The following is a 234,468-nucleotide window of genomic DNA, read 5'->3' as shown; positions in this document are numbered from 1 at the left end:
CCGGGAGTTTGACTACTGCCAAAGTCACAGGGAAGAAAAGAACATCTGGAAGTTTGGCTGGTCAGCTCTCTACAGTAGCAATGATATCTCTCTCCTCTTTTCAAAGCAAGAACAATGAGAGAATGAAACTAAACTGGAAAGTAAAAGGATGTAGCTGTTGAGGTCTGTTTAGAAAAGTTCTTGGGCACATCCTGACCTCACAGCATGTGCACTGGTGCTTTTGATTGCAGGGGCTTTGCTGAATGAGGGGGCAAGTGGACTGGCAGGCGGGGCATTTTGTGTAGTGCTTCTAATGATGTAATGACAGGGGTTTGGGCTTAGAGTGAAAATATGCATTTTGAGCATAGCTACTTCCTCTTGCTTGTATTATTTAAGTAACTAGGAAGAACAGAACTGCCCAATTTGCAGACCACAAACATGAAATATATTTAGCATATATTCTCCAAAATGAGCAATTTTATTTTTATCAAAATGCACTCTGTTTTGTTCAAGTAACAGATGGAAATCAATGGGTTTTAATGTAACCCAGAAGAGCAAGTTGTAGTCTTATTCCCTTAAGTACCCCTTTGTTGTTCAGACCACAGCTGTAAAGGGATTTGAACCTCATCACAATAAATGCCAGTACAGAAATTTGAAAGGTAGGCCACAGACTTTGTGGCCCACTGGAGAAGGTATCTGCTGTTCCTTAGAGTTGTGTAAAATGAGATAGAAATGAAATAGCATCTTTTTTGTGTTACTAATGTCATAACTAGCCATGGTGCTCAAATTCAGCATTTTATATATAGCTGGTGTATTAAAAAATAAATATCTACCATTAGGCAGGAGAAGTATCTCTGCAGTGTGCATTCTGAATGTAGAGATTGCTATAGTGCAGTCAGTTCTAGGACTCAATTTCTCTTTGCTTTCTATTATGCAGATAGGCCCCTCTGTATGTGTATTGTGTAGATAGAAGTTCAACACACGCATGGACACATGTATATACACATATGTGTACACACAGGATCTTCTGCTGAAACAAATGATAACAGTTGGATGTTAAATGGCATGCACTTACTTTACATGGGAAGAAATCAGGACTGTGGAAGGCATCATTTTTGACAGGGGCAGTAATGCCACCATAACTCCAAACTGACAGTCCCTTGTCCTCCTACTTTTCTCCTGGGAATAAGGCTGGTCAGCTGCTGGCCATCCTGCCCAAAGCAACAGGAACAGTCTGTGGCTGCAGGACTCTGCAGTTCCTGTATTTCTGCAGGCAGAACAGTGCCTGGATAGCTGTCTATATAATTTTCTTAGCTTATTTACTATATACAATACAATAAGTTGTTCTTATATAATAATGGTTCTCAGTTTGGCTCTGAAGTTTACACGTGACAGATGAAATGGGATAAAAGAGAGGGAGGTCACCCCTCTTCTGTGACTGGTATTAAACTGAAAAACCATTCTCTAGAGAATGGAGTGGCTTAATAGGAGTGCTGTTAGTCATAGAGTAGGAAGAGGCAGTTAGTCACACAATACTTAGTGAGGCAGCAGAATTATGATAATGGAGGACCTCAACTACCTGTGCGTATTCTGGCCAAGAGTTACCATGGAACAAGTTATGAAGAGGGAATTTCTTGAATCCTCATATCTTGAAATGGAGTACACCAAGGCAGGGAGGGCTTTCAAGCATGGGTGAAGTTCAGGAGATGGCTCGTTGGAGATGTAATCGTAGCTGAGCCACGAAGCAAAACTGACCACAACAAAATTAGATTCACCTGCTTGGGATGTCATGAGGTCCTGGCTCCTTTGGTACCATGTAAGGTACCAAGCTTTGTACAGTAACCCTAAACACTGGGGAAGAGAGGTGGAGAGGACAGGAATGTGGGAGGGGGGAAGATGGAAGAAGATGTTACCATCCAAAGGTTACCTGCCTCCAGCAGACAGTTGTACAAAGGAGCCCCCTTGGCACAAACAATGGGAGCTTTTGCCATCCAATGGGAATGTTTTGCAGTGAATGCTTATTAGGCAGCTCTGGGGAGCTGTGTAAGAAGGCAGCCAAGAGAGGATAAAACAACTTGGTCAGAAAATTTACCTTGCCTAGGTGTAGCCCACAGTTAGGTGCATACAGTCCAGAGAGAGTACTCAGTCAAAATGGGTTTTGGTCTCTTTCTGCCAAGGCCTTAGAGTTATGCAGGATTTTGAGCCCACTCCTTGGAGAAGGGGTTTACTGAGGCCAACCTGACTGCAGAAATGGTGCAATAGACATCCTGCCAAGGACGGCACAGTGTGTAAAATCCCAGGTCTGAGGGGAAAGTATGCAGGCACATGACTGTATATTCTGGTGCTTTTAATGTCAGAACCACTGGTGGGATAGCTGTAGGTAGAGACACACATAAATACATTGGTATCATCATAGTCCAACTCTTTCTAGCATTGCAGAGGTTTTGAAAGGAGCCACAATTCTGACTAGGCAGTAAGCTTAGAAAGAGGTCCCCTGGATGGACTTATGATACAATGAAACCAAGAGCACTTGTGAAGTCAAGCACCTGGCTGTCACTGCAGTCAGGGTTACGGACATGGGTGTCACTGCACAGTGTCACAGCCTCCGGTTTGTAGTGGCCCACAGCTCAGCCCTGTGTGATGTGTAGTGCTTTTCCTATCGTGAGAAGTCCAAAGGGCCAAAGCCATCCCAGGGGTTAGCCAGATCCTGCCTGCAAACAAGTATTCTGCTCTGCTTGTGAACTCAGCTCCCACACAGGGTGGCATATATACTGGCATGTGCCATAGGAATGGTTGATTCATGTGTCTGGAGATTTCAGGCTAACTCAAAGCAAAAAATAAATAAAAAAACCCAAAAGAAAAGAGATGTAAGGCTTTGCTTAATAGTGCATTAATTATGCAGGTACTGAAAGATTTCTAGTCCCTTTCAGCCCTCAGAATTTAGATTCTGCTGGATATACTTAATTTTTTAAAGCCCTCTACATTTTGCAGTTTACACATTTGCATAGCGTAGGACTACTGTCAGGAACATATATCTACAGATCTGGGGCAGGAGCTGTTCTCATCATTACAGTGGGATGGAAAAGAGAAAACAGTTCAAAGGAGGAGGGTGGGGGAAGGGAAGCATTTCCATATATTTTTTAAGGAATCAGAAAGACACACAGGCAAGTGTGTCAATCATGAGACACAGTTCTCTCTTTAATATTGTCAGGAACACAAAAGTTCACAGAGCACATGTGTGAGAGGGTGCTGTGCTGCCTTGACTACATGATCTGCATGATACATGTCAGAAGATGGGAATGTTGCTATGGCAATTCTTCTCTCTCCTGAATACTAAGTTGTCGAAGAAGCCAGTTCACAGTCAGGCAGGCTTACTTATGAACTTGCCTGCCTGAAGATGCTAAATACTATTTATAGCTTCTCTTGCAAGGAGACAACATTGTTTTCTGCCCTGGCCTCTTAAGACCCTGTGCCCCAGTTCTCCAATATTCCTGATGTTTATGTGATTTGGAAGCTGCTGAGGACAGAGATTTAAGTGAATTTTGTGTTGGAGAGTGTTGGGGTTTTCCCTTGGCTTATACAATGTCCTTCAATTTTCATCTTGCTAAGAAAGCAACACACAGATGGGTCTTTCTGCATTTCCAGAAGTCATCTTGCTGTTTTTGTGAAGTTCTGGATTGAGTAATTCATGTATCTTTACTTTCAGTTTGCAGAATAGTAACCTGTTTTCTCTAATGCTTCCCCTGGCAGGACAGCAGGAGAGGGACTGGCAGCCTCTTTGTGCCCCTACCAATTTTTTCACTGGGTGACCCTTGAGCTCATCCTGTCCTTGCTTCTGTCATGGAGCCATTCCCACTGTGCTGTGTGGCTGCTGCCATGGGAGAGGGATGCCTGCACCAGCAGCTCTCCTACTGCGCCTGTGATTTCCCTTAGAAATGATGCTCTGTGCTCCTTCCTTCCCTAAAAACCTGTATAATAGCACTGCTTTGTGGAAGCAAAGCAGCTTTATTGTAGAGGTGGCAAACTTCAGTAGATGCAGGGATTCCTGTATTACAGTGTCTCCCAATGTCCATGCTGGATCATGTTTTCTGTTAGCTGTGTCTGTTTTCAGCTATTTTCCTTTGGAAAATATTGGAATATTCCACACTAGGAAATTCTACATATCTGATTCAGGCTAAATTTTCTAAGATGGCTCAGGCACTCCAAAACTGAAGATAAAGCAAAAACAGACTGTATTATCTATATTTTAAAAAAATATTTCAAATTAGTTGATCATACTGGGTTGTTGAGGTTTTTTTGTGTTTTGTTTGTTTGTTTGTTTGTTTGGGTTTGTTTTGTTTTTTTTAATCAGGATGAATACTGCTGTAGGAAACTCTGCAGGTAGGCAGAATGTAAAATCCTGATCTGATGTGCTGTAAATTAATCAGGACTACATAGGAAAAAAAAACCAGTTGCTCTGCTTACCTGTGTGATACTGGGTATTTTACTTAATTTTACCACCTCGCAGTTTGCCAGTAACTTCTTTTATAGTTTGAAGTGTTTATTTAGCACCTCCCATGGGCTCTAAAAGGACTAAAACAAATGAGTTCTGCAAGAGCAAATGATCAAGGCAAAGGTGCCATCGAAAATGATGACAATTTGTTTACCAAAGTACTCCAATACCCACCTCAAACAGAGAATGTACCCAGCATCTGGATTTGATCCTTCAGTGATCAGTTAAAGAATAGCAAAGCCAACAGAAAACACAATCATCTGTCACAGAGAGAAATGTGACCAAATGAACAATAAAAGATCATTTTAATGTCCAATTCCAATAAGACAAGAGAACTCTCAGACAAGTCACAGGTTCATGTACAAGAAGAGACATTTGCAAATACAGGACATCCTTGGAAACTGCAGGAATAGATGCTCTCCAGAGAAATGTGTCTTCTTGATATAGCATTCATTTGCACCTGTAAGAACAAGAAATAAGTGGAAGAATTTCAAAATCAAGCCTTGACTCTGTAACACATATGCAGGCATAATTTAGATCACCCAAAAATGTCAATGACTTAATGATTTATTTTATGTCTTGTTTCTGCTGTGCTCATCAAGAGAGCTTTACTTAGTCCAGCTGGTCTGAGGATTTTGATACCCATGTGACTCAGAGGCAGGGATTCAAACCACATTGGCCAGTACAGAGATGTCAAAAAGTTTCCATAGTGCAAGGGACACAGAAATGAAAAGTATTTGCTGGTTTAGAGGGATTAACACAGAGAGGTCGATTAGTAGCTTGCAGATACCCAGCCCTATGGTTCTTAAACTGTGCTCTCTCTTCTTTTCCATCTGAGCCCATTTTGTTTCCAGAGATTTAAGGGATGAACCTGAGAAGCCACTCCTGCTGCAGGTACTTTCCGTGTTTCTGAGCGAGCAGGCCAAGAAAAACAGCAGACCAAGATAATTTTCCTACAGAGCTCCACACCAGCTAGAGAAGGATGATGAAGTGCAGCAGATTTGCTGACAGCGCAGCTCTCTCTGTTGAAGGGGACCGGCATGTGCTGCTTTCTTACAGGCAGGATTGCCCCCAGGTCAGAGCGTTGTGCTGCTGCAGCTCGCCCAGAGCAGCTGTAGATGTCAAATCTGAAAGACTGAAAAGCTTAAAATTCCCTGCTCAAAGAGCAGCTTTTGCCTCATGCTGCCTGAAGCTATCTATGACCACAAAGCCTCATCTGGGATGTGACCATGAGATCTTCCTGAAGCAGCCGTGCTGCTTGCAGGCTGCCTGCCTCTAGTGACCACAGTGTGATCCCTTGGCTTTCCCCACTGCAGCCGAGGATCACTTGTCCATCCCTGGAACAGCTCCTCTGCATTCACAGCCATGAAAAACCACAGGAGCTGGAGTAAACCGAGATTTATTCAGAAAGAGGGTCTGAATCCAATTAGAGCAAAATAAACAGTCAACATGACACATTTCCTTCTCACCTCTGCAGAAGCTAATCTAGCTGATCCCTTTGTGTTGTAACAGGAAAATCCCTGATACCTTACAGCTCCACAGCCAGCACTGGAGGACACGGCACAGGCAGCAAACACCAGCTGGGCTCCAGCCCACCCTACTCTGCCTTTGGCACTGCGAGCCAGCAGCTGCCTCGGGTGCCTCCTCAAACTTTCTGCTACAGAGCCTACAGGCAAGCGCTGACTTGGGGCCACATCTCATTTTCTTTCACCAAATAAGCATTCTGCTTTGCTGCTGTGATGCAAGTTTCCTAAATAAGATATTCTGGGAAAGAGATCTTCCTGTGTGCTTTTGAGAGGAGACAGTCCTTTCTTTCGGGAGGCATGGCATTCTCACAGGCTGCACTGACATCCTGTGGCACGACTTCCCCGCATGGAAAGAGCGTCAAGGGACAGCTTTGCCCCTCCGTGTCCCCTCTCTGCAAGTCTCTCTTGCATCCAAACCCTTTGGGAGGGGAAGGGGCACCTGCCCCCTTGCTGGGTCCAGCACCAGCTCCTGCCCACCGTGCCTGGCAGGCCCAGCTCCTGATGTCCCCTCAGCTACCACTCATCCTGCCACCACCGGCCTGGGAGTGAGGGACCAGCCCCCCGCCCCATGTGGCATCTGAATCACTGCCCCAGCATCAGGGCTGTGCAAGCATGAGCTGTAGTGACATAGCATGGGTGGGGTGTTGCTGGAAGGGTGGGAGCTTTTTTAAGGGAAAAAATGATGAAAATCCCTCACACCCCCCTGCACCCCCAACCTCCTCTGCCCACAGAGCACTGAGCCCTGCCATGGGGTGGCCAGGGTCTGCAGCAAGCTGCATCCCTCAGCCCAGGCTAAGGCACTGTGGTGCAAAATAGCACCCAGCCCCTCAGAAGGCGAGTTTAATTTTACTTCCCCTTGGAGAATAGCGTTAATCCGGAACTTTTAAGGCACCACTCGATCAGCTGAATTACAGCTATTAGCTTTGGACTCTAGGCATTTTTATGAGATATTAGTTCCAGGGCTTGTGGTTTGGCATGGAAAGCATATTATTCACACACAAAACAACTGCATTAAAATAACATTAGGAATCTGGCTTAAACTGACAAAACCTAGGAAACTCAGAATTGAGGCTGAAAGTATGTCCTTAACTCACCCACTGCGTGCCCGTGGCCGCCTGGGCGGTGTGTTGGCTCCACTGCCTCCAGCTGAGCCATACTCCCATCACTGTTCCAGGGAGGAAACAGGCTGCACCACCCCTGGGAGCAGCAATCCCACCTTGTGCCTTGGAGCCCTCATCCACTCCGACAAGTTTTAGGATTTACATGTAATGCAACTTTTTTCTGAGCATCTCTACCTAGAGCCAGGTTTCCTCCCCTGTCACCAGCACCATTTCACTCAGAGCAGAAGTTGCACAGAGGTGTGGAGGCTGGATGGAGGCAACACCAGCCCTGAGGGAGGCAGATGGGCCTTTCTGCAAGCTGCTGGGGAAAAACCCTTGGCTCAGAGAATGCCTTCTAGTGTTCACTTTGTGGATCACCTCACTAAGAGGGAGCTGAGGTCAAGAAGTAGTGTGAAGACACAGGTTGCTCTCACTGGAGCTGGAGAGGTGTGGGGGGAAACTTGTGCAGGAATTGTCCCAATTGGCTCCTCTTTTGCAGGGCTTTTGGTCATGGGAAACAACACTACATACAGAGAAATTTGTGTCACAGCACCCAGTGGCTGAAAAACAAGGAAGCATCCCTAAAAGGGTCAAAAAGGAGCAGTGCTGTGTGCACTCCTGGTCTGAACATCTTCTGTGCTCCAGTTTTTCTCCCAGAGCCCTGTCCTTGATCACAGGACACAAATATCCAAATGCTGTCCTGGGCCCTGGCTCTCCAGAAGGTGCCTCTGGGCTGTGGAAAAGGCGATCTCAACTGCAAGAGCAAACAAACAAAGCAGCAGCCTCAGCGGAATCACAGCTCACATCATCCAAGAAATGAATTACCACAGGCCTCTAGGAAGGACTGCTCTGCTCACTCCTGGAGCATAGCTCATTTTTAAGATGTTCTTCCTCTGTGGCCAAATATTTGCCTCCACATGGCAGCAAAATCAGCTCCTCTAAAGCCCTGTTTGAAATAAGCTTCACTTCTGCCCTACCCATTCCTTTTATTTAGGAGCTCTGCTGTTCTGTAGGAAACAATCCAAGATGCTCATGCATGAGGGATCTCTCAAGAATAAACCACATTAAAAAGAAAAAATCCAGAAGGCAGCAGCTAAAGAAAAAATATTGTGTTGAAGTTGCAAGGTTGTCACATTGCTCTGTAAAAGGGGGTGCACCTTAACCATATTGGGTGTGATTTTTTTCCTCTCAGTGAGGTGAGAAATACATTTACTATTCCCATCTTGGGAGCAAAATAAATAGAATAATTATTTCCTTTCCCAGCAAAGGAAAATGAAGCTGAGCTTTTAAAAGCTGTGCTTTTTACTTGCGTGCCTTAAACCAACATATTCCCTCGCTGGCTGGCATTTGCAACAGACCACAAACACATTGCTACACGTGGCACCAAATTTGTGTTTCAGGTCAGAATTGAGATGTTCTGGTGATAAATGAGAGATGCTTGTTCTATGGACATCTTGTCCCAGAAACATTGTAGCTAAATTTACCATAGAGCACTACCAGTTTAATTCTTCCTTAGGAGGTCTTTTAATGAAGGGGAAAAAAAGAGTTCTGGGACCATTCTCTAAACATAATTTGGGACCTCAGTATGAGGCCACCTTGGTCTTCTTTAAAAGCTGGTGGGTGTCTCCATGTATCTCAGAGTACAGACAGCCCCATGGATGTTCACCACTTATGAAAGATGAGTCTGAAATGAGCAGGTGTTGCACAACACAGGGCTTGTGTCACCCTTGTCCTTTGTATCTCATGAGACAGGCACTCAGAGCTGGGCCAGTGTGCACACATGCAGAGCATTTCCAGAAAATGATGGAATATAGGCCAGGATGGGTTTTCAGATGTCACAGGGAAGGGTCTCTTATCTTGGCCTTGCACATCTGCAATCCACACAAAAAAAAATACCAGAAAATAAGACGAAGTTGAGACTGCAGGTATGTGCATTTTATTAAGCCCACTGTGTTCCTTGCAGAAAATGGTTGAAATGGGAGGTGATTGCTTCCATATTAAGGAAGACTTAAGAATGACTGACAAGATCCACTTTTGCAGTTTTTACTTCTGCCAATCAAATCACTGAGGACACCAGTGAATAGTGCATATTTAGAAAATGTATTTTTAAAGTTGGGCTTTGACTGAACAGTCCTTACTTCATGAGAAACTGAAGCCTTGCCTTCCCAGCAAGCTGTGACTTAAAAGCAGCAAGTGAAAGAGGAAAAAAAACCAAAGGTATAATGAAGAAACTAAATTATAAAAAACAAAGTGGTGTTGCCAAATGGGCACCAGCACCCTACACCCTCTTTTCAGGCTTGGGAGCAAACTAGATGCTCATATATGAGGACACAGATCAGAAGGAATAGGCAAGGAAGAAGTGTGGTAAGCCTGTATGTTAGGGAGTGTTTAGATTTTCTGAAGCTTACTGATGGTGGCAATAAGATTGAGTGTTTATGGATAAGAATCTGTGCAAAGGCCAACAAGGCACTGGGTTTTTGAAAGGCAGACTTTGACCTGTCTAGGAGACTGGTTGCAGAGTCCCATGGCAGTCAGTCCTCAAGGGTAAAGGGGTCCAGGAAGGCTGGATATTCTTCAAGAAGGAAATCCCAAAGGCGTGGGGGTAGGCTGAAAGATGAGCCAGTGGGCAAGAAGACCAGCTGGGCTGAACAGGGAGCTTTGGCTGGAATTTGGGGATGAAAAGAGCATTTATGACCTTTAGAAGAAGAGGCAGGCAACTCAGGAGGACTGCAAACGTTGTGAGGTTACGCAGGCAGAAAATTAGAAGGACCCAAAACTCAAATAGAACTTAATCTGGCTACTGCAGTAAAAGACAATAAAAAATGTTTCTATAAATATGTCATCAACAACAGGAGGGCTAAGGAGAATCTGCATCTTTTATGAGATTTGAAGGGAAGTGACAAAGGGTGAGGAGAAGACTGAAGTGCTTAATGCCTTTCTCTTAGTCTTTAATACAACCAGTGGTTGTTGGGGCACCAAGTGCCCTGACCTGGAAGACAGGAGTGGGGAACAGAATGAAGCCCCCATGATCTAAGGGATGTTGGTCAGTGACCTGCAACACAAGTTTATAGGGCTGGATGGAATCCACCCAAGGGTGCTGAGGGAGCTGGCAGAAGTGCTCACCAATCCACTTTCCATCATTCACCAGCAGTCCTGGCTAACTGAGGAGGGGCCAGTTACCAAATGTGAAACCCATCTGCAAGAATGGGAGGGATGAGGATCCAGAGAACAACAGGCCTGTAAATCCTGGTCCCAGAGAAGGTTAGAGAGCCATCATGGGTGCCATCACAGAGTACATACAGACAACTGGGAAATCAGGCCCAGCCAGGGTGTGTTCGTGAAAGATGGGTCCTGCTTGACCAACCTGATTTAAGTTTACAATAGGGTGTAAATCTTATTTTAGTAATTAGTAAATCCTTAGACACCATTTCCTACAGCATTCTCCAGGAGAAACTGGCTGCTTGTGCCTTGGTCTGGTGCACTGTTCACTGGGTAAAAAGCTGTCTGGATGGCTGGGCCCAGGGAGTGGTGGTGAATGGTGCTGCATCCAGCTGGTGATCTGTCGCTTGTGTTCTCCAGGGATCAGTGCTGGGGCCAGTTTGGCATGTGCATTGATGATCTGGATGAGGGGATTGAGATACCAAGCTGGGTGGGAGTGGTGATCTGCTGGAGGGCAGGAAGGGTCTGCAGAGGGATCTGGACAGGCTGGATCAATGGGCTGAGGCCGGTGGTACGAGGTTCGGTAAGGCCAAGGGCCAGGTCCTGCCCTTGGGTCACCACAGCCCCAGGCAGGGCTACAGGCTGGGGAAGAGTGGCTGGAAAGTGGCCTGGCAGAAAAGGACCTGGGGGTGCTGGAAAACAGCAGCTGAGCATGAGCCAGCTGTGCCCAGGTGGCCAAGAAGGCCGATGGCATCCTGGCCTGGATCAGCAATGGTGTGGCCAGCAGGAGCAGGGCAGGGATTGTCCCCCTGTACTCGGCACTTGTGAGGCTGCGCCTCAAATCCTGTGTCCAGTTCTGGGCCCCTCACTACAGGGAGGACACTGAGGGGCTGGAGCATATCCAGGAAAGGGCAAGGGAGCTGGGGTAGGGTCTGGAGTACAAGTGCTGTGAGGGGCAGCTGAGGGAGCTGGGAGTGTTTAGCCTGGAGAAAAGGAGGCTCAGGGATGACCTTATCACCCTCTACAACTATGTAAAGGAGGTTACAGCCAGGAAGGGGTCAGCCTCTTTTCCCAGGTAACAAGAGACAGGATGAGAGGAAATGACCTCAAATCGCACTAGGAGAGGTTTAGATTAGATATTAGGAAAAAAATTTCCTCACTAAAAGGCTTGTTAAGCACTGGAACAGGCTGTCCAGGGAAGTGATTGAGTCCCCTCTCTGGAGGTATTTAAAAGACATGTCGATGTGGTGCTTGGGGGCGTGGCTTAGTGGTGGACTTGGCAGTGAACAGCTGAACTTGATAATTTCAGAAATCCCTTCTGATAAACAATTCTCTAATTCTAACCCTTTCCCCCAACCTGGCTACCACCCACATCTCAGTTTCATCAGTCCCCTCCCTTTTCATCGGCTCTTGCTGCCAGGTGGTCTGGCATTCCCTTATCTCAGCCTCAAAGGACTCTGCAGTGCGGGGGATTGGAAAGACAAACCAAATTCTTCTCCTGAGAGAGGCAGGTAGGTCCCCAGGTGCCTGTCCTCATTACAGATTGTGCTTTGGGAGCTGGATCCAGCTGGCAGAAGTTTCTCATTAAGATGGCAAGGCTGAAAATGTGAACCTGGAGGGAAACTATGTAGTTGTGGAGCAGAGGTGGCCTTGAGGTTAGGGTTAAAGAGGAGGTGATAAGACTATTCTATTTTTATTTTGGCTTAGCATTGTGGGATTCTGTTAGTTATGGAAGTGGCAGCATGTTTTGGGTGTGTTCAGGCTTATTTGGATTTCCCACCCTTACCTCCTCTGCTCTAAAAATGTTATGATCTTGCAAGTGTTAAATTTTGACTAGTTCCAGCATAGGCTTGGGACAGGAAAAAGCTTGTTTTAGGACTGCTAAAGTCTGGATCATGTACAGTGAGTGGGAGTTATGCTCCAGCTATTTTTCTGGTACGTATTTGAGGAAAAGCAGGAAGAGTAGGCAGAGCTCAGGCTCTGCTTATTTTTGTGCTAGCAAACAGCATAGCTCTGGCAGAGGAAAAAGGATTTAAAGTGTTGATCTGACATGCTAAAGCTATGGGCAGCTCCTGACAGCATCTTCAGACATATGAGGTGGTCAAGGGCATGTGCTGCTACTGCCCTTTTTTACTGCAAAGTGTAAATACCAGCAGAATACAAACAGGAGAAAGAAATCAGATGCAGGGCAATTGTGGAAGCTTTAAGAGTCCCAGGTCTTTGAGGTTTGCCAGCCCTGCAGACTCTCTGTCTCTTTTAGCCAGTCCCCTACATGACAGCCCACCTGTGCGGCCCCTAAGGAGCTTTTAGAAAAAGCACTTTACATGGTAGCTCTGAGCTCTGCAGTGCTGTGCCAGCTGTGCAGCCCTTGCTGGAAGTGTTGGGCAGCCGGACCATGGTGTGTACAGCCATACACCTGCCCAGCAGTGGGTGAGGTGTGTTTGCACATCCAAGCAAGCTTTACTTGGAGTGCAGCTCCACTGTGATTATTTCAGTGGCTTTTCTCCCCCTGATTTTGTGTACAGAAGAAGAGGTGCACTGAGTAACTCTGCCAAAATTCACCAAACCTTGTTCCACACGTTTCAAAGGATCAGTGGGTCTAACAGCTGCACTTCTTTAGTGATAAATGGTGATAAACACCAGCTGAGGTAGCTATCCTCTGCTAAGAAAACATCCCTGTGTCTGTTGACTCCTGTTATCTCTTATTTTGCTCTCTGCACTGATGGCATCTGCCACATCCAGTGCTGTCTGGGTGCCAGCTGACCACAGGATCCAGCCCTCTGATTGCTTTTTTGGTGATGAATGGCTACAGCTGCTGCTGGCTGCATATGGCAGCTCAGTAGCATTGCCTGGTTACATCTGGGGAATCTGCACTGCAGCTGCTGCTTGCTAAAGAATGTACCTGAGGAGAGCTCAGAAAAAAAGGGGGAGACCAAAAAACACATGAAATAATATTGGGGAAATCTAGAGAAATCTTTCAATCCTTAGCTCTGTAGCCTAGTTCAGCTGAGGGCATAGGAAAGCTGGGCAAACACAAATTGGACTGCCAAACTTCAAAATTAGCCCACCTAATCTGCCCCCATCTCCTTCCATGCAAGGAGGTTCAAAATCTCCATGAAGAAAAATTACAATCATTGAGTCACTGCAATAGCAGTGATCTGGCTGCCTGCCCCTGCCAGCCTGCTACACAACTTGTGTGCTAATGTTTGGATTTTAGTGGTGGGAAACTAATGTCAGGCTGTACTCCCTTCATGCACCATTGGGCTGTGCTTATGGTCGCTCTTGGCAGCACCAAATGATTAAACAGATAAAACCATCAGTCTTGTTATTTCCAAACATTAACCTAAGTGCTAATAAAGCACAACCCGTGTCTTCCTTATGGACTCTGCAGAGCTGAGTCACACTAAAAACAGATCTGAGTGCTGGAAAAAGCCTCATACTTCTTTCCTGTGCTGAGAGGCAATACCTCTCTGGGAGCAGAGCTTTGCTGGGAGAAGGGTGGCAGAGCTGGGCTGCCAAGGAAAGCAAGGAGGCTGTGACCCCCACCCTTCAATGCGATGACAGGGTGTGCTGTGCTGCAGGGAGGGATGGATGGATGGATGGATGGATGGATGGATGATCATGTCCCTGCCCCTTCTCCTCCCTTCCAATGCCCAGCAATGATCTCCTCCCAGGCCCCAGGCTGGGTGGGGAATGTTTCTCAGGCCCCAAGGCAGAGTGAAAGTGATTCTCCCTCTCAGTGGACTTTGCCCTTGGTGGCTGAAGATATTTTTCCCAAAACATCCCCAGCAAAACCGGAGGGCTTTGTAAATTCATTATGTCACTGAGGAATCTGTTTAATCAGCTGCCTTTCCCTGGAGGCACTTTACACTTAATGAGAGACATGATGGAAGGAATCAAAACTGGTTAACAAGAGTTTAGCCTCAAACCCCTCAGATGATGTGTTAGTGACTGTAATTCAGAGGAGCAGAGGAAGGCACTGAGTATCTCTCACCCTGTCTGAGAGGGATGGTGGCAGAGGCAAGGCATGAAAGCCTCGAGCTCTGCATTGCATCATTCCTCTCCCAGGTGTCATCACAATGAATAGCCAAAGCCTCCCTGCTGCCAGGAGCCTGATCTATGCTCCTGGTACTACTTGGCAAGCATGCTTATTCCCCAGTTCACTGTGCCAGTTACATGATAAGGCATATCCTAAATTAGCTTATTTATATATGAAGATACTAATTGAAAATGCAGCCAAATGAGAAACATTGCAAATATGTGAGAAGGAGCTTTGTAAACTAGACAAACAGTGGGACCAACAGAGGTGGAATATGGAATAGTTTTTCAGCTTCAGGTTCAAAACTCATTTTGCATGTAATCTTAACATGAAAATAAAAGGCACTTACTCGTTTTCTCTGCCTGCTTGCTTTCCCCAGTTGCACATGCTGTGTCTAGTCCTTTCAATTTACTTGTACCCTGCCTTCTCACTGTGATGGGACATGATGATGGACCAGCATCTTTCCCATAACTATAAGGTTATGTCAACACATACAAGGTCCTCAGGAAATCCTGCTGTGAAGGAGACTCTCTCAGGAACTGTGTACGGTATTGTGCCCTTAGACACATGCCAAGTATTTTATTCCTGTAAAATAATTCCCATACTGGTATTTCATTAGCCTTTACCTTCTAGCTTTTTAGTTTTTTCTTCTGAGTAAATAAAGACTAAATTAGTTGGAATAGGATTTTCCTGCAGTGTAATTGTGCTGGCAGCAGCTGAGGATATGCCATAGATGAAGGGAGCAACACTCTCTGCCAGGAGGGAACAGTGATTTCGTACAATCATAGAATGGTTTGGGTTGCAGGGGACCTTTAAAGATCATCTAGTTCTAGCCTCCTGCCATAGGTAGGGACAGGTTTCACTAGACCAGGTTGCTCAGAGCCCCATCCAGCCTGGGATGGGGCATCCAAAATTTCTCTGGACAACATGTTCCAGTAATTCACCACCCTCAGAGTAAATAATTTCTTCCTAATAGCTGATCTAAACCTACCCTAAGCCATTCTCTATTGTCCTGCCACTGCATGCCCTTGTAAAAGTCCCTGTCCAGCTGTTGTGTAGCTCCCTTTAGATACTGGAAAGCTGCTCTAAGGTCTCCCCAGAGCCTTCTCTTTCTTCTCTAGGCTGAACAATCTCAGCTTTCTCACCCCGTTTTCACAGGAGAGATGCCCATCTCTCTGATGACTCTTCTCTTTATGACCCTTCTCTGGACTTGCTCCAACAGGTCTTGTCTCCTTCTTCATCTCCTTATGCTGAGGGCCCAGGTGGGGTCTCACCAGAGCAGAGGGGCAGAATCCCCTCCCTCACCCTGCTGGCCATGCTGGTTTTGATGCAGCCCAGGTCAAGGTTGGCTCACTGGGCTGCAAGTGCACATTGCTGGGTCATGTTGAACATTTCCACCAACACCCCCAAGTCCTTCTCCTCAGGGCTGCTCTCAATCCATTCTCTGCCCAGTCTGCATCTGTTGGGATTGCCCTGACCCAGGTGCTGACCTTCTACTTGGCCTTGCTGAGCTTCATGAGGCTCCCACAGTCCCACCTCTGAAGCCTGCCCAGGTCCCTCTGGATGCCATCCCCTCCCTCTGTGTGTCAGCTGCCCTGCACAGCTTTGTGCCATCGGCAAACTCGCTGAGGGTGTGTTTGATCCCACCATCCGTGTCACCCACACGATGTTCCACAGGTGATTGCTGGGTTCTGTCAGGCAGGGGCTGCCAGAGCCAGTGCTGGCTGCAGGGATGGGCTCATTGTGGTTCCACCCCGGGAGCTGGGAAGGACCAGCACCCTTTGGCCTCATGCACTTATTGAAAAGAGAGCCACGAGTGTGAACCTTTGAACTGTCTGATTGGGTTTTTTACCCTCTCTGGGTTCCAGTGGCCTTAATGTTGAGCTGCCCTAGATTATAAGCATACCATCCAAAATCACACCCCAGAGACTCATCTTTATTGAAAGAAGTGCAATTTAGTGTGGATGAATCTATTAATTTATCTGCCAAAACACAATAAATAGAGTTACACTGAGAAAATACCTAAAAACTAATGGGTTTTATTAATTTGTATATAGTTTATAAACCACTTTTTTGTAATTGTGCATGTTTTGGATGTAGGTATTTAGATTTTGATACTGATGATCAGTATCAGCAGTGTACAGTTTGTCTGTGATAACTTTATGAGATATATAGCTTGGAATAACAATACCATTTTCTCAAGATGAGATGTAATGCGTAGTAAAGTAGATGCACAGTCATAACATTTACTTTACTTTCAGCTGTTATAATTGATGGTCTATATAATGTACACATATGAGGTTTTTAATATAAGTATGGGTTTGTGAGAGTGCCACTTACCATCAGTCTGTAACAAATTATTTAGAGATTGTCTATGGGCTGTTGGTACCTTTCCCATTTTTTAAAATTAGTTTAAAAGGATCAAAGAGGAAAACACAATTTAGCATGGAATTGATTTTTGCATCAGCTGGTTTTACATTAAATAATAACACAGTATTAAAAAATTGCATTGTCATCTCCTCCTGTGAAGTTGCATTATGTTCTGTAGCCTTGGCTCACTTATTAATCCTTCAGTAGCACGCACTTAATTGTTCAGCAAATGACACAACATGTGAAGAAATAATACCAACACTGTGATTTATATCTCTCCAGGCAAAACCACTGAGGACTGGATCATCTGCCTTTGCTTATTATACTGCAACACAGGAACAGCCTGATCTGAAAACTGTGGCCAGGTAGGACACACTGAAAACATGCACCCTGGAAACAAAAGCTATGTCTGCTAGATGAGCCAAGCACAAGTCTGAATTGCTCTTAAAACTAAACACAGGCATGGTGGTCAGAACCTTTGAGGCTCTGGGCCGGTCTGTGCAGAGCAGAACCAGCACAGTGGGACCACCAAGGCCCAGCCTGGCTGCAGGACACTCGCTGGAGGGAGCTGGGGATGCAACCAAGGAAATATGTCTGACTCCAGTGGGATGCAGATACATTGATCCTGCAGGGCTTCTAGTGGGAAAGAGAAGGGAAAGGTGGCGAGAGAGAAGGGATTTTTATAGCTGGTGGGGCTTCCCACTATGAGTCCACCTGGAGTAGCCAAGCCACTTTGCCAACACAGGCACCAGCTCACCAGTTTCTAGACAGTGGCTAGAGGTGGTGGAGAGCAGAGCCTGCTGGACACAGTTTTCAGCAGCTAGCTCTGCCACAGCAGAAAGATTGCCTCCAGTCCAACCGCAAGCTTTGGCATGCCAGGCTTCAAGTCTTCCAAAAGCAGCATGTTTTAAAGATGAAGTAAAAAACCTGGCATGTGTAGATTGTGTGGCTCATTATGTTTACATCTCCTTGTGTCTTGCTCTGTTCTTTGGAGGATAAAGGGTGCAGATCTTCTGGTTCAACCAGCTATGAAGGGAAGAACCAGTTCACCCCATTTGTTCTCCTTCAGCTTACAGAAGTATCTGAAGAGCAGAAACCTGGTGTCCACCATGTTCTGTAGGCACACATTTCATTTTTTCCAGCTGGAATTTATTTTTCCTCCAAATCCACTGCTCCCATTTCTCTTGCCTTTTCCCAATGTAATTACTTTAAAAACAAATATGTTTTTAGCAAAAGGAAGCTAGAAAATCAATGTATTGAAAATAGGACTGTTTTCTTTCCTTGTGATTAAAACAGGCTCCCATGTATGTCCTACCCATGTCACAGGATCAAGGCTTCAGGGATGCTGCATATTGGCATTTGCATTGTGCCACTCTGACTTGCCCTGTCTTTTGCATTTATTTGGATTTTTCTGTTCTGTCATTTTTTTTCAATTCCCTTCTATTTCTGATCTTTTTGTTTTGTCAGACAGAAGACAAACACACTCTACAGGCCAAAAAGAAGCATCACAGCTATTTCGTGGGCTGCGTGCAATGCTGTCCCTGGAGAGCAGTAACTGAGAAGAGTTAAGGCAATGGAAGCCCAGTTCAGGCACGCTGCTGAGGGGCAGAGTCTTCACACACAGGTGTCTGTAGGGGGGTCTGGAGCTGATTCCTGTTCCAGCTCCGTGTGCACCTGCACAGCTCGGGGCAGCGGTGCTGCAGGCTGCGCCCTGCGGGTCTCTGAAGGGACAAGCCCAGGCACACTTGCAGCTCAGCGTGTGTCCCAGATTGTCTGGATCAGCCAGGCATGGCCAGAACACATCTCAGCCCACCAGGAGGGGCAGCAAGGCCCGCTCTTCATCTGTGGATGGCCCAAAGCACCAGAAGCTGCACAGCGGAGTTGGAAGATGGTGGTATAGAAGGAAGGTTGGAGGCTTGCATCACAGAACTTGCTGTGCTTTTCACCTGATGGTGCTTTTGGACTTCATAGCACTTAAAAACCTTTCCAGGCTTCTTGCTTCAGTTTGGGAACTGAACGCCACTGAGAATCCCTTATATTGCTGATTTTGTTGTTTAATCTGCTCAGGTTCTAAATGTTTCTGTTCTAAATTTTCAAGCTGCGTGGTTAACCAGAAGCAATAGAGTGAGGATCCCTTGCTTATTGGGGCTCAGACCATCATTCCAATTCCATAGGAATTAAAAGTGGAGAATCCTTTGCTTAGAAAAGAGTGGAAAAATAGAAAATAAGAGCCATGAGGAAAGGTCTGTGAACTGCTGGCCATACAGTTCATGAAGGAAAGCAAGTACAGGGTGTTATATGATTGCAGTGATGGTCATCTGTTGTACAAGCTACAAACACTGTGGACCTTAAAGACATCTCTCCTGAATTCTAAAATCCCTTAACTAGTCTGAGTCATTTGTACAGCTGAACAGACTCAAGGTCTCTGAAGTAAATTGGAAATACCTGTAATTCTGCAGAAAGTTAGGGAAGAGTTATGTAGTCCCAAAGCAGAGGAAGAAATAAAAAGGAGTCATAAAACCTCTGATCTCTGGGAAAGCTCTGGGTGAAGATGACTTTCTAATAGAATTTTCTAAACTCTCTCAGTCTCACTTGGCTTCTGACATATGGAAAAATTTTCGAAAGGCCAAAACAAAAGGGTTACTTTTCAACATTAACTGCAGTGTTGGGTTTTCTTAACTCTCTCTCCTAGGAAATAACTCACCAATGCACCATTCTCAATAATTAAATTACAGACCAATTCTTCTGACTAATGTGACTCAGAAGACGCAGGTTGAAACAGCATCTAGAAAATGTCTGAGCAGAGTACCTTATGGACAAGAACTCAGCATATAGCTTGGGGTTGACATTAATCAGAAAGCTGCTAGAGAGTCTTATAGGCCTGTTATTATAATTTGCTATTTTTAAAATTCTCTGAAGTAATCAGAAAATCAACCAGCTCAACATCCCTAAAGAGAGCTGCTTCCCACCCACCAGCAGTGGCTGACTTCACTGTTGACATAAAAACCATGAAGATCTCAGTCTAGTATTCTGCCATGTAATTGTATCCTTAATTTTGGCCTTGTTGAAAGTCTGCTGGAAAACTGATCTTGTGTGTCCTCATTAGAAGCAATTCATATGTAAATCATTTAAGATTTTTTTTTAACTTAAAGAAAGAAAACATTCCTGTGACTCAAACATTCTGCAGGCTCTTGCTCCTCTTGCGGCTCCTGTGTGGCTGTGACTCCTAGGAAATCTGTGTCTCCTGGCAAATCAGAGTGGGAAGGTTGCTGGCTGGGCTCTCACCTTCTCTTGCCTCAGCTGCTGGAGAAAGCACCTGCCAAGAGACTTTATCTTTTCCCAGCCTTGGGTCAGTCATTGAAGGGATGTGAGGTGAAACTCTGCTCTCTTCTACACTCTCCTGCCCAGCATACGCCCATGGAAGGTGTTTCACTTCCTTCAGCCAATACTAGCCATGTATGTAATTACCAGCTTTTCTGCATATTGGAAGGCTTAATTTTTGCTCTTTTATGTGCAAAAATAAGTTGAAGTGGTATTAGTGGAATGACATCCTGGTGTTAAAATGGATTGACATTGAAAAAACATTAAATAAACACGTCAGATGACTTCTCTGGGCCTTTATTGATACAACTGATGAAGCAGCATATGAGGTAACAGCCAAGTTCTTGTCTAAAAGTACAACTTTGATAAAGTTTGGGCACCTATTTCTTCTGAGTATTTCTGGAGCTGGAAATGGAAGTCATCATGAAAGTGTTGACAGCAATTCGAAGGTGTAAAGGAATACTGCATCTTTACCATGATTTCTATGTTTTTGAAATGGATGAGCTGAGCCCTCCACACTCTTAACTGTTCCTAAAATACAATGTCTGAGGTATTTGTCTCTAAGAAAGCTGAGTTTTTGTCGGTTAAGAATAAATTTTGAACTACTGCTGAAGGGATTTGGAACTTCTCTTTGGCACCTTGTTATTATAGGCACATAAAAATGTAGAGGAGTGGGACTAGGTAGCAGATGATGAAATTTAGGCTGATTAAAATCTGTTTGTCAAAACCCTGTTTTTCCTTTGTAGAAGGAATTCTACATGAAAAGGTAGGAAGGGAAAAATAAAGGTAGAGCTTGAAGTAATTTGGGGTATCTTGTTCATGAATTGTCCAGTTCAATACAAAAGAAAATCTTACAGCTGCTAGGAATCTGACCTGGTGCCCAGAAATGTGTAAAAGCACAGCTGGCCCTGTCTGGGCTGCAAATCAGCTTTAACACTAATGGCAACGACTTTATTTCAAGAGAGTATTTAGCTTCAAAAAATGAATAGGGGCTGCATGTTCCAAATGTCATCTGTCAATTTAACAAATGGCAACTATATACACATCTTAATGCCAGATTGCTGTTTCATTAGGCTCCTTGTGAGTTATTCCTTCTTGGTAGCTGGCATTATTCTAGCTGCAGCAGCAGAAAGGCGGGAGGGAAGAAGCTCCTCTCCCTGCGATGCAGAGCAGCTCCTGGCTGCTTTTCAGGGGGCAGCAGGAGGGAGATGCGGGCACAAAATGAAAATATGCCAGGGGACAACAACAGGGGGGCGTGTTCCACGGTACAGCCGAGGAAAGCTCGTCACGGAGCCGGCACAGAGATGTCCTGTGGATGGAGTTCGGTGTGCGGCTGCAGCCCCGGCAGGTGCTGATGGCTGCGAGCAGCACGCCCAGGATGGTCTGAAAGCTGCAGGGAGCGGGCAGTGCTTCCAAACGGGAGCGCTCTGTAGCGCTGTCGCAGGGGATAAAGGCACATCACAGGCTCGCAGGAACGAGCAGATAAACTCCCAGGACAACATGCCAAAGCGAGTGAGTGCTGAGGGAACAGCCATGGCGCTGGGTGAAGGTAAAGATGGGCAGGAGCCTGAGCTGTCCTCCTTGGCCCGGCTCCAAGCCCTGCAGTGCCATTTCAGAACTGTCCAGCACTGCACAGCACAGCAGCACTGCAAGGACTCGCTGCATCTGTAGGTCAATCCAAAGGCTGTCTCTCCCTGAGCTGCAGTTGCCCACACCAAAGCTGTCAGATTTCCCGTGCAGTGGAAATGCTTCTGAAGTGTCCTACCTTGTAATTTTGTGGCTGCCACGGCTGAGAGCCTTCAGCCCTCCGCTTTATCACAGGTAGTTCAAGCATCCTTATGGAGCACCCTGACAGGATAAACACATTGAAATATTTAGAAGTGCAATAAACAGGTATAGTTTTGAATGACTCATTCAGGCTGCTGCCAGTGCAAGTGCTTCACAGCATGACTGGAAAGAGGTTGCAGAGGGCAAGAAAGGACATATTCTCTGTCTCCAGGGCCAGGTAATCACAGGCTGGTGAATACAGGAGCAGCAGGCTCCCTTGCCCAGCAGCTCTGAATGCACAGGTGAGGCAGAGCACAGAAGGGCAGCCAGGTAACTTTGTTCACAGGATAAACTGACTTTGTTTGCTTGCACCTCAGCAGCCAGGCAAGCTTCTGCTGGGATTCATAAACCAGGGGTAATGTGAAACACTCCCCCCTGTCCCACAGCATTCCCTCTAGGAACCTGCTGCTCCTCAGAAGAGTCTTGCTTGCTCAAGGGTGAGGGGCTCAGTGAATGAACTGCTGTATTCAGCACCTTGCTGGGAAGCTTTGGAGAAGGGAAAATTGTGTTGGATCCTCAGAGAGTGCTGGCACAAGTGCTGACACATCTGTGTATAGGCAGTGGAGGGTTCTGCTGGAGAGTTAGAAAGTTTACTGTGAGTCCAGCCTCCAACCAAATCTCTCCTGCTCAAACTAGCTAATAATCAATATGCCCCTTTTTTTTTCTTTCAAGAAAAGCAGGTTTTGCAGGGAGATGGAGCACTTGTTACTGTCTTCCTGTCACTTTAAACGTGTGGACAAAGTTGGCAAGTTTTTGAATTCGGTGTCCCTATGGCTGGATGTTGAAAATCTTGCCTGTTTTTTTCTGACTGTCATTTGGCTCAATAGAAGATGTTGCCCCTCCCTGCAAACCTTGTTTCTCTTTCGCAATGTGACTGCACAGATATGGCTGTTGTTTGTATCCTCCCAAGCTAATGTGGCTGTGATGGCCACCTCTAAGCTTGAGAGGAGAGAGTAGGAATTGAGTCATGGGAAGCACTCATTTTTACTGCACTGCCTCCTTGCATGCAGAGAAAGCTCTCAGGGTAAAAGTGCCATGGCAAACCTCGCCCCACAGGTAAATGTGAAATGCTGGCACCGGAAAAATCAGTGCCCCTCCAAGAACACTACAATCTCAGTCATAATTTCAGAAGCTGCTCCTGCTTTATCCAGCAAGACAGCACACACAGGCACCACAGCAGCTGAGGACACCTCTCAGGCAGAAATCAGGGGTGAGCCCAAGTTTCTGCCCCTGGCAGAGCCCTTCCTTTTATTTTACTCCACACCCCTCATCTACCCCCACACCCCCTGTTTCTTTTTTTAAACCACTTAGATTTTCAAAAGACAAAAGGAAGGCACCATGTGAAAACATCACTATGGAAACATCACAGGCTCACTTGCACTTGCCTGCCAAGCAACTACCTAACTGAAGTTTTACATCCTATTGGATCACTGTTGGCCATCTGCTCTCCTTCAAACTTCTCTGAATTCCTTATTTTCCTGAAAAGTTCATTTTTAGAAAGGAGGGAGGAGGAGGCAAAGGGAGAATCCAGTATTCTTGGCTAGCGCAGAGCTATTGTGAAAAAGGAAGATAAACTCACTTTGGAGCAACCTCTTAAAAAGACAAAGATCCATGTTTTGTGAAGTAATTTCATAGAAAATACCTTGTTTCTAGATGCACTTTAATGATAAGAGTATATATTGGCAGCCACAAGGCAAAACACACAAACAGCTGCTTCTAATACTCTTGCACTAATTGTCGTCCTCTCCCTTTCTCTCATTTAGCCTCAAATGTATTTTCTTCTAAAATGTAACAGTTACTGCCTACACTGGAGTTGTTGGCTGCAGGCTCCACAGCCTTGCTCCAAATAAAACACAGAAACAGATTTCCTGCCAAGCACTGAGGAAGTTTGAAGACTTTAGTTTTTAAAAATATAATCTTTTTATCAGTGCCCTAAGCCTGCCAAAGGTAATTATGGGCCATGGCGCATTTACATTAATGCATAGGACCTACAGACATTTCAAAAGCCTAATGGAGAAACTCCATAAATGTACCTATCGAAAAACAAATTAATTAAATTAAACTGTCATGTAAAGATATCACTTAATTTTGCAGAGCGGAAGGCACTCTTAATGGGAATGGAATGGATCAGTGAGCATTTCAAAACCCAAAGCTATAATTTAAATTCAGGCTCTCCTCTAGTGTGCAAGTCACAAGACATATTTATTATAGCCTTGGATTGTCAATTGTAATCGGTTTAGCAGAGACAAAGCTGTATTGTTTTGCTTCCTGCCCTCCTAGCTGGTTCAATATATTTTGATGTCAGACTATTGACAAGCAAACCAAAGGCTGAAATAAAATCATGTTTACCTGTAATGAACTGGCAAAAATGCAGTTCAAGGTAAATGTAACCCTGAAGCACAAATGCTTATTTATCAAGCAGCAAGGGGAAAATGGTGAAGCATTTAAACTTCTTTAAATAAACCAGCTGAATATATTTACTGCCGCTCTTGAGTCCTGCTATGTGGCAACCTAGAAACAAATAGATAAAAATAAATAAAAGCACTGTGAAAATGAATAGCACCGTTTATATGCTGCTGTTCTTGAGTTTTCCAGGTGTCAGTAACAATTAAAGTTGTTGCTCTTGACACTCCTCTAAAGCTAGAGCCAAAGCCTGCCACCAGGTTCCCAGCAAACAGACAGCAATACTTCTTCCAGCATGTGCAACCCAGTTTGTTGCAGGATTTCACCTGGTAGCAGCAGCTCCAAACCCAGCCTATGCTTCTGCAGCCATGACCAAGCATCTTCTCGTTGAATAAGCCTCCAAGAATGCTTTTCCTAGTATTCTTTCTGTATTCTCTAATTCTCTTGTTAAGTTCACTTTCTGATGTAGAGCACTGAAACCAGTGAGCCCACCAGGTTGTAATTTCCATGGCTTCCTCTTGCCTTTTTTCCAGCCCCTGCAATGAGCTTAGTTACGGAGAGGTTTCTATGAGCCTGAACTTAGAACCTTCTACCCAGGATCTCTGTAATTCTTTGTGGATCCCTCAAGGTTGCAAACCTGACTCTCGTGGTTATGAAGAGCTGAGGCCCCTCTGAGGGCAGTGGCACAGGACCAGCGTGCCAGGGCCCTGCAGTGTGGTGGCAGGGCCATTCGCAGGGAGGGAGGAGAGCACTGCCCTGCCTGGGGAGCAGGAGGAGCCGCCTGCGTGGCTCTCAGGAGGGGCTTGTGTTCTCGGAGGAGCTGATTTGTTTGTTTTATAAAATACCTGCATATCTGCATTTGTTCTTACTTGGCTAAGTAGCAGGATTTTCAGGTGAAGAGACTCCATCTTTGCTTCCAGTGTAATCTTTCAGCAGTTTGTTCCCCAAGCTAATTATTACGCTAAAAAATCTCAAACCCAACCAACCAACCAAAACAGCCAAAAAAACCCCCTCCCCTGCTGTGGTGTGTTCTTAAGTTCGTTAGTTTGCTCCCCCCATTTTCTGTATTACTTCCTGCTGCTACCCTGCCAGTTATGTTGCTATGGAAATGAAACTGCTCCTCCCTTGGTTTCTCTTATAAAGTGAAAGTTGTTTCCTCCTTGGGGTCAGTCAATCACTCTTTTTCTCCTCCCAGGTTTCGAGAATTTTCCTTTCTCTGGGAGGTATGGTTGGCTGTAGCCCCGGAGCCCCTCCTATGATTTATAACAGTTGGTTACTTTAGTGTATCAGTTATGTTTCGTACCTCCAAATATGTATTTCTATTGGATAGCCGGGTTTCCCTGCCTTCTTCCCCCCTTTTCCCTTAAAACCCTCTCCTGCCCCTTGTTCGGGGCCATTTGCTGGGTGTTTTCCCCTCTTTGTTGGTTCTTCTGTAATAAACCGACAGTTTTACCCCCAGCAAGTGGTCGCCTCCTGATTCGTCTCTCACCGCGCTGCTCCGAGCTATCCCCCCAGCTCAGCCCGAGGCCAAAGCCGCCGAGGGGGGCTGTTTTCTGATGCGCAGGGGCCCTGGCCTTCGCCCCTCACCAGATAGCCGGATTCCAGGGCCGTTCACGCCCCCGCGCACTCCCCTATCCAAACTTACCTCAATACTAGACCATTTTCCTTCTGATTACACATTACATTAAACAGAAGTATCTTTTATAACCTTTCTGAAAAATGACAGTTTTTATTGTGCTACACTATTTTTCTGCCATGCCTCTGTTCCAGGATGCACATTATTAGCCTTGATCGTTCTCAAAATAAATTTTTATTTTTCTCATCCTCTTCAGCCTCTTTTGGCTTTGCACAAGACTTGAACTGTTTATTAAGTGACAGGTTACCACTGACAAAAAAAATCTGTTCCAACTTAAGGGTTGAAAAATTGGAGAAAGCTTTTAAAATGTGTTTTGTCCTACTACCAGTAATCTTTCTACTTATTTACATGGCTCCTACTGTCCCACATGTTCCAATAACAACATCCTTCTGTGAAAGAAAGCAATGAGAAAGGAAAGTGTTCATAGCCCCTCTGAAAAGGAAACTGTGTTGAGAGATTTAGGTCCTGGTTCAAAACAGTATGAAGGCTCTGATTCCTATTGTCATTGATGTCAGTGATGAGCCAGATGTCTGATGTCTTTAATTTGGACTTCAGTGATTTCTTCAAGGTATAAGTAAAATCATGGTCCAGCTGAGATGTGAATATATCTACAGTGATAAATTGCCATCTTTTATCACCAGCCAAATACCATCATCACAGGCATGCCTTTTCTTTCCAATAAAGCCATCCCAGTCATTAAAAATGGTCTGTTCCTAAATAGCTATTTCAGCTTAGCTGTCTGGTTCAGAAGCCCTTCGAGCTCTGAGGCAGATTAATCTACAAACACAGTCATAACTTTTGTTTATGGAACGGGAAAGACTCAAAGAGAGCTCTAATGGTCAGGAGAACAGGACAGGCTACTGACATCAGTTAAAGGGCTTAAGCAAAGAAATATTATTTCTAAACTCTGAAAATACCTATTATGGTAAAAACGCTTTCTTCCCATGTCATTTTGTAAACATTAAGTAAAAACATAAAATACAAGTTATTAAGAACAATGGTGACAAAGTAATGCTTTTAATATTCTTCTTAAAAACACTTTTGAAAGCATTTATTTGAAATACCAAAAAAATTTAACTGTATTTAGTTTTTATAGTTATAAAATTTCGAACACTCTTCTGCATAAAATAAAAAACGCTACAGCATTTCTCAAATTTCTGTGTAACAGCCAAATAAACTACCAACAATTTTATCCTTCATGTAAGAATCCACTAAGAGGTATACAATCAAGACTGAACCATACTCGTATTCTTAATTCATTAGTGGAACTTGAAGGCCCTCTTCTGGATTATAAATTACTGCATGGCCAGGCAAAGTACACGGAAATGACAAAGCCAACCAACACAATGAAAAGTGTCTTAAATACATTTTATTCATATTATTACCAACTTCATTTCTGGGTTTTCCCTTGTATTTGGCCATTTTGGTTACTATAATTTAGTATATAATTATATATACTAATTATATATATATATATATATAATTATTATATATATTACATATATATATAATTATATATATATATATATAATATATATATATATATATATATTTATTTAGTAAATAATTTAGGAGCTCAGAACAACTTCTTAGTGGATTCTTAAAAATGAAGTATTTCTTATGCTGATATTTACAAGAGGAGTGGACAGTCTAAAGAGAATTGTGGAGAGTTTCTCCACAACTCTGTATGAAGGTGTTGTGCAGCCCAGTGATATTTGCTTATCCTTATTAAGCAACAGCAGACACAAACGGACATGTGATTGTCTGTATGTCCCTGTCTACACAGGTATGTGACTTTCAGAAATTACCTCTGAAAATCTGGCTTGTGCTAAGGCAGAAAAAAATGAGGAAGTATTTGCAATGGTCTTAAGTCTTCAAGGACTGTACAATTCCTTTATATGCCTTTTGAGTGACTATAGACACACAGACTGTAAAGGACTTACAAATGTAACCTTCTAAGAGAGATGCTTGCTTGCCTAAGCAAACATTTGCTATTGAAAAGCAAGATGCTTCTCCACACACAGAAGGAAAAAATATTCTAGAATGTACTGTACAGAAGCACCATTGTAATGGATCTGTCTGTAAACAAGTGGACTTGAACCACCATTTTCCTCTTTCTAAAAACAGCCATTTACTCTTTTGATTTGTCATGATAACAAGAAATCATAAATATAAAAACGCAGGAACAGGTACTAAGTATCCTATTAGTAAAAACTCTGTAGAGAAAATTAAACACAGTTTGATTGAACTGCAAATTTTCAAAAAGCAGCATGCTGAAGAAACCTTCACATATTATTTTTTGGTAAGTGTAGGGCTACTGACGACGATCCTTTTTCCGTACTTTGGATTTTGGTGCTGCCAAGAAACAGGAAAGGAGAAGAATCATCAGAAGTGAATTACAGTAATTCCAGTGCCAACATTCTTTTAAATTAGGTTGGGATCAAAATGGATGCATTAATGTAAAACCTACCATTGGGATTTTCTTGTCTGTAAAAAGCTTTTAACAATTCCACTGCTTCTTCAGCACGATAGCCAGAAGAGCACTGTTCAAATTAGAATGATGTTAGTGAGCACATCTGAGAATAACATATTCCATGCTTCACAATAATGCCTTGAGTACAGAATAATTTTAAACAACCGTACTGTCAACTAAGGGGTCAAAAAAATCTCCTTTTCAGGTTTAATACCTAATACACTTTAAAAACACTATGTTGAGGCTTAATAGAATAAGTAATTTCCGTAATAACTTAGTATTAGGTAGAACAAACTTTCTTAGTAAATTCTGTAAAAGTTTTTATGAAATCCACAATTTCTTTCTTATTAATGTGTTTCCAACCTCCCATATTCCTCAAGCACTTGGAAAGATAAGAGAAATGCAGCTAGGTATTTGCAGATAAGACTCCTGACAGAAAACACTCATCCACGTATCTATTCTTTATTCCTAACAGTCACCTTTCAGATCTTTTTGGTCCTTCTAAAATACTTTTCTATGCCATGAACACTAATGACAAAGCATTTAAATGTCACTCACACTAAATAAATCTCCACCCATGCTAGGAAACAAGTATTTACTCCTATACATTCCACTGCAGTTGCCTACAGAAACAAAAGATTCATAGTATCGAGAACCTTCTCCTTTCTGTCTTCTGAATGTATAAAAAAATTAAATACCACATGCCAATGTTAACAAATGAACACTCATCCAGTCCCAACTACACCAATTAATTCAGATGTTAGTCTCACTGACACACTGACAGAAAGATGCCCAATATGTTTACACTGGAGTGCCAAACAGTATTGTTTTCCTGACTGAAACTCTTTGAGCCTTGAGCCTTTAGTGCTTATTTACAATGCTGAAATACGCTACTTGTTTTTTACATTCATTAAATCAGTAATGTGAAATGTGGAAAAGAACTCCAGGAATCAGTATCGCTGTCTAAGGCAAAATCATGTACAACTGTCAATAATGTAATAAATAAAATGCTATAAATAATCTCTACATCTATGTATGGGTACATAGGTAGTATCATGCTGTAAAGCATCTAGATTTATTTATACTCTACCTCCACTGAATGCTTGTCCAGCCTTTCTCACATGACAAAGATGCCTAAAGCATCTCTACTATTCAGTAAGTTTCTTGATAGCTAAACTTTTTAGAATTTCCTCTGCTACTGTTGCAGTTCAGATTTATTTTGGGATTTGAACTACATGAAGTAAGTCTAAGCTAATATATTTTACCTCATAAAATCACAGACTGAAAACAAAAATACAATCATTTCCAGTGGCTCAGCTAAAACCCAGTAATTTTATAAGTTGCTGTTACTTGATATTTATTGATTATGTGTTTGTACATTCTGCAGCTTAAAATCATTTTCCCCCATCTCTTCCTGTAGCATATATTTACTGTTCTAAGTATTACACGTATTTTAGATATATTTAATTCTTACCTTGTCCCACAAGCATAATTCTTTCCCTTACCCTTTGACACATCCTTTTAAATAATTTAAGACTGTCATCAGGGTTTCCTCAGTTTTCTTTTAGTACCTAATTTTTTTTTACATTATTTTCTGATTAGGCCAACTTTACTTGACTTTGATCATCTTCCATCTGTGTCCTCTTAAAGTGATGCATAAGATTCTAAAAGCCTGGTAGCAAAGCCAGGCACAGTAGCTGGAAAACAAAGGGAAACATTTTACAGCCTACTTCAAATGGGTCTCCTGAGTCCACCATATCATCAGATGAGATGCTCAGAACGGAGCCACAGCCTCCAAATCGCTCATTTCGACAGCCGTACACGACCCGTGGAATTTATGGGAGTGAGTCAAGGTATTAAGTGAAAAACAAGCAGGAAGTACAGAAGCCTGATCTAGGCAGTCATCAAATTTCCTAAAATGTGCTAGAACTCTTCAAACTAAATTAGCTTGAGCTACAATTCCTCTCTCATAAAATCAGAACTTACTTTTGAATGATGTAAGATGTACTGCTGAAAATGCACATCCAGCCTTTCTCAGAAAAGAGGAAACATGAATCTCCAAAGCAGGGTCATACAGAGACATGGTTTACTGATTGATACAACATTCAAAGCTGAACACAGAACTGCATTTGACTCATTTTACATCCTAACAAACATCTCTAAAATGTGTTTGTAATCTCTAACAGCTGTTTGCCCTAACTGCACCATATCTCTGTCACTCCTGAGCCCCTCGCTGTTCATCGTGGAGGTGGGTGCAGACCCTCAAACCACCCCTCGTGGCTTTCCCTGACACTGTCCAGCCTTTCTTTGTGGGCCCACCATGTTAGGAGCAATGGTTTGAGCCAGTTTCCCAGAGTGAGTCAGCAGGAAAGGATACTCATCAAGCGCAGGGCAGCTGCACACATGATACAGGGCTCCACAGTCACGTACAGCACCAGCTGCGGGAACACCTCCCGATAATCCCTCTTGTGCCGCTTGCACCACTCAAGGACCCGGTCGATTGCCACCATTTCTGCATGTCGAGTAGCCTAGAAGAGAAAAACAAGTATTTTCTTTAAAGTTTGCATTTATTCACTTTTGTTATAGAAGTAATGTAATGCTCTTTGCTGGTTCAAGTTGCAAAAGACATTTTAAAGCACCCAGACTGCAGAAGAAATACTCAATCCAAGAAAGAAAATATTCAACTCCAACCTCCTGTGTGTAGCACACAAGAGCTACAAGTGACATTTTTTTTCTTCTACTTTTTCCAAGGCAGAGGAGCATGCTCAGAAGTTCTCCTCTCTCACTCATGCCAGCACAATGAGGCAGGACATGAAAGCTCTGCTTGAGGCTTACGGGACACACAAAGCTCACTGGCACAACTGACATAGCCCATAGCCTCCTCCACTTCCAAAAGCAAGAATACAGGCTGGATTACTTTCTCTGAAAATATTAACAAAATGCTCCTCGCTGGTACCTTTTCCTCCCTCTGACAATATTCCTGTGCTCACAAGGAATGAATATACCATGAACATACAACAATTTCAGCATGTTTCTACAACTTCCTGGTGTGCTCTGTACACACAACATTTTCAGTTTGCCTCAGGTTTAATGCTGCCTGGGGATACACGTACAGTCAGTCCCTCAAGTAATAGGCAGGGATTTCAGCATATGACTGATTACAAAAAGACAAAGGAATATTAATTTCTCTTTTTTCATCTAAGATAACTGAATAATTAGTATCTCAGTATCTATGGCACAAAAACGTGAACACAAGTGTTGACTTTATTAGCAGAGAGACCAAAACAATCACTAATGTCCCAGTAGCTGTCTGAAATGTCTGCAGCACTGTGTTACACCAATGAAATGTGACAGGAAAAATTTCAGGAAGTACTAGTTTTGAAAGGACTCTTCAGTTAGAGCCTGATGCTTATTTGAATTAAGACTATTAGTATTTTCCTTCCTTTTCTATCTATTCTGAAAAAAAGGATGTTTTTTGACACAAGCGTTAGAATAAGACTTAATCAATCCAGATTATATTCGTACTTCTGTTTTGTATGTCCTTACATGACCCTTGATAGCCTCCTCTCAAAACATGAACTTGGGTTAATGTTTTAGCACTGTGAAGATCTCTGGTGATAACACTGGGATGCTCTGCAATACATGGCAAAGGGCTCACAACTTACTGCTATGTTTAATACTTACTGTTCAAATACATTTCAAACCTCCTAGAAAGGCCATGCAGCTGCTGCAGGTCCTACCAGCTTCTGCAGTAATAGAAGACAGCTACACAAACGAGATTACACTACTATGGAACATTACTACACACCAGTGTACCCATACGTTAAGTAAAACACACTGTTTTGGTCATGCCATGTCTTGAAGACACAGGAACATCAGGACAAAGTCACCCCAGGGTGAGAAAGGATTATCCAAGTTACAGAACCGTCTCCATTTAGAGACTAACTAGACTGTGGCTCTTAACAGATACAGTCAATAGTTTTCCAAGTTAAGAGGACTGCAGTAGAGGTTTCTAAAACAATCAAGAAAAATGTGGAAAAATCACAGTTATAACTGTGATTTATTATTTCTCATAATAAGTGAGCACCCAATGAAATTATCAGGCAGCAGATATAAAACGAACAAAAGGAAATACTCTTTCACAAATTATATTGTGAAACTCATTGCCACAGGACGCTATGGGAGCCAAAACCAAAAATGAGTTCAAAAAAGGTTTAGACAAACTCATGGAGAATATGTGCATGGAGGACAGCTATCAGAAGCAATGATCCAGATATAGCCTTGGACTCTGGAAGTCCCCAAGCCATTCACTTCCAGAAGTGGAAAGGACGCGCAAGGGGAAGGTTTACACTTGTTTCTTGAGCTCCCTCCTTACACAACCTATTGAAGGTCCATCTTAAAGACAAGATAAAAGGGAAAAATTGACCTTCCAGGTCTGTCTTAAGATTTTATTTTGTATTAAGCAATGACTAGATAGCCTTTTTTTGACTTGCTGTGTATAAAGTAACAGATTATTTTAATTTTGAATCACTGATTCAATTCATAAGCTTAACTTGCCAAATATTGCACACTATTCTAAAGCCAAGAAAGCAAAAGCAGGTTAAGAGTGGCAAGGGAAAATGAGAATTGTTACAGAGTGGCAAATGGTGTACCAAGGGAAAAAAGCTGACTCAGTGGGCTAAACGCCTTGACAGTGCCCCAAACTGTGGCAAACATTTCACAGACAATAAAGGTATCACCACTGCCCTAAAAAGCTTACTTTCTAAATTTTAGACCATAATTAACAAGTGAGAGTAAAGGGGTCCAAAGCTCAAATCTCTGCGTTATTTTGTGGCTTCACTACAAAAACAATACTTCATTTTCAATCCCCTACAGTGCCTGCAGGACACTTGCTAAAATGACCCAAGGAAACAGAACAAAGAGGAGATGTCTGTGTGTATCAACAAAGGACCTAGGACAGAGAGCACTTTATTGGGAAGTGAATGATTTGATCACATGTTGGAATAAAGACGCCAAAAACACATTTCTTGATGGGCAGGGTCACATATGCTGTAAGGGAGAAAATTCTCAGGTTGTGAACAAGCAAGTGTGGGAGCTTCCAGAGGGAACACAGCACTGGCACAAGCTTGTGAATGAATCGCCAGGCTGTCCAAACCCAATGTCTTACACAGACACTTGCTGCACTGTTGCCCAAGGAAGACAAGTAGTGTCATGTCTATTTTGAAATGCTGATGCCACAGCTATGCTCCTGAAAAAATAAAGCAGACACAGCTGTAAACAAACTCCCTTCTCCCAAAAGCAACTCCTCACAGAACACTGCAATGATCAGAAATTTTGCAAATAACTTCCACAGAGTAAGCAGCAGTATTTCTGACATGAACGTGTCCTGCGACAGCCTGAAAACACTGAAGTTTTTGGCAACTAATTTTTTTTTTTTTGCCAAAATGAGCAGTTAAGGAACATAATGAAAGAGGGCATAAAGAGGACACTACCTGCTCCTAATTTCAGCCCATTACATCACAGGATGCAGGGATCTGCTTAAGGAGAAGACAGAATTTATTGACAAAAGGCTCAGAAGCAAGCTGATTCCTTACAAAAGGCAGAATTGCAGGGAAGGACTGAAGATCTAGTTGGATAAATGATCACTTCTTCAAAGCAGGAACAAAGTTTTCATGGAGTTCAAAAAGTCAGTATGTTATAAAGCTGCATTTGTGGCAGCCAGAAAGCTCCCAGTCTCACAGCAACGCTTCAATGCATCAAGGCAGAGTGTTAAATGAGTGAAACCTTCACAGAGTCACTGTAATAAAAACCAGGAAGGATAGGTATCAGGATTGTATGACACCTGTCCAGGAGGGTCTCAATAGTACAGCAGGCAAGATAACAAACCTTTAAAAGTAGTGTTATAAGGGCTAGTCCTTATAAAAGGTAAATTAAAAAAAGCCATTAAGATAGCTGAGACTAAATTAATTTAGTAAATTTCTTTGACAAATGTTTTTCCTAGGCAAGAGAAACATCAGTCTCTCTGGACATCTCCAGTGCATCTGGCACAGCACAACCTGAGAAACCACTGTGAGCGGGGAAACAGCCTAATGCAAGGAATGTAAGGTGAGCAAGAAAAGAAGAGACATTGCACTGACAGGGGAAATATTTGTCCAGAGGGAACTCATTACCACAGACACTCAAAGATCATTTGGCTTAAATGTTTTCAGTTGTGTCACTGGCATTAACTGGAAAAAGCCCTACAGAAAGCAGCTGATGATGTGATGTCTTTTGTATGATGAAAGACATCACGAGAAGTGACAGGGTGAGAGGGTCATTCAGGAGGTGGATGACCTTCAAGACAGGAGTAAAGAAAATTACAAAAAAATAAAATAAAAAATAAAAAAAACAAATGAAGAACAACAAAACAGCATAAAGGACCAAGGAAGCTCCAGAAAACATGGGTGGACTTTCTTCCACGGAGAACGTGAAGTACTATTGTTAACAAACAAAGCACAAGTCCATCTGGAATAAAATTCCAGTTAAGTGTTCTTAAGAGTTCTGGTTAAGTGAATTCAAGAAAAAATGAATCAAAGCTGGAATGGCTATGTAAAAGAATTATTCTAATGAACACAGAAAGCCAGCCTGTCTTCTGAGAGGAAATTAAACAGCTGGCTTGAGAAAAACAAAAGCAGAAAAGGAATAAGACTTTAAATACATCCAAGGTATGTAAAATAATGGATGGTGCTGGCACAAGAACAGGGAGATATAAACAGAACATAAAAAGTTTGAAACTGGAAATCAGACTTTTTTAGCCATCTGAGGAATGATGTTCTGGAAAAGTCCTTCAGTATAAGGTGAGACAATAAATTAGTTTTAAAACAGACCTTGACATTTATGATGTCTGCTGGAACTGCCTCAATGGTTCAAGAGGATTGTTTTTTTTCCAGGATGGTCCCTAAATAATGCTAGAAATCGTTAGGAGAAAACTGAAAACAATTTCCTACGTTCACATTTCATAACAAGTACTGCTTTCAAGCTTAGATTTTTTTCAGACTACATGGAGCAATTACGTATCTGATAAAAAATTTAGAAGCACTAAGTACCCAGCATTTCCAATCACTATAATATAAACATTCGTGAAAATTGAGCCACAAAAGAAGTGAAATTTGAGCTGAGCAGCAATTTGAAAAAAGCTTGGCTTTCAGAGGTATTAACAGATTACTGTTTCCAAAATCCAGCTGACTGTTTTTAAATCAGGCTCCTTGCATTTTAGTATGTACCTTCAGACAGCCCTGACACAAAAAAGCTTCCCTGACATTTTAAAGTTGATTTTGATTTTGTTATCAGTCTTGTCAGTTATGTTCTGTCTGTTTATTAACATGAGATTTCTTCACAATATTACTATCTCTGGCATGATTTTCCCAAGAAGTGTCTGCTTCCCCACAGTGCTTACAATGGTGTAACATGAGACACCTAACTTCTCTGTCACCTGACTTTCTTAAACCTGTATTAGAATCCTCTTAATACATTACAGATTGTCCTGCAGAACAAATTACTATCATGATTCCTCTTTACTGTTACATTTTTCAGCTTAGAAAAAAAATTTTGACTTTTTATTATGTTTTCAGACTTGAGACATCTAATATGAATTACAGCCAGATCCTGCAGTCAGATTAATTTATACACAACTTCCAGCGTACAAAATCCCTGTTGGCACTAATGGGTCTCTCAGCACCAGGTGTTATAGTTGATTTGATGGTTAAGGTTGCAACAGGTCTAAAATGTACAGGAAATAGTTTTTTTGTTCTGGCCTGTGGACAGAACCTCATCAGGGGAGGCTGCACGGTCATTTCTCACTCCTAACCCCGGTGACTTCAGGAGAGCACGTCTGAGACCCATTCCCGGGACAAGCCAGGGCAGGGCGGCCGAGTCGCGGTGTCCCCGGCCCGCGGCACTCACGTTCTTCGTCTCGTTGACCTCGTTCCTGCCCCTGCCTATGACCTCGCCGTTGTAGACCAGCAGGCAGCCCACGGGAACCTCCCCTTTCTCCAGCGCCTCTTTAGCCTGCGGGACGGACAGACAGACGGACAGACTGGCGAGAGGTACAGGACAGCGTTACAGCAGCGGGCGGAGCTCCCGCCGGCCCCTTCCCCCGCCCCGCCCCGCTGCCGTGAGGGGCCCGGGGCTCCCCGCGGTTTCCCCGCAGCACGGCGGGCGCCCCGACCCGCACTGACCACGTCGAGCGCCTGGTCCATCCAGGCCAGCACGGCCGCCTCCCCCGCCTCCGCCATCCCGGCCCGGGCGCTGCTTCCGGGGCACCGCGGGCGGCGGCGCTGCCGCTTCCTCCCCTTCCGCCGCCGCCGGGACCCGAGGGGCGGCCGCGCCGGGGCGGGCCAGGCTCGCAGGATGCTCCGGTCGCTCTGGAGTTTCCTTAAGCGGCACAAGAAGAAATGCCTGGTCCTTGGCACCTTCCTTGGCGGTGAGTGCCCGGTCGGGGGGCGGTGATCCGGGGGAAAGGCGGTGCCGGCCCTGGGGCCTCCCCGCGGGGCTCCCGCCGGAGCGGCCCCTTGGAGCTGGCGCTGGGCCCCGCGCCGGCTGCAGGGGCTCTGGGGACACCGGAGTGCTCCCGCCCGCCGCCCAGAGAGCCCGCAGGACTTTCCCCCGGGGCTGGGAAGGAACCTACGCGCCGTCCCTTAAGCCCTACGGGACGGGAAGGAGCTCGGGTTGCCCAGGTGCTCTCACAGCGGGTGATGGCGTTACTTTGAAACAACATTGAAGCGTGCAAAGCGCGGGTGACACTGGTGTTGTTTTTGGGATGGAGGCTGAAAACCTGCACTTTTCATATGTGACTTATGTGTTGAGGCGAATTGTCAAATATCACAGAATCAGTTAGGTTGGAAAAAAGGTCAAGGAGTCCACCCTTTGACTGAACACCACCTTGGGAGTTAGACCATGGCCCTCAGTGCCGCATCCAGTCCTCCCTTAAACACCTCCAGGGACGGCTACTCCACCACCTCCCTGGGCAGCCCATTCCAGTGTCTTATCCCTAATGGCATACCTGAACCTCCCCTGGCACACTGTGTGCTCCTGTTCTGTCACTTGTTACCTGGGAGAAGAGACTGTCCCCACCCGGCTACAATTTCCTTTCAGATATTTGTAGTTTCCCTCTGAGCCTACTTTTCTCCAGACTAAACACCCCCAACCAGCCACTCTTTACAGGACCGTGTGCTGCAGACTCTTCACCAGCTTTGTTGCCCTTCTCTGGACAAATATAGATCAGTTGCAGACACAAAACTTTCACAGGGAGGATTTGCATTAATTATTCAAGCAATTTCTCCCTTAAGGCTCTTGTAGAACCTGTAGGGTGGTTATGGTCTACTAAGCTCCACCTTCTGTTGAAGTTGTTCTTGGTTTGTTTTTAGTTGGAAGTAGATTTAAAAGAGCACATTGGATCTGTCTCTCTGTTTAATGATGAAGTGCATAGCTGTGCAGCTGGAGATTAGATGCTCCTCAAAAGGCACAGCCAAGTCTTTGTGCACTCAGTGTTCAGATGTTCTTATATCCAGTGTAAATGGCACAGAACTGGAACTTGCCTGAACAGGTGAATGTTCTGAGGGCCACAGGGCTTTTGTAGTATATTTTGTCATATATTCAGGTGAAGTCCCCTGTGGAGGTGAATTGCATTTACTTCTGGCTTGCCGTGGTTCTTGTGTCATCTGCATTCTTTCATCATTAATTCCTTCTGGGGTTTTCCAAAGAGTGCCAATTAATCCATGATAGCAGGCTGGGTGATGGTTACTGCTGTACTGGTCAGGCTGCTCCTCCAGCTCACCCCCTCACCTGCAGGTTTGGTGGCTCTGTGAGTGCAGCACACTGTCATGTTTACCACCACACTTGCAGCCCACCACGTTCAGTACACAGATTTGCTTTCACACACCAGGCTGTTACCTGGAAGATGTTTTCCCTCCTTCAGCTGTCTGTGTGAGAGTGGTGGAATAGTAAAAAATCACTTCTCCCAGTTTCAACAACTAAACATGGATCAGTTCTCAAGAGGGAAAGCAGGGATCTGGGAACTTGGGGCTCTCATAGTCTGAAATCCTAAATTCCTCATGTGAGAACAGCCTTCTGCCAGCCTGCAAACCAAGCTAGCATAACTGAGTTTGCAGTTTTTTCCTTGTCATTGGTGTTGTTTATATACAGCTCAGTGTCCCTTTCACTAAAATGCTACTCACTGAAGTGTCTTAAACTAATAATTATTGCCCAAATTAATGTAAACTATGCTATCATTTTCTGCAGCATGGATCAATTATCTGTTTCTTCAGGCCATGTAGTATTTGAGGACTGCAGAGAATTGCTTTTTATGCATTTGAGACAAGTAAATCTGGGTTTCCACAAGCAGGTGAACACCATTAGCTGCCACCAGCAGCAGCTTTGCACCGTGGTGTTTTAAGGGAGGCAGGGAGATGGAGTGAATTACTGTAGAGTGCTGCTTTGCAGCTGTTCAGCAGCTGACTCTTGAGTGCTTTGGTCATCTCCATAGGTATGGATCAGATCTCAAAAAAACCCCACAAGCTACAGCAATGCCACCACCAGTGAATCAGAACTCTGAGATCCGTGGTGGACTCTCCAAAAAATACTGCTGAATCTTGAAAGATGGAATGCAGCCTCACATACTGCTTTTAAACAAAGACAGAATATTTGGAAGTGGCTGAATGATTTAAGGAAAGTATCCTAATCTGCTGCCTTAATAGCAGAGCCTGGGATCTACATTTATGGGGTGTTTTTTTAAGAGCTACAGGTGTGTATTCTGGGAAGGAGGCTATAACAAGGAAAATGGGACATCACAAAATTTAGTGATTTTAAGTCCTTAACTGGCACATGGTCAGAGATTGATGTGACTATTTAATGATTCATTAGACAATACAGAAGCGTTTCTGCATTATTACTGATACAGTATTGTATCAGTGTTGTGTTACTGAATTACTGCACCAAAATCAGAGTTGATTGTTAGCTTTTTCTCTCTTTACTGAAGTGGATTCCATGTGTGTTATCAGTGGCTGTCATTCTTCATACAATTTCTTTCAATCCCAACACTACAGCAGATTTTACTTCTTATGAAGATACAAATCTCATTAAATAAGAGCTCAAATTGAGGGAAAAAACAACTGAAAAATGTATAACTCTCCCTTAACCACAGAGTGTGGTTGAGAAGGCCTCACCTTAGCAAAGACCCTGTACAAACCCTTTCTTCAGAAGTTTTTTTCTTTGACAATATAAAATACATTGCATACTGAAAAAACTTACATCTCTTCTAGCCAGGAAAATCTAGTGGTCTGTGATCTAACCCACTAGAAATATGGAAAGTAGAGAGATACAGAGCATGATGGAGCTGCAAGGACACATTAGGTTCAGGTCTTTATTGGATAGTTTGATTAAAGTAGTTTTTATTTCTCAGCATTCAAGGTAGATTTCAGTAGGTATTGCAAAATGATTCACCATTGAAATTCTGTTGCTACAGTGGAAGAACAAGCTCAGGGTGTGTCTGGAATGTATGGTCCTGATTTCAGTGGTTCATTAATTATTGCTGAATTTAATCTGTTGCAACCTTTGGCCTGCAGAAAAAGCATTTCAGTTCAGAAATCTCTCTGCTTAGCAGAGAAAGTTGGCTTGGTTTGTGAGTAAGCACAGGGGCATTAAGTATGCTCTGGTGAGACTCAGTGTTACCAAGAGAATAAGGCCTTAGGGCCTGCGTGTTTTAAAGAGGGTTCCATAACAGGACAATTTTATGTCCCTTGATGCATGGCTTGCTTGAACATAAAGGATAAACCACAACTTATGGAGCTGTTTTATGTCCTGGAAGGATGGAGGCTTCTGTGTGTCAGCACAATTTCTACCTAATAAAATTCTTAAAACTGAGATTTTCCCTTTTTTTTTTTCTTTTGTTCTTCCCTGAGGTAAGTATGGCAGTGAGGGCAAAATTAGGATTGTAAAAGAGGTTTCCTGAAAAATTGATGCCTCCTTATTACGCATCCCATTGTTCTGCTCCATTCCACCTGTGAAGAAGGAAAAGGGCTGAGGGAGGGGGAAGCCATAATTTCTGTGATGTGAGAAATCCCCCCTGCCTGTCTGAGGCCACTAGAGTGAACATGTAAGAGCCTGCAGAGTTTGTAAACTTCTTGCGTTGCTTGCATTTAGGTGGGAAGAGACTTACAGTGCTACAGCCAAAGAGGGATATGGAGACAAATCAGAGCAAGTTTGTCTCAAATCCAAGTGTTGCTTCCAGAGGATATAGGTGCTATAGACCCAGGGTGCTTCCCAGCTGGCAACTAAAGCACCACAGAGCCACTCACGCACACACAAACACGCACCCCTTCTCCAGTGGGGTGAGGGAGAGAATCCAGCCTGACCAATGCTCAGCCGTCCCTGAACATGCCCCCCCTCCCCCTGTGTTCCCCTAATTTTAGTGCTCAGATGACATCCTGTGATGTGACATGTCCCTTTGACCCTGTGGGATCAGCTGCCCTGGCTGTGTCTCCCCCAGCTCCTTCTGACCCGCAGCCTCCTCGCTGGTGGGGGGGTGGCAAAGGCAGCAAAGGCCTGGTGTGAGCCCTGTTCAGCAACTCCGAAACAGCTCTCTACTGCCAGCACTGATCCCGGCTGTTGTGAAGAAAATTAACTCTATCCCAGCCAAATCCAGCACAGATAACCAGTGCACATGTAAATATGTTTCACTTCTAGATCAGTTGTAAAACAGGATCAGTTGCAGTTTGAGATCCTTACTGAGGTTCCTGTTCTTCTGAAGCATCTGACTTCAGGTGATGGGTTTTTATCAGTCATCTGTTTCTGAACCCTCCAAATCAGATGTGTTGGGACTATAGTATTTTCTGTAGTTCATATTTTGATGAAGATAGAAAAAAGTTACCGTAGGAATTATCTCCTGCACAGCCTCACTATTTCTGAATTTTCTTAATTCCTGGTTTTGTGTGAAGCATATGGGAAGATTCAGCATGAAACTTCACCTATGCAACAGTTTAGCTCATTAGACATGAATATATCTTGCTGCTGCAACTTCTGCAGACCTCCTATCCTATACTGAACAGCAAAACTAAGTTCTATTAGTTATTATAAAAAGCTTATATTGGCTTTGCACGATTGTAGCAAGAGACTTTCAAAATGTGAGCTTAGTTTTTTACAGGCTTATTAGCTGACTTGACATCATGGCAGTTTTTGGATGTGGCTTTCTGTGGCCCTGCTTCCAACTCCACATGATGATTTCATGTGATGCATTTATTCTGGACTTAGAGTCTGTATTATTGTCAAGTCCTCTGAATTAATGCAACATGTTAATATAAATACACATGGTTGTCCTGAAGAAAAATGCAAACACCCCTGCAAGCCAACCCCCTGGCTGGCAGCTCCTTGAAATGTCTCATAAGCCAGAGACTTGCAGAGGCTCTACTGCTGTTCTCAGGAGTGAGTGCAGTGGGCAAAAGTTCACTGTCACAGCTGAGACTTGAGTTTCACAAGTGACTGCTGTGTCCTCCAGGCCGCTTGGAGGTGGTTACAAGCCCTGCAGCTGGTAACAGAGAGAGTTTGCTGCTGGCAGCCATACCTCAGGCTTACTGCTGTTTGCTGGGCTTGCTTAAGGTGGGTGAGTGGGAGGATGGTGCTCAGCAGCTTTTCCTTTGGTTAACTTGTAATGCATCACTCTCCAGAGAAGAGGATAATCCTGGATCAAGCAACATCTGTTAACAGTGGGTCAAAGTTAATACTTTAGTACGGGGAAGGGAGGGAGAAACAATGTTGTATTGTATTGTTGTGCTGTATTGTGTAAACGATGTGTTGTGTTGTTCTGGACAAGTGTTTTTATATGGAGACTTCTTGTTAAACCTGGGTGAGAGCTACTGCAGCTTTGTACCCTCCCAGGGTACAGCTCTGAGTACAGAGTGGGCACACAGCTTAACAAACCGGTGTTAAGCAATTCCTGCTGTCTCAGTCGCAAAGCTGCTGCTCCTGTGCATCCCTGCAGGGCACACACATTGTTCTTCTTGAACTGATTGCATGTCTGTATGACACTCGTGTCTGTCTGCATTCAGGAAATCTGGTGTTTGTGTGTGTGTGAGTGGCTCTGTGGTGCTTTAGTTGCCAGCTGGGAAGCACCCTGGGGTCTATAGCACCTACATCCTCTGGAAGCAACACTTGGATTTGAGATCAATAGGCTCTACTTATGACTTTTCTGCTACAAAACCTGAAGTTAAAAGGATTTATTTTGGGGTGTAGGGAAAGTAAACAAAAGCAGTAATTTGGAAAAATGACTATATGTTAATGTAATATGAAAAATGTAGTGGGGTAAAATTATTGGGAAAATCTTGTGTTCAAGAATTGATCAGTAATGCTAAAAAATTGTTTCTATTTCAATATGTTAGCTGAAAAAAAACTGTCAGTAACCTGACAGTTGTATTCTAAATAGATATCTTTGGCAGAAATTGGTAACATTTTAGATGAAAATAATCTTGACTGTGAAGTCTCATTTTTGATTAACAATTAATTGGTGGAATTGCATTTTTTTGTATATGGACCCATAATATTAAAGTTTGCATCTAATGAAGTGAATATTTCATATGGCAAATGGGCAGTCTAGTCTGCCCAAAGGCTGAAGTGAGGGAGAGACTTACCCATTTCTATTTTATGAGGCTTTTGGGAAATGGAAGTGACTGTGCTGGTTCCAGACTGGTCTGGCTTGTAGTTGCCTGTGAGCAAACATAATACCAGTATAAATAGCTGGATTTTCTTACAACTATGGAGCACAAAGTTGACAAGGCTTTTCAAACGCTGATTATGGTTTTGGGGAGTATTTTGGAAGGTTTTAATAACCTAAAAAATGTAGCTGAATTCAAAACCTTTGGAAGTTTGGGTTTGTTTATGGTGCTTGTGTGTTTGGTTTTGGTTGGGTTTTTTTTGGGGGGGGGTTTGTTTTTTTTTTTAGTTTTTGTAGATTTGGTTTATAAAATTAGTTTTGAAACTTTCAGCTTTCAGCAACTGTTAGATGCCTCGTTTGTTCCAATATTGGCTTCAAAAAATAATACTTGATTTGTTACTTGCATTTCTTCTGTGTGCTGTTACTGACCTGGCTCTCTGTAGAGGAGCTTCAGTAATTTAAGTATTAGCCCACACAGACAGCAGATGATTAACTTCTACTGTAGTCTTTTTTTGCATGGGTTTGTTCCTTCCTTACCTCTGTGCCCCCTCCAAATCTTTCATGAGAGAGCACTGGTCACACACCCGAGTAGGAACCTGCTGTGCCAGTGCATAAGGAGGCAGCAGATGAGCCTGACACATGGTAGGTGCTGTAAGAAGGCCTGAGCAGTTAATGGAAAGCAGCTTAGAGTGGGCAAAGGTGCTGAGGATAAGCCTAGAAGGTGTAGTGGCATCTTGAGGAATGGCTTAGGAGAGGGGGCAGAGATGAGGCAAGATGGGCAGAGGGCTGTGGGCAGCCTGGATAGGTATCTGAGCCCCTGGTGGTGTGGGACAAGCAGTGGGCGGAATCTTCACAGGGGTGGATGTTGGAAGAGATGAAAATGCAAAACAAAGATTTTTAATGTGTCCTAATGGAATGAAGATTCATAGTGAGAGGGATGAGGGATGGTCAGACTCAAGAGAAGAGTGTGGCTGGAAAGTAGGAATGGTCTGTGCCTGTGTGAACAGGTACAGTCAGGCCCCATTGAAACTAAGGTTCTTCCTACAGAATTTTCAGGATCAAATGAAGGAAATGTTGATCTATAACATTTTTCTCATATGTGATCTTTAGTATTTGAATTTTATTTCTAACTTCTACTAATTTTAGAAATATATATTTGTAAATATTTTAATTTTCATCCATCTCTAGACCTGTGCATTTCTGTTTATCTCTTTTTTTTCCTTATCCTACATTGTTTCTCTGTTTTGTTTCAGTCTCTTCAGTACTAGTTGTTCACATTGCAGTAGTACCAAAAATGTCTTCTATGAATGGCAAGGTACCTCTTCTCAGGAAAGTTTCTTCTCCTGATTCAAGTCATAATCCTTGACATTTTAATTAATTTTGAAAACATTCTTTCTGAGTATTGCTTTGCCAATAATTATTAAAATACTCAAGACCCCCATATAAAAAAAAAAAACAAACCACTATGCACCCTTATGCTTTAAAAACAAATAAAGTGGTTAAAGGACCTTTCTCACTTTTTAAAAGCATATTCTAATATGGCTATTTCTCTATAGGTGTCTATTTACTGGGAAAATATGGGCAGAAGAAAATCAGAGAAATCCAGGAGCGAGAGGCAGCTGAGTACATTGCCCAGGCACGAAGGCAGTACCATTTTGAGAGCAATCAGAGGACGTGCAATATGACAGGTAAGGAAAAGAAATAGCTACTGGTTTAGATAAGGGGGAGGTATTTGGGGATTTATGCTACATATTGTCAGGATGGAAGAGGAATAAGAAATGTAGGTAAGTTCAAAATCTTAATTAAATACTGATACAAAATAGAGTTGTTTTGCAGATAAAGACAATCTGAAGAGTAGAGGACTAAAGGGAATTTAGGGCGCATCTGAACCCTTACCATCCATAAATCTACAAGTATACATGCAGGTTACAATTTTTTGGACCAGGACACTTTTGCCTTAAACTGAATGTAGTACTGAGGTGTGAAACAGCATTTAGATTCAAACAATACTGAATTTACAGTGGGATTTTGTTATTCATTATATCACGTTGTTAGTAAGCTGCATGGAGAACTTGGTGAGCAATTTTTAATAAGAAGCACATCAGCCATCAGAGTGTGAAGGCTCCTGACTAGCTGGAGAGCAAAAAGAAAAAGTACTTTTTCTTACAGCACCAGTCTTAGGATTTTTGGAAAGGTGATGACAGAGAAGAATTTTAACAAATTCCTCATCACTGTAAATACAAGCCATTCAAAACTATTTTTATTAAACAAACTAGGCAGTATTTTCTTATTCTGTCTAAATTTGTAATGGCTTCTTGGGTGGCTGTAAGTCCAACCTGTTTACCCTGACCAATTGGTATTTTATTTTCATCTTTTCCATTTTGTCCTGCTGAAAGTGATCTTACTGCAAGGATTAGGTTTTTCTTTGCCCGTCTTTGTGCAAAGTATCTTATGTTTGGCAGCATGCATTCCTGACAAGATTTTTCATATTTTGTTCTTAGTATTTATCGTGTTTTCCATCTCCTGTTCCTGTCAAGTAGACGTTATTCTGAAACGAAAAGATTTTTTTCCCACTAGCTTTCTGTCATTCATAACATACCTTTCTCCAGTTCTCTTGCTAGAAAAAACAAACCTCAGATCTTTTTCTTCTCACTGGGAGAAATGCAGCAGTGAAGGTTTTTGCCATATTTTCTTCTGGGGAGTTGGGGACATGTATATGCAGGATGTGGATACACATCTGCAGCTGAGCCAGTGAAACCACGTGGTCACGTAAGGGCAGCGTTGTGCCCCAGCTCCTGAGAGGCACACAGGTTATTGCCCTTCTGAGTACTCCCTGGGCTTCCTGTTTTGCTTGTCCTCCCAGCTTTGCCTGTTGAGCACTGGAATGTGCATCCTATAGCAGCTATTGAGTGTGAGCTGAGGATGAGTTTATAATGTGGTTTTTTGTTGTTGTTGTTGATGTTAACAGGTTTTGTTGTTTGGTTTTTTTCCTTTTAATAACAGTACTGTCAATGCTTCCAACACTGAGGGATGCCTTAATGCACCAGTTAAACTCTGAGAGTCTCACATCTCTTCTTAAAAATAGGTAAGACTGTGTTAAGTGGGTTGAACTCCACTTGTTTTGATGACAAGTTTTTTTCAATTTATATCATGTAGAGAGTATGCAGAATTTTGGTTTAGTGTCCCATTGAATCATTAGTCTAAAGGTGTTTTGAAATCACTATGTAAATATTTTGTCATGTTACATGTATTTTGATAGGTATGGCATTTTCCAAAATTTACAGGAAATAATACTTTCTTTAATGTGCTGCAGTGAGAGCCATGTTTTCTGGTGAAATAAAATAGGTAGATAAAAGTACTTGGAGGATCTAGTTCTCTCTTAAACAGAACAGAATATTATGATTGAGTATGACTGAGTTGTTGATGTTGTGTTTGTAAAAATGTTTATATAATCTTACCAAGTTCAGACATGAGTAATAGTGGAAAGTATCCAAGATGAGATTGCAAATGCATGTAAGTCATGAAAAGTAATTTTTTCAATTTTATTTTGAAGTTGAACAAATAGGGACATGTCATACATTAACAGAAATGCTTCTCTGTCAGAAAACACCTTGGAATTCCTTGCAACTGCAGGGACAAATAACCTGTTTCTAAATACATAAAGTACATAATAGCATATCTTAAACCTAAATTGCTTGGCATATGGCACAGAGTAAAAGTGTTATGTAGGCAATTAACCACAGAATTTCTGACCCACTGTAGACTGTCTTTCTAGTTTACCTCCAGCTAGTTTATTTATACAGCTATAACTTCAGCTGTCCAGCATTTAACAGGTTACCTATTCAGTCACTGCTTTTTTCAGTCCTAAAACTTCCACAACAGAGCAGCCTGATTTAAAGGGGGAATTGCAGCCTTAATGATGTTTTTATAATGAACTCTGGGTATTTGCAACTGTTACTGAATATTATTTACCCCAAACAACAAGAAATTGGGAAAAGTTAATTTTAATGGAAGAAATGTATTTATCATAACAGAAGTCTTATTCAATGAAAAAATTAAACTGAGTGAACAAAAGAGCTTGTGGGTCACCAGATACATCATCTGAACTGTGCAGCAAATAGTCTGCAACACTTTGTAATCCTTTGTTCAGTGGTGAAGACAGATACCTTAGTTTGTTCTCTGTAGCAAGCAATCTTTTATGAAGATATACCTGCTGTCTCTAAACTGTTTGACTAGTTGAAACTGCATAGGGATACATTCCTGCACCTCTGTGTTCCAACAATCCTAGTGAAAATAGAGATAGGCTTTTCTGTTGTTAGTGGTATGCACTTGCTAAAACAAAATTTTTTTTAATGCTCGCTACATGCAACATTCTGTAAGCATGGATGGCCATTTAGAGTGGAATTTGTGTCTTAATGCTTCTTATTTTACTAACACTGAGGAAGTTTTAATTGCATGCTTGAAAGTTTTGAGCTAAAATGTAGGGAAGGGGTTGTGAAGGCACAAATCATGGAATCAGTCATCAAAGCTCACTCCACTTTGAAGTGATTCTTTGAAGAAACTCTGCTATGCATGGAGATATCGATTTCTTTGCTTTCCACTTCCATTTGAGATCAACCAAACAGCTCCAGATCCTTGAGTGCTGTTGTTGACTATACAAAAGAGCAGACACGGAGATTTACCTTTCTTTCATGTCCCTGAAAATGTCTAGTTTTCTCACATAATCTGTGTTGTGGTTTAACATGTTATGGATCTATGTTATCATATGTTACACATCATATTATACCTTAGGTAATCTCCTTTAACTTAAAATCCACTCACTTCCTTAAGTTTGCGGTGGCCAGTGGTACACTGGGGGTGTAAGGAAGCTGAAGTTTTCAGACCTTCAGAGAAATTTTTGAAGAGGTATCAGCACCCAAGACCACAGATGTTCTTGCTTGATCTGTCCTCCTCTTTTTAAAGCCCAGTGATTGGATGAGATAAGGTGAAGTTCCTCCTTCTGCAGCCTTGCAGATGTTGCACATCTCCAGCCTCTTCAGCACTTAGCTTTATTCCAAACCTCTGTTTTCTGTTTGCATTGCCCTTTCCTTCCATAGTGAGAACGGCCTTCCAAGTAAATAATTATGAAGTAAAAGTTGAGTTTTGAGTAGCAGCTGAGTCTTAGTAAATTGCAGGAGATGAAAAATTAATTTCCACTGTTAGGCTTAATACTTGCAGACTTTAACTGTTATCTGGTTGCTGCCTTGTGCTGTAAGGAGAAGCTCTGTAAGCTCTAGAAAATGTTTGATATATTATGTGCAAGTGTGGTTGGCTGATGATGTATTGGCTTCTCTATATCTCTTCATTTTGCATGAACTTAGCCCTGATAAGTAGCTTTGAGTCCCATTATATGTTTTATGTATAGAAATACTACAGTATTTTTTTACAAAGTTCTTCCTTTGTTTGTTTCAGCTAAGCTTTTAGAACTTGCATAGAGTAGCTTGCAAAATATATGTGAATTGGTTATGTTTGCCATGGATCCATGTATCTCTTTCAGCTACTGTTTATTTAATCTGTCTCTTTAGTTTTCAGAGTTGTAGACTTAATAGTTTATTGTATCAGTTTATTTGCATTATTTGATAGTGGTAAACATAAAAAAATTTATATATGTAAGTAATAGAATGTTCAAACTAATGCCAAAGTGCACATGTTATACCTGTAAAGAGAAATGATTTCTGGTGAGAAGTGCTGGGGTTTGGGTGTTTCTTTTAATAAACTGAGTTACTGTAAAGTATAGGTTAGTTTGAACTCTTGGCTCTAAATACTTTAGTGTTAATTCTGATCCTAAGAAATTACCAAATGTTTCCCTAAGTGACTTTTACAATATCTGTCCTCCACAATAGACATACAGTAGCCATTCTTTACTGACAGTGCTTAACAGGTGAGAATGGCTGGTTAAAATTTTGAGTGGTTAGCTTGCTCTTATTGCTGCTACTGCTGCTGTATTGTTAAGATTACCTCTGAATAGTAATTATAAATATGCAGTGTACTTCAGGCAGTTCAGGTGTATCCATGCAATCTACAGTCTTGCTTTGTTGACTGCAGAATATAAACTTCCAGGAACTGGTCAGGTCAAAAGAGTGAACACGCCTCAACAAAGGAAAAAAAGATCAACATGTGTTGGTGTGGATGGTGCATGCATGGTTGTGATCTCTTTGGTTTTGATGATCATATATGAACTTAAAAGACATCAGGCAGTGGTAAATCTTGCAGGAGAGTAGGACAATGAAATTCTGATCCTGCACTTATTACACACAGAAAGTCCTGCTGAACTGAGTTAACATTAAATGTAGAGAGTCAAGGGCCCAGAAAAGACCACTTTGTACCATCAGTGGCTTTTTCTGACTGCATACTGTAGTAACTCGAAACTGATCTTGTAAGTGTGTAATTGACATTACTAAATGCTACATTTATACAGTAATGTTTGAATATCTTTTCTGTGCCTTTATAGTATGCTGTTTATATACTGCTTTCTTGAATGAGGCCTTTCTTGAATGAGATATAGACCTGGGTATGATTTGAGTAATTATGGTAGCTAAATAAGTTTGCCTTAAAGCACTACTATGTCATTTTCCATACTTGTTAATTTCCAAGTAAATACATTTCTTAATATTTCCATTTATTTTTCCCATAGGCCAGCAAACAAGTTAGAAATCTGGGAGGATTTAAAGATAATAAGTAAGTGGAAATGAAAGATTACATGTGCATAATTATTTAGTGTAGGTTTATAATCTCTTTCACACCATTTAAAACAAACTTTACACTGGGTTGTTTCAGTAGATATGAAGACAGTGTGTAACACACAGAGCAAACCTCCTCTCTGTCCCTGCACCCCGAAAGGCTTTTCATGAAGGAACTTTTCTTAGCTCCATGGGAAGTTAGACGTTCAGAGACCAAAATGAAGAATTCTATTTGCCTTCCTGCTGCTCTACTCAATAAAATGTTGTGAGACCTTTCTGTGTCATTACAATAAAATAAAACTAGTTTCAGAAATTCTGTGCTGAATGTAGTGGAAATTTAATCAGAAATGTTGGTTAGCCTTTACATGGCCAGCAGTTCCCTCTTTTTGAGCCTGTTAGAGGGAACCACTGTAGCAGTGGTCATGAAGCCTTTGGATCATCTTACTTATTGGCTGATGGAAGCAGTGGAAGGGAAAAAAAAAGTAAACTCAGATAATTATGCAGTGAAATTCTACCATTACTTCTTTGCTTCCTTTTGGTTTTTCCTCCTTTTCATAACACCTTTACAGATCCTACATTTGATCTGACTCCTTTTTTCCCTTCTGTTCTTCCCTGCTTTTCATACACACCCTCATTGCCTACTGGCTGGTAACTGATGCTCATTTTAATTTTCCTTCTTCATATCTTAGCTGCTCCTGTCTTAGGTAACTCTGACAAGCTGCAAGTTGTGTCTAGATTGCATGATGAGGGCTGATATATAAACTGTGTATTTCCTGGCCTAATGAAGAAAGATGATTTGACACTAAACATTTTCCTTCTGGAACAACTTGTGATTTTTATTTTCTCAGAAATAACTTTGTTAGTGTTTTGTGTAACTTTGTGTAATGCATAAAGTGATCTTAATGTAGGACTTTAAATGGGACACTTTAGCTGTAGATCCAGCACATTAGACTCGTGATTATCTTGGGTATGTGTTGTGAAAACATGTTGTGAAAACGAGTGAGAGAAGTGTGACTGCATATTTAAAAGTAATCAGCACTTCTGAGTCTGGGGGAGCCCTGTCTGCCCTTGGCTCACCCTTGTTTCCCTGTGTTGTGTTCCCAGGTTTCACCCGCAGCATTGTGGCCGTGTACAGCACCTGCATGCTGGTGGTTCTCCTGCGGGTGCAGCTGAACATCATCGGCGGCTACATCTACCTGGATAACGCCACGCTCGGCAAGAACGGCACCGTGAGTGTCTTGCTTGGGGTCACAGGTAGCACTTGCGCTCCCTTGGAAGGAAAGGATTGTTTGGTGAGATGAGCAGGGCATAGTTCAGGACTAGTGCAATGAAAGCAAGGCTCCTTACAAGAGTGGGGTACGTGGGAGCATGACTGGCAGTGCGATATATTGATGTCCTTTAATAGCATCTAAATTTGGATGATGTGGGGATACTGGTGCTTACCTGAATACCAGCAATATTGGAGAATGTGGAGAGCCTGGTTCAAGCATGGCTTAAAGAAAGAGGCCATGAAGGTATTCAGCTAAGGGAAAAAGCAGCCTTTCCCAGGCTTGATCCTGTAAATAATTAGGTTCTCAGCCACCTTTTATATAAACAACAAGATTCTCAGACCGTTTCCTCAAAAACAGGCAATATTCTGTCCTTGGCTGCTGCGGGAACATATGGCCGTACTGGGAACAGATATAAAGGTTTTGAGAACTTTTCATATCATGGTGAGAACACTGATCTTGGTTTCAGTAAACTAACTTCAGGTATTGTAAGCAAAAGGAGGAGCTGAAGTTTTCTCTACAGCCTATCGGGAGCTCAGATTTTGCAATATGCATGAAGTGAATTAACACTGTTATAAAAAGTGCCTGGTTGATCAATAAATCGGAGTCAAATGCTGAACCAGCAAAGGTGGGTCGCTCCCTTCACTTCAACAGGAGAATGCCTTTTGTCTGCATTTGTCTTGCCTGAAGAAGGCTGCTCTCTATCTAAATGCCAACATGAAATTATCTTTGCTTTTTTTTGGTGAAATGGTAATACTATGTGAATGATTCAAGATATGTAAGCAAATGTATATAATAATATTAGGTCTTTCTAGTACATACATTAATTTCTCCACTTAAATTTTTCTGAGATTGAAGAAGAAAAATGTTGTCTTTGAAATTCTGACTGTTTGGTTTTGCTCCGAAAGATCATCTACATAGATGTCTGTTGGTGGGGTCAAGCAAGGTAGAAGAGCTGGTTTTTGTTGATATAGTGTATCACTGCTCAGTAAAAATAGATCACTCCCACAGTAAGCAAGTACCCATTGTAGAGAGTGGGACCTGCAATTTGCTGCGTGGCTCATCTAAAAATAATGGATACAAGCTGATTAGTTCTCATCTGCCCACCTGTGATAGCTCCTGCTGAGAGTCAAGGAACAGCATGTCAGTGCAGGATGGAGAAGAGCTTTCAATAGGAAGGCCAGAGTTGACTGAGGTAGTGCTTCATTTTGTAAAACCTGAAAAAGCTGTTTTAGAAGGGCAGAATGAGTTTGAACTAGAAACATTTCCTCTCTGTTAGTTTCTCGTAGAGAAGTGGGTTGACAGGGCCAACTCTGAGGCATTCCATTGGACTGACTGGAGTCCTGTCTTGGTTTCTGAAAGCTTCTTTCTGTCAGATAAGCTTTCAATAGATTTCAGCATAAATAACTTGCTCCACTAGATTTAATTTCTGGGGTGGTGGAGAGTCTAGTTTCACTTGCAATGCAGGTTTTTAAGAGAGTTTCCTTTAGGTGAATGAAAAGTGAAAGATTTTTCTGTGCCACTGAAGATGGAAGAGAAGTCTGATGGGTTTGAGGAAAAGAATGCCAGAAGACTTATGACACGTACAGGTGTTGATGGGTAGGAAGAGTCAGTACAAAGCTGAAGAGAGTGGGGCAATCTGTTTGCTGAAGAGTATTGCAAAGATTAAGGATATTATTTTTGAAATTATTTTTGCATTGTTCTCTACTGTTGGCATGTTACAGAACTGTTGGTTTTTTTCCCCCACAGACACTACTAGCACCCCCTGAAGTCCAGCAGCAATATTTATCAAGCATTCAGCACCTTTTAGGAGATGGTATGCTGCTTATTAAGAGCTAACTACACTTAGAAAATTCTGCCTTTTTTGGGGACTTGAACAAATCATTAGAATAATTTTTACTTTCTTACTTCTAGGACTGACTGAGTTAATAACTATTGTTAAACAAGCTGTGCATAAAGTTTTTGGAAGGTAAGAGCCTGTATTACTTTGTGGTTAGCTTTTAAGTTTTATTGTGATGACTGTTCCCAAAATAAAGAGTTTTGTAAGAATTAGGGGGAAACGAAAGCAGGCATATTGACTTTTTCCAAACACTGTTTTTATTAGAGCAGGCTGTGTCTGCCAGTGCAAACCCACATAGCTGATTGGAAATTTGTTACTTGTAAACATGTTATTGGTAGAAAGAGGAAGCAGCATTACTCATTTTTTCAATCAAAACTGTAGTCTTTTTCCTTTCCAGTATTTCCCTTAAGCAGACCCTGTCTCTTCTGGAACTGGAACAGAAACTTAAAGATATCAGGGAAGTAGTGGAACATAAAGATTCGGATCAGATTGCATCTTATTCTCCCTTATGTCATTATCTGATGCCAGATGAAGAAAACCCTTTGGCTAGCCAGGTACTTGATTCAGTTCCTTTCACCTTTTTTCGTTCTGCTTTTTTTGGGGAAGGAAGGGTGCATAACAGTCCTCTAGTGCACCATGGCATCTGTGTCTTTAATAAATGGTGAAGCCTCTTCCGTCATTAATCAAATGTCCTTATCTCTTTAATCCAGGCACAGTTATATTTTCTTCAGATTTGATAGAAAACAAGTGTCACCCTCAGAATGTCAGCTTTGTGCTCAGAAATGCAGCTCAGTTACTGCCTTTAGGCTGTGAAAGAAACTGTGACACAGCTTAACTCAGCCCTGAGATAAATTGTGTCATCCACACTTGTGTACTGGCAATATTCATGGAGTGTTGGGGCTCTTGGCTGGTGCTCAAGAGAACGGTGTGCTGGACTCCTCTGGGCTGAAAAATGAACAGGAGTCAAGAGAAAAGTGTATCTAATCTCAGTTGCAACACTAATTTCTTGAATTTTGTGAAGGTGTTTGTCTCCATCCATACCACAGGCTGGAGAAAACTCCTTCTGCACTTGGTGTTACAGTGGTGTAATGAGGAAACCTGGACTTCAGCATGTGCCTACATGCACTTAATAACTTTATCTGATACGCAGGGATGATTTCAGTATTGAAGGTCAGAATTGGAAAAATTACTTCCTCAAACAATCTGGTATTTCCTGCTAGTATTGTTTTTAGTTAAAACCCTACAGTGACCATTTAAAGCACAAATTATGAAGAATCTCATTTACAACAATAATTTCTTTTATATTTGACATGTACATTCTACTTAATTCCACGGTACTCAGCTTTCCTCTTTCTGCTCTTATGGTTGCTGTTGGCACTTGCTAATGGTGTCTGTCTTTGGTTTTTCTAGGCCTGTGGACTCACAGAAAGAGACATTGCTACAATTAAATTATTGAATGAAACTAGAGATATGCTAGAAAGGTATAGAGAAATATGCTGTATTCACATTAAACTCCTCAAAACTATTGTTTATGTAAGACAATTGCTTCCTTACAAAAAGCTGACAACTTTTTATTTGAGAAATGTGACCATTCTGCATTAAATTTTTCTATTTATCAGTTGTAGGCTGGGATTATTAAAATTTATGAGCTCTGAAACTTTTAAAGAAATAATGCTGCCTTAATGAGATACCCAGAATGTCCTTGGCAATCAGACCTGTTATCTCTTCCTTACCCACTCTGTAGTAATGTAGGAACAGAGGAGTACTTCTCTTCTGCTAAAGCAGGGTAAATTGAGAGTAATTGTATAGGATTTACTTGCTTTGATGAAGTGAACACCAGTTTTGGCTTATCGGAATTTATTTTTAATGCATGGTTTTGAAAGTGGTTGTATGTGCCCATTTACCAGAGAGCTGGTTAAAGTGAGGCTCCTATGATAAACACAGGATATGAGGGAATTGAGGCAAATGTCAAACTATTCTTACAGTTTGGCTGCTAGGGATGTGGGGCACTTCAAGGTTAAGTCCCTTCTATGTTATTACTTAGTAAGAAATAGAAGTGAGGAATGCTTCAGGTTTATCTGGGTTTTAGTAATCTTAGGGCAGAGTTCAGGTTGTTGAGGGAGCTGGTGTTTCATGAGGTGGCAATGCTAGTGGCACTTGCCTGGCTTACACATCACCTGTGAGGGGAGGTACACCTATAGCACTGAACACTTGCAGAGCTTTTTAGTTTGAAAAAATTTAAAGCCAGGAATAAAACCTTTTTTTCTATTATTCTTTCTTCTCAGTCCAGACTTCAGTACAGTTTTGAGCACATGTTTAAATAGAGGATTCAGTCGGCTGCTGGACAATATGGCAGAATTTTTTAGACCTACTGAAAAGGACCTTTCTCAAAACAGCTCTGTAAATAGGTAAATATTTTCTTTTGTTGTGGTTCTCATGTCAGTAGTGCTTTGGCTTCATAGTGAATTCCAAAAGGGCTCTTGATTTTCCTGCCTTCTTGGAGTTCTTGTGCTGGAAATATTGTTCTGCTTCTTGCTCTTCAAAGATCACTGGGTTCTCCTCACTTTGGCCAAGTAGGCAGCTAGGAGGATTCACGTTTCCTCCCACCCATGAAATCACTAGAATTAGGTGACATTCTTTCCCACCATTACTTGCACACCTAAAAGTAGAGATCAGATGACCTGTGCCCACCTCTTGCCTGGCTACAGGCAGGCTGTCTTTTGGGCTGGGGAGGATTCTCCTTGTGCTGGTGACTCCTGATAGATGTGCCCAGTGAGGCTGGGAGGAGAGCCCTTCCTCCCTCCCCTTTGGAGCTCCAAGCCCCCCAGCCTCCATCAGTTCCTGTGGCTCCCAAGGAAGGAGGGTGGGCAGTGCCCTGATCATCCAGTGACAGGGAGCCAAAGCTGCCATGGAGCTTTAGGTTTCACTGGTATGCAGATAAAATGCAGTAACATGTAGGATTTTCTACATCCTCCTAGAAGAATGTCTAAAAATAGCTTTTAATCTGAAGCTAACTTGAGTTTTAAGCAGTGTGGTGAGAGCATTACAAATCCAAAAGCTGAGTTCAAATCCTTGAAATAATCTTTCTCAAATATTAAAATTAAAACCTGGAATGATAACTGGGTTTATGTTTGTTTATTGTAGTAACTTGGCCTTCAGAAAGTTATGTTTTAATTTAAATATATACTATTTGCATCACTTAAAATACCCCAAAGTGTGTAGTTTGGCTATCTGCCTAAGTCTGGTTTAGTTTGAAATAATGTGAAATTGCAGACAGGCACTTCCATGAACTGTCTACTTACATACATGCAAAGACTCTGACTAAACCATAATACTCTTGCATGAGAAGCAAGTGTGAAACTGTAATAGGAATGTGAACTGGAATTGAATTGGTACTTCTCTATATTAAAGGAAAACCTTGCTATGGAGAAAAATCCCTTCATGCATACATTTTAGTTCGCAGTCTTTCAATTCTTACTTTTTAAGTGTAATTACTTAGAATTATATAATCACTGTTTAGTGGCTTCATCTGTGTCTGAGCAGGTCAGTATTTTTTGTTCTTTCCTAGTCTTTCCAGTGTCAGTCTTCCTTTAGCCAAGATAATTCCAATAATAAATGGACAGATCCATTCAGTATGCAGTGAAACACCCAGTCACTTTGTCCAGGTAAGAATCTGCCTTATTTACAGTATCCCAAGTAAAATCTTGAAATTAATGTTGTGTATTTATTCTTAATAATTGTTCCATTTCAGTGACTTAAACAAATAAATTGAAAACAGTTGCCATAACAAACTTTTTGTCAATTTATATCTTCCAAAAATACACTGTTTTTTATAACTTTCTTCTGCTAAACTGCACAGAAGCACAGACTTCTGGCCTTGGTTCTACTTGCAGGTCTGCTCCTAAAGCAAGAAGTTTGAGTTGTGCCTATGGGAGTGCCAGGTGCTTTTCTTAGGAATTCTGTATTGCAGTACAGGCAGAATAGTGGGGAATGTGTTTGATTAAGAAAGTTTATTTTATTCATTTCTTCCAGGACCTGTTGATGATGGAACAAGTGAAAGATTTTGCTGCTAACGTTTATGAAGCTTTTAGTACCCCTCAGCAACTAGAGAAATGACCTGCACATTTTTACAAATGGATGGTGTATTTCTAACAAATCCCTGGTGACTACTGATGAGACTTGGGTTAATTTTATAATGGTGTAGGAGTGGCAGACCAGCAGAAAGAGCACTCTGAGGAAAGTGGGAGTGAGCCCACATTTTCTTCTAACTGAATTACACTTCACCCATTAAAAGTATTCTTGTTGAAAGAAACATGGTAAATGAAAACTTTTCTATTTAAAAAGTGCTTAAACTCTTCTGTAATTCATTGGATTTATTTTTATTGGATCTAAAAGGCATCTGGTGGCAGTATTACAGCAAGTTACTAAAAACCCATTTTTTTGCCTGGGGTGTGTAAGTTTGGGGAAGAACTAATGATAGTGATCTAAGAATAGCACAGAGCAGCAGAATGAAGTAATGCTTTTTTCTTCTTCTTCCCCCAGATTTTTCTTTCTATAAAGTAAATCTTTTTTCCCTTAACTTTACAAATCTTGTTCCAAAGTGTCTCATTCTTCAGAAAGCCTTTGCCAATGGATGCATGTTCCCCTTGAACAAGCTGGGGGTCTGCTCTCTCTGTTACTTAATACTAAAGGAATGTGGTTTTTTAGACATACTCTTGTTTATGCTGTTCAAACAGCTACACTGTACACATTACCTTGTAAATATTTTATCTTAATTTGTATTAATTTTGAGCCCAATTGTCTGTATTGTAATAAAATATTTTAATGTACAGTTTGTGTGTGTATTAACATTATTAGGAAAGAGAATAACCTGACTGGCCAATCAACTCAAAATCCTGGCAGAGTTGAAAGAATAAATTTAAATTTAACTTCTACAGTACTTAATTTGCACTCACAAACATTACTCAGGGAAAATAAATCTTCAGTCTCTACATTGAAACAGAAATAATTCATGCTTTTTGTTGTCCTTTATCTCCTCCTCTTTGCAAGTTTCACCTTGTATGTCTATCCCTACAAATCATGACACATGATGAGTTTGGAAATTTTTCAAGTTGGATGCAGTCTACTCTCTGCTTAAAATGTTGTCTCTTTGCCAGAGTTCACGATCCTTAGCAACTCCTGATTATTTCTCTATTTCAAGAGTTAGTCACTGAAGTATATATTTTGTTTAATAGTCCACAGAAGGCACCCTGGTAACTGTGTATAAACAAAGGGTGTAAACAAGAGACAAGTTTTACCCATGTAAAATCATACAAAATATCAAAAACCCAACCCTCTCCCAGTTCACCTGTGTCCCAATAATGGATGGAGTTACTCAAGAATAGGAACATGTAAAATTAATGACTTCCATGCTGAGAAATTATGATGTACATATGCATTACCTGTATGCATTTATGATTAATTTCTAACCTTTACAGACCTGTTCTTGCAGACATTACCCTATTCAGCTGAAACTGCCAGCTACTACTAGCTAAACACACCTGGAAAAAGAATATTTTTTCTCTAAAACTGTCAGATTTTACTGTGCACTTTTGTGGAAGGTAAATTTCTTGCATTAAAGAGGGTGTACAACTGAGTTATGTGCATTTGAACACCAGCTTGAGCTTTATTCCTTCTTTTGTCTCTGAAAGTCTAGTGCCTGTTTCCCCCACCTCATTCTTCATGTATCTTGGCCAGAAACTGACTAAACCAAGTGTAGAGGTAGCTGCTCAATATTTCACACAAGTTCAGAGAAACTGTGTGCAGAGGATCAATTATTTAGTGCTAGACTTCATGAGGTTTGTTCCATTCCATCCTTTCATAACAGCCCACCTCTCATAGAAAAAGTGAATTTATTGGTCTCTCTCAGTCAATCAAGTTTAAAACCAGTGATAAGAAAGAGCAAAGCATCAGCACTCCCTGCTAGCCAGGGCTCCAGCAGAGTATGGCTCAGTCTACATCAGTCAGTTGTAAGGTCCAGCCCCACTGACATGGCATTTGCTGAGGAGTCAATTGAGGTAGAGCAATAACCATTCCCTTTTCTCCCAGGGCAACCCATTTCAGCAGTTCCCTGTATCCAGCCAGCTTCACCTAAAATAGAAACACACACTATAGTTAGAACAGTGCCTTCTCAAAGTACATATAAGTGCAATATTGACAAAGTAATTATTGATCTATAGCTACCTTACTCACCAAGTATCCTAAAAATGCCACTTACTAACCAAATGAGGGATAATTATTAAAGGTAATGGGAAAACATTTGCAAGTAGATATGCAAGTAAAAAAGCTACTCATGTTGGGTCTTGAGAAGGACTTAGGGCTGTATGAAGTGAATAGATATCTTTTGGAAGCATTTGGAGTAGGATTTAGGTCTAAGCAGAGATCTAGCAGCTACAGTACAGAGCTTTGCATTCCCTGTTTCCACACTGCCTGCTTCCCATGGTGATACTTGTAGTCTTGGAAGAGCATGACTGTTTCTTACAGAGGGCAGCCAGGTATCTCAGAGAAAGCTGATCTGAGGAACTAAAAGCCACAAATAGGTTGATTTGTTGATAGGTAAGCTGTCACTTACACCAGCTGGTGACCTGCTGGAGTGGCTGCAGACCAGTCTCTCTGCTGAGGAATAGTACTTTCTAGTGCACATAGAGTCTACCTGCCCCCCTAAAATTCCAGAGGCATCTCCATCACTTCTGAAATTACTCTTTCTCCCCTATCACAGAGCTGTCTTGGCACCAATCAGACTACTTTCATATGGAACTAGACCAGAAGGGGCAGTCCAGAAACACTCCTAATGCATTTCAGCAGCTAATGGACATGCAGTGCATGAGACCAGAGCAGAGCTAAACCAAAGTGAATCTCCCTTAAATGCACAGAGTTGATACCAACTTCTGCTTCCATTGGGTTACTTGCTACTTGCCAGTGTAGGTGTGGCATCACTGTCCTCATCTTCTGACCTCCACTGGGTGTAAGATGCAAATCCAGGGTAACACTGATTGCTCTTCAGCCTCCCTGGGCAACAAAAACCTCTGTGTACATCCCCTTCCTGCAAGGCTTTGACTTCAAAAGCTGCACCACTATAGCAACTCCAGTATCACCAAAGTCATGAGGACAGCTGCTTCTAAAGAAAAGCCATCTTTATGCTGAGTTAGGAGTCTACACAGGAAACAGGAGGGGTGGCCCAGTTTTTTTCCCCTGCTCCTTGGCCTCTTTGTGATTCTTAGTTTGCAAGCTAAAATGTATCCCAGCGGCATCTCAGTCTAAGAAACATCCCACTGAGAGGACTATGACAAGCAGGTCCCAGAAAGAAAACAAACATTTGGCTGGATCTCTTCCAAAGTACTCTGTCCTAAGAGCTATGCATTCCCAAAGATGCCAGAAACTAATAAATGAGCTGGAACAAGGCACATCCTAGAAGGAGGGGAGGGGGGTGTGTGTGCACTCTCTTTTACCTGTGTTTTTCCAGGCTTAGCCCGTGGCTCACCAAGTTCCAGAATCCCAGAGACTGGCCAGTTAAGGAAAATAGCATTGACTTTCCCTTCTTTAGGGGTGAAAGTGTACCTGGTTGGAAATGGAGACCAAAAAGGCATTGTCAGCTTTTCCCTGGAAATCTTTAGAAGTGATACATAAGAGTGCTTTCAAGACTCTGGAAAAATGGATTAGAAAGGTCAGGATTTATTACATTTTCACACACATAACCACCTGGCCCTTTAATAATGTGCTGTTCCTCAAAAATTTGTTTCAACATACTAGAGGTAATGAAAACTATTAAAGAACTGAATTCAGAGGTGAACATCTGTTGTAACTTTAGCACACTGTACCAACTCAGCCGTAGGAAGGAAGGAGATACTTACAGGATGGGGAATCATTAACAGATAACTGTAGGTTATATTCGGAATGGGAATAAAAACATCCACTGAGACAAGAGGGCTAAGACCAAAACCCTGATGGATCATGAAGATGTTAGAGAAGCTACAAGTAACAAGGGCAGAGGGGAGGCCAGAGACTGACTGTAATTTAGCAACCAAATAATTGCTGTTATCTTCCCCCTTTCTAAACACCAAGTGACATTGAGCATTCCTTTGTTCAGATAAACACTTCATAACAATCTTGTATTTCCAGATATTTTTCATTTCTGTTGCCCACTAGAAGCAAATAGAATTACCTAATAGATTAGCCTACACCAAGAAGCAAAAGATGACCATAGGAATGCTTGCAGCTTTCCTTTCAGCCTCAGCATCATCCCAAAACCAGTCTCTACCTACAGCTTTATACAACGTTTTAGATGCAGTTGCTTACACTAACACAGGCATTAATTCCTTCACCACATACAAACTAAGATGATGATTTCTGTAGCATCAAGTCCTTAGGGATTTCAAAGCTTCACATAACATTGGTGCTGCTTTCCAGAGCCTGCATTTTAGCTCAGTAGACTTACCAGACTCCAGGTGTGACAGTGTCGTTCTGTGCTCTCCATGGCTTTGTTCCATAGATGGCCTCTCCGTTGACCCCCAGCCAAGAGCCCACCTGCCTCAGGCGCTCCTCAAACACAGCAGCGATGCGACCGTCGTGGGTGGGCCCGATATTCATCAGGAGGTTTCCTCCACAAGACACTGTTTCTGCAAGTTGCTGAAGTGTTTTTAAACACACAGAGCACATGGTTATGAGTAATGAAATCAGATATTTGCTTTCTAAAGTCTGCTATACTGCTTCAGAATGATAAGCCACATGAGTTATGCTAATGCTGCAAGCTGAGACTTAGGGGTTCATCCCAAAAGTTAATACAAAATTTAAGCTCTCATAAAACAAAGCTCTACTGTCAATTTTTACATCCAAAACCAGCCCCAAATACCTTCTTGCACCAATATGTCTGCTTGAATCTAGATTAGAATCAGATCCTGCAACTCTTTATCATTTCAACTTCTGCAAGAATGTATTGAGGGTTTTACTAATAGGACAGATGACTTCTCTGCACCAGAGTAGAATAAGGTGAATAGCTGCTACTTCATCTTTATTGAATCTTAGAAAAGCAACTTCGTCCTTCCTCCTGTTTGACGCTTTTCCTATTTTATAGAAACATCTGTAAAACACAGGGAAGCCTCCTACAAAGCCTACAAAATTTGTGTCCACATCCACACTGCCCTCCAGAGATCATGGACTGAGATGCATAAGTCCGAGAAACAGATGGCTGTACACATGCTGCTGAATTAATTCAAACCTTCTGCCTCTGAAAAGAGGCAACGTCAATTTCAAATTGTCTTTTGTGAGGACCGCACTAGAAACAGCAACAATATTAAGCAACAGTAACAATCTTTCCCTTACTACCTGAAGTTTGCAACTGAATGCATTATTCTGGAAGACAGATCAGTCTTCCTTTCATTCAGTTTTCCTAAGCTTCAGATCTTTTTTAATACCTCAGCCTCATAAGAGAATCAATGTTTTAACAACATCAGCAGTCTGCTTTTGGTAGTGTTTATCTGTATGTTCTGTAAGGAAAGTTTCTCTCTACAAAGTAAAACTACTGCTGAGTCATAAACTGTTTCTATCTGTAGAACGGGGAAAAGATGTAGCCTTCCAGCAGGAGTTCCTAGACAGGTGCTGTGAAACTGCAAAGATGCAAAGGGGAAAAGATGTAGCCTTCCAGTAGGAGTTCCTAAACAGGACCTGTGAAACTGAAACTGTTTGCTTCCCATCAGCTTGCCTATGCAATTACCCAAGAAATTTAGTTGGAAAGGTAATGAGACTGTCCGGAGCAGTCCTTGGCCAGTTACTCACAGGGAAAACAGCTTCCAAGAAACTGACTGAATTTCTACTAGAAATTCATTCTATAGAAACAACTAAGAGAAAGGTTAAGAATTACATGGGTTTTCCATCCTGCCAGCATTAAGGCTGGAAATTAAGAAAATTATTTATTGTTTCATGGATTCACTATTGACTTTAAATCATCTTATCCATAAAAATAGATACACAATGGATATGTTAAACAGCACAATGTAACAATCAGGAGAGAGAACGGGGAGCGGCAGCAGCTGCTGTGGCCCCGTACCTTAACCAAGTCCTCGATGGGGAGATAATCCCGCAGCCGCGCGTCCCGGCGGTAGCCCCAGGAGCCGCGGTCGATGGTCATGCAGTTCTCCCACTTGCGGGGCAGGAGGCGCCCGGGGTTGTAGCGGTCGCTGCACGTGTAGAAGCCGCCATGGGCACAGATGCTGCCCGCGCCCCAGCGGTCATTGGTCACCACTGTGTCCCGCACCGGGCTGGGAACAGAGCAGTTTTATTGTTTTTATTCCGTGAAACGCGGTCACAGCCAGTGTAATCCCTTCCCACACACATCCCTCCCAGGAACTAACATTTTGGATGACTTCTGTACTATTAATTTATTACAATAAGATTAAGTGCAACGTCAGGAATTCTATTCTCATGCTTTGCTAATAAAAGGTCCAGATCAGAATTTCTTAGGGAAATAAGTTCCAGACTAACAGGAGCTCTGCCAGAAATCCCTCTGCACTTCATATCCGCTGCCAGATGTTCAGCCTGTGATGACAACAATGTGCCCATATTCTCAAATTTTCCTGCTATCCTGTGTTTCTGTGCAACAGCAAATACTTAGGGAAGAGTGTGATTAGGCAGAATAGCCAACACCATTTTAAATTATTAATTTACAAATGTGTTTAAAAAATACAAAAAAGTCTTTTTCTAAAGCTAGCTTTGATAGTTCTAGGAAAGATCTGGATTCTGTATTTCAGGAGAGTTAATATTTTTTAAAGTCCTTTTAAGCAGAAGTAGCAGCTTCCAAAAAACAAACAGAAAATGAAACAAACTAGACACACAGAATTTCAGATAAGGAGCTAAACCAGCATCATTTTGTACCTGTCATTATACAGCCAAGCCAAGAAACCAGTGCTGTTCCAGTAAGTATCTGGAGCATTTCCATCCCCATCAGACCAAATTATTTCTGGCTGGTACTTGGTCACAAGTTCATAGAGTTCTGGTAATGATTTGCTGGTGGGAAACTTGCTTGTGTTAAAGGCATTGGTGGCATCCTCAAGGAAGAGAGGATTGAACCATTCAAACAGGGAATGGTATAACCCAAAATGCAAGTCAGTCCTGTTTCTAACAGATGTTGCTAGTTCAGCAACAAGATCTCGCTTTGGTCCCACGTCAACAGCATTCCAGTTCCAAGAATATTTGGATCCCCACAAAGTAAAGCCTAAAAAGAGAAAAATCAGAGGATAAGAAAGAAAAGAAGAAGCGAGGACATTACAGTTCTTTCTGGAAAGTGGTTGGAAGTGTTGCAAAAAATAAAATAATAAAAATTATATCTGTAACAATATTGTTGTTATGGTATAAGGTGTGCCTATAACCTGTTTATGCACAAAAAAGGTAGTAGCTTTAATATCAGAACACCGTGTATTTTTATATGTATGCATATACATTTATATTTTCCAGTTCTGTACTGCTTAGGATAATTATTCCTTCTCTTTAATTATTCAATCTATTCATATGTGCAAATTAAATGAACTAGATGACTTTTAAGGCCCCTTCCAACACAATGCATTTTCTAACTCTACAACTCTGAAATTACCCAAAAATACAGCAGCTTTTGAGGTATCTACATCAAATGTGAACTGTAAATACACAATCAGCAAGTGAAAGATAGAATTATTTCTCAGCTGCAGAATGCCCAAGCTATCATTTGCATTCAAAGACTGTTCTCTTTTCTGTTTCCATCTTATGCAAATGTTCACTTTTTGTTTGCCTTGATATTTATAACAGCTCAATCAGCTACTCTGTACATGTATGAGGAGAGAGCAAAAACTCCTGAAACAGCTGTTAAGACATCAAGATTAAATCTCAGAAGGGATTTGACCTTTCAGACATCCATCAGTCCAGCACAACCACCTACAAGTACTACTGCACTGCAGACTCAGACCACTGCCAGAGGAGCTCCCCCTCACCTTCTAACCCCTTTATAATCACTGTCTAATCAATCTTGTGCTATTTCTGTGAACTGGATACATGCAATTGTATGGATTAAACAACTTAAAAATTCATGCACAAGGCTATTGGACAGACTAAATGAATCCTGGGTTTTTTGAAGTCACTGGGAATTTCACCACAAGTGAAATTCAAGATCAGAATTATGTGTGTCAGAGCTGAGATTAAAATTGACACTTCACAAGTTGCCAGCCTTGAACCCACATCTCAAAAAGATGAATAACATTCATTAGATGTATTGTAGAATATCTTAATATTTTATACTTTCTTTGCTAGTGTAGTTCCTTCCAGAAGCCTTCTTTTTCTTTACTTTTCTCTGCAAAGTACCTTACAATTACAATGCTAAAAAAAATAGTGCCTGAAAAGCTACAGAACTGGTTCAAGGTTTTGACTTCTGTTCACTACATCAGGAAGATCTATACCTTCCTAAATCTGAAGTCTGACTCCTGCAACATGTTCCTAAATTCCTTGGAGAAACCAAGGGAGTTTGCTAACTGCCTGCTCACAGCAGCTCTCCAAATATTAAACAATGCAGAATTCACTTTTATGGTTCCTTCAGCAATAAACTGCACAGAAACAAAAAATAAACTGTGGCCACTGCAGGAAGCTCAGCTGCCACCACCACTTCAGGCTGTCTAACCTACAGCAAGAGAACAGTGGCACAATCTACTGCTCCTCCATGGCCACAGCTTTTGTGCAAAGGTCAGGAAAACACCTGCACATCTCTTGGGGGATTTTTGTTTCCTCTTTGGCTGTGGTGGGGCAGGTAAGCCTGCCTGGCTTTCTCTGTCTCTTAGAAGGTAAAAAAGTCATGTGTTTTTTACATCTGTTGACAGAAATACAGCAATTACTAACATTCACAAAGCTTCCACTTACCCTCATGATGTTTTGAAGTTAAGACAACGTATTTTGCACCTGAAGCCTTCAGAATATCTGCCCACTGGTTGGGATCAAAGAATTCTGCTGTAAACAGAGGACCAAAATCTTCATAGCTGAAGCCAGGTGGGTAATTTGCATCCATAAATTTCACATAGGGCTCTCTCTTTTCCTTCTGCCAGTACCACCTACAAAATACAGAACAAAGCATGTCTGCTGATGTATTTTTTGGCAAAGAAAAGAGAATTTAAATGATCAGCTCCTATTCAACACTGAGAGGTAGAGGCATTAGAGGTACATGACACTGGTGATAAGATGAAATTGTTCCAGAAGAGTATTGATTAGCAAAGATTTCATTTTTTTTAATCTTATTTGTCCATGTTCTACATCCTTGTACTCCACTTTGGAAAGGTCTCAGAATTTCATTTGAAGCAATGAAAAAAGCAGCTACACTTTGAGAATGGAAAAATTACAGTGCTGGTCAATACCCAAATCTCAAAACTGTACTAGACACCACGGACAGTTTGTGTAAGCAGCTCAGGTGACAAGAGAAATGCATTTTTCCTGGACTTGCATGTCTCACCTCCTCAAGTCTCACACCTCAGCCATCAGGCATCTCTGCTCTGCCCCCAACATTGCAATCTCTGCCACCCACAAATATGGGGATCACCACCTTTACCTCTCTGACAGTCCCAAGCCCTCTACACAACCACAGCTGAGTGACCCAAGGTCCCCAGCCCCAGGGCCAGAAAGCTGAGACCAGGTCACTGCAGGCTCTGCACATCTGAGGCCTGCAAGCAAAGCCACCCAGCCAGCAGAAGACACGTCCTCCATCCAAAACCTGCCCCTGCACACCACACACTCACAAATGCACCTCTGTCACCTTTCTATCAATGAAACCAAGCAGCAAAAATCCTCTTGTCAAATTTAGACTTACATGAAAATAGATTGGAAAGTGAAGGAATAAAACAGGCCAGAATTTGAAAGTTTGAAAATAATTTCTCTCTCCCGTCCTGAGCTGGACTCTGACCTCAGTTCTCTGAGATCACAGTGTGAATATTGTTATAACCTTCCCAAAAACACTTCAGCATAAACCAACACAATCTCTGGCAGCCAACAGGGGAAACAAACTTAGAAGAAAGAGGCTGAGACAGCTTTCCTCATTGAAAGAGCCAGGGGCAGAGGAAATAACAATAAAGCAAAACAAATTTTTAAAAATAAAAACAAAAAACCCCTCTGATTTCAAAGTATGTAATTTCTTAAATTAAAAAGTAACAACCTTGCTTCTCTCCCATAGTCACATGGTTTGCTAACATGAACACTTCCATGCTGACAGGATTAGATTCTAGAAACATCCTGACCAAGGTTGGGGAGCACTGAGGGAAGGCACACAGGATGGGTGATAACAGTTTGTGACCTTCCATTTGATGCTGCTAATGCAGGACCTCAGTCATCTGACTGCACAAGCTGTCAGAAGGCCCTGAAGCAGCTCTGTCGTGGGATAGGAGAATACAGGAATATAAAAAACAATTCGAGTTTTGGGGTCAAAAACCAAATGCTCCATCCTGAGCCTGTACACCACTATCAGAGTACAGCACTCTGAGTGAGGCTTGAACCCGAGCCTAGTTCTGTCCCAGCTCTCTAAAAGTAATTTATTAGTAAATGTAGTTTGCATTTAAAACCTGCTGAAACACTTGACCCTAATTCTGAAAAGAACAGGTGTCAGAAACCATTGGTTTGATTAGATACATGTTGGTTTGTTTTGCAAATATAGTAATTAAGGTTTGCCACAGCTCTGCCATAAAGCTACCCTTATCTTCATATTGCAAACAATAATGTGTGTCACTTGCAGTCTCACAGGAAGTACCTGGTAGAGCATGGAAAGGTGAAGGAAAAAGATGCTTACAGCTAAGGGGCTTGAACCTGTGAACACTCATGGTACACAGATTTCATCGAGCCTCTGAACTAAAGTTATCTGAAGGATCAGAGTTTTAGGTTGTCTTAAGTGCAAAGCACTCTTAAATAATAGTAATAACGGTAAAAAACAAAAAAAAAAAAAAAAAAGAGAAGAAAAGCATCAGCAGCACAGAATATGCACACAAGAACACAGCAAGGCTGCTTGCCAGGTAAGGGTAGCGATGGACTCTGCGCTCCCCACAGAGCTCCAGCAGGTGCACAAGGCCGCTCCAGGGGCTGGCAGATCCCAAAGGAATCTGTCCCCACAAGGGAGACCCCCTTCACCCATCCCTTCATGGTGGTCCTGGAGACGGCACTTTCACCCACCCCACCAACCACCTCTCCCCAGCACTGTTGTGCTGCAAGGCCCTTCTCTCAGCTCTACCAGCTCTCTGCTTGATTTAGTCACTTCAGCCTGGGTATTCGGGACATTTGGGGCTGGGCAGACAGGTGCTCAGACACACCAGAAGCACCTCCAACTCCCCTTCCTCTGCAAACTGCGCCATGGAGTCCGTGACTCGGGTGGGCACAGAGCTCTTCCCACACACCTGAGCTCCAGGGTCAGCCTGCAGAGGGGCTCCAACCCAAACCTCCGCTGTCCGGGGGGCCACCACACCATCCCCGCCTGCCCCGAGCGCTGCTTCCCAAGCAGAGCCCTGGGCCCGCCGCGGCGGTTCCGGTGCGACCGGAGCGCTCTGGCTGCAGCTCACCAGAACCACTCGCTGCCGAAGCTTGGCACCGAGAACACGCCCCAGTGGATGAAGACGCCGAACTTCGCCTCGTCAAACCAGGCGGGCAGCGGCCGGGCGTCCAGCGAGCCCCAGGTGGGCTGGTAGCGGGGCCGGGCCTGCGGCAGCCCGGGCAGCCCCAGCAGCAGCAGCAGCGCCAGCGCGGCGCCCCCGCCCGGGCCCGACATGGCGGCGGCGGGACCGGAGCTCGCGGCGGTTCTTGGCCGGGCCGGGCCGGGCTGGGCTGGGGAAGGGAAGGGGAAAGAAGCGGGACACGGGCAGGGCGGGCCCCGCGGCCCCTTCGCTCCTCCCCCGGCCCGCCCGCCGCCCGGGGGCTCTTCCCCATCGGAGCCGCTCCATCTGACTGCTCGAGCACAAACTACCCCCTGGATTTTAGGGATTTAAAGAAATTGAAGTAACTGGCTGATCCCTCGGCCGACATCCCGCCGTGCTTTCCCCCGCCCCGCTGGCTCCTCCCCCCAGAGCGGCCTGACGGTGTCCCCTGGATCTGCGGCCGGAGCCGGGCCGGGCCTTGGATCTGCGGCCGCTCCGCTCCGGCGGTGGCCTCGGCACCTGCTGGGTCTGCCCTTCCCGCCTGCTTCCGAGCACAGGCTCAGCTTCCCCCGTCCTCCCAAGAAGGACAAGGTGTAACATCGCTCTGCAGCTCCTTCCAGCCGACTTCTACGTGGAGGCTTCCCGTGCAGAGAGGTGGCCCAAAGCCTGTCAAGGAAACATTTCTCTCTTCCATCATTAGCATAGCCTGTGCGGAAGCTGCCTCGGTTCAGTAGATGGCACTTGGCGTTTGTGCTGCAGATCACAGGTAGCAGGCACATACTTTAAAAGATACTTCTTCCATCAATTTGTTGCCCACCCTGGTGCTTCTCCGGTCTTTCCTGATGCCCGAATTTTGAGGTTTTACTTCACCCCCAGATGCCGTGGGATAGACTTTGTGAAATAATTCTGTTTAATCAGCAAATACTAACTTTTCATAATCAGCACCATAAATAGAAATTTCTTTGGCAATCTCATCAGAACAGTCAAAAATGAATGAAATTAATTCAGGCAACTGAATTAATCTCTCTCCAACTGAGAAGGACATATACTTTACTGCTGTTCTATGGAAGTAGAGCTTCAGTTTCCAGAGCCATTAACCACAGCTGTTACATCTAATTTAAAAAATATTTAAATGGCTGTGGAAACAAGATGTACATGATTTTGTAACTTTTTCATTTCTATACCTTGATTAAGATAATAAGTTACAGGCAGATAAAAACCATTGTGATTTCCAGCACACTATTCTTTCTGACTGTTCACATTACTCTGATTTACTGAAGCACTTTGATATTACAACAGGAGCCTCTTCATATCTCTTTTACATTCACCATTGACCTACTTTATGTCTTCTTTTTGCTTCACTCCTTTAGGTGTCACTTTGCTTCTCAAAAGGAATCTTTAGATGCCTTTGACCTCTTGTATGGTATCCTTTCTAGTTTATCTTTCGATTTCTTCATGTTCTCCTTTTTGATTGCACCAAAGGATTGCAGACACTGAGCAGCTCCTTAATGTGGGAATTTTGAAGCATACATTCTGTACAGCATGATAAAGTTACAATTGCTCTGTAGCACAAAATGTTTGGGGAAAAAAAATGATGTTAAAAAAAGGGAGAGTCTGACCCAAAGCTCGCTGACCTGCCATAAACTTTGGTGAGGTTTGGAGCAGGGACTGTATATTTCAATATTAAACTTGAACATGCCTCTTAAAGAAAAAAAGGGAAAAGGAAAGTGGCAAACATTTCAGTAAACAACAGTGATGAGTACACTTTTGATTAAGGCATAGAGAGGTCCAGAAAATGTCACCAGCCCACACATGCCGAGGTACAGAAGTCCCTGTTGGGTAAAAAGGTCTTTGGTGTACAATCACATTTGTAATGATGCAAGCTGCAAAGGGTAAATAATAAAAATAGCACATTGTCAGATTTTGTAAATAACACGGGGCTGGCGTGCACAGCTGCAGAAAGCTCTCTAAGCATGGGTACAAGATTCCTGCCCGTGTGACCAGGGAGCCTCTGCGCCCGTGAGAGGGGCTGTGAGCGCGGAGCTCACTGCCGTGCCCTGCGGGAAGCCCGTGCCTCTCCTCTCCCAGCGCAGTCCCGCTGGGAAAGCTCTGCGGCTGGGGAAGGAGCAGGCTGGTCTGTCAGCAGAGGGAAGAAGGAGAGGAAATAATGAAGGCAATCCCCTGAGGGAAGCTGAGCAGAAAAGACCTTTCGACCTGACTAATGGCTGACATACGAGACTCCTGTGCCGGATCAATTGCTTCGACAAATGCGGAGGGTGACGGCTGGAAGATCACAAAAACCCTGCGCCTGGGGAGCTGAGCGGGCTCGGCATTGAGATGAGGGCACTCGCCTGCCTGGGTGGAAGCAGAAACCAGAAACTGAATTTCACGTGGACAAATTTCACACTTGATAGGTTTTGATTCAGACCTGGAGAGTCGTAGTTGTTAAAATGCAGCCTGAATGCAACTTTTACATTGGATAGCTAGATAATGCAACTCTGGATGAATTTAAAATATAGGGTGCAGTCTTTTCTGTGTTTGTCATTGTGGCTGCACAGCAACGAGGATTTTATTCAAGGTAGAATGTAATATGACTTGCCTATAAGAAGCAGAGTGAGAATAAAATTTCCTTTTAAAGGTGCATCTTATTGTAAAAGGGTTTCTGTAAAACACCAGGAAACGAAACCATGAAGCTTGATTTTGCTTCTGCCTAGGTCTGTGTGTCTGATGTGAAAGGCAGCACCTTCCTGCCGAAGTTAGTTAAGTCTCTGACATGCAACCCAATCCTTAAGAAAGATGGGGAGGGAGGTGATGGGTTGGGGAGGATATTTGACTCGTCTCTTTCGCAGGGATGCGGTGCCTTGTGCAACTTTCCGGCTTTGCGGGGGAGAGGGCACCCTGTTACACAAAACAGAAGTGGCGGTGTGGGTTACTCGGCTCTTTTTAACTGATTCTCTTTTCCCTTTTTCCGTTTTTTTTTTCCCCCCGAGAGGTGGCTATGGCGGGAGCATGAAGACACCCTGGGGGATGGGTGCATCCGCGCACCCAGCCCCCACTTTGCTTTGCCCCTGTGCAAACACAAAATTTATGTTCCCAGAGACCCAAAATCGCCGCCGGCGTCCCGGCGGGGCGGTCGGAGGAGAGGGGCGGCTCTTCCTCTGCAAACTTTCCCTGTCCCCTCCCTCGCCGCCGCTCTCCGTCCTCTTCTCTCCTCGCCGCCCTTCTCGGCTGCCCGAAGGCGATGGCTGAGAGGCCGGGGAGCAGCGGGACGGCCCCGCTGCCCGTCTGGTCCCTGCCCGGTCCCCGCGGCCGCTCCCAAAGCGACATCTCCTCCTTCTCCTCCTCCCGGAGGACCTGCCTGCTGCGGTCCAACGTGGGCGGCTCAGGTAAGGGGGAGGGAGGGAAGGGTCCGTGTGTCCGAGACCTCGGAGCCGAGCTGAATTTGGGAATTTGGGGAAAGACATGCTCGCTGATACCCTGTCCTGCTCTCCCAGACGTAGGACCTGCCTTCTCTCGGTGGCCGGTGGTGTGCATTTCTGGGGTTGGCGGTGCTTGATCTTCTCCCTGATAAGATGTTTGGAGAGTTCCAGGGTTTTATACCCATGTTCACACAAATGAATGAATGGATCCTGGTAGCATCGTGGCTGCACATCCGTTTGCCAAAGCATCTCTGACTGCAGAAAAGTCTCATGAAAGCTTCAGGGTGTATTGCCAGGACATCAAAGCCCCTCATCTTGCTGCTTCACACATTACACTTCAACTGCATGTCAGGATTTTACCTGGTGCCCTTGTATCTGCTTTGGGATTTTAATAGGTGAGAAAAGCCACCGTGTAAGTCAGAATCCCACCATCTTCCTTCAGGAGTCAATCCCTGCTAGTGCACACAGGATGACTGGGGGTGGAAGCTGGCCCTTTGGGACAGAGTAGGCTTCCTGCAGGATTTGGAGAAGATTCACTGTATAAAACGAGAGGAAGTGAGGGTCCTAGTGTACAGTGCAGAGACTTGAAAGCTGCCAAAGTGGTTGGGCTGTGCTTTACTCTGTCTGTTTCCTGAGGTAGGGCACTAAGGAAAATGAAATTCTGGTCTCTGTAGGGCTGAGCACATTTTGAAAATGTGTGCTTGCCCAGTTGCAAATCAGCCCTGCTCTGTTGACTAGAAAAATCTGTAGGCACACACAGGCTGGTGATGTTGGTATTTTGGATGCACTCACACACTGCTGCACAGAGGTACCCGTGAAACACCATCAGGGAAGCTCCAGAGTGCACTGAGGGACCTCCTCTGCTGCAGCACAGGGCAGTGCAGCGCATGGTTGGGCCTGAAATGGACCACAATGTTCTCTGATGTTTGTTCCTCAGGGAATCTTAAGATGAAGCAGAACATTTGCTTGGGGAAGATCAAGTGCACACATTCCCTCCTCCTGATGAGGAGAGAGGGAATGAAAACTTGCTTAGTCACATAGGAGCAAGTAGATTCAGCTTATGGGGCCAGAGGCTGCCATTTTCTGTATAATTTTCTGTTTTACCTTTTTCTGTGCCTGCTTAAAATTTATGGTGAAGGACATTTGGGACAGGGAGGAGGGAGGAGGTTCTAGTTCTTCAAAAAGGACTACTTTCAGGTATTTCAGCACCACCTGGAGAGTGCTGCATGAGCAATGCCCTGTGACTGGATGTGTGCACCCTGGATCCAGAGGGATCCCCACAGAGGGATCCCCACAGAGACTGACAAGATTGAGACCATATCAATGTAGACTCTGTTGGTTGGTGGCTGAAGTACTAAGACACGTGACAACGAGCTGAGGTGTCATTATGAGAGACTGGCAAATCTAGTGGAGGTTAAATGACAGTGTTTTCAAAGATGTGTTGTTATTTGTAGTTTCTTACACATGATGTTTTAGCATCCTCATTTCCTGACTTGATTTTTTATTTTAATTTTGAGGACGTGCTTCCTGCCAATAGGAAACAAGTGTTGCTTTCTTTGCTTTCAGGTTTTTTTGGTCATATTTTTTAAATTGTATAATTTCTCCCTTGCTGCTTCCTGCTTGCAGTTAGTTGCTCATTGGACACAACAAAAACACTTACATATGGCCACACAACTGTTGATTCTGTCTTCAAAAAGTAAAGTATGCATTAAAGATGCAAAGTTGTTTAATGTTTAATATGGTGGTTAGAGAATTGGCTTTATACTGAGATGCCATTAAAATAACCTGCTTTTTCATTCCCCTACTAACCTGGAGAACAACTTGAATGGGGGCAGAAAAGTGAAGAAACAATATGAGTCATTGTTTTTGCTTCTACCTTTTTTTCTAGCCATATCATTTGATTAAAGTAGGTGACTCATTTACATCCGATGTTACCTGTGCTCCAACAGCTGCGTGTATAGAAGAACAATTTGCATTTTAAATAACCTGCAAAATGTTTACTTTATGCCTGTTCCGAGTCTGAGTCACTTGCAACTGTTGGCAGCTTCTGTTGCATGCTTGTTTCCATTTTCTAGAACCTGACATAAATTGTGCTGAGAAGATGTTGTCTCCTCACACTCTTCCAGTGATGGGTTGGTATCCCTGTAGAGGTTCACACTCATTTATTTTACCACTTTCTGATCCACCATTCTTCATGCAGGACCTATTAAAAGGCAGTATTTTTAGAGACCCTTCTAGCTAGGGGAAATACAATGTCTTTTTATAAAGCAGCTTTGGCAGTGGTCCATGAAATGCATCTGTTTGTTATTCTAGGTCAGTACTGTATGTATCTTGATAGTGCAGTGAGGCTGGTCTGGTGGTCCCCATGTTTATGCTCTCTGTGCTCTCTTAGCCCCACTCCTCCTTCTGCTGCTCCTACACACCGACAGAAGCAACTTCCTGGTATCACTTCACAGCATCTCACTTCATTAGCTGCTATCCAGTATGTGAGGACAATATATTTTCAGGATTTTCTTCTTCAAGCTGACCTTTCTTTTAGTGCTAGTGGTAGAAGATGATTTAATTTCTCTTTCTGGGCTATCACCTCTATCCACTGTTTTGTCAGGCCTTTTTATTTGTGCTAAGCTCCTGGGAGGAGTAAAGTGATACTCATCATGAGTATGGGTGGCATGATCTAGAATTTTGATTTAGACCCTGGAAAAGTGTAGTGTTAGCAAAGTTCAAAACCTCTGTGGCAGGCATAGCTTGTGCATCACTTCAACATTGTGGTTTGCCCCAGCTGACAGCTGGCTGGTTCGTCAGAGCATCTGAAAGAGATGAGTAAAGCAAAACATACTCTTCTAAAATTTCAGGCCAACACCAGAGCCACTTGCAGAAAGCTGCTTGAATTACATACCTTTAAGCAGTCTTCCATATTTAGTGACTAGATTTAAACCCACCTTAAAGGTGGATCAATTTAGTCAAGTTTCTTAGTATGTCCAACACAGATGGGGACAGAACTGCAATTGGAAAAAAAAGACCCTGTTCAAACACTTTCCCAGCACTCATCCAAAACCTAGATTTCGTGTTTGTGAGGCTGAAGGCAGCTGTCAGCACGAGCTGTAGGTCCTGGGTTGCAGGGTGGAAGAGGTGCTGTTTCACATCACATCCGATGGCAGGGCAGTGGCAGTGGTTCTCTTTGTGACAGCCCTGAGCACCTGACAGACCTCAGGCTGCCATGGTGCCTGCTCTTTATCTGCGCTGATCTGCATGTCCGTGCAGTTTCCAGTTCGCTCTCCTTTCAGTGTTGTGGGTTTTGTTGTACAGCCTTGCACTTTGTTCCGAAGGCGGTGAGGTCTGTGGTGAGGTACGTCTTGGTGAAAAGGGAACCTTGCTGCTCAGATCAGAAGTCAGAAAACCACCCATCTCTCTGCTCTGGGATTGATGCTCTCGAAATGTTGCAGTTCCTCTTGAGGTCTCGCTCTTTGGCAGCAAGAAGCTTCAGATAATTTGTTCCATTAGTGAGAAATGCACCTTTCAGATGGAGGGGTGAGCTACTCACGCACCTTTCCATTTCTTTCATGAGTTCTTTGAGCCCTTCTGACGACAGACAAAAAAAAACCTACCTAAGAATTCAGACAGCAATTCATCAGTACCTCAGGCCTTAGCCCAGATGTTGGGTAGAAGAGGAAAATGAAAGCCGGAGTGCAAATGGCAGTCCTGTCTCAAAACCTGTACATCCCAGGATGACTTTGGCTATTTTTGTGGGTTAATTTACTCAAAATTATGAGTGACATCTATGATGCCATCTGCTGCTGACTCCAAAGTAGGGTGGGTGAAAAGATTACTTAAAATCCCCCAGCTAAGTGAAGAACTGGGGAAGCTTTCTTGTAGTGATCAGAGCATCAAAGTGGTTGATGTTGTATGAGAAGAAAATTTATGATTTTTGGACTTATGCTTTTCATAACTAGAGTAACCCACTTTGCAAACTTAACAAATGTCAGATTCTCTTTTTATTGAAAAAACTCCCTGGTTGATGCAGAGGACACATTTTTGACAGCTGGAGATATTTGAGAATCTAGAAAGGGTGAAACCCAGAATACACTCTAGACATTGGGAGGGTGGAATCTAGGGGAAAAGGGAAATTTTGGGTGGGTAGATAGGTAGCTGTTAACGTGTGTCTGTATTTCCTTTTGCACTTGTATTCCCCCAAAAAACTACAGATTCCAGTCACAAAGAGCCCTACCAAACTGTCTGGGAGCTAGGAAAACGTTGTTTTTCAGTCCTAAGATGGTGTTGATGAGGGAGAATATTCATGCTGTGGGAGAACACGATAAATAAAGCAGCTGATTTTGATACATTTTATGCAAATATGGGAGTTATGGGAAAACATGATTCTCCATCATATTAAGCAAGGCTTGTTTACTACATAAATTTAGGTACAGAATTTTGCAAGAAGCCCAAGGCAGACAATTTTTGGCAGAAATCAATAGTACAAGTTAAGACAAATAATAATTTGGGGCGATTTAGAAACTCAACTCAGCATGACGAGGTCATTACCAAGAGTTAGTGTATCCTGTCCTAAGTTCACATTAATATTTTTGCATCAATTTTAAAATTCAAACTATCAGGAAGAGGCAACAAGCATAACCAAATGAAATTTGCCTTATGCTTATAGAACTGAAGCAGCTACTTTGTAATAATCTATTTAGGCCATCATGTGGTAATGTTACATCCCATCCAGGTCAACCTTACATGTAACTTGTAGTTTCAGAATGATGCTGAGGAAAAGTTTAGGAATCATTTGTACTGCATACATTGACAAAGTTCAAGTCTGCCTGAAAAACAATTCCGTTTATAAATTAGATGGGCATATAAAGAAGAAGCATGTGTCAGAATATAGTCAGCCATTTCTAATGTGAGTTTATACCAAAAAATACACAAAATAAGACCATGATTGTTTTATACGGGACTAAAAGACATTATTCCCCACCAACTCTTGCAGCATAACTGGAGTAGGTTCTTGTAATTAGCCCAGTCTGATTAAGCATGAAAGGGGAGACCCTGGGAATACCATGGTTTACAAATATAAACCATGTGTTCCACATGTCATTTACACATGGCATAGTTTCTGAGCTTTATAATAATATATTCAGACTTGGGTTCAGGCTTAAAAAAAAAAAGAAATTACATGTGATGAGAATCTTCATGGTTGGCTAAGTAGAAATTTAGCTCCAAACAACTGCAGGATAGTATTTAATGCATGTTTTGCAGCAGCTAGACCAGCAGCTGATGGTGAGATCTGCTTAGTGGTTTGCTGCTGATTATTTTAGTTTCTCAAGGCCTTTTGGCATTTAGCACTTCCTGCTGCTCTGTGGCTCCTAGCAAGTAACCACTTAATATCAGACCACATGTCAAGTATGAGGGCTGAAGAAGGGATTCAAAGAATGGCTGAAGAAAAATTGTTCTTCTCTTACTGAATGTAAGCAACTTGTTCTAAAAAAGCTTTTGTTTTGGTTTTAAAACCTAAATGTTTAATTAGCCAAATCCATCATTAGCATAAATAGTTTATCTTTCTTTCCCACCCCACTCCTGCTCATCCTTCTCTTTTTGCCATTGTTTCCAGAAAAAGCATGCACAACTTAAGGTCAAAAAACTGGGGAGAATTAGCAGATTTTTTAAAGGTTCATGAAGAATTTACATTTTTAAAATTTATTTAGGCTTTTTGAAATCAGAATCTTTCCAGTGCCAGAAATCCTGCAAGAGTTCAGCTTTCAATAACACCAATACTAGTTGTGTTTCTGAATTTTCACAAACTCTCATTGAATATGCTTTATCATAAAGCAAACATCTTTTTAGCGATAATCTTTTATTTTTCTTCCTTTTCTCCTAGGATTTTACCTAGCATGTTGCTACTTTTAACAAATGCAGAAATTGCTTTTTCTCAGGTACAAACCGAGTGCACAAAAGGAAAAATATCCAGAAGAAAATAGAAAGTTCTGACTTCAGTGTTCTGAGTTCATTCACTTCTCACCTTATCTTTGAAATTGTCAGTCTTAAACCCCACCACAACAAGAGGTACCCTTGCTCTCCATTCATGTGGAAAGCACTGTGATCTTCCTGAAATGCAAGCAGAGTTTGTAGGCACTTCCCTTGGTGGTGAGCTGAGAAAACTTGTTCCCATTGCGAGGTTTTGATGCAGAACTGGACTTCTAAGATGGTGTGTTGTACAAATTCTGTTTGTGTCTTAGATGTTGTCACAATTTTTGAGTTTTGAAACAGTGAAATATTAGTAAATTTTATCAGTATGAAGGATTTAGTATAATGGGCTCAGAATTCAGCCTGAAGCTGCCAAGCCGCCATGCTTCGCAAGTCGGCCGCGCTCTCAGATGTAGGGAGCACTCCACAGAGGAGCTGAAGAGCAGCTTAAACCTCTGCATCCTTTGCTGATGAGACACTTTTCTACCCTTTCCCATTTCTCTCACATTTCATACATGTTTCTGACACATCCTGCCCTTCACATTTCTCACGCCAGGCTCTATTCAGAGAAATACAGGACCTAACAGAGCAGGGCTGGGAGGGAAATGTGGAAGAGTGGAAGAGGAAGCATTCAACCACAGATGGCAGCGTGGTGACACTTCACACGAGATAAAATATTTTAAAAAAATCTTTTCAAAATAATTATAATATTTTTACAATATTATTCAGACAATGTAGCATTTAACAGTTATTTTGAATTAAATATGTGCATTGTAGCTTGGCCCACATTTTCTAACGTTTGCACAATTTACAGTACCCAGAAGAAAATTTGTTTAGGGAGAGTGGACTCCCATTAAAAGCAGTTGCTTTTTGTTTCCCTTTAACTTCAGGCATGGCTTCGGTCTCACACACAAATTGTGGTGGCTCCCACTTGGGGAATTTGCCCAGTTGCACAGCACCACACACTATTTCCCCCTAGATGGATTCATCAGTCAGCAGCTCTGTTTTGGCACCTTTACGAGGTTGTTCCTATCCAAACTGTACTAGAAGTAAGAGTCTTTCTTCCTTTCTTTCTTTCATCTTTCCTCCTTTCAACTCATTCTTGCTTTCATCTTCTGCCCTTTCACTCCCCTCTTTCCTACTAACTTCTTTTCTGCCTTCTCCATAGCTTCCAGTTAATGTCATTTATATTGTGTTGATAGCCTAAACATCACTTTGGGTGATCCTCTGTCGAGGTCTGGATAGGTACATGTGAGGTTGCTGTATCCTGCCCATCTGAGTATAATGCACTGAGATGTGAAGGGACTAGGAACCTCCAATTAATGACATTAAGTTTATAAAATAATAATGCAATCACCTGCAATTAATAACATCAAGTAAATAAACAGTAAGTTTATTTTCTGTCTGTCACAGAGAGACAGAGGAGAATTTGTACAGTCCAAGCAAAGATTCCCTCAGTGTTAAGAATTCATTGGGAAAGGGTAAAAGATCTCCTAAAATTTTAAAAGAAAGGGTTGCTGCGTATTAGGAATGAAGGAGAAGTGCTTCAGAGCCTTTCCAAGATAAAGCTTGGCACAATGGCAAGGATCAGGAAACAGGGACTCTGGCATCATCCTTACTTTATTTAAAGTTACTAAGTTAAGTTTCTTTGAATACAGTTTTTTCCTCATAAGAGTTTTGTGAAAATCAACTTTTCCTTTTTTTCTGTAGATCCTGATTTCAGGCATGTTTCTTAATTTTCAGGAGAAATATCTGACAAAAAATTTTGAAAATAGTAAATTGTCACTTCAAAAAATTAACTGAGGTTTCTATAGCTTTTCATCATACAGATTTTTGGTGTAGGTTTTTTTTCTTCTAGTTTGGGGATCAGGAAGAGGAATTGAAGCAGCAGAGAAGTGCCAGAATTTCCCCACCACAGAAATGTGACTATCCTGAGGGGTCCTGTCCATAAAATGCACACCCTTCCAAGGCAAGGGTAACCACTGCCAGATTCATTTACAAATTGTTGGATATCAAAAGGAGCAAATGCCTTCTTGACAGAATAAGGATGTTGAATATATCAGAGAACCAGACTGTAAAGAACATGTTGAGCAAAGCTCTCCCTCCAGAGCATGTGTGTTTACTTTTCTTGTTTTTGGGGGTAGAATCACAGGTTTTAACATATGTCTGTGACTAATACACACATTACTGAAGAAAATTACAGCCACTAAGTAGAATTGGTATTGAGGTATTGTTTTGCATCCTCTACAGGCACAGTAAAGAGGGGTTGTGGTTCATTTGCAATTGAATGTGCCCTAATTGCAGGCCTTCTTTGTGTTCAAACACAGGCAGCTATATTTAAACTTTATGAGTGAAAGGATAATTAGCAGTCTTCTGCTTGCCACTTTTTAATTTATGTCCTCTCTTGCCCAGTGTCAGGGCTGCCAGTAAATGTTAGTGGTTTAAACCACCCATGAAACTGTGACTTTTTATCTGAAAAAAGATTAGTGATATCAAGGTGCAGCACAAAAAGGCAGAGTCTGCAAGACGTAATTCTGATTTTTATTCTGATTTAAAGCAGTTTTGGCAAGATCAGAAGAGTTGGATTTGAAATATGTTATTTTGCTTACACAGCCAGAGCCACAGTAATTGATCAGGGACTAGTGGGCATCCCAAACCAGGATAAGAACTGCTCCAGTTCCAAGGATGAGGCATGGCAGAGCTCCCTTTGTTACTTAGGTTTATAGGTGCCTCTGCCTGTGTTTCTGAGTAGACTCTCAAATCTATTTCCTCAGGAGTGAGCCAAGAGAGAGAATTACACCTCCCCAGGGGCATGGCATCTTTCTTCCAGCTGTCTGACTTTTGAGCCCTTAACATTTTTTAAAAAAACATGGTGCCTTCCTGTTATGTCTTCCTGCAAACAAAACTGAGTGGCAAATTTCACATCATGTTTATTTTAGTGAATAGCAAATAAAAAGCAAAGTCTGCCACCCAGCTGTTTAAGTATTTAGAGACAAATCTGCTATGAATTTTGCCTTTCTTTGGAAGTTGAGATAAACAACAGCTTTTGATCTACAAATAGCAAAAATCATTTTGGAAAAAGATTTCCAAAAAATTGATGCAGTAATTTTCAGAGCTTTCTCATATTTAGCTGGTCATCTTGGGATTTGTCTAATGGGATCTTCCTGAAGCATACTGGCGAATGTGTGTGCAATTCTGTAGGCGATTTCAGCTCTCACGCCTCAAGCCTCTCTGTGGTGCAGATGTTTATCACTGGCCACATGGTAAATGAGAGCACTGTACACACTCTTGCATTTAGTGGTCTACCTGAAAGCAGCTGCGAAAGCTACACCCTTGCAGTGCAGCCCTTGCCAGGCCTGCAGGGAATGAGCAGAGTGAATGACTTCCTTTCAGCTACAGGGGCTACACTTCCTTTCAGCTTCAGGACTTCGGATGTGCTGCCTGCCCCTTTTTTGGCTCTCTATCAAATAGCTGTCCTGATGATCACCAGACCCTGGAAGAAAGTTTTCCTCCTTGAAGTTTCCATAGGGATTTTTTTTCTTTTTTTTTTTTTGCCCTTCACTCAGTGCTTGCCATGGAGGCAGTGCCAGGCAGCTCCACAGGTTTGCCTATCCTTGGGTGAGGGAAGATGGCAAGGTAATTGCCTAACATCAGCTAAGGCTTTGAAATCACTTTTAATTCAAGCTGGGTTAAGTAAATGTAACCAAAGAACTTCTTTTTATAATTTCTAAAATAACTCAGTTGCTGATCTTTCAATAAGAGAAAGAAAACATCACAGACAGAGTGAGTGCTGGCAAGATATCTGTAACCAGTCTGCTGAATACAGGGGGAGAGAAGCCCATCAGACTTTACCTTGGTGTCAGCAGTTTAAAGATTTTCCATACTTCTTTTCCTACGTCTTCTGTGAGGTTTGTAATAATATTGTCTGTTTTGGATGGCTTTGCATTTCAGTAGAAATTTGTAATTTATTGAAATTTTAAATTATGTCTTGCTGGCAACACAGAAGTTGCTATCCCATAAATTTCTGGTGAGTGGAAGTAACTCAGGGGAGTGCACAGCTTTTGCAACTTTATTGTGTTATTATATAAACTCTGTGGGGAAAAAGATATTTGTTCTGCTCATGATAGGCCAAGATTGGAAAAGTGCTGTAAGCACAGGAGGGGATGTGTGAAATTTCTTGGGAGTGAGATTTATTGGGCTGGGAAATGGCCTCCCAGGAGGAACAATGAAAGTTGCTCTCCCTTAAGTTCTGAAGCACTTGAAACCAGAGATGGAAACATACTAAAAAGTATGTGAAAATAAACTTTTTACGGCAACAATGAGCAGGGCCTTTTGCAGTTGTGAATGTTTTGTTTGGTTTTTTTGGTTTGGTTATTTTATTGCTGTGTTTAGGCCAAGTCAGGAATGGCAGCAGAGGGACAGAGGACTGAGTATACAAACCATCCATCTGCCAGACTCACGGGGCAAAGGAAATAAAGATGGAACTTGCTTTGATAGTGGATGGAAGAGCCACATCCATGACCCACCCTCAGTGACACAGTGTCCTCTCTGCCTCCTTTAAAAGCAGACAGAAGTGAAAGAGAAAGAAAGGAGTTCTCCTAAGCAGCAAATAAATAGCTGACAATTAGATAAGCAAAATGAAATGACAAAGCCAAATCCACCCTTAGTATTTGGATGAGGAATTCTGTTACACACAGTTTTATCCTAAGCTTAAGATAAATATATATTCAGATGATTTTGGGTGAATATTTAGAATATTTAGATGAATTCTAGACAATTCTAGACAATTTTGACAGTGAGAAGTACTTTAAATAAACAAGCTTAGTCTGCTTTCTGAGACAATCACCTTCTTTAAAGATATCAAAAAGATTTTAATTCAGGGACTAATTAATGAAGTCAATTCTAATATTTATTAGAACTCCATAGTTGTCCTTCAATGAACTTGTCTCAGTTATATATGCCCCACAGAGAAAATAAATCCCAGAAAACTAAACTTCATGCATATCTTGTATGAAGCGATATTTGACACAAAATGTTTTCATATAAATATTGATTATCATAATAAAAGGAGAGAGGGGAAAAAATCCAGAAGGAAGTCTGCAAATGGCAATATGCATCTCTCTCAGACTCAGAATTAGATGCTTCAAATTATGCACATTTATAAGAAGAACTGGATTTTTAAAAAAAAAAATTCAAATGTTTTCTGATTCTAATAATTTTACATGTCAATAACAGCTATCAAAATATGTGCACTTGGCAGTAGTCCTAACTCCATTTGTTAATGTGAACTTAATCTATAGAAGAAGAGTTGCAAGAGTTACTTTTTTGCAGCAATTTGGGATTCCTGCAATTTGGCCACTCTAATAATTATACCAGGGAAAAATCAGAAGCCAAGTTCAATAGCATATGGTAGACGCCAGATATCTGTGGGATTCACTCTGATGTTGAAGAGTCCTGTAGGATAAAGGCTGGTATGGTTCAAGGAACCAAAATTCCTTGTTTGTCTTGTAATGAAATACTTCCCCTCTGTGCCGGTCTGAGGGATGTAACATCCCTAAGTGGATTTCTCTGAGCCCTGGAATTTTTATAATAGCACTGAACATTGGCTGAGTCATGTGGACAGCAGGCACTGAAATAAATGCTGCCACAGAACTGCAGAACAGTTTTTATTAGCTGTATATTTTTTCAGTAAAATTTCAGTAGATTCTCCTGCTGGGAATTCACAGCACATGAGGAAGAAGAGCATGTCAAGGGTGTCCTGTACATAGGCAATGAAGAGCTCTTGGGTATGATAATGTGTGTATATATGAAAAAATAGCTACCCAGCTTCAGTTCAGTGCAGTCCATTTAGGTGACATTTTTTAAACCACTGAAACATAAATATCAGGCTGGTGGGGCCTTACTTTCTCTGCTAGAAAATACAGGTACACAGCCACAGGGAAGGAAGGAACTGCTCAGTAGCTATTGAGTATCTCCAAGAGAAATGCTGACGGCTGGCCACAGGGACCCTTGCTCTGAACAGGGCAACAGGCTTCAGTTACTGCACTTTGAGATTGCCATGGAAGGAAAAGGGGCTGGGCACCCCTTTCCTTTCCCTCTTGAGTCTATGCTGTCATCTTTCCCTCCTATTTCTGACATTTGAGGTAGTGTGAGTAGATAATACAGGCTTTTTGATCTCTCAGCAAATGCGTTGGCTTTGAGAGCAGGAGATGCAGCAATTCCAGCCGACCAAGCACCCTTCAGTGAGGATGGCACCCAGGCTAAGCCAAGGAGGCCCAGCCAAGGCATCACTGGGACTGCATCCCACCCAAGCCTCCCTGCCAGGTGCTGTGCAGCCCCTTTGAAAGGCAGGAGTGCCCTGCCAGTGAAGACTGCTGCCATGGGTCTGGCCTTGTGACTTCATTGTGGCTTTCCAGTGCTTAACATTGTTTTGGTTTGGCTCTTACAGTCACATTCTGAGTTGTGGGGTTTTTCCCCTCCAGTGGCTGCTGGACTTCCTTGGTGTTGAAAACTTCTGAAAACAAAATTCTCCCATACTTGGGCATTCAGAGGTTTGCAGAAAGAGACAGAAAAATGACTGCTTTTTTTTATTCCAAGAGAAGTTATAATATGCTTTCTACTGCATCTCCATGTTCCTGGAGGCTTGATTCATGATATTGGTGCACTTGTGGTTGGCAGTGCAGCTGTTGACTCCAAAGGGTCAAAGCAAAGGTTTAGGATGGAATAGATTGCTGCAGCTTTTATCCCAGGAAGGATTCTTTACAACATTTTATAAAGATGAGGTGACCTGAAGTTAAATATCACAGTCCTGTAAAAGGCAAAAGTCCCTTTGGGAGCAGACTGGCTTTTTTCAGTTCCAGCCTCTTAAGAAAATCCTGATGCAAGCAGGGATGAGATGCATTAACAGGGATGAGATGCATTAACAGGTTTTGTTATTGGCCAGGGTCAATAAGGATCAAAATAAATGTGAGATTGTTTTCCAAAGGAAATTAGACAAAGAGCAAGTACAAAGCATCTAGAGCAATTCCACGGTAGATAAAAATACACAGCAGCTTCTACCTTCATGCTGTGAAAGCCCTGTGAAGGTCCCTTGGTGATGTGGGAGTCTGCAGGCAGCCAGCCTTCAGAGAAGAGGATCTCCTCATGGGAGGAGAGCCCTGCTTTGGTTCCTTGTTACTCAGGTAAGGACAGAAAGAGGATGGGACTGTCCATGATTATCTGTGACTCACTTCCTCTGCTGCATGTGAGTGGGAGAGAGGAGTGTACTAGCTCTTCTTCTCTGGTGTGAGCAGTATTATCTCCCCCCACACAGCTAGGCCTTTTATTATTGTACCAAGAGGAGTAGGAAGGGCCAGGAGAAATCAAGATGAAAAAGTACTGACTCGTATAGCAAAGAAAATTTGAAATAGTTTAACATATAAAAGATCCTCATCAGAAAGAGAAGAAAATGCTTCACTGAAAATGTTGACACCTTTTTATGTTAATCTGCCCTGATGTCCACAAACAGAGCAAATGATTTCTTTGTCTAGAAAAATCCATTGATTCTGCTCTGCTTCTTTCACTTTATCTCCAACAAATGACCTTTTGGCTCAGCATCTCTGATTGCTGTTCAGTGGAAAATCTTTATTCTCCAGGTCTTTTGTATTATGATGTCCACCAAGTGTGGGAAAAGTAGGGATGCTCTCCATCTGAAGGAGTCCATCTGCCTGTGGTGGTCAGCAGAGATGATGTGCTGGACCCTTACCAGCTCCAGAGCTGCCCTGCTATAGATATGAGAATAGTCCATGGACTGAGATTTTCCAACAGGTCTGTGGAGGAGTCTGAAAATATTGACAGACAGCAGCAAATGAAGAGGTTGGTGGCTTTAAACAATTTGTTTGTGTTATAGTAATTGCCTGAAGAAAGCATCCCTTATGTAAGCAATGTTTTTCATTTTTTCCCTGTGTAATGAAGATGTAAATAATGGAGCTTTCTTCTGGTATTGTTTGTGCTATTTCCTGCCCTACAACGCCCAACAGCTTCAGTGACCTTCCTTCGGGGGAGGGAAATGGGAAAAATTTGGAAAAGCCAAGCTTTTGGATTTTGTGACTATGCTTATGTTCATCAATATATGGTCAAAACAGAATATATTGCCCAGCAATAAGGTAGATTTAACCCCCTTATGCCTCCTATTTTGTTACATCCTCCTTATTCTAGTCATTTTTGATAGGGTTAAGGGCACCCTTAATGTAATTACTGCAGCATCTTGCCTTGTCACCACCCAAAGAGCTTCCCCTGAGCCCAGCCACACACTGAAAGCATCACACCGTGTGCTCCTAAATCCTCCCTCTGCCTTCAGACCCATTTGCGGTGCCTCCCAGCGTGTGTGTCTCCCATCAGCCTGGTTAGGCGCCTTCTCCTGCCCTGCCAGGGGCTGCTGGGGAGAGCTTCTGTGTCAGAGGGTGCTGCTGTGCGGGGCTGCTACACTAGATGGAGCGGTTGTGATGCTGAGCTGCAGAACCTGCTGAGCTGCTAAACCTGCCTCTCTCCGGAACCTGCCATCCTGCAGCACCTGCCTCTCTGCGCCGGGCTATTGCCTGGCTCAGGCACCTGCCCGCAGCCAGGATCTGAAATACAGCCTTGTATGTAATGTAGGGAGTGAGCAGCAGCAGGTTGCCCTGAGCTGGCTTTGCCTGGTTTCTGCTCCTCCTTCCCAGAGGAAGTCACAGCAGGGTCGTCATTAGTTTCAGTGCCTTAAGTGTCTTTAAAGGCACAAAGCTGGAGTGGGGTGGGATGGGGATGGTGTGTCAGCATTTTAAATTTCCTCATGGTCCTTTCTCCCCCCCCCCCTTTTTTTTTTTTAAATCCATAAGATGTCTATTTAAACAACACAAAATGTTATTATCAGCCATTGCTCTTCCCTCAATCAGGGTAATGCTGCAAGCTTGGCATTATCAGTCATGCTGGTGAAATTGGATCTCCCTGCTGTATTGATTCTGATGTACTTTGGTCAGGGCTTGTGGGCTCTGCATTGATCTGCCAAAGAAACTGCTGAGGAGTGGGGGAGCAAGGTCTGTTGTCTGTGTTGTTTGGGAACTAACAGAAGCTCCTATATTTTGCCAGCAGCCTGTTGCACACTTGGATATTGATTCATTATGAGGGAATCTGGCTTTAATTAGCACCAGGTTTTCCAGTATTTGTGCAGAGTGCTTTGACCCCAGTAAACAGCCAGTCTGCAAAGGCAGACTCTCAGTCTGAGTTGCACCTTTATTACACAGTCTTCTGAGAAAGAAATCATTAAAATAATTGGACTAAAATTTCTGTGTGTGCTGGACATGAAGTACTATTTTCTAAAGCAAAATTCAGTTGGATCTATATAAAATGTGTTCAGAAATGCATTTAGGCCTTGACTAGCATTGTGCACTGAAGTACCCTGATGGCTTCCTGGCCTGGTGGACATTTAGATTTGGTACATGCAGCTCTAAGGGCAGATGCAGAATCCCTAGACTGGACTGAGGCTGAAAATATTAATTCCTTCTTCTAGCCTGGAAATTCCAACATTGGAAAGACTTTCCCCAGAAGCCTAAAAGAGAGACATCACTCATTCTTTCCAACCTCAAAACAGTTTTATTGCAGGAAAAATCTTTTGTTTTCCTTTTTTTCTTTTTTCGATTTCTTTTCTTTTATTCTTGGAGGAGGAGGGCCTGACAGATTTTTGCTTTTAGAGTGTATTTCATGAAAAATAACCCCACAGGAATGTTAAGTGTTTCATATACAATTGATAAGTATCAAAGATATCATCAAAGTTTTCATGTATACCAGTCCATTTGCAACAGAAATTTTTTTCTACATGAAGTAAAAAAGATTACAGATAGTAGATATATAACTAAAAGTAAGCTAAAGCAGTTTTCCCATGACATATCACCAAATGAAACATGAAAAGAGCACTCTTACTCACTTACCAAAACATTTCTCTGTTATTTATTCAATACTGCCTGGAATGATCATAAAAAGTGACTCAGTGAAAAATGACTGTGTCATTTGATAGAATGTAATCCACGTTTAGAAAATTACATCTCTAAGTTCTGGCCATCTCCCACATATATGTGCAGATGAATATGGAGAGAGAGGGAGAAACTTAAAAAAAAACCAAACAAAACCTTTAAACAGCTTTTCTCAGCCAGGTCCCAGGTGAGTACAAGCCTGGAGCTGCCACACTCCTCCTGCCGCATCTGAGTAACCATTGCAGCACCTGCCAGACTGAGGAGCCAAAGCTCCTTCACTCACAGTATCCACAAGAAATTCTTGGTGGGTTTCAGCTCCAGTGGCTCAAGAATATCTGGGATTGCTGCAGGTTTTCTGAAAGCTTTAGGGCAGGCTCTGTTGTAGAGCAGGGTGCTAGAAATTCTTCATTCCTGGACTCTGTGGGAGATAGCATCGTGTAATTCCATCCAGGTCTTGGAATGTGTAATTGATCATATTCTTATGTCAGGATGAAAACCACAGTGTTTTGGTTGAGGTTTTTTTGGGTTTTTTTTTTTGTATGGGGTTTGTTGTTGTTGTTTTGTTTTGTGGCTTTGTTTGTTTTGTTTAGGCTTTTTTGTTGGTTGGTTGTTTGACTTAAAAATCTGTGGGAGATTTATAGCAGAGAATCTTCATGTCCTGACTAAGCACATTAATGTTTATCTATTTCAATTGACATTTCCTTTATAAAATAGAAATGTAATTATTAAACTTGTCCTGTATTTGTGGACTAGTTCTGAAATCAATGTCATGGAAACATGGCCTAGATGTTATCTTCATGAAGTAAGTGTACAACAGTTTGATAAATTGCTCTCAAAAATATGTATCCATAGTTTTCTGTCAGTCCAAAAGGGCATCTCCTGCTGGATCTTTCTTGAGGCAGTCCCTGGCCCAGCTCTTACTCAATGCTTCAGTTCTGATTTGAATGTAGGATTACATAATATTCTTGCAAATCTTGTAGCTATTGCCAAGCCAGGAAAGTTGCAAGCACTGAACAGGATATCACTGGGAGTCAAAATGCTCTTGACAAATTCAAGCAAAGAGGTAAAACAGCTTTCTGTCAATTGATATACTCCTCCTTTGGTTTGATTTTCATATAAATAGGGTGCACAAAGAAAGCATTATCAAAATCCAGGTAAAATTCCAAGCCACTTGAGAGGTTAATCACTGTCAAGTAATTTATGTCCAATACTAAGTTTTTGCAAGGATTTAAAGATATTTGAAAAACTGCTTTAGAGAAATGCTGAAACTAACCACAAGAAATGTACTATTTCAAGGCTTCATCAAAATACTTGCAGTTTGGGGGTCTTGCCAGACTTGAAGGCTGCAACCTGAGAGAACAAGTAGAGAACAGAAGAGTTGTGAGATTAAGACTGCATATGATTGTGCCCTTTACCCACACTGCTGAACTGAATGCAAATTGGAGGAAGGAAATTGTTGAAAGACAGCACACCTGTGCTTTAAAACCACAATGGAAAATGGGGAATCAAGGAGGAAACAATCTTCATTGTAATCCCATTGTCAAGACTGACCTCAGAAACGAAAGAAAAATACAATAGTAGTAAAATAATTACCTATTTCAGATTCATTACATTTTAATAATCAAACCACTATTAATAAGGTAAATAAAAATATTTCAAATACTTTTTGTCAGCATCCTTCTATAATATTCTCTTTCTTAGCGAAGGAAAGAAGCCTAAACTTCTCAGCACCCTGCAATGCAAAGAGCAGGGCAACATAGCTCTGAAATATTCAACCACCAGCTTTAGTGAGCTTTTTCTTCTTGCTCTCAAGAGGGCACCTTTCCCTGCAGGATCTAAATATGCTCTCCAGGCAAATTCAAGCATCATATTCTTGATGAAATGTTGTTATTTTTAGAAATAAAAAGCAACATACATAATTTCCCTTCCTACCCCTTTGTTGATGCTTTTATGGAAAGACCTGTGTTCAGAAGTTAATTGCAGCATCCCAGATTGTGCACAAAATAGGCACTGCAACTGCCAGTGGGTGCTATTGTAAGGGGAAAAGAAAAGGAACAATGCCATACAAATGTCACTTTGGGGTTCTTTTTACATCTTATTCCCACCCCAGGAAAAGGGCACTGACTTGCTTGCCACAAAAAGGATTAAATGGCCTTGCATGACACCCTGGGAAGGCATGCCTTGGTGAAAGGCATGTTACAGTAACAGGGTGTTTTGGGTAACAGCTAAGGAAGGAGAGAAACTTCAAATATGAATTTGCCATGTGGATTTGACCCCTTTTTGAACTTTCACACAACTTTATGTGCGGTTTCACTTATGATGAAAAACTGACAATAGAAACAGAAATGTCTTCAATTTCTTCCTCTGTCAGTACACCAAGTCTGTTTCCCAAAAAGAGCAGGAGTCAAACAAAAGGGCATCATTTCACTGTTAGTAGCACAGTCTTCTTCAGCTGGTGTTCGGCCATAGGTTTTCCTCAGGGTGCATTTCCAGTTCCCCTGGCTTCCTCGTTGCCTCTTTGGTCAAATTCTCTGGCCTTTCTGCTTTTCTTCCCCAGATATGCACACTTCTGTGCAAAGCAGCCAAGCAGTCTGAGCCAGATTTACAACATGTTGTTGATTTCATTGTAGTGCCCCTTTCAGCACGGGAAGTTTTTATGTTGTTGTATAAACAGTAGTTTATCTTCTGGCTCCATGCTACAGTGGAGTACAGTTGGAGTTTTGACTCAGAATAAAAACTCTTGGGATGCTGAGTTATCGGCATTATGACCTGAAACAACTCCACGGTTTTGCTTCTGCTATACTGGCTAGCTGTGGCCTAACAAAAGTACAGCCTATGGTGACACAGAAACATCGTGAAGTGGAAAATATTCACCTTGTCTATTCATTCAGCAGAATCAAACTCTTTCGAATGCATGTTTTCCCAACACCTGCATGTGACACATCTCCAACTTGCCAATTTGCCTGAAGTACTTTGCTGATATCAGCTAGGCTCTGTGTTTGTCACACACGTTTTACAGCAAGTTCTGGCAAGCACACTAGCTACCAAACAAGACTAAAAGAACTGGTGTTGTTAATGAGCTTCTGCAGGTAAAATATGTGTTGTATAATAATAAAAATATACTCATCCTTTCAATACCTTTGAGGTGCATCTGGACATCTGTTGCTGGTATTAGAATATCACCAAGCTGCACAAGGTAAAGTGGTCCTCTGTGTGGCACCTAAAGCAGTTCAGGACAGGAGCTGAGCAGAAGTCAAATTGACAGACATTCCTGTAATGGACCAGAGTGCTGAGAGTTAAGTCACGCATACACCAGCAATCAATTCACCACACTTTAAGCACTTGAAGAGGTGAAGTCAATCTCTGGCTGTTAGTGATTTAAAAGAAACATCCTTTGGTGTGAGTGTGAGGCATCTTGTACAATATCTGGAGCTGTGATTCTAGTCCAGCTGGATCCCTTGAGGAGGTGGATCATGCAGACAAAGTTCTCAATCATAAATCTCTCCCTTTGAGTCAGGAAAGAGCAGGAGAAATAGATATGGAGAAAAAAAGATGTTTTGTTTCAGGGGTCTCTACTGGCAGAACACAGACAGATCCCATTCAGGCATGCTGGGCACTCTTTGCAGTTACACAGCCCATTCAGCTTGAGCTCCTGCCAGTGAAGGAGAAAAGCAATCATTGCAACTCCATGGAAACCCAAGGACTGAAGTAAGAGTAACCCTGAGCTTGAGGAGATGGGATGTAATTCCATCAGACCTTGTAGAGATACTGATTGCTCATGTGCGTAGCATAGCTTGGGCTGTGGGTATGTAAAGCAAGTCCCTTCCATGTGGAACAAAATTTGTGATTAATTAAGTGAGAATGCAGTCCCAATATGGTAAAATATAGAGTAAAATAATAGATAAATATAGAGAAAGAGACATTTTTAACAGTTATTTAGGAAAACATGCTCAATCAGTGTTTACACTCTGCTTTAGTTAGGCTCTTCTGCCATTCTCCTTTCCAACTATTGCAGAATATCTGGCAGCACCTAATAGTGGTCCTTTATTTGATGGTCACTTCTGGATGATGGATTTTACTTCAATAATGTGCACTATGGAGTTCAAAAGCAATACAGGTTAGTGGCAAGATCTATATGATAACAGTACCAGGAGGGAAGAGACAGCAAGGTAACAAGCTGAAGTGATATCTCTCTGTAGTGCATCTTGTCAAGTGTGTCCTCTGATTCCAGTTTATGTCTGCTTGGATTTGTGTCTCAAAAATCAAGTTACAAAACATTAACCTCCAAAGAGATGGTGAAGTTTGTCTGGCTAAATGTACAGTGCATTGTGTACAGCACATGACTGCACATCAGCAGTTGTTTGTCAGCCTTTGGAGTCTGAAAAGCTTTTTCTTTCTTGGTATTCATTTGTTCATTTTCCTAAGGGTGGCATTTGACATTTAAGTGATCATTATCTAGCTCTTCCTTCCTAAATTTTACTTCAGCTGGGAGACAGGGTTAAGACAAATGCCAATAAATGCAGTCTCCTATTCCATTGCCTAAGACTTTATTGATGTATTTTCACTCACACTACTTGGAACAAACAGAAAGACCCTAGAATCTTCCCTATCCCTAACATAAATGTGGCCACATGTTTTATGTCCAAAGTCCTGGCCTGACTAATTGGAAGTTTTGCTGTTGGCTTCACTGTAAGTTGGTATCACTTCAGATCCTCAGACCAGGATATATTGTCTTTCCTTGTTTTTTTTTCTTTACTGGATTATCTGTCAGCAGATTTTAAGGGAAAATATAAATAGAGCCATGTTTACGCCTTTCAGTGAGGTTGAAGTCACTCTCTTTTTATTGTACATAAGATTGCAACAGAAAAATCTACAGAAGACACAAGAGGAAAAGTGGAGGGCAGACGGTAAGAATAAAGTTCTGAGATAAGGAGTAGGGTAAAATGTTCTATAAATCTATTGTATGCAGTCATTAAGGCATGATAAAAATCTGACATTTCACTTCAGCAAGGATAATGAAGACTGACCTTTTTACAAGGATTCATGGCACTACTGCCAGAGGGGTTATTAGGTCTGACTTGTGTGATACAAGCCCTTAAATTATGACCATTAACACTTTTGTTGAGCTCAGTGATTTGTGTTTCATCCAGAAAGACATCTAGTCCTGATGTGATGACCTCCAGAGACAGAAAATCCACTGATAGCCTTGGTAACTTAATCACATTTGCTGTTGCAAAAGATACATGTTTTTACTTGAACATGCTTAGTCTCAGTTTTCGACCAGTTTTTTATTGTAACTTCCACTGACAGAGTAAAAGGCATTTTGTTTCTTCTTGGTGCCCTGGCCCCAATGACTCAAAAGTGTGTTCATTTTTCACATTGCAGTAGAAGGCTGAAATAGTTTTGCTTGTTGTAAAACAAGCCAAACGCTGAGATGGAGCTGTCACCACAGCAGCCTCAGTGTGACAATGACAGAGGCAAAGTGGGACCCAAAACTGGCTGTCTCTGCATGCACAGCTTCAGCTTGGCCCCTGTGGAGCAAATCTGTGCTGAGACAAACACTCGATCTGGCCAAATACTGTAATGGTTTCAGAACATTTAAAGATGTTACTAGATTTCCAAAGTCAGAACATTTTGTAACAGGCTCTGTAATTCTCTGGCTCAGGTGTGAAAAGCCTACAGCTCATAAAATGGAGTTTGAGTGCGGAATTATTTCTGTGGACATGTGGAAGCGAATTTTTTATTCCTTGTTATAATAATATACTGAGGATTATAGGAGCCTGATACCTTAAAATTACACTTTAAAATTCCTATTTTGAATATTTTCCTAAAAATTCCTATTTTCAATACCTGATTTAGCTTAGCATTCTGGGTAGCAAAGGCCATGCCATGAGGTAAGGTTTTGATTGGAGCTCATCTCTGTTTCCATAGGAATAGTAACTTGTTCCAAAGCATTTGTTTGTGATATTTAAAGAGAAAGGGAGAGAGGTTATTTCAGTTTGCTTGACAGAATTCATTTATGTGAGCAATATGTTATATTAATGCATGAACACCCACGCCAAGCACTGTAAATGGCTGCCCAGGGCTTGTAGCCTTTCACCTGGAACACTTACCCAGTTTTCTGACAGAGAGGAAAGTACATCTTCTGGACCTTCCCAAATCATAGCCCTAACCCCTTTGGTAGCCATTTGCCTTTCAAAGTCATTTCCAATTTTGGGAGACTTTAAAAGCAAACAGAAGGGCACATTTTGGTTCTGACAGCAAATGCTTGGCAGCTCGGTGGAAGATGTGTGGCAGTTTCAGATCTACAGAACTTCCCTCTGTAGCAGCCTTGGCTCTGCACAAGCTGGTACATGGCTGAGAGTCTGACTTGCAGGGAGGGCAGGGCACAGAGGAACAACCACAGCTTGGGTTGTGTGTGATGTGCGCTCATGAGAGGGCAAGACGAGGGAAGAAGGGCAAGTGATGCAGCAGTAATGGCTGGCTACGAGGAGGATGGAGCACAGACAAGTCTGAGGCTTGAGGCATTTTTACCAGCATGTCAATTAGACCTGACTCTGAGTAGATGAAATTGTTTTCTGAAGGCAGACAGCCTGCCAATAGCTCTGAGCTGGTTTAATAGTAGTAAAAATGCTTGAAGCCGTTAAACATCTTGTTTGTGAGGCCCCCATCACCAGCTGTGCAGACATGCTCTCGGTGACACCAGCACATAGTTAATATATATTTACTTTTGGCCATGCCAGGCACAATACATTCAAGAATATCCAAATCCAAGAAATCTTCTTAAGATTTCCAGGACCAGGTAGGCAGTTAGGCACATGCGAAGCCTCCATAAAGGAATCGGTGAGAGAGCTATAGAGGAAAAACTTGTGTTTATTTTTCCAGGTATTTCAAACTAAACACATACCATACTGCTTTGTAGAGATGAATTCACTAAAATCCAGGATACAGAAAGAAGGTTACCATTTCCGTAAATAATGAAGTATTTAGAGATGTTTTTCTTGTCTGTGCTTTTATTTCCTGCTGACCTGCCTTCTTTATGATATGCTGAAACCGATTTCTTGACCTGTCCCCATGTCCCTGCTTTCCCCTTGCACTTCCTCTGTCTCCTCTCACTCAGCCCTGCCACTCTCTCTGCACCGAGCTCAACATACACCCAGGCCCTTTCTGCTCCTTCTGAAAACCCATCTGTGCTGTGAAACTCCCCACCTACGATGACCCCATATTGCTGTCTCAATCCCACTCTCTACTTGTTTTCTCAGTTTAAAGCTGTTGACTTCAGAGGTGCTGCTTCTCCCCTTGCAGCTTCCAGCAAGAGTCAGAGCCACTGCATCTGCCCAGGCTGTTCAAGGATAAAGTCTTCCTGGGGAACAAGAGGCTCCTGCTGTTTGCTCAGCAAAACAAAGCACTCCCTGCACTTACAGCTGGTATTAACAATGTTTCCCAGGTTGAACTGGAGCTTCTTCCCAGGAAAGAGCATCCTTGTAACTGTCCTGCTCTCAAATCCTCTGCCTCTGTAAGGCAGGGGAAAGGCATTTGGCAAAACCTTTTCCCAACACTGCTGAGAAATGTTAGTGAGGCTTAGGGAAGGCTTCTGCTAGAGGTTGCATCTGCTCTTTGGCAAATCCTCAGCCCCTACCCAGGGAAGCCTATTCCATGCGTACTGCCCAGCATATCCTCAAGAGGTTTTTCCTTTTGCCTAGCAATTTTCAAGAGCATGCCAGAGATGGTTTTCATACACATAAAGCCTGAAGAATGTGTATCTAGCAACTCTGTATTTATAGATGTTACTAATTCTGGATTTTGGTGCAGTTCTTGAGGACCAAAGCCACATTGTGACAAGCATCAATCTCTGTTACTGAGTGAAATACTGGGATATGTCTGTAGCTTTTGCTGTCATTGCCTTTCTTTCTCAAAGTGTCCTTCCTTCCCTCCCAGTGAAACCACCTCACCTTTGGTGACATGCAATGTCACCATGGACAGGCACTTCAGAGAAGGAAATACCTTCTGGAGGGCTACAGAGCCATTGTACTCCGCACAGCTGTTGCCCTGGGGCTTGGTGGATACTTACAAGAATTGCATGAAGTTGTCTATTTAGAGTATTGACGATGACTATTCAAACCCACAGCATCTAAAAACAAGTAGAGCTTATCCCAGAGACACCTGCCTGATGATTTCTGTGTGGGAAGGAACAGACACAGTGAAAAGGAAGTGAAACATTTTGCCCTAAATGGCATCTCACAGAATCAGATCTTTGCAGTGACAAATGTGCACTGAACAGAGCCAGATTTCACATTTTCTAAATGTGTTCTTCGGCATCTCTGTCATGATTGGAAACACCGCAGCTGAAGCTGTCCATGGATTCTTCAAGTTTGTCAACTCTAAGTGTTTTTGATGGCTGGGCACTGAGGTGTCTGTTTACCCTGATTTCTCTATTTGCTGCTTACCTGGGCAGATTTCTGTGCCTCTGTGAATGCTCATTGATTTTCCTGGCAGGGAAATGTCATTGCCGCAGCAGGCTGTGTACATCAGGTATATTGGAGAGCGGGATCGTTAGGGTTTGTGTAATTAGCAGCGCTACTAATGTACCCTGCAATGCTTTCTTCTCCAGGGGCTGGCCCTGATTATCTGGGTTAGTGACTTCATCGGCTCCTTCATTGCACTGGGGTCCCACACGACCTCCAGTGTGTTTATCCTCACGGCTGAGGTGTGGGAAGCAAGCACGGTACAAGCTGTTCCTAGGTCAGATGTTGGAGGAGCCTGCACAAAGTCAGGATGAGCAAGGAATTGAGCCCAGGTCTATAGTACCTGTGGCTGAAAAGAGTTGTTAGACTGGACAGCCTCACAAGTGAGAAAACCAGGATACACTCTGGTGGAGTATGAGATTTTTGCAAGATGAACAGAGCTTTGCACCTGTGCAGATCTGATCTTAGCCCTTACCTAAAATTGTCTTTGAAAAGACTGAGCCATTTTGGTGTCATGCAGCTGTGTGTAGTGATGGGGTTGCTCTGTACTCACAAATTAAGTAAATGTATGGCTGAAGAATATGTTTATTTTACTTCTAAATAACAATCACATTCTCTTTGTTGAATTCCATCTGTTATCTGTAGCTTTCTTTCTCCCATGTTCAGTCAGGCCAACATTGCTTTAATCCTGTAACAATGGCATCTGATTATACCCATCTGTTGATTTCTATGCAATAATCTAATTACCTATAATTTTTTAAAATCCACCCTAACTCACATATTTTGTAAAGCTTTCTCTTTTTTTAAGTTCCCTGGTGAGATACTTTCTGTTCAAATGGAGGAGATTTACATTCACATGTCGTATGAAATTTCCATTTATAGTTAGCTTTCAAGAGTTAATAAATTCCAACAATAGTAAATTTCATTAACAGCTTTGTCACACAGCCATAATGAAGCACCCAATCTCAATGCTGTTGCAATTGGGGCTTCCCATACTCTAGCTAGCACCCTATAATCCTGATCCTTAGCTGACATGAAGCTGTGAATCTGAATTCCATGTCAGGCAGGGACCTGGGTACACATTCTCCTCCTCCAGTGCATCCTTGGAAGGAAAGCTGTGCATGTGGGCAGGAAGGGAGCTGTGCTGTGCTCCTGTAGGTCTCCTCATCTGTGTGACTGGGGACCAGCACCCTGCAGGACACCATGCAGGCACCACCTGCCCTGCAGCTGAGGTTCAGCCATGGCATGCACACTAGGATTGCTCTGCGCATAGAAATAGTCACTGTCTGGAGCTCTTCACTTCCTTGAGGTCTATGTAGGTGCAGCTTTGCATCGTCCTCTGGGGTCTCTGGCAGGGGGAGTTACCCAGCTGTATTCCCCAGGCACAAGGGCCAGGACTGGTTTCCTAGAGCTGCACCCTTGCCTGGTGGCCTCTCAAGTGCAGAGCTCCCCATTTCCAACTTCCAGTGAAACTCAAAGCAAACAAGTTGGATTCAAAACCAACCTCTTTTAGTTTTAGTCAGCACAAGATATTTGCATACTTGGTGGGGTTTAAGATATCTGTCCTTCTGCCCTGCAGTGGCTTTGTCACCATCCCACAGGGCTGTTTGAGCTCAGACATCGGTAGGATTTGCAGTTCTGCAGAGCCCCATCTCCAAACCAAGCCATCTCTTCTTTTCACACAGGCAGCTTGCTGTTCCCTTGGTTGGCTCCATAGTAGAGCAGTAGCATCCTAGCACAAAGGCAGCACAATCCTCTGCCTTTCTCTCCTGAGCAGTCTGCCAGAGCTGCAGTACATCCCCTAGCTCTCTCCAGGGCTCATGGGACTTTAAAGACACACCAAGACCCTGCACTATTTCTCTTTCCTGCAGAAACCCAGCACTCTAAGGCAGCTCTTTCCCACCCAGGAGCTGGAGAAAAGTGCTTGCCTTTATCAGATGGTCATCACACAGCCTCCAGTTTAGTGCTCCTCTGCAACTAGATTTCACCAAATGCACATTAACCAATTACCCAAATTGGCACATTAATCAATTGCCATTAACTGATACAGGATCTAGCAAATGAATAAGCTCCTTACTGGTCATCTTTAACCCTTTGTGTTAGTGTGGTTGTAGCTATCTGTGGCATGTACTAATGCAACATGCTTATGCTAACTTCTATTTTTTATAAGCTCTTCATAAGCCACTTATAAATAGAAGCTTAATATGAAGTGTGACAGATCTCTAATCTTTAGTCTCTCCTTAGCCCTCCAAGCGCTTCCTTTCTGGAAATACAAAATATATCCAGTGTGCCCTAGATATTCTCCATTCTTGCTGATGATTTTAGCTCTCAGCCATTGATTCTTTCCATTTCTTAATCAGTGTAAATAGATCACGGCTGCAACACTCTTTTTATTTAAAATTTTTAAAAGACAGATTACATCAAAAGGACATTTAAGGGGCGATGAATAGAAATATATTTTGTTGCTCATGTGATGCTGTGAGGCAGAGGGTCAATATAATGGAGACATAAAAAAAAACTGTATTCCTTCTCCATTGCAATAATGAGGATTAGCGTGAATTATCTAATGGAAGGTACGAATACTGAGAAAATACTGTGCAGCATTTATGAAGTGTCAGTACTTTGTGGCATTCTCTTTCACTAAAGGCCATGTGTGTGATGGTGCCCCTGTCACCACTGAGCAAACACTGTGGCAAAAAATGCCTAGTTTAGGGTTACACAGCAATCAGTTCCAAAGCAGGGGATGAAACCCTAATATCCTGGTGCAAGGGAATTTTCATGAGTCTGTACTTTGTTTGTTTGTTTGTTTACTTCTGTGGGCGAAAAGCTTGTTCTTCAGAGTCTCAGGTGATATGGAAAATTCAGAATTAATACCTCTTCATTTCAGCATATCACTCGGATTTTGCTGAGCCCAATCCCTCCAGCATCCAGTGTTTTTTACTTTGACTTTAAAAGAAGTAAAGCCCTGTAGTTACTTTTCACCCTTTCCTTCCATTCAGCTTTGATCACTATAATAATGTATGTTTCCAGGCAATTAATATATTGATATGCATTCACAGATAAGCACATCTACTGTGTTTCTCAGAAAAAGGAGAACACCTGATGTAGAGAACATCAGGTGCAGAACTTGCAAGATTTAAAGCACAGACAAAGCTAATGGCTCAAATTGTAGCCTAACCTAACACTTTGTCAGCCACAGATTCCTCCCCCTTTTTTTTTCTCCCTAAAACTTTTGCTGTTGCGTCACTGATAAATAACAGCCCTTTGCTCAGTAATAAATCCCTTCTGTATTTAAGGTTTTGCCTTCCTACCCATTAAAGCTCTCCTCGTCAGCATTGCTTTTACTTTTCAGAAACAAATATTCAGTATTACAGGCTAGGAGTTCTTTTGTTTTCCCCCCATGGATGCAAAACCCTGGGGGATTTACGTATCTACTTGATAGGCTCACACAATCTTAATCAGCCTATAATGGAGCTAATGGCTGTTTGTCATCCTTGGAGATATAAATTTCCTGGTGATGTCTACTGCAGTCAGTACATGAAGTATGCTCTGACTGCCAGCAAGGTCTAATAACCAGGAGAAGGGCAGCCAGCTTCATTAGCGAGCCCGAGACCGTGCCGGCTGCTTTTCTGGGGAACTGTGCTTTTTGAATGCCGAGAGGGAATAAAGGGAATAATGGACAATACCGGTAAGTAGAATAAAACAGATCCTCATTCCTAGTGCAGCTCCGGGGTTCATCTGTATCCTCTCTCACATGCTGCAGGAGATGTGTTTCTTTAGCCTCTGTGGCTTCTTTCTTTTAAATGTCCTTTATTAAAGCAAATCTTTATGTCTAAAATGTGACACACTTAAGTTGTTAACCCCTTAACAGTCTGATTTTTTTCTGCTCCGTTTCCTGGAAATGTGAACCTAAACTGTAATGTAGGGTCTGCCTTTTTAAGATATTCAGTGTTATTTTGGAAGCTATATGCAGGAAATGTGGCAGGAAGGGAAAATGCCTGTACTTCAGAAAGAAATATCTCTCACAGTTTGAAATAGGTGTGGATAGGTAACTAATAAAGCTAACAAAAAGTAGATAATGTTTCGCTCCCATCTGTCTCATTTTAAGCTGGCTCTGTTTTCTCTGAATAATGCCTTACTCTCTTTCATGTTTGGTACATAAAACACTGAATATATTTGCACTTTTTATTTTCTTTGATCTTCCAACTTTAGATCATGCATTTTCATCCCAAATAATGCACTTCACTGTTTCTAAGGAGGAGCACACATCATTTACATCGGTGATGAAATGCATTATTTGCGTTCCCCTTTTGCATTACCTTGTATCATGAGGCAGAGAAAAAAAAGAGTTTTTTGGGACAGGTATTTTGCATGCTGCTTTAACTGCTGGGAAACTTGAATATGTCAAGATCTCACAAATTTATTGGTACTAATGCAATATATATTAGGAGTATCTGCGGTAGATTCAGCGCCCTTTGAAACCTGCTCAGCTCATCAGATTTGTCTAATGTTGACCTTAAAAGTGACAATCACCTCTACAGCATGTGTCAAGGATTATTTTATAGTAGGTTTCGGTGATTTTTGGGAGGTTGTGGGTGGTTTGGTTTGATTTTTTTTTTTAAATAGTAGAAGCCAAACTCTTGCTTATGTCTGCTAAGCTGTCCAGGTCATTCTCAGCTCACATGTATCATTATAAACTTCTGTGACAAACAGATAAAAGGGTCTTGCTGCCTTAATTTCTATAAAGTGCAGGGCCAAAAAAAAAAATTCTAGAATTTAAAATGTAACATCATGGAAAATTACACTGCCAGCATATAAAAAACGTGGCATGGTCCTAGTAAAATGTTCATTTCTGGAAATAAATAAGATTAGCAATACTCTTTGCACTTGGTTCTTTGGCTAGCTTTTAGGAAGCCTTAACATAATAAACAATAATGACTTGTGTTTGATATTGCATGACGAGGCAGAATTTTCTGCTGGAGGAGAAGGATTCCTGCTCTCTGACACAGAATGTCTGTGGGCAAGAGATACCCTGGCAGGCAGAGCTGCTAATTCCTCCAGGTTTTTACACTCCTCAGCATCAACAACTAACAGTAATGGAGACTTGATGGAGATACCACTTTAATCCAGCTAAAAGAATCTGTTCTGGAATGAGTCATATTTATTTAAAGGCCAGTTTTGGGGGGATGAAAAGGGAAGATAGTGTCTGAAAACCATAGAAACAGATTTTTTTTTTTTTTTTTTTTTTTTTTTTTTTTTTTTTTTTTTTGTTGGTTGGGGTTTTTTGTTTCGTTTTTCTGTTGTTTCTTGGTTTTTGTCCTAAGGAAGAATCCAGTTTGGTTACTACCTGAAAGAAGTTAAAATAAGTAAGACTTGATGCCTGCACAACTTACCAGCTATTCTCAACACTTTTTACAACATTAGTTTGCTGAATAACTCCAGATATTATTTTTCTCATGCGGAAACAGTGACTGATGCTTTCCTTTTGTAGATAACAACCTATATACCATTAAAATTGGTTAAAATAATCCTTTCAGACAATAACTAAAATCTAGTTGTTAAAAAAAAAAAAGCCATGAACCAACCCAACAACGGAGGAAACCAAGCCATATTGAAGACATCATGGCAGGGTTTAAGGCTGTGATCCAGTTTCTTCCATGGTTACCACTGATCTTCCTGCTGCCTGTGGTCAGCTTGCTCCAAATTCCCAGAGGGCTTCAAGCCCCACGTGGGGTATGGACACCCTCCCTTCTCCAGGCAGCTCTTCTAAGAGTCCTGCCACTTCCATATTTTGGAAAGTATTGGGAAACAGCGTTGGGAAATGGTTTTGCCAAATGCCTTTCCCCTGCCTTACAGAGGCAGAGGATTTGAGAGTGGTATTGGGAATACATCATTTTCAAAGAGCCCACAGGGTGCTGGGTTAACACAGCTAGGTCTGTAGAGGAATGTTTGGGGCTCATGATCCCTGACTGGGATGCCAGTGTGGAGACTGTGCAGTTGAATACCTCTGTATGTCTGTCCTGTCCCTCAGACATCTGGAGGGATGGGAGAGCACCTTTGAAAACCCTTGTGGTGTCATTGGGGCACTTATGAGATCAGAGAGCAGCAGGATTATTTGCATGCCTAAGCCCAACTGCCTGATCAATTTGCTCTTCAGCAGTCTGCCAACTAAAATGTAAACACACTGATGTATATAAACTGGATACCTGCCCGAATTCTTCCTGGAGAGATGCTATTTCTGGCAATACAGAACTGCAGAATATTAGCAAAGCTGCATGTTTCAGCTACTGAGTGTTAGAAATAACAATTTAGTGTCAGTGTCAGTGAATCAGGCCTCTGTTATTAAACTCATCAAGCTGCTGAAGAGACTTTAAAAGTCAGACCATGGATAATTGTTGGGCAAAACTCCATCTTCTGCTCTGCATAACAGAAATATCTCTGTAATTCATCACTCTTCTCTTCTGCCATCATTAAAATTATTTTCAGGCCAAAACTGTCATTTAAAAAGATCAGTGTTGCTAATAAGTCACCTGCGTACATTTTTAGCTGCTATGGTTGATGCCATTTTGTGGGATTTAGAAACAATGTGTTCATTTTAAAAGTCCTTTCCTTTAAGTGTTAGATTGCTCTTATTTTTATTCTGTGTACTGAGACAACTCCACATAATTGTTGTCTCGTGTGTTCTTTTAAAAGCCTTTCCTGGAATAACAATAAAATATTCATCCATCTGTGTAGGGCACAACAGGACAGTTCTAGTTGTGTTTTTTGCCTATTTTGGCATCAGCTGTTTGTGACAGGCTGTCTGCAGGTATCCAGACATAAATTCAGCTGCAAGGCTGCCTGCTGCTCTGGGCAGGGGAGGGCAGCCAGCAGCCTCCACTGCCAGGTCCTGGGCTCCAGCTTTGCTGCACACATCGACTTTGGGCCAACACATCAGGCCTGGGGACAGCAGTGATGTAACAAAACTAATTTTTAAAAAATAGGAAGGTTTGGAAATAACTTGTGGGGTAGAGCGGGGGGGGGGGGGGCAGGGAAGCAAGTATAAAACCAGCAAGAAACTTGGAGTGGCAGGAAGAAAGAAGCTGTGGAAACAGAAGTGCTCCCAAGCGATGCATTTGGGGGGGATTTCCTTTAAGGAGTGAGATCAGCAACATCCCTTCCCCCAGAGCTTCTAGTCAGCTGTGTCCTGCTCAGACAGGCATCTCACCTTAAAGCAGACAAGTCTTGTGCACCCATTCTTACCAAGAAGAATGCCAGTGTGAGGTGCCAAAGGCCTGGGGGAGGAATCTCATGGGAATGAATGGCACCGTAGTGAGGTCCTGTGTCATGCATACCATACCAGCAGTGAACAAAACCAGGAGGCCTTGTTTCATGTTTCTTGGGGATTTATATGACTTCTTTGCACTTGAAATATTATTTTAGCAGTAATGAGCTAGCTGTGGTTAATTGTTACCCGGAATGTAGGTTCTTAGCTGTGGCTGCAGGCCATGCCTTCAAGTAAAAAATGTGTTTTAAGGGGATTGGAGGTCTTCTCGGTTGTATACCCATCTCTGAGGAATATCCAGTAGCAACATCAAACTTTATATTTGAACTATAGTGAAACTTAGAGCTTTCCACTGAGGTGAGAATTTAACTTTAAGCCTGAAATAATGTGGGATGGGAAGGATAGCAAGTGACCAGTTTAGCCTTCTGCATGACATCATGTATTCACAGGAAGGGTAAGAGACACAGGAAACCATTTGTGGATGGAAATTCCCTTGCTTTTGAAGTAAGTAGTCATTTTTGTCTTTCCATAAGTTAATAGGACCTATTTAGCACTCAGTAAGACTGCTGGGATTGAATGCTGGTTGAGGATTTGACCTTACAGACTCTTTGTTATGTCTTATCTGGTATTTTGAGGCAAACAGAGTACATATTTCTAAAATACAGAGGAGAAAGAAAAACAGGCAGAAGAACAAAACTGGGAGGGGGATTTCAGCTTATGATCCTGATTTCTCATCAATTCATAGTGTTCAAAAACCTCTGATGTAGCTGAGCTGATCTGTGTGCAGAATTAGGCTAGATAACAATCTCAGTGAGTTGTAAGGTTCATTTGTTGCCCATAAAGGGCTCTGAAATCCTCTGGCCACCTAAGGCTTAAGCTGTCTGAATTGTCCCTATGAATTAGGAAACCCATTAAACAAAACCACTTGCAATGGAGACGGCAGCAGTGTCACCACAGGTCTGTGAGCCCTTGAGACAATTCCCAACTCCAGTGGCAAAACCAGTCACATCCTTTGGCAGCTTCTGTTTTGATCTTTGATGGTGCCTTGTCCATGTTCTCCCCAAGTGTGAAGGTGTTTTTAGAGGGGACAACAGTACCTCCTGTCTCTGTCCCACTCTTATGTAAATGGGGCTATCCATGCCATGTTTCTTTTATTGGTCCATTTGGCATGGTCTATAGATCACAAAATTGCATGCTCATGAGCAATAAAGTAAAAAGCAATAAGCAACTCCTTTATACTACATTGTGTATTCTAATTTGCCTCCTATTTTCACCCATGCCCCTGGCTGAAGTGAACACTAGTGTATCACAGGTCACTGTCTGCCAGAAAGTTGAATTTCTTCTTGTTGTAATTTTAGAATTCTATTCATGGCTTATTGCCCCTTTACCCAGGAGTTGGCATAGTGTGCTTATAAATCCATGACCTTGGAAAACATTTCTGTGAGGATTACACTTCCTTGTGATGCTGCTGCTCCCTGTGTTAATTTCAAGTCTCTATACACATAGCGCATAGAATGACTACACAGGAACTTGCACTAGAGGTAGCCAAACATCTTGCAGCACCAAAATGATGGAGCACCTTCTAATGTGGAGATAGTCCACCCACCCTCCTTCAAAGGGTTTTCTTTAGCTAGAAATGCTGTGGTTCCACTGTGCTGACACACACTCATGATATTTTAAGCAATGATTCCAGTTGCTGCAGTGCTTCTTTTGGAGAAGCAGCATGAACTCTAGCTGGTTTGGAGAGATGGTATAACACTGATTTTACTTACAAATAATTTATTATTCTTTTTTTGTGGTAAAAGCTGGCAAGCATCAAAGCATCTGGTTCTGAGTTCATGCCTTATGTTTACATCTGCTGGTTGTGTGGCATTTTTGGCCTGCTGCCTTTCAGACCTCTGTTCTGCACTCTGGATCACCACTGCCACCTATGGTGAAGAACCAAGTGCTGTGCACAGAAGTAGTAATCCAAGTTTGAGAGGCAGCACTTCTCCGTATGCTTCTAGCAAGGATGAAACCAAAATTGCAGGAGTCAATTATTTTGACAGTACAAGAAATCAGTGCAGACAAGGAAAGGTTGTGTTAAGAGGCACTGGCACAAATCATTCCAAGAAAACCAGCCTGTGTTCCAAGGGCTTTGAACCCCAAAACTGAGGGGGCTGGAAGAGAGTGACTAGGGGCAAAGCAAGATTGCATGATCAAAGAGCTGGTGGCTGATAACAAGGATCTAGTCTGCTGCTGTTTCACCATCATTCATTGTCTCTAACAGTGAATCTTTCATGAAATGTGATACTTAATTGTGGGGTGACTTGCAGGGGTATTTCTATGGGCTCAAAAAGTAGACTGGATGGAATTTTACCAAAAAAAATCCTCACTTTCTCTATTTTTTCCCTCCCTTTGACTCACTATTTAAGCCTTTTTTATATTTTCACATAAAACGTTTACGACACTTCTTCCTGAGGTATAATTGGAAAATATAAGTAGCTTAGGACTATAAGAATACCCAGCAACCTTCTCCCAGCAGACAAATCCTGAATAAAACTGCTGAGTTTGTGTCTAATCATTCTTGCTGGCAAGTGGGGCCAGGGTGGGCATGAAGGTCCCCAGGCCACAGCAAGTTTCCCCAACTGGTGCCCATGGAGAGGCAGGATGCTGGAGAAGATTGGGCAGCTGGAATTGTTATCCTGCACCCACAGAGCTGTGTGTGCCTGACTCTGGGCACAGCACCGCACCAGAAGGGACGTCCCATTTGCTGCTGGAGATGCAGGAAGAAGGAAACAGCTGTTGTCATCTTATTGCAGAGGTTCCATACTGTTGTCTCCTTATTACAAAAGTTTCATACATTCTTGGTATTTTCTCATGGTCAGCTCCTCAGAGCACTGACTCTTCTTCACAGAGCAGCCAAGTGACTCCAGTTCCTTCTCAACCAACCACCCCACTCTTTTATAGCACTCTTCTTCTCACTGGTTACAGCTGTGGCCTCTTAAAGTCAGGCCTGTTCCTAATCTTCGATAATTGGCCGAGCTGCAACTCCTTAGGGGTAAGATTACTTTCTGCACTATTTTTATTCCCTTATATTCTATCCCCCTACATAGCCACATCAATTTGAACAGACCTATCACCTTGACTGCAGATACTGGGAGGCTGCTGGGGTTTGTATTGACACCTGTACAGAAGCATCCTCTCCAAGCACCCTGGGGGCAGTGGTACCAGCATAGGAACTTCTGCAAAGCAGACAAGAAGGGATGACTTGTCTGCTTTCCTCCCAGAGGAGATAAACTTAACCCAGGCTCATCAGCAACGAGGTATTGAGTTGCTGGAAATATATGAGTCAAATAGTGGACCTGAGTGAAGAATTGGGTCCCTCTTAACATCCAATTTTCAAAGAAAGCAAAAGTCTAGGAGAAAATTAATTGTCCAGGGCCAAATGATTGCTTAATTTTCTTCGCAGCACTTTTTCTGTAATGTAGCTACCAGAGATTGCTTATTTTACAACTTATTGTATGGGAAATTCCCTTTAAATGTATTTCTGAAAAGCAACAGAATATTTCATGATAAAGTCAACCCTATGTCTCTGTAGAGAGGCAGGCACAGTGGGAGACCATCCCAGAAACAATTTTTTCACCCATGGCTTGACCATTGCTAGAAGGCATGCACAATGTAGTTCCAACAGAAATATGACAGCAGCTGGTATTTCCACAGGAGACAAAGTTGTCATCGATTCATCCCAGCTCCAGCTCCTGCTGACTCACAAGTCCCTTCTGTCTTTCTCACTGGGACTTGAGTGAGTCCAAAAAACAAGGGGTATTTCATTATGGAGGCTTGCCTGGTAACCATGTGGAGAGATGAACTGAAAATATGGCGATCTCAGGCATAAAATTTGTGCTGCTGGGAGCTGTTTATTGACATTTAAATCATAGTTCAGCAAGACTTTGTTATAGCCCTACTGTCAGGGAAAATGGTTTGTTGATGGAAGAAGCCTATGGAGCTCATGACTGTGATTTTATCACAAAAACAGACGATATATTTTAGCTGCTTTTTTTGTAGCTGCAGTTGTTGTATGTCTCCTTTTTCTTCTCTTTTCTGTTTCTGTTTTTATTGTTTAATATTATTAAAATAACTAACATGACACATTATTCTGGTTTAATTTCAAGTGAAATTTGGCAACTTCTACTGGTGAGATAAGGTTTAATTGCTCTTGGTATTTTAAAAAGAAATGCAAATGACAAAGATATTAAACTGACAAATTATGGCAGCTCACATAACACTTTTTACAATGTTTTTTTTCCATGCATTTTTAATACCCAGAATAGTCAGCCTTAATACTACCATATTTACAATAAATCATTATTCTAATGGAGACATTTTGCTTTGTCAGGCAATACACAATCAGCAGTTTTCTATAAAGAATCTGAAAACTGTTCAACATTAATTCTGTGACACAAACTCATAAAAGCCAGACAATTTATAAATGGGGCCAATATGCTGCCCTTAAATTGGGATATTAAGGAATAATTAGAGCACAGTAAGGGCAGGTTGCCAAACGTAACTTTCAAATCCCCCAGTTTGTGTCACTTAGCACAGTGATTGTAATGTATTATGTGCCTTCTGTAAGGCACAAACATGCATTTCCTACAAAACAGCTTAAGGCGCCCATGAGAGGTTGAAGTAGCTGTTTACTTTGGCATGAGTGGATTCAAGAGGCATAAAGCATCACAGAATTTAGGAACAACGATGGCTTTGGGGTTAAAAGGGAAATGGGAAGCCATGGTAGAATTTGCTTTTCTCAGTGTTTCTGCAAAACTCAGCAATGGGGTGTTTTGTTTGTTCTCTCCTTTGGTACCCTGTGAAGGCCGTGTCTGCTCTGGGTGACAGGAGGTCCTTGAGGCAGCTCTGAGCATGTTGGTGTGGTGTGGCGTGGCGTGGTGTGCTGTGGTGTGGTGTGGAGTGGCGTGGTGTGGCGTGGTGTGGTGCCAGCAGACATTAATGTGAGCCCCTAAAAAGCACAGCCACACCAGCGCGGGGGGCTGGACCCCGACTGGTGATCCAGCTGGGGTGAGGTGGGATGCAGGGTCTTACACCTGCACAGCATCCTGCTCAGGACACAGCTGTTCTAGGTCTAGTTCTAGTTCTAGTTCCAGTTCCAGTTCCAGCTCTAGTGGAGGATCTTTCACCACTGTGCTATTAACTGGTGCAGACAGGCCTCAGAGCCTACCCCTACCCACGGTTTTGGAGGTGCTATCCACCCTGATTAATTACTTGTCTAATTTAGAAGCTGGGCAAGGTTACACAGTGACATGTGAGGGTATCTTGGCCATTCTTGAGGTTAGATAGTCTAGGTAGTGGGGAAAGAAATACTTTTTTTTAACCTACAAGTGGGAGGTTCTAGGGCAAAAGTAAATGTGATGAAGTCTTGAGCAAGATTTTGAGGTCCCTGAAGATGAACAATTCACTTTGCAGCATCTGAGGGTGACGAGCAGTGCATTATATTATTATATTGTCCCCAAAATAATGTAATATCCATCAATGTTCCTTGTTTTAGCTGTGGATGTTGCCACACCGAGACAATTCTTTAACTCAAGCCCTAAAGGAGATGAAGTAGCTCTACACAAAGCTCTTCATTTTCACACAAGTTTCTGTCATGTTTGCAAACCTTCAAGTTGTCTGAGTGTTGTGTAGATTCTCTTACGTGTGTCTCAGGAAGCCTGAGTGCAAGGAAGAGCAGGGAGGTATAAACTGGCAAATTAGGGGTACTGCTCTGCACCACTGGAGTCCTATTTTGAGTTGTTGGAGGAGAAAGAGTAGAGCCAGTGATATTTCCCAGGATGTTATCTTCTCCCAGGGAGGAATAAGAAGGATGATTGTGGGGTCCCCTTCCTCTCCCAGGTGGTGGCCTGCCTCCTGCTTTACTCTGCACTGCAGGTGAAGAAGCTAGCAATATGCTACTGAAGCCAAGGGGGCAGTTTGTGCAGCTATGGTTTAAGAACACTTTTCTGACGGCAGTGTTTCTCCACTGCACTAGTAATGTTGTGTGGGCATCAGTGAAGCCTTGAAGTCTGCTTCTCCCTACAGTCCCATTGCCTGTTGTGACAGAAATGCTGTTAGCTGCTTTGTGGAATGGCTTGCAAATTTGGGGACAAGATTGCCCTAAGTTCCCTCATCACTGCTTGCAACCACAGCTAAACTTCTTTGGGGTTTTTTTTAAACAAAATTTTAAATTCTGAAGGCAAATTCAGTTTGTTCCCCCGGGTAGAGAAGACAGCTCTAGCAGTGTTAGAGTTTGTGTACATCTTTGAGGTGCAGATAGGCTGTGCATCCATTTCAAAGGAGCACTCTCAGGGTGAGCAAGGTGAAGGCAGGAGTCAAAATCCTTCCCAGATCAGCATTTAACTACACTTTAGGGTCATTATTGCCTCTTGCCATGATCTCCTTTTCCTCTGCTCTGCCTTTAAGCTTTTCCCCCAGGGCAATAAGTGCAGCCTCATGCATTTGATCAGACTGCTAATGGAGAAGGGTGTTGCCACCGTGGCAGCTGATAAGTGCTTGCCTGAAAAAGCACCACAAATAAACTTCTCAGCACAGGGCGGATGGAGTTGTGTGACCTCAGGCTTTCCTTTTCTCTGCTTCTGGCACACCACGCCAGTCTTTTACACATTTGCCTTTTACAGCTTCTCAGGAAAGCACCCAAGTGCCCACAGGATGCAAAAGTGGTGCTTCCCACAGCAAAGAACCTATTGTCTGCTACTCTGTTGGATTGGTCCCCATAGCTACTGTGGTCCCCTTCACTTTCACATTTTCATGCTGGTCTGCATGCTCTGTGTGAATCTGCATGATTTAGGTTTTCTTTTTTTTTTTTTTTTTTTCCTTCTCCCCATTTTCACAGTCATAGTGTATTACAGGCAGAATAAAAAAGGAAAAAAAAAGTATTTTGAAGATATTAGTAGCTTGGCAACCATGAAGCTTTCCCGTGGCTTTGCAGAGGAATTTGGAGTGCTTACGCTCTGTACTTCCCTTCATCTTGCTCTGCACTGTGCACCAGAGCTCCAGTTCTGCAACTGATGCCAAATTTGAGCTGTGCTCAAATCCAGGGTTTTTCTGAGTCTTCAGAGTCAGTTCAGTGTATGCATTGCTGATTTAGATTGCTGCCAACAGGGATCACCCACTGGCTGTCTCATACTATTTGGAGGGGGGAGTAGGGGAGATATTAGCTTGGTTTCTAGGAACAGAAACAAAATTGTAAGACAACACTTACCTGTATCAAACTTGGCTTCTTCTCAGCTAAGGGAAAAAGCAAAGAAAATTTTCACATGCTCCATGATTTGTCTGCTTGCCAACTCCCTGGTCACATCGTCTCGATCCAAATGTGAGAAATTAGAGATTCTTTACACAGGTATGAAAGGACTTCCCATAGCTAAGAAGTGGCCCCTAACCTATTTCAGCTTTTGCTCTGTCAAAGGTGACTAGTCCAAGACATTTACCATTCTTAAGCATATGAACATTTCCACTTTGCTCCCAATATTTTCCTGCTATTTCATGGTACCAAATCAAATTCCACTATGTGTTCATTTATAGAACAAGCTGTGTTCTCATGATATTTATGGATGGCTGCATCACGTGCTCTATGCAGGTCAAGAGACATTGCAAACACAAAGGAGCAAAGATGATTCCCAAGAACACCAATGCACTCCTCAGCGTGTGCAGGACTGACTTGCACGGGTGAAGCCCCTGCCTGGACCCTGTGGAGAGTTTGCAGTGCTTGGAGGCTCTCAGAGATGGAATGCTGTGCTAGGTGCATCTTTCCTGTGTGTATAGGAGGGGTGCAAGTATGGCAGGGAGGCAGGGAGCTCCCAGCCTGCTGCAATATGTGTCAGTCTGTAGCAGTGGTGAGTAGGGAGAGTGCTGCAAAAGAGCTGCAAACAGCTGGCCACACAAGGCACAGAGCTGACTTTCACTTTGCAGCCCTGAGATGGAGCTGGCACAGCTTTCTGGCCTTGTGTTTGTGGTCTGGGCTCAGGAACATTCTGAAGTTAACCAGGTAAGGTTGACAATGTGTCCCCTTGGTCTCCCTTGTGAGAGAACTGCATGCTCTTGAAGAAATTATTATAAATTTGCCTTGCAACAATTTTTAAAGAGAGTAAATGAGGTAGTCTCATAGCATTAGCTTGTGAGTTTGACATCAGTCCCAGGCAAAAATGTGAAACAGATGAAACTGAGACTGAGCCAGAAAGAATTAAGAGATTGAATACAAATAATTTCAATTAACATGGGTGTATATGACTACCTCATTCATTTGTAAAAAAGGGGGGGGGGAGATGTGGTAGATAGGGTCAGGCGTTCAGAAGATCTCGCGATGTTACGAGAAGACAGAGCCCCTGTTCCCTTAGATAAGAAAATTAACATAAGAATGCAACCCCCTAAACCACATACCAGTAATTTTCCATTTACCCAGTAAATTTCCACTCCTTACTAACCATAGATAGTAAAGACAGACCCCCCTGTGACGTAAAAAAAACCCTTATACTATAAAACCCCACGAAAAAAAATAATAAAAACCTTTAACTGTCCACCACATTGGTGTCTGCGTGCTCTTTAGCCCAAGTGACCCTAAAAAGAGTGAGTCGCCGTGCTGCCTCCTTAGAACCAAACCACCTACCTTATATCAAAAAGCAACACATGGGTTGGAGAAAAAGCAAGTTTGAGGGAAATATTTCATACATCTCTCTTGCTGCATGAGATGATGCTTGCCTCAGTTCTGATTTGTAGAACCTAAAATGATGCAAAACCTATACACTATGTATCAAATGGGTTCTTCTGTTCCAAATGCCAGGTTTCAAAATACGAGTGCATTTTGGGAATTGTTTTCACTCATCAGGTGTGATTCAGGAGGTATCCAGCAAGAGCTGGTCCTTTGCTCCAGCTGTATGGTGCTACTGGCACTGACTAGCAAGAAAATACAAAATTATGCTTAGGTAAGAAATGAATGCATTCAGTATGGACAAAGGAAAGGCCATATAATCAGGGACAAGACTAATTAGATCATAGTTAGATATTGGGAGGCTCAATGTTGAGAGGCAGTGATTTTTGAAAATACTTGCATAATAACATAATGCTGGAGGCACACGTGCAGCTGAATGGCTCTGTCTCAGAGAGCTGAGACACTCCTCACATGTATTTGCAGCACTGAAAGGTGCTGTCTTGCTCTAGTTGGAGCACTGGAGTGACAGCTTCTGGAATACTAAGTAATCTTGGGTGTCCCATGTCTTCCTTGGAACACAAAAATCCAAGGAAGGATCAATAAGTCTTGCAACAATGCAATCTAAGCAACTGTGAAAGAAATTTTTTGAATTCTGACTCTCCTTTGCACCTAGCCCTAAAATCCCTTTGCAGCTTTCTGACTGTAATAATCCTACAGATTGTTCCATGACTTCTTACTGGACAATACTAATTCAGACCTCTTAGTTCCCATTTATGAAGAAATACCACAAAGATCTCTCTGTAGAGGTATATTGTTGGCAGGAACAATAAATATCTACTTTAACATGTCTGTGTGTATCTATGTAAGTTTAAAATAGTGGTCATTGGTGATGCTGATTCTATTTCAAATTTGAAAAAGGAAGGTGACTAGTAAGTTGCACAAGTAAAAAACAATACTGCACAACTTAGATCAGACAGACTGCTAAGAAGGCTGGAAATGAGGGGTCCCAGGTGTTAAAAAGTCTCTAGCAGGATGGTTCCTAATCAGATCAACACTCAGAATTTCTCCTTCCAGTTTTAATAAAGGCTTTGTTTCCCCTGGATCTTGCTGCTTCTGCCGTAATTGCCACCTGTCGGACACAACAGAACGGCAACGCTGGCACACACGAGCCTTGGCTGTTCTGCCTTCCCAGCACCAGGAAAGCTTGCTGAAATGATGCCCATTGTACGGCTTTTCAGTGCACAGGTAGCTAAATGCAAGAAGTTTAATTCTTTCTCGTCAGCCCAGAGCCAGCCTGAGCCAGAGATCCTGTACAAAGCATTCACTCGTTCCTTTCAAGGGGTAACTGCTCACAAGAGGGGCAGGTGGGGGTAAGCCAGAACCAATTCAGTCCTTTATACCCACTCACACCAATGGAGGGGCAGATCCTGGCATTATCCCAGCAGCTCTGAAATCAGGCACCCTCCCTGCTTCTCAGTGCTGCTGTCAGCCTGGCAATGTAGCTGGAACTCTGACACAGCTGCACAGAAACCATGGTTAGGCCCTGCCTGAGTATTACACCTAGCAGGGGGGTTTCACTGGCTAAACCTGACTTCTAGGGCACTGGTGCTGCTCTTCAAACTGCAAGGCAACACTTTCCAGTCAATACCAATGGTTTGTGCAGGTGCTGTGCCTTTCTCCTGGGTACTCCAGAGAGAGATTGTTTCCTTAATTTTTTTTTTAATCAAGTCATGTAAATCCTGAGGTTTTGATGTCATTCTTTGTGTGGCAGCTAAGAATCCTACACCACAGGGCACCCCTGCCAGAAGAGGCCTCCTGGTACAGAAGAGCTGGAAGCAGCAGAGTGGGTTGTGGTGAGGGTGAACGCTGTTATTGGAGCACACAGGCAGTGTCTGCAAACTGCACAGGGCCTAAAATAACAAGCAGCTCATTTTGCCTTAAATAGACAATGTATATGATAATACAGCCTGCTGATCAGGGCCCTCATCTGCCCTTCTCTACACCTACTTAAAATGCAGAAGTATTGTTGTCGTTGTTGTTTTGTTGGGTTTCTTTTTGTTTTGGCTTGTTTGGTTTGGGGTTTTTTGTTTGCTGTTTTGTTGGGTTTTTTTGAGTTTTTTTTGGAAGGAGAACTAGAAACAAAAGCCTAGCCCTATGCCACTATGCCAACAGTACTTTATTCTCCATGCAGAAACATGACCAGTATTTCCCCCTAATCCCAGCTGGTAGGATAAAAGTCCTGAAATACTGGTAGTGTACCAGCAAAAAGGTCAGGTTATTTCTGTCACTGGAAAGTCAGATAAGCAGGAATTAATCCTTTCAAGCAGAAAACAATATTGAGTCAAGAACCACCCCCTAAACTGTTCTGTGTCTTGCCCAAGCCATTGCATGGATGGACAGAAAGAGTCTTTCTGTCTAAATGCTGGTATAGTGTGGGATTTAGGCTGGAAATAGAGTTCCTGTAACACAGATGACAGACAGCCTCACCACCCAGCACTGTGCTATCTAAGCTCATCTCTTGAGACGGAGATCCTAGGAGAGAGGAGAAGCTTTTCCCCCAAACATGCCTTCTTTGGACAACCCCAGGTCACTTGAAAATGCTTCTCAGCAAGCAGAGTCTTCAGGACTCTCTGGGGCACTTCAAAAGGGACTGGGCACTGTATCTCCACCAGTGTGAGTGCTAGCTCATTGCTGTGGTGGGACTCCCAGGGGGATGTTCAGCTGCCAAGGAGGAAAGCTCCAGTGTACAGCTCATTCTGGTGCCTGTGTGGCTGGGCAGCAATGAAGGAGGGGGTTGAGGACTGTGGAGCTGAGAGATCAAAGCAAATTTCTGTTAAAGGAAATAATTTCTCACAAAGCTGTGTCTATATTATGCGTGTTGCAGATCTGTCTGCTGGGTGCTGTGGGGTACTCAAATATTGCAATGAGGAGGAGCCTGAGGTTTGCTTTATGCCATAGCTGGTCACCTCTCACTGAGCACACTGTTCCAGCTACTCTGTGTTTTCAGGATAAATGTGCTCTTGCTGTACCTTCTTCCCTCCCGGGATGCAGAAGAGACTGACTGTGATGGAGACAGCCACCAAATAACATGTGCATTCTTCACAGCAAAGGGGATGGGAGCCAAGGAGTCAGCTCTGGGTGCAGGCTTTCCTTGTAACCTTTTGCTTACATTCACAAACAATGCCCTATTGTGGTGTTTCCTGCAAGATTATTCTAATAACCACTGAGCCGTGAAGCATGAGCATGTGTTCAGGTTTCTTACATTGAATTCTAATGTGATAAAACATGCCAGCTTTCTTAGGGTCGATTAAAATGCACAAGAAAGAGAATTGGATAAAATGGAGCACATGGAACTTTGCTGTAACTCTTGAAACTTGGAAGCTTCCTGGAAGAAATGGATTTTATATCTAAGGACACACAATGTTTGTTTTCTTTTCTGCTATTTTATCACTTGTCAGTTATATTGATACATCCCTTCTCTAAAAATGCATAGCCTGGTGTAGGTAGTAGAGCTTTCATAGAGGCTTGATTGCAATTATAATGGGGGGAGAGGGTTTTCATGTGTGTGTGAAAAATACACGGCCCGGGCCTTGCATGGTATTTGAGGCTACAAATGCTGATTGAGTGCCTTTCCAAGAAAAAACAAGGGGTTCCAGAGCTCCTATGTGGCTGCATTGCACATGTGTTTGAGCATTAGAGTTCTTTACTGAACCAGCAAATTTGTAGCATATTAGGTACAAAACTTATTGTCAGTGAAATACATTGTAAGGACGTGAACGAAACAGCAGCAAAGAGGAGCAGAATGGTGAGTGTGTTTGGCAGCTCAGCACCAGGCTGTTGGCAGCAGGTCCTGACGTGTGCACGGAAATGTTCTGTCCATGGATAAGGTCACCCTCCCCCATATTCCGGGCTTTTTGTCCTTTAGACTGACTCAGCTTCTAGCAAGCAATTACCTGAGAGCAATGTAATGTTTTGTTGTTTGGAACAGTTTGCAGTCAGACAAATTATGTTCAGTGTAAAAATTAGCACACAAGCCTAAAAAAATGTCAGAAAATGTATGGATTTTTCTTACTAAGGTGTTATGGTCCATCAGTTAACCAATGTTGTTAGACAACTTATAAAAACAAAAAATGCCTTGCATGAATCCAATTGTTTCATATTAGTTAATTTGATGGGCCAAATTATTTATGAAACACATTATATTTATTATATCATAAGGAAATGCTATATTTGAATAGGTTACTAGCATCATACTCTTTTTATTGAAGTGTTTCATTAACTGGTTTAATAATGAAATACCTTAAAATACAGATTTTTTTTTCTTTTAGACTGGTAAATAGACATCTTTAATACGTCTTTTTTTCTATACTTCTTACAGTTCATAAATTTGAACTGCAGGAAGTCTTGCTGCTGGAACTCCAATTCAGACTTCTAAAAATTTTGTAGGATGAATGGGATGGTTTAACACAAATGTCTATGCACTGAGAAGGTTTTCAGTGATGCTGGCCACACAGGAATATTTGCAGTTTTTTGCCTGAGAGCACATGCAACTGACTTGCACTCATTTCAAATATCTATACATGGATATATGCATAATTGTAAATACATTCACTTAATGAATTATTTTACTTAAACACAACCTGCCTTGTGAGGCCAGGAGTTCATACTGAGTGCTGAACAAGGGTTAAGTCTCCATACCTTTAAAAAAATTGACTTTTATTAGCTTGAGCTGCAAGGATCTGACCCCTGACAATGTGATGTTATTTTAACCACACTTTGTCTTGAATTGAATGGATGTCTGCCTGGCTCCCCAGACTGGGACACTGAGCTTTTGTGAAATACAACTGCACAAAATGAAGGTGGCCCTATTTTGTCCCTTAACCAAAAGATGATCTCTCTTAAGGGCTACTCTAGAAAGGAAGACATTTTTTCTCTGTATACATTATTTAAAAACCTAAAAAGTGCTCTTTGCTTTCCTCAAATGTTAATCTGCATACTGCACTCTGATTTATGTTCAACATGTCAGGATAATGGGGATGGAAAGCACAGGGCACCCTTCTTGGTCGCATAAAAACATTGTAAAACATTCAGAAAGTTCTCAGTCTGTCTCCAGCAATGGACCATTAAATAAGAGGAATAAACACAGAAGGGACCATTGACCTGAGCTCTGCATAATTTACTTTATGACTGCCAGCTACATTCACAGATTTACAGGCACTGGGTTTTATCACCATGTGTGAGTCAAGGTTGTGGTTCATAATTACTGTGCAGTTCATGGGAAAACCCTAAAGACATCTTGTGCTGTATTTTAGTAGTTCCAGTGAATGGGATCATGGGAAAACCCTAAAGACATCTTGTGTTGTATTTTAGTAATTTGAGTGGGATCTGTGCTTGGGAATGCTTTGGAGTGCCCCTCGTCCTGCTCCATCACCCATGTAGGTGAGACTATACAGAATCCTGCTTATTGCTTTTGGGGGAAACAACTATTTACTGTGCCACACAGCTAACATACAATGAAATGTCTCAGGTATTCTGGTAAGGGTAACTGTTTAAAAAGAGAAATGGAGTGCTTGCAGGTGTCTTATGTAGGATACCTTTTCTTTTATCACCAGCTAGCGCAGTTCTCCAAGTGATTTTACAGAAAATAATACCAAGCTTGATTTTGTGGGTCATACCCCACAACCAAAGGCATTTGTCCTCCATCCAGAGAGCCCAGTACAAGCTGTCTCCAGTGCACATGAAGGCATTTCTGCATGGCATGGGGCTGTGCCTTGCACCCACGTGAGGTTTTAGAGGGAGTTTGGCATTGCTGCTTGTTCCCAGTGCTACCAGGGACTGTGGAAAGGGCCACAAGAGCTCCCCAAGTAGGTCGTGTTTTCAGAAATGTGTATTTTCTTCCTTTCACAAGGGGTCTTCTTGGGTTAATGTTTTCTACAGTTAAATACTTGCAAAAACACTGTGAAATTAAGTCCTTTTTCTCCCAGTAAGTGACATACCAGTAAAGGCTCACCCGCATCAGCTTTGCTGTGTCTATACTGGAATATAATTCAGTGAGCCAGACCACCATGAAAACATCTGATGCACTATTTTTTTAAAGGATTTTCCCCACAGAGAAGCTATCTTCCTGGGCATTTCTTCTGCTAGCCCAATTTAATTGGATTGTGGCTGAAAACAATAATATTACATTTACATTAGCTTTAAAAGTCTCATTTTTTTGCCCCTACAACCCATCTGGCTCTAATGTTTCTGAATTTTAATTTAATGATTTTTTTTTATTTGAACTGACTAAATGTGCTGCATTAATAATCTGCTGTATTAAAAAGTAGTGAGAAAAAATGTGTAAGATTGATGTTTAGTCTTGGTAAAGCACTTTTCCCAAGAACCACTCCTGGCTTATTTGATACAATTGTTTTCGTTTCCTTATGTGTGGGTTTGCAACTGAATGAACCCGAAATAAGTCAGGACACAAAAGACCCCCAGGAGCAGCATGGTTAAAGCATGCTGGTTCCTCTGGCCATGAGCAAGTCAATGAATGACACACAAGGATTTAAATAGCAAAATGAGACTCACAGATTGACATTTGATTTATACAATCACCATGTAAGGACCAAATGCCAGGCACACAGGAGGAGCTGGAGGCAAAGCTCAAGGCAAAGCTCACTAGGCTTTCTGCCCCGTGGAAGGCAGCCCTCAGCAGGGAGATGCTAGCAGGTTACCAGATCACGATTCTGCCCCAGCACACTGGCAAGGGTGCAAAACTCACCTGTTCTTAGCCCTCCCTATGCACAGCCATGCACACTTTGTCATACAGAAGTTAAAAAGGGATGATCTGTTTCCCACCATCAAGGATGGCTTTAGAAACAAGCGGTGTGTAAAACCTACTGCAAAGACAGCTACCTCCAGTTAGGAAAATGGAAGTGGCAGATTCTGAAGGTTCAAAACAATACCCCAAACAAGTGCTTGGGAGGGGAGAGAGGTGCATGGTGTGCATGTTAGCATGAAATTGGATCTGACGGTGTCCTTGAACCAGTCACACCTTTCTGACATTGCCGCTCAAAGTACGGGGCCCAGCCGTCAAGGCCAACGCCCACAGAACACATTTCTGTTCCATAGGTGCCATGAATCCCTGGCAGAGCAGCCTGGGAGCTTTGCCAGCCCCACCTGCTTGCCTCTGGCTGCTCTTTGTGAACCCTGCGGATCCTGTCTATGGAGAGCCTTGTGGGGAGCTGGGGCCTGACAGGCAGAGAAGAAACAGCCCCAGTCAGTGCTCTGCTAGTGCTGGTGTGCCTCTGCAGCCATCCAGACCATGACAGAGCCACCAGGGAGGGGACATCACTTCCCTGTTAAACCTCTGGGGAATACAAGTGGAAAGGGGGATGCTCCACGAGCCCTACTCCTGTGAAAAATATCAGTTAGTGTTTGCATTTCCTTGAGAGGCAAGAACTGAGAACAAAAGCCTCAAAACTGCAGGAAAGACAGTTATCGGTGCAATTTTGCCCAACAGGTGGGAAGAATGAAGAGCAGGACTCCATGATATCAGAAGGCTAATTAATTACTTTATTATACTATATTATTCTGTACTATATTTCACTTTTTTACACTACATCTAAATTGAAACTGAACAAGAACTCAACAAAATCTCGTGACTGTCTCCTGACCGACCGTCAGGACACAGCTTGAAGAGATTGGTCAAGAAAACAAAACACTCACACCAGAGTCCAATTACCAAATCCCTTCAGGTAAACAATCTTCCATAATGCATTCCACTTGTGCACAAACACAGGAGCAGCAAATGAGATAAGAATTGTTCTGATCATTCTTTTCTCTGCTTCTCCAGGAAAAAACCTGAGAGAGAGAATTGTCTCTCTCTGTTCAGAGAATGTGAATCTGACAGACAGTCTCCACAAAAGCAGGAGATTCATTCTACACCTTTGTTTTGGACACTTGTAAGTGGCTGTGGGCTTTCTTACAGATCAGCAAAGATGTAGACCAAGCACCACAGCTGTACTCGTGGTAGGTGCAAAAATAACCATGGAATGGGTTGGAACTGGAAAGGACCTCTGAAAGGTAATTTAGCCCAACATCCCTGCAATGAGCAGGGCCATCTTCAGCTAGATTAGGTTGCTCAGAGTTCTGTCCAGCCTTAAATATTTCCAGGGATGGGACATGTACCAGCTCTCCAGGCTACCTGTTCCAGTGTCTCACCCACCCTTACAGAGAAGGATTTCTTCCCAACATGGAATCAAAACCTACTACCTTTCAGACCCAAGCCATTGCCCCCTTGTCCCATCTCCACATACTCTTGTGAAAAGTCCCTCTCAGCTCTTTTGTAGGCCCCCTTTAATGTACTGGAAGGTGCTATAAGGTGTCCCTGAACTTTCCCTTTTCCTGGTACAATAACCCCAGCTTTCTCAGCCTGTATTCACAGGAGGGGGCTCCATACCTCTAATCATCTACATGGCCCTCCTCTGGATTCATTCCAACAGGTCCATGTCTTCCATGTGCTGAGCAGACAAAGGGGATTTTCCATGATAGAAAACTGTCCAGGCCCAGGACAACTGCTCTGTAGCATCTGAAAGAAGCAGACAAAAGATAGCAGAAAGAGTCTGGCAAAGAGGAGTGCAGCTGAGCAGAATGCCCTCACACCTTTTGTAGAACACTCACTCCTGCCATCATCGCAAATGAAACATGGAAATGGTACCCTGGGGATAATAACACTTCCCTAGAACCAGCAAGAGCTGCTCACATGCTATAATAATAGGTGCTGTGTAAGTGCTGCAGATGGAAAGTGGATATTGGCTCAATATTTGCAAAATGGGAATAATAAGCCCAAGTCTTCCAGAAGACTGGTGAGTGTGGTGCAGGAAAGAATGTCCACCACCAGCTCTTTATTCTGCTGATGAATTAAGTGCACAGTGTCTTGCTGTGAAGAATAAGCGGAACAGACACGGGGAGATGTCTGACATATATTTTGAGGTGTATTTAATATTGTAGTGTTTCCGGATTCCACTAGCATGCATGGGGCTTTGGCTTCAAACCAATGTTTGCATCAGTACCATGTGTCTCTGGAACAGCAGTGCTTACTTTAGAGCTGGCTATGAAAATAGTTTCCACTATAACCCCTTGTTTTCACATGCTTCTTTTATTTTATTTTGAAAATCCTCTTTTGAGTCAAAAATTTCCATCTGTATCTTTGCCAAAAGGTGAAGTTTTTCCCCCTTCTTTTTCTTCAGCTTGGAGGGAGAATCTTTCAGATGTTTTTGAGTCATGGGAGAGTGGAAAAAATGCATTTTCCCAGTAGGATAAAAAAAAAAAGTCCACATTTTCACAGTAGTAGAAACATACAGGGAAGGGAAACTGAAGGCTGAAACTTGCATTTTGGTCCAGATATTTCTATTGTAAACCAGCTTCATAGGGAAGGACTTTGATTTGCCAAAAGCAGAGATGATTCTGATTTTTGGCAAAGGCAGAGATGATTCTGATTTTTGGCAGTTAATCATGCATGGCTCCAGGTTTGAAACTTTGCTGACATTCAGGATATTTTTCAAAGTAGTGTCTTTACAGCTGGCCATTTAAAAAGAAAAGAGGCAGTCCCCAGTGGACTTCTGTCCTTCAGAGCTAATTATAGTCCAGCAATACATTTGCATTCATTCTAAAATCTAATTGAATGGAGAGGAACTAGAAGAACACTGGTGCCAAACAGTTTTGAAACTTTTTCTCAGTTCTCTCTCAAGTCAGCAAGAGCAAATGAATGCTGTTGAAATCATGGGCAGGCTGATGCAGTTCAGAAGCTCCAAAGTGCAGGACAAGGTATGTTCACACGACTGGCTTGAGCAAACGAGAAACTTCATTCAGTAGAGCTGCCAATTTATTTGTTGGAAGTCTTTTCCTCTTCACATAGGCTAGGAAGCATCAGTGCAAAACTCCGCTGTGCTATGTGTAGTTACACTGAATCAGTTAAAAAGCAGAAAAGAAAACTGGAAAGGGGAAGGGAAATGGAAAGGAAAGAGGCAGGCATCTCATCATGCTGATGAGTGATCCTGCACCCTGTGCTGCTTTCTATTACCGTTTTCTCCCATTGAGGGTTCTAGTGCATACATTACTAGTAAGTCCCCTCCATGTGTTCCAGAAAATCCACAAGATCTGAACAACTTGGGGCTGACCCTCAGTGACCCTCAGTTTCATATTTTCTGGCTCTTTTGAAACTTTAACTATGTAGCCTGCACATTTCATTAAACCTTTTGCTTTCTATCATTCTAAACCTGTTCCAAATGTACATACATTTGGCAAAGGCATCCAAAATGATGTGTTTATTTTGCTTCAGCGCCAAAAAGCAGTGATTCATTAAGGAGCTTGGAAACACAGAGGAAAAACTACAGCCAGCAACCACCACACGTGCCCCGAAGAGCAGAGAACTGTGTTTTTATAAGGAAAATGGTTAGTGCAGATGAATCAGTGTCATGGCTGCTTCTCTCTCTCAGCTGGGCAGGCTGGAGAGAACAGGAATTCTCCTGGGTAGTTTGGCTTTGTTGCAGCAGCAGCAGCAGCCAGAAGGCAGCCAGAGGCTGCTGTTAGGCCCAGAGGGGAGAGAGAAAAAATGCAAAATGGCCAAGGGGAGTTGGTCCTGCTGGTAGGAGCCTCTCCTTGAATGATGAATTAGGGACCTCCAGTACTGTGCCACTGCTATAGTGAGCACAATGAAAGGTGCAACAGGCTTTGAGAGAAGAGGTGGAGGAGGAGAGGTGGTGACCTGGAGAAAGAACAGGCCTCCAGCTGCCTTTAGCTGCCCTACTTCATTTTCCCAGCTGGGGACATGCCAGCTTGTATCAGTAAAGGGGCCTGTTCATTCTGTTTATCATAGCTACTGAAACAAACTCTAGAAGCAGCTAAAGCCTGTGAAAACCTGGCAGAAACCCGACTATTGAGGAACTCTACACTCCAAAGTGCCATTGTTATGCCACTGCTTTCTTCTTCCCCAGTGGCCTGAACTAGGACAGGTAGGATGCTATTTATAATTCCTAATGTAGTCCTTTTTTGTCTTTCATCATAAATCTGGAACCCTGGACAAAATTGAAATCTGGTGACAAACACACTGTTGATTAGAAAATGTCTGATGGTTATTTTCTGCCTGGAAAGGAAATTCTGTCCTGTGCTGTCACAGCGCTGCCACACAACAGGAGGTGCTGGGATCCAGGAGCCAGAATGAGGCACAGAGGAAATGATCATGTATGAAGTACATTAATTTCAAGAGTTCTTGCAACTAACAGTCATGAACACATAGAAGAGTTTTTGAAAATTCAAGGTTTAAAATTTAAACCAGGACTGTGGCTTTTACATTATTAAGTATTAGATTATGACCTTACAGACTTTGGGTAATACGTCGTATCACCTGCTGGGGGGTTCTTCACCTGTTTTTCAGGAATATCTGATTTAGGCTTAGGGACCTCATGTGATCCAGTATGCCAGCTCCCCTTGATGCTTTAAACAAAGACAGAAGGTAGCTTTTTCCAGCATCAAGTGAACACTACTTAGCCCTCCTTAAAAGAAGGCAAGAGTCTTATCCTGAAGAGCACACATTTCTTAAAACATATTAATTTTCAGTAAACTCAAATTTAAAAACTACAACACTTGTGTCAGATGGGTCTGATTAATCCCTAATTTTTTCACTTTCATAACATTACACAAGTACTTCTCCAAAATCTGCATGACACCACTTCTACTACTTATATCAGAAGTCTTTAGGCAGCTGATAATTTTTAAAACAATAGATGTGAACATAATAGTACTCCAAACAATTGGTGAAATACTCTCAGTCTGTGAGAAAATGGAGGTTCCTGCATAGGCCAGGCTTAAAGAAGTGAAGCAAGGGAACTGGCTCCAGATCATCACAAGCAAAGTAAACAAACATTAGCAACAAGTGTGGGATGGAGGGAAAGGTCTAAAATCTCAGAGGGATTTAAAATTTTAGAATTTGCCTTTAAAGAACATTGGGGAAAGAAAACACCTTTGAAAGATATTGTGGAGCAGAACTGGCTGGAGATGAAGCATGTAGAAATGGAAATGTAGGAAGAAAGCACAGTGGGGGTGTAGGGCAGTTTCTGAAGCTGAGGAATATGCACAGGAGAGGGGCAGATCTGCTCTTCACCACTCACTAAATATTTGTGTTGGGACCATTTTCTTCCTATTTTCTGCCTTTCAACCACACACAGTATGTAAATTACTTTAAAAGTCCAGCGTGTACAGTACCACAGAAACTGCAATCTGTTATTAAAATGACAATGGAGATTTTTAAATGTATTTGCATTCTTCAAGTCTGAAGAAAAACTTGCTGAACAGCTACTTAATATGGGAAAGAACAATAAGAAAGCCACAGATCAGATGTTAAAACCACACAAGTAGATCCATAAGCACTCATTACTAACCTTTTAAAACCATATTGATGTGTTTTTATGCAAGTTTCCTCCAGGCACAGGTAAAACCCTTGAGACAGAGAGCACAAAGAGATGCTCAGGGCTGAGGGCACCTAGCACACAGCCTGGGTGATAAATTATTGAAATCCTGTTGCCATGAATTGTTTACCTGCTTCTCAGTGTTCAAAACTGGCTTGCAAACCGTTATGGTGAATAATTTAGAGCAGCAAACAGGTTTGCAAGTGCAGAACCTATTTGGAGATAATTTGTGAGCAGAAAGAAAACCCATCTGTGCCAAATCACCAGGAATGGGTTTGCCCAGCTGTGCTGTTTTTCCTGCCTCTGATGACAAAGATCTAGTATGGATAAATAAGAAGAGACATTGAAACAGGAGTTGAGATCATCTGAATACTAAACAAGTCTGAGCCCCTCAGATCTTCCATAGGTGACGGCCTTGCTACCCATCACCCAGGGCAATCTTAATGTGAAAAAACAAATCTCATCCAAAACGCTTCTGCTGTATGTTTTGATCAGAATAACCCATATTTGCATTTTAACTCCTCCTGTGACCTAAAGTTCTGAACCCTTAGCTTCCAAATTTAGAGACTGAACTACAGAAGCTCCTCTCAGTTCTGTATAGTTGCCTTCCATTCTACTATGTAGACAGAAAGCAATGGGGATTTTTGTGGCAGGAAAACCGGCAATGATCACTCACAAAAACAACAGCCTCTTTTTTAAGGAAGATTTCAAGTTGGTTTTTTTTTTCCTTACACTTGAGCACTGAAAATGGTAGGTGACACTGGTAAAAGCACAGCATTGCTAAGCCATTAAAAGTAAAAAAAAAGACACATAAAAATATTTTTAAACATTTTCAAGTGAGAGAAGATTCTGGAGTTATTGAAAAAGTCTCTGGTTATTACAAGGAAATGGCCTAAATGCCCAATATGCTGCCTGTATAATCCATGAATATGGCCTGTGATTTTGTTTTAATGTGCCTGTTTAAGAACTGCATTGAATTTCACAGAAAACAGAACTAGCTTTTTGCTCAACCACAGCTGATATTTCAGTCTCAAGCAAAGAGACTGTGCAGGTACCCTGCCCAGACTCTTCCCCTAATGACTGCAGGTTCTCTACGGACAGGTACAAATTCAATACCATTGTTACACACCTTACTGTGACCATGGCTAAAAAAGGACCCAGCTTCTTGCTCATGTTTGCTCCATGCCATGACCTTTGCTTTGTTTGTTGGATCATTCAGCTCTGCAGCCTGCCAGAGACCGGGCTGATCATCTTCCAGCAGTTCTGCAGGAGTTGTGAGTGAGTGGAACACATAAGAAATGACCTGTTTGGATCATTTCTGCTCTGGACTCAGCGCCATCCTCTTGGTTTTTCTTAATAAGAACCTGGAAAATAGTCTTTTCCTGTTACATTTGCCAGTCTTGCATTACAAAACCTGGGATTAAATGTGATAGACTCTCCTCATAGCTTCTGTTATATTTAGGGCCATAAATTAATCATGGTAACTGAGAGAATAGAAATACAATTTCTCCTTTCTAAAATGCCTCTTAACATGAGCCTACAGATCTGTAAAGACCAGGCAACAACATGCTGTAAATTGTAAGTCATCTATTGCCATCCATCATCCCAGTATAGTAAACACACTGAAACAGACCTGTCTTTGATGTTTTATTGAAGGGAAGGAGCTTACCCTTTCATATGTGAGATAGATCATTGTGTGCATTATCTCACTCTGACTTTGGAAAAATTTGGAAGTTTTACATCATCTTCCACGAAGAGACCTCGTACCAGCCATTTCAACAAGCGAGACATTCTAGTTTTACAAACACTTCTGAAATTTAGGAAGAAACTAACTTTTTCCCTTTTGGTGGGATATTTCCCTTCTTGAGGGTCAGCAGAGTGTCTCTTTAAGAGTACTCTCCACAGTATCAACACAGTAACTTTGGGCAAGAAGAGAAAAGTTTTGTGTGTCTAGCATGTAGCAATCAGACATTATTACTCACATTGGATCTCAAATCTAACTGGGACACAGGTTCCAGGAACCCCATTGATGCTGCTGTGTCAGAACAGTCTGGCATGACTTACTGGCACCTCTTGTACCCATCAGCTGAACTGCTGCTTCACCACCTGATGGAAGACACGCATATTTTAGCATCTTTTTGCAGAATTTCCTTCAGTACAAGACTAGCCTTGGATAAAATCATCATGGAAATTTTAATCCTGAAATTGTCTCTTTAATCTTCCCCTGCCTGTTTTTGCTTTGCTTGCAATTGTGGATTTCCAGAAACCCCAGAAGACTAAAATACTGCAAAATGTTTAGAAGTCCATTTGTGTGTCTTGTCGTCTTAGATGTTTAGGAGCAAAGTGGAATATACAGCTTAAGATACCATAGGATCATCTACACCCTAAAAAGCAAGTATACCAGATAAAAGTGTATTCTATCTATAATTGTAATCTTAAATCTCTGCTAGAATAATTTGTTATATCCTTAAACTTTCAACTGTTCTACATGCCAGCTATCAACATGGCAAGAAACCTAATGCACAGATGAGGACACCTCTATCATCCTGCAGAATTAAAGTCTACAGACAAGCAAATATTAAATGTGTGTATTTTATGTGGATGCTCACATGTGAATGTCAGTAGGATACTAGAATATTTCTGTATGGAGGCAATTACATAAATATAGCCCTGCATATGAGAAATGTAATATATCTTCCAACAGCCCAGTTTCCCTTACCATTCACAGAAAAGAAAGTTGTCACCATCAGTTAACTTAGGAAGAAAAAACAGAAACAAACACAACAACTAAACCAAAAGAAATTGGCAACTACTTGAGTTACATGAAGGATGTGGTAACTAAATTTCATTTATTTAGCTCACAAATTGACTTTGAGGACTTTATTACATCACGTGAAGCATTGCAGACAGATGGTATACACTTTTGCATTGTAAACTGGGCATTTACGCAGGAGTGGAACACAATTTCCTTTGATAAAATTAATGAGATTCACCAGAGGCAGACAGGAAAACTTTTATGTTCCTGTTTACAAGAGACTCCAAAGAGGTAACTCAAGTTTCTCAAAACAAACCCTTTAAAAATAACTTTTCAAGGTAAGAAAAATGAATGTGCCAAATTGCATGCAAAAAAAAATCCTGAGAAATTAATGATAGAAGTCATCTAACACAACAAGCCACCCTTCTGGAATCCTTTCCTTGGGTTGACAAAGGGACCATTAGGCCATCTCCCTTGCCTTTGGCTCCCACTGCAAAATTCATCCTGGTTCTCTGCATAAGCCCCACTCAGTTGTCTTCAACACCGTGCTTTGTATGGAACCTGGATTTGGGGGTGTTGAAGAGTCCTTCCTTCAGTGCTTCAACATGTTGTTTCCTTGCAAGGGCACTCTTGAGTTAAAGTGCAGCATGTCTGTGTTTCCCAAGCGCATTGGCTTTTTCCACACCTTTTGTTGGAGACTGCTTTCTGCGGTTTCCATCTTATCTTGTGGATCTCTTTCCAGCTCTCTCACACCACACAGCATCTTTTTAAGGGTGAGACAGCAACACTGGATATGGGACAGCACCTTTTGTCTGATAAAAAGCACAACAAGGCAATGGGATTTCTACCTACCCTTTTCTACTTGCACAGCTCTATGTACATAGCAATCCCTTTTCCACCAGCACTAGCTCACTAGGAGCTCATGTTGAATTTCTCCAAGCTCCTGTATGGAGTGAATTTCAAAGATACATTCCTTGGCCATACAGGTTGTGTTGTTCCATCCTCCAAGTCTGACTTTTTTCTCATTTTGACCCTATAAAAACTTGTTTGAAAGACCTGAGTTTGTTAAATAATCCAGATAACTCTGTGACTGCCTTGTTCTCATTATCACACTGTTAATATTTACTGTCTAAAACTGCTGCCAGTGGTGATTTATTTAGTCTTTTAAAACCTGTTTGAAAAATACTTCTCTAGATTCCTGATGAAAACTCTGAAGAGCCTCCCTGCAGCTCACCAACACCTTCATTAAATGCTAGTGCTGCTTGGACAGTTGATCTGCTTTTCATTTAGCTCTTCATCTGTTTGTGCTTTATTAATTTTGTGCTGTGCTCACTGTTTTTCTCTTACTAAATCAAGCACCTAGCAGAAGTCTATTATGCTCAAGCCTCTGGCAATTTAATGCATAATCATATAAAATGAGGAAATAAAAGAGCTGTTTGCCAGGATCTATTTTCTATAAAAAACCATGAAGACTAGCATTAGTTGTATTCTCCATATATTAGCTGACAATCACAGTTCTGCCTACCACACAGGCAGCAGCAACTTCTTGTGCTCCTTTTGTGTCCTTGGTATGGGCCCCCCACAAACGAACACACTTCTCCATCCTTGAAACACCATCAGAGTGCAAACAAAGGCAAAGATCAGCTAGCCAGACATCACTTTAACCCCTCTAGGATTTTCCTCTGGGACTTCCAGAACGCTAGGAAATTGTAATTTCACCATGTCTTGCTAATAGATGTTCTTTAGGTGAGCCTTAAGTGTCCTCCTGTGATATATATGCATCTCCCTGCTTATTTCTAGATGCTGCACAGTAATAACTATTAGGTACTCAATAGCTTTGGGGGCTTTTATTTTTTATTTTTGGTAACAGTTACTTGTTTGCTTTAGCGTTAAGCTTGTATCACTGCTTGGACGATGCTTATGCTTTAAGGAAGACAAATTAATAATTTATTTTGCCCTAGAGCTATATGCACAATGTCTGTTTTCCCCCATCTTGCTCATAAGTTTATCCCATTTATTCTGTCCCTTCTGTCACCTGTTACGGCAGAGTGCTGTCTGGATACCGCTGTCTTTGGCTATCTTCTTTCTCCCAAAACTAAAGTAGTCCTGTCTTTCATTATGTACCTGTGTGTGTGGCGAGCTCCGGGCACTTTTCCAGAGCTCAGCCACAGCCAAAGGAGCCTGGTCAGGATCCCATGCCCTGCCCGGCAGCTCCTTTTCCACTCGTGGCGGCAGCGCAGCCTGGAAACTGCTCCCGGCAGCAAAGCACCTCCAGCCAGAGCGATGGGATCGCTCCCTGAGGCTGTCTCAAATTTCCCCTGTACCTTCAGAGGGGATGAGAAGGGGTGGGAATAACTCCGTGCCTGGACTAAGGCTTCGGAGCAGGGCGAGGGGAGGCAGGGACCGGGACGCCAGCAGCGCGGGAAGCCCCGCCAGTAGCGCCCCGTCCTTCCCAAACCCCGAGTGGCTAAGGGGAAACTCCGCGTAGCTAAAGGGGGATTTTCTGCCTTTGATATTTTTTATTTTTAATTTTTTAATTTCTTAAAGACCCCCTCGATCGCGGCGCTGCTGCGGGCCGGGCGGGGCCGGGGCGGTGCCGGGGCGGAGCGGGGCGGGTTTGAGGGCCCGGGGCGCGGCGGTGTCCGGGCGGCTCGGCGGGATGACAGGCGGCAGCCGCGGGCCCGCAGCCGGAGCAGCCGCCCCCCGCCGGCCGGCGGGGAGCGCGGGCCCGGCCACCTCCGGGATGTGCCCTCGGCAGCAGCCGCGGCGGAGGCTGCGGGCGGCGTGAGCGCCTCCCGGCCGAGCCATGGGCCAGACCTCGGTCTCCACGCTGCCCGAGCCGGCCGGCGGTGAGTACCGGGGGCGGCGGGGCGGGGGCTCCCGCCGGGGGTCCCTGCTAGTGGCGGCGGGGGAGCCGCGGTGGCGGGGCGGGCGGAGCGGTGCCCGCGGTCCCGGGCGGGCGGAGCGGTGCCCCGTTCCTTCGGAGCGCAGCGGAACGCGAGGCGCGGCCGCTCCCGGCGCTGCACTGCCGGGCTCGGCGGCCCCCGGCGGGCGAGAGGCTCCGCCGTGCCTCGCAGCTTCCCCGGGGCGCGGGGCTCCTTCTTTTCCCGTTATTAAATAAATAAGAACGAAGGCTTCCCTTTCGTAGGGAAAGGGAAGGAGCTCTGGCACCTCGCCCAGGAGCGCGGCAAGTAACCCGCCCAGCTGGTTGCTTTTAGCTCCAGGACATTTTATGTGTAAGCAGACTGTTGAAAATAAATAAATAGCGTGTGAGTGGAACTGTTTCGGGTCCTTCTCCCCGCCACCTCCATCCCCCCACTCCCATCCCCCCAGTAAAGCAGTCCAGGCTGTTGGCAACTTTTTGAAGGTAGTACGAGCTTCTTGGGAATGTTGTTAAGATAATCTGGTGTGTTTTACTTACTGAAGAGTGGGTCTCTTCCCACAATAATAGGATGTAGAATCTAAATTAACTTCAGTGAGATTTGAAGTTTCCTGCGAAATTCCTGCATGCCTGCTTTTCCTCAACGCCTGTTTCCTTTAAATCCTCAAAACAAACAAACAAACTGAAAACTAAGCAAAAAAAACCCCAACCAACAAAAATCCTGTTGGGGACTTTAATGCTGAAGACTGAACTTTATCCTTAATTTGCTTATTGCTGTTAATGTGGGAATGTTTTGTCAAATGGGAGACAGTGCAACAAACTTTCTCTTTTCCCCTTTTATTTTTCCTTCATTGCTGTTCCAGAGAATAGTTTTAGTATTAACACATAATTTTCAGACAAACTTGGTTATATTCCTAGTCACACCATCCCAGTCAAAACCTTGGATGGTTTTCTCACCTGTCAAACATTGCATGAAAGAAAAATTGGACCATTTCCAAGAAATGTTACCATCCTGTTGAAGGTTTCACCCGGCAGCCAGTGTGTTAGGATTGTTTCAAGGTAGTCATTGGAAAGCAGATGTAAGGAAACAGATGGACTGGTTAAAAATTTTTTTAAACTTCCTGTACAAAAAAAGTGACCAAACTCAAGTTCAAAAGTCTATTGTGAGGGCATTTTGTCTTGGGGGAGACTGTATCTTGACCAAGGATAACTATGGTGCCTGTGTTTGCTTGGCTGGGTGATAATGGACAATAATTGGGCTGAATTTCTAGCTTTACCTCAAAGAAAAAAAAATCACTGTTGAATTCTTTCCTGATTAAAAAGAAAATTTTCAATCAGGAGCAGTGAGAGACAGGTATCTGAAGATGTAAGTTACGATGATGCTGCCTCAATATTGCCAAGTAAATTTTAGTTATCTTCATTTTAAGAGCACTGCAGTTTGTGATGAGACAGTGGTAGTGCCCCCAGGAGGTTTCTGGCAGAGTAATTCCACGGCACTTTTATTGCTGTTGAAATTGTTGGAGGGTGTATCCTCAACAAGGAATGATGGGGAAGTGGCATAGATTCTTGGGGGTGCACTCATTTGTTTTCTCTAGTTTGTTTTACTGACATGATCTGGACACTTAATCTATTGTGAAGGAAGGGAGGCCCTATCCATGTGTGATCAAGGCAGGGGAATGACTTTCACTGGTTCCTGTTCCATGGTTGCCCTTTAGGCAAGCAAGCCTAAAATCTTCATTGATTTTGGTGTTCCAGGCAGCTCCAAGCCATTTAAGTCTTTGACAGCTGCTAGAGATTAGAGTTGAAGGAGATATCTGTCCTGCACACGCAGGGGCTACAAATCTGTTTTAGTGCTAGGGAATCAATAGTGCATTCAGATCCCCAGTGAGCCACACAACAGCAGCTGTGAGGAGTTGCTTGCCTGTTCGCTCCCTTTTCCTCCAGCCATGCCAGCCTGGAGGGCTCAGACCCTGCCCCACGAGCCCTGGTGTGCCCCTGCAGGGCTCAGACCCTGCCCCACGAGCCCTGGTGTGCCCTCCAGGGCTCAGAGGGGCTGTGGCTCTGTGCAGGGGAGGCACCACTGATAAATCACCACGGGGCCTTCGGGTAGACTGCTCAAGTGAACGTGGTTTGATGTAGCAAACTAAAGTAAAAGATTTTTCCTGAAAGTCACAGAGTGACTTAGAAGAGATAAAATAAATACATAACACAGTACTCAGGATGGACCTCAGCCAGTGTCCTGAAGGGCTGGGTTTTTAAGATTTGCTTTAAGTTAAAGGTTTTACTCTTGGAAATGTAAATATATGTTGAAGTACTTAAACAGATCAAGGTCCCAGTGTCACTTTCCCATTGGGCTAAGGGCAGGACTGAGGTCTAATCATAAAATTCAAAGTCCTTCTCTACTGGGCAGATGTAGACTCATACCAGATGGATTAGCAAGCCTTTAAAGAGAGGAAGAACTTCAGATTTTAATACTCCATTAGAACTTTCTTTAGCCATACTGTCGTGCTAGAGTTTGCCATCAGCTGCATGCGAGTGGGTGTTGAAGTGTTTTGGAAAGGACGATCTGGGCTTTAATCATCTCTCATAACTATGAGTGGTAGACGGGCAGCAAAGCAGGCCTTGGATTGCCTCGTTGGTGTCCATAGGCAGCTTTTGCTCCTTCTCCCAGGTTACACCTTTCCAGCCATTTAGATAGTTTTTTAAAGCTTGTTTGTTATTTGCCATGGTTAGAAAATGTGAACAAACATCAATCACAACAGGAGCTTGGGAAGACAATATAGACAATATGGATAATGGGGAGCACATATCCTTGTTCATTTTCTTTCCTCTTCTCTGATTTTCCCACGCCTGGCAGAACTTGATCAACGTGATCTCTCCCCATTTACTGGCTGGAGTTGCTTTTGGGGGTTATCAGCCATTGTGTACTAAAGCTATCTCTTCTACTTTCTGATCTACGGCTTATCAAAGGGCAGCAGAGCTGTGCACTTTTTTCAGGTTTTTTTTTTTTTTTTCTCTTTTGGATTTCTTCTTTGGTAGTTCAGTACCAACCATTGCACAGAGAAACAAACAGTGGAGACATGATCAGCATATTGGGAAGGTAGTATTTCAAAGCAGAACTAGTTAGGTGGGAAGAGATTTTTGTTGTTTCTTGAGTTGCGATGCCTTTTCAAGAATGAAATTTCCAGTAAAAACAGACCTTGTTAGTGTTCCTAGGAATAGGTCAGGCAGCTCAGCCTGGAATGTGGAGCACAAGCAGAGGGTAGGACAAGTTGCAAAGGGAAGGTCCCGGGAAACTCTTGCCCCCCTGGTCAGGGCGCTCACTGGGGTCAGAGCCCTGTGCTGACCTGCTGTGCCAAGGATGAGATCTGCAGGGCTGCTACTCTGCGCTGGGGGAGTTCCTCTCCTCACACACGTTTTGCAGAAACAGAGCACAAACTGTCTGGCTTGCATTTCGTCCTTTTACAGACACACAGTTTTGTTTTTTTCAAGGGCATGAAAATGTACTTCAACAGCACAGGAAAACCATTTCCCACCCAGCTCCCCCCATGAGATGAAAGCAGTCCCTGGTAGGATCCTGTTGTTTGTTGACCTTGGCACTCGGTGAAATGATTCTCATAGGTCAGAAGTGAACATGTTTCTCAGACTGCTGCTTTTCATCTCTCTTGGCTTTATGGGATTTCCTGTTCATGGACGAGGAAACAGCAGCTTCACCTGTGTCTGTGCAGAGGAACTGTAATTGTGTGAACTGGGCGAGCTTGTCATAATCCTGAAATGAAATGGAAAACTAATATTTGCTTCAGCACTTCTAGGTGCTGCTAAACAAACTAATTGGTTATCCATGGAGAAATTCCAAGACTTGTCTAGTGGAAGTTGTTACTCCAGTGGTGCTCTGCTTGTGAGCCTTACTGAGGGCGCTGTTGTGGAGCCAGCCCTCCTGTTCCTGAGGAGCTGGACATGGAGATGCTCAGCCAGAGACCTAAATTCTCATCCTGACTCAGTCCACTATAACTCCGAATGTGCAAAAAAGCCCTTAGAGTAACAATTCTTAAAGGATTTAAAAACGAAATTGGTTTTTCTCCTCTGGCTGTTTTTCCTTTCTAAAGTGGAAGAACTTTAAAACTCCTTGCACTTTACAAGAAGGCATTTCAAAGCACTTACAGGTGAAGTGAGCTACTCCCAACACACCTGTCAGCTGGTCATTTCAGGTTTTGCTGCACTTGAAAGAGTGGAAAGCAGAGCTATTGAGATGAAATGGTAAGTTTCATTTGATGTGAAGCCCTAAATGACTTGTCCACAGCCACAAAGGACATTCTTAGCAAAGAGCCTCATATTCCTTATTTTTTTCCCTGAGATTTAAATTGCTTTGGGACTTTGAGGCTGAACTCTCGTAAGACTACTTTGGGAATCCTATTCATTTCTCCCTGTTTTTTAATGCTTTTGTAAGTTATGCAAGAGTTTTAAGTACAATGTAAAGGTGTAATGTTTTCATTTGGTGCTAAATTTCTATCCAAAGCTATTCAGCTATTTTTGGGAAACACTTCACCCTGCCAGTGTTGTCAGATGGGACTACAGTTGTGACAGCTTCAGAATTTGGGTTAATTAAGTATGTAATCTGCCTTAGACTTCAGGCTGATTGAGTGGATATTTTGGATGCCTGGTCAAAGGTACAAAAAGGCCAGGTTTTCGGACAGAATGGGTAGCCATGAAGTTGCCTGCTACTAATGAGAGCTGCAAGAGCTCTTTTTAAAAGTTGATGCTTGTGTTTACTGAGCTGAAATATGAAAAGCAATGACAACTGCTGGAAGCGTGGGTCTCATCGTGCTCCCAACACCATGATTCTGGTTTGAGCTGTTGGTGAGGATCTGAATGTAAGTGTGTGGAATGAATCACTATTTATGGAGAAAAAGTTGTGCACCCTTTGAGCGTAGCGTGTGTGTGGAATACAGAGTGCCCGTGCTGCCGCTCGCCCTGTGATCCGCTGGCGCAGAGCGGAGCCCCCGTGGCCCCTCAGCTGCAGCAGGGCCTCGCTGCAGAGGAGGCCGCAACCTGAGCCTGCCCCCTGGGGCACGGCCACAACACGGCTCTCATAAGGACACAGGGCACCAGCCACGCCACGGGGACCACGTGTGTGTGAAAGCAAAGGTGTAGTGCTCAACAGGTTGGCGTCTCACCTCCTCTCCCTCTGAGGCTGCTTCCGGCATGACCAGAATTTCTCCTCGTTTGGCTGCGATGGTACGTGACCTTTCACGTCAGGCATGCTGGCTGACATATCTTCATGTGCTGATGTTTGGTAGCCACTAATCACCTGTTCACAGCGTTAATCATCAGCTTCCTCATCTGCCATGGGGAGAGCAGGGGCTCCCGGGCAGGGCAGAGCCTTTGCTGGCTGCCTGTGTTTGTGTGGGGGTTGAATTCTCAGATGACCACCCCGACACTTCCCCCAGATGAAAAGATCTTGTTTCCTGCTGAGCCCCTGTGCTAAGCCCCGCTGACAACTGATCCCACGCCGCTGGATCCCAGCCACCCCTTGGATCAGTTGTCCTTCCTTCCTAGATCCTCCTCCTTGGCTTTCTTACTCCTGAGGAATTTCTCCTGAGTCATATGGCCTCATGCTTAGCTGGTGTTTTCTGTTACAGATTTCAAAATGCTTTCCAGTCCTTTCTATTTAATTCCTTAGTTTAAATGGGAAAACATTTAAAGGACACAGTCCTTTAAATGTATCCTTTAAAGAGGACACAGTCTCAGGCTACATCAGGGAAGGTATAGGTTGGATATTAGGAAGAAATTTTTCACCAAAAGAATAATAAAGTACTGGAATGATCTTCCCAGGGAGGTCATAGAATCACCATCTCTGGATGTGTTTAAAAAAAGACTGGACATGGCACTTGCTGCTATAGTCTAGTTGAGGTGTTAGGGCATAGGTTGGACTCGATGATCTTAGAGGTCTCTTCCAACCTCATTATTCTGTGATTCTGTGAATTATCAGAAGTAAGCAGGACAGCACCTAAGGTAGCCAGGAGGAAACCAAAGAGCTCTCAAATCCTCATCAGTGTTTGCATCATATCAAATAGTCCAGCCTATTAAAAACAGAAAGGACTTACACATTTATATCTTTGTATGCTTTTTCCTTAAAGTTGTCCTTTATTCATTTTGGACACTGATGCTTTTTGAGGTTTAAAAAACGTAACATTGCAAAAAAATACTTCTGAATCGATGCTGGTATTAATTTGTTTTTCACTGAATTTATTGTTTTAAAACACAATGCTGAGTGCTCTTAGTGCCTTGGGTCAATCACTGATGGATTTTTAAAAATAGTTCAGCAAGCAGCCTCCTCCCAGAACTTATTTCTACCTATTGTATTAAAATTGTAACAGTGGGTAGAGATTTTTTTCTGATATGTAGAAATATTCCAACTAGCTGCCATCGAGTCCCATGTGGAGAAGTAATTTCTGAGCTGTCCATGTCTTCTCTAGCTGGCACAAGGCAGGTTCCTGATCCTGTTCTTTTTCTGATATGTAAGGATTGACTTTTGAGTCGGGCCAGTGCTTAGGAAAAAAGAAAGGAGGTAGTTAGGTGGTGATGACAAAATCACTCTAATAACAGGCAGTGGTAGCTCTGATCTGTTTTGCCCCCAGCAGATCCCAGAGAGTGAGGCTGGTTGCTGGTGCCCCTTCTGAGCCAGGAGAAACTGTGACTATGAGCCATGGGCAGGGAAAGAAGCCAGATAATGAGGGTGCTTTTTGTTAGTTTTTTCATGCCCCAAAGCCAAATCAAAGAGTGACACTGAGTAATTTGTATCCCCCCCCGTACATGAACTCTACAAGCCCTGCACTGTCAAGTGTATTTTTGGGCAAGTGTAAAATTACGGTGGGGCCTGGAGTGTGCCATTTCCTGTAGTGCTTTATGGTGAATATGAAATGGTTCAGTAGGAACTAGGTAGGAAGATCACCATGGATATCCAGGTGATGCAGGGTATGAAGATGGACTGTTTTTTCTTCTCACTCTGTTTGACCAGAATCACATGGGTAAGAGGGCTGGGGTGTCCTCTCTTCTGGGTTTGGAGGTTTTTTCTGAGTTTAAATATTACAATATGTGAATCAATTTAACCTTGCCTCTTTGTAATCCACATAGTGGTTTGGACTAGCAATCTGCAGAGACCTTGAAATCACCTCTGTTAATCTTATGACAGCTCATTATTAGGAAATTTGATTTAGGACTTTACTTTCTTGCAAGGCATGATACAAGGTCACTGCAAAGGAACATGAATTTCTTCTGTCCCTGACTTGGTTTATGGACACTTGGAAATAAAGTCTCTGTCCAGAAGGAAAGTTTTATTTACCTTTTTGTTCTCTTGCTGCTTTGTATAACTGTGATAATCAGTGTAAGTGGGAAAAAGCTAGGGAGAAATGAGGATCTATGGCTGCTCCATCATTTTGTGGAAAGACCGGGTATGGTGTCAGGTTGCATGTCAGTAGAATGAGAATGACAGATCATCAGAGGGTTAATACCAAATCTGTTTCAATGATAGCTTTGTGGAAATGAAGTTTCATATGAAAAGATAAGGGCTGTCTTGGCTTTTTCTTCTCCAATTCCTGCATTGATTTCATGTGTATTAGCATGATGTTTTGCCTAGCAGAGTTAGGCTGTGATGCAGCTGTCCTAACATTTGAAACTGTCTGAGCAAATCCAGTTCTATCCCAAAGATCAGCCTCCATTCCTCACCCCTGAGAATGTCCTTTTTGTTAGTGTTTTAGGATGTCTTCACTCTGACCATCTGCCCAAACTGTTAGCAAATCCTCATCAGGTAGATGCATCATAGTAATTTCAGTGTTATTTAATCCTTTTTGTGTTTTCTGAATCTGAACATTTTAATGTGTTGTCCAGTGAAAGCCCAAGAATGGTGCAGAGGCCTTGGATGCTGGTTGGGCTTTAGAGCCTGGGCTACTGCATGATCTATGCAAACAGATCATGTAGTTTATGATCTAATTTGCAAAAAATACAGAAAATCTCTACTATTATTGATTTTATCCAACTTAGTGATTTGCACAACTAGAATAACTGTGATATATGATGAAACTTGGTGTTTTCATTGCTATTGTAATTTACGCTTTCACTTTAAAACATTGCTGACAAGACTCAGACACACACAGGAACTCTTTTTCAAGCCTAAGAGCTTTTCTTTATTGCTGGAAGCTTCAGCTCAGAAAGTGAACTCTTGACTAGGGATTTGTCACTGCTGGTTTTATTTCTGGGGCTTGCAACACTGTTGATGCACACTTAAATGCTTGTTGTTTCACTTGACCCTTTCTGCTGAGGAGGAAGACAGGGCTGGCTCTTTGTGCCCTCTGCCTGCATGGCTGTAGAGCAACGCAACAGAAGGAAAGCGATTTGGATTCCAATTTCTGTTTGGTAGTCAGGTCAACTAAATAAAACAACATTTGTTATGAGTGAAATTTGGTTTGAACGCCCAGGCAAACTCAGCCTGTCAGGGAAGAGGATGGTGTGTTGAAGAAACAAACTACCTCAATGGGAGCCTGGAAGCCAGGATGTGCAAGGTTCCCTGCCTGTGGAATGGGGGTTTGGACTATATAATCTCTCAGGTCCCTTCCAGCCCCAAACACACTGTTATCCCAAGAGCCAGGCTTTGCATTCAGCTCAGCCTGCTGCAGTCGGGTGCAGCAGTGATCTTCCCTCTCAAACCAAGGGCTGCGAAGCCAACGCCATGTGCCAGTGTCCATGTCTGCCTCCTCAGCCAGCTGCAGCTCTGCTGGTGTACCCCAGTGTAAATACTGTTGGGAGGATGTCTGGAGCAACAGGAGCGCCTGGAAGAGCCCCAGCTGCAGTTCCTGTAGGGAGTGAGATGCCCAGGATACATGTTCCTAGGCAGTGTTTGCCCCTGAGCCCGTGGAAAGCCTCAGCGTGGCTTGTACATCTTTCACCTCTACTGTTGAAGGAATTTTAGTGCTTGGGCACCAAACAAGTGAATTTCTCTCAGCAGTGGCATCCTGAGTTGAAAACCTGGCATGATGTGGGCAGTAGGAGAGGATCCCGTTTGCGACTGCTCCCCCAATTGCTCGCCCTGCTTATAAACCCCAGAGATCAACTTACCTGAAGCATTTATGTCATAACAAGCAACATAAAGTCCCCCAGGCTGAAAGCCAATCTCTAAGGGCTTCTTTTCCCTCCCTTTCCCCCCCCCCCCCAAGATCGTGGATGAATCAACAAAGAAATGACACTTCCATTGCATGCTTATGGAAGAGATTTAGTGGGATACAATCAAGTAATTTGAGTCACGTTACAACTTAAAGTCCCCCTAAGCTGCTGGGAAATGATTCTTAGATGCTATCTGTCTTTATGAGAAGAAAAAAACCCAAACAGTTCATTGCCAAGAAATTAGATGTATTTAAATTATGCATTTATAATGTGTTATAATTTATTTCATTGTTAATAATTCAGAACCGGCTGTGCATTTCCTTCCTTGTAAATTCATTCAATGTGTCTGAAGATTACTGGTTTGTTTCTTGGAGTTTTATAGATTTATTGCGTTTCTGAGGGGAAGGAAATGTTGGTTTTGGCACAGATGCTAAGAATATTCTTGTTCTGAAAATGTGAAGCAGTGTTCTAGTGCACTGCAAATCTGGCCTCCTTTTTGTTGATACAGAGAAGGGTGTAGTGGTTTTCCTGCCTTACATGTTTTACCACCATGCATAACTCTCCTATTCTCATGAATTGTTCAAGTTATTGATAAAAAAAGGAGAATATTGGTATTAATAATTAGAGCTAAAAATCCATACAAGGTTTAACAGAATTGCAGTAATTGCAAGGTAGTTCCTGTGCTTAAATTCCTGAAGGAAAGTTTTGGAAGGCTGATCTGACTCTTATGAGAGCAGACTAGATTTGATTTCTTTGAAAAACAATGTTGTTGTTTATTCCTGCTTGAATAGTGCTGCTTTTGACACACAGAAGTAGTGTATGGAAGAAATAAGTGAGATGTAGGAGAGGCTGTGCCTGTGCAAGGGAATGAACAGTTAAGTAGACAACTAAGACTGGGGATAAAGCCAGTTTCTGGAGAGCTGGACAAAGACCAAGCAGAAATAGTATATACTTTAGCTGGAGGAGAAAGTAATAAGAGAGTAGCAAAACATGAGCCAGCAAGAAAAAGAAAGAGATATTAACTACAAAGCATTGCAGAAATTACCTGACTTGTCACTCTGCTTTAAAAGCTTTTTGTTGGGCAGAATTGTCATGTAACTGTGTCATGTTACAGAGAGAACATGATTCTGAAAAGAGGAAGAAAGTTTGTGTTGGAAAAGCCTAGGGGAATTCTCAGAAACCTGAAACTGAAAAAAAAATCTTGGACACTTACAGCAACACCTCTCTCTTAACTCCCCCCTGCACTTCTCCTCCGGCTGATTTAATTTTCCCGTTGCTACCGGAGGCAAGGGATAGAAAAGGAGGAGAACATGTTTTAGCCAGATCCAGCAAGATGAACAGGGTGTTTCTGAAATGTTTAATGCACCTGGAAACTCTGTAGCTTAGTTTGAAGTGCATAGCAAAAAATGTGTTGAAGGAAAAAAAGCATTTAATGTCACAATTGGATCTCAAGGATGATGTATTTTTAAAGAGAAAAAGAGGAAGAAGAATGAACCTTTCTAGCTGAGACCACCTGTGAATGATGAAAACCCTTGAGAATACAGGTTTAGGCCACTAGAAAGTATACAAATGCTAAGCATTATTTTCAATAAATTTTAAACCATTAACTAAGGGTAGGGTCTCTGCAGGTTTCTCTAGTTAGTAGGAGAAGCTGGACACAATATTTGATGTCTGTCATTGCACACTGTCTCTGTTGCACAGACCAGTTTTTACTTTGGCAATGGCTGCAGCTCAGCCCTGTTAAGGTACAAGCCTTTCCCAGCTGCCTCAGTGCAAAATCAGCAAGATCTGATAGCATGTGAGAATAAAGGCCACAGAAAATCACCCTGGCATCATCTGGAAGCCCAGCTCTGGAAATCTTCCCTGAGTATTAATCAGTCCTGAAGATGGGTTTTGTGTGATAATTAAATGTTGTTTCCTCCTCCTCCCCACTTAGCTGCACATGGATCTTGTCAGACCTGACAGTCATAGACCATGGATGTAAGCAATTCAACAAATGGTTGAAGTCATGCCATGGATCTTGGTGGTTTTACCTTTCCACCAGCTGTCCTTAGGGATCTGCTTGTAGAGAAAACATCTCTCTCTCTTTCTGTAGCTCATCCTATGTTGCACTCAGGGTTTCCTCAGCCACAGAAGAAGAGAAACACTGCAGGAAACACCAGCAGAAGGTGAGATGAACAAAACACCATTGCTATATGAAATCCTTTGTTAGGTGAGTTCACCGTGATGAGGGAATCAGCTGAAGACAGCTAGTGAATTATCCCACTGCTGTGGTTAATTCTTTCTTCAGCTTTTGCAGGGGAGCCGGCTCCTCAGCCCCTGCCTGCCTGTGGTTTGGCAGATAACATCATTACACCCTGACAGTCCCTGGGTGGGAATGCTACTGGCTAGCATATTTGGCAACCTGGTTTTTTCCCCTGAGGGCCTGTATATAGCAGCAGGGCAGAAGTGAGACCAGTGTCCTCATGTCAACAGGGAGGTGTCTGGTGGCACAGACGAGTTTTTCTTAACCCCCTCAGAACTGATACATCCTCTGTCTATAAGGGCCCAGAGGTTTCTTTCTTTCAGTTTAGATTTTTTCTTATTTGGGCAGAAAATTACACATAAGACTGAGTAAAGAGTAAAGGAAGAACAGATGTTGCTAATTAAATTAACCATTTCCTAAAATCAAATAGCAGGCACTTCAGTCGCATTCAAAAAAATATCAGCATGAAGCCCATTCTTTCTGGTTTAAGTGATTACTTACATGTCCAGATGCCAATTCAGGGAAAACTTGCAAATGTAGAGGTTTATTTTTTCTTACTGTGTGTATTTCCTTATTATTCAGTCTTTGCACCTACCATTTTTGGTGCCTTTTTTTTTTATTTTTTAATGTATGGAGTGGATGCAAAAGTTTTGAGACAAAAAATGTCCTTCTTGTGGGGTAAGAAAAACAAGGACTGTGTTTGAGGTGAGAGAGAAGGGAGGGAAATTGGGATAATGCTGAGGTGGTGCAAGAGATGACACTTCAAGGAGATGGGTAGTGAAGTAGGAAGTCTTTTATGAGGGCTTCCAGTAGCTCTCTTTAGGCTGGCAGCAATTAGATGAGAAAGACAACCATTAGTTTATTTCAATGGTATTGTTGGTACCATATTGATGGCTCTTCTTCTGACACATTGGCAGGAACAGTTTTCTTCTAACCCAGAAATTATGAGTGAAGTCTCACTGAGTGATGCACATGTGTGGAGTCACATATACTCACTGAAGTTCTTAGCATCAGACTGAAAATATAACATCAGGATTGATGTTATATTTTGCTGTTAATGTCCATAGCACAGTTAATGTCCATAGCACAGTTTTCAAGAGAACTGACCGTTTTTCAAAATATTTGTCGTGTCCATGAAAATAGAGAAGCCAGAGGTCTGGTGCTAGCAGTTGTTTGTGGCTTTAGGAAGGGAACATGAGAGAAGGTGAGAGATAGAGCAGTGCTCCCCAGAGCTCCCCAATAGTAGAATAAGGCAGATTTAGGACATGTGGTAGGTTAGGAGTCCTTTCAATAGCAGGGATTTGCTCTGAGCCTCCCCAGTTCTGAGTAGGTGCCATAAGAAGTAAATTGGGTCCTTCCATTTTATGGATCCAGCCCTGCATTTCCTTCACTGTGTCTGTATTTGCCTGGTGTCAGTGAAATTAGTGATGAGAACTTTTCCTTGCACAAAAATCTACTTTTTTCAACTTACTGTCTTTGTGGTATTTTCACCAATTACTCACCTCTTCCTGTCAGCAGAGTTTTGTACTTATAAAAACAACATCCAGATGCATCCCAGACAAGTATATGACTTCATATAAAATTGAGATTACATTCAACAGCTTGACCAAAGCACATCAAGGGCAGCATTCTAGCACATTTAGCCCTGGCTTTACACTCTGACTTGTTTTAGTTGTGGAATTGGTGGCTTTATTAAAATATTATGTAAAAGATATGGAGTCAAAGGTCCTTTCTAAAAACCAGCATGCAAGGCCATGGATTCCAGAGTATTTAGAAAAGAGGCACTTTCCTCTCTATGACTAACAAGAGTCACTTCATATTTTGTGTTTGTGCTTTTCTGTGCTCAGTTGCCTCCCAGGGGAGCAGGTGCTGAGTCTGGAGTGCTGCCACTGCTGGGAAGGGAACTGTGCATCCCTATGAGCTCCACACTCCAGCCAGGGGGCATTCCCAACCTGTATGCTGTCCCTTTTATTGCATAGAAGTGTGCAGTATTAGTGGCAGATAAACCTATGGTATTCCTAGCACATGAGCAAATTGGGCAAATACAGTGTTTTGTCTTGCTCTGAGTGTCAAGAAAATGTGTGTGCCGTAGTAATCTTTCTATTTTTTTTTCTTGTTATTCATTTCTTTTTTCTCCTTAACTTTTCTCAAAGCTAAACTTCCCACAAAATTCAATTATACTCTAAAAGTCTGTGTTGGCATGAAAAATAATTAAAAGTCCACTCAAACCTTTGATTCCCACGTGGTCTAGAAGACAGACGTTTAAAGTTAGCAGAGAGGCTGACTGAAGCGGGAAGGCAGTGTTGGTGATGGAGCTGTTTGGATTGGAAGCTTTGAGGACACATCTGAAGGTTTTTCATCCTCCTCAGAGCAGGTGTTACCTGAAATAGGATCATGTTTCCCCTGGTATCTTGACACAATCCATGGACCTTGCCTTTAGCTGGCTGCTCCAGCGTTGCTGAGCTGATTTGGTGAGGGCTGATTTACATCCAGCACTGGCTGAATGCTTGGCCAGGCTGCTCCTCCTGTGTTGACATCTGGCCCAAAACTAAAGGCAGCCTTTGAAATGCAAGGCTGTGTGCAGCTTGTTGTATGGGCCATGTACATGTTCACAAACATGAAACCAAAGTCTTCTGGCTTAAGTGAAACTTAAATATACTTTATTTATTTATGCACTGAACAGTTATGGAACTGATTCTCAGTGACCACTATTCACAAATGCATGAAATGTCATAAAGTTTGTCAAAAAGCTTCTGAGTGGGACACATCTTGCATTTCTGTGCTTTCCAGTTTAGCATGTTATTCATGATCCTATACAGGAATTAAAAAAAAAAAAAATAGAAAAAAAGAGCCAGTTAACACTTGATTTAATTTAATTTCATTCCTTCTACAAAAAGAAAATATTCAGTGAAGGTTAGAGGTGCTTTTCTAGCACTTTTTTTTATCTTGAATCAGACTGTGCTGCTGTGCTTACCTATATTCCTTGTACTCTTCATTTGTATTGATATACAGAAAATTTCCTACTAGATACAGAAATCTTGTGGTTTGCTTATCGTGGCTTATATATGTTTCATCACAATTCCAGGTTTTTCTCTGATCTACCGTAGCTCTTGTGAGCACAGCATGTGAAAGAAATGCTTGCCCACAGCAAGGCGTTGCATGGTGTAATGCACCAGTCACTTTTTGAGTCTCTCCTGGTGTGAAAATAACCACTCTCTCCCAAAGTTCAGCATCCAGCTAGGGTGAAAAGTGAGTACAGGTTCTAAAAATGTTGAATATGTGTGTGAATGTGTGCCAAGTACTTGAATGTTAGCAAGAGTGGGAGGGAGGTTTAAGGGAAATTGTAAACCTTTTTCAAGGCAAGCAAAATGACTGACCTCTTTATCATTTCTTTTCATTTCCAAAATGTCACAGCTTCTTGCTAAGCTCAACAGAGTTGCCATCATTTATTTGTAAGCTACTTGAAGGTGCTCTTTTAAAGAATAGTTATTAACCTTTCTGTTTCAAAACCTGTTCTTATACAAAACATTTTTCACTGGAGATGGAGCTACAAGGCAGTTTTTTTCAGTATGGCATAGAATTTTTTGGGAGTTATTTCCTGAGGGAGGTAAATTTCCAGGGATTGCAGGAAGGCCCTCTGCTCCTTCAGATGAGGTTGGAGCTCAACAGGTTCCAAACCACACAGTGCAAGTAACACTGGGGAGTGGCTGTGAAGACATTGTGCCTTGCAGAGGGGCTCAGGGACTGGGTTTGACTCCTACCTGCCATTCCAGTGTTCCTTCTGTGCCCCCTGGGCGTGGGGAAAGGATCATCCATCACCTGTGGGATCTCTGCTTTCCTTTCCCTCCTTGGATCCCTGCAGGGATGTTATTTTGGGTCTGCTGGCTGGGAAGAGCAGAAACCCAAGCAAGCCCTGCCTGCCAGGATGGGCTGCTCACCTCTGGGCAGTCCCTCAGAGACAGACCCTGTGGAAGTACCGCCGGTGGAAACAGTGATTGCTCCTTCCTTTGTGGGACACTGTGGCCATGTGTTGGTTCATTGTTAACCAAGGTGATAATTAGCCCTTTCTCTCCCTTGCTGGGTGCATCAGCTGCTGGGTGAGTTACAGAAAGCCCAGGATGAGAAACACTAGGGTCAGGCAGAAACTGCAAGCAGGAATTTCTGAAGTATTCCTGTGGGCTTTCCTAAGAAACAGCTTGCTTTCCCAGGGACCGATGGAAACAGGCGAGTGCTCTGGCACACGCTGTTCCCTCTCTAGGAAAACATTGGTAGTAGTTTAAAAAAGAAAGCTTTATAGAGCTTAAATAATGCCAAAGATGCATTTGGTGAAGACTGATCCTTTATAAAGTACATATTTTATTTGCAAGGATTTGGAATTTCCACTGCTGCTTGGAATTGCTGGCAACAGGTCCAGGGCTTGCCAGTCATATTCGGATTTTTTTGCACCACCTCTTTCATTTTAATCAAGTTCTCATTATGGCACTCTTAAGCACATGGGTAAATAATAAAGCTTTTGTGCTCATTTCATCTGTATCAACAAGGTCACGGCACTCATAATCATAAAACTAAAGAAACTTGATAATTGTGAGAACAGCTTCTGTTTCATTTGGGTTTTTAAGTAATTCATGTCAGTGTTTTGTATTCTGGCTCGTAAGTACTCAAGGGTCATGTAGCCTGGTTTACCTCTAAATAAATAAGAAATAATAAAAATATTTTTTTCATGAAATTTAAATTGTTTAAAGGTTTAAAGACAGTCTTAAAGAAAATGCAAAATACAGTGAAGTGTGTCATTCTGTACAGTTTGGAATGACCTTTGTCCACATTAATGTCACTAAAATAGGCTAAATTATTCTTCTTGTTTTTATTGGGTTTTGTACAAAGTAAAAAAATCAATATATTATCTGATTCATAATCAGCCTGAATGCATCATAATGGTAATTGGAAGGCTTAAAATGTTTCATTGGGCTATGATGACTGCTAACTCCTAATTCCACTTAGAAAAATGAAAGGTTTTCCTGCACAGCAATGTACTGATGCATGGTGAAGTAGCTGGGTGGGCTCAGGTGCCCCTGACAGACAAACAGGCATTTCCTCTGGTGCCCTTTGAAGCTCTGTGTGCTGAAGCTAAGTGCTGAATTAATATATTAGGCCATGGGGTAGTGTAGTGCTGGAAAGCACTGCTGGGGAGGAGATGGGGTCTGCTGTTTTTTTTTGTTGGTACTTGCTTTCTGGCTCAAGGGATGCTCATCCAACTCCAGCTAAAGCAGTTCAGTTCAAGCTGGCATATAAAAGTTGAAGTTGGCATTTTGTTTTAGTCTGCAGACAGCAAAGATGTATTTTATGATTGCTTAAAATGCCAGTGTCTGAATGAGAAAGTTTGAGAGGGACATGCTGGCAAATAAACTCATAGGGGCTTGTGGATAGCTAATTTTTTTTTTAATGCAACAGCTGAGAAGGTGTCAATGAAAATCAGAAATCTGTTGTTCAAGCTATTGTCTCTCATTTTATACTTGGAGCTGAAACAAGAATGGTCTTTCTGGTGTTTGTCCATACTGCTCTTTAAACAAAGAGGTTCTGATCTATGGCCAGCCCTCTTTAAGCACTGTGATAATGCAGTCATTCATTATTAACAGAGAGCAGAGGAGAAGTGGAGGCCCCAAATACATCAGGAAGAGCCAAGTGGGGAAACGAAGGTATCAATTATGTATCTGCCATGTCGATGATGCTCTTACAGAGCAGTTGTTTTCCCCTAAGGGAAGAATCTGCTGGGAGAGCAAAGCATGTTCTCAGTGCCTTCCCTGACAACAAGATGACATCTCCCCACCTGAAGCTTCAACAGGCCCCTTTCTTTAGCCCCTTTCCCTCCCAGGAGTGTTTGATGCTCTGCTTAGTCCTGGACTGGTGCCTGGATCTAAAAGAAGAGCACTGCTGGCTCTCCCACAGGGAAGAGGAATCCTGTTTTCCAGCCCTGCCTCCACAAGTAAGAGGCACCTGTGCCCCCAGGGTGAGCTGTGAGCAGGGCAGGCTCCAGCCCAGCATCCCAGTGCAACGAGCTGCAGGGCAGCAGCTTGCTCATTTGTAATTTATTCCAGCTAAAGGTTTTTTTATTACCAGCACCTCACTTCCATAAACACTGATTCCATGGAAAGACTGAAGTAAAAAAAAATATGTATGAATACAGCCTCAAACCTTCATGAAGATGGTACTACAATTCCACTGGGTTTTACTGCAGTGATTTACAGTGCCATCACCTTGCTTGATGGAATTACTGTTTCGTGATTGTGTAGGAAAGGGACCATAATGGTTTTTAAAGTAAAACTGAATCCCATCACAGTTGCACAGACTCGTCCTGTGACAAGGACATGAACATGCCCTGCTGAGAAGGGCAGCTGAGCTGACAAGTAAATCAGCTTGTGCCTGATTTTCCTCACCTTGGCCCTAGTAAAGAACAAGTTACAGGGAGTAAAACAGCTGTTTGCTGTGTGGCTGGGGATGAAGAGGGTAATGAAACATGATGCAGAATAAAAGTCAGCTGCAACTTGGCAGCTCCCTTTTCCTCATAGCAAAGAAGATAACTTAGACTGTATTAAGATTTATGATATTATAGGTACCGAATGATTTTTATAGGCTGTGGTTTTAGAGTTGTCAAATTAGTATTTTGACTAAGAAGACTGTATTTAATCATTAACAGGTTGTTCTGAGTATTTTGGAGCTTCACTATTATTGTTTATTCAAGCTGATGTCTAGCAACAAAGACGAGCATTTTAAAGGCAGCTAAAAATTGAACTTAAAAATAAACACAGTTCTTTCTACAAAGACAGTAGAGCTAAAAGCCTGTACAAATATTTGCAATGACAGCAACAATCAGAAATTTGTTGGTTGGGTTTAAAAATGTTCTTGACCTCCCTGGCAGGGTTCTGAGGCCAGCAAGGTCACATAAAGAGTCTATTTGCTTTGAGGTTGACTTGCACACATGTGGACAAGTGCAGTATGCTGTTTCCTGTACTAGAAAAAAGGTGTTGAAATGGTGCCAGTATAGAAGAAAATTGTGCTCTTGAAAGGCAGCACAGTGAGCTCTGGGCTGTCCTGTCCCAGGCATTTAATTACATGACTGATCAAACTGCTCCTAAGGTTCGGGGTATGTTCATCTTCTGTTATTTGTAGGTCAGGAACTCCTTGTCATAGGAGTGGGGAAGCATTGGGATGGGAGCCCACAAAACCAAACCTGTTTTCAGATACATAAACATGTTAATTGTGAAAGATTTGATTAGAAGTAGTAATAAGAAAGGGAAAACCACATGTAATATTCATAAATAATTATGTTTGGCAAGGGCACTGGCTGGTTTGAAATGAGTTGGAGTGGGTTCCCTACCCTACCTTTTTCATGCTGAAGAGGAAAACAGCTGATGATATTAGCACTTCAGGTGGTCATTGCTTCAGCACTGGATGTGTTGAAGGCATCAGAGCATCTCCCACACCTGTTGGCAGTGAGCTCAGGTGATCACTTCCTGGCAGAAATCTTCCCTCTCTTCACAAACCTCTCTCCCCTTCACTCCCGTTCTGTTCCTGTCCCAGCTCAATGGTGCATTCTCCAGCTCAGAAGTAGGAGTTACTCAGTTTTAGAAGCCCAGACAAAAGGCTGTTTTGTCTCAGTGCAGTGATAACGTGTTGTCATCTTATTGCAGGGATTCCATACTGTTGTCTCCTTATGCAAAAGTTTCATACCTTCTTGGTGTTTCTTGTGGGCAACTCCTCAGAGCACCAATTCTTTTTTCTTCACAGAGCAGCCAAGTGACTCCAGTTCCCTTCTCAACCAACCACCCCACTCTTTTATAGCACTTTTCTTCTCACTGGTTACAGCTGTGGCCTCTTAAAGTCAGGCCTGTTCCTAATCTTTGCTAATCAGCTGCAACTCCTTAGGGGTAAGATTACTTTCTACACTATCTTTATTTTCTTATATTCTATCCCCCTACAATAACATGCAGCCTTACAAATGGTCACCAGGCGTGGCTGGTGGTTCATCCAGGGTTTCTGTTGTGCTGGTGCAGAAACACAGGCTGAGATGACTGGAAGGCCGCTTGTATGGGCAGCATCCCTGTGAAGCTGTACCTGCGTGCTGCCTCTGCCTGCAGGGGTGGTGCTTCTGGGGACACAGCCAGAGGTCTGCAGGGAAATGCCTCTGAGTTTCTAGGTGCATCTGGCATGGCTGAAAGGCACTTGGGAGGGATCAGCAGTGAGTCCTTTAGCCAGTGATGCAGAGTAGGGGGTTAGCAGAATAAACTCCTAACATCCTGCAGCATCTCCTTTGGGAGGATGGACACCTGCAGAGGAGCCAGCCAGCTGAGACCTGTGACAGCCTCAGGCTTGCTTAGGGAGAGGAGAGGAGGGATAAACAGCCCAGAGTAACTTTGGCTATGCTTTTACTCTTTTCCTAGGTTTTTGACCTGGCCTGTTTGGGGCAGGTGGAGAGTAAATTGCTGCTAACTAGGGTGGTGGAAACCAGGGCCAAAGGCTTCCCTGTGACTCTCCTCACCCAGTTTTATCTCAGCATTGGTATAACACACCTATTAACTACTGCAGAGGTGGTTGCTTTTAATTCTTCTTTATCACCACACTGAAGAGGGGCCACAGGTGTTTCAGTTTCTTTTCACACTTCTAGCCAATATCTGCTGGGGAGATTTACCACTTGCCTGCAGCTAAAAAGATTCATTGTGAATTTATTGCAGTTATATTTCTCCCCCATAATAAGGTTATGCCAAGAAAAGTCAGTAAAGAGGTATTTCCAGTTTTGCAGTTCTGGTTTTCAGATGTGATGTTTTAAAATATCAATACAGAATTTAATAAGATGAGTACCTGCACCTTACTTTTAGGTGAAATTACAAAATCATCCAAAAATATTTGAACTATAAATAGAAATATATACCATTGTAGTCCAAGGAGATTTATCCCTTAGTGTTCAGACACAAGAAGCATTAATTTTCAATTAGCAGTTCAGTTGGTCAAAGTAGTTAGGTTGCTCTTTTATGTACAACGCTTTTAGCTGTTGTTTTTTCTTTCCCCCCCCATCTCTGTTATTGTGCCTGCATTTTTTCCCCCCTGTTTTTGTGGAGGAGTTGCTTTGACCTTTGATATGATGTTTCGTATATCTGGAAAATGTAACTGTCTGGAAACTTTCTATTTTCTGATTTTTTTCTCAAGTATTAGGGTTGAAAAAAAAAAGAATAAGCAGCGTGCATTAAACCTATGATCCTTTTCCTTCTGGTTGGAGCCAGCTGTGTCCAGGGTGAGAGATGAGGTATCAAGAAGATTTTTGGCCAGATTGCTTTCAAAGCTGTATAACAGGATGGCTGAACATTTGCTTGTTCCTTCTTCGGGAAGCTGGAAGTGTGGAAGTTAAGCATTTTATTGCAGAGGAGGAAGAAGTTGTGTAGCTGTTCCAATAAGGACTGCATGTTGCCAAAATGTCAATAATTATTTCACAAACACATGTTTGTGGGCATATTGCAAACATAGGTCAGATTTTTTTTTTTTCCCAGACCTTAAGAGAATCCCTGATGTGTTTTGACATAAGAAACAATTGGGAAGAGAGGTGGTGTGATTGTAGAGGTCTGACTGCAGTGCTCAAAGTGCTGTAGAGTACACCCAGCTCACATGCCAGTGTAGATAGAACAGATGAGCTCTGAACCATGAAGTTCCTGCATGGGAAGTGTAATTCAGTGAGACTGGGCAGCCCTGACTGGCTGTGTTGCCTTTGATATTTTTAGCGTCTCTGCAGAGTGTCCTACAATCATAACTTAGCTTTTTTTCCCCTGTAGAATTAACCCCATGGGAGTGAAAGCTGTATTGCAAAGTAGTGCTGAAGCTGGAGGTTACAAGTGTGTTATCTGCATCTGGAATGCACTAGCAAGAGACAATTTGTGGTAATGACAGCCTGTAACCTGACAAACCAACCACCAGCACTTAGGCTGAGCTGGTTATTGTGACCAGGAAAAAGAAAAAGCAACATTTTTTGCACTTTACCCCAGTGATGCAGCAGGCACATGTCAAACCCTAAAGCTAACCCTGTTTTATGTCCTGTTTCCTGTGTAATTAGTGGGAAGCCCAGGTCAGGTCTCCTGCTTGCTTGCTGGGGATCATTGTCTTGTAGGACTAGGGCATTCTACCTAAGAGACAGATAGCTAAATAAGCTTTTCAGCCAGTCAGTCCCAGGTGTACAGCTAAGAAAGTGAGAACCAGAAAAAAATACATCGTTGTTTGTAACTCTGGTCAAGTTTCTTCTCTGCACACTGCAGAAGAGAACAAGTGTGGCTGAGCATCCCTCTGAGCCACATGGCTCTTTGAAACGTGGAGCCCTAAGCATCCATGCTATGAATTCCAGGGAAGCACAGGCTTCCCTCTTTTCCTTTGAAGTACCTGTGTAGCTGTACCTGTGCTTTTTGCAGAGCTTAGGTAGGGGCTCCTCACAGGCAGAACAGATTGAGGTCTTTTGATCTGAGCTTTCCACTTTTGCCAGGTTTGACTTTCTGCAGCAAGGTAACATTTTGCCTGTGGAAGCAGTGGGAGTTGCAAGGTTCAGACTTGAAACCCTTTCTGGGCTTTGGCACTGCTGATCCAAGTGTGATTCCAGCAACCTCAGAGGCATTTGTGTGTTTTCAGGCCATGGTCTCCATCCCTACTGTGGTTATCCTAGGAGGATTCCCTCTGGCTTTTCCAGGGCAGAGCCAGCCTCCCTATGAAGTAGCCACTGCCCAGCCTGTTCAGCTGATTGCCAGCAGGAGCCCCAATTAACATTTGGCAACATTGGCAGCTCCATATGGAAACTACCACTCTGCCGCCCACATTCGAACTCCAGCTTTTTCCTTTCATTTAATTAAAACACAATCAAGGCAATTAGCTCATGACAGAGTTTCTCCAAAGTTAAACTCCAGATGTATGGCAAGGCAAAAGCATGGAGATGCCAATTCATTGTGCTGCCTGGAGGTAGATTGTATCTTTTCCATTTAGCAGTTTATCCACCATGGATTAGCTGTGTTTTTTCCCTTTCAAGTAGGTTAAGAAAAACCAACAACAACAAAAAACAAAACAAAACCACCCACAAAACAAAAATGTGAGAAAGAAAAAAAAAATTCCATCTGGTTCAGGTCAGGAAAAATAATAATTTGAGATACTTATGGAAAATGACATTTATTGTGTCAGAATGACTTCTGATTTTCAATGACTACATCAAACCTTTTATCATCCAGTGTCTTGAAGTTTGCCAGTAAGCTTGAGGAATAAGCAGCTTATATTCTATAGTAAGTTGATGACTTACTGCTAATTGGGGATAATAGGCAGCTGCAAAAACATGTTGATTTTGCTGGCATAAAAACCATTATTTCCAACTCTGTGCCCTCTGGCAAGGTGGTATGGAAAATCATATTGTTGTCAGAAGAGGTTTTGAGGTCTCAATAAACCAAGAGGACTTTTACAGCACATCCCTGCAAGGCAGCAGGGCGCAGTGGGAGGAAGAGAAAAAAATAACTGTACTAGCCAACTTGTAGTTAATAAGCAAAGAAATTGTATCCAAATCCACATGTAAAGTAACTCTGAACTGGGACCAAGGCACCTTCTGCTGCATTTCTCAATTCATTCATGGTTAGATGAGGCAATGCCCTGAGTCACCTGTGTTCTGACAGGATGAAAAGGTTTTCCTCACATGCTTCAAGAGTGATGTGGTGATCCCACAGCAATACTGCAAGAGAGCTATTGCTAGTGAAAGTATTATGCTACCTCAGTGCCTTGGTATCAGTGGGGCACTTGATTCTGTGCCTTTTTCCCTCTTGGTTATGTTGTCCAGCTGTAGGAGGAGGACTTTTCCTTCATCTTGCCACTCTTAACCTTGCTGTATGACAGGGATCCAGAGCAGAGTTGCAGTGCAGGTGGGTAAGCCTTGGTTGATGTGGGTCAGAGAAGGGATTACAGCATGAAAGGTGCAGCATGGTGGGGAAAGAAGAGAACTTGACATTCTGCTGGCACCTTCTTGTACTTAACAGCCCTGATGTGAGAAAGAATCCCTTAAATATCTACCAGTACTGCAGCAGGATAGGATTAGATCAGTTGTGTAGAAAGGTGCTGGTGAGGGGAGCGCAGGTTAGGTTCTTCTGCTGGCTTTTCATTTTCACTGCCAAGAGAAAAAATATACAGAAGCAAAAAATACAGAACATCTAAAGTCATAAATATAGTCCTCTTTTCTTTTGATCATGAATTTCTTTAAGTCAAAGTTTTTAAAAAATGGTCTTGCTGCATTTTGATCACAAGGCCTGGAACCAGCAGAAACACAGTTTAGTTTAAAATAATTGATATTAGACCTGCTTGAAATGATCTGGTGGGTCATTCTTCTCTTGCATTTTGCTCTTACGAAGTTAGTTGTAAGTACTTATCTAAAAAAAGCGTTAGTGTGTGCCTGGGCTGACGTCTTAGTTTTGAAGTGTACCATGCCCTGGGAAAACTGTGATGGTTTCACACACCTGCCTCAGCCCCACAGCATCTCCGGAGATCATTCACAGCACTAAAATGTTTCTTCAGCAGCTACAGAGATCATTGCTGCTTATTGCAAGTAGCCTTCCTGGAATGAGACATGTTCAGTCATCTCTAAGCATTTGTAGGAAAGCCAGGATCATCCACAGGCTGATCTAATCTTCTCTGGCTGCCCACAAGCTTGAGGAGGGGCTGTCCTTTTTGTACATTTCAGCTGATGACAGCCCATGTGGCACAATTCAGCTTTGCAGTGTCCCTGCTAGCCTTCTTGGCCTTTGCAGCAAGATCTCCTCGTCATGGGACATTGACATGCAGGGTTCATATCCTCACTTCTTGTCCTTCTTGTGCACCCAGCTGATCCTGCAGCTGGAAAATCTTCACCTAGAGCAAATATATGGGATATGATCATATATGGTCATGTAAGCTATGCAGGTACTATAGCCAGAAATCCTAGTGTCAAACTCAATAATGTTTATTGAAGACAACGAAGTGACTCACTGGGTTTCTGAAGAAGGCAGGACTTCAAGACACTGTATATACCAATAGTAGAGTAACACAAGTCTGAAGCTCCTCTAAACCTCAGAGAGCTAAGATGTTTCTTTTCCCCTCAGTGAATATGTATAATGTTTATAATGATTAACAGAAGGTAGATAAGTTCTCTGAGGTGAAAAACACACTGCTTTATTCTTAAGTAGTACATGGCCTATAAAGCAAATCGTGTGCATCTGAAGCATCAGTTTCCTGTGGAATGTTTCAAGCAAGAGGAGTAATTGCTTTTGTAAAGATTTTTCTATAAATGCTCTGAAATATCTTTGCTAAAATTGTGGGTTTTTTTCTAAATAGCTTATTAATTGATAAAATGTGCTAGCTTGTGAATATATATGTATACACATAATATATGCACTTTTGAATATAAATAAGTTCCTTTTTTAAGATGTATTACTTTATCTTAGATTATTTCTAAAGTTAGTCTGTGATATCTGGCTATGCTTATTCCTTCTTTTCAAATACATATTTCAAATGAGGGAATTGGTGCAAGGTCCATGGATTAGTAAATTCCCAATTTTGAACACTTGTTGAACTCACTAGATAAATCAACTCCTTGCCTTTTATTGTCTGAAGGAATTAATGTTGACATCTGTTTTCAAAAGTTTCAGTCTTCCGGAATAGAATTATTTTCCATGAATTTCATGTATTTGCTCAGTTTGAAGCAGACAGATTTCTGTAGCTAGGATGAATATGAATTATTTTGGAGTTACCAGTTTTTCAGCAGAGGGCAGAACAGGAACCAATGTAAATCTGTATTTCTCTGTGAGGATCTATTGGAGCCCCAATTCTCCTCCATTTCTGCTGCTAGATGAGGTTTTTGTGAAAGTGGTCTCCTGCAATGGGCAGTACTCCGTGGCTCAGGAGCATTTGGAAAGATCAGTGTTCCAGTTGCAATCCCTAATTTCAGGCAAGGCACCTGTGCAGGGCTCCTTGTGCTGCCCTGTGCCTCTCTGCAAAACTGCCCACAGCCTTTGGTGATCTCATCTCTCACCTGGCTTCTCAGGGTGTGTTGGGGGGGTAGCTGCTTTATTTTAAGGCAGTCTCATTTTAAATCTCTCTGAAGTTCACCTCGTTCTCCAGGGCACACAGGTGAGGAAGTTTATCACTACTTTTCATAGACTTCAATGAAATTATACAATGAATCTTTCTTGTCAGTACTTTATTTCAAAACATTGGAAATAAAATTTTTTGGACTCTCTCTGCATTACATCCGCTTTCTCACAGAATTTTTTTTTTTTTAACATCCTGGATCAATCTTAAGCCTAGGACAAATATAGGATTCATTACATGTCATTTGTCTGAGAAACAGAATAATAAGATTGCACCATGATATTATGTGGCTGAATATGTATCTTTTTAGCAGTTAGGTCACAAAACCAGGATTCAGGAAGCTATTTGGCAAACATAAAATTAAGCACTTAACAATTCTGTGCCTCATATTTTCCATCTGTAAAATGGGGACATTGGTATTTCTTTCTTTGAATAGCATTTCTGATTTAATGATCTATGATTATCATTGCTACTGTTAAGAGTGGCATCAACTCTGTTCCGAATTGGTTATAATTAGAATTTTTAGATGAATGAAAGCAATTACAGAGCCTATATGCCAGAAACAGTTAAGCCCACGATTAATTTTGTTTCTCTAAGTAATGGCAGTTACTTCGTTGCTCATAGAAATAAAATTCAGCACATTGGAATTGTTTGCAGGACTACAAATGGAAGGCTAATTCTTCAATAGAAATAAATAATAGTAGATTTCCACAGGACATCGTGGGATGAGTCTTAATTGGTTCACGAAACTCAAAGTTTGCTAAGTATTGGCTTTCATATCATTCAATATATTTTTGCAGTAAAGAAATCCTTCTATAAGTTTTGGCTCCAGTTCAAAAGCTTATTGTTAAATACGCTTTGTGAGTAAGAAGCCTGACTCATGGCAGGCTGTGCTGGGAATGAGTGATTACCAGGGATATCAAACAGACCTGGTCCCATTCCACTGCCAGAACAGTTATCTTTGGAGTTTGTTTAAGAAAGGATTAATTTTACCCAAAAGAAACAGTTATGTATTCACATTGCAAGGGTTTTGTTTTCAATGTGATGATAGCTAGTTATTCAACTTCACCATGGATTGGGAAAAACTCACCCAAACATAATTTGGAAGAAATTCTCCTGTAGTGATAGAAAACCACCGGACTGTGCAAATACACCAGATGAGCATCACAAGACGCAAGTTCTGCACAGCTGCAGTTGCAGGGCTGAGAAGCTCTGAAGCCCAGGGCTGCCTTCTGGAACAGGAAAAATCCATGTTGATGCACACACAGCCTGTTGCAGTCTGGTAGTGGAGGAGTTTAGCTGTTGGTACTATTTCGTTTTCCATCCTTCAGTTATTTTTATTTCTTTTCTTTGTACAGTTGATGGTTTGGACAAGGCTTCAATTGCTAACTCAGATGGACCAGCCCCAGGATCCCAAACTCCCCCCTTCAAGAGGAAGGGCAAACTCTCCAACATTGGCAAAATCTTTAAACCTTGGAAATGGCGGAAGAAGAAGACCAGTGACAAATTCAGAGAAACATCAGCAGGTATGTCTGTGGCCCTTTGGTGGCAAAGAGTAGAAAACACTGTGATGGTTTTGCAGGGTAGTATTTAAAAAGCTCTTTGAACTTGTTAGATGGCAAAGATTATTTAGGCATGGTATTTGACATACAGAAGAACAGTTTGATCCTTGGCAAGGAAAAACCATACCTTGTTCAGCTTCTGTCTTGAACCTATCCCCTAAAATACGCGGCTGATTTGTTTACTATACATGTCGTCAAATATATTGGAAAATCTCTCTGTCCTCCGGATAGTCAGTGACTTGAATTATGAGACAAACCTTGCCTTTGTGGGGACAGAAGTCTGGGGCAGAAGCAGACATAGCCATGCCCAGCAGAAGAACGAGGATCAGCTCTGCAGCCCCTGCTGTCACAGAGGCTGCTCTGGCCTTTCCCTTCCCCACTGACAAGGTCTGAAATCAAATGCTGTGATTGAATTATATTCTGTCTGAAAAGAGGGGTATTAAAGGCTGGGATTTAGTTGGCCAAACATAGTTGTTTGGAGCCACCTGAGATGCTCTGGGTGTCCTGGCTGCTCTCCCAGAAGGTTTGATATCATATTTGTCATCCCTCTGCAGACAGCTCCGAAACCCTGGGGCATCTGAAGTGGCTGTAGACATCCATGTTTAGAAAACTGAATTCCACCCTGCCTGTATTTGTGTGTGTGTGTCTTTTTGTCACTGCTCTAGCCAAACTTTCTCTACAAAAATCCCAAAATTCTGGTTTGGGATTCAAACATTTGATGTTGTGGTTTCCTAAACTTGAATCTAATTAGAGTCCAGTGAGCTTCTGTGAGCTCTCTTTAGATTCATTGTCACTGTGCAAGCCCTCTATCTACTGTCCTCCAAGGCTGTAGGCAATAAAGCCAGCTCTAGTGTCCTGAAGTGTTTTCAGTAGCTCCCCTGAACTCTTAGAGGTACACTGCTTGAGATTTTAAACCCATACCAACCCCTGACAGTTACAGCAAGGAGCTCTATGGTTTGACAGCAAAACTTCTAAAACAAGCTTTTTTTACACAAAAAGGAAAAATAAGCCATTTTCTCTTGTGTCTTTATCACTCCAGATGCCAGCTGAAGTTTTGAACAGATTTCTGAGATCTTCAAATCCTTCTTTCTCTCCTTTTTCTGTTTTTTTTTTCATTTTCCCACATACCCTGCAACAACCCCCCCACAATTTCTTCTGTTACTGCAATAAATAAAAAAAAATCCCATCAGTCTGAAATCTCCTTCATCCCATCCCGTTTCTTTCAGCTTTCCCAGTACTTTTATCATGTTGCTAAAGCAAAGTTATTTCTAGTTAATGACTCCTGAATGACTAATGCAGCTTCTCCTGGACAGGTATGTGATTTTATATGCAACAAGTTCTTCAAAGTAATGACCATTCATAAGCTATGTATACAGAGATTCCCTAAACTTTCACAACCTATTAGCATGTGTGACACTGTTATGCCATTAAATAATAACACATGTATAATTTTTCAATTATTTTTAAAAAAACTAATACCTGTACGTTCATGTTAAAGGTTGTATTTCTTATGTTGTACTGTCTTTCTTCTGAGGGCCTGAATCCAGTCTTGCAAGCATGACACATCAATTCTTATAATACCAAGGCAGAGCAGGTATTAGTATTTCTTTTACAAAAGCAGGAAATTAAGCACAAAGAAATTAAGGTCAACATTTCCAAAAGTGCCTTATCCTTAGATACTCCTTCTACTTAATTTGCTGATCTTGTTCATGATGTTGTGGTCCCTCAAGACACTGATTTGCTTTTAAACTGTGCATGGGATCATTTATGTTTGTGTATATGCTTCATGTGAGGCTGGAACTTGAATTGAGAAGTAGTTTGAATTGCATTCATCCTGCCTTAGATGGTAATTTCGGGGATGAATAAAAATAGTATTCCCTGTATTTCTTGAGGAAATAGACCCAGGACCAATGGAGACTGAGAAGAGGCATTGACGTGGCAAGCTGCCCCTTGTTGCTTGCTCAATGACACAGCAGAAGAAACTTGCTTATCTAACTTGAGAAGGAAAGGGGAAGACATCCATTCAAAATAAAAATCCTACAGGATATCCTCTTCCTCACAGTACTCAATCAGAGGTGTATATTCATCACCAAGTGGGGGCTGTCTGTGTGCCTGCCTCTTACATGCAGGAAGCCCATTTCCTGGCCTGGGACCATGGGAGAGAGCACCATGATCCTCATTTATTGTCAGTTCCCCTGACAGGGCTGCAGCGTGGTAAATCCAGATGCAGCTGAAGAAAGGGTTTCTTCTAAGACAGAATGTGGGCTATTGGAAGGAACTCTCACTACTTTCTCTGGGTTTTCAGTTGGCTTTTTGTAATAGGTTCTTGCTATGGCCTTGCCAGGACATGTTCCATGGAGCACTTTTTGTCTTAGGAGCAACTGGAAGATGTTCATAAGCAGCAAATACCACAGGCATCAAAAAGGGAGGGATGTTTAGATGTTAGATGTTAATATCTGTGCCAGTGTGGGAATGATGGTTGGAATTTTTCCCTTTAGCAACGTGTTTTCCACGCTCTATCTCAGAAAGTCTGTTCTTTGGGCACTGGCTGTAGGCTTTTTGCCTTGAGGGCTTTCAGAATCAAGGAAAAACAAACACAAAATGCCATCATCTCAAGGGTTTCTCTCCTCTGCAGTGTTTTGCTGTGAAGGAAAGGACAACAGTTTGTGTCTTGGCACAAAGTAGATGCCACTTCAAAGCTTCACTGCAAAAGTATATACAGAGAGGGATCAGAAGGCAATTTTAGCTCTCACTAGGTCAGAGGAAAATTAATAATCGGAATGCTCTCAAGCTTCTCTTAGAAGAACAAAACCAAGTACTGGAGAGCATCCAGAATCCCACAGCACTCTTCAAGTCAAAGAATGGGTTTTAAGACTGCCTGAGGTTTGCAGCTGCTGACCATCACTAAGCAATCTTTTTTGTGGGAATGAGGAAGGGGGGGGGGAGAGAGAGAGAGTGAGAAGCTACTTTTTGAGGTAAACTGTTCCCATTATTAATGTTGTTATTATTTGTATTGGGCAAAACATCAAATGTTGGTGAAGGGCAGTAAGATTTACTGGAGTAAATGAGTACAAACAATACAATAAATTTCCATCGTTTCTGATGGTTACACCTGAAGTCAGGGCAAGTTCTGCTGCTGACTGCAGCAGGGGAAGGATTTTTACCTGGAATTTTCTGATTCTTCTGGATCATGAGACTGGAGACTGCCTGCCTGCCTCACCTCAGCCTTCTTCAGTAGGCAAGGACTCACAACCAGTTACTCTCACAGTCAGGAGTGATCTCTTTGTAAAAAATCTCAATACATACATGTACACAGAGAAATTGTTCTTTACAGTTTATCATTGCCTAAAGTTAGAAACAGTATGTTGGTGTTCATGTTGAAATTTTATATTTTTTTTGACACCTTTACATATACACATGTATATCTACATCACATATATATGACAGACATGTTGAGATATAGATATATATATTCACATAGATAGATAAATATGCATTCTTATATACACGTATTGCAGAAAAGATTTGTGCTGATGGCATCAGCTGGTCACTCACCCTAATTGCGCAGAGTTTTAAGAATCTCAAACCACTCTGCTGAACTAATTAGTTTTGACTACTGTTATGTTTCAGTAAGCTCTCCTAAAATGATAGAGTTACAAAGTCAAGCATTCAGAAGCCAGGAAATGTTTGAATGATGGTTCTGGGTGACAGGATGGTACAAAATACTTTTGTATTTTAAATTACACAGTAAATGTGAAATATATTGCATAATCTAAAATAACCCAAATATATTGTATAATCTGCAATAAACTATAAATTATTATGATGAGTCCAGGCTAACTCAGTATAAATAATGCCAAGTATAAGTTCCTAAGTTGGCAGGCTACTCGTTCCTCTTATACAAGGGGACATATTTTTTGACACTTTGATTCAAATAAAGATTCTGCCTTTTTCTTTGTATGAATTGAAATTATGGTACTAGTAGTGAACACTAGCTTGATTTTTTTAATGTTTTTTCCATGGGGCCAATAGTGTTTAAAATATATTAGCTTTTCAAGCTGAATTATATGAGCTTAATCAGTTTAAATAAAACCACCAATCATGGCTAGCATTTTTGAAGATGGAGAACTGGGACTTAAGCTTCTTATCTATTCACAAATTTTCTAATATGTGAAATGGAGATAGTTATGTCTCAGGGTTGTTATGAAACCTGTGTAATTTATGAAATGCTTTGAGGTTTTTTAGTTGAAGTGTAAGAGGTTCCTGCCTTTTAATGACAATTTTCATTTCCCATGATAATTAATTCAATACAGTTGTTAATTCACTGTTGTAGAACTGAAAAAAATATATCATCCTGAAAACTAGAGAGACATTGATGGGGCAAGGTCTGATCCAATGTTCTTAACTTGATGGAAAAAGCATTGTTGTTTTCAAGTGGCATTGAATTGTCCCATAGATGTGTAAGCGATCACCTCATTTCACAGTCCCCAAGAAAAGAGATGTAAAAAGGAAGTAGAGAGGAAAAAAAAGAGTGTAAATTAAATAATATTTGTAATGCTGAAATACTAATAAAATAATATTTAGAGTGCCGGCAACAAAATAAGTATAAAGTGCATGTGTAAGGTGCTCATCCTTCAGGGCTGTGTCCAAGGACATTTCACCCTGCTTGTGAATGCACCTGCTCTCTAGAAAGACCAAGACACTCCATCCATGCCTGCCCACATGGTGCTCTGTCTCCATGACCCCCCACCTCTCTTAAAACAATCTTTGTGGGGACTGCTCCCCTACATGAAAAACTCTTTGCTAGCCTAGGGTGTGTTCCTGTGCCAATGTGTGTGACAAGGCACATGCTTTAAAATATGCAGGGGAGAAAGTGGAAGAGCTTGTGAGTAATTTATGTGTGGGACCCAAGGCAGCCTAACTGATCAGAGTTCAGGCTACCACACTCTCCCCAAGGAGGCTGGCTGTACTGGGAGTCTGCAGCCACACTCATGGGTTCCTTTGTGCTGTCACATGTGAATGCTACAGAGCTCTGACCTTTAATGGACAGATCCCTCAAAGTACCTGAGTATATAGACACAGACTTAATGCCAGCTTACTTTCTTGAGCAAGCAAGGCTTGCATTTGTGAGCTCTTGATCTCACAGGCATGAGTAGCTGGAGCTGGACTGGTTAAAATGTTTACTCCCTCCAGCTCCTCTGCCAGGAGTTGGTGCTATTTTGATGAGGAAATGCATCCTGTGTTGAGAAGCTGCTGAATCCCTCCACTTTGCAGTGTGATAAATAGACCTGGGACTGTAACTTTGGGGAGCACAGAATCTGACAGGACTTCTTGCAAGAGTGTGTAATGATAGAATAAGGGGAAATGGCTTTAAACTGGAAGAGGGTGGGTTTAGGTTAGATGTTAGGAAGAAATTTTTTACTTTGAGGGTGGTAAGGCAGTGAACAGGTGGCCCAGAGTTGATGTGGATGCCCCATTGCTGTAGGCATTCAAGACCAGGTTGGATGGGTCTTTAAGCACCCTGGCTTAGTGGAAGGTGTCCCTGCTCATGGCAGAGGGGTTGGAATGAGATGGTTTAAGTTCCCTTCCAGCTGAAACCCAAATTCTATCATTCTGTTCAACCATCCCCTTCACTGATGGAGAAGGAGAGTGGGAAGCTGTCAGCAGTGGTGCCTTCAGGCACCTGAGGTCAGCCAGTCTGGTTGTGTCCGCAGCTGAGCATCTGCTGCTGGGAAAGGTGTTTTGCTGGGCATGAAGGGCAGCTTTCTCCAAAGAGCCAAAATACCTTTCTCCCTGCCTTCCCAGGGCCTGTCAGTCCTCTGTATGGCTGAGCCACTCCAGCTGGGCTGGCACAAGTGAGATTAAACACTGCACAAGGTATTATCACTCTGCATACAGCAATTAGAGTGACCCTAGAGAGTGTTTGAATTGGTTAATGAGACAAATAACCCTATCCCATAGCATTAATAGGATGAAGTCCAGCACAGCTGGACTTCACCACATGCTCTCAGCTTGAGGTCCAAATGTCACATGGATTTTGATGTCTGTATGAAAACAGAATCAAGATGGGAAAGTGTGACACTGCCTTTTCCTAATAGGCGAGATAGGACTTTACAAGTGATGCTCACATTTTGTGAACATTATGCACCATGGTCCCGTGGATCATTGCAATAATCTCCCAGATCACTGCATCAGTTAGGGAATGGGATGCTATGTGGAGATATTCTATTCTAACATCTAGAATACTTGTAAATACTTTTCCCTATAAAACTATTAAGCATTTTTCCCATGGGAAATAAACATAATAATTAGAATGCTTCATGCCACAGTCTTGGGGTTTTTGTGTATGAGGTTGTTGGGGTTTTTTTTACCTAAAAACAGGATGCTGTATTTTATTTTCCATGAAAGTCAACCAGCATCAATTGATGAGGGTGTTACTTCCTTTTAGAACACAACTTTCTGGCTTCTGTTAAAGGTTGTTTCTGTTTACATCTCTTTTTTTTCCCTTTAAACAGCTTGCATGTCACAAGAGCTACTCTGTGAGTTGCTTTCTCTGAGCAGGATTTGTGTCTCGCTACTCAAAATCTGTACAAAGCAGATGAAGATATCTCCAGCTGAGCTACTTGGTCTAGTCAGTGGGGAAAATGGACTTTTACATGTTAAATGCCTATGCTAGGATGAGTTCAATTTCACCCTGAAAGCACCTTTTTCCATTGACCATAAAAGAAGCCTCAAGGAGACTTGCTGAGCAGAAGATATTGGATCTTATGAGTCCCCACTTCCTGTGCCTGAAATTGCAGGGCAATATTTTCAGCAACTGTCCAAGAAAACCCAGACCACTTCTTCTGCAGAACCGGAGGAAACAAGAGTTCTCTTTCTATAAAATAAAAATAGTTCTCTACATTTTTTTCACAATCATCAGCAGTATGAGAATAAATCTATTCTTAACTGTGCTTTTTCTTTAGTGTTGGAAAGGAAGATTTCGACAAGACAAAGCAGAGAGGAGCTGATAAGAAGGGGAGTGCTGAAGGAAATGCCTGAGCAAGGTGATAACATATTAACTAGAATTCAGCTACTGAGTACTAAACATGTATGAAAAAGCCACTGTTGCATTGTTTCCTTGTAGTATAAATAGGTATGAGGAGACCAACTGAGAAGTGTGAGAGGTAATTTGGGCCAGCTGACTACTGAAGTTAAGGGATTTGTGTTCTGTAACTGCTTCTGCCACTGGTGCCCCAGCTGACCTCTGGTCATATCCTGAAATATTTTAATGCTCCCTGTAAATAATGTGACTTCTGTGGCTCCTGCCTATTGTTTGCCAGAATTTTTTTCCAATTAGTAATAAATCTATTTTTGAGTCAAGGTCTGCTGTCTAAAGCCACTAGAATATAAAATGAGATATTTTGACTGAAAAATTAGGGGCTTTAGAACCCAGAAAAATCAATATAATGCATTTCAGGTAGCAAAAAGTACCAGTGCTGGGATTATATGGATCCAACAGCTATCACACAGGCCGCAATCACAAATGGTACCAGCATAAAACAGTGGGCAAGAAATCACTTGTTTCAAAATGCTCTAATGTTTAGTATCTGGCATTAGTCAGAATTTACCTTTTGAAAAGCATGAGTAAGCCAAGGTAGATACCTCTATGCTACATCCAATTATGTTTCTAGTGGTATTCTCTCTAATATTCTTCATCTTTTATAAATATAGATCAAATAAAAGTCAAGCGAGTGAAATAATTTTCTGTAGCTTAAATTAAACCATTTGTCATTTCATCACGGAGTGTAAGAACTCCACATTTTCCAAAAAATAATTTTCTCCTAGAAATTGTATTTTTCTGTGTGATTTGAAGAGTCAGTGAAGTATCAGTGTGTATAGGTTGTATCATACCCATAGATACTCAGCAGTAAAGGGTCTGCTTGTTGATGTGTGACATCCCCTGTCCGTACAGAGTTTGGCTCATTATCACACTATGACATTCAGCATGGCTGGCTTCTGCACTTGTCTCTGCTACTGTCGTTGTCTTAAAACAAGATTTGTAAACTCTCCATACCTCAGTTTGTCCATCTGTGGCTTTGTTGCGGGTTTTGCCACGTGGTTTACTGGGGCCCTATGTGACCTTGTCCTTTGAAGGTTGTAAATTGTAATTACACTGGGAACAGTTAATGAAATGTGGTAACTTCTCTGGTTGGTTACAGTCTGAACATAAATACTATAATTTGTGATAAAATTATGAATACTTTGGTCATCAGTGTCCTTGACCCTCTCTTCCATTCTTAAAGGGAATGAGACTTTGAGTTCCTTACAGGGATTGAGCAAAATGAGAAAAGGATATAAGTAGGAACAATTTTCTCTTCTTCCTCTCATATCAATCTGGTCTGTGTTATCTTCATCACATTGTGCTTCATGTTTGATGAAAATCGTAATTTTTAAGGACATTTTGAAAGAATATGGGGTTTGAAGGTGCTAAAAATAGAGAGGTAGGAAAGACAGCTGAGGAGTGTGAAGGTAGTTAGAAGGAATGGCTACGAGGATGAAAGCTAAAAGTGGAAATTACATGGAGACTTGAGAAGTGAGAGGTAAGAAATGTGAAGAAGTGACAGCGTTTCACATGGAGTGAAGAAGAATGAAGTGGAAAGTGGCAAGTGCCACTTGGAGGCAGGAGGTGTTTGAGAAGCAAGCCGTGAATACGAGGTGGCAGTGTCATATGTGGAGGTGGAGGGGAAAGAGTGGATTTCAGAAACCCTGGAAGAGAGAAGATGAAGAAACTGAATGTTGCAGTTAAGGTAAGTGCAAGTGTCAGCTGTAGTAAATTAGACAAAGTTAGGAAGGCAGAACTCTTCTTTTACAAATCAAGTCAATGTTAGTGTGCAGAAGGTAATGAAATAATCACCTGAGTGGGGGTGCCCAAGGTGGCAGGACAGAGGCTGCATAATTGTGTTGAAACCAGAGAAGTGCCAAACATCCAGGTCTGATAACACACAGCAAGGAAGAGAAGTGGAATTGCCACAGTTAGTGAAGAATCAATGGGAGGAATCAGAAGAGATGCCATGTAGATTTGCTTGCTTTCTGTATTGACAGCAAGAGAATCCTGCAGAAAGAAATAACCAGTGAAGAAAATCAGCAGCAATTTTAAAGTGCATGGAACAGAGAAAGCTGTAAGCCAGCAAGAATAGCACTTTTCAGCAATATAGAGACAAATAGGGAAATAAGTTTTTTTCAGAATCAGGAAAATTCTGAAGCTGATCTAGTTTGGGTAAGTGAGTAAAGTATCATCAGAGCTGAGAAAGAATTTGACTTGTAGAATTTAATTATGATATGATGTGTGATACAGGAAGACTTCACCTTGGTTCTTAAGACTGGATGATGTCTTTGTGGCATATTTTTATGAAGGAAATGGGCACATACATTCTGAGAAGTTCTGTCCAAATTCCTGGCTTATTTACATGCACCACAGTAGTTCTGCAGCTCTGCCCCCCCATTGTCCATTTTTGGAACATGCTGGAATATGTTACAGCTTTGTTGTGGTCCATGCACACATTTCCTTGCTGTGTAAACCAAACTGCAGGGATAAGAGAGCAGAACACTCATGAAAGACATGAAGGAGAAAGCCAGCATGGACTTCCAAGCCTGCTGCTGCAGAGGTGTCTACCCAAAGAACATGAAAGCCTGTAGAGTTTCTTTACAGTTACTTTCCAGAGCAGATCTACAGCCTGATGTTTCACGGTTCAGTAAGTCTTTCTGCTTTTCTTCCACAGAAGTTTGAAAGCAGAGGGATGCTGCGTGTTGTAAGTAGGTGCTAAGTAAGTAGTTAAACTGGGCAATGACTCTTTAATTTTCATTTCAGATGGTGATGTAACAGTAAATTTTGAAACTTCAAATGGACACACCGTAGCCATTGGTGAAGAAACCATACAGGAAGAAAATGTGGTAAAAGCCAGTGGAAATAATGGCACTTTATCAGAGAAAGCATCAGCATCAGAAGGAAAAAAAGAAGATCAGAAAGGTAAATTAAAGTATTCTTCACAGATTGTTTTTTGCATACTTTAAATATTAACATGTTCTTCCACTAGCACCTATACATGCTGTGAGTTCTGTCCTGCCACAAGGATGCCAGCAGAACCTGCTGAGAAGATAAGACTTGTGAAACACCAGTATTCCCTCACTGGTAGGCATGCCTTTTCCTGTGCATGTGGTAAGGCAGTAAAGAGAAGCATGATCTGAACATCACCGTGCATGCAGGGAGGTTCACTTTCTCAATTCACTGTGGGCCTTTCCTTGTAGCCATGGCCAAGCTTTGGTGTCAGGGTTTCCTCTTATGAAAGAGCACACTGAGTGCATATGCATCACCTTGCAGCATCATTGTAGATGTGGCTCATGGGTTGGATGTTCAAAAGTGTTTAAGTCACTTGAAAACCATCTACCATTCTGAAAGTAAGTTCAGCAACTCATTCCAATTGGTTTTCATGGAACCTTAAACACTTGCAGTCCAGCACTTCACACACATTCAAGGGGCTGTGTCACTCCTGCAAACAGAAACTAGGCATTTATGGAAAATACACTTTATAGGGTTTTCTATAGATTAATTGTAGTAAATACTGGTTAATATTTAGCAGTCCCAGTGTCCATCCTAATTTTGCTACCTTTACTCAGATCTAAATGAGTTTGACTCGTAAAGAAAATATGATTAGTATGGAATCACAGGATTTGAATCAATTTTATTTTCTTTCTCTACCCTCTTGAATAATGCACCACTTCTTTCCCCTGTCTAAAAGTGTTCTTAACCAGTATTTCATTTATTGGATTTTCCTAGCAGAAAGATACAAAAGATCAAGACCTTCATGGCTGGCTGAAGCCATGGAGGCAGGACAGAACAGCCTTTCCAATGTCTTCTATTAAACTCTACCTAGTGATGAATGATCCTCTGGAGGTTGAGAGGGTCAGTTCAGCTAACAGAAAAATCTGAATTCTTCTCAGAGCTACGTAAATCACTTGACTATTTAAAAAGTGGATAGATGTGCAAGGAGAATCTTATGAGATTTCTAGTACTTCCGGTCTCCCAACAAGGCAGAAATACAAGATTAGCCTTTGTCATGACATTTAAATACGTCTTTCTTTTGGTGCCAACTAGAACCAGATGTGTATTGGGTCAGGGGAAAAGAGTTATAAAAGCCATGGAAAACTCCTTTAAAATGGTTCAGTTTAACTTTGGGGTTAGATCAGACCACTTATTATTTTGTGCATCACTAAATACAGCCTTTGGGAACTGTCAGGACTTGGAAGTTTTCCTAAGGTACAGTTTATTATTTTAGAAATACACATTTCTAACTGTGTTGAAATCCCCTCTAGCTGACTTTGCAGAATGTCAGAACTCCAGTGAAGCAGGAGAGGTCCAATATCTATTTCAACTTCTTATTAGACTCTGCACTCTCTATATATTGTTTTAACCGTATGGGGAGAAATTAAGAATGATTGCTGTACAGGAGGAGATTCAGTACAAAAGAAGTATAGCTATCACTCCAATCCCTCTCAGAAAGTTAAGAATATATGGAGAAAAACAAAAAAATGAGCAAAACTGGTATTCTAGGCTTCATTGAATCTCAGTATGAGCATCCAGAAGATGCAAATCCCTTAAAGCATACTTTCCTCTTACACCAAAACATTAAGTTCTGAAAGGAGTTAACATCTTGAGTCCCCTGAAACAAAAGGAGGTAGATTTATTGCAGAGAATACTCTCCCCACAAAAGTTGTTAGGATCAATTCCGCGCATCAGAAAGGTTACAGTTTACACTGTAAACCCCGTAAAGCCACCCCATGGTCATTGTGAGCTCACTTCAGTTATTCTTTATTTATATATAGCACACTAGGCAAGAAGGTGAGCCAGCCTGCTGAACTCAAAGGAAGAATAAGGCCCACAGCATCTCACCTGACAGGTTAATCCTGGGTGATTTTTTTATGGCACATGCAGTAGGTTTGCATTGCACCCACACCCACTGGCAGAGCAAGGAATCCAAAGCTGCAGAGTGGAGGTTTGCTAATGCTCACTGAGCACCAAAATCAGAGCTGAAGCAGGAATACTCTTCTGCTAGGACCAAAAAATGTGCTGATGCTTCAGATCACAGCCCTCCATCATGAGAACTGACATAGGTGGATTGAACACTAGCTGGCAGGTAGGAGTAATGGCTGCAAGTTCATCTTCAGCGAGGCTAATGTGAGGCTTCCAAAGTCATGAACTCAGGTGTAAGTCTTGAAGAAAGATGTGTACACCTGCCACGTTTGTAAGAACCAAAGACAGGATTAATTTCTGCTGCTTAGTAGCACAGTGTTGTGCTGCATTTCCAAATCCCAATGAATCAAAGTTTGCCAAAAAATGCATCTCAGCCTTGTGAAGTTATAAGGTTATTTTAAAATGCTCTTAAGAAATGGTGGTGGTCTTTATTTGCCCTCTTGTTCAACTGGGTCTTGGAAATGGCCTTCTCATATAAATGTGATGACTGCAGGAGCCAGAAGCTTAAAAAGAACACATGGTACAGGCACGTTGTGATAGTATGGTGAGAGCTGGCAGGAACAGGTTGTAGAACGTGGAATATATTAGGAGTTAAAACAGGTTAAAGGAGGAAAGTTTTTTCAGCATGAGTTATGGAAATACAGTATCCACAGGGCAAACAATAGGCTCAGCCATGCATATAAAAATGAGTAAAGCAGAAACAAGTGAAGAAGACAGCCCCTGAAAGCTGTTCCCCTTGCTGCCAGGCAGTTCCATAAGCTGTGTACCCATCTGCTGCCTATCCGCTCACAGCTGCCTTTTATATGTGGTGAAAAGTTCTCTTGGGCAATTTAATAGTGTAAATGTTACTCTTTGTAGTAATGATGACAGTCATACAAGCAGGGTGTTTAAAAGAAAATTTCCTTTATTGCAGGATGATTAGAAACAAGTGACAGTTTAACATAAAGCAGCTAATTGATGGATAAAGCTTTGCTATTGAAAATCAGATAAATCTTTTTCTGAGATCATTTATTCATGTTGTGCTTGCACTGGGTTGACTTCTAAATTCTATGGTTTGACTAAGGAAAGCCACTAGCATCTTTTGCAGAAAATAAGAGCTAAACTAGAGCTATTTTATCTGTGAGCCTTGCAAGGGATACAGAGCAGCAAGTGGACAGGCAGTAATGTCAAAGGACACTCTGGGTGTCTGGGCAGCAGACTGAAATCTCCCACTGTGTCTGGGCTCCTGAGCCATTGCATTGGGCTGTAGGATCTCCAGCACTGCCCAGAGCTCCATGTTACAGGGGGAGTCTGAGCATTGCAAAGGGGATCCCAGGAAGGGGATCTCTGCCTCCTGCCCCCCTATAGCAGTGTTGGACGAGATCAAAAGCCACATCAGTAGAATACGTGTCAAAATTGTCCCTGTTTCCCTCCCTGGATGTCAGGACATGGTGTGGTGATGCAGCATGCCTGCTGCACGTGGTAAAGCTTCCAGGTACTGTGTCAGAGATGCTTTTCTCCTTTCAACCCTCCCAAGATGTCTCTGGCACAGAGATGCACGAGAGAACCCCTTATTTGTATCTGAGTTCAGTTTGTAAACTTCAGTCAAAATGTAAAAATTAGTAACATTTTTGTCGGAGCAAGCTAAATCTTTTAATGATTCTTGCAGATGGTTCCAGATTTCATAGTTAGCTTGGGCTTGAAGAAGTGAAAGGCTCAATGACCAGCAGCAAGATACTGCCTGGAAAAAATAGTAAGAAGTTGTGTTTTGCATACCATCAGTCAGGTGTGTTAGGTGCTGTTTTGATAAATAATTGCATTGCAGAAAGCCAGAGCTCTGTTACAGGTGCTGTGGGTGACATGGGGCATACGCTTCTGGAATGTTCCTGGGACATTTGCAGGAGATCAATCTTCTCAGGTTTCCTCATCTCTGAAGTAAACATGGGTAAAGGAAACAGTTTTTAGTCCTGTTTCCAAATGAATTGTTGGGCTACATGTGCACATTTTTTCCCCAAGAGGTTAAGTCTCATATGAGAGCTGGAAAAGGTTCCAGGCCTTAGTAGGTTGGGTTTACAGGTTCTTTCCTCTATATTTTGTCTGCACTCCTTAAGTCTACCGATAAATTTAATATTCTGTTATGGGTAACCAAAGGAAAGAAGGTTGGAGGCAGAAACTGTGGTCTTACAACCATGCATAGTTGCTCTCTAATGCTTAGTTTGTCTACCAAGGAAGGTTCTTCAAAGTCTAATTTTCTAGGTTCCTTTTCTCAGAGATCTTTTCTTTATTTCCTCAAAGCAGAACAGAAGCTGTTTGAATATAAAGTAGTAACCCTCATCTTCCAGGGTCTCAGACAAGAGCCTGCTTTGTCTCAGAAGATTAAACCTTCAAACCAGCCACTGTGAGAAACTGGGAAGACTTTCATCCCTCTTGTGTGCCTTGCTGGATTCCTGCACTCCTGAGCTCTGTAGATCATTGATATGAGCAGCATACAGAAAAGGCTCTGGACTTTTTTGCCTGACTCCCTAAGAATCTCTCACTCCAGCTGAGCTATTTGCTGGGTAAAACCAGTTCTTCTAAGAGTAGTATATCTTCAATTCATCACCTAAACTATGTAAATGAGGCTGAATCCAAGTATTCTTAAAAGGAAGGCTATTCTAGATAAAGCTGTGTTTGGCCAGAGCCTGTCACTAGGTCAGCAGGGCTGGCTCATGCTGGTAGAGTAATGAGAGTGGCACAGGCTTTCACCAAAAAAATGAGTGCCTAAAGAAAGCTCCTGACTTGTAAAGCTGGTTTGTTTGTTTCAGGTTTTTTTTTTCTTTTATAGGAAACATATCCTAATGTGGCTGCAGAATTAAGATTGTGTACATTTTTTTTTTTGAAACTAACTATTCAGTTACTTATGTCTATCTCTCATACTTTCTGTATCTCTCATACAGAAAGCATGAGAGAATGTAGAAACCTACATGCCTTCCACCTTCCAAGATTCTCACAGATCAGCTGAATATGTCTTAGGCATTCTCTTTTTTTTAGCAGCTTACTTCTTACACAAGGATTGAGCAGTTAAAAATGTAGAATGATAGTCAGGGGTTTTTTTTTAACCTTTTTTATTGTGAAACTAATGCAAAATACCTGAATGTGGTTGCTTTAGGTGAGATGTTACACCTGTCCCTTTCTCCCCTCTCCTGTTTTCTACCGTCTCTGTTATAAGGCCTCTTGCTCTTGGTGTTGTTGAAATTATGGAGTCAGTAAGATCTACAAGTCTGCAGATGTGCAGATCTGCTTATCCATCTTCAAGAAAGATGAATTGAAAACTGCAGAGAGAGCTGCAAACAGCATTGTGAGACAGCTGCCCTGGTTCAGTGTAGCAAAACAGAGCCTAAGAGAGCCAGAGTGCATTAGATGAATGTTTCAAGTTGGTAAACAGCCAGGAGAGAGCATGGCTAAAGGACAATGCTGGCACAGGTAGAAAGGAATAAACAGTGCCTTGAAATACAGTTAGAGTGGAAATTAAAGGAAGCTTTCTAACAATTAGAATGGGTCTCTTCTTGAACAGAATTTTATTAGCAATAGCAGGAACAAAAAATGGAGCTGGTTAAACCTCAGGTTTATGAAAGGATTTGTCTGAATTGACCACCTGCATCAGCACAATCAATGAGTCCAAAAAAGTGACAAAAGACACCTTGTCTTGTCCTGTGTCCCATGTTCCTGACTGACAGCTTCCTGGATTTTGATTAATCAAAATGTAGTTCTCTGCATAGTCTGGAAAGGAAACTCACAATCTGCAAAACTCTTACAGAGTTTCATTATGCAGGGAGTCATCCTGCAGAAGACGGCAAACGCTTTATTTCCAGCTTTTATTTTACACAGTGTTTCTCCAATGCATTGTGTTTACCCTCCAGGAGGAGGGTGCTTTGCAGTTGATGGAGATCATACACTGGTGCTGCAGCAGTGCTGCTTTTCTGTGAGGTAACTCCATGGCACTGCTCGAGCTGTACCAACAAAAATACCAGTGCTGTAGGACAAAATCCTCGTGTTCCTTAGAAGTTCACAGAAGCAAAGAAAAAATTGTTGTATTTTACAGCCTATCCTCTGAAAGTATGCCCAGCATTTTCATAGGTTCATTTGGTCCAGAATTTGCAAAAGGTCCCACTTTTAGTTTACAAAATAAGTAATTTGATTTTCTAGTGCATGTGGCACACTGGCATCTCTCTGAAAGTCTTTCAGATTTGAGTCCCCACAAGATCTGTTGTACAGTGAGTAATTTGTAATTCTGACCATCATTTAGGTGTTTACATGAGAACAGAGTTTTGTTAAGAGTCTGACCCCAATCACAATTTCTGGAAACAAGAAAATCTGGTCTGAAAGTGAGGTTTGTTGAAAATCTGGCCTTTGGAAAGTTTATTCTAAACATAAACATATCATCAATCCAAATGCTTAATGAGATATTAACATTTGCTTTCCTGTTAAAGATGTAATTTATAAGCAAGTTGCTTCTACAGCAGATATTTCCACCAAGGCAGCAATGGATAAAAGATATTCCTATCTGATGTGTTTCAGAGACTTTTTGTTAAAAGGTCAGTTCTTGATGAACAGATGTCTAAATTAGGAAAAACAACAGCAATAAAAGTGTGTTGCAGCTGGTACTTAGGTACCTGGGGGATTGGTTTGAACAAATAGATGGGTCTGAACTGATTCAGATGCCCCCTTGTTTTGGCAAAAGAAAGAGCAGGCATGAAGAGCAAGGGTCCATGTTCAAGCAGAATCATGTTAGGGAGGTACAATTACAACATAATTGTATCTGTAATCATTTACAGACATCAGAACATCTCTGTCACTGTTCAAGATCAAGCCCCTGTTGCAGTTATTAGTTATTTATATTACTACAGTGTTACTGTATATACCAGACATTTATTACAGCATCTTACATAGATGCAGAAAACCACAAGAATTTTCCAATGGACTTGCAGTAAAAGAAAGAACACTATGATTAGGCACTGGAAAACAAGAGGACACCAGACCAGGATAAAAAGCACAATAATGGCAGCCTAAATATCATCAGCTTTGGCACCACAGCAGAGGGGAGTTTAAGGGAGGACAGTCAGTGAACATTCATGAAGCCTGAGAGTCAGCAGAGGAAAAGCATCTGCTTCAAACTTGACTTGTCACTGTCAAAAGCTGATATAATGGACTGGTCAGGTAGGAAGTGGAAGTCTCAAGTAAATGGGAAACTGTACCATGGGCAAAATCAGACTGACAATGAGATAAAAAAAATGGAGCTTACAAAGATAAAAGCAACAAAGCCAATAAGATGCCAGGAGGAACAATATGGTCAAAGACAATAATCTTCACCACAGATTTCCTCCTGGCTGTGAGTAAGAAGGTTTGCTGTAATCAAGGGGACAGTCAAGACTGGATGAGAGGTGTAACTGTCTGAGCAAGTAGGATGCAGCTGTGCAGGAGTCTGCCAGTCTTTGGAATGAGGTACATAACAGTATGAAAAGAGCTGTCTTAGACAAAGGTAGGGTTCCAGTAATGGCAAGGCATTTCTGTTAAAATAAATGCTATATCAACTGCCAGTTTTAATCACAGATGACGTCTGCAAGCAGGAACTTTCATGTGAATGAACTGCTACGGTTTTGGTTTTCATTAATAGTTTTTAGTTATTTGTCTACAGAAAAATTGAAAATTATCGGTTGTCAGTAGGATATGTTTATTTGCAACTAAATAAACCTTTAGCCTTATATTTTATTTTGTACCTTTTTTTCCTGATTCAGAAGATAAATTCTGATATACATTATTTAATCAGTTATATAGTTTAGTGTGGATTGACTGTATTACTTTAGAATATGGTGAATGCTTTATGAGTTTTTCTAGGTTATCATTCTTTTTTTAACATTTTCTCTACTAATGACCTGAAACAAAACACAGTAAAGGTATATAATTAAACAATTTTAAAATTCTTTCTTACTAGCAAGTAAAATTTTAGCATTTATGGATCTTTAGTTAATACATACATATAGCAAAGAATTGTTTACACTTGTATTATTTCTGATCATCATGTCCTTCAGGATCTTCAAAATACAAAATCATATCTTCTCTTGCCCTGTTTATTATTAGTGGACTTCAAATTTTAAAATGTCTTGCTTTTTCAGAATTATATCACCATTTCAACTTTGAATGAAGCTAGGTAGAATTTCACAAGGAGACCTTTTTGCTGTAAAAGGAGGTCAAAATGTAACAAATAAGGATGTTTATTTCTCCATCCAAAGTCTTTCTGTGGAAAACAAAGAGATGGTACAAGAATCTGTTCTCAAAAAAAACCTATTTGAAAGTTGTGAAAGGTTTCTATGAGATGGTCTTTTCAAAGCTTTAGCAAAAGCATATTAGTTTATAATAGACTGGAAATGAAGGAAAAAGACACTGGACAGTTAATTCCTTCAGCTCATGAAGACAAGTGTGCATGTTGCTTATAATAACTGCAGGTGATGCATTAGGTTCATGTTAACAAGCCTTAAGCTAGAAGTTGGAAAGGCTTTGTTTCTGAGAGGAAGAATGTCTTTGTTGTCTAGCACATTATTTGTTTTTTCATCTACTAATCTTAAAATGTGTTGCTTACCTCTTGGGAATCTTTAACATGGGAAAGAAGAGAGATGAGAAAGTCCATTTAATGTGTGTGAAGACTGAGGCTCTAATAGGAACATAATGCAAGTAATGAAATGGTTTTCACTTGAGTGATAGAAGAGACTGTTAAAAGTCTTTTCAGTATTAGCTTGTGTCCTTTCTTCTCCAGTCACAGTTTTCAGTAACATGCAAACAAAGCTTATATTCTGATGGAATGCTCTGGCTTCTATAATATCCCTTTTCAGAAAGGTTTGGGAAGGTTATCTTGAGACAAAATGGGCATAGAATTGGTTAGTTGAATAGATAAAGATTCCCATCTGGAATTTCAGTTCTTCAACCTGGGAGCACCACGTTTTACAGCCGTAGTGATCATGTTGCAAAATCATACATTGACTTTAAATGACTCACCTACATTGACATTACAACTGGCATTAGGCATGCACTTTTTAAATTCATTTCCTGGTCATCCCCACCTACCCTGCTTTGGTTTGCAGGCTACAAACAAACCAGGGGTTTTTTTTGGAAGAAACTAAGTCAAAAGATGCACTCAGGAACTTGTACTCCCTCCACCACTAATCATGTAATCTACAGAACTAGCCTGAAGAAAGTCCAAATCCTGAAATGCAGATTGTGGCTATTGAGTCCTCAGTGCTACCTCTTTCACTCTGCAGAGCCATTCCTATTGCAAAGCACAGTTTAGATAAAGATCAAATTCCTGCTGACTAATGAACTCTAGACTCTTGAAAGTGCAGTTGTGTAACAAAGAACCTGCAGGAGGGGAGAGCCTTTCCATGCCAAATGATAATCTATCTTATTTAGCTTCATTTGTTTCTGAAGAGTAAAAATACTCTGAGGGAGTTACCCAAAATAAAGCTGCTATGAGCAAACAATATGCAGCTCAGAAGAATCAATTGCTCCAGGGGAAAATTGGGAAAATTTCTGCTGCACAGCCATGTGCAAGCCTGTGGCTGGTAGCATGGCCCTGTTCACATTCAGGTTCACATGAATCTGACTTTTACAAGCTGTTGATCTTAGGGTGGCTAGGCTTGAAAAGAAGCTGAGGAGATTTGTTAGAGAAGTAAATAGCATTCCCTCATTTAGTTTTAAGCCAGCACTTTCGTTGGGGATACTGAATATAAAGGAAGATCCTTGGAGGTCTAGTCTGAGCAGAGTTCCAGGTAAATATTTTCCATGAGAAGATCCTGGGTTGAGGTGAACAGTAACTTTCTTCTGAGGTAATACTGCCTTAAGAGGCAGATGAAGTCTCTCCTGATTCCCAAGAGCTCAAGCAGCAGAAGTAGTCACTGTTGTGAAGCTTGCTGTTGGATTTACTTGGTGTATGTCTTTGTCAGTTGGCTTCTGTTCACTTTCTTACCCATAGAGAGCACTGGTCACTGCCCAGAAATTCCGGCATCCCATGCTCCACCACTACCTAAGCCTAAGCCTAAACCTAAAAAAGCTCCGCTACCACCAAAAAATGCCACTGCCGCTTCCACCGCCAGCAGCCATAAGGGTAACGAAGCACCTCACGCTAAAAAAAAGGGAAAGGCTCCTGCTAAGCAGCCTCCTCTCCCACCACCCAAGCCAACAGGTGCCAGTGCAAATCGAGAAGCTGGTGAGTACTGCCCAGCAGTGCAGCTGCCGTGGGTGCATGTGCATGGGGCTGCTTGGCTTGGTGACTCGTGCCTTTGGACAGAGCAGTGTTACTGAGGAGCATGCGTGGGTATTTGCAGAGAGCTTCCTGCTGGCCTCTGGTTCTGCTGGCCACAAACACCCCAGACAACACACAGACCCCCTCGCTGTTGAGTGAACCCATGTACAACGCCGAGCACAGCAGAGACAACACTGAATTCCCAGTTCAAGTGTGAAAGCTGCAAAAAAATGACCCAGAGAAACGGCTCAAGAATAAGCAGGATAGAAGGTGACTTCTGAAACCAAGCAGGTTACCCCTAAGTAAAACTAATTTGGTATGACTGTAACTTTCTACTGAAAGTATCAACTATTCTAGTTAATTTGACAATATGACAAGATCACAAAGAAGTTAAGAATAAAATCATTGAAGCATCTTAAAAGATTGCTGAATAGCAGTTGGTTTAGCTGACCAAAAAAAATGACACCATTAGAAATGACCAGGCTTCCCTCAGGTGCTGTGATTCTAACTACATACTGGAAATGGAATATATCACTCATCAGGCACAAAGCATGTGTTTATCACCACACTATTACATCAAAATTCAGCAGTGATGCAAGATTTAAGATTACAGATGGATGCTCTTAAGGTACTGATTTTGAGTTTGAATGGTTGCAGTGGAGACAATGACCATAATTAAAACATCCACACATACTTTGAACACAAGCAGTATTGTGATTAATGGGCTCCATATATGTATTGGCAAATTTATACAAGCCCTGTATTTTCATTCTCTGTCTTTCAAAGCCCTTCAGTCCCTCCAGTTTTCTCTGCAAGTATTTCTCTTCACAGCTTGTACATTTTGGCACATTTTGTATTTGAAGCATACAGAAGAGGACTGTCTGAAAACATCGCAAGACTTCTAGAATTACAATAATAACTTTGCCATAAAATATCCATTAACTTGGTATTAACTGTCCCTACTACATTAGATGACTACGAGAATAAACATTTTGAAAATCCAGAATTTGCTGCTTGTATTTCACATGCAACTGGGAAACTCAGCTCTTCCTAGGTGAAGCAGCCTTGTAACAGCAGACCTTTCAGAAATAAAGCAATCCATCATATAAAGAACTGTTTATACCAGTGCTTGGTAACAAGCTGTCAGGTATCTGACTTTTTAGACTAAAATACATTCAAGTTCCAGATTTATCTTCTATTAGCCTTGCTGCAATGTCAGCCAGTGCTTGCAGACCATACAGATGTAAAATATATCCACATATATTCCTTACTCTACTGGTAATTTCTTCCAAATTTAAAAATATATTGTGTTCATTCAAAGTGGGACAGTACTTAATAAGCAGAGCTGGTTTGGAAGAGTGTCAGTACAAGGGGTTTGTCATTCCCATGAAAGTGAACACATGATGCAGCCAGTGATCAAGCCCCATGAAGGAGGAGAGGAATATGAGTAACAGCGGAGCCATGGCTCTCCTGCAAGTTTCCATACTGAAATAGTGGAACTGGGAGAATGGGACTTAAATGGAGGGGTGGATGTGTGCTAAAAGGCAAACAACAGCCATTAAATTTTTCATTTAATCAGAATTCAAATCTTCTACTGAAAAAGAGGCATGACAGAAAATTGTCAGCCAGCCCAGTCAAAAACAACAGCAGCAATAGCACTTTTGACCCATGTGGACGCGTAGGGGGGTTTTATGTGGGAGAAATCTTTTAAGTTTCTGTATCTAATTGGAGGTTCTGAGAATAATGTAAGGATTTTTACAATGGAAACATGTTTTGACATTTTCTCAGCCATAACTGTGTGGCCATATATTTGTACTGTGTTGCAGTTCTTAAGTGCAAGCTTGTAACTGGTTCTGTTGACCTCCAGCCTGCTCTGAAGGGGATCAGAACCAGAGCCTTTTCTTTCTACCATCCACCTACTCAGTAAGATTTCTGTTAAATAATATGCAGGTTGGAACCACCATCTATTTCTGCTATAATTATGAACTTCTGCTGATGCCATTTTTCTGCTTCATTTTGTTTTGCATGTAAATTTTGTGATTTGTGATTTCCCACCTGATGTGGGAAGATGAGTGCAGTATCAGTTCATTCAAGACAGTGTCCTTTAAAGTCACCTGGGATCACAGAGAGGAACAGGGATTTGCCTGAAGTTTCTATACATTTTTTCAGATACACTGAAAGCTTCTCAGTTCTCTAAATGTTTTTAAACCATAACAGCTAGAGAACAGTAAAGTGTCTTGAATTGATTTCCATCTCCTTTGAGAACAGTCTAACTGTGAAAACTGTTTTTATATCATGAACTTATTATGGCCAGTATCTGCACTTTGATTCTCTCCCAGTCTCCTGGGGGGTTGTTTTTATTTAAATGCTTATAAGTAAAGTAGGCCCTTCAGCAGATTTCTATTACAGCTTTCTGTTTTACTCAATAAGTTTAGCCAGAAGGCTGCTATTTAACTTTATAATGCTTTCATTTGTTCTCTGGAACTTAATGAATTTTTAGAATTACATCAGAAGTATTTGAGTTGGATGCATTTTGATGAAAAGGACTGAACCATTAGATGGTTGTCATTTTCATTGCTTTTTAAATGGAAGTCAGAAGTTTGAAGCTCCCATCTCAGGTGATGACACAGCATGACATTGACACAGCAATTGGAAATGTGGCTGGAATGCACATGGAAATGTGGGCTAGCTGAAATCTTTAGTGAGATTCTTTATACATATATGCTTCAGTATGATGAGCATCACAGGATTAAACGGCCAGCTTGGCCAGTTTGTACAGCTGCTGTCAAAACCTTGTTTCACTTCATTTTCAAGACTGCCCAAGTTGGTCACTGGTAAGATGGAGGCCTCCAGTACGTACAGGAGGCTTCCAGTGCCTCCTCCCTTCTGAAGGTCATTTGTGCACAGTGGCAGGAGTGGTTTCTGCCCCTCTGCTGTTTGTCATTACATAGGAGAACACCAGTTGCAGTAAAATTTTTTTTAGCTAAGTCACTACATATATTTTTAGAATAAGTTGTGGACTTCTTAGAAGATGTCCAGGCCAGGTGTAACAGGCCAATTCAGAATGCTCAAAACTCCTGTCCATTTGTAAGGTTGGTCCTCTCTGCTGTTCTTGGTCAAGTATTCATCATTTCAGTGTCTCCCACACAAAGGTGAAATTGGAACTGCAAAATTTAATCATCTCAAGCATTTACATGAAGTATTGTAGAAGTATCAAATGTATTTTTTTAAGACCAGCACAAGTCAATTCATTCAGAAAATACAGTGCAAAAATCCTATCATTTCAAGACTGTAAAATGCCTTTTATTTTCTTGTTTTAGCTGGTTCCTCTCACGCAAAAAAACTACCAGTCTCCAAGTCTTCTTCATCACCATCTCCTTCGTCCACATCATCTCATCCCAAAGCCTCTAAGGAGACTTCCAGCAAATCTGGCACATCAGGGACTCCCAGGGGCAAGAAAAAACCTGGGAAACAATCAGCCCCACGAACAGCACCAGACGGGGCTGCTTCCTCCCCCTCAGGTGCGACAGCCGACAGTGTGGAAGCGAAGGCAGAAAAACCCAAGCCTGAGCAAACTCCCGCAGTCATCTTTGACACGGACAACGCGGACCCGCCCAGCAAGCTTGTTGTGCCCCCTCCTCCCTCCGCTGCCCCTCCTCCACCTCCACTTCCACCTCCTTTTCCTGCTGCAGCTCCTCAGCAGCCTGCTGGCTCCTCAGATGGGCAGGATGTGTCAGACAGCCCTGTGGCAGGGCCGCCAGGCTCGGACACTTCGAAGGCTCTGCTCCCGACCGAGCGTGGCACAGACCCGAGTCTGAGCAGTGCGGCCCCGGGCGGCGCTCCAGGTGCCAGAGACCACCACACGGAAAGGTGAGGCAGTATGGCTGTCCTGGGGGAGCAGTGAGGCCACAGCCAAGGAAGCCACATTGGTTTGCACTGTAGGCACGGGGGTATCTCTTCTGCTGCTTCTGCTGATTGGGAACTAATCTCAACTCCCTGCTGGGCTAATTTGCCCGCGAGCAGGCAGCACGGGCCGGATAGCTCAGTCCTTCACGGGAGCAGAGTGTCTGAGTACCCAGGCCGCTCTCAGCCGATGGCTACCTTAGCAAGCTTAGTGGATATCAGCTCTTTAGTGATTATCAGCTCTCTTAGGATTTCAGCTCGAGCTTGCTAAGGCGTCCAGGCTAGTCGGGAAGCAGACGTGAGTGAGGAGAAGAAAATGTCCTGGTGTTCCACAGTGATGGTTTTATTGAGGGGTCTGTGAGGGGTTCCAGCAAAGGCTCTTCTAACCCGAATGGGCTAAAACAGCCCCTTTTTATAGGGTATAAGGGGATCCAAACTTGTCCAATAGCAGGGGTTAAGGGAAAGTGACCTGTGGGGTTACCGAGATAAGCTGGGGTCCAAAAGGCGGAAGACAGGAGCTTCTTTTGCTATTTCATCATGACTTAGCAATTCCTACGGTTAAGCCTCGGCCCTCCATGGGGCCCTAGCCAGCTCGGAGCCTGCTGCAGGGAACAGTTTGTGCGGCATCCAGCACAGTTTGTTCCCTCCCAGCGCCTTTGAGCCTTTCACCTGCAGCACCTCATGTTTCCCCAGAAGGTCGTCGCTCATGACCTGTCTCTTACTTCATTGTGTGGCTGGCACTGGGGTCAGCAGTGCAGCTCAGAGATGGTGACACTTTTATTTATCTCTCATAAAGGCAAACAAGAAATTATGCCGAATTATAAGGGGGTTCTTTTCTGTAGATGTCTTTTTTTTTCTGTAGATGTCATTAAATATGTCACTAAATATCTCGCTAAAGTTCTCAATTCAATAGCTGAATTTGCTTGAACACTTGAAAATGAGGGTTCTTTCAGGCTTCAGTTAGTAGGTGTTTAGTTTTTTACTGCCTAATAACTTGTGTAAATCTCAGGTATTGTAGAAACTGGTCAAGAGAATAGTCATAATTACCTTTTTTAAGCAAAACAGTTGGCAGAAAAATGAAACTGGCTTATTAATTTGTCATTTCCCTGCCACAAAAATCAGCATCTTTTATATAAATCCAAGAGGGTTTAGTCTAAATGCCAGTAGCCTGGAGACCTTCCTTTAAATTCTTGCTGGTACATCTGTTGCCAGCTCTACATTCTAGTGCAGCATCTCCCCCTGCTCTACCCTTCCTTTACGTAAAGATTTTCCCAAGGCAACAGGCACCTGCTGTTGATCCCCAAATTCATTAGTAATGAGTATGGACATTATGAACTCAACTGCAATGAGACTGTATCCACAATAAATAGGGTTAGGCTTCCAGAACAGGAAACTTTGCAGTCCCATCTGCTCTCCAACTTGGTCCTCTCATCCCCAACTTTGTGAACTGTTCTTAATGCAGTCCTCACAGCACATAATTCTGGATTGTTTGTATCCTTTTTCCTAACACACATACATAGATATATATACATATCTGCATATGTTAAAAATGTCTTATATATGTATGTTTTTTAGAAAGGAATTACTTTGATTGACAGAACTTGACAAAACTCCTTGCTTTTTCAATTGCTTCTCATTGGTATTTTGTTCTGCTTGCATTGATGTGTCACCCTACCTGCTCATGAATAAACAGCATGGCTCCCAAAGAAGACCAGGAAGGGGAGGCTCCAGATGAAGCATTCTCTGAGCTAGTGGAGGAGGCTTCTGATGCTGCTGCCCCTCCTGAGAGTGAAAGCAGCAGAGACAGCCACGGCAGTGACTCGGACTCAGACGGGCCGATCCTGTACACAGATGATGATGACGATGATGATGATGATGATGATGAGAATGCAAGCACTGAAAGTAAGCATCCTGCTCAAAATGCTGCAGGCTGCCGTTCGCAGATTGCGTTTTGGGAGCGTGCCTGACCCGTGCCAGTGTGAGGCGGAGAGAGGAATGGCTGCAGGGAATGCTTTTTGGGGATTTAGTATTTTGTCACTGCTGAGAAACGAGTGTCCTGCTCCTCCCAGGCAATGACAGTCAGAAACCTGCTGGGGCCTGTGCATGGGTGAGAGCATGTCGGGACCCAGGACATTCCTCTGGCTGCCCTGGGTGATTTGAGACCCTGGCAGGGGGCTCAGAGACCTTGGCACAGAGTCAAAAACACCTGTGCCTTCAATTTTAGTCCATGGAAAAATTACCAACTTTATTTGAAGATTTACAAGCCACAAGAGTTTGAGTAGAATAAGAGTTAATTTGTTACAGGGTGAAAAAGCAGAATTTTTGGGTTTTCAAATGGGGGTTCAAGAAGCAAGATGGAGGAATCTGTGTGCTGTCCTTCTTCTCCTTCTTCTTGTCCTCCATCTTCTGCTGGTGGTGACACTTTTTGATTGGTTTAGAGTAAAAACAGACTGGCATAGGTGATAGGTATTGGAAAATTATTGTAAATAAAGTACACATAGATTGTAGTATAAAATGTTAAGACCACCCCAAGGGCAGGTGCTGTGCCACAACCCAACCTGCTGGACAGATCTCAGCAGGTCAGAGAAAGAATGTAATAGATAAGAAAAATAAACAACCTTGAAGAGCAGAACAGACAAATGTCGACTTCTTCAGTCGCGAGGCTGGGAACAAAAGACTTTGTAATACTTTGGGGTCATCTCAACCACAGAAACCCAATAAGAGGAGATGAATCATTGCGGGGAGGAACAGGCTCAGGAGGACGTGAGGGTGGGACAAGGTGGAGACCTTAGGGCCTCACAAGCCATTAATTTGGCTTGCCCACATCATGAGTTCCTTGTGGGAGCTACAGGTGTGGTGGATGATGGAGGAGGCCTATCAGTCAGCCCTTCACTGTCTGAAAGTCACTTGTTCCTCTTTGATCAGGATGTTTTAAGCATTGGAGCAACCTTAGCAGGCAGAGCAGATCACAGTAGATTACATCTAAGTTTTACAGCTTTGAAATTTCTGGGATCATGACTCTTATCATCACCTTAACTGGGCAGAAGCCCTGCGGTGCTGAAGGGGTTGTCCTGCCCCCATTCTGCCTAATCCCTTCTCCCAGCTGTTTTTTCCTTAGGGTAGAGTTCATGTTTATTTTTGTAGGAGCAGCTGTCGTTGAGCTGATTTTCAACAGAATTTGTGGTTCCCTGATCCAGCTCACCCAAAGGCTTCTCCTTTGCTTGGGCAAAGAAGGTGGCAGCAGCAGGCTGTCAGGAGCACAAAGGAGGGCAGACCTCCCTCTGCCTCCTAGGGTGGCTTTATGTCAGTATGAAATCACCATCAAGCCATGGTTTGAGAGCCTTGCTCACAGCTTTTTTGGAGGAGGTGCCTCACTGTGCTCAACAAAGAAAGTTTGAACGCCAAGGTCCAGTGTACCAAAGTGGCATGAGGCAAAATGAACATGTTTTTTGTTTTTTTTCCTTAGCCACTGGTGCAGAAGAAGGTGAAGTGCTAGGTAGCTCAAGAGGCTGAAGTCTTCTGCAGTGCTTTCTTGGGTTTGAATACAACCCAAAGTGATAGAAACCAAGAATGCCTGTGTTCACTCAGCAGCACAGTGTCTTATGGAAAGTGAGCTGGGAGCCTGTGGTCTTACCAAACTGCCTTACACAGTGAAAATCTGCCACCTAAGGCATTTGTAGGCCATCTTGGTCAGAATGTCAAGACACAAGGGAAATACTATAAAGGCTGTGAAAAATGCCATTCCTTCCACAGCTGCCTGAAGCTAATGCTGGCCAAGCTGCAAAGCCCTTGTCCCTAGAGTGTTGGTTTTATGCAGAACAGATTGCTGCAGTGTCTGGGGGTTCCTGCCTAGGTTGTTTTACAGGCACTCAGAGCACTTTTCTAAGCTGTATTTTTTGGTTTAGTTTACAAATAACTTAGAGATGGAAAGCACTATAAAAGAACTAAGTGGTAATTAATTGAAAAAAAGTTGAAAGAATGAGGGAAATTATGATAGAATGAGACTAAGCCATTTAAGGCCGAAGAAAACGAGCAGCAGGTTGCTAAATATACTAAGTAGTTAAATAAGCCAACCTGTAATGTATTAGACTTCAAAGACATTTTAGTGTAGATTTGTCATTTTTATCCTATCACTTCACAGATGACAAGTGATGTTTGTATCAATTTGGCTTTTCTCTCCAAGCCTTTTAGCTTTTTATTTTCATGAACTGAGCTAAAATTTTTCTTTTGATGTTAATTGAAATTCCTCTCCTGCATGTGGGAACAAGGTTGCTTTGGGGAGGTATTAAAGTTCTCACTGGGAGTTTATGTCTGTAACCTGAGCATGAATGAACTAAATCTACCCTACTCCTCCTTTTCTCAGGCTCTTTGGCAAGTAAAATTCGTCGTAGGGATACTCTTGCTATCAAACTTGGCAACAGACCATCTAAGAAAGAGTTAGAAGACAAAAACATCTTGCAGCGTACATCCGAAGAGGAGAGGCAGGAAATCAGACATCAGATTGGAACAAAGCTTGTGAGGTATCAGTCACAGGGTCAGTGTGGTTTCACTGGGTGGAGATGGAGGAAGAGAATCGAGAACACTGGGTTCATGTTTTAAATGCAGCCCAATGTGCACTGCAGGATCTTTGTGGTACAACTATCTGGAAAATGGTGGTTTTATTTCTCACAAAACTTTAAATTGTCAGTAATAGATTTTCTGTTCTGCAAATTGTCAGTAATAGATTTTCTGTTCTGCAAGAAACAAAACTGGAGAGCTTTTGGAGTTTTGGGTACTTTGGTTAAAAAGGGAAAGAAGAGGAAGAGGGTAAGAATGAGTCTACAACAGTCAATGCTGTGGTTCTGGTTCTTTCTCAGATTTGTTAGCAGAATTTCCACTTGTATACCCATCTCAGGCAGAGCACTATTTCCTGACCCACAGAGCATGACTGTGCATGTTGTCCATTCTGACCCTTCTCGTCTTCCCCTGGCTCTCCAAGTCCTTCGTTATCATATGCTGATTCCAGCAAAAGAAGTTGAGCTGGTCAGTGTTTAGTGTTTTACTGTACCCAGTGCTGAGACACGTCTTTCTCAAGCTGTTAAACTGCTGTGGGATGTATATTACTTTCTCCTTCTGGAATTGAGAACATTGCATTAAAAATTCACTTGCCTTTTACAGGTTTTTTTAAAAAAATCTTCATGTTTATTTTGGCTTTTGTGGTCTCTGAGAATAGACTACAGCATGCCTGTATTTTGCTAGACCTGTCCCTGTTTCTGTTTGCCTCAGGAATGTTGTCCAGATTTGGAGGATGTCCTGTGTTTTTTGGAGATTCCCAGATACAGGGTAGTCATGTTGGTACTGCTCCAGTACAGAGTACACAGCCCTGCACCAACACCCAGAAGATGAGCTGAGTTGCTCTGTGAACTGGGTGTCTGGCCAAGGCAGCTGTTTCATTACTGAACTGTAAGAGTGGTACATCTACTGTGCAGAGCCCAAGAGTCATTTTTCTCCTGCCAATAAAGAGGTGTGGTTGTTATCATCGCTTTCCTGAACAAATCCCAGCTCTGGTGATCACATCCTGCTTGTCAGTCCTCCCTTGGGGGCTGCAACTGCAGAAGCTGCTTTGGGGCTCTGCTGGAGAGCTGAAAGGCAATGCACACAGCTCTGCTTTGGTGGCAGGAGACACGATCTGTGTACATCAGGGCTGTGCTCATACCCAAAATCACATCCAAGTTTGATGCCAGTTTGTTAAAAATTCCTGGCCTGGTGGTCAGCCCCTGGCGGCATCGAGGTCTGGTGGAAAATCTGTTCCCACAGCTCAGTCAGGGTTGAGTCAGGCTCCCACCTGGGACTTTCTACAGCTGGGACTGGTCACCTGTGGTAAACCTGCCAGTCCCCAGGGACAAATCTGTAAGTGCAAGAGTGTTTTGAATTGGATGAGTGTCACAAGACTAAAGACAGCTTGTAGTGAACTGTGTGAGTGTTGATGAATAGACACCTATCTTGAACACACATGCAAAATAAGTTTTACTGCTGAAATTTATCTTGCTCCTTTCCTCAAGTGAACAAGTGGACTTGTTTAGTAAGAAGAGAGACAACATCAACCATGTACAAATCAGAAAATTATTATCTCAGTTTGGGCTTTTTGTAATGGCAGTTGTTATTTAGGTAACTAAATAAAATTACATTTCAGGTGAAGCTCCCAGTTGTATTGTACATACAAATTAATGAGGAATGAACAGCTTATGGATTTTGTTGGTTTTGTTTTTTTAAAAAACTTTAGTAAGACTTCAAAATATCAAAAATATCAAAATTCATTCAAAATACCTGAGAATAATCCAACAATTGCACAACTGATTATAATGATGGTTCTTGGGAACAAAAAAGGTATATGGATTTATTAATAAAATTATACCTGTGAGGACTATAAATTTGCTAGTACAAATTCTGTAATATTATTCAAGTATCAGTTATTCATGTGTTCAAATGACAACGCTACATCTTTTAAAACAAATGGCCACTCTGGTTACATAAGCAGTTGTTATAACTGCCTGAAAATTATTTCCAGAAATTACATTTTTTTAAGCTGTATTACAAATCCTAATGTGTCATTTAGATCTGGTTTTAAATCAGTCATTTACTTTGTTCTCACAGGAGGCTTAGCCAGAGGCCCACAACTGAAGAGCTGGAGCAAAGAAATATCCTGAAGCGTAAGTATTTCATTCCGGTTTCATACAGTGTTTGCTTAGAAAGGGAGCAGGTGTTGGATTCATATGGAAGACCATCATTGTTGCTCCAGTATTAGAACCGTAACTAGAGAGAAATGATGTTCTAGAAAATAATTTGTCAACACTTGATTTATACACTAACCTGTAATGGTAGCTTTGAAAATTTATTGAATGTGCCAAATTTTACTTGTCACAATCTCACTTCTGAAGCTGGTCCCAAAGACCAAGAATGACTTGGTTACCTTTTAGAAATAGTTCTAAGCTAGTTAACCTTCCCCCTGATTTTTATGAGGAGGAGGAGGAGGAGAAAGGAATATCAGTTGGAGGTGCAGGTGGGATGGAAGGGCAGAGGTTGAAAGGAGGAGTAGAAAGAAGAAAGGCAAAGTGTTCAGCAGAAAGTCAATAGGTATATGTCAGCTACTTCAGCATGCTGGCCTTCATATTCACTGCTGACATAAATGTCTTCTGTACTGAAACATGCATGAGAATCTCACTGAATATCTTCCCACTGATTAAATCATTCCTAATATCTATGCTGAAAAAAAAGTCTGTAATTCAAATAGTCAGGGGTGGAGGAAGTACATTAGATGTTTACCCTTTATACCTATTCTGCCATTTACTTATGTTGCTTCTGTTCTTTGGCTGGCAAACTCTTCAGAACAAGCATTGTTTTGTCCTCCTTTATGAATCTTTCCACAATGAAGCTGTTACCTAAACACAGAGTGCAGCAGGTGCCATGCCCAGCTCCACCTAGTCCTGTGTTCATCCTGCAGAGGTGGCTAGTACTCGATGGTTAAGTAGAAGAAATAAATGAAGAAAAGACACTTTATAGCAATAAATCAAAAATCACACAAATAGCAAACAAAAAAAACTCTTAAGGCATGAGAACTTCTCACACCTGATCAAAGAGTTGGTATGATGCTGTTACGGTATTTCCAGCAATTGTTCAGTAAAGTTGGAGCTCATCCATGCAAGTCTGGTGTCAGCCCTGATGTGTAGCACGCTAATGGGAAGGGAAGAAAAGAAAATGGGATGTTTACCTGACAGCTTCCATGGACTGATGACTCTGTCACTTGCTCAGCCTAGCAAATCAGAGAGAGGGCAATTATTGGCTTTCAGGCAAACCATCCCGATAATAAAAAGCTAATAAAATCTTACTGCTGTTGTTTGAGTTCTCAAATGCCAAATAGTGCCATATCTTACTGAAAAGGGAAGCTACAGTTCATGCTTGCACAGGAGAGGGATCAGGGAACTCCTGTCTAGCACATAATGTGAATAGACTTTCTAAAACTGTAATTTCCAAACCTATAAATTTCAAAGATAAATAAAAATAAAATTGGAAATAAGAACTTTTTTTTTATATGACAAACTGCTCATGCTGGACTGTGTGAGAAGCATAAATCCAAAGCATCTTTGCTGGGCCAGGATACAGCCACTGGGCTGGGAACACCAGCTGGGCTCCCTTATTGCCCTTTCTCGCTTATCTCGAGGTGACCAAGCCAGCAGCAAACCTGTGATGTATTTAATATCCCCTTTTGCCAGTGTTTATTCCATTCACTGCTCTTGCAATAAGTAGCTCAAGACTGGAAAGCAGTTAATAGATTTCCTCTCCTGTTTCAGCTTGTTTACTTTAAGCTTTTGGCAGCGCACCAGGCTTTGCACTCAGTGCCTCCTGCCATCCTCCCCTGCTGCTGCTGGGGGTGCCTTAAAGAGGCCAGGGAGAGCGAAAAATGAAGGCTGGGAAGCAGAATTGTAAATCATAAAAAAATCACAGAGGCCCTTGTGAGCACATGAAGGAACTGCTTTTTGCTCATCACTGAGATATAAAATATTTCAAGTTGAAAGTGTTCTATTAAAACCAAAGCAAACCAAAACCAAGACAGGGTTTGTGATGAGAGTCTGACTCAGAGTCCTTTCAGGGTGCAAGTTCTCTCTAAACCATAAGGCACTTATATTTTACATCAAAATTTTTGCTATTCCTTACTGTGGATCATTTGAAAATGTTTGCACATCTTAAATGCCTTTGTTGGTGTAGTGAGCTTTTGTGAGTAAGTTGGGATTTCTTTCATAAAGTTTCCTTCCTCATATTTTTTAAGCAGTGGATGGGGAGAGTTATATTATTGTGTGTATGTAAACTGCAGCTAAGGGGATGTATTCTTTTGAGTCATATTTATCAGACTTGGAGGTTACATTAAGTGGTAAAGGTCCAAATGTTTACTTCAGGATAAAGTTCAGCCCAAATCTTCTAAGACATTCAGAAAAAAGAAACCTACTTTTTTTCTTTTTTTGTATTTCCAGTTAGTGAGCAAGTTTGTTTTGCAAGAAGCTTTGTTTTGATAATATTTCCAGATAAACCAGTTACTGAAAATCCTGTTTCCAAGTACCATCGCAAGACATTGCAGGCGGATTTGTTTAAAAACTGTTTGGATAAAACTATCCAGACTTCTGAGACTTCCCACACTAAAACAAAGTTACGACAACTTAAGAGTCCACTTGAAGGAATACATAAAGCCCTGTGTTTTTTATGAAGGCAGGCTTCTTGTACACTGGCTTTGAACCAACAGTATTTATAGTATTGCATTATGGCAAAGAAACTTTTTAGTCTTCCAAGAATTTCAGATTAAGATAACTGTAATTTTTCCCTGTATTTGTAAGGGACAGTGAATTTCTTGTACAGTGCACCTGCACGCCTGCCAGCAATGGCTTTGTAGAAAATGGGGTTTAGCTCTCAAAGCTTGTTAAGGAATATTAATGGTTATCTTTTCTTGTAAGACCAGGAAAGTGAAACAGCTTTGTGCATTTCAGAGCACTGCAAGAAGCAAGTGCTTTGTTTTTCTTTTCTTTCTCTTTCGTTAGCAAGCCCACAGAGAACTCTAAACATAGCTAATCCCATAGGGACACAATGGAAAGTTCGGTTTTATGCTCCAGGAGTACTTTTTGGTCAAGAATGGAGCAGTCCTCAGGCAGGAAAATTTGTCTTTTTTCTTCTCCCCTTCTGTTACAAAACAAATGTCCCACAGAACAGAAGGTGATCAGATGTAATGTGGTAAAAGTGCAGGGGCAATAATGTATAGATGACAGGGAAGCTGCTTGTTTGGCTTTGACTGGTGGATTATTTAACTTGACGGTCACAATAACTGATGCTAAACAAAATTGTTTCAATTAGGAGTCAAATCCCAGTTTGACCTCCCAGGAATTGCAGGGAGGGAAGGAGGGAAGCCATAGTTTTTCTGGGATCTAATCAGAGACTTCTGCAAGCACAGGGCGCTTGCTGGGCTGGTTCTTTGCCAATAGGGCAGCAGCAGGACATCTGAGGAGGGGACTTGCAGCTGAGAACGCTGTGTTTATATTTTCTCTCTCCACATCACACAGATTAGATCTGCTTTTAAGGTGGAAAGCAGTGATAAGTGTGTTCCTGTGCATTAATGTGTTCCTGTTTGGCCAAGTGAGTCACTTCATACCTGCAGCCAAATCTTGGCCCTCTGGCTGGAATTTTCCACAACACCTACAGGCACCAGGAGCACCAGACCCATTATTTTTAGCACCACACATCTTCTTAACTCCCTACAGCACCTTTCAAAACTTTTACCTTAAAAGACCAAAAACACGCTGTAGTTTTTACTGTTTGTAGGTATTTGTATCCAGGCAGCGTTTCTGTAGCACCAGGCTTAAAGCAAGACTCTGCCCAGCAGGCTGGAGGTGGGAAAATGGTGCTTTAGGTACAAGTCAGTGCCAGAGACAGGGGCCCATGTGTAAAACAGCAGATTCAGTGCAATACTAGCAGCCCCAAGATTTCAGTCCATTTCCTTTAGCTCTTGAGTTTTATTGCTAGAAGTAAACCAGTTTGAATGTATAAAATCCTGTGCCTGACCTCTCATGCAGAAGACTGTCTGTTCCCCATGGGTTTGATCCTCTCCTGTTTTTCCCAGGATTTAAGGATGCTCATGGTGTCTCCTGTTGGAATTATCCTCCAGAAGATGGCCTGTTCCAAGGGGTACCAACACCCTCTGCCCAGTCACTAAGATGCTTGCCCTTTTGGGGGGTTTTCCCTTGTCTCCCATCCTGCTGTGCAGTCATCTGCTCTCCAAAGGGATCTGGCTTCACAGCTTGGGATAGGCAGCTAACCTTCAACCTTCCTAAATGTCTAGAGAAAGATTTTTAAGGTATTTTATCCTCTCCCAAAATACAGAGAAACACTATTTCAGGTGCCATGCTGTTGGTAGTTCTTCCTTAAGGCATACATTAAGCAGTGTGAGCCTCTGTTTCTTACATGAAGGATCTTAGGAAACACTGTAGTTTAGATAGAAAAAAAAGGCCAAGATATGAGTAATGCACAGCATATTTTACAAACTAAAGTAAGGAAAGGGCAGTACAGTGATGTGTACATTCAATTGTCTTTTTTCCTGTGACTGGAGATTGTCTAAAGTAGGACTTAATTCCATTCATGAGGGGACAAAATTTTTTATGTCACATGATTCCCAAGTGAATGGAACCCCAAAGTAATAGTTTGTGTTTAATTACCTCAGCTGCTGTGTCTATTGATTGCAAAGACAGGATGTTTAAACAAAAGCCTACAGATGATTTATCTGTCTCGAAACAGCTAGAGACCTTTTGACTTTTTTAGATGAGGATATTATGAGTTAGTTATCCTTTAAAGTTACAATTCCTTAAAAAATACCCAACTTATTTATTGATAGATACATTAATTTAAAAAAATTAAAGTGTAGATTAATCTATAACTCTCCAGTTACAGTTATTCTTCAGTTTGAATCCATTTACAGTTCCTCTATGGAAACAGGCTATTCATTTCTTTTCCATTTAACAGGAAAGCAGTTAATAAACCATAAATTACATCCATATTTCAGTATCTCAGTAACATCACCATCAACCTGAAATCCAACCTAATCCTGGCAGCAAGCCTGTGCGATTGCACCTTGCTCTTGGAAACCTGATGTTGGTGTTGGAATCTTCTCACAAGAGAAGATCTTGGGCAAGCATTGCCTTTTTCCTACTTTTTACCTTCTTACTTTTTTATTTTTATAATTTGTCCTCTCCTCCTTTCCCTGATATTCTTATTATATGAAAGCATTTGAGTAAGCAAAGGATATCTGCAAGTACCATGAGGTGTCCTGTTGTAGCATTTTCTCCACTGTGAAAGTCATTACACAGAAATTCTCCTCAGGCCAGGTCACCTCTACTAAGACAGCAGGCTGGCCATAGGAAACAAGGCAAATACCACTATACCAGGTTTTAAAACTCCCTTTTCAGCTATACAAGTTGGCTGTATCCAGAACAAATGAATTTCTTTACATTTATAGTTAGCCTTGAACTGTAATGCAGAGTCTGTAATCTCCAACCATGAATAAAACAGGATCAGAACTTTATGCATTTCTCTAGGTGGGATATTTCAGCCAAAAACTTTGCATTTAACCATCAGATTTGGACTGTAAGGGCACGTACTGTCCTTCAAACCATACATCAATTTAAAAATATGCTGAGCACACACAAACATGTCTTTCTAAGTGTGCTTTTCATTGGCAGTTGAAAAATCAACTTTGGTTAGAACAGAAGTTTGTTAAAAGGAAATTGTTTCATTCATATGCCCAAATACATCCTAAAAATGGACATCATTTTCTGCTGTACTGGTTCATCTGGTCCAGCCAGTGGCCCTTAACCAAGAGGGCTTGAGTGTTGGATTATATGCCCCCATTATAAAACCAGGAAAAAAATTATATAATAAAACCAATTTACTGACAAATGCCAGTGAAACAAATGTCATTGATTCGTGTCTGTAGCAGTAGAAGGAACTTGGGTAATTCAAATGGAGTAAAATTTTCACTTGGCATTTATAAATTAGACTCTTATTCTAAAATCAATGTTGGAAGTAAAAGCAACAGTCATTGTAATGCTAAAATAAGTAATTGAAACATCAGGCAACTCTTTCAGGGTACTTGCTTGCTGGTACACAGAAAGGAAATGACAGGCACCTTCTCTTTGCTGTGCTCATGACCCACAGTTGACTTGAGATGTCTACAGAATCAGGGGAAATGCGGATAGGGAAAAGAATGAGAGCAGACAAAAGCCAAAAAGCAGACAACACAGGCGGCATCATCCAGAAATATGAGGAAACATGAGCCAGGACTTGGAGTTCTGAAGCTTTCAACCAAGAGAAATACAGTATGTGCTGTTATAATACTTAAATATTCACTCCTTTTTATCTCTTCTGAAAACAGAGAAGAATGAAGAAGAGGAACAGGAAGCCAAAAGAGAAATAAAACGTAGACTCAGTAGAAAGGTGATGATGTGCTTTTTTGTATTGTGTATTTTTGTACATAGAATTATGTTTCATAAGAATCTGAAAATCAGTGTGTAGACATTGCTGCAAATGTCCATCAGTCATTTTCCCAGATTAGAAATCTGCTTGGAAAGCAGTACAAGCCAAGCCCTTGTTGGGGGAACCCCCCGTGCTGTCCAGCTCCCCACACCTGGAGAAGCATACCGAGTCTGACCATATTGCTGTTTCTCAGCAGGAGACATAAGTGACAGTTTTCCTCTGCAGCAGGACCACCCCTGTCACATATGGTCAAGGGCAGCCACACCTGCTGATCCACTCCTTCCTAGAGCAGTGGTGAGGGCAGCAAAACAATGTGATCCCTACAACATCCCTTCAGTGCTTTTCTAACCACATCAGTGGTCTAAACTTCTGCAGGTGGGATCATGCTCATTGTCCCTGGAAATGGAGCAGTTACAGGTCTGTTCTGGGAGAGGATGGGAGGAGTTTTCATAAGTATCCCTGGTCTGCCTGTCTCTGCAAAAATACAGTTTCCTTAATATGATAATCCTTAGTTAATTAAAGTGAATATTGATTGAGGTGATTGAAACAATTTGGCATTATAATGACCCCTAGATGGTCAAAACCAGGGCAGATACTTCCAAATGTCACGTATTTTTGATATTACAGTTTTAACACGGTATAACTGTTCATGCAGATGGCCTAGTGGGGTAGTGCCAGTTGCAAAGTCACAATTAACATTCCAGGGATAACTGTCATGATTCTCTGTGACCTGCCCAACAAAGACTATTTTTATAATTTAAGAAATCAGGTTAGGCTGCCTCCCCATTCCTGCGCAGCACTCCCAGGATGGTGCCTTTTTTTAGACACCTGAAAGTGACCCTATTTAGAAATACCATTAAAGTTCTCTTGAGATTACATCATACCCTTCTCTTTTATTTCATTTCATCTTATTAAGCATACTATTTTCTGCCTCCTGCTTACAGCTCAGTCTGAGGCCTACAGTGGCTGAACTTCAGGCGAGAAGAATCCTTCGATTTAACGAGTACGTGGAGGTCACGGAATCTCCGGATTACGACCGTCGCGCTGACAAGCCTTGGGCCAGGCTAACTCCTGCAGACAAGGCAAGGCACAAATGCAGATTAAAAGAAAAGGCTTTCATCTGTCACTTTTGGGGAGCTTTCTTCTGGTTTACATTCTCTTGATTGCCAGCATCACAAATGACATCTGCTGGTGACAGCAAGATTGTCATGGTGCTACTGTGCGTCTACTGCTTGCAGCTAAGAAAACCCACTCAGGTGCCTATTATGAGCATATTTTACACCTCCATTATGACAGTTTGAGCCAGAATTTCTAATTTTTGTTTTCTATTTTTTAAAACCTTGCTAAGACAGATAAAAGTTTACCAAAGGTGGCCCTGATCTTTGGGAATTCATGCAGGGATTTGCAGGCATGAGTCTGCGTCACTGCTACCAGGAGTTTCTTTTGCCATTCATTTGAGTGAAAAAAAGGTAGAAGTTCCTCCATCCTCCTCAAGGTTCTTGGCCATGACCACCAGTGCAGGGAATGACCATGAGCATGCAGCAGAACTTCTTGGGAGGACTGCCCCTAACATCCTACAGTTAATAAAGCTCTGCTGCCTGACTACAAAGGATGAGATAAATGATCCTGTGATTCTCATTTTTAAAAAGTATCAGTCAAAGGTTACCATAAGGTACTCTTCCATTTCCCTCCTACATTACTTAATGAAAGGAGAGCTGTAAGATTCAGGTAGCCCAAAGTGCTGGGTCTTAAAGCACGGGGTCTGAACCAAGACCTGTGGACTTAATGGAACTCCTGTGAGATGTGCTTGACATGAAAAGTGGTGTGTGCAAGAGCCCACTCTATTTTAGCTAAGGGTAGTGAAGCACTGATTTTATTTCAGCTTGTATTTTAATATTAATACTTAAAAATGGCCAGCTCGTCTGACAGTTGTCTCAGGCCAAGGTGAAATAGTTGAAAATGTAGTCAGAAAAGTGTGTAGATGTTGGTTATGGGAGATACTGAGCACTGTCCAGTCCTCCCATAGTCTGTGGGAGGTTAGAGGACCCAGCACCTCCACTTTGACCAGCCAGGGTAAACTGCACTAGAAAAACACAATGGAGTTGCCTACCTACTTCAGGGTAGCAGGTTTTAGTCTCAATTCATTTTGTAATTAACAGCTGCCCAAGGCTGATCCTCTCCACCCCAAATTTATTGGCCTTAGCAGAAAAGCAGAGTTGGGATTGCCTGAAAACTCCCTTGTCCTTTTTTTCCAAGAGAAATCATTCTTCTAATTCCGGTAGGAGCAGAAAATTGTGCTGCAGCTCTATTACAGAGCTGGAGCTCTGCTGTCTTTGTTGCTGATTTGGTGCTCAGAAGTCACTGGCTTCACTAGCTCTACAGCAGCCTCATGTAAGCATGCTGTTGTGGCTAAACACAACCACCCCTGCTTAAAGCAAAGTTTATCATTTATAAGACTGCAGCCTGCTGATGGTATAATTTTATCATGCTGCTTGTCTGCTCTGCACTGAAAGGCATGCACATTAGATGACGTTTCTTTGGGGATTAATGAAATGATACTGTCTTATTTAAACTGATGAAAGAAAAGAATGAGTAAGAGTAAACTGTCATTTCCTTTTACAGTGAAGGTGTGTGGCATAGAAACAAAACCTCTTGTAGTATATATTAGAATATTTCAGAAACTGTATTTACTTGATGAAGTAAATTGCTTATCAGTCTCTTAACATAAGCAACAAGGCATTTACAAACTGTACTGAATTTCTGCTGTTCTTTAGTATCTGCCAACTAAAAATCCAAGACTGAAATGTCCAAATATTAATGTCATTTTAAATAAAACTAATCAAACCAAGTGATTAATTCCATTAAAAAAAAAAAACTTTTCATCCTGCACTCCTGAAGTCCTGTCTCCAGAGGGGAGATACAAGGACCCTGCTGTGCACACAGTGCCTGTGCTGGCAGAGTGACTCACCAGCTCCTCAGGGCTGTGCCTGGAGATAGAATCCCCTCCTGTCTGCCTACTCAGCAAGTGATTGTCAGGGTAATCCAACCCCTTGCCCATTTTTGTCAGTAGAAGTGCTCTGTTTCAGTCTGGGCTTTGTTCACCCATTGCAGTTGATTTGGTGTTTCTTGGTTTACTTTTGGTGCTTGATGCTTTGCATTTCTTTGTAGTGAATGTGTACTTTGAACAGCTCTAATTGAAAAGTCATTCATGTTGATGATCAGAAATGTGTGAGAGCTGTGGGTTACAGTAAGGAAAAATTGAAATGGGAACTGTAAGGCACCTGCAATGATAGGGCCACGTTGCTTTCAGACTCTTTGTTTTCCTGAAATATCATATTTCTTACGGTTGCATATATCATTATTGCTTATTAGGCAGCAATACGGAAAGAACTGAATGAATTCAAAAGCACAGAAATGGAAGTACACGAGGAAAGTCGGCAATTTACCAGGTGGGTGACTCCCCCTTCTTGTGTAAGTGTGAGAAACAAGTATGACAGCAACCCTCTGCTTTCCTGCAAGTTCTCTGCAGTTGTGTCATGATTTGTGTGCATTCCTATCATGAGTCCCCTTGAATCCCACCACTGATTCTGTTGGAATTCCCACTATTGCTGATGCCATCTCTATACAGCAGTGCAGGTGACTGCAATGGATTGGTCACTATGTAGAAAAAGATTGGAGAATCTAAAAAATAATCTTATGCAAGAACCCATCAGTTCTTACAGATGAAGTTAGTGATCTTCAAGCACACAAAATAAAAGGGGCTTCCTTTCTCTGGCAGCACTCCCTTGCTCATTAAAGTATACATTTGTGTAGATGCATTTCATAAGTGAAAATTAGATGATGCTTTGAACTTCAGAAAAGCTCTAAGGGTCACTTAGGCTCCTGGCAGTGGTTTCTGGGGAACAAGATAGATTCCCTTGTTGCCACTTCTAAAGTGTTAATGTGGATTTGTTTTGTTCTTTGCTTCGGATAACACCAAGATGTTGTCTGAAGCATTGTTATTTGAAGAAGCTCTGAAGTGTCCACAGTATTTTAGCAGGGTTTCAGACTTGGCAGAATTATTCCTAGGGGGAGGGACACACTTTCTGAAATCTCCATGGCTGTGTTCATTTTTCTTGGAAGTTACAAAGGCTGGAAATTGCCACCAGCAATCAAAACTTGATGTTAGGTTGGCCCACATTGTGTCCATAGTATTCATGTCTTTGCTTCTGCAGAAAATTGTCAGACAGAACCAGTTATCTAAGACTGGGTCCCTTCTGTTTCCTGCTACTGTTTCAACCAAACTCAGGATCTGAGCTAGTGAGTGTGAATCACCAAATTAAAAAACGCATCACAAGTAAAATTCATGATGGGCGTTTCATGTATCTTCTACTTCACTGTTTGATTTCACAACTTCAGTGATTCCTTTCTCACCAAAGCATGGAGTTTTTAAAAATAATAATATCACTTCTGTGTAGATACAACATAAACAAATTCATTTTTAAAAATCCAAACCAGCTTCACAGACAGCAAACCTAAGCCAGAAGATGAACCAGGATGCAGGGTTTTAATGTAGCATTGCATTCTGACCATTAGAAAATGTATTTTTCAAACATGGAGATGTATCTTTTCATTTGGCTTCTGATGTCATTTTCTCATTAGGTTGCACATAGTATATCTTTTTCAGAATGTATAAAAATACTACTTTAAAAAAAAGAGCACCCAAGGGAGAGAATAAAAATAGCAGGTATAGAAACCACGTCCCTGCTTACATTGTTGTGTTTCTAGAGTTGCTTTGCAATACTGAAGCCTAAGTACAGACAGGTATGATTCATACAAAAAGAATTGGATATTTTTTCATGAGCTTTGAGAACAGTTGAGGATGATTACAACTGGATTCTTGAAAGCTGAACCAGGAATCTCGCAGTGACAAACCAGTAAAAAAGTGAATTATTTTCTTCAAGGAGGGCCTTTGAAAATGGAGTAAAAAATAGGAGCAGCCAAACTGTGATCAGTGCAGGCAATGATTCTATAGGGTGCTGAAACAATTTCAACCTGAGGGAAGTCAGTTTTTTTCTGTTCTTTATCCCTGCTCCTTTGTTTCACTGGTCATGTTGTGGAGTTACTACACAGAAGTCAGAAGAGTAACACTAGAAAAAACTAATTAAGAGCAGAATAACATGCAAATGTTTTAAGTCAATTGCAATTTTGAAAATAAAAAGAGATCTTATTTTCCCTGGGACGTCTCATTAAAAATTATGTTTTCTGCTACGTAATATTGGATTGATACAACAAAAGTGATTTAATGAAACCATATACAGAATTCTCTAGCCACAGCATTAATTTCTCATACATCAATTATTTTCAAGATCACTGAGATTATGCAAACCAAAAGACATTTGCATTGGCACCTGATTAGCAAAGGCTATTCTGTGATAGACTGAGAAAACAAGGAAGCTGCTTAATAAACAAAAGTAGTTTCTAGTATATGGTTTCCTATATTATTGCAGATTAAATATAGATGATTTAATATTATAATCAGTATTTACAATATATTTGAAATGTTAAAAATCTATATCAAACTTGAAAAAGAAAGAACAATGGGTTTCATTGTTCATCATTTATGGTAATGACTGTTACTTGACTGGTTTTCTAGTCCTAGTAAATTAGACTGATTCTTTCTGTTATTTCATAACAAAATTCAAGAAAATTAGTTTCTAAAAATAAAGAAATCAATACAAGTTTGGGAGGAGCATATTAGCAGGTGTTCATTAAGTGTTTCTAAGGAAAATGCTATATATAGTCCAGCATATTGTTTTTCCACAAAATACAAAACCCCTGTGTCTTTTTAGCAATCCTCTGTACCCTCATTTAGCAGATCAGCTGCATAGTTGTGAATGTCAGGCTTTGTGCACACCTCCTTCATTTGAGAAATCCATCCCTGTATTGGATTGAATCAACTTACAGGGATAATGTGTGGAACTATTAAGAGAAAATGTGTCAAACAAAAACTCAGGTAAATCTGTTGTGTAGATGTATCATTATCTATGCCTTTTTCAGGCTGCTGTATCTTTTACTACTTCATGGACAGATTAATTTTTAAAGCCATTTGAACAGAGATATATGTCTATACACCGAGAACCTGATACTGGTGCCCTCCTTACCCTTTTGCTTGGATTCATTACGTTTAGCATGATTTAGAATTTCAATTGCTGTAGGTTCCTAACTTATTATAGAAAGGGTTGGTGACACCTTTTGGTGCAACCCACTTCTCTAGCCATCATACAGGCAATCTGGAGTGATGTACACGCCCTACCTAAAAGCCTAAAAACGTGAGGTATATTTGGGTCTCCATGTACCTCAGTTCACTGCTGTTAATAAGAAGAAAGCATCTGAAATGCTATAAAATTTGCTGCTTAATTAAAAGAAAATACAAAATTTTGTTAGCCTCATTTTGCACAAGGATTAAAACCCCAGAATTTTAATTTTTATGCTTTAGCAAAGCTTTTCTGATAATACTTACTGACAGCATCTGCAAATAATGGACGCAGTTGTAGCTAAATCTGTATTGGCAAACAGACTGGAGACTCTTCTCTGGCCCTGAGGCCAGCAAGCTTGGCACAGCTTGAATCCATGCAGTTAAGCTGTTTCTCTCACCTCAAAACAGGGTGATGTTCCCCATTCCCTGCCTGCCTGCTGTCCTGTGCTAACCCCAGCCATGCCCAGACAGTACCTGAACGCACTGGCTGGCCCAAGCAAAACTCTGCCAGGGACCACACTGGCAGGTTAATGGCACAGACAGACAGTGCTTGAGCCACACCAAATCTCTGTTTGGTTTTCTAAGCAGATAGAGATGGACAGCAGGAAATAACAGGTCTGACTCTAAACCAATACAGATCAGGGAAATCAGGAATAACTGGCCGACAAAAGGAAACAGCTTTGAGAACAGGATGACGATCAGTGTCATTGTCAGTTGAAATATAATACACATAATTCTAAGATTTTAATTTATCTTTTCAGGTTTCATCGTCCATAACTGTTTGACCGCATCCCATATTTCAAGTAACAATTTTCTTTGGGGAAATCATTGCATCCTGAAGACCTGAAATTGCACTGGAACTTGATTATGAGTGTGTGCTACAGCTTACCCTGAGGCTAATGAAGAAAGTGGCCCTTGTTTTTGTCAATGGACAAATGATTAGTCTAGGAGGAGAGCCCAGAGGAAGCGTTTGTCCATGTCCAGACAAACCACGGTTCTGTGGCCAGCCCACACGGACAAGCCAGTGGACTTCTTTGTGAGAGCTCCATGAGTCAGGAAGTGCCGAGGACAATCGCTGGAGAGCCTGCTGCCAGGATCTCATCCACCTTCATGGGGCTGGGACTGAGGGAACAAAGAGGGAGCGGGGGTGACAAAAGAACTGAGAGCTGGGGGAAAAGAGACTTTTGTCTATCAGTCCACAGAGCTAAGTGGAATGGATGGGGCTGCTCAACAATGCATTTGGCCAGTGGGAAGAATTATTTTTTAAAAGAAAGACTGTAAGCAACTGTGCATGTAGGTTTTTTTCAGTGGATGCAGCCTGTCTTAAAAAGATAGCAAGCCATAAGTCCTTGTGTCATCAGTACTTTAGGAAGAACTGTCATTTTCTTTGGTGCCAGTAAATACAGTTGCCAGAAATTAGTCCTAGTATAACTCAACTGTCTTTTTTTAAATCCCAGTGCACATGCTTCAGGAAAACACATGGAACATTCATACAGAACAAGTAATATATTTTTTGGCTTTTTAATGTTGACATACTCTGGATCCTCAGAGATACATAAACAGGATTTGAAGGACAAATCATGTGACACTATGAATGCAATGAAATGCTTTGTGTTTAGAAACACTCCTTGCTGTCTGTCTGTCACTTGCCATTCAAACCAGCGGGATCATTATCTTTGTCATCCATGGCAGGCAGTAGTGACAACTTGGACATCATGCTAGTGTGAATCCAAAGTCAGAATTGAAATTAGGCACAGAAGTCTTTATTAGTAGGCCTGAGCAGTGACTACTAATGTAACTTTTTACATTTAAGGACTCTTGCACTGCTTTGAGGAAGAAATCCCAAACGAATCAGCGTGTCTTCAGCTAGTGGTCCTTTAAAAGTGAAAGAAAAATCCTTGGAGTGTCTCCAGCCTGTTTTTATTGAGTGTGAAGAATGAGTCTTAGATTCCTAATTTTTTATACTATCTTGAAATTGTACATGTGAATAGAATACTATTAAAATTAAGTGGTATGGAGTGTGAAAGGCAATACATGGTTTTTCTAAATTGGCCCAAAGGCCTATTAAAAAGCCTGTGGCATTGTTTACACTAAGAAATTCTCTGTCCTATATTAGCACTTATTTATCCTTTGAATTAGTGTACACAACAGTGGGGGGGGGGGTCCTGGAATTCACATATGCATACATTTAATGCAGTATTACAATATATTTGCTATTTATCCTTTCTAATGTGTGTACATATTACAAATTATTTTTGTCTTTTATGTGTCCTGTTCAGTTTTTAATTATGAAGTGTAAGTATTTCTTTTTCTGGCAATAAAAGATCTGTGTAGATGTGATTTTTACCTCAGATCCTGTCATAGATTCTTGTGGAATGTGTTTAGTTTATAAAATTGAAGATTGTTGTTAGAGAAGTCAGCCTGAAGGCAGGAAGGCAATTTGGTGGCTAAAATTAGATATCCCTCTTTAGAGCTATTTACAACAAGACCAGGTTTGCATAAATGAGGTGGATTATTTTAATGAAGAACACTTCTAGTAACAGAAGAGTGCTTTCCAACAGCTGCCACTCTCTGTCATTCTATTATTTTTAAAGACATTGGAAAAGCTGTTTTAAAAAAGGTAAAATTTAAATGACTTTTAGGATCCATTACACTTTGGTAAAAATCTAATGATGTACAAGCTACAAAATATCAATCACCAAATAAAAAAATCCATCTACATGCTTGTAGGAAAGAAAAGGAAGCAGCACCTTCCTTTTTTAATGGAATCAATAAGAGCCATTAGGATTCCATTTGCAGAAAATAAGCTTCTGGAAAGTCCATCATTTTATAAATATAGAAACACCACTCTGACATCAAGGAAGCAGTGAAAATGTATTCTTTGGCACTAAATCATACAGGAATTAGCAAGGCATTAGGTTTGTCAGCAATTCTGGTAGAATGCTTATTTTTATTTTTAGAATTTGAAGAGTAAACTAAAAAGTTACACTAGAATAGTTCTGCCTAAACTTTTTTTTTTTTTGCTGATGTTGCCAATGTATGATGTAGGAATGTGTGTCCAAAATCATGTAAAGGTCTACTATATTGACTTTGAAGTATAAAACACAGTATTTCACTTCAAAGGAAATGAGAGGAGCAATGAAATAAATCTCAGTGTTGCATTAATCCCATTGAAACATTTGAGAGCAGCCAAGATACTGAAGACAGAAAGACAGCTGTTACACAGGCAGAATAACTGGGGCAAAGGTAAGGTCAGACTATAAATATTTTATATAAGACAGTAGCTCCACCACCATGCCAAGGTGGTGCTTACACAAGCAAACTAAAACTTGTTAAACTCTTGGGATGAAGTGAAAAAATTGACTTTGCAAGAAGGCATTCCTCTATACTAGGCCTAGACCATGGATGGAAAGTCATGTCCCAGCCTTACTGTTTTAAGAGTAATAACACAAAGATGAGGATACAACTTCTGGCTCAGACACGTGAGGTACCACTTAGGCTTTTCCTATCTTCCTTCTGGGGTTGGAGGGGTTTTTTAAAAGTATTCCCTCCAAGACATTTCTAGTTGCAGGACTCTAGCCTTGGTAGAGATGCTGAATTAATTTTTAATTTCTTACTATTTTGGTAATAATCAGATGCATAGTGTGGCCCACAGTTCAGTGAACTAATTAAACACATTTATGTAATTGGACAAAAAGAGTTACCTTTATGGAAAGGTAACTTGTAAAATCTTATGTAAAATCTTATGTAGTATACTACATAACATTATTATAAGATGTAGCAGAATTAGAACTTAAGACTATCCATAGTGTATTTTAGCTACTCAGAGACACAGAATTGTATATACTATTTTTGTATTCTAAATACAAAATTTAGAACTTAGAATTTAGAATTTTGAAATTAAATTTTAAAATTGAAAAATTGAATTTAGAAATTTAGAATTTTGTGGCAGAATTTTTTGGCAGAAAAACAATAGCTGTAAAGTGTTGTCCATGCAATAAAAAATAATGAGAATTTGGTATGTCACCATGTGCAGTGAAGCAAGTTTGCTTCAAGAAGCCAGAAGTCAATTTCTGCTGCCTCTCCTAGTTGTCTGTATTGATAAGTTCAAATGTTTTCCAGCTGCATCAACAACCCATTGGAAATATTACACCATATACCTGCTTTGGTGCTGCATGCCTTCTAGAAGGGAAAAATCAGGGTAAGTCCTGAGAAATTAATGAATTAATAATCCTAGAGTTAAAAATAAAAATATGTTAAACAGGCAAAGAAAAAATATAACTTTTCATGCAAAGTATAGTACAGTCCAGCTGGCTAAGAGGGATCAGCATGATAATTTTTATCAAGTTGGACTAATGATTTAAATGTCATGCACAAGATATGACAAACCTTACACACAGGATACCTGTGTTACCACAGAGTCAGGTATGTCTACATCCACAGAAAGAGAAAATGAGCAGCTTTTTGGCTTTTGGTGGCTTCTGAAATTATCTCAAATATAATATTTATCAGTATAATCACACATCATAGTATGTTGCTGTGGGTGCAAAAGAATGGGTACTTAATCAAATCCTTATTTCTTCTTCACATAAAAAATTGAAATGGTTCTAGAGTGTCTCATCTCTGTCCTCTTTCAGGTAACACATATTAGTCTTTGTAACTCAGATACAGTCTATCTGGATTTTTTTTTTAATTGTGCTATATACGTTGACTCAACAAGTACCAAAAAAAAAAAAAAGAAAGCTAATGATTATTTAAGATAATGATTATTTAAGCTAATACCATTTCAACTGGTGATTTGAAACATGTTAGGACCAGAAGATAGATATCTTCAAAGTCACTGAAAGTATTCTTGGCCATTTGTAGTTCTACAGACTGCATTTATTTGTTGGGTTTATCATTTACCTACAGCTGTGTATTCCACCACCCTTACTGTGGTAGACTTCACACCACCATCTGCTTTGGCTAACCTGAGCACCTCTTAGAGAAGCACCACAACCTCAGTGCTCACATGGAAAAACCACATCAGATAAGCACCCGTGTTTTAACTTGAAAGCCAAATGAAAGCTGTGAAACAAAGGGATGAAGTATCCCTGATATTACAGAAATTAGACCCCTCCTTCCAGGTGAAGTGAGTGCTTAGTTTCCTGCAGAGATGCTTCAAACTCAGACTTGTAATTAATAATACTACAGTTACATGAGACAGTTTGTTTCAAAGTAACAGTTGCTTAACCTGACTATAAACTCAATCTGAGCCCCAATTTTGTATCACCACAGAGTGCAAAAAGATCCAGCCAGCAACAGACTAAAAACATCTAATCCAGTCTGGCAGCCTGGGAATCAAGCAAAACTCCCTGACTGTCTGCAGCTGGCAGGACTTGGAGTCAGGGTAGGGAGAGCCACTCTGTCACCTGGTACCTGGCAGCACAGGCCTGTGTGAGCACTGCTGACATCCTAAACAGAGACCAGAATATTGGCCCATGTCTTCATGTCTGTTAATGCTTTAAGGACAAAGAAAACCAGGTTGAAAGCCTACATTTGCATGAGACTGTCAGGTGCACATGAACCGTGTGTTTAACACTTTCATGTCCTCTGATATTCAGGAGTTAAGACCTTCACCATTGTAAACTAAACTGAAAATATACTCGGTGAAAAAGCAAGTATGGATAAACTTGCCTCCTGCCTTTAGGATCTTCCACATTTAGTTCTGCTATTGTTGCTAGCTGTAGTCTTATTATACCAAGATCAGTGCAATATTCACTGATGGGGCATAGATTATGATGAAAAGAAAAAAATATATATTCTGAAAGATTTTATAAGGATGATAAAAAAATATTTTGAAGGTCAAATTAAAAAAAAAAAAAAAAAAAGCAGCCCCCAGTATAGCTTAAAACTTCTATTTAACAGAAATCTGAAAAAAAAAACCCACCAAAACTTATGGAACTGTATCTATACAGAGAAAGGGAAAGGGAGAAATGAAGTGAAATTAACATATATTTGCTGTAATGTTCAAACAGGTTTATATTTATAAACTCTAATAACTAATAAGGTTTTGTTTTACTTTGTGTTCCCATTTCAAGATTTTAATGGAAATAAAGCTCATATGAACTAGATACAGCATTTCACCAATATTTTATAGAAGCTACATATTGCATTGGATAGAAACAAAGAAAGCAATGGTATTATCTGTATCTTCTTGTTCAAGCATAAATTCTTTCTATTAAAAAAATCTTGCAATACTATGTCAAATTTAACAATATTTGAACATTGTTAGGATATTGTAAAATGTTAAAACATTGCTAAACATATCTTCCATTCACTACTTTGTGTGGTGGTATACTGATTTGTAAACTTGTACAAATTTTGGAATTAAAGGAATACTGTGTTTCATATAATTATTATTTTAGCTGGTGTGATTTGAAACAAAAATATCAATGGCTTGTTTGAACGGGAATTCAACTGTATCAGCAGCGGGGGAAGGGTGGAGAGATGGCACATGCTTAATTTCCTGCAACTGTTTACATTGCTCTTAAGTTTTGGGGGGAAGAGGGGCTTTCCTTAAAAAATAATAAATAAAACAAACCAGAATTCCATTTACAACCGAACTGCAAATCTGGGAGAGGCACAAGAAGACTGCAGAGCCCAGACACCGTTGTGCACACAGGAGCTGATAAAGCTGGTAGGTTTGTGTCCCTTCCCGGTGTTCTGCGGCACAATAGCTCAAACAGTAAATCATGGCAAGGTTTGTGTGCTCTGCTTTGGACCCAGCTGCACCTTAAACACTGGGAGATCACAAAGCTGTGTTTCTCTGGCAGAGCTGCAGTACAGCAGGACAGGCTCAGCAGTAGGAATCACTGCACTGCTGCCTCTTCCAAGCAAACCCGCATGGACACGACCACAGTAAGGGGGGCTTGATCACACATCCACAGCAGTGCGGGCTGCTGAGCTCCAGGATGGTCTTCCAAGGTTCCAGTACAGCCACAAGATTCTTACTTGCTGAATAGACTCTAAGGCAGCCACAACCACCTGCATTGGAATTGTCACAGAAATTCATTGCAAATAAAATTTTGCATACAGTGTCACCCATTCATACACACTGGGCCAGTTCTTAGACTTTATTTTTTCTATTACTTCCTTTGATTTTTGATTAAATGTTCCCATTTTTAAGTCAAGTAAGGCAAAAAAAAATTCAAACCTTGCTTCCCCATTGCTCAATAGTTACCGGTAACTAAATAGTTACCGGTAACTACAAAAAATGTACATCTGCTTAGAATGTATCAGCTTAGAATTGCTGTCCCTCTAAAATGTACTTTCCACATGTTTCATTACTTTCAAAAGATGGAAGACTGTGGAGAATCAACACCTACAACTTTTCAGCTTATGCAGAGCGGATTTTTTGTTACAATTTTAAAATTAATGCTAATTGGTTCAGTGTGATTGAATATGGGAACTCTGAAGAAGTGGCAGATCTGATACTGCATTTTATACAGGTGTGTGATACCTGTGAATGCCAGTAACTCTTGATTTTAATGACAGCTACTTCTTGAGGTTTTATCTGTAATGTAATGTGTATATTTATATATATATTTATATATATAAATATATACCCACACACAAACACACACATATATAGTCCCCTATCATCACCAGAAAAACATAAAGAATGTATTGGGGGTATATACAGTACATATGTTATGCTTGTTTTATGGTGTTTGTATTAAACAAGGAAACTGAAAGTGTGCTGCCTAGTTGTACAGTACTGTAGGATCCTCTGCTGTGCACAGTTCCAAGCACTTTAGACAATTGTTTAGCTCTTTGAGTTATAGATATATATGAATGAATATATAGAAATAGAAAATTTTAAAAATCACCTCCAGAAAATTGTTCAGAAAATCTTTACTGAAAATATTTTCTTCTTGAATCTCTAGCATGTACATAGGCACACACAGTAGAGTTAAATTCAGAGAGCCTCCAGAAGCCAAATTAAATTTCCTCCTTGTGGAAGTGAAATGAAAGAATTTTCCTGAAACCTTCCTTTGTATTCTGGCAGTCCTTCAAACACATGTGGTAAATTCCCTGTGTGCGGTGTATTCATGGAGAGTTGTGTTGAAAGATGTGATACTTGGTTTAAAAATAAAAAGTTAGGGTTGTAGCTCAATGGTTTGGAGACCTAGCCTGTGCTCCCAGTTTCCCCTTTTTTATCAGCAAGAAGTGTTTCTTAGCAGTTTCATTGACAGCAAATTTGCAGTGGAAATACACCTGCTGCAGAGGAACAAAACTGATCTGCACAGCTGAGGGTTTAGCCTAGACAGCAGTGCATCTGCCAGTCTTTTAACTTTCAAAGTGACTGACAATAACTTTTGGGTTTAAATACTTTGAAACAATTTCTTCTTTGCAAGAACGAAGAGAACAAAAATGAACATAAATTTCCTCACACAGAAGGCAAGTTGATGATTATGTTAAGGAGGTGCTTCCAGCATATTATCTTTTAAGTGGCTGCCTTGACAGTGAGACTGTTTCAATACTGACCATTTTTCTTCTGCAAGCATAAAAGGAGTAGTTAGTGACCAGAGCACTTACCCCCTCAGTGTCTGTAGATGCCCTTTGCTGAGTGCCGTTAGCAGTCTCTGCGAAGAATCTGCGAGTGAGAGAGTGCAGTGGGATGGATGGCCTTGTAAGGCTTGGATGAAATGAGAAGCTTCAGCAGAGTCTCCGAGACACTCTCTCATACACAGTTCACATACATGTAATACTAAATATTGAACTTTGATATAAATCAGGAGATGACTCACCCTCAGGTATCAACAAAGGAAGCAATGTGGTGCCTATTGTTGCTAATCCATGATTCAAACTCATCCCCAGATGTATTACTGAAGTATAGAGATATATTACTGTTAGTTTACATTTGCAATCTTCTGTGATATGGGGAGGAACCTGTCTTAATCTCTGTGTGAACATATAATACATATCCTTCCCCCTAAATACCTGGAATCTAACCAGGAAATTCAGGGGAAGGATGAAAATTAAAGAAAAACAGAAAACACTGAGACTTAACAGGCAAACTTATACGTAGGAAACAGCTGAAAGCAAAAGTTAATTTTTCCCAAATCCAAACTGACACAATGCTCCTATACCAGATTTGGGGTGGTGGAATGACAGTACTGCCAGCACCAGATATGGAGGTGCCAGGTTCAGGGGATTGTGAAGTGTAATCCTGTCACCAAGTCTATGTACATGCACTTCTGTGGATGCCAGAGAGGCATGTCAGGAACTTGGAAGCAATAAGGAGTAATCTAATCTACATCATTACCCCACAAATAAATGCTAAGCACTGTGTTTTCAACAGCTGAGCGACTCTGTTCTTAATTACCCTGCGAAAATCCAGCTCTGCTATTCCAGCTGTCACTGGGTTGGCAGTACAGACCTGCTGCAAGGCAGAGGAAAGTCCAGCCTTTGCACAGATATAGGCAGAGATAATCTGAATCCTCCGAGTACGGGAGCTATTTCAGCTGATGGACTGGATCAGATTAGATTGTGCACTTCTGCAAGAGTGGTGCGATGAAAGTGGGTAAAGATTCAAGACTTCAGAAAACAGCCAGAAGAGTGAAAATCTGGGTTCTTTCGGAGCTCTAGTGACACCTACTGAAAACCAATGAAATCCACCCAAATATGAGTAAAGCTAATACTTTAAGGTATATGCATGCATATATATTTAGCTGCATCCATACCCACATAGTGTGGGTAACTTTTCTGAATTTCCAGTGAAAACTTCTTCTTAGCTTGTTACTGTTTTAGTCGCCTGTAAACACATGGGAAAAAACTGCTCCTCTCTGTTTTATACTTCCCTTTGAAAACTAACAAAGCAGGTTTTAAAATACCCAGCATACTTCTCTTTTTCTTAGCAAGGAGCCTGTACGTGAGTGCCCACGTTTCTGCCCAGCCCCGCTACATGGTGTAGGTAACATTTATACAGCTACAGTGTCATACTGCAGAATGGTTCAGGTTGGAAAGGACCACAGCGGAACTTCTGCTCCAACCTCCCTGCCCACGCAGAGCTATCCCAAGGCACATGGCACTCCATTGCGTCCAGGCGGCTCTTGGGTATTTCCAGTGAGGGAGACTCCACAGCCTCTCTGCACAATCTATTCCACTGCGTGATCACCCGCACAGTAAAGAGACTCGTCCTTATGCTCGGGTGGAACTTCCCGTGCATCATTTTCTGTCTGTCTCCTCTAGTCTTGTTGCTGGGCACTATCAAGCAGAGCCTGGCTCCAAACTTCTGACACCCTCCCTTCAGATACTTATGGACATTGACGACGTCCCCCACTTTGGTCGTCTCTTCTCTGAACAGGCCCAGTTCCCCCAGCCATTTCTCGTCCGAAATAATAACTCAAACATGGCAAAACACTGTTAATACCAACACGTGTTATTTACTACCGGTGCTTCAGACTCAGCCCCCACAGCCCGCCCGTCACCACAATCGGCCCGTCCCCTCAGCCCGCCCCGCCCCGGCCCGGCTGCTGCGCAAGCGCGCTGCCCCATGGCCGCCTGCCATTGGGTGCGCTGGCGGCCCGAACCATTCTCACAATTTTGAGGGGAGAACTGGGAAAACGTGTCTCCGACGAACATCCACTGAGCCTCTCTTTTATCAAAATACTATTTCCGGCTGAGAAAATTCTCGTTGTTTTGTTGGGCTTTTTTTTAACTGGGAAACAAAAACTTACAAGCCTGGCCGGACTGGCGGCTTATCTGGTTCCCCCCGTGGGTCATTGGTGTATCCCAAGATGGAGGGCACAGCCCGGGAGCACTGAGGCCTGGCCCGCGTGGGAGCGAGTGGGGTTCGGGACAGCGGGAGCGGCCGGGGTAGAGTGCCATGGTGAGTGTGCCGTGCTCTGTACGCGCAATTGCCTGGGGAACAAGGTTAGAGCAATAGAGCCGCCCCCGGGTATCCTATATCGGCTGTAACGCGGTTTGTCGGGTGAGTGAAGCCGGAAACCTTGCTGGAAGTGTTTTCCAGGTCAGATGTGGTAACTCGCAGGAAAGGCGTTCAGCCGCTTGGAATACTGGGTGGGTTTGTTGATCCAGCCCGCAGGTGTGTGCCGATGTTAGAGCTGTGCCTGGGTAGGGTGCTGCCGCTGGCCCTCATGGCTGGTGTTGGATTGCTGCTCTAGGAGCAGCTATCCAAAGCACGAGGCAAGATGTGTCTAGATGAATCTCCTTATCAGTTCCCCGTGTTTCTTGGATGAAGTGCGTTGCAGAATTCTTTTCTAGGGCTGTATGTTAAACTGTGTATGCTGTATCAGATATGTACTGTTCCATGCATTGCCATTTTGCAGCTGCATAAGCTGCATTTGCTGTTAGAACATACGAAATATCTGTTGTGCGTGTGGGGAGGTGCGTTAAGCTCCCGCCTGTCTCCAAGCATTTGTTAATAAGGCATTGCCTTAAAACGAATACAGCAGCACACTACAAGTTCTCTTTAGGTGCATTTAATATTTAATTTTTTGTTAACAGTTAACCACATTTCCTTTTTTCAGCCTCACAAGAAGAAAAAGCCCTTCATAGAGAAGAAGAAAGCAGTAACATTTCACTTGGTGCACCGAAGTCAGAGGGATCCTCTTGCTGCTGATGATACTGCACCCCAGAGAGTTCTGCTGCCCACACAGAAAGTAAATACTCGCTTTTAATTAATACTGAGGTTAATTCAGACAAGAAACACCGTGGAGAAAAAAAGTTGGTATGCAATTAGACAGTTCAAAAAAAGCCTGAGAGAAGGTAGTTTTTAGTTCAGCTTATTAAAAAAGGGATGTTGCAGGGAATTTCATGGTTGTGAGTTACTGCTGATGGCTGAAGGATGACTTAGCTGGTATTAGAGGTGTAAATGTATTTTAAAAACAACAGTGAAACTTGCCTGACTCACTGTGATAAAACAGGCACTGTTGGGTATGTTGCTGATGGTCCTGCTCAGGCAGCACCCAGACATGGAACCAGCTGATTACAACATTCTAATTGGCTGTGGATTAGGGTAAGAAGTGGAGAGAGGACTACACAGTCAGACACTCAGTAGATGTGTTGCTTTTGTTTTTGCTAGTAAGTTTTACGTGGACTTAAGTAACTAAATGTATTCCTTTTGATTATTTTCTTCTCCTCCCTCTTCCTAGGGGCATGAGGAGCGGAGAAGAGAAGAGCAGCGCAAGTATGGTGTCTTCTTCGATGATGACTATGACTATTTGCAGCACCTCAAAGAAGCCTCTGGTCCCTCTGAGCTTGTCCCATCTGTGCGGGGACAGCAGAGCAGAATTGTCATCACAAGTGAGGGGCACATAGAGGATGAAATTCAGAGAATTTCAGTAAGTAGTGTTTTTGCTGATGGTAATGCTGTTCTTTGGAGCATTAACATTTTCTAGACACATTCGTTGTGTGTATATATATATACATATTTATATTTATGTGTAAGGATCCTTTTGACCCACAACCAACTTGACTTTCCTACAAACAAACCCAGAAGCTGACAAGCTGGCATTTGCAGATGAACATTATTTTGCTAGCACAATGTTAAAACACTTCAGGTACCCACAACAAACTTTTTTCTACAGAGATGGCTTGCAAAGGTGTTTGTTCGAACAAGTTGTGTTTTTTTCTGGGATGGGCATTTGTTTTTAAGGTTTTTTAGAACTTCAGAAAGAAGCCAGACAGAATAAAACCAAACTTTTCAACTGCAGGCATAACTTGTAGAAGTTCACAATGCTGGATCACATTGGAGTGGAAAAGCAGTAAATGCTTTGAAGCAGTGAAGCATGCCATTGCCAGTCACTTATAGCTGAGGGTGTTTGATTTAATCAAATATTGTCATTTTAATCAAACCAATAGTCTTAGTCAGAGGTGCCTTTCAGGTACAGCTTGGTGATACTACATAAGGTTTAAAGGTTAGGATAGATGTGCATGTTGTGAAGCTTTTAACAAGCCTTTCAGTAAAGAGGTGAATTAAAATGTGTTCTCCAAAACAAGCCAAAAACATTTTACAATTTCCATGTGACTGCTGTACAACTATTCTCTAAAAAGCTTTAGAGATGCAAAAAATACTGTTCCTGTACCTGGAGAATATTGACAACATGAGAATTGATGCTGCCAGCACTTTACATAGCTATCATTGTATAACTCTGAAAATTTGCTGCAGATAATGTAGCACTTGTAACATTTAAGTGGCACAAACAGAGTTTCTTTTGGTCACAGGAGTGTCTGCATGATTTTTGTTAATGTGAGCTTAAACAAGAAGCTGAGAACAAATACATTGTAATGCCATTTTTCTGTTTCTTTTCTAAGGCTCCATCTATTAAGTTGCCTTCCTCCGTGTTTGCCACAGAGTTTGAAGAGGATGTGGGCTTGTTAAATAAAGCTGCTCCTGTTTCAGGTATTTTTCACCTTTTGTGATATGAGTTGCCATCTAGGAAGCAGATGGTAATTAGGGCTTCTATTGTGATGTCATGGGATTTTTTGGCTTAGAAGTGGCTCAGCAGCAGACATGAGGAGTGATCTGTGAGACACCCGTGTTTCAATTTGAGACTTACTTCTGCGATTGACTAATGAGAGTTCTTTAGCTTTGCTTGGAGAGGGTTAATCCATAATCTCTTACTATTGCATAGCAAATACAAACTAATAACAGGGGGAAACTGTAGCTAATACTATTAGTTTACTATTCTGTATTTTTGAATCCGAGTCCGGAACTGGATTCTCACTCAGTTTCTCTTCAAATGCTGAGTAGTGTTTACATCCCTTCATTAGTGTTATTTCAGTGTTACAGGCTGTGAGGTAGGTTTTTGTTATGTATCCACATTTGCACTGGACATTGACTCCACAGCTATCTCCATATTTCTTAACAGTAAGCAATTGTAGCAGTTCTCTCTGTCCTGACAGAAGGATGCTAAAGACAATTCTGTTAATTGCAGCAGAGAAACACTTTTTAACCTTTTGTAATATAGGGAATTTTAGGGCTGGAGCTAGTGCTGGTAGCTGATCATGTGGTGTTTTGGTCTGGATATCTTTTTCTTTTACATTATTCTATATTAAAATGCATTTATGGAAGGCCTCTAGGAAATGTTTTTTTCTGAGTGATAAAAATTGACAAGAGATTGGTGGTATGCCCTGGCTTCTATCAGATTACAAATATTCTTGAGGAGTTTTATGTTTCTTTGGTTTAAGCTTTCCTTACTGCAAATTAACAGTCCAGCTGGGTTGGTTTTTATCCAGGAAAGTAGCTTTGTAATGTCAGAGAAATGTAAATACTTACATTTCATTTTTTCAACTTTCTAGGACCACGGCTAGATTTTGACCCAGATATTGTTGCAGCTCTTGATGATGATTTTGACTTTGACAATCCAGAAAATATCCTGGAAGATGATTTTGTTCTGCAAGCAAATAAACCACAGAAGCGGTAGATAGAGCTTTGTTGAAATATTTGTTATGTAAATAGGAGAGATGCAGTTTGCTATTGCATGTGGTGGTCTAGGAAGCCACAGTGGTTTCAGATTTCAAATTGAATACTTTGGTGTGTTGAAAAAATTATTACCTTGTGTTACTTGGATGGCAGCTTGCAAAATGAAATTTATTACATTATCCAAGAAGTGGGATTCATTTGTTACTTTGAGATTATGGATTATATGCAGTGTTTGGAATAATAGTGTTCTTGAACTGTTTAAAACATTGTCATCTATTACATGTAAAATATATCAGTAATAGTGTTGATGAAGGCTAATGGCTGTTTCTGAACCCTTTAAAAATGCTTTGTGTGATACTTCACTCAATTTTATCTGCTTAGGTTTTGGTATCATTCTCATAATTTCATGAACAGTAAGAATTTTTGCTTGTTTTAATAGTCAAGAATGCAGCTGATATTTTTCTGCTTTGACGTGTACAGCTGAACATAAAAACAACATCAGTCTCAGTGCACAGATGCATGGTCCAGCTAGCAATGCTTTCAGCTCTCAGACAAGTGTCTCACTCCAGATTTAAATCTGTTTTTGCCAAATTGTTTCAGATAACCCAGCATGGGTCAGAGCTATGTAAAGGTCCATGTGTTATTCTAAAACTATTTTGTGCTTCTGTTCAGGGGACCAGATGCTGAGGATGAAGATGAATGGGAAGATATGGAAGATGATAGTGATGAGAAGGATAGCTGCAGTACTGACAAAGACTATGATTCAGAAGGTCCTTTGTCAGATGGTGAGGTTAATGGACAGGCTAAAGAATTCCTTTTTATGCAAGAAGAAACCAGGAGTCGTTTCACAGAATATTCTATGACATCTTCCGTGATAAGACGGAATGAGCAGTTAACCCTGTTGGATGACAGATTTGAGAAGGTGAGGCTGCTCAAGAGTGTAACTGTGAAGGGTGATAAATGCTTCTTTGCCTGTTGATTCATTTCATCAGGCAGTGTCCTGTATACCTGTGCAGATTTTACTGCTTTTAGCAGTCAGGGCATCAAGCTACTGCTCTCTGCATGTATTCTGCATTTAATACTGGGTACATTTAGAGGCTTGTGTCACCTAGGCTGTAGTGTTAATTGCTATTGCAAGGCCTAGCACTGATGGGAAGTAAACAGAATTACTCCAGTGACTGTATGAGCATTCATAATTAGTGTTTCACTTTTGTCTGAGAGGCTCAGTTCAACACAGCAAGCCATTTACAGGTCCCTGGTGAAGTATACATTCACGAACCAAGCATAGAAATAGGGTGTAACTTTTGTCCTGAGCAGTAACAGGCTTCTTAAGGCATAGATTGAAATAATGCATCAGAATAAATAACATTTTCTAGAAGCTGGTTTTTATATTATTATAAGATAACTTTGTGGAGTTCTATGTGGAAAGAGCACTGACAGTAAGAAGGAAATCCTACTGCAGATGTGTTTGGCAGTTGTTCAGCAAATGCAAGGGGAGAGGAAAAAGAGGCAAATAAAAAGAAATGTGAGGTTCTTCTTTAAGCTGCCAAGAAATTGCATGACAAATGTGGTCTAATTACAGATATCCACTTCTTTATTTTAGTTTTATGAACAATTTGATGAAGATGAGATTGGAGCCTTAGATAACGTGGAGTTAGAAGGCTACATTAACACAGACAATGCTCGGCTGCAGGAAGTCCTGGATGATTACTACAGAGAGAAAGCAAAGAAGTATGTATTCTCAGAAATACTGCTTCACATAAGTAGTTCTGTAATCCTCTGTTTACATGGAAGTTTTGGGTGTGTTGTTTCAAGTTCATGTACTCAAAAGATTGCATCCCTCAATAAAAGCAGCTGCATATCGGTATTATCCATTTGCATGATAAAATTAAGTGGAGGAATTTTGTTGGTTTGAGTAGGTTATGCTCCTTTTATATAGTTGTGTTGAACTTAATGTAAGCAGTATCTTAGAGGCATTCATCCTCTTGAAAAGCAGAAATACTTCTTTTGTTGACTGTGTCTTTGTTCTAATGTTTTTAGTTTGTTTTGAGGAGACTTACTTATGGAAACTTCATTTTTGCTGCAAATTTCGTTGGAAGTAGCTTTATTGGTCTGGGGTCTGGGGCTTGACTTAAGGGAGTCTGGGCTTACATAATTATACATTTTCAATAAGAGATAAAACTTATTGTTTTGTTTTCTGAACTTTGAAAAAGTTGTGTGAAACTGGATGCTCTTGAACCTGATGAAGATTTGGACTCTCTTGTCAATGAAGAAAGTGAGGAGGAAAAGGAAGAAATAGTGACTGTAGTTATTGAGGAGCCAAAAGAAAAGTGGGATTGTGAATCCATTTTGAGTAAGTATTTTGGAGTTTGCTTATTTGTTCTTAGAATTTCAAGGTAAATGATAGGTGATTTCAGAACTTCCCTGGCAGTGCTTCAGGTAAAATGGTTTATTCTCTGAGCACAACAGGAGAAATTCCCAAAACCTAAGTAGCAGTACAATTCATAAGTGCTATTTGCAAGCCTTTCTTAACTACTTTCTTTTTTCTTTGCAACTTAGGTACCTATTCAAACTTATATAATCACCCAACACTTATTAAGGAGCCATCAAAGGTAAAATTATTAAACTTACTCTGATGAATAGCACTGGGAAAACTTGAGATAAATGTGTTTGTTTTTTCAATGGGTATCTGTTTTAAAAGACAGGGAGCAGAAATGAGGTTTGGGGAGGGCTCTGGCATTATTTCTTCACTAAAGAGGAATTTTGATATATTTTTTCTTATTCTAAGGAAAACTGAGTCAGTTAAAAGTTTCTGTAATAGCTAGGCAGAAACAGTGAGGAATTTCCTTTGTTATCTGTGAGATTTGTCTAATCTGTGTCTCACAGCCACATACTTGCTCAGGTTTATTTTCCTATGGTCTGGAACAGTTTATTCTAGTTCTTTGGTCTTCCATATGTTCCCCATCAATAGAGCATAGCTTGATATCCCCAAATTTGAAATTAAATCTTTTTTTGCAAGCTTATAAAGGAATATTAAGTGACTGCTTGAGTTCTTTATTTTTTCAGTAATATTTTAATAGAAGGGGAAAATGTTTTTCTTATTCTGGAAGGCCAGATTTTGTCACAGATGTTTGAATTTCTTACTTTGGGATTAATAGGTGTTTTTGTGGGGGAGTTAAATAATATGAGGAGACTTAACTTTTATTACTGTTAAATCTGGATTTGAAGTTTTTACACTGATAAGTCAGTGCCATGTGCACTTCTTGGAGAGAAAGCTAGGGGCCACTAATTCCTATGCACTCTCTATTTCAGCCCAAACCAATCAAAATTTCTCAGAAGACTGGAATTCCCCTACACGTCCTGCCTCAGAAGGGTCTCACTGCCAGGCAGGTGGAGCGCATGCAAATGATAAATGGCAGTGACCTGCCAAAAGCATCAACACAGCCTCGTTCCAAAGCTGAGAGCAAAGAGGATCGCAAAGCCAGGAAACAGGCAATCAAAGAGGAGAGAAAGGTACACCTGACTGCAAATAAAACTCTGCAGAGCATTCTGCGTTACCTGAATTCTGTCCTACAAACTTTGTTTAAAACTCACTTGTCATGTCTGAAGGTAATGGGAGAATCTTGATGGTCTCAAAGTTACTGCTTCTTAATTTTCTTTCTGGTAGATTTTTTTTTTTTAACATCACACTTTTGTCTTTCTGATTTCCAGTATCAAAACTTTAGGTCTGTGGCCACTACTGCAGATACAACTGCTGGAGGAATATCAGATCTCCTTACGATCTAGAGTAGCTAAGAAAATAGTTACTTTTCATTTTATGTGATCTGAAACATCATATTTGAAAGAAATGTGGAAAATCCTCATTGATCACAGTTAAATCCTTGCTGTCTTATTTAGGAACAGAAATTGCCAGCATATTAGAAGCTTCAGCTAACTAAAGATGTTTATCCTGGTCGTACACGTATTAATTTGACAACCAGTAATTAGTGCCATAAATAATACAATTGTCCAGATTGCTCTTATTTTCATGATCTAGGAGAGTTAATTGGAATAGTTTGATTTTGCATGGTAATTCCTATTTTGTAAATTTCTCATTATTCCTATGTACAGGAACGCCGAATGGAGAAGAAAGCCAACAAGCTGGCCTTCAAACAGGAGAAAACAAGACAAGAGAAAGAGTTGCTCAATCTGAAACAAAATGTGCAAGGTCTGAAGCTGTCCTGATGAAACTGAGAAACTTATTGTGGAAATATCCCTATTTTTTCATTTGTGTTGAGAAGGGAACTGCTAACTCACACCTTTGCCAGTCCTGCTCAAAGGGGGTTGTTCAAATCTCACTGTAACAAGATCCAGTAATTTGTCATTTTTTCTGAAGTGAAATTCTATATAAAATAATGTATTGGTGATATCTGTTCTGTAATGAGTGACATTGCAATATCTGCAAAGTTTCATTACAGTAGAAATGTATTAAAATTACGAATATTTTTCTTAAAAGTTATCACTGAACAGAGATATATATATTTGTTGAATGTATTCAACAAATCAGCAGAATCCTACAGATTTGATCTGATTAGATTCTTCTATTAAATTATTTCAGTTTACAAAACAGTATTTTCATTTATGCCTTTTCTCTTATACTGATGGTTGAATATAGTAGCTTGCTATGATACAGTTTTATAAGTCAAGGAGTTTACACCCACTCCTCCTTGGTTCTTTTTTTTTGGGTGGATTATTTATTGTTTTGGTACTATGATGGGTCCCTTTTGTAAACAAAGGTGTCTGAAAAGCTGTTCTGTGGCTAGACATCACTGTTACCTGACCCGAGTTTTACATTTCCTGGCAAATAAAATCTGTCCCAAGGAGTGTTGCAGTTACAGTAGTCAGTGACCCTTAATGTTGCCATTGGAATTGGCTTTGCTGGAATTACTCAGTCTGAGTAGGATGGCAAACATGCAGCAGATGCTTGGATAAAAAGTGTGTGGCAGATAGTCACCATCTTGGTGTTTCTAGAATACCCTTCCTCAGGTCTTGTATTTAACTTGGTTTAATTGGAATACAAACTTAATACCCACTACAATTGTAAAAACTTCCAAAGATGAGCTGAGGGCCAAAATCTGTAGGTTTGGTGTGAACTTGAATGTTTGTACTGTGAACATGAATTATTTTGATAGTGACTGGTTCATAATGTGAGTGAAATCAATAGGATTAGTAGTCAGCCCTGAATCCTTCTGTATTTATAAAAAACCCCTCAGGTTTATGTCTGTATGTTACAGACAATCTTCTACCTCTGTGTGAGAAGTTAACCTTTTTACTGGAAGGGACGTGGTGAGCAGGACATCAGTGCAGTGGCCTGACTACTGGTGCATTCAAAGCATCTTCAATATTCCTTCCATAGGTTTGTGAATACTAGATGGAGACAAGCTAACAGGGACTGATAAAGACTTTTAATGTACAGAAAATTCAAAATACATGGATTTATTGGAGGAAAGCTTTTACAATATATTTTGATTATGGAGAAGGGAATAAAGAGGCATCTGAATCTGCAAGTCTTGATCACTGCTCAGAAAGCTAAAGTGTCATGTACAGTATACACATCTAGATTAAGCCTTCATTTTCTAGAATTGTCTGTTAACAGAATCAATAGAAATAATCTGTAAGATTAGAAAAAGTTTCAGCATTTTCCATTAACTGATACCTGTACTAGTTTTCATGTGTTTGACAAGCTTAAGTGGGATCTACCTGTGTCTTAATTGCTAATTGTGTAATCACTGACTGTGGTAACTGAAACACTGACCACCACCCAATACTCATGACTCCTGACAGCAAAACAGAAAAGGAAATCTGAGAAGCAAATCTGTTGAGGTGAGTCAGATACCAGGAAATAAGTTCAATGGAACAAGTAAGTAACATGCTGTTCAGTGCTTTGGGGTGCAGTGTGATTTTGTGGTTTACCAAAAAGGACAATCTGACTAAAGCCAGTGCACACGTTCTGTGCTGGGTTTCTCATCACTGATTCAGTGGTACTGTGCTTATACCTAAAGTGCTTTAAAATAAAAACAAAAGGGAAAACAAACAAACGTCTAGAGGGGATGAGTACAGAATAAAGTGAGGGAGGCAAAGGAAGGCACTTGAAATGAAGAGTGGAGTCTGGACTAAGGACAGACACAGCTGTGGCTTGGAAACAAAAGAGGCAAGACATTTAAACAGAGGCAATAGGAAAGGAGTCAAACAGATTTCAGAATTGCTTTGTTCCTCTTCACTTGTAATCAGTGAAACACTGCAGTAACCTTAACAGTGATTTGGAGTGTGGTAAAATCCCAAGGAGAAGGTAAAAAACCAAAGATGTCATTCATCTGCTTAGCAAGACAAGGATTTCTTTTGTTTTAGCAAGAGGAGGTAAAGAACACTTACATGAGAAGTCCTTACAGAAGTTAATTTAATGAAGTACCTCTGTAGGTTGCAAGTCAAATGAAAAGGACTCTCTTTTTCCTGAAGTTTTACTAAAGGCTGTTTTTGTTTAATAGAAGTCATGTCCCTGCTCTGAAATGAGTGATTGTCTTTGGAGTTAAAAGGGCCTGAAACTACTTTCCATGTAACTTAAACATTTACTTAAAAAAAACATTTACTTTAAAAAAAAAAGGTTATTTAAATGCAAATCTCAACAAATTTAACATCTACAAAATAAGATCATCTTGGAATGCTGTTTAGCATGTCATGGAAGCATTCCACCTTAATAATAAAGATTGTGCCACACTTTGCATGGCACTTTCTACCTGAGCCATTACTGGGAATCCACTAGCTGACATCCAAACCATAAATCTGGGTGGGTGCAGCTCACCTGCCCTGAATTTAGGCAGTGATGAACGTAAGTATTGTTCCACCATCTCCTCAGCCAACTGTGATGTCATTGTGAAAGCACATACCTGAGCAGTCATGTGGAAAATGGAATGCTGCCTGTCATAGCAAAGGAGAGCTTGTGCTTTGTTGGAGCTGGATACATGAGGAGGGAGTTCTGCAAAAGGGAACCCTGGTATGCAACAGGAGAGTTGGATTTGATAGTTCTTGGGTCCTTTCCAGTTGAGGATATTCTGTAATCCTATGGAGATGCCCCTTTCTGACAATGAAGTGCTGTTCCAGCAAGAGCCCTGTCCAAGTGCCGACTCTGCCACGGTCATGACATCCTGTGCTGTCTAACTGAGGCTCTTGCATGCTTTGCATTTTGCAGAGCTGCCTGAAGTCAAGGTCTGGCTCCTTCTACAACCCATGGAAAACACTTTGCATAGTTTGTGGTAAAAACTCCTCCTTTTAATGGGAATTTCAATGCATTTAGCTGAAATGGGTAATGAGCGCTGAGGAAGGAGGAGGTGACTGCTGGTAGAGAAGTGAGTTGAACAAATTTAAACAGCAAATTATCTAGTAACTGCTTCCATTAGTGAACTTGATTAGGGGATTTATTGTGCACAGACACACTGTGAATTCATCCTCAGTCTTGCACTTACCTGCTTGTCCAAAACCATGTTTACTGTACACTGAATTTCAAAGAATGTATTTTCTCTTAGTGAGGCATAAATTACTAACTTACAGCTTCCTTTTTTGTTCCAGGCTTTTAGGCTGAATTTGTTATTCCAGTCTTCTTGAAAAAATAGACTAATAAACCATCTGATAACTAGTCCCTTTGACAGCATAATGTGGGTACCAGGCTCTGTTCCAAAGCTTGCTGCAGTGAATGAAAAGATTCCCCTTGACCTCCCTGATCCCTGGATTGCAAACTGAATGCGTGACTGCACAGTTTGCCTGGCACAACCCAAATGCAGGGGTTTTCTGCAGGGGTGGGGCTCTGCACATATCCCTCCGCTCTTCAGTTCGTGTCACTGTTCCTGTGTCTCTGTGGTAGATCAGATCAGCCCTACAATAGGACTAAAACCTGATCTGGCAAGGAAAAAACCCAAACAAAACAAAACAAAAAATACACTGAAATCGGAGTGACTGCAAGAACCAAGACAAAGGTGCAATTACTTTGCCTTAGTCCCATGTTTGGTATCTCAAGATTTGTGAAGAGCATAATGGTTTTATCTAGCAAAATAGTTTGAAAAGAAAGAGCTGTGTGTTATGGGAGAGGTGAGAAATTTTGTGTCATCGTGACTGGTGTGAGATCCAACTCCTACGGTGGCTCTCCATGCCCTGGTGATGCAGGACTGGTTTCCTCCTCAGTGAGCAGGGCACAGGTGTCTGCTGCACTTCCAGTTTGCTGTCAAAAATGTCTAGAAACAGAAGGTAAGGACCTGAGTAATAGGAGTAGAAGGTTCCAAGGGAAATGAGGATTTGGAAGTTTGTGCCTCTGTAGAATGAGGGGTGTTTTAGTCCAACTGAGCTGTAACCAAAATGCCTTGCTTAAGTATTCACTTAATTACTACGGAAAAAGAGTGGACAGCATAGAGAAATTATTAAGAAGATCAAGAGAATAACTGAGAACAAGAAAGGGTGAGTAAGCAAAATAAGGTACAAACAGGGCCTTTAATTTACCAGATGTGGATGGACTCATGCAACTCATAGTGCAGGAAAGAGGCTTTAGTTTGGTCCTTGCTTCCATGGTGTTCCTTACAAAGGGCATTGCCCGTCTTGTTGCGGAAGAGTGAGAGTGATGCTAAAATCTGAGACGTTTCTGAACCTTACAGCCTCATTTGTTGTGAGGCATGGCCCTTATACAAATTTGGCACTGGGTATTGTATCTACATAAAATTTCCAGTGCTTCCAGCTGCAGGTGCTATCCCTAGTTTTCCTTCTGTGTTGTCAGGTGGTACAGGTGCTGGTAAGCAGCTGCTCCCATTCAGCCTGGGGCTGTGGCTCTTTCATGGTGTTGGTGGGATGGGCAGCACTGCTGTTTGTCAGGGGACACCCCACTCTGGAATGCATCTAAACTCAGAGAACTAATAATGAAAATATTGTCCCTTTGAGCAGGATCAGACTGGTCTCCACCTTAATTAAGAAAGAAAGAAAAACAGGTGTGTGTGGGGAGAATCCAATGGTACAGCTCCTGTTCACAGACCCAATCTGTTCTTGTCTGCACATCATCATTTGGACTGCTCTCCAGTCTGTTCCTGAGCAGAACAAACTGGAAATGGCCTTTATTTCTTATTTGTGTTGAACCACAACTTTACTTGGACAGCTTTTGAAAGTTTTGATGAAGTCCTTCAGGAGTTAAACTGAACCCAAAACAAATACTGCTGCAGCCCCCTGCTCCTGGATAGAAGTTATTTTAAAGCCTGGGTAAGAACGTATCATTAACAAAGCATCACTCCAACCCATGAGCAAAATTTTTTCTTTGCATCCCAGCTGATCCAGTGTTCCAAGGAAGCCTTCAACAGGAAGTGCAAGCCCTTCAGCATTTTGAGACAGAGACTATAGGAAAGAGAAATCACCACTGTGAAGAAGCAGCCCCTGCAAAGGGTATAGTTAAAACTGAAGTGTGTTTGTGTGTTATCTCCATACGAAGTCTTTCATCCAGTAATATTATTGTTTCCTCCAAGGACAAAGCCTGGATGTTGTGGATGAGTGTCACATATGTGCTTGACAAGGTGCCAAATTCTTTCCTCCCCCTCCCTGTGCTGCTAGTGTTTGTCAATATGAAGAGCCAAATCTGTAGATGTCATGTCTGCCCTGGGCACGTAAGTGTCTCTGCTCTTCGAGTAAATGTTCAAATATATATTTTTAAAGACAATGTGAATCTCTAATCGGTTTCTCTTCACCTAAATCTGAAAGAGAGTGTGACTCAATGATGCATGGATGCCCAAGGCTGAACCTGAGAGCTGCCCTTTCACAGATGAAGTTGCAGAGATTCACTCCCATTTTACTGAAGGATTAAAAATGTGTTTGAGCAGAACTTATTTACCAGAGATGGAGGAAAAAGATGCTTAAGCTCTTACTGGAACAAGTTATTTTGCTAGCGAGGAGGTGAATACACATGGACATGCATGGATATTATTTTATCCAGAGGAGCCAATTCACTACTGATTTGATTGACTGCTGTTGTAAAATGTCCTTTAAAATGAGTTGTGGAAGGAAAGAGAAATGCACAAAGGTTTGAAGTTAAAATTATGTGACAAAGGGAGAAGGGAAGGTGTCTTTTCTAATAATGTCTTTTCTGGTTCTTCCTACATGCTCTTAGGTTTGCCATGACCATGGTATTTTGTTGGAGTGCATTGGTTTATTTTGTCCTTCTTCTGGTGTTGTCAATAGACAGTGAAGGGCTGAACCAGCTTCCCTATGCCTTTCAAAAAGTGCAAATTTCTTTTGTTTCTAATGTTTTCTCTTTCCCTCAGAAAAAAAAAATAAAAGAACCCTTGCTCTAAGATATTTCTGTCCCTTGCAAGAGTGAAGTGTAGTTTGTGCCTTCTCCTGTTTCCATTACAGAAACAGCCAGGGAAGAAATCTAACTGGAAGCAGCCTTATGAGTATTTCTTAATACTATTCAATCAGCCAAGCAGGTCACACAAGCTGTGAAGGAGGCCACCTTCTTCCACCTTCTCCCCCACCAAGCACCAATCCAGATTTGTGGTCAGCTTTCCTATTGTGGTTCTTGTACTGATCTTTGATAAGGCAGTGACATCTTATTAACCACAGATAGGATTCAGTTTTGCATCCTTGGCACAATATTAATGCCCTCCATAGACTCTGATTTTTAGCTCTGTTTTTTGGCTTGAATTGAGTAAGGATGCAAGGCAGAGGCAATGGAAGATAATACTAACCATACATTTTAAATTTAAAGGCAGCAAATGTCTGATATTAACACTTCAAGAGGAAAGTCAGGATAGCTGTACTATCCTATAACAGAGGGTGAAATAAATCCCTTTCTCAATTCAAAATAAGTAGTGTACACAGGGTTCCCCACTCTCACAGGGTGCCTTTTCCACTGTCCCCTTCTCCAGCCAGCTTTGCAGGCAGGGAAAGGCATTTAGAAAAGGACAGGTCTGGTTTACTACTTAATACCAAGTTCAGCCTCTGCACAGAGCTCCCTGTGTAAAAAGTCACAGCTCCAAAAAGATGCACACACGGACAATATCTCATGATAGTGTGACACATAAAATGTGTGAGCAATCTTGAGAAGGGTGTCAGTGGAGTCCTGCCTGCCTTAGGAAGGCAGAGGGCAGAAGGGAGAAGGGGGCTCTTTGGGCTCCCTTCTGGAGCAGGAATTCATTACTGATAGCAAAAGCAGCTGCCATGATTCCAGCCTCTCTCCTCTCCCAGATGACAGCAATGCAATATAAGCAGCAGGACATGTCTTCCTTCCTTGATTAGGGTCAAGCTCCTCTCTGAATTTCCACTGCTGCTTTAATGACTCTGTTATTTCTGTCTTACTTTACCAACTCTAAGAGCAGACCCTCCCTTTCCTTCTCCCTCTTGGAGGAAACCACGCTGTGCAAGAGCAGCAGTAGTTGTGGAGAAAGGAATTGGAAAATTGCTTTTTAGGAAGGACAAATTGCTGAGAGGTCTAGTGGGGGTGTATATCCTATACTACAGGACTGGTGAGAAAGTACATGGATTGTGGGAAGGAGAGAAAGACTTAGTTTTTATCTGATCCTCCTCCAAATAGAGCCCAAAACTCCCCATTCTGCCCTGAAGTTCCAGGCGTCCCCACTGCACCCCTGAATCTGCCCTGTCTCATCCTCCCTTCCCCTGTGCTCAGAACTATTTTGCCCATGCTACTGGTCTGGAGCAGGCTTTTGGTGGCTGCTTGGGCCATATTTTCAGTATTGTTACTGAGAGAAATAATTTATAAACACACTTTATCTTTAGGATTAAGGTAAGGACACTTGGGTTGCTTTTGTGAAAGGCACTGGACACAGAGGAAGGGTCTGAGAGCATCAAGGGTGGTGTGATGTCTGAATGTGGTTGCAGTGACCCTGATTGTTCATTGCAATGAGTTGGATTGTACCTGCCATAACAGCTGCTGAAGAGCTTTTAGCAGAATCAGGACAGCAATACTGTCAAAAGAGATTTTAGAAAGCACCACTTCATGTTCTTCACAATGCTGCTTCACACCCAGAAACCTGGCTCTTGGATGTGCCTCAGCTGATGGGACACAACTGCTGCAGCAGTGTTTTGCTAAATCACAGAATCAATTAGACTGGAAAAAACCTCTGAGTTCACAGATTCTAACCTATCACTAAATGTCCTTGTCACTGCCCACCTGGACAGTCACTGGTGTGTAGTAATCTGTGTGCTGACTTAGTCCAGAGAGCCTCCAACTAATATCCCTTATCCAGGCTCTAGCAAGGAGCAGATTTCCCCATGGTATGAGTCTGGTTGATATACAGGACACTCAGCTCCCCTCAGGAGCAAGGCACCCACAACATCCACCCTCCTTTTGTTCCCTGTAGTTGTTATCTGGCTGTCTGTCCCTCTGTTTGACTGCTCTGATCTGGGACACCCTCAGACAGAGCTACTACTCCACTGTCGTCTGCCTGACCCTCGGGATCCAAGGCTTCACACCTGTTCTGTAAGGGCCCCATGGAAGGCAAGGGAAACCGACAGGGAATTCTTCTGCCTCCCTGGGCAGGGACCTGTTTCCATTTCCCTGCTTTTAAGTCTCCTCCTTCAGCTTGACAGCAAGAGAGGTGGAGTTCCTCAGACTCCTGCTGATCTTGCATCCACTGCATTTCTCTCAGGGCTGGAAGGGTGCAATTCTGAGTCTACATCTCTTTTGCACTCTCTGATACTTCTCAGCCTCCCCACCTCCTCTTTATCTCTGCCACAGGCTGAGGAGGTCACTGTGCATGCAGGTGTCTTCCCCACTGTCCTGCAGCCCCTAACACTGGGCTCAGACACTCCCTGCAGCCAGAGGCCTGGATATTCACACGCTTCTTGAGGAGTTCTGCTCAGACTAGTTAATTGTGAGGTTGGGAAGGGGTAGGACTAGGACAAAGATAATAAAATCTGCTTTTATTAATCCCCAGGATTTATTCCTGAAAGCAATTACTATTTGCATGCATTTTAGTGTCCCAAGTGTTTTTCTAGAGGAAGGTTTTGTAGTTCTGCTAAGCTGGTACTTTGGAAGCTGATGGGAATTCATCATGGGCACCTGCTGGTGGGACCAGGTGTTGAACTGCATCTTGAGTGTTCCAGAAAAGCAGGGGAGTTCTTCTCCTGTAGTGTATAAACTGTGACACAAGCTGTTCCTTTCTTTCTGTAAGACTATACATTTAATCCATTATGCTCTCAAAGGTTTGCTGAGGCTCCCCGACAGAGGGACATGGAGTTTTGTGGGAAGCAAGCTCTTGGCTATGCTGCAATCTCCATCAGACAAGCTTTGGTAAGCAAACACAGTCACACTTGTCTTGTCCTGGAAGCAGATTTGCTAAACTGTAATTTGTGGGCCAGTAAAGGCCTATATTTTAAAGCTTATATTAATATAAGAATTGAAATTCCAGAGAAGTTGATAAACTCTTATAACAAAACATGTGCTGAATATCATCTGGGAGTTGCCCATAACTGGAGCTCTTTTTCTGACCAAAAATGTGACAGAATATGACAGTATAAAAAACTTCGGACAACAACTTCTTCAGACTCTTCTGCAGTTATATTCCAGGGCAACAGCTGGAATAGTAGAGAATGAGATACCTGGCAGCTTTTGCAGTACTTTGAGAAAGCTCTTACTGTTCTTCAGGGCTCCCTGCTGTTGGAAGGTTTGCTATTCCTTGTGTCTAGACACAAGACCAAAGGGCAGAGCCCCTTGGGAGAATCAGAAAAGTAGAGCTAGCCATCAGTGTCTTCAAGTGAGATCCTGCTTTGTTATAGATAAGAGAATAATATAAGCAGTTCCTTTAAGAGAGTACTGCTGGTTAGGGGGGTTTGGATTATTTTTTTAAAATATGTTGAAAAATCTTGTTACTCTTTCACCTATTCAGAGCAGGAAAAATGGCTTGCAAATGTGAGAGGGTGGGCCTTTGGCCTGTTCCTTCCTAGCACTGCATCAACAGCAATTTGGAGAGTTTTCACTAGAGTCTACAAGCTCAGTGCTAGAGTTGAGTGATGACTGTGCATCTTGTTTTACTAGGACAAGCATCGACTGATGGAGAGAAAAGCTCCAACATTAACACCTGCTGTGTTAGCACTTCTGGAGAGAATACAAAAAGAGAAACGTAAGCCAGGCAAAGAGTTCATTTAGTCATATTTATGTGTTTCTTATGACAAACCCTGAGGTATTTGAGGTGGGGGAGGCATTTTTTAAAGCAGATCCTAGGCTTTGGAATCCTGTTTTCTGATAGAATAATGTAGAATTATAAAGTTTGACTTTTTTTGCTGGGCTTTTTTTTGCAAGTCTTGACATGAAATCCTGAACTTATTTCTGCACAACACTTGCTATAACTGAGAAAAGACAAAGATTCCAAGGGGATGTTGTTGGTAGTGAATGGCTTTCCTGATCATTATCTTGATCCCTTGTGTGGACTGTATGCACAGAGATTTTCATTTGGCTCCTCAAGAGGGACCTCAGGAGTTAGAGGCCCTCAAGCAGAAGTATCTACATAGACCTAAAATACAGAGTCTGGCTTTGAAGTTCTTTTTGCCCATAAAGAACTCCATAACCTTTACTCTTCAACTTTGAGATTTATTCCATCCTTTTTACCTTAAGTCCATTTGGATGAGGTACCAAGCTTTGTGTGTTGTTTTTTTCCAAATGCCCTTGAAGATTCAGCTTTAAAATTAACATCACCACTTCCTAAAATAGTTCCTTCTAAGCAGGATACCACATAATATGTTTTCTAGGAATCATTGCTACTGGTAATCATGACCTGTATCAGTCTATGTTTAGAAGATTTTTTTAAAAGTTATTTTAAAGGTTATTTGTAGTATAACCTGTGAATTATAATACACACTGCTCCTTGTATCAGTATCTTTGATCCCTATATTTCTAAGGTTTGAGAATTTATGTAGATTATCATGTTTTATGGCAAGTAAATTTCAAAAATAATGATCTGCAGAGGCCTCTTCAGAAACACCAAAGAAAACAAAAAAATCTAGGAGTGTATCTGCTGGGAGAAGATCCTCAGGAAAGTCTGGGTAAGAAATTATTATTATTTTTTATTTCAATATTGTAATGCAAAAAGAACTTGTTTGTTTTGGTTATACAGAATATCCTGTTGCAGTGTTTGCAGTATGAGCTCCTTTGTATTAATTGAAGCAATCAATTTCACTGAAACCTGTAGCAGAGCTCCTCGGGGCCCCAGTGTAGGCTGCTGAGAATACTAATTTTGGTGTTGAATGGTCTTTGATTTGGAACAGCCCCATCCCAAGCAGGCAGTGACTGTGCTCTGCTCGAGAGGATTTGCCTCTCAATAGTGCAAACCTCTCCAGCAGATCTTGTGCACGTGCAATGTTCTCCCATTGTCCACGTGTGGAAGATGCAAACATTCATTTCAGTAACAATTATGTCAGGATGACAGTGTGGAGGTTCTTCCTTCTCCTTAGTGTTTTGTTTCCCAGACCATGATGTTTGGTGCTCCTGCTCCTCTGCCCATGCAGTCACAGGGGTTCCCATCTCTGGACATGTCAAGCCATGTCAGAGCAGCAAGAAGCCCTTCCAGCCCATGTTCAGGGTGGTTGTGGTGCGGTTGCTCAAGAGGATGGCTCAGATGGTCAGCATCTTGCACCCCTCTGAAATGTTTACAGCTGCAGAACATGAGTCCTTTGCAGGAAATATGGCCAAGAATGATTCCCTGTAGCTGGCCAGATATTTTGAGCCTGGGAGAGACGCTGGTGAGAGTCCTTGGAGCATGGGAGGAAAGGAATGTGCACAGACCAGTCAGTTGCAGAGACTCACAGTCAGAGCTGTTGCAGGTTCCTCTGTGAGCAGTTTTACTGTCCTTGGTTGCTGCTGGTCAGTGGCTGGATCCCTCAGCTGTGGGGGAGACTGCAATGGGCAGGGGAGTGTCCAGCCCACAGTGCCAATGTCAGCTCTACCCACCTCCTTGACTTTGCCAGCCACAGGAAAACTGCCCTCAGTACCCTGGGGTGTCACCTGGGACCATGTTAACAGCATAGTAACTCCTCTGGTTATCACACAGGGTCTTGCACCCACCAACAGGGATTTATTGATACCATCACCATTCTCAAGGTTTAGTCACTGAATTCTGAAACCTGGGGCTTGACGCCTCTTTTCCCCGGGGATACTGGCTGGTCCAGGTACCACTGGTGATGTAGTTGCAGAGGTCTGGGACAGCCACTGCCCCCAGCGGGTCCCAGGGACAGACATCCACACTCACATCTGAAACAGAGGGCAGTGGAACTGTGAAAAAGACTGGTATAGCTGAGCTTGCAGGTGCTGGGTGTTGGCAACTGCTGCTGCATTTTCTGTAGCACTTGAGCTTTGCCAAGTGCTTTGCAGAGCACTTTGGGCAGGTGAGAAATCAGTTTCAGAGCTACCCACGAGCCTTTTTTAGCTGAGAAAGGAGATGTGAGAAACTGGCTTTGAGTGGTGCATATAAATGGTCTCATCCTTAATGTGCCTGGAAATGGATTCCTGGATGAGCTGCTCCATCAACTTCCCACAAGTACAGGTTTAATCTTCTTAGAGAAAATAGAGTAAAATATAAAAGCCCTTTCTATAACAAGAAATAGCAAGTATATGGCTTGTTGCTGCTTCTAGACCACAAGTGGACAACAGAAGATAAGAGTGATGGGTCGGCAAGGATGTGTTAAGGCTTTCTGCTGGAAAGCAGAAGATCTTATGCAACCCAGTTTTTCAGCACCACTTCCCCCTGAAATGCTACAGTTGCCAATAAAATTATCAAACTGTAATTCACTGGCTCAGGTTTGACTGGGGCTTTTTCTCGCTAGGCTACAAATCTTATTATGCTATCCTGTTTAAAGTTGTGAGATTATTTGCATCCGCTGCCAAGATTTAATTAAATGATTGCCTAGAGGGGTGGACATTACCAGCAGTTCATTCAATGGTTTTAACAAAATGCAGGAAGATGCAGTACCATGTGATTTTCTTTTTCTTTGCCCTAATGCTTTGATATATTGAACAAGACAAGTGGACATTGTGGAACTTCATGTGAATATTTAATACAGTCTTCCAGTAAACAATAAATGATAGTGATTGATACATGAGAAATGGCCATGTATGCTGTGCATCTCTTCAAAGCTCTTTGATTTCAGACTAAAACCAAATCTCATTCTTGAATTAAGCACTTCAATTGCTTTTAAAAATTCATCAACAAGACAGAAATGTTGTAGAGGTATATCCCTTCTTATTTTTTTGGTCACTTGATCCACTGTCAGCCTTGGATCACCTTCCATAAAGTTTCAGTGATGCAACAAGTAGGGGCTTTTTAGCCCAGTAATTTTCAGTAAGGCTTTCAATTAAAATCCATAAGGAATTTTCTTACCTATTAAATGCTCATTAAGTAAATTAAGATGAAAAGTAGTTGGACATAGCAGTAATAAATACCATATTTTAAACAGTTTAATTGAACTACTTAGACTCTAGCTAATAATGATTAGATGGATACAGAAAGGATGACACTGAAGCAACTGTAACTCCTAGAGCTAGAAAAGGCAAGCATGACAGTAGCCCCAGCATATTAAAGCAGTGCTGCTTAGCCTTTCTTTCAGTCCAGGAAGAAGAGGGAAAAAACCCCAAACCCATTCCAAACTATACTGTGCAATGTTACCACAGTTGCTTTCTTTAACAACCAAATAAATGAATCTTCAAATTTAGAGCAAGTTTTACTGTATTTGCTGCTGTGTGTGTGTCCCCATTATTTTCTGTCTGTTTACAGAAGTGTAGGATTTCATAGCTTTGTTTCCAGTATCTTACAAAAAAAAAATATATAAGGGCAGGGATGGTGTATTGAGGAAAAGCATTTTAAACATTCCACTAGAAATGAACCAATTATTAATATATGGAATGTACCACCCCAGTTCAAACTGGCTATGAAAAATTTTCTGAAAATAACAGCAACCCATTGACTAAGGAAATGGAAAGTTCTTACAGGAAAACTTTATAAATAAAACTGAAGGAAAAAGAAATTAACTTGGTTTCTGATAGAGGATGGGAACTTAGCAATGGATCAACTTGGGATTACATAGAGGATGCAGTCTTTTGTTCCATGTAGTATAATTTTAGCTTCTTGACATTATTTCAGCAGGTAAAGGTCTTTTTTCTTCTTTCATAAAAAGAATACTCTTTTTATGAGACCAAATGTTTACTAAATTTTGTTCTTTTACAGTATGATTTGATTATAGTAATTCTGTTGTTTATTCACCACATACTGCTCTGCTTCTACAGGTTTTCAAGCAGAGTTCAGATAAAAGAGTATTTTTATCTCTATTTGAATGTGAGGTAAAATATCCCAAGACCTCCCAGATCCCTTACCTGCTGTGCCATGGCCATGGCAGCTCTCTGCCCTTACATCCACTTCTCACCTTTGGAGGAGGACTGGTCCGTGTTGGGGCTGCTGCCTTCCCGCAGTGCACCCACAGAGGATTGGGGCTGCTCTCCCCACCCCGGAGCTGCCACAGCCCTGCCTGAGCCAAAGGCAGCGCCACCAGAGGTGTCCTGCAGCCCGAGCCTCGGCCACGGATGGCCTCAGAAATGCTCACAGAGGTCTCCCTAACAAACACATTCTGAAGGTCCAGTCCTGCTTACAGCATTGGATGACTCAGGGGTATCTCACGTCTCTTGAGTTGCAAGAACTTTAAAACAAAACTATTTCTGACAACATAACTGTATGAAACTTTTTGCCTTTCTTCGTCATGGGACATCATCAGCTTCTGCTACATTTATGATGCCAAGAATCTGGAAAAAGAAAATTGAATGGGCTGATGGGTTTAAGCAGCATTGCACATTTAAGGTTTGTTTCTGTGCTTTACTTGCAGATACTGTGGCTGTGTGCTTTTGAAGTATTTTAAAATGCATCAAAAGTGGTTATTTTCTTTTTATTTGAATGAGAACGTCTTTAATCTGTAGTTGCATATGCATTGGTAAGGAATGCTTATCATCTTTCCATATTTTGGAAGAGGCTGAGATCAGGCAGCAGCACCTCTGTTGGCAGCCCAGAGCTCAGGTACCGTGCTCCAGGGCCGAAAGATCAGCTGGAAGAACGTGCTCAGTGTCCGCATAATGTTTGCTTCTTAACATTACATTTAAATTCAAGGACAAGTA

At 41.8% G+C, this 234,468-nt stretch overlaps 5 protein-coding genes and 2 long non-coding RNA genes across 12 annotated transcripts; 4 read left to right on the top strand and 3 right to left on the bottom strand.

Moving 5' to 3' along the window:
* Positions 1 to 11,634: 11,634 nt before the first annotated feature.
* LOC135444885 (uncharacterized) lies at positions 11,635 to 18,566 on the top strand. The gene is made up of 3 exons (XR_010439333.1): positions 11,635 to 11,767; positions 16,948 to 17,030; positions 18,133 to 18,566. It is a non-coding gene; the product is annotated as an uncharacterized LOC135444885 (long non-coding RNA).
* An 8,287-nt stretch (positions 18,567 to 26,853) lies between these two features.
* On the bottom strand, positions 26,854 to 36,749 carry ADAT2 (adenosine deaminase tRNA specific 2). 2 transcript variants are annotated; one of them, XM_064708274.1, is made up of 6 exons: positions 36,542 to 36,749; positions 36,267 to 36,371; positions 30,703 to 30,853; positions 30,056 to 30,162; positions 28,323 to 28,395; positions 26,854 to 28,207 (listed from the first exon to the last, which is right to left on the bottom strand). In XM_064708274.1, exons 1-6 carry the CDS (start codon positions 36,596 to 36,598, stop codon positions 28,167 to 28,169), a joined length of 534 nt encoding a protein of 177 aa, XP_064564344.1. In that variant the 5' UTR covers positions 36,599 to 36,749; the 3' UTR covers positions 26,854 to 28,166. The 2 variants fall into 2 exon arrangements, with proteins under 2 accessions (XP_064564344.1, XP_064564345.1); XM_064708275.1 differs by having other exon boundaries at positions 36,545 to 36,583.
* Positions 36,665 to 57,658, top strand: PEX3 (peroxisomal biogenesis factor 3). The gene is made up of 12 exons (XM_064708273.1): positions 36,665 to 36,786; positions 44,562 to 44,693; positions 46,009 to 46,090; positions 49,679 to 49,722; positions 50,829 to 50,953; positions 52,742 to 52,808; positions 52,907 to 52,961; positions 53,230 to 53,386; positions 54,243 to 54,313; positions 55,118 to 55,240; positions 56,401 to 56,497; positions 56,865 to 57,658. The coding sequence occupies exons 1-12, from the start codon at positions 36,714 to 36,716 to the stop codon at positions 56,946 to 56,948; spliced, it is 1,110 nt and encodes a 369-aa protein (XP_064564343.1). The 5' UTR covers positions 36,665 to 36,713; the 3' UTR covers positions 56,949 to 57,658.
* A 155-nt stretch (positions 57,659 to 57,813) lies between these two features.
* FUCA2 (alpha-L-fucosidase 2) lies at positions 57,814 to 68,723 on the bottom strand. Of its 2 annotated transcripts, none has more exons than XM_064708271.1 (7): positions 68,408 to 68,723; positions 65,742 to 65,929; positions 63,738 to 64,077; positions 62,914 to 63,124; positions 61,306 to 61,496; positions 60,320 to 60,428; positions 57,814 to 58,961 (listed from the first exon to the last, which is right to left on the bottom strand). In XM_064708271.1, exons 1-7 carry the CDS (start codon positions 68,611 to 68,613, stop codon positions 58,821 to 58,823), a joined length of 1,386 nt encoding a protein of 461 aa, XP_064564341.1. In that variant the 5' UTR covers positions 68,614 to 68,723; the 3' UTR covers positions 57,814 to 58,820. The 2 variants fall into 2 exon arrangements, with proteins under 2 accessions (XP_064564341.1, XP_064564342.1); XM_064708272.1 differs by lacking the exon at positions 68,408 to 68,723 and adding an exon at positions 68,246 to 68,388.
* Positions 68,724 to 71,699: 2,976 nt separating this feature from the next.
* PHACTR2 (phosphatase and actin regulator 2) lies at positions 71,700 to 203,209 on the top strand. 4 transcript variants are annotated; one of them, XM_064708267.1, is made up of 13 exons: positions 71,700 to 71,865; positions 157,223 to 157,390; positions 164,392 to 164,472; positions 167,277 to 167,435; positions 177,418 to 177,651; positions 181,008 to 181,557; positions 183,284 to 183,492; positions 185,954 to 186,110; positions 188,224 to 188,279; positions 194,531 to 194,592; positions 195,576 to 195,713; positions 198,004 to 198,080; positions 201,631 to 203,209. In XM_064708267.1, the coding sequence occupies exons 1-13, from the start codon at positions 71,721 to 71,723 to the stop codon at positions 201,644 to 201,646; spliced, it is 2,052 nt and encodes a 683-aa protein (XP_064564337.1). In that variant the 5' UTR covers positions 71,700 to 71,720; the 3' UTR covers positions 201,647 to 203,209. The 4 variants fall into 4 exon arrangements, with proteins under 4 accessions (XP_064564337.1, XP_064564340.1, XP_064564339.1 ...); XM_064708269.1 differs by lacking the exon at positions 71,700 to 71,865 and adding an exon at positions 99,651 to 99,992; XM_064708268.1 differs by lacking the exon at positions 71,700 to 71,865 and adding an exon at positions 130,144 to 130,316.
* LOC135444884 (uncharacterized) lies at positions 146,682 to 149,592 on the bottom strand. The gene is made up of 2 exons (XR_010439332.1): positions 149,127 to 149,592; positions 146,682 to 148,974 (listed from the first exon to the last, which is right to left on the bottom strand). It is a non-coding gene; the product is annotated as an uncharacterized LOC135444884 (long non-coding RNA).
* Positions 203,210 to 211,453: 8,244 nt separating the features above from the next.
* Positions 211,454 to 220,172, top strand: LTV1 (LTV1 ribosome biogenesis factor). Its single transcript, XM_064708266.1, has 11 exons — positions 211,454 to 211,745; positions 212,407 to 212,538; positions 213,031 to 213,219; positions 214,193 to 214,280; positions 215,180 to 215,300; positions 215,976 to 216,225; positions 216,907 to 217,034; positions 217,517 to 217,656; positions 217,863 to 217,915; positions 218,616 to 218,816; positions 219,414 to 220,172. The coding sequence occupies exons 1-11, from the start codon at positions 211,743 to 211,745 to the stop codon at positions 219,525 to 219,527; spliced, it is 1,419 nt and encodes a 472-aa protein (XP_064564336.1). The 5' UTR covers positions 211,454 to 211,742; the 3' UTR covers positions 219,528 to 220,172.
* Positions 220,173 to 234,468: the final 14,296 nt, after the last annotated feature.

Source organism: Zonotrichia leucophrys, chromosome 3 (genome assembly GCF_028769735.1).
Source record: "Zonotrichia leucophrys gambelii isolate GWCS_2022_RI chromosome 3, RI_Zleu_2.0, whole genome shotgun sequence".
Taxonomy (NCBI): domain Eukaryota; kingdom Metazoa; phylum Chordata; class Aves; order Passeriformes; family Passerellidae; genus Zonotrichia; species Zonotrichia leucophrys.
This window is presented reverse-complemented; position numbering and strand designations above follow the sequence as displayed.

Excerpts from the sequence above, each read along its gene's own strand:
- LTV1 (XM_064708266.1), top strand. Across the intron at positions 213,220-214,192 it reads ATGAAATTCAGAGAATTTCA|GCTCCATCTATTAAGTTGCC; the intron begins GTAAGTAGTGTT and ends TTCTTTTCTAAG. Across the intron at positions 218,817-219,413 it reads CAATCAAAGAGGAGAGAAAG|GAACGCCGAATGGAGAAGAA; the intron begins GTACACCTGACT and ends TCCTATGTACAG.
- FUCA2 (XM_064708271.1), bottom strand. The coding sequence starts at position 68,613 with ATGTCGGGCCCGGGCGGGGGCGCCGCGCTGGCGCTGCTGCTGCTGCTG. Across the intron at positions 64,078-65,741 it reads AACTTCAAAACATCATGAGG|GCTTTACTTTGTGGGGATCC; the intron begins GTAAGTGGAAGC and ends TTCTCTTTTTAG. Across the intron at positions 61,497-62,913 it reads CCATCGAGGACTTGGTTAAG|CAACTTGCAGAAACAGTGTC; the intron begins GTACGGGGCCAC and ends AAAACACTTCAG.
- PHACTR2 (XM_064708267.1), top strand. The coding sequence starts at position 71,721 with ATGGCTGAGAGGCCGGGGAGCAGCGGGACGGCCCCGCTGCCCGTCTGG. Across the intron at positions 183,493-185,953 it reads TGAGAATGCAAGCACTGAAA|GCTCTTTGGCAAGTAAAATT; the intron begins GTAAGCATCCTG and ends TCCTTTTCTCAG. Across the intron at positions 195,714-198,003 it reads GGCTAACTCCTGCAGACAAG|GCAGCAATACGGAAAGAACT; the intron begins GCAAGGCACAAA and ends ATTGCTTATTAG.
- PEX3 (XM_064708273.1), top strand. The coding sequence starts at position 36,714 with ATGCTCCGGTCGCTCTGGAGTTTCCTTAAGCGGCACAAGAAGAAATGC. Across the intron at positions 50,954-52,741 it reads CGCTCGGCAAGAACGGCACC|ACACTACTAGCACCCCCTGA; the intron begins GTGAGTGTCTTG and ends TTTCCCCCACAG. Across the intron at positions 55,241-56,400 it reads CAAAACAGCTCTGTAAATAG|TCTTTCCAGTGTCAGTCTTC; the intron begins GTAAATATTTTC and ends GTTCTTTCCTAG.
- ADAT2 (XM_064708274.1), bottom strand. The coding sequence starts at position 36,598 with ATGGCGGAGGCGGGGGAGGCGGCCGTGCTGGCCTGGATGGACCAGGCG. Across the intron at positions 36,372-36,541 it reads TGGACCAGGCGCTCGACGTG|GCTAAAGAGGCGCTGGAGAA; the intron begins GTCAGTGCGGGT and ends TCCGTCCCGCAG. Across the intron at positions 28,396-30,055 it reads ACTCAGGAGACCCATTTGAA|TGCTCTTCTGGCTATCGTGC; the intron begins GTAGGCTGTAAA and ends TAATTTGAACAG.